Raw genomic sequence first — 254611 nt, 5'->3', positions numbered from 1 at the left:
GAGAATATAGAGGAACAAGGTGTTTTTCAATTGGCAAAGGGGTCAGATAAGGCTGATTTTATTACACTACTGATGTAATGTATATGCAGAATACATCATGCATAAAGCAGGATCCAATTTAGTGGAAGGAGGGCTGAAAACAGGATGAAAGCACACCAGTAACTCAGATATGCAGATGACACTATATTATGAGCAGAAAATAGGTTAAGACCTGGAACAACTGCCAAGGAGTGTTAAAGAAGGTAGTGTAAAAAGAGAGTTATGACTGAATATTTAAAAAACAAAAATAAGGACCATAGGTGGCTTACATAGCTTTAAAACTGGTAATGATGGCATAAGAATTGTTAAATATTTTGTATACCTGGCACAGTTATCAGTCAAAATGGGAACTGTTGTCAAGAAATCAAAAGAATACTAAGATTAGGGAAGACAGCTAAGAAGGAACTAGATAAGATCCATAAGTGCAAAGATAAATTGTTGAATACCAAAGTCAGGATCATCCAAGCCAGAGTATTTCCAGTTTCTGTGTATGGATGTGAAAGCTAGACAGTAATAAAAACTGATGAGGGGAACATCAAATCATGGACTGACTAAAAGGACAAACAAATCTTCTTTTGAACTCTCCCTAGAAGCCATAATTATTAAACTGAGGCTACGTTATTTTGAATATATTGTAAGATTCACTGGAAAAGATTATAAACCTTTATAAAGCTGAAGGCAGAAAGAAAGAAGAAGACTACACTACATTTGGAATGATCCAATCAAAGAAACCAGGGCCCTGAGTTTGCAATGCAGGGCTGTTAACTTTGACAGAGTTTCTGGATGCTGTCATTTATAGAATCCCTGCAAGTTGGAACTACCTTGAGAGCATATACTAACTACAGTGCAATATGTGTGCCTAAAGAAGGTGGGAATGTCCGGGAAAACCTGAGGTCATGAAAAAGAAGACGGGGATTCACATTTACTATATCAAATAACATGTTAGTGTTGTGCACCAGAGTTTGGAAAACATTTTTTACACTACAACACCCTGAAGCTCCAGAGAGTGTGCCCATTTAATTGAGAATGATGGGAAGGATGACCAAACTTTGGTTAGGATCCAAAATTGTATTCAGAAATTAAAGTTGTTGTCCTTTCCACTGATTATAATTGGAAAGAAACAAATAGGATGACTTTTTTCCTTCTTTTTGTTAAACATTTCAGGCATAGAATAGATTGCAGATGTCTTGTATTGTGCTTCTTTGTTTGTTTGATATCCCGACAGGAGATCCAAGCTGACTTAGAACAATGCTAAAACAAGATATAGCTACAAACGTGATTATAAACAAGTTGAAGCACAATTAAACAAGCTACCATAAAGAAAGCCAGCATAGTGTAGTGGTTTAAGTATTGGATAATGGCTCTGGAGAGCAGGGTTCAAGTCCCCATTCAGCCATAGAAATCCACTGGGAGACCTTGGGTGAGTCACACAATCTCAGCCCCAGGAAACCCTGTGATATGTTAAAAACAACTGGAAGGCACACAACAACAACAAACCATATTAAAACATTATTTGTTTTAAAATGTTTTTAAATTATTATTATTATTATTATTTAATGAAGATGAAAATACAGTACAGACACAGGCATAAAAAGACATTTTTGCACAATGTATTACAGTTGAACCCTCTGTATCCACAGGTTCAAACATCCACAGCTTGAAAACATTCAAAACAGTTTCCAAAAAGGAAACCTTGATTTTCCATTATATATAAGATACACCATTTTTACTTGAAGAAGAATAAGTGAAAGTACTTTACAGTTTGTGGATTTTCAAAAAAGTACATACATTCCCAGAGATTTTTGCAGGCAATTGTTATATGACAATAAAATGAATGGCCTAGTTTAAGAAACTTGTGACTTCATAAGAACAAGTACCCCATTCAAGATTCATCCAAATCAAAAGCACACCCCTGCCACATATGATACAGTGCCTTACCCAGACACTGCATTAAGATGCCTCCTCAACCCAATGTCTCTGTGTGTTGTATTCAGCAAATGACTATGAACTTTAATCTGAGAAATGGAGTTCAAACACCATAAACTCACGCTGCACTTGCTATGCTGCACTCTGTTTGATATACATACCAAATAATCCTACAGCTACTGCCTTTGACAGTAACTTTAATGTGTGCAAAATCATCAGCAACATTGCCATTATCACCTAATTCCTTTCTTTATTACTGACCACCTCTTCACAGGAAGTACAAAATAAAGACTGGGAACCAGTGAAAAGTGTCATACTGGTGATTAAGAACAATGTTTTGTCTACAGTAAACTATGATGTGTCATGACCTGCTTTTTCTCTCTCTCCTGGTTCCATTGACTTATAACTTCCTCACTAGTACCAATAGCAGGAATTATACAGTTGAGTTACCATGTTCTTCAAAGGCACAAAGCCTAAATATAATCCTATAGTACCTTATAGGAGACAAAGCACATCCTCTAATACATTTCTTTTTTATTTTCAATGAGGTTCAGCACAATAAGGACTCACTTGACCTTTGTCCTTTCCATAGTCCATTTTAACATTGTTCAAGAAAAGATACAGTTTTGGGTTTCTGCAAGGCACAGGTGCACCATCCCTCTATGTGGACATAGTGGATTTGGAGTGCAGCACTTTTCTTCCTTGCAGCTGTACTCAGGGGACTGCTTTTGTGGGCTACCAGGAATTTCCTGTGATAGAATATCAGAAATCAACTCATGACTAGTAGGAGGTGACTTCACAGGGCAAAAGTTCTTCTTGGACAATAAACATTCTCACTGTTGCTGTGTAGATTTCCTACCAAGCTAGACAGAAGAACAGAAAAAAGAAAAAAAGATACATGTCAATTCAACACAAACTGGCTTAGGAAAGAAAAACTCAATATCTGTTCAATATTATCATTCAAAAACCTCAACCAATTATATTATTTACTTCACTAATATCCAACAGTCATGACTTTGAAAAAGAGAAAGGAAATGTGAAGAGGCCAAACACATGTACAAAATTGCAATTATGAATCTAGTAATTCTTATTACTTCTTTTGCCAGCATGTCCAAGATATGGCAGCCGGTAACACCTTGATTCTAAGCAGATTGTGTAGGATGAATAAACTTTGCTGTATTTGATTACACAGAAGGGTTTGACTAGACAGAAAAAATAAGTATATCTTCTACTAGCCAATGTTCTGTTTGATAAACCTTCCCCAACCAAGTACCATCCAGAAGGGCTATTTATTCTTAGATTGTAAGCCTGAGGGCAGGGAACCATCTAACTAAAAGATTGTATGTACAGCGCTGTGTAAATTTACAGCGCTTTATAAATAAAGGTTAATAATAATAATAACAATGTTACCCCAGTTCTTCTAGCTGAGGCTGATTTGAATTGTAGTTCTGGATAATTCTGGGTTGGGGTTGGCTGTGCTAGTCTAAACTGGAAGAAAGTAGAGGATCTTTAGGAAAAATAGAAAAAAACAACTACCAACATCATTGAGAGTCACTTTGGGTTCCACTCTAGGAGAAAGGTGGCATGCAAATGAAATAAATAAACAATACTGCACCAGAGGCTGCAATGCAAGACTTTACAATGATGGAGCTACATATGCAGCCACTCTAGTGAAATTATGACACTGTGCAAGAGTCCAAATGCAAACAGGGACTACCATCATGCAATGAGACTCACTGTTTATTGAAACATATTGTGCACTGGGACACTTGCACATCTGAACATGTTGAGCAATGACCAAGCTTATAGCTCTACTTGTGAAATGGTCACAGTGGCACAGCAAGGTTTGCCCTCCCCTCGTGAGAATATGAATGTTGTATAACAGTGCAGTTCACATTAACACAAGTGCAAATTGGTTTGCAATAAGGTAACCAATATTTATAACTATCAGTATGCATTTGTGGGGACTTTGAATCCGCACCCCTTGATTATGCATGAGGGCCAAACAGAGGGATATAATATGGGGCACACTGCCATTCAAGCCAATAGGGCTTGAATATTGGCAGATTTCTGTTTTCGCTGGGGGATCCGGAAATGATCTCCCGCAAAAACGGAGGGGATATATCATAGAGATATAACCTAATTCGCTAGAATTGAGTTGTAAAAAAAGGTAATACAAGGCAACACAATCCAACCTTCATTTCAAACTCAGATGTGCAGAATATCGAGGGGTCAAACTAGGCCAGGTCATAGGTAGATTCCTACTAGGCAGCATTACTGTCTGCTGTTAGAGTATCTAGAATAGATGTTCTTAGAAGCTAGAAACTGAGCTCCAAATTCAGCAGAATGTGGTAGCACAGTGCACCCTTGCCTTAGACAGGGATCCGTTCTGGACCCCTCCACGTAAGGCAAATAGTGCATATGCTCAAACCCCATTGAAGATAATGGGGCTTGTACATGTCATGCGGCACGGTGTGCACGGCATTGGAACTTCTGTCGCATGGCTTTCAGCATAAGCTGAAAGCTGCTTAAAAGGTGCCCATGTATGATGCAGGTGCACTGTAGAATAGAAAGTATTATTTTACATGCCAAGATGTATATAATATTTGAATACCTACAATAAGAAAAAGAAGGCTTTAAGTGGACGCTTGTTATACGCTGGGGTTTGGTTCCAAAATCCCCCGTTTATAACAAAATCTGTGCATGCTCAAGTCCCATTAAATATGATGTCATAGGAAAATGGTGTCCCTTATAAAAAATGGAAAATCAAGGTTTGATATTTGAAATTTATACCGTGTATAAAAAATTCGTGTATAAAAAATCCGTGTATAAGAAGGGTCGACTGTACACAAACAAGACCATGATTACAGCTTCCTTCCTGCCATTCTAGTTTTCTACTTGCAGGGAGATTTTAATTAATCCATAATTTTTTGTACCAGGGAAGCATGAAAGAAATTCGATCCCCCATGGTAGTTGAAGAAGATTACTTTGCTATCTTTGAACTCTACCTCCCCATTTTGCTTATATGTAAATTCATAAAGATCTTGTGTTTTCTTTATTTCTTTTCAATATTTATATACTGTCTAAATAATGAAAGTCTCAACAGTGGAGCATTTACTGTAAAAATAAAACCCAAATTTTAAAATGTTTAAATGGCAAGTCCCAGAACAATATAAAGGTCTTCACCTAGTGCTAAAGTACCATAGCATAAGCATCAAGTGTGACTGTCTGTATAGGGCATTCTGCTACTGGGTCCCACCACTGAAAACATCCTTTCCTCAAGACTCAGAGATTGGAAAAGGTATTTTATTAGACTACAATTCCCAGAATTCCCCAACCAGCATGGTATGCTGACTGGAGGATTTTGGCAGTTATAATACAAGTAACTTTGACAAATTCTGGCAGAACCGTGGATTCCAGGTAAGGATTGATGAAAGGAGACATACTTTCAGCCTTGTGCAACCTGATTCCAAGTCATTTAGATCTTGAAAGGTTAATACTGATATTTTGAATTAGGCTCAGAATTACTGACTCTTTGGACCAATGGAAGTTTCTGGATTATTTTTAAAGGCAGATCAATCACAAAACACACACTATAGTCATTCAAATGGTGAGGATGCAAGGTGGGATAACTGTATCTAGTCTTTCTTTGTTCTGACAAACTCGTGGTTGGTATTTCCACTTGTAACAATAAACACTGAGTTATTAAACAATTTCCTTGACAATATTCCTCAGGACATGCAAAACAGAAACAAGCAGAGAGTTACTCATAATACTGAGCACTTTTTTCCTCATGTGTAATATTTTGAGAATTTGCTCATAGAGAATCCTTTTCAAACAGACTTTGGAAAAGATACTTGCTAAGATTACAACTCTCTCTCTCTCTCTCTCTCTCTCTCTCTCTCTCTCACACACACACACACACACACACACACACACACACACCATGTTTTCAAAATTTGCTCCTAAGGGGTGGGGTTAATGGCACATATTAACATTTGGGCTGTGCTTCAGACTGCAAAACATTTTGGGCTGGCATTACTTTCACTTATTATGTCAGGAACCAGCTTGACCTTGTATTTTTCCTACCCACTGTGTCTCTTTCAGCAAATGGCACAACTTGTTCTTTCTGTCTGATCTGTGCCATCTCATTGCATTTGGAAGCTGTACTGACCTTGAGTAAGTGAGCCATATTTTAGACTCAGCAGGAGAGTGTAAGAAGTTGCAAGGTCCAGATTTTTCTGACTTTTGACAGTCAACCAGGGTTCTGGGGATAGAGATTGCAACAATTCTCTGCCAGTCAATGAGTTCTTGAAATACATGGGAAATAAATTGTGTTTCTGGTGTGATCCTTTCTTCTTCCCTTTCCTCTTTCCTCTTTTCTTTTCTTTTTTGGAAAGAATTACACTAAATAATCTTTGGGGATGCATATCAGTTTCTTGGATAGTCATTATCCATCTGTTTTAGACTTGATTGCTGTATCACATGTTTTTCTTATTTGCTATAACAAAGCCAAAGTGGAAGCTAGCACCCATATCCAGCACTTTTTGCATGCAGTTGGGCTTGTTCTCCCTTTGGCCACATGTACAAGGAGCTGTCCAACTCTGATGTGTTCCTGCACTTGTTTAAGTGGGTAGTATATCCAAACTCTCTCCCATTTCAGTACAGCAGGATGATAGCTTAAAAACTCAGGCTGTTTTTCACTAAAGAGAGAATGGAATTTTTCCAAAACAACAGTAATAAAAACCTCCACCTTGACTGGAACTATTCACTTGAGACTATGGGCATCAGTCTCCCATTTGGTACTGCAATATGAATTTCAGTTCTGTGGTAGAATCTGTGTGGATATCAGCGCTGAAATATATTATTATAATTTGCAGCACTTTAAATCATATTGCATGCAGGTAACCCAATAATAATTTTTCTTAATACCATTTGTTGCCTGTATTTAAGCATCCTATGCAAAAGAGAGACAGGCAAGTGGACCCAGGATAACCTCAAGGCTGGCAAAATAGCAACAACAACAACAACAACAACAGCATGTCAAGAGGAAAAGCCCAACAGTATTGGGTCAAAAAAAACTTTTGCAAACAGACACCCTAATAATTCAGTGGCATGGGATATTTAGTTGCCTGGAAGGGAAAATAATCTGAAGTTCAGGTGGAGGGGTCACTAGAATTGGGGAAGGGAAGAGAGCAAGAGTATACACACACACACTTGTGTGGCTAAATTGCTTTCTGGTTTATTCTGTCCTTAAAACTGGAAATAAATCTGACCATAGAGACCAGTGCAAGAAATGAGATTTTAATGTAGTTGAGAATGGTACCACAGCCCCCAAAGAAGGGGATTCTTATTCATATAAAACTGTTTTGACTCTGCCACTGGTATTGGTTTTTAATAGTTACATAATTTTAAATCTTATATTGTTTAATCTTTTTTTAAGGGGGGATACTTTGTGTGTGTGTGTGTGTTTGTGTGTGTACTATTTTAACTGTTGTAAGCTGCTTTGACTGTTTTTTTAAAAAAGCGGGGTATAAATAAAAGTTTTATTTTATTTATTTTATTTATTTTTTAAAAAACAACCCTGCTAATGAAAATTCCAAAGTAAACGCAGTTCGCTACCATCATACCGCAAGCTGAAAAGGGTTGAAATTGGGAGAAATAGACTTATGATAGCCCTGGAATGTAGCAGACCTTCAGAAAATTACTTTTTGGACTAGAATTCCCAGAATCCCCCAGCCAGCATGGGCACTTGTTATGCTGGCTGGAGGATTCTGGGTGTTTTACTCCAAAAGTAATGTAGTGCATACTGAATAATGCAGGTCAGGCAGAGAGAGTAGTGTGCCACAGCCCTGCAATGTAAACTATCACAGTATACTTACCACAGGTTAGAATTATAGAGTTGGAAGAGACCACAAGGGCTCTCACTCTGCTCTCTCTGCCTGACATGCACTATTCAGTATGCATTACATTACTTTTGGAGTACAACTCCCAGAACCCTCCAGCCAGCATAACATGTTTGCTTGGGGATTCTGGTAATTCTAGTCCAAAAAGTAATTTCCCTAAGGTCTGCTACATTCCAGGGCTGTCATACGTCTATACCAATAATAAATGTTACACGTGAAGCAAAGTGCATTTTAGTGGAGACACTTTCACTCCCCTCAGCCACAATCATATTAACACACACAGCTTGTGGGGCCACTTGCTTGTACAACCAAATTCTATTGATTTAAATTCAAAATACAATCTTGTTAGGACTTTCCTCTCGCATCATCTGGCTTTAGCCATTCTATCAGGATGTATTATAGGGAAGATGCATTAAATTGGCAGAAGCACCTCATTGGCTTTACAAGACACCAGATCCACTTAGTTCTTCAGGAATTCTTTTTATTTCAACAAGTCATTACAATCCAATTTAACAGATCCAGCCACTGATCCTTATGCATTTTTTCTGCAATTAAGAACCTATTGTTCTTATATGTACTGTGGGCCCTTGGTATCAACTCAGGTTTGGTCCCAGGACACCCCCCCCCCCCCCATGAATAACAAAATCCATAGTTGCTCAAGTCCCATTACATACAATAGGGTAGTAAAATGGTGTCTCTAATATGAAATATCAAAATCAAGGTGTGCTTTTTGGAATTTTTTTAAAAATATGTCTTCAAGCCATGGACGGTTGAATCCATTGATGCAGAATCCATGGTTATGAAGGGCCAACTGTACTGCACTGTATTACTTTATTCATAGCCCACCTTTTCCCCAAAGCTGGGAAATACATATAAGTTCTTACATTTAACAAAGTTCTTATATGTGAATCTAATGCCTACACTTTTATGTTTTCCTCTTTCCTACAAACACACACACACACACACACACACACACCACAACCAGTGTGTCAAGTGTTTTAGGCTGTGAACCCCTAGGCAATGGGCATCTTGTTTTTAGAGGTTGTCTGCAAACATTTTATGGATGGATACACTCTCTCAGCTTCAGGGGAAGGCAATGGCAAACCTCTGAACAGATCTTGCCAAGAAAACCTCACGATAGAGTTGTCTTAGAGTTGCCATGACTTGAAGGCACAGAACAACAACAATAACAACAACCCAAGCATTTGTAAAACATTTTTGACAACATATTTGTTTCAGTTCTAGAAGATGTTCTTGCTCAAGGTTGCATCTCATACTCAAATATCATTGGGCCCATTCCCACTATTGTTTAAATCGGATCGTGTCAAATCACAATCCGGTTTAAACCACCATGGTTCCCACTTAGGAATCGATTTGGAATTGATTCCTAAGGGGGAGAGCATGATTTTCCCCCATTTAACCCATGTCAAAAAGGAGCTGGGCTTTCCCGCTCCTTTTTGGGCTGAATCAATTTATTTGGCAATAAATCGATCCAGCCCAGTGCGAACCCAGGGCAGATTTGAATCCACCCTGGCAGCCCTTCTCTACCCCAGCCATGTCTCCCTCCCACCCATACCTCCTTCCTTCCTTCCTTCCTTCCTTCCTTCCTTCCTTCCTTCCCCCTCCCTCACTCCCTCCCTCCCTCCCTCCCTCCCTCCCTTCTTTCCTCTCCTCCTCCATCCCCTTCCTCTCCTCCTCCATCCAGCTCCAATGGCTTGGCCCCAGGGTACTTGGAGGACCGCCTCTCCCCATATAACCTCCCCCGCACACTCAGGTCAGCCGGGAAGAATTTGCTGAGGGTTCCAACTGTGCAATATGCGGTGACCTCGCAAAGGGCCTGTTCCATTTCGGCCCCCAAATTATGGAACAACCTTCCCGATGAGCTCCGTTCCACCACCTCCCTAGATCTCTTTAAAAAGAATCTTAAGACCTTTTTCTTTTGCCAAGCTTTCCCCCCATGAGATGTGACATCATGTCCTTTCCCCTATTTTGTAATTTTGTAATTGAATTTTGTAAGGTTTTATGATTCCTCAACTCAGCTGACTGTGTAATTGTTTTTAATATGATATTTTTATACATTGTTTTTATCGCTATGTATGCACTTTGATGTTGGAATTTTAATCTGTACACCGCTTTGATCATTGCAGAAAAGCGGGATAGAAATAAAATCTATTATTATTATTATTATTATTATTATTATTATTATTATTATTGTCCCTCCTGCCTGGAGGCCCTGGTGGTGGCAGGGGCTGTCAGGGCTCCCTACTTCGGCCTTCTGGGGGAGTTTCCTCTTTTTTGAACTACAACTCCCAGAATCCCCCAGCCAACTTGGCCAAGCTCAGGAAGGCCCCAGCAGCCTGGAGGACAGAGGCAGCGGCAGCGGCAGCAGAGAAGGCTGCCAGCCAGGGCTCCCAGGACGTGCCTCCATCCTAGACATCGTTGGAGGACGGACAGAGGCACACTGGCTGGAGGCATGTCCAACAAGCCCCAGCTGGCAGGCTTATCCGCTGCTGTTGCCACTGCCACCGCCACAAGAAGGTCGAAGCAGTTGGTGGAGGGAGCCCGGACAGCCCCTGCTGCCACCAGGTCCCCAGGCAAGAGGGAAGGAAAGAAGGAGGGGAGGAGGAGGAGGAGGAGGAGAGGGAGGGAGGGATGGAGGGAGGGAGGGGAAGCAAGTATGGCCGGGAGGACAGAGGGAGGCATGGCAGGGGAGGCTGGGGAAGCCTCTCTTGCCATGTCAAAAAGAAGCCTGTCAAAACAGGCATGTCAATTCCTGAAACTGGTGCAAATATAGTGGGAACCGCTGTTTGCTGAACCTGTTTCAGGATTCGGTTCAGCAATCGAATCTACAGGTAAGTGGGAATGGGCCCATTGTCTCCAGATATATTTGCTATAATAAATATCTATTACTTTTTTAAAAAAAAAAAGTCTTTGTCTTTTACTGCAAGCATCAGTTTCCATACCTATCTAATTGGGGACAGTTTGAAAAGGATAAGCTGGAAACTCCTACTTTAAGCAATTGTCTGTCTTTGAGGAGATTCAGCCATTTTTTACTTATATCAGATACTTTTCCCCTCCTTATACATAGTTCTGATTGAAGTGATGGGCATGGTATTCTCTAGTAGGTATTTCTACTGGTATCCAGAAACAAAGGATTTATGAGACATTTTAAGTGTCATGCCTCATATACCTTCCTTTGGAGATGAAATAGGAGCAATCCCAAGAGTATTCCAAAGATACTATCTTGTCCTTTCCAATGGCTTTTGGATGTGGTTGATCACCAGACCCTGATTCTTCTAGGACTAGTGAGCAATATTCCTGGCTTATGCTCTTTTTTTTTTTTACAAAGTCTAGTTGAAAACTAGCCAAGAGAAAACACATTATCCATAAAAGGCAGCAAAGCTGCTCAAAAACTACTCATGGGAGTGTATTTTCCACAAGAGGGAGGTGGGTAGTTACTGCAGGAACCATCTGGTACTAGGCTGAACTTATTCAGAAATGCCTGAGCATTCATAGGAACACCTGTGTCATGGCTAATGCCTCATTGTCAGGTTGGCAAAAGAAAATAGGAAGTATTCCTTTGGCACAATGGAGTTACCATCTGGGTTCTACAAATCCTGGCCTATGTCCATTGAGTTGATCTTCTACTCTCAGATGCAATGGAGGATACTTTTTTGTTGACTCTGTTGAGACGAGATTAAACTGCCAGTCTAGTCAGCTTTTTATAATATAGTGTCTAATTCAGGCTATAAAATATCTTGGGCCTGCTCTATCACTTGCCTCGTGTCCTAGTAGAACAAGGCTATATTTCCCCATTCAACAGATATTCCCTGCCTATTATTATTATTATTATTATTATTATTATTATTATCTGAAACCATAGAAACAGATATCCCTCAAACTCTACTCAGAGTTAGCAAATGGTGCTATCAGCAGAATACTTGTTCTTTGAGATGTCTGGTAGTCACAATTTACTATGGTAAATACAAAAGCATACACACTTCTAGCCATGCTGCCCTTGTCAGTTAAGCCTACAGTTAGAATAGACAGAAGCAGGTGCTTTTTAAAACGGAAAATTCTTGTGAAGGAATCATACTCTATTTTCTTAAATTCAGGGAGACTTTTTTCTTCTTTCACAACATTGTGTATTGTTGCCAGGCAGGCTGGTATGCTGGCTATCCATAATGAAAACATACATACAAAACCTCCACACTTTTCATTCTTAGCAACCACAGTAATGTTGAAATCACAGGATGAAAGCAGGGCTGTGCAGTTAAAAATTTCACATTCCTAAATGGTTTTCTCCCATTCACTGATGGTTCCAAATGTTACACTTTAAAATAAGAAATTGGCTATATTTTTCAGGGGTCCTACCTTTCAGAATATTCTAACATATCCTGAAACCCTTCTTTCACAAGGTACTAGAAACTGTGGCTAATTCTGTGTTTGATTGTTTTTAACTAGTGCCTAGAACTGAATTTTAAAAACATCTCACCACCATAAACTAAGTGTAACATCTCCCCCTAGTGTTCACTCTGATTATCGTTCTTTTTGTAAAGGTACCTGACTACCATATTTGAAGCTTCAGATATCATCCAGGAGGGGATGGGAGAAAGAAAGAAAGAAAGAAAGAAAGAAAGAAAGAAAGAAAGAAGATGCAAGGTAATGAACTGGATTCAGATATAGTTATATTGTACTTAACACCTAAAATCAAGGAGAGTTGGTTATTAATGATGAATCTCAGTTCCATTGATTTCCATGTTTGCACCCAAAGTAAGAATAAATCTGGATCCAGTTCATTGGATCTACTGGGAAATAATCCAACACTATCTAAACAGACCTCCACTCATCTAGTGAGACCTTCCACCCTTCTCCGCTGGACATACCATACCAGCAACTCTGTATGCTGAGCATTCAACCATCTCTAATAAATACTGAGACCATAAGGGAGGACTACAGGGGAAGCGGGAAATTTCCTTCTCACAGTTCTGTTGAAGGAAGCCATTCTGCTAGCAGTGATGGTAAGTACATATCCCCATTTGTTTAGAATTGTACGACCCACTTTTCTAAGGTGTGTTGAAAGCAATTTACAGTGGGCCCTTGGTATCTGCTGGGGTTTGGTTCCAGGACCCCCTTATGGATACCAAAATCTGTGGATGCTCAAGTCCCATTAAATACAATGACAAAGTAAAATGGTGTCTCTTATATAAAATGGCAAAATCAAAGTTAGCTTTATGAAATTTATATTTTTTAAAAAATATTTTCAATGGATTCTTTCATCCATGGATATGGAGGGCTGACTGTACAACAAAAGAGGGTGGGAAAGAAAACTATGGGCCCAATGGGCAGGTCAAAATAAAGGTGCTTCAGGTCACTTTGGAGGTATGCTGTTTAACTGATGCATGCGTCCTAAGAGGCAAGAAGCCGCGCCAAAGCCACGCTCTCATCCTAAAGACTGGAGCACAGCTTTGGCACAGCTTCTGGCTTCTTAAGATGTGTTTATCATTTAAACAGCATACCTCCAATGTGACCCGAAGCAGTTTTATTTTGGCCTGTCTGTTTGGGCCCTATAATTATTAAAATGGTGCAGGGAGGGCATCTGGAAGGTTATGCATTTCCTAACCCTGCCATACAGCATCTGTTCCTAAGAGTCTGAAATTCTAGTAACTTGGCTCACCACCCTTTTCACAGCTTTAGATGAAAAATATATAATGATCTGTCAATGTAGTATTGCAGATGTAACAAATGACATAAATCATTCTTCAAGACAGAGAACATATGTCCATTACATTTGTGCAGAACTCTTCCTTCTGAATCTTTTGACTTAAGGATACCCTGCCCCCCTTTCCCTGAGAAAATTTTCATTCTGGTGCAAGTATTGTTCCAATATGTATAGGTTGAGTCCCCCTTATCTGAAATTCCAAAATCTGAAATATTCCAAATTATTTTTGGAATGAAATAGTAACACCTTTGCTTTCTGATGGTTCAGTGTACACAAACCTGGTTTCATAGACAAAATTTAAAACAGTGTATAAAATAACCTTCAGGTTATGTATATAAGGTGTACATGAAACATAAATGTGTTTAGGCATGGTCCCATCTTCAAACTATTTCATTATCTTGTATGCAAATACAGGTATTCCAAAATCCCAAATACTTCTGGTCCTAAGCATTTTGGATAAGGGATACCAGCCTGTACTTGCAGCCTTGAAGTAATTTTTCCTGTGGCAAGTTAGCAAATCATTTTCCTGCTATGGCATTGCTAGATTTCTGAATAAGCAAGAAGGCCAAAGCCACACTAATCCTGGAGATGCGAGCTGCCTTGGGTACTATATTGAGAGAAGGGCAGGATATAAATTAAATTAGTAAATAAATTCTATTCTAGTGAGAGCAATTTGAGGGGTTTAGGAAATGCCATGTTGATAATGCCTTTGATAATTCTTTGTTATGCTGCCTGGGGTGTTGGTAATTTATTGAAATAACACTGTGAGTAGGAAATCCTTTACAGCCTTGTCAGAATTAACTAGTATATAAAGCACCTCCTATCCCAAGACACTAGGAAATGGGGAGGGAAGGCAGGTGTGAGGCATGAGTTGAAATAGCATTATAATTTTAATTTTGCAGACAGTGTATAGCTATCACTATCTCCTCCACTGTGAGTTGATCGCAAGGTTACCTTTCTAAAATAAAATGACCGGATTTTGTGGAACGTGGCTGTTTTGGCTCTTAGAGTACTGATACCATTACAGTACTGGTGTCAGGATACAGCTGCTTGTGACTAAGATGGTGCTTGAAAAGCAAGTCCTCTCCAATCAGTGCAGTCACTCGACATCTGTTTCCTGTTTTCATTCTTTCCCTTTTATCAGTCTGTCTCAGTCTGTCTGAGTTTCTCTTTCACCTGAGGCTGATTCAGAACACACTTATCTAGTTGTGCTATTTTGTGTTTCTGGATTCTATGGACTGCCTCTTTAGCAACATTGTGTCTAATTCCTATTGAAAAGAATTAATTGGATGTTTTAAGAAGTCTTTCATTCTGTGGTAATATTATAACATTTTTGTCATCTACTCTTCATTAAGATGACTAACTTCCTCTCCAGCTACCAGTGAAACTGCTTTCCTGTTGAATGTCTCCATTTCCAGAATACAATTGTGAATTGATTCATTTAAAAAAACCAAAAACAAAACTAGAAACACTGAATCACAAATAAGGGAAAGCAATAAATGTTTTCCCGTCCTCCCATTCTCCTCAAAGAAAACAGCAGTACTGTAACAACAGCAGGTATCATTTGTTAATCCAATAATCATCAGGATACAGGACAGGATACTCTGGAAAAAAATGAAACTTCTGTTTATGTTATGCAATGGATTAAAAGGGGGAGTTTTTATTTTTAGCAAATGCAACTGCCTAAAGAAATACACTCAGTTGGCCTGGAAGTAACAAAACTAGAGCTCATGCCCTTGACAAGCTGGTTAGTGCCTTTGTTTCATAAGATTGCACCGACTCATCAATCAGTTGACGTAAAATGTGTTGCATATTTGTCTGCAGAAAGCTATAGATGTATATAATCTTAAAAACAAGCATATACCAAATCTAAGAAATTTGTTCTGGATCTCAGAAGAAGGCAGTTAATCAGTTATAATTTGATATATACTTAGCAAAGTGTGTATGTATAAAACAACAGTGTATCACCTGCATGTGTCTCAAAAAGCAGGTACTTTTTAGGAACACAAGCAACTGGCAGGACCTAAGATACTGAACAGATCAACACTGATTGTTCTTCAATCTTATTTGTGTGACTGAATGCAGTTGTAGATGATGTTATGTATGATACATGGAGAAAACAGCCACAGACCTGAGCACATGTTTCAGGAAGCTTGAGCAATCAGTGGCTTAGACGTTTTAACTTTGAACGCCATATCTACTCTCAGTTGTCTGTGTTTGTAACTGAAGTGCCACATATTTCAAGTACTTTGGGAACAAGGGGAAATTTCTAGATCCAGACTGAAGAACCTAATATTACATGGCCTGAACCTACTTAACACCACCGTCCATTGAGCACTCTGTTCTCAACATGTATAACTGCCACATTAGAAACTGCTCATTTTGATTATGAGCAGATGATGAAGAAGCAACTGAAACACTTTAATATTCAAGCAGATTTGGAACTGCATGGCAGAAGGCCCTGCAGGGAGGACCTGCCTTTGCTGGCCACAAGGAGCACAGGCTGGTGAGGACTGGATGATTACATCAGGTGCAGATTGCTGTGGCACCAGGCATGGAGTATGGGGTAGAGGGTTCATAGAAATAATAATAATAATAATCATCATCATCATCATCATCATCATCATCATCATCTCTATCTGTCCCATTTTGCTCTCTCTTTGGACAATGCTTCAACCCTCCCTTCTAGCATCAAGCCATGGCAGTTTTAAGTGGTGTTAAATTAGATTATTTCTGCATTGCGGATGCAGCCCCAGTTATTCAAACTTGAGACCTTGAGAAATGGAGGGACTCCTTCAGAAGCAAGCATCATCAATCCGTTTCATCCAGTGTGGAAAAAGAATTTAGCACAGCAAGATCAATGTGTTTTTCTCCTATAGAAGAGGGGCATATTTTTCTATGGGTTATCCAGAAGTGATACCCATGGCACATAGAGATCCCGTTGAACTGAAAATTTGCATTGAAACAACCTGCTGCAGCACTCACATCCCCCCTTCCCTACCATCACCCACATCAAAGGCCAAAGTGCACATCTTATAATCTCAAATGAAAAATGGCACCTATCTCTTAAAGCAGAGTAAGCCAGCCTCAGGCAGTGTATTTGAGATTCCATGAAAGGGCAGCAGGCTGTTATTTCGTATTGTCATATTTTGACTGCTGGGCATTGGAAGATTCTTCTGTGGTCAAAATGTGTACATTATATGGCTGGCTCTGGGTTCTGACTTGAGGGGGGAGAGAATTTGTTGCCCCACCTCAGATAGCAAAAGGATTTGGACCTTGACCATTCAGCAGCCCTATAAATGCCAGCTGTGAGTGTATTACAACAAAAAGCACAGGGGTATATTTTCATGGAATGGAAGGCAATATGATCAGATTCAGCAAATATCTCATAGCATGCAGAGATGCTTACTGTAATTCACCTTGATAACGTGGTCTTGAATCAAGAGCAGGGAACACCTTTTTTGGACTGATGGTCACACTGCCATCATGTGGTCAGGGTTTTTTGATACCAAATATATACACGTAACCAACCAGAAATGCATTCAGTATACTATTATATACGCATCGTCATAGGCTGAGCAGAGACCGCTCTCCCTGCTGTGCTACTCCTTTTTTAAATTGCTGCTAATTCTCACCACACACACTTTTCATACTCCAGCTGTCAGGGTCTCACAGAAGCTAAGCAAGCACTTCAAAGCATCAAAAAGCTACAGCCAAAGATTAACAAGGACCCCTGCTGAAGACAAAGGCAACTAGATCTTATGAATACTCACATTGCTAGAGCTTTACAGTTCTGAAAAGCTCAGCTAAGCACTAGATTTTCTTTTCCAAGATGCTTTACAAACAATATGGCCATTTAGATGTCTCACAGACAGGTTGTTGCCATGTGCTTTCAAGTCATTTCCAACTTATGGCAACCCTAAAGTGAACCTATTACAGGGTTTTCTGGAGGTGAGAGTGCATGACTTGCAAAAGGTCATCCAGTGGGTTTCAATGGCTGAGCAGGGAATTAAACCCTGATCTCAAGTCATAGTCCAATGCTCAAAGCACTACATTAAGCTCACACAAAGAGGAGGCATGGGTAAATCAAATTCAGACCACACTCTGGCCTTATGAGCTGAATAAAGCTTAGGTTTTTTGTGATGTGGGAACTCATTCCTATTCTTTCCATGTTATTTCTGCCTCTGGTACCAAATTTTCAAGTAGTGATGCCCAGATACACATATACTTCAGTAACTAAGGTATATGTCAGGTATGATGTTGTTAAAGCATGGCCCATGCTTCAAGTATATTGTAGAGCAGAAAGTGTGTGGAAAGCATGTTTCATCAATATCTTAGAGAAGCAACAACAAAAAAAAAGGATACTTGAAAGAGCCAAGAAAAAGAAACTATGGCAAAGTGTTTAGAATATGTGTGACTTTGGAAAATCACCTATACTTCCTGTTGTGTCACATGTAAAGAAAAACTAAATACACTCCTTTTTGGTACTTAAAAGAATACTTTCCACACAACCAATATTGTAGTATTTTATTTGCATTGTAACTAGCTTTGTTTTCCAGCAAAAAAATGATATTATGTCTCTGTAATAATTCAAAGACACAAAATTGTCTTCAATTCAAATGCTCATGAACTGTAGTACTTTAACAAGTTCTCATCTGTTGGCTTCAGAATTTTCTTTTCTGACATGTTTACAACCCAACCTGGAGCAAGCCCAAAGAAAATCTGTCTAGGATCCTTGCGCCTGCTCAGCATTTGGAATAGTTCATCCTTTGTAATATCTGGTAATATATAACCATATTTTTGGGCAAGTTCCAGTCTTGCTTCTTGAACCTTTGATGGATCAGCCAAGTAGCCACGATTCTTAGCATCTGTATAGTAACGAACAAGATCTTCAGGAGGAAGCATTCGCTTTGGAATTGGTTTGCCTCGCAGAAAAAATGGCACTGGCTTGCAAAGAATGTCTGTGTGAAGGAGATACAGTATTAGCTATTGTGGTATTAGCATCTCTGACAGATGGGGTAATGTGAATGTAAACAGTTTACTTGCTTATACAGTGGGCTTTTCTTATCTGTGGGCTTGCCATCCATGGATCTGAGCTTTCACAGATGGCAAGCCCATTGTTTTTAATGGAGATGTGTGCATGAGGCCACACTAGTGGCCACCATAGGTAACAACAGGACTTGAGGTTCTGCGTTTTCTGTTATCCATGATGGGGGTCCGGAACAGAATCCCTTTCGGTACAAAGGGATGACTGTATTTTGCTATTACAGAGGTCCACTCCCTATTATACCATAACCTGTGATTATACCTGAAATGTAAGAAAGTTATATACTGTATAATTAAACCAGAGGGAAAGGTTTAAAATTTACTTTGGGCCATAATCCTTGCAAACCCTTTATTTTTACAAAAATATATGAAAGCCTGGGCATAAAAAAGTCAGGGAAAATATTTTTTTTTCCTACTTTTCCTCCAAAACCATTTTTCCACAAATAAACTGGAGGGGGGAATGAAAAAAAAGAATTATGGAATATTTTATTATAGAACCAAGTATAAATTGTTTAAGACAAGATGTTCATATATTTACTCTCCCTAAATTATTTCTAAAAAATACATCATATTTAAAGTAAACTTTAATGTAAGACAAATGTACAGTCTCTGATCATTGCAATTCCTGTTGTTTGTTTTCTTTCTTCAGTTCTTTTTATGAGAATGAGTACTTTTTGGAACTATGGAGAACTAGAGAAGAAAAAAAATCTCTATTTTACTACTGATTGTTTCTTCTGTTTTGATTACTTTTGTTTGCTCTTAATAACCTGCCAAAACCAGAGGTTCCTTTACAGTTCAGGGCCTTGTAGCTTCATCTATAATAAAACCAAACCAAACCAAAATAAAGCAGGGAATTTGTAATTATCATCTGAATGCTTTTAATATACCAAACTTGATAATTTTATGCCAAATAAATTATGTGTTACATTTTATGTTCCTAGAGTGAAAACATATTTCCATCTGCAAAGAATGTTAATATCACATTTTTTTTCAATTTTTCTGAAAATTCTGGGGAGAAAAGGCATCTATACATCTGGAAATTTTATATCTCTATTTTGAGGCTACACCAAACAGAATTTAACTAGCATTCATTAACAGCAATGTGAAATCAAATGCAAAAAAGATGAAGTCAGCATTTTTTTATTTTTCAAGAAACCTAAAGGCATACATTTATGAAAAAGCTGCAATGAAAATCAGTGTTAAAGAACATACTTTCTCTCAAGCACAACAATAAAATTTCTTACCCAAACTGATTGGATCATAGAAAGATGTAGTAATAACGCCACCATTTTTTTCAACTGCAGCAATGGCTAATTCTGATGCCATCTGTACTTCAATATTTATTTTTGCTGCAAAGGTATCAGCACCCTATAAGTATACATGAACAGGTCACACGTGTTAGGTCATATAAGCATCATTTAAACTGCCACAGTGTCATGTGCAGTACAGAACTTAAATCTATTATTACTCTTACTGCTTGAATACAATGATTTAGGAGATTGCTTTTGATAGGCAGCACCTGGATCCTGGCAGGATCTAAGAAGTCTGAAAACTTAATTCCAAGTCTGTAGTATAGCTATACTGACTGCCAGCAGGCTTCTGGATGTAACCTGAAGATTCAAGTGTTATCAATTAAAGCACTAAATGCCATGGCAACAAATCATCTAAAGGACCACTTTCATGAATACTAAATTCCTCCATGTAGGAGCTCCTTCTCAAATATCATTTATTCATCAGATGTACATATATAATAAGTGTATTAACTATGGCTTTGTCTTGTCAGTGGTGACCTCCATATTATAGAACTCCCTTCCAATGGCATGTCTCTTCTGTTCAAGATGTTTAAGTGAGGATTGAAAATCTTTTGGATTAATGCTCAGCATTTGGAATAGTTCATCGTTTGTAGTATCTGGCAATGCATAACATGTTTTTGGGCAAGTTCCTGTCTTGCTTCTTGAACCTTTAATGGATCAGCCAGGTAGCCTTTAATCAGAGATAATAATCATTTTATAAATCAGAGAGAAATGTAACACTCTGACTTACATGTTTGGCTAAGGGAGCAGTTTTAAATTGGTTTCTTGCCTTTTCTCTTGTTTAGACATTGTTTTCTGTAATGCTTTCAATAAATAAATATTATCGGTCTCAGCCATCCAAGTATATAGAATATAAACAATTTCCATTCTTCCAAAAGATAAAGAGCAAAAGATACATAGTTTTATGGGCCCCTGCTGAAAATATTCAATAGTTACAGTGTTGCACTTCAGATTTATGCAAACACAGAGCATCAAAAGCAGCTTCCTCATGGCACAGGGGCCACCAAGGCTACTTCCAGCTGACACATGGAATGAATTGCTTCATCTTTAGATTTTTTCCTCTGAACACATTCCTAAAATGACCATCTATTTTACTTCTGTTGCCTTTCTCTATTGCATTCATCATTTCAACTTCTACGTGTTATTTTTCAGAAACTTGTGAATAAAACATGACACAGTTAAGAATATGGTTCCCATTAGGATGTCATTTAAAGTGTCCCTTACCTTTACAAACTTGCTTTTACAGCAAATACTGTTAATTCCTCTAACTGACCCTCATCTAGGAATATGCAAACTCTCCCATAGGATGCAGTGCCCTCTGGTGGAATCACGGTTACTTGATTTCATATATTTTTCAAACTAAGGCCCTGAAGAAATTATAAATAAAACATACCTCTGCACTTAAAAAAAATTAACTAAACCGAATATCATATTATAGACTTACCTCCTCCACAAGTTGGATGCCATAATGCCTTTTCAGTGGTTGTATCGTTACACCTCTGGCATTTGTCAGCTGTGTTAGATCTATTGGTTCTGTGGGATCAAGTCTACCTAAATCTATCAAGTACTGTAGCTTTCTGAGAGTGAGGGGTGGATACTGACGTCTGAAACTGTAAAAAGGAGAAAAGAAAAGAATTAGACTTTCAGAATGCAAAGCGAATTCAAAGTGTGTGAAGAACACTATAGTCACTATGCAGCAGAAAGGTCCTGTACAAATTCTATTGGAAAGACTCAAGGCTGTCCCGCTGCTCAAGTTTGCACTATAATGGAATAGTTTGTGTTTTTCATCATAGAAACTTCGTCTGAACTGTTTCAAAAATTATTTGTGACGAGACAAGAAAAGGCTGCTTGTGCTGAAAAGAAAAACAAAACACCCCTCTCATGAGCGGATCTTTTCACATGTATGAAAACAGGCTTTCCGGATCATGTCTATTGTCCATTTAGACAAAATATTTATATAGATACAGAGCTTTTATATCTTTTCCCCTTTTTGACATCACATACTTCATTTTATCCCCTTCTTGGCAGTACTGTCAATGCCTCTACTTACTACTACAAGATTGTGCAATTCTTCAATTTATTTTTGCACACAAAATTAAGTCAGGTTGCAGACTTAACACAGTACATAACAACAACAACAACAACAACAACAACATAAAATATTTATTTATATCCCGCCTTTCCCTTTCGAGGATCTAGGTGGGTAACAACAGTCCAATATAACATTTAAAAACAGTAGTAACATGATCCTAATCCCCTGGCCCTCCCTGCTTCTGCTGAAATACAAATAAAACATCATACTATACAATAACAGTAGCAGTATCACACATTACATCCAGTTGCATAGAGAATGCAGCTAAAATTAGGAGCATGAAAAAACATTTACAGGAGTGGTCATAGAGAGAGACAGTGCATAGGTGAGCAGTTAAAGTTCTCATTTTGGAGATTAGTCTGGGAAGGCTCACTGAAAGAGATCCATCTTTATTGCCTTTTTAAAGGCCTCTAAAGATGTAATTTGGTGGATCTCCTCCAGCTGGTCATTCCACATTTTCGGAGCGGAGGCTGAAAAGGTTCTCTGGGAAGTTGCCACCAGCCTGGTTTTCTTCGGCTGTAGTAGTTTCCTCCCAGAGGACCTGAGTGTGCGGGAAGGATTGTATGGGGGGAGGCATTCCCTCAAGTAGTCTGGACCCACACCATGTAGGGCTTTATACTATAATAGTGTCCAACTGCTGATGCTGAGAGCAGTGCACAGCCGCAATTTTTATTGCTACTGGAGAAACCAGAGTATAGTGGGCCCTCCCTGTCAGGTGGCTTTGGATCCATTAATATGAATACCCATGGATTGACGTACCCCATATTATTCAATGGTGGTGGCATAAATGGGAACATGCGCATGCTGAAGTGTGTGCATTAATATCGCTGCCACTGAATAATATGGGGCACAACCGGTTTGTTTTTTAGCATGGGAGGGGGAGAACCAGAACTTTAGCAATATGGAGGGCCCACATATGGCTACACAAAAGAAAACTTACTCAGATGGGAAAAGTGAATCACTCTGACCACTCTATAAGCCTTCTGTCAACCAAAAGCAATCAGCTGAAGAAATGGAACAAATATTTCCCATATCCCAATGTCATTCCCAGGCTTTTCATCTATTCCATTTCAGTCCTTTTCCCTATTCCAGATTTGGCAGATTTTATTGCTGGGCTTGATACTGCACTAACCAATTTAAAAGTAACGAGTCTGATTAAAATGAGAAGGAATACTTAAGCAGGTACAGAACTACTGCAAGGAATTATAACAACAGAGTTTTCATCCAAGTTAGTAACTCTGCAAACAACCTTACCTGTGCCCTTCATTGTAGCTATATTTGGGGATAACTAAATAAAAGGGAGTTTGCCCTCCTTCAAATCCTAAGCGCGGGCGGGTTCCTCTTTGCCTTTCTCCTTTATGACCTCGGCCACTTTTCCGACCTCTATACCTTCCACGTCCACGTCTCCTTTCCTAAAAGCAATAGTCTTTCATCAGCTTGTTACATATAGTAAATTCAATTCAACTGAGAGAAGAGATAGCCCTGCATCACTGGCACCTGTTTTGTTGTTGGTCTTCAAGCTTCCAACTTATTGTGACTCTAAGGCAGAACTATCACAGAGTCTTTTTAGTATGATTTGTTCACAGAGGATTTGGCAACGCCTTCCTCTGGCCAAGGTCACCTAGTGGGTTTCCATGGCTGAGCAAGATTCGAACCCAAGTCCTAGTCCAGCATGCAAACGACTACATCACCCTGACTCTTCTTGAAGTGCAAACGCTAGGTGAAACCACTAATAATGTTTGCTCAGTAGTTGTTGCTCAGTAGTCCTTAAGTTGGCCCCGACTCACAGTGACCCTGTGGATGAGGCATCTCCATGGCCCCCTTTTCCTCCACTCCTCTGCTTAGATCCTGTATATATCCCAGCCTCTCTGATTAAATCCAACCATCTTGCGTGCGACCTTCCTCTCTTTCTACTACCCTCTCCTGTCTTTTCCAGAGAGTCATGTCTTCTCATGATGCGGCCCAAGTAGGACAGTCTCAGTTTCACCATCCGACTGAAAAGAAACCTATATACAGGCATCCACTGGTATTTTTAGTTGCTCATCCAAAAGTAGTATTTAAGAAGTCCTTTAACTATGGTTTGAATGCCCACAACATGCTGGATGCAGGCCTGCATTTAGCACCTTTGGTTCTCTATGCCAGAGCAGGGTGCCAGATCTGGAGGAGGACAAGGCACCGCAAGAAAAATGTAGACTATTACAAACCAAGAGCTAAAAACACTACTATCAATGTAAATTCGTGCTTCTTAGTCCTAGTCAAAATGGAGAACTTTCCTCCTGGACGGAATGTTGAAATGGAAAGGAGGCCACCTGGTCACCCTGGGCCTGAGTTTGGGAAAGCCTTTTCCAGCCCTCAAAGCCCTGTTCGTCTGGAAAGTCAGTCTGCAAAGGGCTCTTGCAGCACCTCTGAGAGGAACTGAGAGAGAGATGTTGGGAGCAAAGGTCTCTGAGGACTCTGGCTCATGCTACTAACTTACAAGGGGATTCTGGGGGCTGCAGTTTTTATGAGACCTTTAGTTTAGCCTGCAGCAGCCCCGAACTCACCGTTTGCCGGGCGCCGTCGTTGGGCCTCAGGTTGGCGAGGCTGACCCGGGGCAGGGTCCGCAGCAGCTCCAAGGCTTTTGCCCCGGTTCCCTCCTGTGGCCGCCATCTCAGCCTCGCTCCTTCCTTCCTTCCAGACAGCCAGCCGTGCGCACGCGCAGAAGCACCCCTTGCGGCCAAGAGGGATATAGCACCGCTGTGCCATTAGCACTGCTCTGGCTGCCTCCTGTTGCATTGTGGGTTTTGTAGTTCAGCCGGGCCTAAGAGCTCCCTGGCGGAGAATTCCAACGCCTTTCCTCAAACTGCAAATCCCAGAATGCAGCAAGAGGAGGCAGCCAGAGCAGTTTGGCCGAGCTTACACTTTGTAAACTGCTTAGGGAGTGCTTAACTGCACTGATAAGCGGTATAGAAATGTACCTGCTACTGCTATTGCTATTGCTATTGAAGTGGAATAGCAGCACTTAGGATTCGTCTCCCAACTCGGCCATGATGAAACCCATTAGGTGACAGTCACACTCTCTCAGCCTCAGTGGAAGGCAATGGCAAACCTCCTCTGAACAAATTTTGCCGAGAAAACCCCTAATAGGTTCTCCTTAAAGCGGCTATGACTTGAAGGCACACAACAAGAAAATAAGGTGTATGTTGCTTGCTGCCATGTCAGCGTTTTAAACAGGCGCTTAAACTACACCTTTATTCTCCCAGGATGCAGAAATAATCTGGTTCGAGACCGCTTCAACTGCCCTGCCTCAGTGCTAAGGAATCCTGGGAACTGTAGTTTATTGTGGCACCACAGCTCTCTCTGACAGAAAAGGTTATGTCTCCCAAAACCACAATTCCCAGAATTCCCTAGCACTGAGACAGGACAGTTAAAGCGGTCTCAAGATAGATTATGTCTGCAGTGTGTTTTGGACCTGATATCAGTCCTTCTTGAGCGAGAGGACTGATATCTTCTGCACAGCCATCGCATTTTAATGCCACTTTGGAGGCCACAGCTCCATTCCTACTGGATCCTGGGATTTGTAGTTTGGTGCAGTACTTGGGACATCCCTGCCACCAGAGAACTCTAGTGACTAGGTTCCACTTCCCCTAAACTCCTTAGTATTGAACCTGTGCGGTTGTTATTTTATTTATTTATTGTTTATTATTTGTTTATTCTTATTGGCCATCAAGACGACTCCAACCTATGGCAACACAGAGAGCCAGGTGTTGTAGTTTTGAGTGTTGGATTAGGACCCTGGAGGTCAGGGTTTGAACCCCAGCTCAGCCATGAAACCTACTGGGTGTAGGGAACCTCTACATGCTTCGAGACTACAACTCCCGGCAGCCCTGACCCAAGTATTCCACGGCGAAGCATGACGGGAGTTGAAGTTTCGAGGCAATGTGCTTGGGATGAGGGGGCGGGGCCAGGCTCAACGACTACAAGCCCAACCGCCGTTCGCGCGCTCTCCTTCTGCGCCTGCGCGAAGCAAGGGAGGCGTTGCTCCTGGGCTTCCGCCTGGATCTCCTCCCTCTCGGCCTGCTGTCAGTTTCTCGCTGGCCGCCGCGGGAGGAGGAGCGAGAGCAGAGGCTGGTGTATGTGCGGCAACAACATGTCCGCCCCGCTCCCAGCCATCGTCCCGGCTGCCAGGAAGGCCACCGCCGCGGTGAGTGGGCCAAAGGACCCCTGAGTTGGAAGTCCCATTGGGCTGCTGCTTCTCATAAGGAATAGGGCCATGGGTTGAAAGTCCCATTGGGCTGTTTCTCACGAGGAATAGGAGCTTAGGTTGAAAGTCCCATTATGCTGTTTTTCATGAGGAATAGGGCTTTGGGTTGCAAGTCCCATTGGGCTGCTGTTTCTCATGGGAGAAATAGGACCCTGGGTTGCAAGTCCCATTGGGCTGCTGTTTCTCATGGGAGAAATAGGACCCTGGGTTGGAAGTCCCATTGGGCTGCTGTTTCTCATGGGAGAAATAGGATCTTGGGTAGAAAGTCCCATTGGGCTGCTGTTTCTCATGGGAGAAATGGGACCCTGGGTTGGAAGTCCCATTGGGCTGCTGTTTCTCATGGGAGAAATAGGACCCTGGGTTGGAAGTCCCATTGGGCTGCTGTTTCTCATGGGAGAACTAGGACCCTGGGTTGGAAGTCCCATTGGGCTGCTGTTTCTCATGGGAGAAATAGGACCCTGGGTTGGAAGTCCCATTGGGCTGCTGTTTCTCATGGGAGAAATAGGACCCTGGGTTGGAAGTCCCATTGGGCTGCTGTTTCTCATGGGAGAAATAGGACCCTGGGTTGGAAGTCCCCTTGGGCTGCTGTTTCTCATGGGAGAAATAGGATCTTGGGTTGGAAGTCCCATTCGGCTGCTGTTTCTCATGGGAGAAATAGGACCCTGGGTTGGAAGTCCCATTGGGCTGCTGTTTCTCATGGGAGAACTAGGACCCTGGGTTGGAAGTCCCATTGGGCTGCTGTTTCTCATGGGAGAAATAGGACCCTGGGTTGGAAGTCCCATTGGGCTGCTGTTTCTCATGGGAGAAATAGGACCCTGGGTTGGAAGTCCCATTGGGCTGCTGTTTCTCATGGGAGAAATGGGACCCTGGGTTGGAAGTCCCCTTGGGCTGCTGTTTCTCATGGGAGAAATAGGATCTTGGGTTGGAAGTCCCATTCGGCTGCTGTTTCTCATGGGAGAACTAGGACCCTGGGTTGGAAGTCCCATTGGGCTGCTGTTTCTCATGGGAGAAATAGGACCCTGGGTTGGAAGTCCCATTGGGCTGCTGTTTCTCATGGGAGAAATAGGACCCTGGGTTGGAAGTCCCATTGGGCTGCTGTTTCTCATGGGAGAAATAGGATCTTGGGTTGGAAGTCCCATTCGGCTGCTGTTTCTCATGGGAGAAATAGGACCCTGGGTTGGAAGTAACCTTGGGCTGCTGTTTCTCATGGGAGAAATAGGATCTTGGGTTGGAAGTCCCATTCGGCTGCTGTTTCTCATGGGAGAAATAGGACCCTGGGTTGGAAGTCCCATTGGGCTGCTGTTTCTCATGGGAGAAATAGGCCCCTGGGTTGGAAGTCCCCTTGGGCTGCTGTTTCTCATGGGAGAAATAGGATCTTGGGTTGGAAGTCCCATTCGGCTGCTGTTTCTCATGGGAGAACTAGGACCCTGGGTTGGAAGTCCCATTGGGCTGCTGTTTCTCATGGGAGAAATAGGACCCTGGGTTGGAAGTCCCATTCGGCTGCTGTTTCTCATGGGAGAACTAGGACCCTGGGTTGGAAGTCCCATTCGGCTGCTGTTTCTCATGGGAGAACTAGGACCCTGGGTTGGAAGTCCCATTGGGCTGCTGTTTCTCATGGGAGAAATAGGACCCTGGGTTGGAAGTCCCATTGGGCTGCTGTTTCTCATGGGAGAAATAGGACCCTGGGTTGGAAGTCCCCTTGGGCTGCTGTTTCTCATGGGAGAAATAGGATCTTGGGTTGGAAGTCCCATTCGGCTGCTGTTTCTCATGGGAGAAATAGGACCCTGGGTTGGTAGTCCCATTGGGCTGCTGTTTCTCATGGGAGAAATAGGACCCTGGGTTGGAAGTCCCATTGGGCTGCTGTTTCTCATGGGAGAAATAGGACCCTGGGTTGGAAGTCCCATTGGGCTGCTGTTTCTCATGGGAGAAATGGGACCCTGGGTTGGAAGTCCCCTTGGGCTGCTGTTTCTCATGGGAGAAATAGGATCTTGGGTTGGAAGTCCCATTCGGCTCCTGTTTCTCATGGGAGAACTAGGACCTTGGGTTGGAAGTCCCATTGGGCTGCTGTTTCTCATGGGAGAAATAGGACCCTGGGTTGGAAGTCCCATTGGGCTGCTGTTTCTCATGGGAGAACTAGGACCCTGGGTTGGAAGTCCCCTTGGGCTGCTGTTTCTCATGGGAGAAACAGGACCCTGGGTTGGAAGTCCCATTGGGCTGCTGTTTCTCATGGGAGAAATAGGACCCTGGGTTGGAAGTCCCCTTGGGCTGCTGTTTCTCATGGGAGAAATAGGATCTTGGGTTGGAAGTCCCATTCGGCTGCTGTTTCTCATGGGAGAACTAGGACCCTGGGTTGGAAGTCCCATTGGGCTGCTGTTTCTCATGGGAGAAATAGGCCCCTGGGTTGGAAGTCCCCTTGAGCTGCTGTTTCTCATGAGAGAAATAGGATCTTGGGTTGGAAGTCCCATTCGGCTGCTGTTTCTCATGGGAGAACTAGGACCCTGGGTTGGAAGTCCCATTCGGCTGCTGTTTCTCATGGGAGAACTAGGACCCTGGGTTGGAAGTCCCATTGGGCTGCTGTTTCTCATGGGAGAAATAGGCCCCTGGGTTGGAAGTCCCCTTGAGCTGCTGTTTCTCATAAGAGAAATAGGATCTTGGGTTGGAAGTCCCATTCGGCTGCTGTTTCTCATGGGAGAACTAGGACCCTGGGTTGGAAGTCCCATTGGGCTGCTGTTTCTCATGGGAGAAATAGGCCCCTGGGTTGGAGGTCCCCTTGAGCTGCTGTTTCTCATGGGAGAAATAGGATCTTGGGTTGGAAGTCCCATTCGGCTGCTGTTTCTCATGGGAGAACTAGGACCCTGGGTTGGAAGTCCCATTGGGCTGCTGTTTCTCATGGGAGAAATAGGATCTTGGGTTGGAAGTCCCATTCGGCTGCTGTTTCTCATGGGAGAAATAGGACCCTGGGTTGGAAGTCCCATTGGGCTGCTGTTTCTCATGGGAGAAATAGGACCCTGGGTTGGAAGTCCCATTGGGCTGCTGTTTCTCATGGGAGAAATAGGACCCTGGGTTGGAAGTCCCATTGGGCTGCTGTTTCTCATGGGAGAAATAGGACCCTGGGTTGGAAGTCCCATTGGGCTGCTGTTTCTCATGGGAGAAATAGGACCCTGGGTTGGAAGTCCCATTGGGCTGCTGTTTCTCATGGGAGAAATGGGACCCTGGGTTGGAAGTCCCCTTGGGCTGCTGTTTCTCATGGGAGAAATAGGATCTTGGGTTGGAAGTCCCATTCGGCTGCTGTTTCTCATGGGAGAACTAGGACCCTGGGTTGGAAGTCCCATTGGGCTGCTGTTTCTCATGGGAGAAATAGGACCCTGGGTTGGAAGTCCCATTGGGCTGCTGTTTCTCATGGGAGAAATAGGACCCTGGGTTGGAAGTCCCATTGGGCTGCTGTTTCTCATGGGAGAAATAGGATCTTGGGTTGGAAGTCCCATTCGGCTGCTGTTTCTCATGGGAGAAATAGGACCCTGGGTTGGAAGTAACCTTGGGCTGCTGTTTCTCATGGGAGAAATAGGATCTTGGGTTGGAAGTCCCATTCGGCTGCTGTTTCTCATGGGAGAAATAGGACCCTGGGTTGGAAGTCCCATTGGGCTGCTGTTTCTCATGGGAGAAATAGGCCCCTGGGTTGGAAGTCCCCTTGGGCTGCTGTTTCTCATGGGAGAAATAGGATCTTGGGTTGGAAGTCCCATTCGGCTGCTGTTTCTCATGGGAGAACTAGGACCCTGGGTTGGAAGTCCCATTGGGCTGCTGTTTCTCATGGGAGAAATAGGACCCTGGGTTGGAAGTCCCATTCGGCTGCTGTTTCTCATGGGAGAACTAGGACCCTGGGTTGGAAGTCCCATTCGGCTGCTGTTTCTCATGGGAGAACTAGGACCCTGGGTTGGAAGTCCCATTGGGCTGCTGTTTCTCATGGGAGAAATAGGACCCTGGGTTGGAAGTCCCATTGGGCTGCTGTTTCTCATGGGAGAAATAGGACCCTGGGTTGGAAGTCCCCTTGGGCTGCTGTTTCTCATGGGAGAAATAGGATCTTGGGTTGGAAGTCCCATTCGGCTGCTGTTTCTCATGGGAGAAATAGGACCCTGGGTTGGTAGTCCCATTGGGCTGCTGTTTCTCATGGGAGAAATAGGACCCTGGGTTGGAAGTCCCATTGGGCTGCTGTTTCTCATGGGAGAAATAGGACCCTGGGTTGGAAGTCCCATTGGGCTGCTGTTTCTCATGGGAGAAATGGGACCCTGGGTTGGAAGTCCCCTTGGGCTGCTGTTTCTCATGGGAGAAATAGGATCTTGGGTTGGAAGTCCCATTCGGCTCCTGTTTCTCATGGGAGAACTAGGACCTTGGGTTGGAAGTCCCATTGGGCTGCTGTTTCTCATGGGAGAAATAGGACCCTGGGTTGGAAGTCCCATTGGGCTGCTGTTTCTCATGGGAGAACTAGGACCCTGGGTTGGAAGTCCCCTTGGGCTGCTGTTTCTCATGGGAGAAACAGGACCCTGGGTTGGAAGTCCCATTGGGCTGCTGTTTCTCATGGGAGAAATAGGACCCTGGGTTGGAAGTCCCCTTGGGCTGCTGTTTCTCATGGGAGAAATAGGATCTTGGGTTGGAAGTCCCATTCGGCTGCTGTTTCTCATGGGAGAACTAGGACCCTGGGTTGGAAGTCCCATTGGGCTGCTGTTTCTCATGGGAGAAATAGGCCCCTGGGTTGGAAGTCCCCTTGAGCTGCTGTTTCTCATGAGAGAAATAGGATCTTGGGTTGGAAGTCCCATTCGGCTGCTGTTTCTCATGGGAGAACTAGGACCCTGGGTTGGAAGTCCCATTCGGCTGCTGTTTCTCATGGGAGAACTAGGACCCTGGGTTGGAAGTCCCATTGGGCTGCTGTTTCTCATGGGAGAAATAGGCCCCTGGGTTGGAAGTCCCCTTGAGCTGCTGTTTCTCATAAGAGAAATAGGATCTTGGGTTGGAAGTCCCATTCGGCTGCTGTTTCTCATGGGAGAACTAGGACCCTGGGTTGGAAGTCCCATTGGGCTGCTGTTTCTCATGGGAGAAATAGGCCCCTGGGTTGGAGGTCCCCTTGAGCTGCTGTTTCTCATGGGAGAAATAGGATCTTGGGTTGGAAGTCCCATTCGGCTGCTGTTTCTCATGGGAGAACTAGGACCCTGGGTTGGAAGTCCCATTGGGCTGCTGTTTCTCATGGGAGAAATAGGATCTTGGGTTGGAAGTCCCATTCGGCTGCTGTTTCTCATGGGAGAAATAGGACCCTGGGTTGGAAGTCCCATTGGGCTGCTGTTTCTCATGGGAGAAATAGGATCTTGGGTAGAAAGTCCCATTGGGCTGCTGTTTCTCATGGGAGAAATGGGATCTTGGGTTGGAAGTCCCATTCGGCTGCTGTTTCTCATGGGAGAAATAGGACCCTGGGTTGGAAGTCCCATTGGGCTGCTGTTTCTCATGGGAGAAATAGGATCTTGGGTAGAAAGTCCCATTGGGCTGCTGTTTCTCATGGGAGAAATAGGATCTTGGGTTGGAAGTCCCATTCGGCTGCTGTTTCTCATGGGAGAAATAGGACCCTGGGTTGGAAGTCCCATTGGGCTGCTGTTTCTCATGGGAGAAATAGGATCTTGGGTAGAAAGTCCCATTGGGCTGCTGTTTCTCATGGGAGAAATGGGATCTTGGGTTGGAAGTCCCATTGGGCTGCTGTTTCTCATGGGAGAAATAGGATCGAGGGTTGAAAGTCCCATTGGGCTGCTGTTACTCATGAGGAATAGGGCCCATTGTGCTGCTGTCTCTTATGAGAAATAGGACCTTGGGTTGAAAGTCCCATTATGATATTTTCCATGAGAAATAGGGCCTTGGGTTGAAGGTCCCATTGGGCTGTTTCTCATGAGAAATGGGCCCTGGTTTCTCGGGAGAAGCAGCCTAATAGGACTTTCAACCCAGGACCTATTTCCTCTCAGTTAGGTTAAAGCAGGGAATGCTAAGACAGAAGCGATAAGCGTTTTGCAATCCTAAGCAAGAGGCTTCGTAAGAAATATTGATTCAGTATTAATGGATCATTTTTAATTTTTCAATTGCACGTTCCATCAGTGGTAGCAATAACAATAACGACGGTGGTAACAAGAACAACAACAAAAATAATAACTATAGTAATTTTAATAATAATAACAACAATTTAAACAACAATAATAATTTTAATATAATAACAAATAATAACAGGTGAGTTTTCTTGGCAAGTTTCTTCAGCGGGGCGTTTGCCACTATCCTCTCCTGAGGCTGTGAGAGTGTGATTTGTCCAAGGTCACCCAGTGGGTTTCCATGGCCAAGCCAGGATTTGAAGCGTGGTCTCCAGAGTCATAGTCCAAAGTTTGAACCAGTACACCATCACAATTCTTTATTACCTTCCTTGAAACTAACTGTGGTCTGACAGCCAATGCCTGACGCACTGGCACCTGAAACACCACTTTTGAGGAGCACTGGTGTAGATCATATGCTTGCCTCCAACACTTACAGAAACAGAAACCAGCTCATGGCCCAGCGCTCCTTCCTTTCAAACCTGCCTGAGCTTGAAATCCAGTGTCACAACGAGTGCACATACAATTCAGTGCAATAACATCCAAAATCCACTAAAAGAAGTGATACTGTTACTGGCACAACTAAAAATGCACATTTATCATGGCAAAGGTATTAAAGATTATACTGGGGAAAAATTGATGATGTTAGTCACAGGCCTGCATTTTATTAAGATGTTGTTGGTGTTGTTCTGAGTTGAGATGGTGTGGAGGGATAACTATTCCTTCTGGCCAAGTGGAATAGGGAACGAAGCACTGCAGAATCCAAGAGATAAAATTTTAATTCCTTTAGCAATACAAAAAAGTACTTCCTCTGAGGTCCAAGATGTCTCTGTCCCTTGTGAGTTCACAACCCCCTTTGTTAGCCCAACAAATTTGAGCTTTGAAAGCTTCCATAATGGATTGTGTGCATTTTGATTGGTCAAATAAAGGTATTACTGTTTTGGGAATTTTGGATGTTAATTGTACTTTCCTATACAACCAATACTGTTACCCCAGAATATATTTCCTATATAGAATTAAGTGGGCAAAGTGTGCTCCAATGAAACATTTTAACACTTTGGGTTAAAAAAGGGCTTCAGCCACATGCATCCCATCCTTACATCAGATTGTGTGGTTCTGATTTGTGAACAACATATAAGTAGTAATCTTGGTGCCACCCTTCAAAACACCACAACCATGTACAGTATTTCACTGCCTTGTTGTCACATGAAGTGGGGGGGGGGGTTACAGTGCTCATGTAGAAACAAAATCACAACTGAATGCTGGGAGAATAACACAGACTGTTCAAAAGGCTTTCAGCATGGGTTCATGTTGTTATTAAGTGATGTATTTGGTTGCAGTAACACACTTCATCACCTCTAGTTATATTTTTTCCAAAACTGTATGAATGTGAATAAATAGATAAAAATAACCAAGAGTGCAAATTAGAGCTAAATGAATTATTTTAGTGTTGGTTATCATGCAAGAATGTCCCAAATGAACAGTTCTTGAGGAGTGAATGAAAATATTTGAGTTCTGAAGGCTATTCATGTGATTCCTTTGCTGCTGAATTTTTCTCAGCTGTTTTCTATTTTTAAGACCTTGAGGAGGCATACAAACAGTTTCTTGTTAGGTTGCTGTGGCCCTTGACCCTGATTGTGCTCATTTGGAAAAGAAATCAAAATAAAAATCATTAGTCCTTTCTCTAAGGGCCAGGTAATGAACACAAGCCAAAATTCACTGTATTGTCATAGTACCAACCAAAAGCAGTTTTGAATGACCCATGAGAGCTTTAGTGGGCAAGAAGTAGACTTTTTAAACAGCTGAATTAACAGACAGATTTAAACAAATGTCTTGACTAGCAGGAACTGTGAATATCACCAGTTAGAAAAGAAAACAAATGTTCAATACATTTTTAAAAAAATCATGCCAGTAAGATGACTATTAGAGTACAAAATTGATGAAATCAGTGTAACAACCTGAGTGTTGTATAAAAAGGAGGAAGGGAAGGAAGAAAGAAAGAAAGAAAGGTGGCAGCACCTTTAAGATTAAATTGTTTTTACATGAGTATTTATGGATATAAACTCCTTTGGATGCAGTACTAAGGAGTATTAAGCCTTAACCATAAAAACCGTTATTCTTAAAGGTGATGCCACATTTCTTCTTTTTTCCCTCCCCCTTCCTTCCCCTTTTATGCTGCAAGAGACTAACATGGCAACTTCTTCAAAAGCAATCTGAATGCTAACATTAACATGAGAGATGTATCATTTTAAAGGGTTTATTAATAGTAAACACAACGACCAATTTACCTTTATAATACTGACCAATCTATACTACATATGTCTGTTATTGCATGTTTATATGTACATATACATATGCAAATTAGCTATAGGTACCTTTTTATGTCAGATAGTTGTGCAGTTGTACATATACAATGTTATTAGCAAGGTACATATACAATGTTATTAGCAAGATTATAGCTAGGATCAGTACAAGAGCCTCAATTAAACTGTCATGTTGGCCCTGATCACACAAAGTGCCATCATCAAGGTTTGATGTGCAGAGCTCATGGTAGTGAGTGCTCAAAAGTAAATGTTGCATGGAATTAAGAGCTGTTCACACAGGCTTTTAACCATGTAATCTTTTATATTAATAGTCTCATCTTTATGCTATTGTCTTCTAGGTTATATTTCTTCATGGATTAGGAGACACTGGGTAAGTAACCCACTGTCATGGTATTTGACCTTACTCTTTGAAAAAACACCTTATTTTTTCTGCCTTACATGGAAAAACTGTAGTATTCTCATTAGCTGGAAGTTTTGCAAATAAAAATGCTCGAAATATATGAATAGTTAAGTTGTTTTTTCCTAAATTATGCACAGGTTGTCATTTAATTTAAATTAGAGCTGGAAGGAAATAAATCATGAAATGAACAAATAAGTATTCTCTTCCAGTATTCCCCCCCCCCCCTTTCTTACTTTTAGCTTCTCTCTCTGCAGCTAATTATCATACAGTTCATACAGGCGGAACATTTGGCCCTCCAGATGTTTTGTTCTTCAGGTCCCTCACTCCATTACCATAAAGAGGTTTTAGGTGGGGCTTCTGGAAATGAAACATCTGGAATGCTGAAGATTCTCTCCCCCTGGAATAGTTCACTCAGAACTAAGTCCTGCTGTGTTATATGAGGTTTTATGCCCAGTCAGTCTGTATAAGAGTGTAATCTTTATGTGATTCACTTACCAAACACTAAAATTTCTTAATCTAGAGTTGTAAAGCCATTGGTCAGGGGGAAAAAAGTTTTATTTAAAAAATTGTTATTTTACTACAGAAGTGTTATAAGCCTGGGCCAACAATTCTGTGAATGATTTCTTGGAATTAACTTTCACCAAATACATTAGTGCAGAATTCTATTTGCTTAGGAACTAAATGTTTAAAAATGGGAAATCTGATAAAAATCAGATGAGCGAAATTATTCTAACTGCAAGTGATCCGTCTTGTAGTGTTACGTTTTGTACTCTGAAAGTAGATGGTTATAGTTCTGATATATCAAAATGTGAATGCTTAATTTATTGTTAAAATAATGTTCATCATTGAGAACTTATTGAAATGTACTAATGGAGATGCATCCTTTTTTCAGCTGAGCTTGAAAAATCTTTGTTCTGTATTCCAAACTGGTTGGCAACTTACTAATAATATAAATGATCCTTATTAAAACATTTAAAAGGGCCAGGTACTACTGCATGCACTATGCTCTTTGGAAGAAAGATGCTTTGTTACTTTTATCAGTGTGTTTATCTTAGAGTGGTTCCCTCAAATGATGACATTTGTGTCTTGTGTTAAGAGTAGTTTTTAAAGTCCTTGCATTTGGGATTTTTAATGATCCTATTCTGTCCATGTTGCACTTGGTTTTATGAAAAGCTGTGGGGATTAGAAAACTTTAATTTCAGTATTATTGAAAAAAATTGAATGACCATTTCTTCTACATGTTCCAACAGGCATGGGTGGGCAGAAGCATTTGCTGGTATCCGAAGCCCACACATAAAATATATTTGTCCACATGCGTAAGTATCTCCATGTTCTTTGGCTAGTTTTCCCATCAGTTAATGCTGCCACATTAACTTCATGCTTTGTCAGCTTATAAGTATACACCATTTTCATTAAAGGATTTTGTTTCTCTAATGTTGGCTTGCAACCACCAGAGGAGTGTTTGCGGTTAATGGATGTAGAATTGATGGGGTGGGACTGAAAATTAGGTCCCCAAACACACAAGGAGTCAAATGTTATTTATTAACATCTTTTCTTTTAATAAGCCAGCCTAGATGAAATATTTCAGAAATAGTTTTGTCTAGTCCCCCAAATCTTGATTTGAAATGCTCAGTGTTAGTCATATTTAGGAGCCACAGTTTCAAAAGCATGGAAAAGGTAGGGCACAGCATTTCTTATGTGCACTGATGGAAGTAACACAGAAAAGTAAAACTTATGAAAACCTGGGAGATATATTTATTCTCAACCACTCATTGTGTTCTAGTATGTAGTATGTAGTATGGAGAAACGTATGTAGTTCAAAATATACTACTTGAGAAGGCCACAGTATTATTTCATCAACCAGTTAAGTCATGGCAAGGGTTTGAACTGGAGGAGGAAGGACAAAGAATAACTTTTGCTGTCTCCTGCAGCCACCAAGTTAGGAGGCCTGTCTGTCATCATGAGAACCATAGTCTTATAGGATACTAATGGCATTTGTCAAATAAATCTGATATTTGTCAAGATCCAGAAGTGCCTACCTAGAATATTATTGTTAATTTTAATTCAACTTTTCTTCCTCTAATTTTTAGACCAGTTATGCCAGTTTCTCTAAACATGAATATGGCCATGCCTTCTTGGTAAGTAATTAATTAAGAAAAAAATTGAGTTATTTGAATTTATTGACCTTTCTATTTCTGACCAGTGTCATATATTGCCAAGAATTTTGTTTCTTACAGTGAAAAACTTATGACAAGGTTTATGTTGTCTACTACATGATAAAAATGATGGATGAAGATGGATTCTATAAGTATTAGAACTTACATTCTTCTTAGCTTAATTTCATATATGGCACTATCTAATATTAATGGGACTGTAGCCTATGAAGAGGAAAACGCAACATTTACCAACTTGGGCAGCAGTGACACCTATTGCTTTCAGAGGGCAGAATGCCTACTATAGACAAAAGACCAAAGAAACCTGTTCTATCCATTATGCTGGTCTCTATGTCATACACAGGGAGTCTGGATAGAGTCCTTGGCCAAGGTTTATTGTGACTTCTTTCCTCTGCAGAAGATTTTTCTGTTCTATTAATATTAGAGATTTGTTTTCTACAGTATATCTTAAAGGCAATTTTATATACAATCGGATTTCTAGTCAAAAGTTGCCCATTCCTTATAGGTTTGTCACCTTTTTTGCCTCCTTGAAGAAATGAAGAAGGTGAAGATTTCCACAACACTTTATCTGTTTACTAACAAAAGCTTTACTTAATTGATTGTGTGAAGTTTAATTGTAAGAAGGAAGTGCTGAAAAACACAAGAGAATGATCACAGTCAGTTCTCAAGCCTTTGCAAACCTTGTAAGAGTCAAATGTACTGCCTTATGCTTCTAAAGACTGCACAAAGAGGCAGGAATTTGTAGCAGTAGCTTTTTCCAGCAGATAGACAGTGTGGGAGAAAAATCGGCATTAATTATATTATGGCCGTTCCTGAAGTAAGAAAAAATACAGGCGACCTGCTAGATAAATTGGCAATTATAGTCATGTTCCAGCTTAATCCTATCTCTATTTTCTTTCATCTTCTCTTTTCTTCATCTTAATGCCTCTAACAGCTTCCTCAGATTTTTGGATTTCTTCGTGCTCTCATGTTTTTCTCCAACACCACCCGTAATGCCCAAACATACACCTCTACTTCCCAGCATTGTTTCTCACCAACAAGCCTGTCCTGTCACAAGCATCCAGCTTTTGATCCTTTAGGCAACCTTTCATATTTTTTGTGCCACATTTTGTTGGTCACTTCTTTTATTATTTATCTTCTATCCTCATGTCTTCCTCAAACTGTGTTCCCCACATGTTACTATTTATGAGTACATTGTTTATTTGGCTGCCTATGTCTAAGTTTCCTGCCTCATAGTCTCCTTGTGTGCTTTCTGAGTTTTCCTATTATGTTAACACAAGCACATTCAATTGGTGATACATACTTTATCATCATTGTGACCACCAGTAAATCTCTATTTGTGTTATAGCATAATGGGGAAAAAGAGTGAAATTTCACAGAGATCTTCCATAATTTCTCCTTTCCCTTCTGTTTCATCTAGTTTTTCTCTTATGCCGAGGACCCATGAGAATAGATATTCATGGCATGTGCTATTTCATAGGGAAAGAGAGAGGGAGAGTTCTTTGTGTGAATGCATGCCACCTCCCACTCCATGGCTTTATTCTGGTCAAGCTTTCAATGCATGTCTGTCTTGTCATTTCCTGTGTAATGGGAAGCAAACTTAGGTCCAAAACACACAGCAGGAATAATCCAGTTTGAGACTACCTTAACTGTACATACTTCTTCCTCTAAAACTAGGCCTCAGCCCTGGCTTACTCCCATCGTTAAGTTTCTCCGGTCCTGCTCTAGAGCAGCCGAACGTCTCTGGAGAAAGTCCAAAGAGTGGGCTGATTTTACCCATTTCAAATTTGTTCTTTCATCCTTCTCACGCACCCTCTCTATGGCAAAACAGAATTATTACAAATCATTGATCTCTGCCAATGAGAGGCGCCCACAGCGTTTGTTCTCCACCTTCAACACTTTGCTTAAACCTCCCTCTCCTCCTGTCTCTTCATCATTTTCTCCTAATGACTTTGCTAATTATTTCATCTCTAAGATTACCACTATTTGCTCTGAGATAGTTCCCCCCGATTCTTCTTCTGCTCATAATCTTCTATCGCCCTCGCCTAACAAATTTTCTGTGTTTTCTCCTGCTTCTTTGGATTGAACTATCTACACTTCTGAACTCTTCCAAACTTGCAACCTGTCCTCTTGACCCAATTCCTACTCGTCTTCTAATTTCTGTAGCTCCCTCTTTTCTGCCCTCGCTTCTCCATATCTTCAATCTCTCTACAGGCTCCTTCCCGTCGGACTTCAAACATGCTCTCATTTCCCCAATTCTGAAAAAACCTTCTCTTGACCCCTCCTCTTTGTCTAGCTATCGTCCGATTTCACTTCTTCCCTTTCTTTCTAAGGTTTTGGAACGGGTTGTTTATTCTCGCTGTCTTGAGTTTCTTGAAGCCAACTCCATCCTCGATCCCTTTCAGTCTGGTTTGCACCCAAGGCATTCCACAGAGACAGCTCTCACTAAGATCTCGAATGACCTTTTACAGGCCAAGGCTAATGGCCTTTACTCTGTTCTCATCCTTCTCGATCTGTCTGCAGCCTTTGACACCGTTGATCATTGTCTCCTAGTTGACATACTCTCTGATCTTGGGTTCTCAGACTCTGTTCTTGACTGGTTTAAATCTTACTTGTCTGGCAGATCTTTTGCAGTAGTTGCAGGTGGTCAGACTTCTTTTCCTGTTCCCTTATCTGTTGGAGTTCCCCAGGGCTCTGTTCTGGGTCCCCTTCTGTTTTCTCTCTACACACTGTCCTTAGGAAAACTCATTAGCTCTTTTGGTTTTTCCTACCATCTGTATGCCGATGACACTCAGTTGTATCTTTCCACCCCTGACCTTTCTCCAAGGCTTGAACAGCAAGTTTCGTCTTGTCTCACAGCTGTCTCGCAGTGGATGCGCAATCGGCGTTTGAAACTCAACATGTCCAAGACGGAGCTTCTTGTCTTTCCTCCTAAGCCCACCCTTCAACACTCCTTTTCTGTCTCTGTGGACAACATTTCTATTCAACCAGTCCAGCAAGCCCGCGGTCTTGGTTTTATCTTTGATTCTTCTCTGTCGTGTATCCCTCAGATCCAGACCACAGCCAAGGCTTGTAGATTTTTTGTACAATATGGCCAAAATCCGACCATATCTCTCCGCCTCTACTGCCAAGATCCTGGTCCATGCCCTAGTGGTTTCACAACTTGATTACTGTAACGTCCTCCTGGCTGGCCTTCCTCTTTCTCACCTCTGTCCTTTAATCCCTGTCCAGCATTCAGCTGCACGCATTATCACTTCCACCCACCGCTCTGACCACATCTCTCCTGTGTTGGCATCCCTTCACTGGCTCCCCCTCCCTTTCCGCATTCAGTATAAGCTCCTGCTGTCGACATTTAAAGCCCTCCATGGACTGGCCCCTCCTTACTTATCAGACCTTCTTTCTCCTCACCTTCCCACCAGGGCCCTCCGTTCTGGTACTCAAGGCCTGCTGTCACAGCCCAGGATTTCCTCTGCCCCATCCTGGATTCGCCCCTTTTCACTCGCTGCCCCTCACTCCTGGAACCTTCTTCCCCCACAAGCAAGAGCCATCACTTCTTTAACCAGCTTCAAAACAGAGCTGAAGACCATCCTGTTCAGAGAAGCGTTCCCAGGCATTGCATAATTGTCACTTGCTATTTGATGTTCTTTTGTTGTCTGTTTTATTGAATCACTTCCTGTATTGCTATGTATTTTATATGTATTATCCTACTAGAGAGGCCCCCTCCCCACCATCTTTCCCTTCTCCTTCTGTGTCGTGTCTTTTAGATTGTAAGCCCAAGGGCAGGGAACCGTCCAATCAAAAAGATTGTATGTACAGCGCTGTGTAAATTTACAGCACTTTATAAATAAAGCTCAATAATAATAACTGCCCTGGCTCAATGGTAGGGATTCTGGGTACCATAGTTTTGTGAGATGTTTAGCCTTCTCTGTAAGAGAGCTGTGGTGCCACAATAAACTACAATTCCCAGGATTCCCTAGTACTGAGCCAGGACAGTTAAAGTGGTCTCAAACTGGATTATTTCTGCAGTGTGTTTTGAACCATAGTTTCAGAACCTATTCAACTAAAGGTGTTCATAGTCTAACTCTACCCTGTTCTATTTTAGTTAATGTGGAAACTCACAGTACTTCATAGTATGGAATGTATAATTCAACATTTCAAAATATAATGGACTAGGCTCTGTCTTTTGTCATTTTTACACGTATCATAAATACATCTTCAGGGTTCTTGGTCTTTATTTGTACTGGATTGAACTATGTGCCTTATCTAAAATTGTTCTGATCATTGCCATTGTTTAGAGACCTGAATAATATAGCAGAGTAACTGTTTGATTTAAGGTTTGATATTATTGGACTCGCTCCAGATTCACAGGAGGATGAAGCTGGGATCAAGCAGGCATCAGAGAATGGTATGTTCTGTAACACGGTTGTGCTTTGTAAAAAAGAGAAAATTAATTCTTTTGGTGTTTACAAATTTTAGTCTGACTTATAATTGCAGGGTTGTTGTATATTGTGTAAAACTATCTCTGACTTCCATTAAGTCTCATGTATCAGGAGAGATGTTTTAATCCACAGCTTCACCCCACCCAACATTTTGTTTTAGAATCTGCACAGAACTAGACATACAGTCTAGACATTCTATGACATTATCCTTTAGCTTCCCTGAGTCCCAGTCTTGAGGAAAAGATGGGGTATAAGTAAAGAGATTGATAGATTGCTTATATGAGAGCCAATGTGGCATAGTAGTTTGAGCATTGGACTAGGACTCTGGAGACCATGGTTCAGATCCTGGCTCGGCCATATAAACCCAGTGGGTGACCTTGGATAAGCCATATGCTCTCAGCCTCACAGAATAGTAATGGCAAACCTGCTCTGAAGAAACATGCCAAAAAGAAACCCATGATAGGTTTTAGGGTCGCCATAAGTTGGAAATGACTTAAAGACACACAACAGCAACAAGACTGCTTATAGCTCCCCTTGTGATAATCAGTGTGCCCAAGTTTCTGCTACTTGACATGTAGGTTTTTTCCCCTATTAACAAAACCAGTTTGACAAAAATTGTCCAAATAAAAATACTGCTTTTTTGTTATTGCACAGTTTTCTGTGCCAGCTAGTGTAAGGCACTAGGCCAAAAAGAGAAAAGGGGAAAAAAAAAAGCCCTATGCCATTTTTCAGGGAATCATGATATCAAAGGAGGAAAAGCTACATGTCCTGATTGTCTAGGGGCTGGCCCCATTCAAAGGGAGTCATGGGAATACTCAATGAGTTGCAAAAATACAGGAAATGTACATTAAATCCTCCTCTGAACCATGCTACAGTGTTAACCTTACCCTTAATTCTCAATACATTAGAATTCTCATTGAGGTTAGAAAATATGCCACAGGTCACTCATCCTGGTGCCAGTCATGGTGCCCAAGAGTTAATATTGCAGAATAGCAATAATTGAGCAAAATGTCATCCAGCACTGATGTGTTGTACATGGCAGTCACAGTTCTGGTCCATCCAGTATTTAGACTTGACAGGGTGAAATATAAAATGTGTTACTTAATATTCTCAATTTGCGTGACATTGAAAATCTGAGGTATTTCATACGCCTGTAGGTATCCATAAAAAGATAGCCGACATGGTGTAGTGGTTTGAGTGTTTGATGCTGTTCCACCATGGAAATCCCCGGGTGACCTTGGATGAGTCACACATTCTCAGCCCCAGAAAACCCTGTGATATGTTTGCCTTAGGGTTGCCCTAAATCAGAAGTGACTTGAAAGCACACAACAATAAACCCAGCTGTTTATTTATGTGACTGCTGGTTATGCCAAGTAATGTTATAACACTATTAAAGAAACAACAATACCATAGTGGACAAAAGCATTTTTTTAAAAAAGCAGCCCACTGTAGTTCTTCAGAGATGAAACTTACAGTCATTCTGCCAAAGGGTGGAACTAATTGGAAGTGGGAGAGGGAGTGAACTCTGTGAAGAAACATCTCAGTTCTAAAGTGACTACTGTTGTAGTCAGCATGGTGTAGTGGTTTCAGGATTTCGACTCTGGAGAACAGGGTTCGAATCCCTGTTTGGCCACTGACTGACCTTGATGAAGTCAAACTCTCTCAGCCTCAGCAGGGAAGGCAAAGGTAAACCCCCTCTGACCAAATCATGCCAAAAAACAAAAAAAGAAAAACTATTATAGGGTCACCTCAGGATCATCATAAGTCAGAAATGACTTGAAGGCACGCAACAACAAATGGGCATTAGCACAGACTTTGAGCATAGTATCCCATAACTAGCTCAGATTTTTCATTAGTCTGTTAACTTAAAGGGCCTGATTTGATTATAGTTTCTTTTAGATCTTGTGTTGCTGGTTAATTTTGTTTCTTCTAGTTTAGTTGAGTATGAGGCTATACAAAGTGGAATAAAGAGCTGGCATCAGGGTGAAGTTGGGGTCATGGCTACTGCTAGATGGTGGGCAGCATCACATCATTTCTGCAGCACCGTGTTTAGACATGCTGCTCTGAAGGAACTGGGGAAAGCCACCATTGCTGCGGTAAGGGTGGCGGAAAGCTGCTCCTTTTGGAGCCGGCAAATCACCAAATCGGGGCCACGGTGTGCACTTGCTGCAGCACTGATCCGGTGCACAAAGGTTTAGGCCCTAAATCCTATTAACATTTTCACACTCCTGTTAGTCTCTCTTCTTTTTTTTCCCCTTTCCATACTCTTCTGTTTCAGTTTGGCCCTTGATTTCTCATTTGGTTACCTTAGCATTGTTAGGAGACCTGGTGGCGCAGTGATTAAATGCCTGTACTGCAGCCACTCACTCAAAACCATAAGGTTGCGAGTTCAAGACCAGCAAACAGGCTCAAGCTCGACTCAGGCTTGCATCCTTCTGAGGTCTCTAAAATTAGTACCCAGGCTGTTGGTGGCAAATTAGCTTACAGTTGTAAACTGCTTTGACACTGCTTAGGCAGTATGAAGTGGTATATAAATGAAGCTTGTTTGTTTTGTTTGTTTACCTGTCCTATAAATTAATGTAGTATTGCTGCAGTAGAAGCGATGGCTGACAGAGTGGATAGCATTATTTAGGCTGTTGTAGTCACAAATGTGACTATACCTGTGTAGATTGCTGTAGGGACAAATGTGACTAAAGATTACCAAAGCTTCTGGATGAAGGAGCATGAGGTAGTTAATGCATGGCAGTCATTCACTTATTTTGATCTCCATTAACAAGACTTTCTTTGCAGTGAAAACACTTATTGAGCAAGAAGTAAGAAATGGAATACCTTCAAACAGAATAATTTTGGGAGGATTTTCTCAGGTAAAACTAAGTTCTCTCCCATCACACTGAACTCTATTTATTTGTAAAAGTTAGATGCTACCTTTGCAGTTTTTTCAAGTCTGCTGGTACTAATTTGTAACCTGCAGTCCATGGACCTTTTTACACTTTTCACTGTGAATTTTCTGTCCAAAGGCGCACAGCACATTTTCAGCAGCACTTTGTTACACCCATGAAAATGTGTGTTTGTGACACACAGCCAATTTTTGTGCATTTAACATAGATCTCTTATCTTTCTCCAAAGCTCAGGATAAGTTGCAATTTTCATACAAAAATGCTAAAAATAGATGTTGGCTCCCATTGCGTTTGGCAATGACAGTTCAATGATACACAGACTTCTGCATGCCTTCTATAAGATGCTCTCACCTTGACAAATCTCTCTGATAGGGAATTGCACAATGTGTGGAGCAATCACTAAGAACAACTTTTTATATGTCTTCATTCTTACCTGGCATATGACTGCTATAGAGAATAAAGCAGTTTCCTGTGGTCCAACATATCATCAAGACCTAGTATGCCTGAGCAAGTGAAGACTTTGTATGTGGCAACTGAATGCAGGCAAACCCAGTCATATTGAGATTCCATAGAAGTAAAATAAAACAAAGGAAGTTTGCATGATTTCTTAAGAGTTTATAATAATATAGTTTTCCAGTGTTTGTTAAAACATTTTACAAATGGGTGGAAAGTTATTCAAATGAGGTGGTCATTGAGGATATAGGAGAGGGGTGTACATAATGGCTCAAAAGGGCACAAGTTTTGAGTATGATAGATGTTAGCAGATTACAATATTTGCTTACCATATTGTTATCTTCTGCCAATTTGACTTCTTTTCGTGGTACACAAATACAGTTTGGTTAGAAGGTTAGTTGAAATTACAGCATTTTGAAAGTGTATTTTAAAATGCCATTGGTCATTGTGTGATTAAGACTCTAGTAAATATGCTTCTTATTTGGTTTCATTAGGGAGGAGCTTTATCATTGTACACAGACCTCACAACACATCAGAAATTAGGGGGCATTGTAGCACTCAGCTGTTGGCTTCCATTGCGATCTTCTTTTCCACAGGTAATGTACTGTTTTCCTAGAATTCATAATAACTGAGATCACTACATATAAAGGATGTTTACTCCTTCATATTGCTATAGTCAACAAGCATAACAGAAAAGCAATTTTATCTCAATATTAGCTTCACCTCAGTTTAAAGAACATACCATTTTAGGGCATCTTTTTATGGCCTTTTCATAATTTAAACTCAAGAGTTTCATTAATTTATGCAATTATTAATGATTTTTTTCTTTGAACAGAATAGAAATATATATATTTACACAAAGAAACCTCAGACAAAAAGGAACTAAAGACAGACAATCTTTGGCTTAGCATATAAAACTATTAGAGAATACTTGTTTTACTTTTATGAAACCTCTTACAATACATATAGTCTTTAAAATGTCAGATAAATTTTGGTACCTGGCAATTCTTGCAGCGCTATTTCTATACATTCAGTTAAGTGTAGTATGACTGGAGCTGCTAAGAACCTTTTATGGAATTGTTTTCCATTTAAATAACAGCAAATAACATTTGCTTAAGGAAAATTTAAAGTGATGATGATCATTCTTAATGTGTTCATAAGTGCAAAAAGAGTATTTCTTGATTCCTAGTGTGTACCTCTAGCAGAATTTGAACTTAGCTAGCATTTTGTAATGCCAGAGTAGCTGATGCAAAACATCTGAGGGCTATTTTTCATGCATGCCATCATTTTTCTGAAACTGGAAGCAATGTTCCAGTCACTCTGGCTTCTATTTTTCAGAATTGTTTTTCTGTTTAGGGTCTCTCCTCCCCCACAAACCATGATTAACAGTCTCATTACAGATTTTTTGGCTGAAAACTGTCTTTAGCTGAATTTTTCAAAACTGAGGAATTTGTCATAGGGCTAGTAAGTCCAGAGGGGGGTCCTCAGATAGGCAATATGATTCCTATCTTGGTGCAGTTAATGAAGTGCTGGACTCAGACCAAGAACATTTGGGCTTTAACTCCCACCTAGCCATAGAGTTGACTCTTGCAAACTCCCTCATAGATTTCTTTGTGCATAAAAAGGACAGTGGAATGAATACAACTGCTTGGAAGAAAGCTGAAATAAAAGTACAGTATAATAGTAATAAACAGAACAACTTATCTTTCATTTATTATTCTGACTTTTTCTAATTTTTTATAGGGCCCCATCAATTGTGTCAACAAAGACACTCCCATTCTCCAGTGCCATGGTGACCGTGATCCTTTAGTCCCATTAATGTTTGGTTCTGTCACTTCTGAGACACTAAAGTCTATGATAAATCCTGGCAACGTAACTTTCAAGACATATTCAGGCATGATGCATAGCTCATGTATTGAGGTAATAACTGTTTGGGGGGGGGGGGGGAAGAGAATTAGTTGAATGCTTTATTTAGAGAGTGGAAGCTATTGGTATGATGTCTTCTAATGCAGTGGGGGGGATCTTTGGCCCTCTAGCACCAGCCAGTATGGCCAGTACCTTATGGCTAGTGTTGATGGGAACTGCAGGCAAAAATATTTAGAAAGCCAAAGGTTTCCCACTCCTGTTCTAAAGTATTGTTTATCTTTTGCTGTACATTATCTTTAATATTTTGGGTGACATATGCAGACATACCTAAAGCTGTTTAAAGTGTAATTTTAACTTTCCAGCACTGGTAATATGTGTACTCCTTCAATGAGGCAAATTTAGCATCAACACTTTGCTTAAGTACTCATTTAAGTCCTGGAATCTCAGGCCTCCATTATACATAATATTCCATGGGCATTAGTATACCTAGTAGGATTCATGTTGTAATGAGATACAAACACACACCGTGGGCCTTCCATAGCTGCAGGATCCGTCACAGACACCAAAAAACAGATCTTAAGTCCCTTATTTAAAATAGTGTAGGGCAACATGAATGGCAGCAGTAAGCCCTAGCTGACAGGCATGCATTCTTTAGACTCCCCTGCCTCTGGGGAGCCCACCAGCCCTGTTTTCGCCTTTGAGGCAGCGGCTGCACCACCTCTCCTCATTTGTTTGGAAGGCAGGAGCAGTCAGCTGGTGGGCTCCCAAGAGGTGGCTGAAATAGTCACACCATTGCTTTCTGGACAAAATTATAAAAATACTTCACATTAGTAAGAATCGTATTTGCCCAAAAATGGAAGACAAAATATATCCTGAACCAAGAAGAATGATTATTAAAATTCTATGATACAATAGAAATGGAGATGTTAACACAGTTAAACACCATTCATTAAAAAAAATTTTTTTTAAAGGAAAGTGGGGGAAATGGCAACACTGAGCTTCCAGGATGTATGGTATCTGAATTGATAGAAGGTGAGATCTTCAATTAATGTTAGGTGTAAGACTGAAGATTAGTTGAATGTCACTACTGGTTTATGTGAATATAATATAATAAATATTTTGTATAAAATGGCCTTCAGGCTACTATACAAAACATAAATGAATTGCATGTTTAGACTTCGGTCCCATCTCCAAGGTATTTTATTATGTATAAGCAAATATTCCAAAATCCAAAACAATTCTGCTTCCCAGCACTTCTGATAAGGGAGACTCAGAATTCATTTGTTTTCCAAAGTAAGCAATAACCCACATTGTAAGGAATTAAGCTATGCATTCATTTTCCTTGACTTGTATTATTAATAACTTCTGAAAACACTTGAGATGTTATTTCTTATAAATTAACTGAGTTTTTTAAAAAAATTCTTGAACAGGAAATGATGGATGTGAAGCAGTTCATCGACAAGCACCTACCTCCAGTTGACTGAAACTGTGTAAGCCTTGTTAAATCACCAGCATCATCTGTAATAGATATTCTCTCCCCCCCCCCCCCGCAGTCATTTCTAAAGTATCTCTGTGCCTACAGTGTTAACTGTATTGCAAAGAGTAGATAGTATACCTTTAAGAGAAATGATGCTCTTTTTAAATTTCACTGGCTGTAATCTAGATATATGGCAGAGGAATGTTGGGATACTCTTTCAGTGTGCTCCAAATTTAAAATTGTCTATTGATAACAGAAGACCTCTTATTTTAAATAATTGTATAAATGAGAACAATTTTTGTTCAAGACTTGCTATATTACCGCTTGCAAAAATGACACTGAATATTACACATATAGTATGCAGTGTATAAAACACAATTAAGTGTGCAATGGTAGAAGTAGTAGTCTTAACATATTGGTATATCATAGCCCAAATGCCGTGACAAAGGCAAAAAATATTATAGCATGTGCAAGAAAATATTGTCATCAATTCTTTACTCCTATGCATTTTGAACTCTATGATTATCTCATTAAGCGTGTCCCAGGATACTTTGCAACTTTGAGGAGTCAGATCTCAAGATAGAAGATCTCTAGACTATTTAGACTCGGCTTTTTTTTATTAAGATGAATATAAAGAACACAGAAAAGATATACAAAACTTTGACTATATTGAAAATCCATGCCATTATAACTCCTGGTGGATTGAAAAATACATGTTCTTAGAGCTTTTCTTGAGCAGTCTGGTAAACTAGTTACTTGAGAAATTATAACCATTAAGGAAACATTGTGTACATATAGTGAAACATTTGTCTTGAATTGTTTTCCTCTTCTTCAGAGAAATCAGGACTGGGACTATAAGTACACAAGCACTCATACAGTAGACCAGTGCATTCACATATAAGAAATCAATATGATTTATTAGCTCACATAAGTGTATCTTATTGGATGATACAATGTGTTTTTTTGTTACCATCTAAGGATCAAAGCAGAAAAATGGATTTTCCACCAGGGTACCAAATCACAAGCACTAGCAAATGTCTGAGGGGGGAAATGGCCTCAAAATATGCCAGATTCAATAGACCTGTAACATGTATAATGAAAACTGCAGAATTCTACAATTGGATTTGTAAATGTGGTGAATTGCAAATATGTGAGGAAATATGTATATGTTCCTTCCTGTTTAGTCCATTATCATGATCATGCTATGTTGTTGATAGAGGTTACATTGCCAGTGAAATCCTAGAAGTACTATTTCTTGGTTTCTTCCTTTTTTTTATCCACATGATTTTATTTTTCAAAGCATAGGCATGTGGTTTGATCTCAGTCACTTGCAATCAAAGCAAGCAATTAATTAGTAGAAACTGCAATCAAAGTTGCTCAAAAAATGTTTCTGATTTGATCTTGTCAACAGCACTTTTTGTATCTGTGTTGTGGTTTCACACTGCTTTGTATGTCACATTTCTTAACCCTTTCTTTAGCCTATCAGACTGGGAGCCATTGATGTACCAGCAAAATTAAGCAGCAAAAGTATTCATGAATTGGACCACTTGAGGTCGCTAGCTGAAGAATCATATTTTAGCATCCCTGCCTATCTTAAAATGACATTCTTTGCCCATACAATTATAACAGGGAAGTTTCAGCCTAGCTCCTTTCTGTGTGTTTGGGAGGGAGAGGTTGAACAGAGAAATAAAGCATGCAACCTCCTCTTTTTGTAGTTTAAAGCATTGCCATTCAAGAATATACAATACATGGTTCTAAAGAGAAGTTTACACTTGGAAGCAGTAAACACGTTTAATCCTTTGCTCTAATACTTATATGCTGGGGACCTCTGCAAGAGTCTGTATAAAATGATTTGAATATGGAAGCCTTGTGACTTTTCTCAATATTTATCCTGTGTTCACTGGAAAATAGTTTTATATATAAATTAACTCCCAGAAGAACGTAATCTAGCAGCATTCCACCAAGTTCTCAAAACTATCTTAACTGAAGATAGTCAAGTGACAATGTCTTATGGAGTTACTGCATAGATCAGATTTTCTCTTAATAAACAGAACTGCAAGGGGACGTTTGGACTTACTATAATAATACCATAGTTGACTTAAATAATTTGTGTGAAACTACTGAAATCAACCTGGTGGTAATCAAACAAGAATTTAGTTCACTTTAAAATTGAGTATCTAACATTCTGCCAAAAATCAAAATTTGCTATTCAGTATTAAATTACTTTTAATTGAAATATTGTGTGAAATACTTACTTGCCAATTTGCTGATAAATAGTAATTATATTGTGTATCACAGCACAATGCTGTGACAAAGGCAAAACTAATGGTTTATTAGGATTTTTGCTGACAGGATGTAGCCTTTAGTTTTTCCTGATGTATTGTATAATGTTCAATACAGTGAATTGCTGAAGGAGTATTGTACTCTGTAACTTGTATTTTAGATCTGTTAATTAAATGTTTGCCTTAGTGAAGTGCATTGCACTTCATTAAACTGCAAAATGCATCTTTTTATAAATAGGTGCTATTGACTGTCAAATATAATTGTAAGAATGTATGTATAGGAAGTTAATGAAGCCATATATTGGGGTCGCAATGTTTTATAAACAACTTTAATTTGGCTTTCCTTTATCCTAAGTTCTAGAAATCCATAGTCAAGATTATATCTTGATTTTATAATATTTGTTAATGGTAAGAAATCTATTGTTGAAATGGCTTTCTTGTAGCTGAAAACTGTAACTGCTCTTACTGTGAAATAAATTCTGAACAATCAGTACACTGTATGAAGCAATTTTTGAAGCAAAGGCTGTAGCTCTAAGATAAGAGAATGTTTTAGATTAAAAACCTGAGGAAAGAAAGAGTAGTGGCTTTAGGTAAATGTTAAAGATACATATGGCATAATGTGTATGCCTTCAAGCCACCTGTCAGCTTGTGACGATCCCATGAATTTCACAGGGCTTTCTTAGGTAAGGAATACCCAGATGTGATTTTGCCAGTTTCTTCCCCTGAAATATAACCTACAGCACCTGGTATTTCATTGGCAGGTCATAACCAAATACTAACCAGAGCCAAGCCTGCTTAGCTTCCAAGATCAGACGAGATCTGATGTTTTTTAGGGTATTTAACCCTGAAATGGCATATAGAATATGAAGCAATGCTTGGCATCTAGTACAACTGGCTTGCTCATCCTTGCCTCACAGGGCTGGGTCTAAGATAAACAGCTGCCCAGGCAAGAGTGCCCTTGCTACTACCCACCTGTCAGCTTTGCAAGGCAACCAAGACGGCTTAAGGAAGGTGTGATGTGGATCCTGTTGCTTCCCTCTAGGACCATCATATGTGTCAAAGGCTGGAGACCATGGGCAAGAATTATTGCATACATGGACCATGGAGAATTCTTACCTGCAGCTCTTGTCCTCGGATCAAGTAGAAATATAGATATGCTTCATCTTTTCTTACAGGGGATAAGAAATGGAATTAGCTGTGTCTCTCCTGAGAGCCTTCCCCAAATTCTAACCTCCATGCAGAGCTTCCTATGGTTTCCTGGGATGTAGGGGCAGAACAGACGGGCAAGAGCTCCATTGCCCCTGGGCTGTGGCAAACAGACACTGCGGCCCTGAGGGCGCCTCCAAATAGGAGCAGAAAAGATCCACCCCTTTTGGGGATGGATTTGGGCTGCCTTAGGCAGCTTCTGGGGACAGGCATCATATAAACAATGCCTTGCCTGAAGCTTAGCCTCACGCCACTCCTCTCCTTGTTTTAACTCTTCTTATAAAAGTACTGGCTCCTCTGGAAATTAGATGGTTTTCAATTGCTCCTTGACCTCATTCCATGGCAGGCTGAGTTCTTTCTGTCAAAAGGATATCTCCTTTGCCACAAAGCTCCTATGCAGCCCTTTTTGATTCCTGCCTTCTTTAAAGACATAAAGTAAAAATGCATGGGCCATACTGCTCGCTTTGGCTGATTTCTGCTGCTGCCAGGCATAACACTTCTATCTTTCTGAGACTGGCTTTGGCCAGTGCTGGCGCCAGTTTGCAGCAACTTTCCAGGAAAGGCAGCATTGTAGCCAATGGACACAAATACGGTGCTGCTCCCATGCATCTTAGGAAAAGGAATGGCCAGACCAAGGCTTCTTTGACTGAAGACTTCCTCTTTTGTGGCTCATGGCTATGGAATTCTGGGAGTTGGAGTTTGTTGTGGCGTCCCGCTCTGAGCCCCACAACAAACTCCAACTCCCAGAGTTCCATAGCCATGAGCCACAAAAGAGTTAAAAGTGGTGCCAAACTGGGTTATTTCTCCAATGTGGGCGCAGCCTTTGTCCCTCTTTCAATGGGCGGCGGCTGAGGGAACAAGAGGCTCCTCCTCTCCTCCTGTTTTTCCCCCAAGCGAATCGATGTTCTCGGCTTTCCGCCACACAGCCTTGCTCCCTTCGCTCGGGGGTTGATAGGCCGCGTCTGCCGGGCTGTCGCTTTTCTGGCTCAGGCCGGCGGATGCGCTCCTCCTCGGCCGCCCCGGCGGTGGGTGAGTGGGTAGGTGGATGGGTGGGCGACGACGGCAGCAGCAGCAGCAGCAAGCAGCTCCATCTTTGCGGTTCCTCCTGAGGCGGCAGCGGCTGTAGCCATTCAACCCCCCTTCAGCACTGCTGCTTCTGGCCGCCGCCGCCATGAGCACCGAAGACGAGATCATCCGCATCGCGAAGAAGATGGACAAAATGGTGCAGAAGAAGAACGCGGTGAGGAGGGGAGGGGAGGGGGAGGGGAGGGGAGACTTCTCGCGCGCGCTCTCGGATCGAACGTTCGGGCGACCAATCAGCGGCGGCGCGCGCTCAGCTGGGCGCCCGCCTTTTTTCCCCTGTTCTGAGCTCGCGCCCAGCAGTCAGTTGTTGTTCCTCTCTCTCTCTCTCCTGAGAGAAAGACAGAGAGAGGCCCTCCACCGTCACGTGCCTCGCGCCAGCCCCTCTCCAGCCCTCCCCTCCCTCTCTCTGCGCCACATTGGCCTCACCTGCTTCCTTGTGTGTGTATAGATGACTTGACTTGGAGGCCGCGCGCGCACGCGTGTGTCTGAGACACGGTCGAGATTGGAGATGAAAAAGAACACACTAAACACACACACTCTGCCAGGAATAATCCCAATTTTGAGATCGGGAACTCTGGGAATCGTAGTTCCCTTGTGGCACCAGAGCTCTCTTTCAACAGAGGTCCAAAACAACACACACTGCCAGGAATAATTTCGTTTGAGGCCAATTTTAAGTGCTAGGGAATCCTGGGAATTGCAGTTTGTTGTGGCACCAGTGCTGCCTTTGACAGAGAAGACTAACTGCCAAACAAACTACAGATCCCCGGGTTCCCTAGTATGGAGCCAGGGCACTTAAAGCAGTCTCATGCTGGATTATTTCTGCAGTATGTTTTGGCCCTAAGTCTCAAAAGTGCTACAAGATCCCTTTGCATAATGTATCTCTGCAGAATTAACATATTTGTCCATAGTCATAAATCACACCACACACACATTTCTGTCTTTAGGAAGGTCCTGCATTCAAAAATGTGTGGGTTGGAGGAGGCTGACATCTTGTTCTGCCTGTCTGAAATAAAAGGTTTTCCAAATAGGAAACAGTCCATGCAAAACAGGCACCAGTTCTGTAGGAAAGAAGCTTTCTGGCCCTCAAATAAAGGGCATCCTTCCTTCATAGGGAGGGACGCTTGGCAACCCTGAGTCCTAGAGACCGATGCCCAGGGAGCTGTGCTGATCTACAAAGCAGCAGCCGGTGGTCTGTGTGAGGCTGAAGGAAAGGAAGAAGCAGGCACAGATAGGGTACCTGTTGCTGGTACGCTGGGAAGGAATAATTACCAATCCCCAGCATCAGACAGCTTGGGAAGTACTGCCATGATGACATTGATCTGGCAAATACCTGCATTCTTGACTTCTCACAAATGAGAGGTTCACTCCAGGAAAGACTGGCCTGTGGCATAATTGGAGGGAAGCTCCTTATTTCATAGCCTCTTCTTTTAAAATCTTGATAGTAGTCTAAGGGCCTGAACAGACAGGCCAGAATAAAGCTGCTTTGGGTCACTTTGGAGGTATGCTGTTGAAATGACACACACACCTTAAGAGGCCAGAAGCTGCGCCAAAGCAGTGCTCTAGTCCTTAGGTCTGGCTTTGGCGCACCTTCTGGCCTCTTAGGACACATGCAGCATTTAAACAGCATACCTCCAAAGTGACCCAAAGCCGCTTTATTTTGGCCTGTCTGTTCAGGCCCATAGGCTCACTTAATATGATGCCAGCCCTTTTGAAAGGTTTTAAATTAGTTTTTTGTTTGTTTCCTCTCCATCAACCCAAAACACACTGCAGAAATAACCCAGTTTGAGGCCGCTTTAACAGCCCTGGCTCAGAACCCTGGTGACAAAGTGCTTGAATGCCTGTACTGCAGCCACTCACTGACAAACCATAAGGTTGCCAGTTCGATACTAGCCACGGACTCCAGGTTAACTCAGCCTGGCATCCTTCCGAAGTTGCTAAAATGAGTACCCAGCTTGTTAGGGTCAATTAGCTTACAATTGTAAACTGTTCTTAGAGACTGCTTAGGTGGTATGAAGCAGTATGTACAAGAAGCTGCTATTGCTATTGCTCAGCTTGATTTTCAAAGAAACTTGTTTTTCCCTCCTACAATAAAAGACTGTCAAACTATGTTCCATAAGTTTTGTAGGTATATCTCTAGTTTTTTATTTCACAGAAAGAAAATAATTACTAGAACTGTTTTTAACTTGGTGGATTATTGAGCATGTGAACATTTTTTTCCTGAGAGGTTTGCTGGACATCATACTTTGGTATAATGGCTGGAAGACTGGCTTTGTGATAAAAGCTGTTTTAAACATTCAGTGGAATATATCAATGAATCAACTAGTGGCAAGATTTCTGAATCTTGCAAAATGAAGCTGTTTTGTAGTCCTGAAACATATGTGAACTTTTTCTTTGTACAAGAGGTAAGCAAAACTGGATCAGTTTGCATCAGTGTGTTTGATTAACCAAACTGCACATTTGTATTTTTTTAATCAAGAAATTTTAACTGCATTAAAACAATATATGTAAAAAGAAAAAAGAAAAGCTAGAACAATGAATAACAGGAATAAAGAAAAAGAGCAGAATACAAAAAAGAAACCTTTACTTCCAACATTCTTATTAATGCTTATATAAGATAACAAAATCTTACTCCCCCTCCATGACAATGTGTCATACTTCTACCACTTAATTATTCTTACTCATTTTCAAAACCCACAATTCACATTTTATCTTTCTGCTCCTGCAAAAAACAAACAATTAAAGCTTCCCAATCTTTCATAAATGCTGTTTGCCTTATTAAAGCAGATAACATATCCATTTCAGCGAAGTCCAACAATTTTACCAGCCAGTCTTCTTGTGATGAGATTGTTGTGTTCTTCCATTTCTGGGTATATAGTGGACCCTTGTTATACGCTGGGATTTGGTTCCAAGATCCCCCGTGGATAACAACATCCATGGATGCTCAAGTCCCATTAAATATAATGACATAGCAAAATGGTGTCCCTTATTAAAAATGGAAAATCAAGCTTTGATATTTGAAATGTATACTTTTTTTGAACATTTTCAAACTGTGTATGCTTGAATCTGTGTATAACAAATCTGTGTATAAGAAGGGCCGACTGTACAAGATTCTTGTTGCACATGTGATCATATACTTTAGTAATCTTCCATATTTCTCCATTTGATCATCTAATATTAAAAAAACATTTCTGGTTTTAGCTGTAATTTTATTTTCAAAATCTGCTGAATCACACTATGTACTTGCTGCCAATATTTTCTTGCCCTATCACATGTCCACCACATATATTTAAAAAATCCCCATTTGTTGCTCACATTTCCTACATATATTTGATAGCCCTATGTGCATTTTAGCCAGCTTTTCATAAGTCAAATACCAGTGATGCATTATCTTATAGATGTTCTCTTTGAGGTCATAATGCAAACAACTTTCTGAAGTTTCATATTTGTATTTTTAACTAAATCTGACTTAAATTTAAATATATCATCAATAAACGGCAGATGTCCCCAAAATCATGGTGGAATGGATGTGTTCTCCTAATTTCCTGACAAAGGTGTAAGACTGCAAAATTATTTGAGGAAGACATTTTTTCATTAAAAGACATTACTAAGTACACTTGTTTTTACAGTCATCATAATCATCATTAAACCATTTGAACACAAAGCATTACCTTCCAGAACAATCCCAACATTCTTGAATTATGACACCAACATTCAGAATAAAAGTCTTGTTTATTGAATTGGCATCAATTGTTGTTGTTGTTGTATGCAGAAAGCACATCACTATTCCCCCCTTAGATATTTTGGAGTGAATTTCAGATATTCTTAAACCAGAGCTCTGCCAATAACTTTAATTCCAGATTCATTTGCCTACAGTGGTGTATTAAAAGTGTATTTTTAAAAATAAGTAAACATAGAAAATTAATTTATAGTACAATCGGATGCTTAATAATCTAAAGGTAAAATAACTTTGTAAGCCTTGCATTGGAATGAATGCTATGTTAGAAATTAATTTAAAGCTGTAATCAATGGAGAAACTTCTGTAGTATTGTTCTAAATATAAATTCAGTATATATATGGCTCATGCAAAAGATATTAGAATATTTGTTCTGTAGCATAAGCAGAATAACAAATTACCTTATTGTGTAATGAATAGGTTCAAGTTGGCAGAGGTAATGTTGCACATATGGATATTCAAAAATCAAGAGCAGTTCAGTAAGATTAGAGAAGAAAAGGTAAGCAGTAGCTTTTCCTATTATAAGATGCAGAAATAGAGTGTACTATCTTTTATGTGCACTAGGAAGTCTTTGGGTACATAAACATTTTTGACTACCACTCTCACAAGTTTAGGACATGTTGGCTTGGGCATTTGGGAACTGAAGTGCAAAATAGCTAGTTGCCATGGGAACGAGGCGCCCTCCGGGAAGAAGCTCCATTTTGGAGCTCCTTCCAGCGCCACTGTTAGGCCGCCACAAGCAGCCTGACGCAGCACGAACACGTCATGCCTGCACTGCGCCATTTGGACACAATGTGGCCATGATGTCATAATGGTGGCACCCATGTATACAGGGTGCCTCCATTATGCTGCCGCAGCTACATGTTGAGGTTGCGGGGCATCTGTAAAGGATGCCCCGAGGCAACCCTAGCTAGCACACATCCAGGCCGGTGCAAAGCGCCAGTCTGGATAGGGCCTTAATTTCTTAATTGCTGAATGTCTCTCAGGCATGTTATATGTTGCATCCATTTTTAACAAGTCAAGAAAAGCAAAATAATCTGATACAAGCTTTTTAATGGTCTGTCCACCAACAATGCAGTCTTTTAGCTGGTTGTTTAAAAAAGTGGTGCTTGAACATTTGGGTTAAAAAATAGGGATGTTTGAGATTTAATTTAGTACAGTGGGCCCTTGGTATCCATTGGGGTTTGATTCCAGGACTCCACCATGGATACCAAAATCCATGGATGCTCAAGTCCTGTTAAATGCGATGGCATAGTGAAATGGTACCCTTATATAAAATAGCAAATCAAAGCTTTCTTTTTGGAATTTATATTGTTTTTGAATATTTTCAAGCCATGAATGGTTGAATCTATGGATAAACATATCTGTGGACACAGAGGTTCAATTGTACTTCATACCGTCATAGGCTTTCCACATGGTTCTGGGATCCCTAGACCAAGTTTCTGTTTCCAAAATCAATGAAAGATATTTCCCTGCCTGTAGGAATTGAGTTGCATTCATTAAAAAGCATTTGAGTATTTAGATTTTGAGCTCTCTCAGTCAAGGCATGATGGCAGTAATGACTTTTATTTTCTGAATATCAACAACATGTAGTCCAGTGGTTCCCAACCTGTGGGTCGGGAACCCTTTGGGGGTTGAATGACCCTTTCACAAGGGTCACTTAAGACCATTGTAAAACACATATTTGCATGTAGCAGTGAAAATAATGTTATGGTTGGGGGTCACCACAACATGAGAAACTGTATTAAAGGGCCGTGGCATTAGGAAGGTTGGGAACCACTGATGTAGTCTGTTACTGCATTGTACTGGAATAGTACCATAAATATGTTGATGGATTTGTCTGTGCATATCATAGAACAAACAAGTCACTATTAACCTTATATGGCCTTGAGTAAATAAACAGCTCCTGGTGTTTGTGAGAGAAACATGTGGAGTTCTTTCTGCTTTTTGCATCATCTGGCAAATTCTTTTGTTAAAATGGTAGAGAGTAGTCCTTGCCCTGTTTTGAAATGTAGGTTTTTATAGCTGACTTTTTAAAGTTATTTTCATTTTTGCTTTAGAATATTTCTCCATTTAGCTGGATTCAGTTATATTGAAATTAGACATTTAGCCATGGAAAAGTTGCTTAGAAGCAATGATGGTAATTCAAGCTAGAGAATAAAATAAAAGTAATGTTTTTATATTGAATGCTTAGTTGCAGATTCAGTAATCATCTTAATATGTTTTAAGCAAGCTAATGTATCAGATAAGTTTGTAAAACTCATATTAACAGGTACCTAGATGACAAATATATCTGCACAGTTCTTACCAGATGAATTGTTCCAAATACAGGTGTATGGTTTTATAAAACATGGATTATTAACCTGCGCCCTCTTATCTGGGAGCAGTTCCCATTGAACTCAGTGAGACTTTACATAGTGATTGAATATAGATGACCTGTGGCAGCTGGTGGCTCCAGTGTCAGTGAGGGCAGTGAACCGTAGTGGATGGTTCCAGAATGGATTCTCCGTCCCACTGACGCGAGGACCAGAAGCTTCAATTAAGTATTAAACTGTTAATATAATTGTCAAAATTGTTAAAGAGACTTGCATAAATGCAACAGAATAGATATCAGAGACACAGGCATGTTACATCAGGCATGGAACTTCAGTATATAAAGGGATTTTTGAAAGCAGCTTTAAGACTAACTGAGTAAAAGAAGGTATAGCATAAGCTTTCATAGACTTGGTCTACTTCCTTTGATGCATGGAGTGAGCTGCTGCCTATGAAGGAGCTGAATGGTGGAGGGGATTTTGGAATGTATGAGTGCAAGCAGAGAACCAGAATAGAGACGTGATAAACTGAAACTGAGGTGTACGACAATGTTACACTGTGAGTAGTGTGCAAGGAAGCCATTTGTGGATATATTCCCGTTTAGCCCTTTGTCTTTCCAGTCTTCTTTTGTAGTTTTTTTTGTTCAGTGACTGCTGTACAAAAGAAGATTGAAAAGAGAAACAGCAAAGTGGGTAGCATCTAAATTTAATCACATGTAGGGTTCTTGTTCAACTTGTTGTGTGCCTTCAAGTCATTTTTGACTTATGGTGACTCTAAGGTAAAACTATCAAGAGGTTTGCTTGGCAAGAGTGCCCTTGCCTTCTGCTCAGGATGAGAAAGTGTGACTTGCCCAAGGCTACCCAGTGGGTTTTCATAGCCAAGTGGGGATTTGAAGCCTAGTCTCCCAGAGTCATAGTACAATACTAAAATCAACACACCACACTGGCTCCTTCACAATTAGACTCATTAAAATCCATGAGATTTATGTAAGTTGTGAATAACTTGTCTCTTTGATTTCACTATGCAAATTAAGTGGTTTTTTTAAAAAAAATATTGTGATGTTTTAATAATGTTTTTATCTTGTGAGCCGCCTCTGGTCCCTTTTTAAGTCTGCATTAGCTATCATGGCCTGACATATCCTTAAATTATATGCGAATTGTGGGGTCGGGTCAGGTCAGAACGAAGAAACAGTGTTACCTGTGGCAATGCTCTCCCCCCAGTTCTCTATCTATAGAGGGTAATAAACTGAAGAGACAGACAATATAGCTTGTTCCCCTTGAGGGAGGATAATTGTGGTGGAAGTCAGTGGGAACAATTATTTGCTCTGTTCTAGTATTTAGAGCTGTGATCCTATAAGGCAAATGTCTTCATTAGTTTTTAATCTAGTAATTGCAAGGGTTGGAATATCTGGTCTTTTCCAGTAAAGAGTTTACCTAGCACATGAGACCAGATTGGTCACCGGTTCATCAAGGTTTGACCATATTACACCTATCTTAAAAGATCTTCACTGTCTCCCTATTTGCTATAAAGCCCTGCATGGCTTGGGCCCGAGTTACTTACGGGACCGCATCTCCCCATACAATCCGCCCTGCACTCTCAGAACATCGGGTAAGAACTTATTAGAAATAGTGACTTCCAAATATGTTACTACTTCGCAAAGAGCTTTTTCAACAACGGCTCTGAGACTTTGGAACAGTCTCCCTGAGGAGATCCGCTCAGCGCCCTCGTTAGAGACATTTAGAAAAGCGGTTAAAACCGAGCTCTTTAGCCAAGCATACCCCACCTGATATGAATACCCCCCTGATATGAATGACATGCCCCTGTTTGTGTATTATCCCTGCCTTGCTTGTTGATGCTATTGTTATTGAATGATGTTGGATATTTTATTGTTTTTAGCTTTTTTAAATTGAATTTTGATGTAAACACTTTGTGCTTTTATTTAGTCTGTAACCCCACTTTGATCCACTGGGAGAGGCGGAGAAACATAAATAAAATTTATTATTATTTATTATGAGAACGTGTGCCTTCTCTGTGGCTACAGGGCACTGTTGTGCTGGTGATTGGATAGTCTTCAGGTAGCATAAGAGTAAGCAATGAGACAAAAAGGAAGTATGAACTGTTTTTCCTAGAAGCCTCCTTTTCCCAGAGGCATCCAGGAAAAACAGTTAATACTTCCTTTTTGTGTCATTGCTCACTCTTATGCTACCTGAAGCCTTCCTGTGCTTTTTAAGAGAAATGTTTTTCAAAACTAGAACTGGATCTCAGATAATTTTCAATATTTCTTTCTTTTATATTTTTGGCAGTCCATGTGATTCTTCAAGAGTTCCAGGGGCAGCAAATTCCAGGCCTACTGGAATAATATACTTCAAACAAGACACAGGTTTCCAATATAGCACAGGAAGTGAGAGGTACTCACAGCAGGCTACTACCATTACTTGCCTGTATTCTGGCATTCCCAGCTATTGGCACAAAGTTCGGTATTAGTAGTTTTTGTCTTAAACACCAGAATAAGGTCCCTGTTAGCTTTCTAGGTAGAAACATACAAACAAGTGGTGAAGTTCTCATTTAGGTTCTGAGACTGAGCTTTTAGTTTTACATCTCTAAAGTTCCAATGCAATGAATAAAGGCTTGCTGAGGAAGAACTGGATGTTGTATGAGCTTCTGAAAGCTTCTTAAATAGGATTTAATTGTGCTTATTAAGAATATTTTAAATAACATTCATAATAAGGATTTGGGAATGAAAGAAATAGTCACGTCATAGTAAAAAAAATGAGTGTATAACAATATGCATATTTAGTCTTTAATACATTCTTTTACAGGCTGGGGCTCTTGACTTACTCAAGGAACTCAAGAATATGCCCATGACTCTGGAGTTGTTACAGGTATATATTTTCAGTTGTGCAGTATATTTAAATCACATTTTATTATGTCATAATTATAAAGAAACGATTTAAAAATGTACATATAGCGCAAACACATGTTTAGTATAAAAAGTGAAAAATTATTTAACAATTGTCAGTAAAGGTATTTGGGGCTTTTGAAAAAGAAAATGACTACTTGTAATGCCAGTGGTACTTTTATTAGTCATATTGAAAATAAAGGTTTAGTTTCAGCTTGAATAACCATTGAATCAATGGGAACATGGTAATCCAACACTGACATAAGCTCCATTGATTTCAGTGGATCTGTTCTGCTTGAGTCTAATATTTGGATTTGGGCTATAATATCAAGTATGAAAACAAGGTCTAGGCTGTTGCTGCTGTAGAAAAGCTTGCACCATCAATGGAACAACTCTGCATATTTATCATGTATATAAGACTCTTGAGCCACACTGACTGACTGGTGCTTTATACGTCCTTTTGGTGAATATCAAAAATGTTATTCCTCAACATATGTATGTACATACTGTATTAGTACAGTTACAGATCAAATGCAAGCCAGATGGTTCTAAAGAGGTAAATCAAGAAAAAGAAGAGATAGCTGACACGTACAAAAATTACTGTATATGCACATGGGGTGGCAATACAGCAGCCAGTACCAAACCAAAACTAATAGCAACAGGTGTTAAAGCTGAATATGGTACACATTTGATTCAAAAATTCCTTAATAGCTTGAAATGTCTGAATAGGGACAGTTTTATATCTGATGATGGTAGAAACTGAAGATTTGTAAACTAACTCATAATGGTAGCCAAAGCTCCAGCAGCCATACATGCAAAGACATTGGTGAAGAGGCATCTCCCTGTGATCTAAAAATTTCTGGTGAGGACCTTCACCCTCATTTCTTAGTTTTTCATGCATGGAAGATTAATGGAATTGTCCAATGACTACAATCCCTGGTGTCCCCTTTTGGGGAATTGGACTCTATAAGTGCCTCTAATCTGTGGACCATCAAAACATTGTTTTGTTTTCCATATTTGTTGGCACATATAAGTTATAATTTGAATGGATTTTGTCTCTGTAGCTTGAAATAGCTGTATTAGTATGCCATCTATTCCACATGACTTATTTCTCCCAAGTGGTTTGAGTGTAGCTTCCGCTTCACTTTCTAAAATTGTGGATTCATCTTCAAATGGTTCTTCCTTGAATAAATCTATCATCCTTTCATTTCTTTTATATGATTCTTCAATGTATTGTTTCCATCATCTTTTTATTTCTTCCTGATCATGCATTGTGCTCCCCTGATGGTCATAGATCATCCTCACTCTTGATTTCAATTCCGCTTTGTTTTCTTTTTGAGGAAGACGTCTCTTGATCTACTGTTTTTTATCCTTCTATTTCTCTGTGGTGATAACTATAATAGTTCTCTTTGTTTCTGCGCACAAGTTGCTGAACATGTACATTCAAGATTATATCCCTATGTCTCCCACTTTTTCCTTTTGCTTCTTGTCTCATTAACTGCTTGAAGTATTTCATCTGTCATCCAGTGAGGCATTTCCTTGTTTTTGGCTGCAGATAGAGTCTTTTTACATTTCCCCTGCCTTTGGTCTTGAGTTCTTCTGACTAAGCTCAATAGTGCAAATCTGTTTTTACATGGTCTTTAAATTCTATAGGGATATTCTTTGAGTTTTACTTTGGTGCACTGATTGAATTTGTGTTCTTCTTTAACTTTACTCTAATTTTTGATATTAGCAGTTCATGTCACCGCAATCTGGTCCTGGTCTTGTTTTTGCAGAAAGTATGGAGCTTCTCCATATTCTGCTTCCAATTATATAGTCTGTTTGATTTCTATATTAGCCGTCAGGTGATGTCCATATATCCAGCCATTTCTTTGGTTGCCTGAAGAATGTGTTCACAATGAACAAACAGTTGGCCTGCTTCGTTTCTTGATCCAAGGCCACATTCTCCAAACAATGTTTGAGTCTACTCTGTTTCCTATTTCTGGGTTTGAATCACTTGTAATTACCAGAAGATCTTATTTTGGAGCCCCCCTTTCTCTGATGAAACATTTCCTCTATGCCACCACTGAAACATCTGGCAGAGTGTTGACACGCTTGTCAATGTTTCTAGTCCTTGTCCAAATCAATGCCTCCTTTTGACAAAATAAAGTTTCTCATGCTTTATCCATCTTGAAATCAAAATTTATTAACTCCAATATAGAAAAATCACTAAATGTTTCAACTAACATTAGTATGAACCTTTTTGTTTATTATAAACTTTATTTATCCGATTTATTACTTTATTGCCTCCAATTCTAGTTAAACTTTCTGTCCTTAGTTCAGAAAGAAGACAGCATACTGAGGCAGAATTAACACAGCTGGTCCCAAGATTCCTTTAGTTCCCAATAAGCAAAAGCTAGAAATGAGATGCTGAATAAAGAAAGAGAAGGTTTATGGTTCCAGTTTCTGTTATAGGGCTGGTTATCAGTTCTTCAAGCAAGCCCCAGGAGGCCTTGATGAACTCAAGCTCCCCCAAACAGTTTCGCTGACCAACACTTGTATTTTCCAGAACAACTCCTCAGTTACACAGTCCTTGGTTAATCCCTTAGATCTTTCCCTTGATCTGAGGAGATAATTTATTACTGGAGCTTGTCTCCAGCAGGTGGAAATACTGCTGTTGCTTCCTCCTCCTGCAGAGCTTCACTAGGGTGAAGACATCAAACCTCCATACACTCCCAGAAGGCCTTCATTTTTCATTTCCTAAATATAACATTGTATAATTATTTTACTGAAAACATCACATTCCTGTGCACTTAACTTGTTCACCCCAATTTTTGCAATGTTTATACATATCATTTATTGTTTTACTATGTCTAGTGTTCCCTGGTTCATGAGTCTCATATTTAATGTTTTTATAATATATATTATGCAGCTTTGGACTTTCATTTCACCTCTGAACACATCAACAACTGAACAACCTTTTTGGTTGGATCCAGTTGCATCCTTAACCACAATGATACTTGTACTTGTCCTCTGCTCTTCTTCATTAAGTGCCCTCCAACCTGGGAGTCTTATCTTCTAACATTATCTTTGTTTTCATTTGGATTGTCTCATCATAGAGTTTCATGGCAAAAGATACTCAAAAGTGGTTTACTGGTTCCTCCTTCTGTGCAGCATACTAAGAAGTATTATCTATAATGCCATTGCCTTATCTGAGAGGTCCTCTGCCATTGTCACCCCTTCTACTGCTTGAAGACACATTAGTTTATAAAAGCACCTTAAATAATTTTTCTAGCACTGTAGATGGCAGTAGTTCTCTGAATTTTAATTAACTCTGTTTTATGATAAATTTGTCCCCATTAATGACTTCTGTTTTTTAAAAAAAATAATATTCCAATACAGTAATGCTTATTCTTGTACAGTAGACCAGATTCTCTTGAGCAGATTGTTCTCAATGTTTACCAAAAAGAAGGCAAACAATTTTGCTAGCCCTCAAAGAATGTTTGTTAATCAGCCTGTTCTTGAATAGGCCTTTAATTCAAGAGAACGAGAGAGAAAGAGTCAGGCAGACAGACAGACACTAGGGGCAAAAATATAACCTAAACACTCCTTGATTTCAATAGCAATAGCAAGTGCATTTCTATACCGCTTATCAGTGCACTTAAGCAGTCCCTAAGCAGTTCACACAGTGTACGCTAATTGTCCCCAACAAGCTGGGTGCTAATTTTAGCGACCTCAGAAGGATGCACGCCTCAGTTGAGCTTGAGCCCTTGGCTGGTATTGAACTCGCAACCTTGCAGTTTATGAGTGAGTGGCTGCAGTACAGGCATTTAACTATTACACCACCACGGCTCCTTAGTATTGCATTTCTGACATTAAAAATGAGCTCTTGCTTATGTTGGGTCATGATTAACTAGAAAAAATAAGAATGGTCTAGTTGTGACTTCAAACAGAATGCAGTGGGAATTACTTAAGACCTCTATGCCTGACTTGCACTTTCATACAATATTGAATGTTTTGATAATTTTTTTTAAAATGATGGTAGACTTCTCTTTGTCTCTTTGCAAATATCTGTTTTAAGTTTTGATATCTCTCTTTATTTACAGTCTACAAGAATTGGAATGTCAGTGAATGCAATACGCAAGCAAAGCACAGATGAAGAAGTTACATCTTTAGCAAAATCACTCATTAAATCATGGAAGAAGTTATTAGGTATAGCTGCACTAAACTTTTCAGCTTTTTCATTCTCCAGCTTGTTTTCATATTAATATCTAATAGGCTGTTAATTGTTTATGTAAAACAGTGTACTTGTTTCCTTTTTTTCTGTGATTTTAAAAGCATTTTGTTTGTTTGTTTAAGGCTAAATTAAACAATCTGTCTGGATTTTACTTTGTTTATTACCAAGGATACAATTCGTTTCTGTGTGATTACCTCATCCCCACATTTTGATATCCTTATACTATATCGCATGACTTAGAGAATTGTTGAAAAATTACTGAGAAAATCATAGCTGATGTCAGCAATCTGAGTAGTTGCAGTTACGGTAATATAAATTTAAAAACAGATTTGAATCTGTATAGGTTATATAATTAAAATATGTACATGTTGCAGATGGACCATCAAATGATAAGGACTCTGAAGATAAGAAAAAAGAAGCAGCATCTTCATCACAGAACAGTCCTGAAGCAAGAGAAGAAAGGTATTTCTTCTGTCCCTTTTCTTTTTGATAAAAGAACCAAGGCGTGTTACAGACCACCCCTTTGGGGTGGCCTGTAGGTGCTCCTTTCCCCGCCGGATCGGGGCCTCAGCTGCCAGAGCAGCAGCCTCCGAGGCCCCAATCCGCTGCTTTCCAGGCCGCAGGGAAGCGGCAAAAGGACGCTTCCCTGCAGCCTGGATAGGGGTGTCCTTGGGGCTTGAAGCCCCAAGGACACCCGACGGCGGCGTGGAGGAGGAGAAAGGGACCACTTGGCCCTTTCTCCCTTGCGTCGCTGGTGCAGCCGTCTAAAGGCTGCGCCAGCCACGCAAATCATGGAAGGAGCTCCGTTTTGGAGCTCCTAGCGCTGCAGAAAGGGCGCTCTATGCGCCCTCATGCAGCGCAAAGACATCACGTCCGCGCCACCCCATTTGGAGGCGGCGCGCTCATGACATTGTAATGGCGGCCCCTATGTGTATAGGGCGCCGCCATTTTGTACGTCCTGGGGATGTACTACGGTTAGGTGCGTGCGTAAGGCACGCACTTTCCCTAACCCTAGTACATCACCAGGACATATTTTACGCCCGTCTGTAACAGGCCTAACTTTGATTGCAAGTATCATTTCTGAAAATTAGGGTAAGGAAACCGAGTGTAAAGGAAAAAATCAGGTTGTACAGGGCAACTAATCTAGGCTAAATGTTTGAGGGTAAGATTATGGTACCTGATAAAAGAATACCTTAATTTCAGGCTAGAATTCCAGGGTATTGTGCAGATGTATCTGATACCTGAGATACATGAAAGTCTGCCTTTAGAGTGGAACATGTGAGTGACTGGAATGATTATTTGAACGCTATGTTAAAACTTAGTTTACCTTTAATATTTTTATTAAACCATATGTGGCCCCACCCCTTGTGGGGTTTGCAGACCCACCCTTCTCAAATTTTCTATTTAACCAGTCGCACACATCACATTGCTATGTATTATTATTATTATTATTAACCTTTATTTATGAAGCGCTGTAAATTTACACAGCGCTGTACATACAGTCTTTTTAATTAGACGGTTCCCTGCCCTTGGGCTTACAATCTAAAAAGACATGACACAGAAGGAGAAGGGAGTGGTGGAGGGCAAGGGTAAGAGGTCCAGCAGTTCCTCTCTACCTCCAAGGCCTGGACCAAGGCAGGAATCCTTTAGTACACTGAAGAAAAAACAAATGAAGATATTGAGAATCACATCCCCTTCCCCATTATACAATACTGAGGTCCCGTTGAACCAAAAAAGAGTCCCCTCCAGGACTGCTTTCTCCCCTCCCTCTACAGGTCCCTGTTGTCACCATCTCCTTTCTCCGTCTGTTCCCACTCAAACTTGTCCCAAAATCTCTTCAAGGTTCACCCAGTCTCTCAGGTTGTTCTCTCTTCCATTCTACTTCAACCTTTCCTTGACTGGAGTCCTGCCACTTTTCCTCCTCATCCTCCTCCATGCCTCTCCCTCCCGGGTCTTTCCTTCTCCCTGGGAGGAGGGATGATCTGCTGCCACTCTCCCAGGACTCAGCAACTGACCCTGTCTCCTTTTCTCGGACTTCCACTCTCTGGCTTCTGTCCACATGTTCCCAAAGATCCACTAACTGGCTCCCATTCTGTGTTGTTCACCCTCCATTTGTGGCCACATTTCTTCCCCATACTTTCCGTTGGTCTCCACCTGCCTCATCTTTCCTCCTCATCAGCCACTTACTTTGTCCGCTCGCTTCTCTCTCATCCTTGACCCCATCTCTTTTCCTGCTTTTGCGCCTTCTGCCTCCTTCCCTCCTTTGCTCACCCACCCTCTTCTGTTGTCCTCCCACTCAACCTCCTGGCCCTTCCCTTCTCCACCAATGTCTCACTGACACACCCCAGGGTTAGTCTGCCAGCATTGCTGGCTCTCTCATCTTAGCTCTTCTTGCTACCGGGTGAGTGCACATGATGGGGCAAGACAGTGGAAAGGTGGGCACCCCAAGCCTCCCCTCGTATTACACCATAATATAATAATATAATAGGCCAGTGGTTCTCAAACTTTTAATCCTTACAACCCCCTTTACATCTACAGTGGGGGTCATGCTCCTACCCCCACTCAACATAGTGTAAGGATACATATATTTTGTTTCTTTAGTGTGTGTATTTTTGTTCACACATTCATGTAAATTCATATTTTAACATTTTATAAGGAACTAACAAAGTTCAGATTAGAATAGTTTTATTTAATAATTTTTTAATAAATTCAATACTTAATTCACTACATGTGTAAATATTAAACATATTGTCTCACCAGTGCTCATGGAGTCATGCTTTTCTATTTTTACTTTCAAACACATATTCATTTACTCTCTCACACAGTCACACAGAAACATTCATTCTCTTGTGTATATGTGAGTTAACACAGGTGCATATGCAAGTATATAGAAAAGATCTGAAAAGTGTGACTGATTGTATGTGAGAGACAGAATTTGTGTGTCACTGTGTGAATGAACATATTTGAGGGAAAGAGAGTCAGAAAAAGCATTACTGGGTATTTGTGAGAGAGAATTAATGTATGACAGAAAGTCACTCACACACCGAGGGTTGTGTGTAACTGTGTGAGAGAGCATATGTCACAATCTTTGTCAGAGAGAGAAAGGGAAAGATTAGTAGAGTTTGAGAATGTGTGTGAATCAGTGTCTCTGAGGGAGAGTGAGAGACCATGATTTGAGAAGAGTGTAAGAATTAACTGGCTAAGAAGATGTGAGGGAGAAAGCAAACATGAAAAATCATGCAGCTGAGTATGTGCCTGTGTGTGAGAGAGAGGCTTGTGTGTGTGTCAGAAAGACATAAAGTATTCCTGTGTAGAACTTTTTGAGACTGAAAGAAATTACTCGCAGAGAAATGGTTCAGCATGTCAGAGAATTAGTGTGAATGAATCCCTGCAAGAGAGTGTGTGAGAACAAAAGCAAGAGAAACAGTGTGACAGGTCCTCTTGGAAACTGGTTCTTGGACTACAAGTGTTGTCCCAAGCAAGTCCCATGCTCCTGTGGAGGTGTCCCACTCCACACTTTCAGAACCACTGTAATCAACTACAGTGGGCCCTCCCCTTACGCGGAGGGATCTGTTCCGGATCCCCCCGCGTAAGGGGAAATCCGCCTATGCTCGTGCCCCATTGGAAACAATGGGGTACATGCTCACGTCTTGGGGCAGCATGCATGGTGTGGGCGTGCATGCCATTGCTTTTCTCGTTGCATGGCTTCTGCGTAAGCTGGAAGCCACGTAAAATGCAAACACATATGGCACAGGTGCACTGTATTATATTTTAAGAGGAGCTGTAACTTGATCAGTAATGAAACTGGACAAAAGAGATTAATATTATTTAATTATTAATTGCCCTTTTAGCAGTTCCAGTAGCAATTCCAGCAACAGAAAAGAAGAAAGTAATGCAGGCTCAGAATCATTTATTTCTCCTTTTCCTCGAGCTCCAAGCACATCTGATTCTGTACGAATGAAATGCAGAGAAATGTTGGCAGCAGCTCTCAAAACAGGAGGTAAGCATTGCACCCTTGAATAGGGACATAAATATTCAACTATTTTGTCCTCACAAGTGCAGATGAATAGTTTCCACAGGTTCATCCTTGCTGCAGAGAAAACTAATATTTCTACACAGTTCGTACCTAGTATTTCATACATCCCAAAGCGTTTTAGGAAATTATTCTGTGCATAAATATACATGGGTAGTTTTTGTGTGAGAGAGAAATATACTTTGCTTATTGTTTTGTTTTTGAGCAAAAAGCACTGTTTCTAGTTAGCTACATTGGATTCTGTACAAGATTGTTTTTTGTAGAAACCTTGGCAATCTTGTGCGAAAAACCCATGTGGCTAATTTTTATTTTTTATTTTTGGTGGCAAGATTGTTGGGTTTTGCATAGGAAACAACAGTCTTTTACAAAATATCTTACAAAATTGTTTTGCACGCACTTAAAAAAAGAAACTTTTTAAATCTGGACATGAATTTTCTTTCCATCTGTATTCTTCTCTGTGGCCCAACTTCACTTGTTAATCCCTAGTAAAGTAGACTCATTGAGTTTGAATTTTTTACAGGAGTTCAGTTACTATTCATCGATTGAGTTCAGTTGTTCGGTTGAGACTAGTAATTACATTTAGTCTTATAAATTCAGAATTAAGGAATAAATGGATTGAGTCTCATACTGATTTTCAACAGCCAAAAGACATTTTGTGCCCACAGATTGGGTTTTCTGATTTAGAGCCAAAACATTGCAGAGGGCTGCTAAATCACTAGACAAGAAAGGGATGAAAGGATTGCTAAAGGATGACAGAAAGATTGTAAACAATTTTGAAGAATTATCTCCCTTGGTCTTGACTGTGAAAAGACACATGGTAACTCCTTTGCTTATTTTTAATTGTGAAGGAGAGCCTCTGAAGAGTTGAGTGCAAAGATGATGAGAATCAACTAGTCAGTAAAGTTTTTTAAAAGAACTTTGATGGCAAATTGTGGATACAGAAGAATATGCAGCTTGCTATTGAAAGAGACTATCTTACCAGAGTATTAGAAAGTCACTTATGAAGCCATATGAAAAGTGAAAATACATTGATGAGGATGAGTTGAAATGAATGCAAGCCTCCAGGGCCAGTTGAAATTCATCCAAGGGTATTATAAGAACTGGCAGAAGTAATCTCAGAACCACTGCAATAATCTTTAAGAGCTTGAGAAGAGAAGTCATAACAGCCTGGAAGAAAACAACTGTTGTCCCGCTTCTTCAAAAAACAGAAAAAATGAAGACCCAAACAATTACTGGCCAGTCAGCCTGACACCAATGCCAGGAAAGATTCCAGAGCAGATAATGAAACAGTCTGTAAGCACTTAGAAAGCCATGCTGTAATCACTAAAAATCAACATAGATTTCTCAAAAAGAAGTCATGCCAAACTAATCTTATCTTTTTTTTATAGAGTTACAGGTTTGGTAGATGAAGGGAATGCAGTGAATGTGACATATCTTGATTTTAGTAAAGCCTTCAATAAGGTCTCCCATGATATTCTTGCAGATAAGCTAGAAAAATCTGGGCTAAACAATGCTAATGTAGGTGGATTTGTAATTGGTTGACTGACCAAGCTCAAGAAGTGTTCACCAATGGTGTCTTTTCATCCTGGGAAGAAGTTACTACTGGGGTGCCACAGGGTTCCTGGTTCCTGGGCCCAGTGCTATTCAGCATCTTTATCAATGACTTGTATGATGAAATAGAAGGCATGCTTATCAGATTTGCAGATGACACCAAATTAGGAGGGGTAGCTAATTCCCCAGAGGACAGGGTCAGAATTTAAAATGACTTTAACAGGTTAAAGATTTGGACCAAAACTAACAAAAAATAATTTCAACAGGGAGGAAGGTAAGGTATTACACTTAGACAGAAAAAAGTGAAATGCACAGATACAGGATGTGTGATACCTAGCTTGACAACAGTACATGTGAAAGGAATCTAGGACTTTTAGTAGACGACAATCTGAACATGAGTCAACTGTGTGATGCAGCAGCTAAAAAAGCCAATGTGATTCTAGGTAGCATCAATAGGAGTATAGTGTCTAGATAGAGGGAAACAATAGAACCACTCTGTTCTACTCGGTCAGACCTCACTTGAAATACTGTGTCCACTTCTGGATACCACAATTCAAAAAGGATATTGACAAGCTAGAATGTGTCCAGAAGAGGATGACCAAAATGGTGAAAAGTCTGGAAACCATTCCCTGTGAGGCATGGCTTAGGGAGCTGGGAATGTTTAACCTGGAGAAGAGAAAGTTAAGGGATTATATTATAGCCATGTTTAAATATTTGAAAGGATATCATATTGATGATTGAACAAGCATGTTTTTTGCTGCTGCAGACTAGGACACAGAACAATGATTCAGGCTATTGGAAAAGAGATTCCCCCTAAACTTCAGGAAAAACATCCCGATGGCAAGAGCTGTTTTATAGTGGGATATGCTGCCTCAGAGCGTGGTGGAGTCTCCTTCACTGGAGGTTTTTAAACAGAGGCTGGATGTCTGTCAGAAGTTCTTCGATTATGTCTTTCTGCATGGGAGGGAGTTGGACTGGATGGCCCATGTGGTCTCCCCCAACTCTATGATTCTGTGATACTACTTTCTTTTACCAAAACAATACTAATTTCTGTTGCATCATCAGGGGCAGTTCTAGCAACCTATGTCAAAAGCATCTTGCAGCAGATTTTGAACTTTACCCTGTAGGATAAAACCTTTAGATACCAGATGCCAGGAGACAGTGATGACTGAAGGGTGTAGCTGCAGCTAGTACTAGGGAGAACAGGCAATTGACTGATGGGGGCAGCAGCTTGCAGCTTAAAGGCCCATTTGTGAATTGTTTGGGTGAGGGCTGAGAGACAAAGGAGAGTACATTCCTCAGCTGCATATATATATATGTACGTATGTTAAAATGTGTTAGGCTACTACAGTTTTTCTACTTTAATTTGTAACTTATGAAACATAGCTCTCTAAGGAGTCATTATAAAGCGCAGTTGAATAATTGCGTAAATTGAATATTCCAATGAGTGAATATAGCACTGATTCCGTAGTTAATGTTTTTAGAACTGACATGACTGACTGGGGAAATGAAAACCTTTGGTTAATGCTGCAGTCTTATAGGCACTTGCCTGGAAATTAACTCTACTGAATTCACAGAGTATTATAATCCTTTCAGTTTAAGAACCCAGGTTATTATTGTTGTTTATATTTTGAGTGTTTCTTGAATCCACTGTGTACTGGAAATTAGCCACGTTCAGGTGACAAAAAGCTCCAGTAAAATCTTAGAATGTTTTGATGACGGATGGTATAATTAAAATACTAATACTCACAAACTGTCTTCTTTTACTAGATGATTACATTGCTATTGGTGCTGATGAAGAAGAGCTGGGATCTCAGATTGAAGAAGATATCCTTTCCTGTCCAATCAGCATTTGGCCATATAGTTTAACAGGCTTTTATTTTCTTTTTGAAATATTTATGCTTCACAGACTTTAGCTCTGTAATGGTAATTGATTAATTGACTATTGTAGTCATTGTGATTCCTAAAAATTTAGATGCCACACTGAATGCAATATAGAAATAGTGATAACATTATTTGACTACTGTGTTAGAGTTTACAGTGCAAATCCTTTGGAAGAGAGACCTGTCTTCTTTAGCTTTTTAAGTGTTGTATATATAGATGATGCAATGTAATACCTGGCCTTTAAGGTACCTGACAGTATAAATATATGAAATTAAAGCAGTCAAACAAAATAGTTTGATGCACCTCAAAAAATAACAAAATGCAAGACCTTCCTTTAAGTGGTTCAGCATGGTGTGGATTTTTCCCATTTTATTCTTGTAACCACACTGACAGGTTGGACTGGGAATCTGCAGGTGTCTTATGATTCCTTTGTGAACATAGTAGTTGAGTGGCATAGCCATGGATTCAAGATAGTTGCACTTGAACCCTGAAATCCTGTTTAAGATGCATTCGTAAGGAACTATTCTAGTCCTGGGAGCCATTCTGAACACACGCGTCCCTATCTTCTGGGGCCAACCATACAGGCTGGATGATTCAGGTTTCTAAACTGCCCTCCCAGCTGCATATTTCTCATTTCTTCTTTGGAGTTCCTGCCTCTTAGTATGAAGAAAAGGACTCAGCCTCCACTTGGAAGGGTCTCTCCAAATGATAGCCAAATCTTTTCATATGGTACATTATCCAAAATAAATCCACCTGTTATCGGAGATAATGATGCTTCACCTTTTAGTGCTCCTCACCATCCTAGTTGGGATATAGGGTCTGTAGTGGGGGAGGAATCCTGTATTTCTCTGCCAGTCAGTAACATTTATATTTTTAATTTTCAAGTCTCTTCAAACAGATTGAAGAAAGGAATTGATGTGAGTTGTAGGGCTAATTTTGGCGAAATGTTTGTAACAGAATCATGCTGATATTGCTATTGTTCTATACTGCTGATATTGCTGTTCTTAACTCATAAACACCTATATTCCAAGAACTAAAAAACACAGACATGAAATATAAAAACAGGGTGCGCAGCAGGATAGCAAACCTTAAGGACACAAAAAATCCTAATCTAAGGAAAAATGTTTTATGTGGAAATATACCTCCTGACAGGTTTGCAAAAATGACAGCAGAGGTAAGTAATTCACTCAGCTTCATGTTTCCTGTTCTCACATGCTGTTCATCTTAGTAAGAGCTGGGTATCTTAGAAACAAATAATTTTGCATGCTATAATGCTAGGAGTTAACAGAAATGCTAGAATCATCTTCCCTTCATTTTAAGATTTGGCAAACATTTTTATATGTTACTTAATACATCAATTCTTTCTGTTGTCTTTTGTAAGATATTAATGTAAAAGGATTTTTATGCAGGTTTTTAATTCCTTTTGGGATGTTTAATCTCATCTATGTAAGGAAGTTACAGTTTACATCTTTTAAGTCTCCATAGCCAAGGTAGGGTCTATATTTTGCAGACTTTTTGCAGATGTTCCTGATTTCTATCCTAGGCATTTTCAGAAAGGACTAATAAAGACTCTAGTCTGAAACTCTGGTGATGAGTTTCAGTCATTGTAGACAATGGAGCTGTCAGAACAGGCCAAAAGGCCGGTGTTCCCCTAGCCTCATGTTGTCTTGTTTGGATCCTCATCTCAGGGTAAACAGATCTTAATGCAGGTCAAATTGACCCATGGTTTGCTATGTAGTTTCTCAAAAACTGGCAAACTCTGACAGATTAAATGGCCCTGTGTGCCCCTTACCTTACTCTCCCATTGCCCATTGCCACTACTGAAAAGACTCTCATCGCCATGTCTGACAGGATGCCTGGTCATGCTTCTGGTTGGAAATGGCACCTCATAGAGAAGCCTCTGACAGAACAGGTCGGGGGAATTATTGGGCAGTGCGGTGATGAGGTCACCAGAGAGATACCAGAGTGACCCAAAATACATCCTTGGTAAAGGGTGTTCAGAGGGGGCATGCCGGAGATTCATATCTTATACCCTAAAAAAGAACAAGACAATTAATCTGGAAAGTGCTGGTCTTTTATATGGTCTTCATGGTTATATGTTTTACAATAAAGTGAGAATTAATAAGGACTTTAATAATCATTTTATAAGGAAATTGTTACCAGAATTTGGTTGAAAGTGAAAAATAGTTGGTGTACTAAGATACCCTTGTGGCTGCTGATTAATGAAGCTTTGTTTAAAAATGAAAAAAAAACTACCTTGTGAAAGGTGGCTTACTTACATAAGCAAATATTACTAAAATCGAAGGAAATCAAAGAAAACTGAAAATGGAAGCTGAATTATTGGAAGAGGGTTATAGTTGTAGTTGGTTTTTATATAGATGCTTAAAAGAAAGATTTAACCAGGATATGAAGTTGACAGGCATAGGGAAAGCTGAAAATGACTTTGAGAAAATAATTGAAGAAGAAAATAAATGTGACATTTCTAGACTGTACCAATTACTACTGAAACAAGACCTTGAACAGGAAACAATAAAGGTTAGATGGGCACAAGATTTTGGCCAAAAATATTCAATTGGCTCAGTGGTGGGGGGGGGATGGGAAAAAATTACTCTATAAATTATGGATTGAAGGAACATTTGTTAAAAATGCAATTTAGATGGTATTTAACACCCTATACTTTAGCTATGATGAGTATGCTTCCGTTTAAAAAAGTAATGAATCACCTAGTATTGACTTATGATTTTTAAAACTATATGATTTGATGAAGATGGGCAGATTGTCTTATTTAATTAAAAAGAAATCAATGGAAGAGTTTAATAAAAATTGGGAGCCATTAATTAAATTTTTAAAGCAGGATAAGGGCAACTATACAGGTATAATTTTTTGTTGATTGAAGGTGTATACTTAAATGCATAAAGCAATTGATTAGAGAATATATCAGTCGATATAAATATATATATTTATATATACCTGGGATGCAGTGGCTTAATGGTTAACGTGCCAATTATGATGATCAGAAGACCAGAAAGTTGGCAGTTCAAGGCCCGAGTGCTGCATGATGGAGTGAACTCCTGTCACTAGTCCCTGCTTCTGTCAACCTAGCACTTCAAAAGCATGCAAATGCAAGTAGATAGATAGGTGCCACTTCTCAATGGGAAGGTAAAAGCATTTGGTGCAGTCATGATGGCCACATGACCACCAGTGCAGTCCTCGGACAATGGTAGCTCTTTGGCTTAAACATGGAGATGAGCACCGCCCCCTACAGCCAATTACAACTAGACATTCGTGTCAAGAGACAACCTTTACCTTTTACCTATAAATATATATGTCATGATAACAGAAGTGAGAAAGATTATATTAGAAATATATCACTTGGAGAAAAATTTGAATATAGACTACTTCTGAAAGTTCAGCCTGAATAACAGTGTACAGAAGTCAAAATACTAAGGAAGTAATTGAATACTGCATATATTTAAATTATTGGTGTTATTTGCAAATCTCTGGTTTCATTGTGCTCAGTTATTAATGCCATCAACAATATTGTGTTGTAAAGTTACATTTTTAGGATGTTTTAAAGTAATAAAAATTATTATAATAAAAAAGGATGCCTGGTCATGTGGAAATGGGATGTCTGGTCATGTGGATGCAGCCAAGCAACCTGTGTCCACATCAAATGCAGCAGTTTGGGGGGGGGGGGGGGGTCTTTTCAGTAGCAGCAACAGGAGAGTAACATAAGGGGTGCATAGTATGTAAACACCCTCCTGTTCCCAAACCAGGCCGGGGACCAATTCATTCTGGGTGAGCCCATGATTTCCTGGCCCATCTGCTAAGCCCCAAAGTCTATGCAAGATTAGTTATCTAATTTGAAAGAAGGCAGCTTCCTATGCTCATAGATGTTCTTTAAGATTCCAAAATCATAAAGATGAAATATCTTGCTACTGTGATGTGGAAGTGGATTGAGAAAAGTTTTTGGTGGTCTCAGAAACTGCTCCACTCTCATGGTTGTCTGCAGCTTACATTGAAAGGGTACCTATTTTTAGAAAGAGCATGGTGCTTTCTGAGCTGATTTTACATGACTTATATTAACTTATATTAACAGATAACTAAATCTGATGGCATCCTGTTAACATCATGATACCTAGATCCAGTTCATGAATCAAATTGTCTAGATTCCATTCATTGTTGGTATACTGAAAAGTCTCACCCAGAGAATTGTACTTTATTGCTTTTCTTTGTGTATTCACTGATACGAGAGACAATCTACTAATATAAAGGCTTCTCCCCTTGCTCTCTTCTCTCCTCACTTCCACTTTGTGCCTTCCAGCGAATAGTACCTTTAATGAGCTGACAAATGGTGGAGTGTTCAGGGGAGTCAAGGAGGGAAGCATCAGGGATGGGATACACAGAGGAGGGCAGGAGAGAAAAGGAACTGTTTGGGCAAAGAAGGTACTGGATAACATTTGTGTCTTTGACTTTTGCAGATTTGATTATTTGCGGATTTTGTTAATATGTTCTCTCTAGGAATATCTAGGTCCTCCAGCGCAACTGTGTGGTCAACTTTAACCAAAAGTCGTACTGAAGGGCCTAGAGATTCCTAGAGAGAACATTCCACTAGCCATACGTAGCTCCTCCAGCATACTTCTATGGTTAATGTCTGGCAAATGTTGACCACAGAGTTGCACTGGAGGATCTAGAGATTCCTAGAGAGGTGTTTTCTCAGGTAAACACATAGTGTTTTTCTTATTTGCCCCTAACCCCAGAAAATATGGAGGGGTGAATGTATAAGGAAATTAGTATTTTTTAGGTTTCCAGGAGGAAAAATAAAAAGTATATCAATAATCTAAAGCTGCAATCTGGTTTAATAAATTGACACATTTTTTCTGCTATATTGCATAGAGTTGGTGTAAGCTGTTAGTAACAGGTAGCCCTTAAACTAACTTGAAAGTTGTAAACAGATTGAAAATAGTGAAAGTCAATATGGTCATTGCTTTCTCTCACCACAGGAGATGGCAAGTGATGAACTGAAAGAGATGAGAAAAAATCTTACCAAAGAAGCTATAAGGGAGCATCAAATGGCTAAAACAGGAGGAACCCAAACTGATCTGTTTACATGTGGTAAATGTAAAAAGAAGAATTGTACTTACACCCAGGTATATCATATAATGTTCCCCCTACACTTAATCATAGTACATGTTTTTTATAAACTTTTTCTAACGTATTTGTAAATGATTCCATAACACCATTATTTGCTAAATTAATTTATTTTGAATATAGTGGGTATTTCTTTTACCTGTTGCAGAACTAGACAACTTGTAGCTCGCTGGTGGCACAGTGGTTAAATGCAAGTACTGCAGCCACAATGTTGTGAGTTTGAACCCAGGGCTCCAGGGTTGACTCAGCCTTCCATCCTTTCATTGGTCGGTAAAATGAGTACCCAGTTTGTTATTGTGATGATCCCTGAGGGTAAAGCCCTGTGCATGACTATTACTCTCAGGGGATCCCTTTACAAAAAGTACTTTTCGCTGCCACCACCCAGTGAATGAACTATAATTATATTTTTATAGTAGCTCCACAGCTACCCCTTCCCCACACACACTGGGACTTGTGAGGAATAGAGAGAGAGATCTAGTTTCCTTTCTTGCTAACCCAGAGCAATCAGTAGCCGAGTTAAGGCGCGTGTACAGGAGCAGAGAGACAGCAGATGCTTTTTAAGAAAGAAGTTTATTTTGAAAAGGGATAGAATAGGATAGAAAGAATTTATATCACTCTTGCAAAGCCCCCTTGCCTTGCAGGTCCAAAGAACATAGTTATAGAGTTCATTCCACACAAGCCAATGTTGAAAATAACAAAAGGCCTAAACGCACTAGCTACCACATTCCTAACTACTCACGGAAGATGGGATTTATAGTCCTTTTGAGTTCCAGGATGCAGGGAGGGCCCCTTGCAGCTCGACCTGCATTCCCCTGAGTCTGTGTCCCCCAGACTCAAAGAGACATCATCTGGTTCTCCCCTCAGGAGAGGATCAAGGGAGAGACAAAGAACCGCATGGCTGCACAAGCCTTTTAAAAGATTTTCCATAGAAAGTTCTTGAATCTCGCGGTCCTACTATCTGTTTGGTCAGTTAGACCTTGCATCAGCTATGATGCCACAGCTCATTAGCATGTGATGTCATCTCTCATTAGCATGTACCTCCTCCCAGATTAACCCTTTGTAGTTCAGGAGAAGCCTCAGGTGACTGGAGGACCAGTCATCACAGTTATAGATTGTAAACTGGTTAGATAATGCTGAGTTCACTATGAAGTGGTATAGAAATGTAAACACTATTGCTACTGTTGTTGCTAGATGATGTGTAGCAGCTGTCGTCAGTCCTAGCTAAGCATAACTGTGATGAGATAGGATAGGAATTGCAAACCAACAGCAGCTGATGGGCAACAGATTGCTCTGATCTGCTGGATCAATAACAGTATGAGCAAAATGTAAATAAACTATTTTTAAAAAGCATATATTGATGTTCATGATATGGAAAGCAGGAAGAAAGCTTACTGGAATAGTAAAGACAAAGTCTGGACATTTTGATTGAGGGACCATAAATGCATATACATTTACAAAATGTAGAGGGTTTTTTTTTTAAAGTTTCTTGGGTCATATATTATATGTATCTGTGCAGAACACACTTTGGGAAAAACCCCTAAAGCTCAGAAGAGCAGCAGCCCTGCTTTTGAATTGTATACCTTTGTGTATACTATTTGGCTCCTAGAGGGAACCACAGCACTCTCCTTAGTTTCAAACAGTCAGAAGTCAAATGTCAGGTGTGTAGCCGGGAAGGTATAGGTTGGCTGACTTCAGAGATTACTACTTGAACAGCTACAATTACAGATAAGCACCCTGCTTTTCTTCTTCATGATCTCTGTGCAGCTACATATTTGGAAGAGTAGCAAAGTGACTACTTAAAGTTGAGAGCCGGTTTTAAACTCAGAGTTTATGACACCTTTAACCATCATACCCATTGTTTAGGATCTAAAATTATATAGGCTCACAAAAGAAAATCATACAAATGACATGTAAATCAAATAGTATGAATAAATTACTGTGTTTATGAACAGTTCAGATGGAAGCAGCCAAGAATTAAGGCTGAGAAAGCATTGCTCATTCTATGGCAAAATTTATGAAAGAAACAGCTAGCATGGTGTAGTGATTTGGGAACTGGACTAGGACTCTAGGAAATCAGGGTTTGAATGCCTGTTCACCATGGAAACTCACTAGATGACCTTGGGCAAGTCATACTCTTTCAGCCTTTTAGAAAGGCAGTGACACACCTCTTCTGAATAAATATTGCCAAGAAACCTCTGTAGCCAAGAAACTGTCTCTGGAATGACAACGTGAGGGATATTCACAGTTTTGTTGATTGTTTTCTACACTTTAGTAGAATTACCAATTGTAGTACCAATACTTCATTCCCAACCAGATAAAAACAGAAAAAAATTAAGAGGTGATGTGGGAACATTTGGATAATAAAAACTAGTTCAAGTCTTCAGGGCCAGGTGAAGTGCATCATAGGGCTCATTCCCATTGCAATTTGCAGCGAATCGCAGATTGAGGTATAAGACACTCATTCCTATTTGAAATCGATTCTGATCCTTATTCGATTGATTTCAGTGATGATAAAGCGGGGCAAACACCAAAAAAAAATGGGCTTTCCTGCTAGTAGTTTCAAAGTGGTTCTTTTCAGAAGAATCAATTCTGAAGAGTGTTCCACAAGTGGGAATGACAGATTGAAGGGAAGGAACTAATGGCAGAGGGGTGTTTACCATCCCTCTTAGTTTTTGGGAGATTTCACACACACACTGCTGCCTTTTTATTTGTTGGTGTGACCTATGGGTGCATGGTTTTTGTTTGTTTTAAATAAAGAAAAAAATTGATTCATTGATTTTGCAACTACTTGCAAAGGCAGGTAGTTGCTAGACCAACTAATCGATTTTTGCTCCCTCCAAACCTTGCCATGCACAGCCCCGTCCTGGTCCTCTTTTTGTTCCTTCCAAGCCTTGCCTTGCACAGCCCCGTCCTCGTCGTCCTCCTCCTCCTCCTTATGTCACTTATGATTGACATGCATTTTGAAGTGGCACTACTTGTGGGGACAACAAACGTGGCAAAAAAGCAATTACACTGGGGTAAGGACAAGATCTGCTTTCATAGTGTGAACAAGGGACCTTTTGGAATTGATTTCCAACACGCAGCGAAGCCGAATCGGAAATCGATTCAAAGTCCAAGTGGGAATGAGCCCTAAGAATACTAAATGTGAAACTTGCTGATGTGATATCAGAATTTCTCTATAATCTGAGAATTCCCAGAGAAGAAGAATTCCTCAAAGTGTAGAAGCATACCAGTGTTCTCCATTTTTTGAAGTGCAGGGATAATCAAGGCAACACCATCCAAGTCAGTTGATGGTGGTACCAAATATGCAAATATTATAACAGTCAATCAATCAATCAATTACAATCCTGTTCTATATTATAGGACCTTAGGACAGTGTGTAAATAAAACCAATTTAAGAAGTTTAAAACAATTTAAAATTATATGCATAAATATTTCAAAAAACATCAATAAGGTCCCAAAGGTTTGCTGTGTATGTGTACTGGAATGAAGCTAGCATTGGTATCAGTGAGGTCTACAAGGGGAGGGCATGTCACCATTAGGCTGGCACAGCTGACAAGGTTCCGAAAACCTTTTGTGGGCAAGATAAAAGCTTTAATACTGAACTTTAATACTGAGCTAAAAATTAGATTTGGTATATAGTATTGATTGATTGATTGATTACGGCACATAGCCAGCATAGTAAACATAAATAAATAGATTGATTTACAAAAATTACCTGTATTAAATTAAAAGGCAAAAAAAGAACATATATTACAGGACAACCAATAAAATACATGTTTTAAAATAGGAGTGCTATCCATTCATGGTTTAGGACATTGGTCCGCACAACTAAAAGCTACCTCAAAGGCCTTTATTAACTTTACTCAAAAAAACCCTGAAAAGCTGCTTCACAGTGACGATATTATTAGCCTATAATCTGTTTAAATACTTCCACTCTTAACTCTTCTGCATCTACCTGCTTAATCTGTATAATACCCAAAATAAAAGGAAATCGGCCAAATGTAATATATCAGCACTTCATCCACTATAATAGGGAGTAGAGGGAGAAAGAAAACCAATAATTGATAATTATTTCAATACACTCTGTGACAAACAATAGCAGCTGCACAGAATCTGGCCATTTTTCCAGTTATGTGCCCGTTTAAGTTTGAAAGGAGATATTCTACATACAATTTATTCTGTCTACCTGGAATTTTTTGAATAAGAGGAGTTATTAATGAGGCTCTGATGTCTTTATAAAAAGAGCAATAAAGAAGGACATGTCAGAGCCTCAAGGGCAAAGCCCGTTTGAGTATGTAATCTTTTTGTATTTACCATGTACATACATTAGAAGGAAAGATGTTCAGTCTGGCTAAAATGAAAGCTCTTCTTAATTTAGGTATACCCAGATTTTCAAGATAATTAGCAAGGGTGAATACTCCATTGTTTTCTTTACATATAAAGTATGAAGCTATCTGACTTTTATGATTTTGGAGATCGATGTCTTTAATATGTTGGGCAATTTCTGATTTTGCTTTGTCTATAGTATTAAGAACATATAGCAAATTTAACTGTTGTGAATACAGTAAGCCTTGCACCAGAGGATTCCAGTCTGTCAGGAATGCAAAATCTTGCTTTGACCAATTGTGTACTATAATATTAACCAAATACATTTGCTTCCTCCTTGTTTTCTTTAGGTTCAGACTCGAAGTGCTGATGAACCCATGACAACATTTGTTGTATGTAATGAATGTGGAAACAGATGGAAGGTAAAAGGACTAGTATTGTTTATATTCTGTATAGCAGACTACTTTCTAACGCAATGGCATCAGCTATATTGTTTGTTTTATTAATGTATTTTTCCAGGTATGATTATTTAGGAACTGGGTGTGTTGTAGCCTATATCTAAAAAGAGGTGAAGATTGGAATGCCAGACTATTGAGAAATCAAATATTGTTGTTTGGATATGACCAGATATTGTTGATTGATTGAGCAGGGAGGGAAAGCAAGAGGGGAAATGTTATGACTTCATTCTCTGCTTGTGACTTTTCTAGAAGCATTTAGTTAGCCTCAGTTGGGAAAAAGGTGCTGAATTAGATAAATTCTAGGTCTAATCCAGTAGTGGAAAGGGATTATTACATGAAATAGCACATCTGCAAAGGAAACATTAAAATTGAGAAAATAACAAAAATGTCCATTATATGAACAGATAAACTTGCTCTCAAACCATAAAGTTCTCAGTTTAAGTACCAAAGAGAATCAAGCTTTAATACCTTAAATAATAAAAAAAACTATTTTTTCACTGCCACCACATATACCTATATTTTTAGTGCAGTTTTAACATATGAAATTGAGTCTAGAACAGTAATCTACACCTAGCTAAACCTGCATTCTGCCTTTTAAAAAAATCCTAATAATTCTGGTTTCCATGTATTTTTCAAAATTCATGATGAGAATTGGGGTGGAAGTATTTTTGCTGTGGGTCAAGAGCTGGTAAAGAAGTAGACAAGAAGCTGGAGATCTTCATTGGCTTTCGCAAAGTAATAATTTGGACTCAGCTATATACGTGTGTGTGTCTGTATTTCATGAATATTTCCTTTTCTTTCTTTTATTTCCAGTTCTGCTAGAAGAAGAAATTGTTTGAATCTGGACCAGTATGAAAGATGATTTTATAATTAGCTTTAAGAACTAGGCCATACATCTAGCTTCCTTCAAACACTTTTGGGTTGTTTTTGTTTTGTTTTTTCATTCATTTCTTTTTCTTTCCTTTTTAAGGAGTCATCTCTGAAGTTAGATTCTGTTTTTGAAACTGCCATTCAGGTAGTTAATAGTCAGTAGAACCAGGATGCTCATGTAAGATGCAATTTCTTCCTTTTCTCCCCTCCCCCCCTTCCAGCCTCCATTTTTATAAGCAAGTCTACATTAAACTTTTATCAATGACATTTGGGTAGCTGCTTTTTTCTTAATGTTGTGAATATAGTATTGTGTATCTTTGCATTTGACATAGCCAGCTGAAATGTTTTCTTGTAAAGTGGGATTCACATTCATCAGTACTGTATATATTCATGTATAAGTCTAGAAATTTAAGTTAAAAAAATCAACCCAAAAATGTAACCATGGGATAGTGTAGGTATTATACCTTCACTCTTATCAAAAAAGCAACCATCCCCTTGTCAGAGTAGAATGGCGAAAGGAGAGTGCTTAGTTCATCCCAGGAGACCTAAAAGATTCTAAAACTCTACACTTTTTATAATTTTTTATCTGCAAGTCACTTTGGGTCTCCAGGGAGGAAGGCAGCACACAAATTAAATAAATACTCTCTCTACTGTGGCACTGCTTCTGATATTTTTGAATACCTGGGTGCGAAATTAGTGGTGGCTCTTTGATGGTTCTCCTCAAAGGAGCAGAGGGGGAGCAGAGTGGGTTGGTGCTTCTTTTAGGTTCTCCTGGAACAGATTAGGCTCTCATCTTTTGCCACTTTTCGCAGAAGAGGGGATGATTCCCTTTTTGATAAGAGTTACTGAATATAATCACGTATAAGAAATTTTAGTCAGAAAATTGACCCAAAAAAACCTAAGTCGACTTATCCACGGGTCAATGTAAGTACTGTATTTTAACTCCTATTTAAAGGGGAACCATCCCCTAGTGAAAGGTAAAAGCGTAATCTGTCCTGGAAGCACTTACTCCCCTCTGTTCTCTCATCCATCCAGCCTTTAGTGTTAACACAAACAGTTATGCCTGCTGGAATTTTGTAAGTTCTTCTGTGTTGTTTTCCTTTGCTTCATCCTTTAAATCTTTTGCTTCATGTTCCTAAGTTTTATCCTCAACCTATCCATGGGTCATTTCCGAATTCGTAATTTTGGGCCAAAAACCTGCCCTCAACTTACACATGAAGTCGACTTATAGTCAAGTATATACGGTAATACTGTATTGTACTCTTACTTTACATCCTTTTTGACGTGTGTGTTTTCTTAGCCCTGCCCTCACTTGGTCACCTACCCCACACACACATCACACAGCCACCATATACCATATCACAGACAGTTGTGCCTGCCAGAATTTTGTTAGTTCTTTGGCATCATTTTACTTTCCATTATCCATCACATCTTTTCTTACATGCTCCTAAAGTTTTTACCCTCAGCCATGGGTCATATCAAAATCCATAATTTTGGCCACCAAGACTGTCCTCAACTTAAACATGAAGGTCGACTTTTACATAAGTATATACAGTATATTCCTTTTTAACCATTTTCGTGTGTGGGAGCAAATAGTTTTCCATTATACTAATGTAACTACATTATGTATGGGTGGCCCATCTGTATAAACTACTTCTGTATTGGCCTTTCATTGCTTTCAGAGGTCTGATGTTTTATATTTATAATAGAGTATGCATGGCCTCCTGTTACATTATCAAACTTGTTATAATTTTGAAATATGCTTTACTCTATTCAAATAGCAAATCTGTTGTGCAGCCCTAAAGCATGTGTATAAATACCTTGTTCTTATTATTAGATACATTCCTAAATGATTGGTTTGCTCTATTTTCCCCCTTTATATTCTAGGTACCATAATTTATTGTAGAGTCTGTAAATCAACTATGATATTTTGTGGTATGCTGCCTATCTGGAGGTTTAAAGCTAATCTTTACAAATTTATATATATACACACACACATACACACACATATGTCAGTTCATATGAACTCTTTACTACAAACACTTTTTACATGTAAAATCACTAATTCCTAGACCCCTGAGGTCAGAAATAAAATTACATTTTTTCACCTCCTGTTTTGGTGAAGTTCTGTTAGAATGTTTCTCAAACTCTGCCCTTAAAATACTGAAAAAGATACTAAAAAAGCAAAGAATGTTACTATCCATGTGTATGTATTTTTTAAGAATTTAGATTGGAAAAATAGGATCTCTCCTGAGTCATGTGCGGAGAGGGGTTTTGTGCAGCCCCCCCCCAAAAAAAAAAAACTTTATTAAGGACAATATTGAGAACATTTCATGCATTGCAGGGAGTTGGAGTAGATGGTCTTTGTGGTCTCTTCCAAACCTGTTTCTATGAAATAGATGCCTGAAATGGATCAGATGAAAGAGTTTTTCATGTGTACCTTCAAACTAAGATTTCAAATTAAATTTTTTGTACATTTATTAAGATAATGACTGCTGTGACTAAGATGTTTAACAGTAGTAGGAACATCTTTTAACATAAACACTCAGTGTAAGATATTTCTTAAATACAGGTAGTAATAGCTATCTCATCTATTTGAATCGTACAGCTATTAAGCACTATTTTTTCAGTTTGATATTAGTTTAGCTCTTCACTAAAATACAACTTTTTAAAATGTTTATTTTCTCATTCTAAGAAGCAATTCTAAGCCACTTTACATACGTACACTTGTAATAGTAAACTGACCTTGTGCTTACAAATGTGTACATATGTCAGATGACAAACCAAAGATTGTCTTTCTTTGCAGATCTTTCAAAATGCTTTTATTCTGACTAGTCAGACATGTTTCATTATCAAATATCTGTTTCTTCTGTGTCACTCCAGTTATATACAAAGAACTAATCATACATCTGGGGAAACTGGACATTGCTACATCTCCAGAAATGTAAAAGACTCAAGTATTGAGTAGAAAAAGTAATTGATATTAGCTGAACAGTAGTAACATTTTAAAAGATATTTCACCACCTTTAAAAAGAATTAGGCACATTCATGGAAGGTATGAATAAATTTTGCATTCAAAGATAGCCTACCTTTGATAAACATTGCTTGTTTGTGCATCATATCTGATGGTCAATTCAGCCTGCCTGTAAGCTGGTGAGCGTGAAGATATAAACAGAATCTGTGGAGAGATGAGAGATCCATGTGTACTGGATCCATGCCCTTTCTGGCTCTTAAAAGCAGCCAGTTGAAGACTGGCCCAGTGGATAAGGGAAGGCCTTTCAGTGGAAAGGCTGGTTTCCATTCTGCATGAAAGAGGCTGTGGCAAAGCCATTACTGGGGGAGGTGGGGGAGAGACCCTGAAGCCCTCCACACTTGAAAATTACCAACTAATATCCAGTATCCCTTTCTTAAGAAAGGTACTAGAATATGTGGCCTCCCAACTTCAGGAGTCCCTGCATAAAATGGATTGTATTTTATTTTAATGTGGCTTCAGTCCTGGCTATGGGAAAGAGATTTCAGGAACTACAGAGAGAGTGTGACCTTGTTGATTCTACTGGACCTCAGCGGCTTTTAGTACCATTCACCATGTTAACCTTTAGGACTTCCTCTTTGGGATGAGACTTGGAAACAGGTGGTGCTGGGGGATGCCTGTACCATTGGCTTGCAGACTCCCATGGGGTTTGGTTTTGTCCCCATGCAGTTTAATATCTACAAGAAATTGTTGGGAAAGATTATCTGGATTTTTGGGATTTGGTGCTGATAACACCCTTATTTTTCATTTCCACTGAACTTCAAAGAAACTTGATGCCAAACCAGCATCTTCTATCAGTTATGGACTGAATGAGGGAAAACAAATTGAAACTGAATCTCGATAAGATAGAATTTCTCCTGATCAGACAAAAGATACATCCGGGAATGTATTTAACTTGTGCTGGATGGAATTACCCTCCTATTTAAATCTCACGTTCTCTAGCTTGCTTCTGGACTTAGGATGCCTATATTTCAATGGTGGCCAAGAGCACATTTCCATAGCTCAAACAAGTGGGCCAACTGGACTGTCCTGAAGATATCAGATCTAGCTACGATGACACATGCCTTAATTACTTCCCATGTTGAGTACTTTAATGTGTTCTACATTAAAAAAAAATATTCAGAAACTCGCAGATTTAGAAATGTGGCAGCCAGACTGCTGACCAGGACTCGTTACAAGGAAAATACAACTCCCTAATTAAAGCAGCTTCAGTGGCTACCAGTCCATTTCTGGATAGAATTCAAAGTTGTTGTTGTTGTTGTTGTTGTTGTTATTTAAAGCCTTACATGATTTGGTTCCAGATAGTCTGAAAGACAGTATCCCCATAGGTGCAAATTTTAAGATCCTTGGGGAAGGAGTTTATCTTGGTTCCACCACCACTGCAGACATGTTTCATGAAGGCACAAGAGAAAACCTTTTGTAGTGGATGCTCCTGAGGTGTGGGAGTCTTTCCCACGAGAAGCTCCATTGATCTCCTCCTGAGTTCTTTCCACAGGCTGGGAAAGACCTTTGTGTTCAGGCAGACCTTTGGTTCTTAACTCATGTGACATAAAATTCTTCTTTTTGGGGGAGGATGGCAATTTTCAGAAAAATAAAAATTGTAATATCAGCATAGTTTACATTTTGCAAGTCAGTTCTGTAGTTTATGGAATATAAGAGAGGGGGGTTGGCATAAAATTAACCTGTTTATCATATTAAAAGTACAATTTATTCAGGCAGTAATTGCAATTTTAATTTACTTTTTATTTTTTCGTAAAAGTGAAGTTGAAATGTAGGAAACATCTGATCTGTTATGCACTTTGTTGATCATTCCTATTTTTTTGAGCAGGCAAAATAAAAATAAAAACAGAAGAAACCTCAACATTAAAAAGAAATTATTTCATTGCCTCTAGTTCTTCATAGTGTCAGACATAAAACATTTATTCTTACAAAAAGGACTGAGAGAAAGAAAAAGAATTGCAGTGATCTGATACTTTACCTAGTTCTGTTTAAAAATACTCTTGTTACACATTTTTTATAAATAACATTGGGGAAGCATATCAATGCTCTACATTAAATGTTTTATTCAATTTGTTCAGAAGGAAATATTCCATAATCCTTTTTTCCTGAGCTTTCACATTTTTATGCTTGATTAGTATAAACACAAATAAAAATGTAAAGAAATAATTGAAGTCACCCTAGCATAGTAATGAGAAGATTACACTGTTTCAGATGAGTAGTTATAACTACAAACCCTGGTATCCCCTCAAAACCTCAACCAAAATACTGCTCTAGTTTTTTGTGGGGTTTTCGGGCTCAGTGGCTGTGGTCTAGAAGAGTTTCTTCCTGACATTTTGCCAGCATCTGCTCTTCGAAAGTACTGCTCTGTTTTATGCTACAAATTTCAAGTATGCTACCACTTATCAATATGTACTTGACATACCCGATTGGGGTTATCCTGTAACTTCTCAAAGAAGCTGACACAAACAGTTCCCTGTGCTAAATGTTGTATATATTATGGTAGTGAAAATAAATTAGTTTTGTGTTTTCAGAAAATTAATGCATAAAGTATCTCTCTCCCTGGATTTAGAGCTTGTTTTGAAAGTGCAACTTTTTTTACTCCACTAGTTTGATCAGCTGAAAAATCTGGTACGAGGTTAACTGTGCTTTCAAATATGTGATTTACACGCTTGTAGTTGCTAGTGTAATATAGGTTTTGTGGCATACAACGTGGCTTTTATTTTGAGGACATATTTGACTTGGGGGTTTGTAATTATTCTTTGTAAAAAATAAATGGGAATAGAGCTTCATCTAGGGAAAAATGTTTGTAGCACATCTTACAATTATAAAACAGAATCCATCAGAGGAGCAATACCTATATTGGCGAACCGAAATGCACAAAATACATCATGCAAATTTCAGAAGCCTCACTTCATCAGGCAAAGAAAGGAAAAAAGTGACAATTCTCAGGACTTTTTGTGGCAGTGGAGGTGGCGGTGGTGATTTTATATTTTGCTGCATGACCAACCCCTGGCAACCCCTGAATATATTTCTTTACATTTATAGGCCATTTTAGTGTTAACAACAGTTTTGACTTGACTGAAAGATAGTGGAAGGCTTATCAATGCTAAAAGAATAGTGTCCTAAATAGTCTCTGAGTCCTTAGACTTATCTAAGCTTAAAGTAATTTGGTGCTATATTGCAGTTGTATCTAGTTTAATGCATTTTGTTAACCTTTGTACTACATAGACTGGTATTTACTTACATTGCTACTTTTACTAATCAAGCCAAAAGTTAAAGGGCAATGAAGCTAAGCTCCTGAGGTTAGGATCAATTGACTGCCCTAGTTAATAGTGTCCATACAATTTTAATACTGTATAATGAAAAGAATACCTGGACAATATAAATGTTCTCAGGAAGTTATTGATATATAAAGGGCAATGCTCTGGTGGATAATGTCAAGGGAATAGAATGTTGCAAGTTGCTAATGGGTGTCTTGCTGCTTGATAAATGCCAAGCCTGATGTAATAATGGCTTTCATCCCCCCAAACCCTGGGGTATATCGATTCTATGACTTACTGGGATGGTAAATATGTATTTGCCTGCAAAATGTTGGATTTTTTTCACTTGAGCTCCAATCTTTTGAGATTAGTTACTTAGCTTACTGTTGCATGGTTTTTTCATATAACTGATGGACTATACTTAATCCATTCATTTTATCGGCTTCACAGCAGTTGTGGAGTTTTAATATTCTCACTTTACAAATGGAGACGCTAATAATGAATGACATTCTAAGATTGTGTAACAACTTAAGCAAAAACATTTTTTTCTGAATTAACTAAAAAGAATTAGGGAGAAAGAAGCATGCTTTCACACTTTTAAGAACCAGCAGCAAATTGTTGGGTTTTATATGCAGTACTCGCATACATACGCATTTCCATTCTTTTGCTTCTTTATCATCAGGATTCTTAATTTCTCAGTGGGAAAACCAGGGTTTTAAAGGGAAAACTTCTTTACATTTGGAATGGGCAAATTGCTTTTTGATGCAAAGTTTTGATAATTCAACATATATAGTGTGAAGTATTTTATGCAGGTTATTCAGTAACATTAGAAAATAATAACTCCTGTATATATTGTAGGTAGACGATTACTAGTATGCAAAGAATGTGTGTGGCAATGTAGTGTGGAGAAGGTAAGCTTGCCTGCAACCTTCTGGCATTGAATGACCAAAAATACTGACTGAACAGGGTTCATAATTATTGGTGTGGAGGTTCTTCATTGTGGTTGCTGTGTGCCTCCAAGTCATGTCTGACTTTTGGCAACCCTAAGATGAATGTATCATAGGACTTTCTTGGCAAGATTTGTTCAGAGAAGGATTGCAATTGACTTCCCCTGAGGTTGATTGCCCAAGGTCACCAGTGGGTTTTATGGTTGAGCAGGGATTTGAACCCTGGTGTCCACAGTCCTAGTCCAACTCTCAGACTGCTACACTACACTGGTTTTGGGGTTTTTTTTGGAGGTTCTTCATACATTCAGCCAAATGCTCTAAGACTCCCCATTCAGATGTTTCCATTGAAGGCTAGGGTTTCAGCCATCAGCATTGAGAATGTTAAAGATGGTATTTATTCCAACAAGCATGTTTCTGGGCTATGTGCAACTGTACTTCAAGGTTTTGCCATCTTCAAGAAAGGGAGCATACAGAGCCTTGGTTGCTTGGGAAATTACTGCTTGCTTTCTAGCAAACCTTGAAGTAGTTTACAGATTCTAGGAGTAAGCACCTTGCATCTTCTGCCCTTCTTTCACAGCTGTTGATCTTTTCAACTCTTCTGTACTGCTGTGACAGATTCCCAGACTATACACTATTTAAATGCACTATTAGGACACTGATTCAATGTGCAAGTTTACTGCCACTAGTCCATAATACAGTGAAAGTAAGAAACTTTCTTTGTCTGAATATATTTTATTTGCTTCCACCCCTCCCCCAATGGTCATCATTTCCCTACCTCTCACCAAAGCTAAGGCTGAATCTAGATCTGCAGAATAATTCATATTACCTCGAAGCTAATCCTTAATACACAATATTTCTCCGATTCAAAGTGAAAGCATTTCTTTTTGACACCTAAAATTATTTTTTAAAACTACTCAGTTAAATGGAAAATCTGGGTTTTTAAAATGTGTCCTAACCCCCGAATCAGGATCATGGTGGAATTAGGAATGGGGTTTGGAGGTCAGGATGGGTTGGTGGGAGATTACCTTGGCATCCATGTCCAACAAATATGGTATTGCCAATTTTCTTCTTAATGTGTAGTTGCTTCACTAGCTGCAGGTGAAAGCCTACAAAGGTCAGAAGAAAGACTGGTTCGTTTAATTCACTGGGACTAAGCAGGCATAGGACTGAAGTCTTCTCTTGTGATCCTCTCAAAATCCTTGTGCAACTGGGAATCCCATTAATTTCAATGAGATTTGCAATGGCTGTGCTTTGTAAATCAAATGTGTGAAAATGCAAATAATGCACACTGGGCAGAATGCTCCCCACTCCCCAGCCAACACCACTGTTTCTCTTTTGATCCCTGCCTGGAGTCCAGGCTGTTGCAATTCTGGGAGGGAGAAAGAGACCTGAAAGGGTTACTCCTCTCCCCCCACCTACTGATCTCCCCCCCCCCCCCCATTTCACCCATTCCTGGCCAATGTCTTTCTCTTTAAATTGAATGAGGAGGCATTTAATTTTCACTTTATGAAACATCTAGAGGTAGCAGTGTTGGCCATATAGCAAATCCAATAACATCCAGACAATGATACCTTTATTGAGCCAACCAAAATGCACAATTACATGTTACAAGCTTTCAAAGTCACAATGGCCTGTTCATCAGGCAAACGGGAGAAAAACATTGAATATGTTAGTCATAGGCTTGCATTTTCTGCTTCTGGTCTTAGTTCAGATTGTAGGGAGGGATATCTGCAGGCTGGCACCTCCTCCTTTGGCCATGCGGTCACTGGTAGATTTTCAAAGTCAAGGAAATTTAATGTCCTTGTGCAATTCAAAGATGTTTCCTTGGAATCCTGCATGTCTCCTTCATTTGTGAAGCCACAGGCTCCTGTGGAGGTAGAGAATACTGAGTCTTCATGTCTTCATGTTTTGCATCAGGAAAACTTTAGGTGGTGTAGAGGTAAAGCATGCCAGTCAGTCCCAATATTAGAAAAAAATGCTTTACCATTGTTGGAGGCAGAAGCCACAGATAGCAAGGTCCCAGTGTACTAGCTCTCTCTTTAGGATTCCCCTGCGACGGCTAAAATGTGGTATCTTGAAATCCCAAAAACACTGTATGAAAGTAAGGCATCTATATTTGGAGGCTGTTGTGTGCCTTCAAGTCATTTCCAACCTATGGCAACCCTAAGGCAACCCTATCATGGTGTTGTCAAGATTTGTTCAGAGGAACCTTGCCCTTGTCTTTCCCTGTGGCTGGCAGCATGTGACTTGCCCAATGTCACCAGATGGGTTTCATGACCGAGCTGAGAATCAAACCCTGGCCTCCGTAGTCACAGTGCAGCACTCAAACCGCTGCACCATGCTGGCTCTTTGGAGGCTACAATCCTATAAATATTTCCCTTGGACTAAGCTCCATTAAATAAGTATTACTTTAGAGTAAAAACATTGGATTGCTTTTTGTTATTTGTTATTTTCACAAAAATGTCAAATTATCAAAAAGATGCCTGTTATTTTCTTCATACGCCTTATTTCTTGGTAATCTTATTCGTTCGTATGGTTTTCAATATCAACCTTCTGCAATGATATGTAGTTATATTTTTTCTACTCCATAACTTTTTTCAGATATTGAACAACGTGTTACCTCATGTCTCTCAGATGTCTCATCATGGATGCTTCATTGGCATCTAAAACTTAATATGGCTAAGACAGAACTACTCATCTTTCCTCCAAAACCTACTTTACAAAGCACCATATACATTATACATTTACAATATACATTTTCTATCATGGTTACTAATGTTCCCATTCATCCAGTGAAGGAAATACGTAGGCTTGACTTTATTTTTTATTCGTCTTTGTCCTTCTCATCTCAGATCCAGGCTGTAGCCAGGTCATCTCAATTTTTTCTTTATAATATTGCTAAAATTAGACCTTTTGTATCGGCTTCTTCTGCTAAGACCTTAGTTCATGCCCAAGTTATCTTTCACCTTGATTACTGCAATCTTCTTATGATGGGGCTCCCATTGTCCCACTTTAGTTCTCTGATTTCTAGTCAATATTCTGCTGCTAAGCTCATCACTTTGATTATGTCACTCCACTTCTGGCATCGATTCACTGGCTACCCATTCCTTTTAGGATTTGGTAAAAGCTTCTCTTAATGTTTAAAGCTTTACACGACCTAGCTCCCTCTTACCTGTCAGCCCTTATTTCATCTTACCACCCTGTTCGAGATTTGCTGTTCAGGAGCTTGGGGCTTCTTACCCAGCCAAGGGTTTCTTCTTCCTTTGCTCAGCTTCATCCTTTTTCACTTGCTACACCATACTCCTAGAAGTGCCTCCCTGAACATCTGCACACTATCTCTTCTCTTGCCAGTTATAAATCCGAATTAAAGCCTTTCTTGTTCTCTAAAGCATTTGGAACTGTATTTTAATATTGTTTTATAATTTTATATTTGATTATATGTACTTGTTGTTTTTACAATTTGTATTTTAACTGCATAACTTGCTTAATTTTTATAGTTTATATTTTATGACTTTTAGATTGTACGTCATTGGCAGGTTATATGCTGTTTTGATGATGCCTATAAAGTGCCATGCAAATTTATAGTGCTTTATAAATAAACATTATTATTATTATTATTATTATTGGATAATTCTAAAGTTTTTTTTCTTCCCCTCACTTTTATGTGACCTAATGTATTGCACTCCTTAAGATGGCAGCGAAAAATCCAACTTGGTCTTCATTTGCAGTAGATATAATACTGTGGTACATCCTTGTTGCTAAAATTGAATCATTGCAGTTGGTTTGATTTATGGAGAAAAATGATGGAACCTCTGGCCACAAGTGAGTGTTACTGACAATATAAACATTTTTCCAAGTCATCTCCTTTGGGATCATACAGCTTGTTGTTTTAATGGGTGAGCATGGAAAAAGAAAAAGAAAAGAAACATCTCTAGGATGCTGCATTGAACAATCAGGTAAATTAGTGTGTATGTGATTTTTCTCCCAGTGGGGCAGAGTCTCAGTTAATGTTTTTGTTTTGCAATGCCCAGATGGGGATGCTGATGATGAGCTAGCAAGGAAGAAAAGAAAAGGTCATGCACTGCTACTTGGATTCTGTTTTAGAAGAATGTCTTGTTAGCCACTCTCCATGCATTTTAATGGGGTCTTCAGCAGCAGGAAATTAATGATTAAATAATAAATCATATTTATCATCAGCAACAGTGGGGAAGGGGATTACTTCTTTCACCCCATGTTTTCCTGTTAACACATACACACACCCTCCCATACACACTGGCTGAAGAAAAATATAATCAGTTGTTACTATTATCTCCTGTTAAATCTTCACTGGCCCTTATACACTTGCTGTACAGTCCATCGCAGTCACTTTATGAAAACTTTTTTGAATTGGACTCTGTGTTTGTGTGTTCAAGTCACCTGCCGCCTTTTGACAATCCCATGACTTTTATAGGGTTTTCTTCTTCTGAAATATAGCCTACATCACCTGGTATTTATTGGCATTCTCCCATCCAGTACTAACCAGGACTGACTCTGCTTAGGTTCCAAGATCAGACATAATCTGGTGCCTTTATTGGATTATAACTGTATAATAAAGCTTTTAAATTTTAAAACATTCTGTCACATGACTACATTCAATTTCTGGGTATCTGTTCATTAAACTAAACCTCTGCAGTCCTTGAAATAGATATGTATTACCATAATGGGTCAATTCCACTTTCTCTGTATAGCTGTAATAACTTACATTTTTATGTCACTTGTATGGTTAGCTTTGTCTTTTTTTAAAAAGTCACAAATTTGGGGGACTATTTGTGATGCTGGTTCAAGGACAACACATATACATATCCAATGACCCTATCCCCTAGCTGAGTTAAGAAGTGCCCTTCCACCATATATTATTGCCTTCCTTTACTGCAAAACATCTGAGCTATATAAGTCTCCTTAGAGAGGGGATGGAGAGCCTTCTCCACAGCCACAGCATTCTCAAATAGACCTTGCTTTCTTTGCAGTGGCGATAGCAAGGAAAGCAATGAGAATGAAATCAACAGGAAATTGGAGGCCATGGTGGCTATTCTGGAGGTATTGTGGTGTCGCGTGCTGTGCACCTATTTTAAAAGATGCAGTCAATAAGCAAAACAGTGTACTGAACCACATGTGCCAATATCATTAGCTTGTCCACTAATCTGCCATGAAAGCCATCAATACCTTAGTAATGTTAAAAACTATGACATTATTTTATAACCAGGGCTTAATCTGATTAACCTTATTGATTTCACCACCATGACCCTCTGCTCTCTCCTTCTGGATATTAACTCCTGTTTGGATGGGTGTGTGGTACAGAACTATAAATTGCAAATGGAGATAAAGCTCTCTTTGGAAAGTTATTATTTATTGTTGAAAGTTTTCAATAGGCAGAATTTTTCAAAAGTCAGATTGCATTTAGAAAGTTTTACAAATTCTAAACTATATGCTTCTTTAAGCCAAATAATATTTAGTTCTCAAAAGAGCTGTGTTAGAACCTGTGATTTCAGATGGTTTATCTACTGATTATTGGAACTGAAAGTGTTTAAATCTATTTAGCAGACATTCCTTTCTAAACCAAATAATGGTTCTAATTATCATAATACAATAATGATACTTCTGTAGAATGGGTTATTATGCAAGTAAGTTTATGAAATAAAAACAGCCAAAATATGTGTTTTGTTTTTTATTTAAAAATTCAAATGCCTAGCTGTTCTCCTTTTTCTAAATGCTTTGATTTTTTTATAGAAATGTAACAACACAGCTATTAAAATGCATTCCACAAATTCTAGTAATAAATAACACTTTATAGGCAGCACATGCTCAAACCAGTGGCCTTCATTTTTCTCTATATAAAACATATTTGTTAGTCTTTGCTTTGAAGTCAGTAACTAACAAACATGCTGTTCATGTCCAGGAAAGATTGTAATTCAGTTTGCAATGAAAGAAAATGCCAGCTGTTCTCCAGTAGAAAAGGACTGGTCTCTTAAGATTGAATTCCAGGAATGAACTTCTTCCCAGTCCAGAGAGGATAGGAGATGAGGGAGATAGGATAAATGACTGCTAGGTACAATCCAGTAGTCATTTGACTGAGCAGAACATATTGTGTGCTTATTTCAATGCAAAACCAAATATTTTATGATTTATTGATGCAGACCATTTCTACTTCAGAAACAGAATAGTATGACAGTAAACATACACACCAGTTTAAGCCTGGTTCCAACAATCCAACTACTATAACCTTACAGTAGTGGGAGGGGGAAGTAACTGTTCACCTCAAAACAGATCTATTATTTTATTCCATATTAGTTTTAAGTAATGTTAAAGTCCTTAGCAAAATATGCCTTTTTGTGTAAGCAGTCCCCTTTTGTTGTCCTCTTAGAGGGTTGTTTTCCTCCATGTTCTCTGCCACTATGGCTTAGTACAAATCTGAAGACACTGGAAATAGCTTGTCGTTCTAGAAGTTATTCCATGTTGGAACACTTTTTAAACTGTATTAAAATATGTAATTTGAGTTTTTTTCAGGTAATGAACTCATCAGTTCTAAATTCTATGTAATGAATGGTACCCTGAAGTTTCATTTGTGTTATGTGAGTGGGTAGGTGTACAATAAATATATTTAAATTCTATGCTTCAGCAGATTTTTGAGAGAGCGACTCAATTAAGTCCTTATAAATAGCAGAGTTCATAAACCGAGGGTAGGAGTCTCTGTGCATCAAAGTGTAAATCTGCAGCTGTGCGTCATCAAAAGTATGTTGTGATGGCTCCAGCATGTTCCGGTTGATAACTTCCCTTACTCTTGAGTCTAGGCTGACCTGTGAATAGTGGAAACATTTGTTAATGGCACACAAAAACACCTTTCTCTATTGCAAACCATGGAAGAGATCTGATATAGTCATAATGGAACTAAACTACACTGGTATAACTGGAAAAATTCAGGATCTGTTTATTTTCAGAGCCTTTGACATGGAGGCGCTCCTGTCTCAACAGTATTTTCTTAGCCTAATTGTTTTTTTTAACCCACAACATTCAGTTTTCTTGTTTAATGGGGAGGGAAGGAGGGACAGAGACAAACAATTCAACAATATTGGTTAAAAATAAAACCTCACATAGCTTTGGATTCCTGTGTTAAAAGCAGTGCTCTGGTTATACACAGATAAGTGCCAGAGATGAGAAATTCACTTGGAATCAGTAAAGCCTGTGAATATACAAAATGCTTTTTGGCATGCATAAAGTAATTGCAAATCCTTTTTTTCTGGTAGTACCTCTTCACAGGGTAGTTTGGAATAGACCACGTCCTTTAGGAAAAGCTTTGCTTTGGATCATATGTCCTTGATTCTTCTGCTACCTTTTCACTAGGATCCAAAGTGTTTCCAGCATTTTTGACACATGACAGTGCATGGCTGGTGGCTGCTTTGTTGAGTGCATCATAACCTGTGAACTGGACTAGCCTGGTGCCTTAATAAGGCAGATGACAGAGCAAGGAGTGGTAAAGCTGCTGTTTCCCAATCCTTGCCATGCTGGAGTGCTGGTCATGATCTACAAAGCTCTTCAGAGCTGATTCCCAATGAAGGACGATATGGCTCCCAACACAGGCAGTTTCCCTAGTTACCTCTCCCACTATCACAGAAGCTCTCCCACTACCACAAAGAATTGTGCTGGTTGGCTAAGTAGTTCTGAGGAACTACATAGCTAGGCATATAGGAAGCAGCTGATGATGGCAGGAATGCAGGGGCTTGGGCTGTTATTTTTGTCTCTTTTTTTCTTCTGAGTCACCATCACTGCGTCTTCCTTATCTACATCCTCTACCCTCTATCCTTGGTAGGCAAGAGAGCAGAACCCATATTTTTCTCCTTTTGGCACCCACTGTCACATCACACCTCTGCCAGTGTGTGTGAGGCTCAACATTTTGCCTCCTACAGTAGTCAAGAAAGCTTGAGCCCCATCCTATTTGTTAAGAGCTGCGTAGAAGGACCCTGTATTCTAAGTAGAAGACAAGGGCTATATGTCACAGTGCCTTTGGGTGAAAAAAGAGATGGATGTAGAGTGGACAAATGGGCATGTTATGAGAATTGTGCTGAATATTTTAAGGAAGGTAAGATTTCAGTAAATATATACACCTCACTACTTACTACATAGCAAGAAAAAAGGGGATGCAGGATTAATTCTTTCTGCACTCCATCACATAAGCTAAGATTTTCAGTCATGCTATCTTAAAAAAAACTATTACAGAAGATGAATAAATTATCTTAAAACAAACACATTCTTTTTAAATCAGCATAGAAACATCTTGGAATATTCAATGTTCCATTTAAGAGCTTTAATTTGGTTATTTTTTAATTGTAGCTACTGAAAAATGTTACAAACCTCTTTTGGAGAGAGGATGGAAATATAATCTTCATATATAAGTCTTGCTTTTTCTTCAATGACACTCTTATTGGATTCCTGCTTTAGGTCTTCACAGGCCATCCAGAAAAGCATGTTCTCTTCACTGAATTCTGTGCGAAGGAACTCCCTGAAAGCATTTCTCCCTGCTGGTGTTCTCATCAATTTGTCAAAGGACTGGGACCAAGTGTTCACTTCTTCCAGAGTAGGAGTGGAGCTTTAAGAGAAGGGAAAGCATGAGAGCAGGAATTACCAAGCTAGCCATGTGAAAAGACAATTCAGTGATTCATGGAAATGGGGAGATTACATGAACTCGGTGCAGATTGGAGGTCTTCCCATGTAACAAGGAAAACATGTCACACATCCTTCCCCAAATGGGGAAGGGCTAAAAGCTTCATCACTTGGCAAGAAGTAGAGATAATCTGTTTATGAAGAAGTTTGATATGTCCTGTTGCAAGTTTGTTGTTGTGTGCATTCAGTTTGTTTCTGACTTATAACGACTCAAAAGCAAACTTTTCACGGGATTATCTTGGCAAGTTTCTTCAGAGGAGATTTGCTATTGCCATCTGAAGCTGATACTGTGTGACTTGCCCAAGGTCACCCAGTGAGTTTCATGACCAAGTGAGGATTTGAACCCTGTTCTCCATAGTCATAATCCAATGCTCAAACTACTATACCACACTGGCTACACTGAGAAATGTGTACATCATCTACCCCTTGCAGTTTCTCTGCAAAGATCTCATGTTCAGATAATGTCACTTGTTTTGATTTCACCTCCACACTTTCTCCCAACTAATGGCCCTTAGGCAAAAAATGATTCAGGATGTGGAAGATATAGCTAATATGGCATGTCTGACCTGCTGAAGGTGCAGCATACCCCAAGCGCTACACCAGGAGTGAGAAAGTGTGGGCTGCATGTGATCCTCAGCCCTTTTTCTGTGGCCTCCTAACCCAATCCAACCCCCAATTATTTTTTAGAATTTCTTTAGAATTAAGACGATCACAAACTTCCATCTTTATTGCTACCTTTTCTCTTACTCCTCACTAAAATCTTAGACTTCTGGTTGTGTATATGTGTATGAGGAAGAGAGAGAGGGGGAAAGACAAATTAGCAATCACTTTCAGTTACAGAAGACTTCCCCCTACCCTCCCATAAAATGGCTTAAAATGAATAAAAAAGTTCCCCCCCCCCCACCAGATGGTGTCAGTTATTGCAATGAATTCACACATTGTCTAAAGACATTGTAAGGCAAAAGCAGCCTAGTTTCTCGTACAACAAATAAGCAAAATAGCAGTTGCTGATTTAGAGAACTGCCTTTAATTTTTATTTATTTATTTATTTATTTATTTAGAAAGCTAGGAATCTGGACATTTCTCTCCCACCTCTCATTCAACAACCATAAATCCTATTGGTACTTCCTACCTTTCTTCACAATTTGCAATAGTTTCTGATCTGAGTTCATGTGATGCTGCTCTTGCTCTTTCTTCTTGATTCCGAACAGTAAGACTGCAAAGTAAAAAAAACGGTTTGGTTAAGCTGAAATAACAATTTTCTGAAGCTTTGGAAAGGGAAGGACATCCCATTAAACAGGGTGGCAGAGCAGAGAAAGCCCTTTCCCATGTGTCCATGCAATGTAGATTCCTACCAAATTTCTCCTGCTCTTAATACTCCTGCACCACATGCTTTTCTTCTGAACATATTGTTTTATTTATTAAAATAATGCTATCCTCCCTTCTGTCATAAAATCTCAGGGAAGCATAGAATCATAGAATACACTTAAACCATTTAACCATTTCAGATAAAACCATACCATATTTAAATAGCATCAAAATATATTTGCACAACTAAAACACTCCTGAAATAAGTGCATTCTAATTGTATTATAGTTTTTTTTTCCCTTTGCATTTCCTCTCAAAAACCTGGGACTGAAGCAGATTCAAAATCTTATTGCATCGTCTCTCATTGGTTTGTATGTACTTCAAAGGGAAATCTAGTTTGATGGTGACAACAATCTTAGTATGTTTAATCTTTTCCTCCAGTGTCATTTTATAAATATAACTAAAATCCATTCTTTCTCTCCAACATTCCCAACTAACCACACTGGAACAAAGTACTATAACTATGCAAGCATCTGTAGTGTATCTAGACCTTGGCAAAGTGACTTTTCTGAACTACAGTATCCTTGGCCATACTGGGTGGGGAATTCTAGGAGTCTGAAAAAGTATATTTGCAAAGCCCTGTATAGCCCTTCATACACACACTGAATCATAGAATCATAGAATCATAGAATCGTAGAGTTGGAAGAGACCACTAGGGCCATCCAGTCCAACCCCCTGCCATGCAGGAAATCCAAATCAAAGCATCCCTGACAGATGGCCATCCAGCCTCTGTTTAAAGACCTCCAAGGAAGGAGACTCTATCACCTTCCGAGGAAGTGCATTCCACTGTCGAACAGCCCTTACTGTCAGGAAGTTCCTCCTAATGTTCAGGTGGAATCTCTTTTCCTGTAGCTTGCATCCATTGTTCTGGGTCCTGTTCTCTGGAGCAGCAGAAAACAAGCTTGCTCCCTCCTCAATATGACATCCCTTCAAATATTTAAACAGGGCTATCATATCACCTCTTAACCTTCTTTTCTCCAGGCTAAACATCCCCAGCTCCCTAAGTCGTTCCTCATAGGGCATGGTTTCCAGACCCTTCACCATTTTTGTCGCCCTCCTTTGGACACGCTCCAGTTTCTCAATGTCCTTTCTGAATTGTGGCGCCCAGAACTGGACACAATATTCTAGGTGGGGCCTGACCAAAGCAGAATACAGTGGCACTATTACTTCTCTTGATCTAGACACTATACTTCTATTGATGCAGCCTAAAATAGCATTGGCCTTTTTAGCTGCCGCATCACACTGTTCACTCATGTTGAACTTGTGGTCTACTTGGACTCCTAGATCCCTTTCACACGTAGTTTCATTCAGCCAGGTGTCACCCATCCTATATCTGTGCATTTTATTTTTCCGCCCTAAGTGCAATACCTTACATTTCTCTGTGTTGAATTTCATTTTGTTAGCTTTGGCCCAGCTTTCTAGTCTATTCAGGTCATTTTGAATCTTGATCCTGTCCTCTGGGGTATTAGCTATTCCCCCTAATTTGGTGTCATCTGCAAATTTGATAAGTATGCTCCCAATTCTGTCACCCAGGTCATTGATAAAGATGTTGAATAGCACTGGGCCCAGGACAGAGCCCTGTGGGACCCCACTGGTCACTTCTCTCCAGGATGAAAAGGAGCCATTGTTGAGCACCCTTTGGGTTCGGCCGGTCAACCAATTACAGATCCATTTAACAGTTCCTTTGTCTAGCCCACATTTTACAAGCTTGTTTGCAAGAATGTCATGGGAAACCTTGTCAAAGGTCTTACTGAAACAAGATATACTATATCCACAGCATTCCCTTCATCTACCAAGCTGGTAATTTTATCAAAGAAAGAGATTAGATTTGTCTGGCATGACTTGTTTCTCTGAAACCCATGTTGACTTTTTGTGATTATGGCATTGCCTTCTAGATGTTCACAGACTCTCTGTTTAATGATCTGCTCCAGAATCTTTCCTAGAACTGATGTCAGACTAACTGGACGATAATTGTTGGGATCCTCTTTTTTCCCCTTTTTGAAGATGGGGACAACGTTTGCCATCTTTGCCAGTCTGCTGGGATCTCTCCTGTTCTCCAGGAGTTTTCAAATATGATTGCCAATGGCTCCGATATTACTTTTGCCAGTTCTTTTAATACCCTTGGATGGAGTTCATCTGGTCCCGGAGACTTAAATTCATTTAGATTAACAAGGTGTTCCTCTACTATCTCTTTACTTATTCAGTGCTGAAATTCCCCTATTCTGTCTTCTGCTCCATTATCCTCAGGTTGAGCACCCTTTGCCTTTTCTGAGAAGACTGAGGCAAAGAAGGTGTTGAGTAATTCTGCCTTTTCTCTATCTCCTGTTAGCATTTTGCCATCCTCTCCATGCAGTGGCCCTACCGTTTCCTTCTTCTTCCTCTTGCTGCGGACATATCCAAAAAAGCCCTTTTTATTGTTCTTAACCTCTCTAGCAAGCCTGAGTTCATTCTGCGCTTTAGCTTTTCTGACTTTACCCCTACACATGCCTGCTATTTCTTTGAATTCCTTTTTCGTGATTTCCCCCTTTTTCCATTTCTTATACATGTTCCGTTTCAAACTTAGCTCGGTTGAAAGTTCCTTAGTCATCCATCCTGGTTTCTTGAGACACCTCCCGTTTTTCTTTCTCACTGGAACTGTTTGAAATTGTGCCTTCAGTATCTCCCTTTTGAGAAAGTCCCATCCGTCCTGAACTCCTTTATTTTTTAGTATTTCTGACCATGGAATCGCCCTCAATACTTCTCTAAGTTTACTGAAATCCGCTCTCCTAAAGTCTAGGATGTGTGTTTGACTCTGCCTGGCTTCTCCTTTCCACTGTATTACAAACTCCAGGAGAACATGGTCACTTCCACCTAATGATCCCACCACTTGCACCCCATTAACCAAGTCATCCTTGTTGGTTAGGATCAGATCTAAAATAGCTGACCCCCTTGTTGCCTCTTCCACCTTTTGGACCATGAAATTGTCTTCCAGGCAAGTGAGGAATTTGCTAGACCTTGAGGATTTTGCTGAGTTTGACTTCCAGCAAATATCAGGATAGTTGAAATCGCCCATCACTACTACATCTCTCTTTTCTGACTGTGTGGTCATCTGTTCTAGAAAGATATCATCCAATTCCTCAGTCTGACTTGGGGGTCTGTAGTAGACTCCCACCGTAACACCCTTGTTGTTTCCCTCCCCTTTGATTCTTATCCAGATGCTCTCCACCTGGCTTCCATGATTGATGTCCAGGATCTTTTCACTGGTATAAATATCTCTGACATATAGTGCTATTCCTCCTCCTTTCCTGTTTGGCCTATTTCTCTTAATAAGGTTATACCCCTCTATTTCCACATTCCAATCATGAGACTCATCCCACCAGGTTTCAGTGATGCCTATTATATCATATTTGCTTTGTTGTACTAGGAGTTCAAGTTCATCTTGCTTATTTTCCATGCTCTGTGCATTAGTGTAGAGACATCGCAGACCATGGTTCCCTTTTACTTGCTGCCTGTGCAAGTTTTTTTGCCTCCCACTGTTGGGTCCTTGCACTGTTTGCCTTGTTTCCTCTATGTCAGTTTGACTATTTTCGCCATCCCTTTCACCTTCCTTAATATTGTCTCCCTTCCCCTCGGAACTCAGTTTAAAGCTCTCCTGATCAAGTTCTTGAGACTGTTGGCAAAAACATTTCTTCCAACTGGCGTGAGATGCAACCCATCTGTTGCAAGAAGTCCCTCCTCATGGAACCGCAGCCCATGATCGAAGAATCCAAATCCTTCTCGGCGGCACCATCTGCGAAGCCAGTTGTTCACATCTGAGACTATTAGAAGCTTAGAAGATCTAGTGGCTGAGATGAGTGATATGATGTGTCCAGCCTTCCAGATTTTGATGACTTGCTAGCTATGGATCCTGGGAGATGCAGACCTACAGTACTTTGAGGGCCACCCCATTCCACTCCTGGTTTAGATAAAGGAGCACAATATTGCTGTTTCAGTCACAATGAAATCTGCACCTAATAAGAAATGAAGGTACAAATTTCCATTGTAGTTCTCTTATGCTATGTCCTGAGACTGGGATCTTTGCCTCACATGGCTAGGTCTCAAGCCAACAGCTTGCCCACAGCTGTCCAGCGATCTTCATTGAAAATTTGCTTCTTTGAACTATAGCTGACAGAGTCCCCCATGTGCATGGTCCACAAAACTAACTTTACCAAGCTCTGAGATGAACAGCTATAGACTTGGGGTTTCTGTGTCTAAGAGGTCCATCTGCTGCTCCACATTTAGACAGCCGTGCCAAATCCATTTGTGACACCCTGGGGAAATGAGTACTGGCATGTGAATATTATAGTGTGAAAAACTATCTAATGAAATTGTGAAGTCCTTCAGCACAAAATTAGAGACATGAAAATCTCCTCAGCCTGGTTTTGCTGAGTTTCTTAGAATCCTAGCTACAGTTTCCTCCCATCCTTGTCCTATACTCATTTGCTAGATTTTATGTTTTCATGCTGCACTGAAAGTCATGTACATTTTAGTAGCATTTTTCCTAATTTGTGCATTTAATGGTTGTTTACCTAATTTAGTCAACAGAGAAAGGTTAATAGTCAGAGAGAAAGGCTGATAATCCAGGCTTGCTGGCAAGTTTCACTCTGGGATAGGGATGGAAAAGGGAGGGAGTACTACCAGTGGCAATGAATTATGTTGAACTGTGAGAAATTCCATGAAGAGTCTTACTAGGAGAGCTTATTCCTTCTCTGCTTTCAAATTTTGTATTTGTCATGCTTCACAGGATGACAGCTGTGCTCTTTTTAATGTCAAAACCACTTAAGAGAGGCCATTCATCATAATTGCACAGCTAAAACTCTAATTGATCCTAAACGAGTGATGAAAGAATGGAGCATAAGTTATGGCTTCAGCCAACAAAAGCCCATCTGGTGGCTGTTCATTCCCCTTTGCTTTTTTCCCCAAAGGGCTTTAGATTTTAGAAATTCCATAACTTGGAGTGCTATTTCTGTTCCTCTTCAACATCTCCTCCCACACCCCTAATTCATTCGGGTTATTTCTGGAAATGTTTTTTTTTTTTTTTTTTTTGGTAAACTAGGATTATAAATAGAGCATTAAACTGCAGTTTGTTTCACATTTCCCTTCGCTAGAACAAAGTTATTTTGAAGAAATTAATTATTTTAAATGTAAAATGATGTTACTCTAGTTTCATTGTAGTCCCAGGCTGCTTTTGAATGTATGTTAAAGCACTAGAGAATCTAATCTTTCTGACTGAACTATTTTTCTTAACATGTAGTACCTTACACATCTTTTTAAAAAGAGAGTATGGCGGGTTACAGACCGCCGCCGCCGCTTGCTCCGTGCGGGAGCTGCAGCAGCCACACCGCGCGGCTCCTGCACGGACCGAAAAAGAAGCTCCAAAATGGAGCTTCTTTAAGCGGTGCCTCTATGACGTCGCGAGGCACCAGGGGCGCACATGCGATGTCATAGACGCCCGACACGTGCAGACGCACAGCGTCCGATACGTAAATATGGTGGCGGCCGTGTGGAACGGCCGCCGCCATATTGTACGTACAGAATACATACTAGGGTTAGGGGGGTGCGGAAGCACTGCCTCTTCCTAACCCTAGTACGTATTCATTACGTACTAAATGGCGGTGTGTAACCCGCCAAAGTGTTAAAGAGAAAATGTGATAAAATTGCTGTGATCTTTACATCCAGTCTAAATACAGCAAAGAGGTCCCTATTATGCAAAAATCCATGATATTTTTCTTTCCCTAATGGAGTTTTGCATAATAGGGACCTCTTTTTTGCTGTATTTAGACGAGATCATCCAGTATATAAAGACTGGATGGTTCCCTTCCCCTAAGGAGGCAGCATGGCATAGTGGTTTGAGTGCTGGACTACAGCTCTGGAGAGTAGGGTTTGATACCTAGCTTGGCCATGAAACCCACTGGGTGGCCTTAGGGCAAGTCACATGCTCTCAGCCTCAAGGGAAAGCAATGGCCAACCTGCTATGAACAAAACTTGCCAAGAGAACCTAATGATAGGTTCATCTTAGTATCACCATAAGTCAGAAACAACTTGAAGGCACACAACAACAACATTTCTCTCCATTATAAGATGAGGAGTAAACATGAAATATTTGAAAGGATGCCATACTGACAGTGAAGCAAACTCATTTTCTGCTGCTCCAGAGACTAGGACACAAATTAATGGATTCAAACTCCAGGAAAAGAGATTCTACCTAAACATTAGGACAATCAGAGCTGTTCAATAGGGGAACATGTTGCCTCAGAATGTGGTGGAGTCTCTTTCTTTGGAGGTTTTTAAACAGAGGCTGGATGGCCATCTGTCAGGGGTACTTTGATTGGATGGCCCTTGGTCTCTTCCAACTCTATGAGTCTATAAATACATTATTAGCAAATATAAGCAGTAACAATACTGGAAGACTGTTAGAATCTGAAAGATGATTGTCAGCTTGACAGTAAGAGTAAAATCTATTTTCTCAGTAAGTTCTTGAAGTCCACAACAGATTATGGATGATACAGACTCTAACAGTATCCATCCAATCTGGGTCTGGCATTTCTACACTGAAATCTGATTTCAATGCTTGAGAGAAAGTCCCCCACTCCTGCCTCGCCTCGCCTCGCCTCGCCTCAGTGCTTTTTTCTACATGCTTAAAAAAATATTATTGTCTAAGGCACAGCAGGAATTTTCCAGACCACTGGGCAAATGAAGTATTCCTTGGAGCTGAAACACACCTGATGCTGCAGAAATTGGCTCAGGGCAACATCCATCTCTACCCCCTCATCCTTGGATGCACAGCTGGCTTTTAGGAATTCCTACATAGAGGCATTATTGCAATCACCAAGCCACTTACATTCTTTCAAAATATGCCTTTAGGTTTTAAATGGAGTGACTATGCTAAAGTCTCCTTACTGTGGCTGGGAGCATAATACTTCAGATTGCAGATATTGTGTTGCTCTGATTGATTGCAGTAGCTCTTGGGCAGACACAGTGTTCAGTGGATTATACAGCTCAACCATGCTCAGGAAGCGCATTATGTTCCATTATAAATCCTGTCTTAGTAAGTCCCAAATATGTCAGCATCTGCATCTTAAATTTCCCTTCTTAAACAGATGCTGCTCAGAAGCTTCCCTTTTGAAGATGATGTCATAGCAGTAATTGGATTGTACATGCATAAACACTGTTGTCAGCTCATGCCGCTTCTCTGCCTTGTGTAGGTGGAGGCAGTGATTTGACATATCCAGCATGCTTGCTTCCTTGGTCTTTCTTTCTTTCCTTCCTTCCTTCCTTCCTTCCTTCCTTCCTTCCTTCCTTCATGTCTTGATTGATGTTATGGTGGCCTTCAAGTTGTTTCTGACTTAAGACCACTCTAAGACAAATCTATCATGGGGTGTTATTGGCAAGACCTCTTCAGAGAAGGTTTGCCCTTGCCTTGTTCTGAGGCTGAGAGTGTGACTTCCGTGGCCAAGTGAGGATTTGAACCCTGGTCTCTGGACTCATAGTCCAGCATCCAAACAACTATGCCACTCTCGTTCTCCTTCCTTGATGTATTAGTCCAACATAAACAAAACACTACCTATGTCATTATAAAATGCTTCTCTGCTTAAAGTGTGTGTGTGAACCTTTGGCTCTCTAGACAGCCTACACAATCTGAAAGCCACGTGTTCTTCTTCCCATTAGGGTTATCATTCACATTACAAAGACCTCCATCTACTGCACAAAAGCTAATAGTCCATCTGGTCCTTCTATCTGAGATCTATGGAAAAGGCTAGGGATTGAGCTTGGACTTGATACTTGCATAGCATCTGCTCTACCACTGAGTAGTGCTTCCTGCCCAGCCTGATGAGAATAGAATGTATTTCTATAAGCAATTAGCCTGTTGGAGTAGCTGAGAAATATGAAATACTTAGGAATGGTTTCACTACTGTTTTGCATTTTCATTCAGTTCCACAGGATCTAAATTATTATATTTTGTGTTTTCACCTAAGCTAGGCAACAATCATATCTGTCCCTCCCTCTCCTTTGTAACATTCATCTGATTACCCAAGGGGTGTATATTTATGTTCCCATGGTGACTAGTTGTCATCCTTCCCTCTCTCACCCCTGGGAGGTTTGAATGTGGTTGAAAGGCATACCAGGAGCAGCTGCAACAACAGCACCAACAGAAGCAGCAGGCATTGGAACCTCGATTCCCTACCCCAGGCTGTGCTTGTACGGAGCTTGGTGTCTCCTGGGACACAGATGTCTGCCTTTTGCGCATCTCCATCTGCTCTGATCCCATGGGCTGCAAGAGGAAAAATTAGGAAGGAGGTTAAATGTTGTGGGAAAGTCATCAGGTTCCTGTATGGTGCCATGCTTCATTCACAGCATTAGCACCCAGTAGCTTCTCTAATTATTGTTAATTGGGGGCTTGGCCTGCTGAGCAATCACAATCTGGTTACAAGCAATTCATGTTCTTAATTGGATAAGGAATCCTATGCATTCATGCCTTTGTGCACCCACTATGACTATTCAGCACTGGTTCTATTAAACATGCAATGTGTTTCACTGCTTCAAAAATGTTCCGCACCAGAGCGTTTGAGAGGCATGGGGAGATAGGAAAAGATACCCACTTAAGAAGGCCTGACATGTTTCTACTTCCCTTCTCTATGCAAACAGCTGAATGAGGAAATAAAGGTTGGAGTAAGACCTTGTCCTGTGGGTCAGAAGACACTTTGAAGAACTTCAGAAAGAGAAGTACTGTAACCATATGTTTTCCCCTTTCCATAAGAAGCTGTCAAGTTGTACTAGATTAGACTATTTCTCAGTTTGACCCAATATTGTCAGAGTTGACTAGTGATGGCTTTCCAGGGCAAGGATAACCTTTTTTTTTCATGTCAAGGATTACATTCTGTAACAGAAACTGAACATAAGAAATACATCTACCAGGAGGTGCTTAGGGCCAGAAAAAAAGTGGACAAGTGCACTTTTCTATCTTTCTTCCCTTCTCTCCCATCTCTTTCTTTTGTTACCAGCCAGGATTGATGATTTTTTGCCAGGGGTATGAAGTTGAAAATATCTTCCCCCACTTGCTTAAATTACCTCATCTGTTTTTGTTTCATTTCATTGCACAACCCAAGTCCATCACACTCCTTGACTGCCTGTGGTCTCCCCTGTCCACAACTATATGAAATTTACCCAAGCCCTGCCCCAGGGTCTTGGGCAGAGATTTCCTTTCATCACAGACTAATGGATCTTTTAAAACAGTGGTGAGGAAAGTGCAGCCTATGGGCCACATGGGACTCTTGAGGACCTGTTCATAGCCTTCAAAGAAATTGCCAAAAACACACAAAACACCCAAACAGCCACAAAAATGTGATGGTTCCCAATCCTTTAAGGCTCCGCATGCACTTCTTGCCATCACTGCCCTCCCAAACCCTGCCAAACGTGTGTATGTGTGTATTTGGGCTGATTATCAGTACAGAAATGATATAATGTCATGTCATGGCCCCACCAATAGTGACCACAAAGCCGATGGTGGTGAACTATTTACATGAAATTCTGTTTAAACAAAAGATTACAGAAGAAGAGGAGGAGAAAGAACTAGAACCAGAACAGAAGAGGAAGAAGAAGAAGACAACAACAACAACAGGTACATTCTGCATGGAAAGTAAATGTTCTTCTCTAGATTCTATCTCCTTCCCATGCAAATGTTAAATTAAAACTTTATGAAGTGACGGCTGCTGCTACCTGAAACAACATGAGAACTGATATTTTATTCTTTGCAGTCTGCAATCATTCTCTGCAAGGTATCTGGTTGCAATTGAAATAAATATATCTTTTTTAGTATGTACTGGTGCAAAGTTTACTTTGTTCACAGCTGTGCAATTTCATGCTGCATCAAACATTATGGAAGTAGGGGCTGAGGTAGTTATATGCAAAAGACAGAAGGAAGGAAGTAGACAACATGTGCTTCGAAGAGCCCTTAGGGTTCTGTGTGCACTTCCCTGGTGCTCCACAGCTGCTCTAGGAAAATGAAAATAATAAAAATTGAATAAAATTAAGGAATAAGAATATATTCTTATATATACTCCTAAACACAATTAACTTGTAAGACATGGGGTAGGCCTTTTAGGGAATCCACCATAGAAATAAGGGCTCCGTGTGTCAAAAAGGTTGGGAAATCCTGGGTTAGGGAGACAGACCCCAAACAGTATGTGCTGAAAGTGGTGGAAATAGCTGATGTCATTGGAATGTGAAAGGTTGAGGTCACATATACTGGATGCCTATCTGCCAATTCCAACTCTATGTGGTTTGTTCTTATCTTTTCGGCACCTTTATATCAATACTGCCCAACAGAAAATGAATCCTAGAGTTTGTAGTGTGGGGAGGCACTAGATCCCTCTAGCTGAACATTCTAAATACTGTACCATTCTCTGAACTGCACTTCTAGGATTCCATAAGAACTGTAACAGTTAAAGGGGAATCATAGCACTATTACTATCAAAGGGCCCCTGGGTTGAAATTACCAGTCAGAAATCCTGCTCCTCAATTATCTTGAAACTGCCTATCAGTAACCTTCACAAGGTTGTTGTAATAAAAAGATTTCAGAAAACAATCCCATGAATTGTACAAAGTGCTGTAAATTTGATAGGCGGTCCCCAGACCCTTTCATAAAAACATTTTTTATAAACAACTAAGTGAATGCTAGTTTTGAGAATAATCTAAAATGGGCTGGTGGGATTAAAGAGGAAAGAATATCCATGGGCTATCAAATGAAGCCCTGAATTCCTCTATTGGCTCCCTTCCCTTTTCCTGACACCCTCTTTGTTTAGAGAGAAATCTGTGAATGGTGCATATATTGCTTGCTGAGACTGAAAAGCCCTCTGTGTATGTGCAAGACTGACAAGATGATTGGCCCAGTCTTTATTTTCAAGGGTACTTTGACTCTCCCAGCAAATGAGAGCTGTAATAAAGCAGACAGCATATTGTTGGAGGCTGCTTCATTCCTGCTTATTTTTGTTCCTAAATTAAGCAGAAACTGGTCCTGCATGCAGATTCAGAGAACACAGGTTTCAGGAGGAAAGTGCCAGGAAGGCCCTATTTCTGTATGTGTTGGCTGTGTTATGTAGCTCTTTCTGTGCTAGATAAATACAATCAGCATACCTTTCTTGCGTCTATTGATATTGTTAACTTTTTTTTTGTTCTTCTCATTTGTGTCAAAACTCTTGGTGCCTTTAACAGAATAGTGGAGAGAAGAAATTCAGCAGCAGCAAAATGGCAAACTAAAGCATATACACCCAAGCAAAGTTTTACTCACTGGAGATGTAACATTTGTGGTAAATCTAATTTCAAATGAATGTGTCAGCCTGCATGTTCATAAAAGCTGGAACAATTATTCCTGAGCCAATCTTTTTGCTGCTGTTACTGGTCATACCACCAGTGTTATCTATTAATACTCTATGCATACTACCAACAATAGTATCCTTAGAACACATCTTGGAAATGTTACTTTTTAAGCTACTTTCTTTAGTGGCCATGTTGACTGGGGGATTTTGGGAACTATTGTCCAAAGAAGTATTTTCTCCAAGCTCAGCCTTTTCATATCTGTACACATTCTTCCTTGACTTTCTAATCTCATATTGCACCATGATTTAACTTCTGTCATATGCATATAGTAAACACCAGAAGAAATTTAAATACTGTATAGAAAGAGCCTTATGAAAGAGGACAGATAAACAAGTGGCAATTAGGAGAACCCAAAGGAAGTTTAAGAAAGGCAGAGTGAAAGAGTTTTGGTTTCGGTGTATGGTTCAGATAGGTAATCTTGTCAATGTCTTCATAAGCATGGTTCCATTTTAAATCATTAAGATATTTAGACCTTCCTAGCCTACTGAATCAGATGGATTCCAAAATTTGCATCATTTCCCAACCACTAAATCTTTCCTGAGCAACAAATCAGATATTTTGTAAAGATGTCTATGGAAAAGAAATGCCACAAGATCTACCAGTTATTCTGGTATGTCCAGGGTAATTTCAGGAGGACATGGCAACATTAGGAGGTCTAATCTTCACTTAGACAAGAACAATAATTCTGTCCTGGCATCTAAGAGTTTCAAGTTTTGCATATTTATTATACAGAGATATAGCAGTACTCTGGAATTGCATTAAAAAGTCAAAATATTTTTTTAGTAAATCTGAAAAATGTGGTGGGTAGGGCACAGGGTAGAGAAGTAGTATTAAAGGGAAGTCCAAAATAGACTGTGTTGGTAGAAGTAGCCTCGGTCACATGATTGACAAAATATGTGCTGCTCATAAACTGTTATGTTTCCATTTTCTTTAACAAACAGGATTTCAGTGAGAATGGCTATCATGTGATCATGTCTTCAGATTCAATACAAACACAGAGGCATCATATGAAAAAGTTATAAAAGAACAGAAACTGGGTTGCCTACCCCCATATATGATGTCTCCCTCCCCCTTTAGAAGACCAACAGCTCTGAAAAGCTTAGTTCTTCTGTAAACATTAAAGCATTGCTTTACATTTCAAAGGCAAACACTAGTTGGAATTGTAACACACCCACACAGTAACCACAAGCTCTACACTGTCTTATTCTCTAATAGTCTGATGCCTGCATTTGATTTATACACAGTCTGACAGCAATCTGACAGCATGAAGAGGGTTTAAATGGGGACACAATTATGCGCTAAGACTTAGGCTGCTTTGCCAAGTCTTGTGAATGTAGATGCTAACTTGATCTTTCAAATTCTGACGTTTATTGGAACTATACATGTTTTAATGTTCAACAGTCATGGAACCCTAAATTCAGAAAATTGTTAGCTTGCTAAATGTAAACAATTAACACTTGAATGAAATGTTCTAGTCAACTTTGTTTTGTTTTCAGATGGTGTTGGTTGGGGGTTTTGTTTTGTTTTTTGTAGAAAATATATTCAATAGGTTTTGTTATGGGCAGACACAATATTTTGTTCAGATCCTGATTCAGGGTTTGCTCCATTTACCTCAAACAGATTCTGTGATTTCACCTAGGTTTGAATCTGAATCTCAGGTGAGAAATCCAGATCTGAGCGCCTCCAATTTATAATGTCTGCAGTCCACAAGTCACTCCATTTCCCCCTTTGTTAAAATTCTATTAAATTAGAGGGGCATAAACACTTCTAAACGTTAGACATATATGTGTGGTGCTTTTGTGCAACATGCTATTTAAAAATTACATTTCAAAAATTGGAATTGCTGATAACACCATTTATTTATTTATTTATTTATTTATTTATTTATTTATTTATTTGGAATTGGATAGTTGGAATAAGATGCCTGTTTTGAACAGATCAAGACAGCAAATTTCAGATGAATAGAATGTTCTCCACAAAAACATTTTTACCATAGCCAAAATCCTGTTTGTTTGTTATCCATGTACAGGTTCTCCTACATAGCTAGTTGGACATTTCAACCAATGAGAAACAGCATAATTCAATTCAAGATTGCAGGAGTAGAGCTGTACATGTGACACCATTGTGCATAGATGTGCATGAATGTTATTCACAATATTATTTGCAGATGTGCATATATATATTTGGCTGCACTTTAAGTTGCTCATTTTGCAATTCACCTACAAAGTGGTATTACACAGCTGCCATATAACTCTATAAGCATAAAGTTATGCTCTGTCTGCGCAGTGTAGGATCTCAGCTAATGTGTGTGAATGGGGAGGATTAAAAGGGGGACTGTGTGCTCATTTCCCTAATTTTACAATGGCCAGTTCTTATTTAGATGGCACATGGTATACTGGTGGCCATAGTTAAGAAATCTCAAAAATGCAGAGGTAAAGTTGCAGTATTTTTGGTAGAAGTGAAGTGTGTAATTTGTTTCCATACATCATCTTGATAAGGGTATGTGTCATGGAGATGTCCCTTAGCAAGACACCTCCAAAATTTCTAGATAAGTATCGAGGTCCAGATGAACGAAAAAGAGTTAAAACTATTTCTCTTCTGCTTAGTTAGCACCTAAGTCACAGGAAGTATATAGTGACCAAGGAGCATACAGTATCCAGTGGAACTGTGATAGAAGCAGAAGGTTTTAAATATGCACCATTTTCCAAGTAGGCATCTAAATCCACCTGGGTCCCATAGGCTCCACAAACATCCTTCTAATGTCCCTACAGATGCCGGGGGGGGGGGGGGATTATCAAGAAGCATTGAACAAAGGCATACCCTTGCAATTCATTACTTTAACTTCCCTGTCCCAAAGTACAAGCATTGGAGACCCCTAATAAAGCCATCTAGTTTGGATGCTAGAGCTGTCAATCATAAAACTACATCACCCTTCTCTTTCATGTAGCCTTTTCCTAATACAGAACACTTGCAGAGAAATGCATAGAGGCACATGACTTGGTACTCTGTCTACCTTTGAAAGTGAACAAATAATAAAGCTTTGGAAGGGCTCTGAATTTCAGAAAAGCCTCACTTTGATTAAGATGCCTCCCAAGCCTTTCTAAATTAGCCCAACTCATTTTAGGATTCAGATGAACCTGAAGTACAACCAGAATGGAATAGCAAAGATACTTGAACACTAATTGAGATTACCGTGATTTGGTCAGCAAGATATACATTTATTGTGAATTGTTTCAGCAAGGTCAGCTTTACTGTAGTATGAGATGATTCACAAGAGGAGAGGTTCTGACAGCTTGTAGCAGGTGCTGCAGTTATATGAAAGTGTATGAAGCAGTGACTCACATTGCATTGTATTAAGTGCTGCAATCCAACCTAAGATCAAACATAAGCTGACATTGTATTGGTCTGCCTGATGGTTTGCATCTTGACTCATCATGGAGTGCAGTAATCATTAATTCATTCCCTCCCTTTTGAGTGCAATTGTTATGATCTCCCAACTACTATACTAGGATACTACTGTACAAGAATTTCACTGGCAAATCCATAGAATCATAGAGACTGGGCCATCCAGTTCAACCCCCTGCCATGCAGGAAATCCAAATCAAAGCATCCCTGACAGATGGACATCCAGCCTCTGCTTAAAGACCTCCAGGAGGGAGATTCCACTACACTTTGAGGGAGTTTGTTCCACTGCTGAACCGCTCTTACTGTCAGGAAGATCCTCCTAATGTTGAGGTGGAATCTCTTTTCCTGTAGCTTGCACCCATTGTTCCCCATGGCTGTATGGGGAATGGGTATCCAACTTAGCCAAGGCACAGTTAAATCCAATGGAACCACTGGTGCAAAGGCGCAGAGTTACTGACAATTCATTGAAGTAACTTGTATTTATTTACTATCCTTAATGTTTTGGATACTTATTTAGGAAATCATATTTGCAGAAGCCCTTAAACTGGTCTACTGGAACTTCAGGAGAAGGTTTCCAAGGTCCATGCAGCCAAAACAAGAAATGTCACTGAAGAGCACATTAAAACATCACATTAGTACAAGAAAGAAAGAACTGTGTGTGTGTGTGTGTGTGTGTGTGTGTGTGTGTGTGTGGTGGAGATAGTCTGATGAAACAAGCGTACCTCTATCTCTTTCTATTTCAACAGCATGTTACAGCATCCCAAAATGGTATATTATTATCTATATGTAACTATTTCAAAGTCACAGTTCGAAATTACTGCAGACTACAACCAGGAGGAAAAATCAGCCAAATCATAGTGATTTTAAAGACCAAGGCTGTATCCACATTGCAGAATTAAAGCAGTTTGGCACAAATTTCACTGCTATGACTCTGTCCTACAGACTCCTGGGATTTGTAGTTTGGGGGGCTATTCAGCCTTCTTTGTCAGAGAACTCTGGTGCCTCACCAAACTACAAATCCCAGGATTCTGTAGGATAGAGTAATGACAGTAGAAGTGGTGTCATACTGCTTAAATTCTGCCATGTGGATACACTGCAAATCAGACACGACTCAGGAAATCTGTGATCAGAGTCTCCAGTTATTTTAATACTATCAGCAGCCAGAAAGTTCTGTTTTGGATCAGCCTCAAGAAGGGCTTTAATCTTCCTATTTTGTAGCAGTTCTCCAGTATGATTGGCTTCTCCTGGACCTGCTATTCACTCTGTTTGATGGCACTTAAAAAAATAGCATACCAGGAAAGAATAAGTCTCCATCACCCAGTGCCATAACTTCAGTGTGGATTTGCTTTATGTTCTTCTCCCCATTGCTGCTTTTCATGTATGTGTTTAACTTGGAGGCACAGAACAACATGTGAACATGTGCTCTCTCTCCCTCTGAATAAAAGAATGAAAATTAGTTTGCTTTAGTTTTTTGTGGCCATGTTCTAGAAGAGTTTGTTCCTGACGGTGCCAGCCACAGATGTTGGCAAAACGTCAGGAATAAACTCTTCTAGAATATAGCCACACAGCCTGAAAAACCCACAAAAAAACTATGGATGCTGGCCATGAAAGCCTTCAACTTCACATTAGTTTGCTTTAATTTCCATAATTCAATGAACATAATTTCCCTACATCTTTAATTGCATTCTAGTGAGATAACATTGTTCTGGTTTTGGGATTTCAACAAACTAGCCACAGAACTGATTTTTTCTTTGTTAAAACACTGTGGAACAATGTGGAACAACGATCAGCTAGCAGCAATAGGACATCTCACACCTCATGCTGTACAACATTATCTTCAAAGTAACAGGCAAGTAATAGAGGAATGGAGTGTCACTGTAGCATCTTGGGTTACATCATCAGTAATTTTTCAGTTGTTGAAATTGCTGAGAACCTTCCCTCACACCTCAGTGATGTGTACATTGGGATATAGTGCTGAGGGAAAAAAGATTCTGCTTCTCCCTTCAGACCTGATACATTCATCTCACTCTTTTTAAGTTCTAAACTAGATGCCATCAGCTTTCCATCAGATTACACCCTGGCTTGCTTATTTGTTCTTCATTTTTAAAAAATATTTTAATAGTTTATATATCAACCAAGTGGCAATACCTTGGGCCAGCTATTTATACAACTGTATACAGTGCATACAACTGTACATACAATAAATACCCCCCCACACACACAATTTTACATTAAAAACAATTAAACCAGCCAAAAATGTTAAAATATCAGAACGTTACAAGCTTGCAATAAAACCTGAACAGTCAAATAAAAACAGAAACAAACAGCAAGTCCTGGATGCCTACCAGAAGAGGAAGACTTTAGGTGAGTTTATGATGGCTTGTTGTATATTAATGATATTGCCTATTCATTACATTTGAGCATGCTTACTATTGAAGCTTGTGAATGGGACTTAAGCACAGTGCACACAATCCAGAAAAAAGATCAATACATGTAAATCCAACCTCCACCTTGCACCCAAATGGGTGTCATTCCAATGAATATATGTTTGTGGTTTAGTGAGTGGACTTGAAAAAGCCCTGCAGTTAATCTTGACTTTCTACCAAATATATATGCATGATATATCTATTTGTAAACACAACTGTTACATTTTGGGGATAAGTTTTAAAATATTAGGCCTACATTTACAAATGAAGACCCTGACTGAGGTCTAGTCATATGAAAACAAAATATCAGTGTGTCACAAGTTATATGAGAAGTTGAGGGCTCCCATTCTGAATCAAGGTAGCTATTAATAAAAATAAACCTGTCTACAAGCAAGGCTCTTCTTAGCTAGCTTGTGGTGCTGTTAATGTGTGAACTAACAATTTGCTTGGTTTTGTGTATTAATAATTTATATATTTGTTTCAACCCTCCCCTGTTGAATGGAGAAATAATATAGAAGAAATTGCACCTGTGTTAATTTATTTTGCAACTGTATTTCATTGTAAGTTCTACTCTTTTTTCTTTAATTAGAGAAAAAGTAATTATGCATCTTAACAAATGTAATGGAAGGGCTCATCCAACAAATGTAAGCATAGGCTCTCCAACAAATTCCTGATGAGCCTTGCAGATAATTTTCTTTTTCAACAGCTGGAGGAAGGAACAAAGAGACCATAAATCCCAGAACTGATCCTAACCAATATGAAGGAGTTGATCACTGGAATCAAACAGGTGGTACTTTAGGAGTAGAGTGACCATGTAGTGCTAGAATTCATGATTGTGAGACAGGCCAAAGAACAGTCTAGTCAAACACAACCCTTGGATTTCAGGAAAGCTAATGTCTTGGAGAATGGGTGAGATGCCAAAGGACTGGATACAAGCAAATGTTGTCCCTCCCTTCCAAAAAAGACAAAGAAGAATATCATTATGACTTCAATACCAGAAAAACATTAGAACATATTATACAGGAATATGTTGTCAGGTATCTCCATGACAATGCAAAGATTAGTAGCTTTGTCAACAACAAATCCTGCCAAACTAACCTTAAATCTTTTTTTTAAAACTGGGTCACTACTTTAGTAGATGGTAGGAATGCTGTAGATATCATTTATCTGGATTTCAACATAGCATTTGTTAAGAAAAGCCAGCATGGCATAGTGGTTTGTGTGTTGGATTATGACTCTGGAAAGCAGGGTTCAATTCTCCTCTCAGCCATGAAACCAACTGGATGGCCTTGGGCAAGTCACATGCTCTCAACCTCAGAGGAAGGCAATGGCAAAGCTCCTCTGAACAATCTTGCCAAGAAAACTCCATGATAGATTTGCCTCTTAGTTGCCATAAGTCCAAAATAACTTGAAGGCATACGACAACAACAACAACAATTTGCTCAGATTCCCCCTTAATATATTGAGTAACAAATGAATAAATGTGTAATAGAGGGAAACACCATCAGATGAACCCATAATTGGTTGGAAAACTGTGCTTGTAGAGTTTTCATCAATAGATATGCTTCAGATTGGAAGGAGATCTCAAGTGGAGTGCTGCTGGGTCTGTCCTGGGGCTGACACTCTTCAAGATATTTTTATCAATGATTTAGATGATGGGATAGAGGGAACCAAACCAAGATTTGTAAATGCAAGTATTTGTGCCTCCTATTGACTGTTATTGGAAAAACAATAAGATAGAAGTTGGTGAATTGACTTTAGATAAAGTGGATTTCAGATGCAACATTTTTCTCTTGTCAAAATAGTGGAAATTTGCCGGCACAGTAGCTTTTTAGGAGGTGATTAATTCTGCCAAATTGGAGACAAACAGTTTCAGAGTGGTTGTGCCACATGCCTTTAAATTTAGATTGCAATAATGAGGAGCCACCAGCTATTTTGTTATTATTCAAACAGCTGGATGAAATTTACAGAGGTAGTTGATCTTTCTAAAGAAATAAAGTCTATCAAGTTTCCAGTGAAACAGTGAAGGGATCTTTGAGCCATAACAGTCTTTTACCAAATTAAAATGAAATAAAACAACAGCAAAAAAGATTATGTCACTAGACCACCTCTGGAGCATTATTCTGAAAATGATTGAAGCCATAGAAGTGGCTCTAGGTAACAAGCATAAAGTTTCAAAAGGATGGATTTATGTGGAGAGAGCACTAATGTTCATTTTTGAAGGGAAGAATGCTTTCTGCCTACTGCTGTCCTTGCAGTTTTTTGAGTGTTTATATGTAAACACCACAAAGGTTTCCCCAGGTTAGAAAGCTGGAATGTTTCAGAAGAACAGATGATAATTTGCTTTGGAGGAAAGCCCCTTTCACCTTGGGAAGCGTCTGAACTGAAACTCAGACTTCATCCAAATCCAGTGCATATCCCTAATGATATGAAGAGTGCTTCAAGATTTTAAAGCCCTAATCACTTGGCATTAGCCCTAACAACTTAGCTTTCCACTTCTGCACATAATAAATATATTGGAAGAGGGGGGCTATGTTAGCTGCACGACCCTCCACTCCACTTCAACCTTTCTTTACACAGTGTGTCCTTGGCTTATGCGGGGGATCTGTTCCGGACCCCCGCCCCCGCATAAGCCAAAAAACATGTATGCTCAGGCCCCATTCACTTGAATGGGGCTTGTGCATGGGGTGACACACGTGCCACAGGTGCGCACCCCATTCATTTGAATGAGATGTGCCACCCCTTGTGCCCCGCATGCTCCCGCATAGCTCTCCATGGGTTTGAGCGTATGCTCAAACCCACGTATAGCGCGCCTGCATATGATGCGGGCACGCTATATATGGAGGATGGCTTTTTGAAAGGGCAACTCTATGTACACTTGTTCCTCCACATTTACAGCTTTGATTTTTGCAAATTTGATTATTAATGGATTTTATTAATACATTCTCTCTAGGATTATCTACCTCCTCCAGTGCAACTCCATGGTCAACTTTAATCAAAAGTCGCACTAAAGGACCTAGAGATCTCTATAGAGAACACCCCACTAGGCATTTGTAGCTCCTCCAGTGCAATTCTATGGTCAATGTCTAGCAGATGTTGACCACAGAGTTGCACTGGAGGACCTAGACATTCCTAGAGAGGTGTTCTCTCTGGTAAAAACATAGTATTTTTGTTATTTGCAGTTTTTCTACATTCACAGGGGTCCTATGCCTCTAACCCCAGCAAATGTGGAGGGACAAGTGTAGTTTGAAACCCCACAAAATCATGAATGTATGTGAAGAGTCTTTTCAACAGAGGAGTTTCTTTTCTTCAGAATGTAGAGGACAGAAACAGAAACAGAAGAGCTGAATAGGGCTTTCTGAAATGACATGTCTTATTTTGTTACAGTGTAACCTATGTAGAACATAAAAGGAAAATGATGCCAAACCAAAACAGAATAAATGCCCTCTGATATGCAGGGTGGCAGCCAAAGCTGCAGACTGAACAAGAAATGGTAGATAGTTTTCAGAAGTCTAGCTGCTAATTAGTCATTGTGCCAAAGTTGCCATGAAAACTTAACTCAAATGTAAGTTATTATTTTTAGTTTGACGGCACACAACACAACACACACTATTAAGTTTAACTTAAAATTGACAACAGTAACAGAAACTTTATAAAAAGAGGCTTAACATCTTACTTATTGAAACTGTATAAAAATAATAAACAAAAAAATTAGAATAATTTGGGGAACATTTTAACTAATTGGGTGTGCATTATAACTAAATGAAAATTCACTAAGCTGCCTTGTCTCCCATACTGGGAGGAAGGGGAGACACAAATAAAATAAACAGATCACTATATTTAACTGGAATTTTATACTAATTGATCAGACATCTCACTAACTGAAACTTTATAGCAATAACTTTGCAACTTCACAACAACTGTACAACACTTGGGTTATACCTATCTTAACTGAAACTGTGTAGCAACATCTGTACTGATCCGCACCTTAAAGATTAGTGCATTTGCTGTTTTGCAAAAGCTTATTTTGCAATCGGTTTGGCAGTGTATGGGGTACAAGAAGAGGTTTTTGTTAGTTTTGAAACTGTTACTGTATCAGGCGGAGTGTAAATGGAATGGGAACTTACATATTGCAGGAATGAGGGAGTTTGCTTCTTCAATAGTTCCTTGCAGGCTTTGAGAACAAGGTCACCCAATCTTGGCTGAAGGCTGACCCACATTCCCCCCTGACTAGGCCACTGTCACTGTACTCTTCCCTGAGGGAGGGAATGGCAGCTATTCATTTATTTTTGGAGAAAGTGCAGGTCTGGCCTCAGGGAAATTCTGGGAGGGAGGCTGCATATTTCTTCTGTTAGCCTACTTGTGAGAATCTAGCTGCATAACACTATTCTGAATTCAATTTCTTGATCTGAAAGTGTGGTGGTATTATAGGAAACAACTTGTTTCACTGTATATGTGTGCTACACACACATTCAATCTACCTATGCGGTAGAATTCAAAGACATAGCCATGGTTAGTCTGTGAAACCAGTATGCAAAGATATCTTGTCGGATGGTGAATGAAAGAAAGAAGTTGGCAGCATGAGCTTTCATAGACAAGTGTGCGAAATGCATCCGAGGGTGTAGACTTATGTCTACAAAAGCGCATGCTGCCAACTTCTCTCTTTCAGTTAGGCTTAAAGGTCCTACAAAATCTCTTTACATACTAATCTATCTATGTATGAATCCATTTTTTGTACATAAAAAATAGTTATTCAGGTAATCCATCAGACTGTCATTGAAAAGGAGGGTCCTTTCAGTCATGGCTCTTAGGCTTTGGAATTCCTTATGCTGTATGAAGGTAATAAAATACTTATTTATTTTCTTTTGCCTCTTCTACCTGAGTTTACAGGATAATTTGGGGGGTAATCTGCTTTTACTGACTCCTTTCTGTCATTTATAATCACGCTCTCTCTCTCTCTCTCTCTCACACACACACATACACACCCTGATAACCCACCTTTATGCCTGAAAGGTAATATACAACTGTGTACAGTACAATTAGGACTTAATAACCTGAAGGCCCCAGATCCTGTCTGATGCTGGAAACAAGTCAGAGTCAGCTCAGTTAGTACTCAGAAGGGCAGAATACCAGGGAAGACCATGTGCTCCGAAGGAGGGCAATGGCAAACCCATTCAGTAATGAAAGCCCAGGTGCCCAGGAGAAAGATTTTCCTCACTCCAAGCTCCTCTTTCTTCTCAAGAGGGACAGGGCAAGACTGTCCAGAGGTTGCAGAGTTGATGCAGAGGGTGGATTCTAACTCCCAGAATTCCATAGCAGAGAGCCAGACAAAGATTTAAAGCGCTGCCAAACCGTGTTATCTCTCCAGTGTGTATAGCAACAGCAGCAATCCAGGAAGGATTGCTCTCCATCCCCCCCAGGAGCATGCAAGGCCGAGGTTCCCTTCCCCGAGGGCTGCCCCCTAGATCTGGAAAGGCGGCCAAGGGGTGTCTTCCTTACCGTTTCCTCTGGCCGGAGCAGCTCCTCGGGAGCCTGTGGGGAGGCTCTGCAAGAGGACGCGCATCCCTTGCTGGCGGCAGCCGAGGCGGAGGGGGCTTCGGCCGGGGAAGGCAGCTCGCCCGCCATGCGCATGCGCCCCACTTCGCTCTGGCTCTAGGGGCTGGGGTCGCTGGAGCTCTCTCTCTCTCTCTCTCTGTGTGTTTGTTTCTCTGTCTCTCTGTGTGTGTCTGTGATTCTCTGTATGTCTGTCTAACTGTGTGTGTATTTCTCCCGCTCTTTGTGTGTATTTCTCTTTGTGTGTCTGTGTCTCTCTGTGTATTTGTGTTTCTCTCTGTCTCTCTTTCTGTGTGTGTGTGTGTTTGTGTTTCCGTGTGTATCTCTCTCTCTCTCTCTCTCTCTCTCTGTTATCTCTCTGTTTGTCTTTCTCTCTGTGTGTTTCTCTGTGTTTGTGTATTTGGCTCTGTGTGTGTGTGTGTGTGTGTGTGTGTTTGCCTTTTTCTCTGTATGTGTGTCCCTGTCTCTGTATCTCTCTGTGAGTGTGTGTGTGTGTGTGTGTGTGTGTGTGTATTTGTCTCTCTGTGTGTTTTTATCTCTCTCTCTGTCTCTCCCTCTCTCTGTTTGCCTATCTCTGTGTTTGTGTATTTGTCTCTCTCTGTGCGTGTGTGTGTGTGTGTGTGTTTGTGTCCCTATCTCTGTTCCTGACTCCTTCTGTTTGCCTTTCTCCCTCTGTGTGTGTGTATGTCTCTCTCTCTCCCTCCACAAGGAAAGAGAGGGAGAGAGAGACACACATACACACTTTCCTTGTGGAGTCCGCTTGAGGGAGCTGGGCTTCTTGTGGCTTCCTCAGCCGGGCTCCCTTTGCCCCTAGTTCCGTCTCAGTGACCCCCAAAGACACACAACACACATACACACACCCCAGAGAGAGAGAGAGAGAGAGAGAGAGAGAGAGAGAGAGAGAGAGAGAGAGAGAGAGAGGTCCCTTTCTTCCCCTTCGTGCTCTGCCTCGAAGCCCAGCCCAGCCTTCCTTCCTCCTTCCCGGCTTCCTGCTCTTTGCTGAGCTTCAGCACCCTGGACAGCACCAGGCAAAGCCAAGGGGGGAGGAAGCAGAAGAGCCCCAAGGCAGGGATGCTGCTAATAATATAAAACATAATGACGTTTTTATTTTTACTTCTTCTATTATTCCCCCTCCCTTCTCCCCAACTATATATAATAAAATATCATTAAGTAATTAAAATAGTCAACAGTCAACAGCTGCTGCTGCTGCTGCTTCAGCTTCTGGCGCCGAAGGGGAGGGATAAACCACCAGAGAGAAGCTTGGCTGCGTTCAGACTGCAGAAATAACCCGTTTTGGCCCCGCTTTAACTGCCATGGCTCCGTGCTATGGAATTCTGGGAATGGTCATATGTTGTGGCACCAGATTCCATCAAATTGGATTATTTCTGCAGTCTGAAAAAAAAACCCAAACCTTTGGCATCATTACCCATACGCCTCCCTCCGCTCAACATGAGCTACAATTTTTAACCATTTAATACTAATACTAATACTAATACTACTACTAATAATAAGTTTCATTTATATTCCGCCTCTCCAAACGATCAAGGCGGGTTACAACATAAGATAAATAGATAAAATACATAAATTCATACATAAATCAATACCTAAATCCCCTTATCCCTCATCATTAAACTAGTCCACATATTTTTTGAAAGGAGAAACAACATTATAAAACAGTTAAAATCAGATTTGAGTGGGCAATCAAACCCTCCTTAGAAATGGGATCCAAGTCAAACATGAAGCCCACTTATGTTTTCCTATTCACCTTATACACTTAGCCTGAAGGCAAGTTTACACATAATATACATTAAAATAATTTTGTGCATGAAACAAAGTTTGTATACATGACCATCAGAAAGCAGAGGTGTCATTATCTCAGCCACCCATGTGGACAGTTTAGGTTTTTGGAATATTTTGGATTTCAGGATTCCAGATAAGGGAGATGTAACCTATAAATCCAAGTCTCCTAAGACACTGCTGTTAACTTAACCTCTAGTTTTTCTGCTTGATCCAATACCCTTCCATAGCATGCTAGCTTACTTCTTCCAAATTCATCCTGGGCCTGGTTTTTGGACTTCAGTAAACAGAAGCCTTCAGCCAAGATGGCCACTCTCCATGCTGAAGAGGGGAATCTGGCCTGAAAAGTAACTTTTTGAAGTTTAGATCCCATACTCACATTTTTTGGACTACAACTACCATAATCCTAGCTGTGCTAGGTTTGGCTGATGGGAGTTGGCGAGTTAAAGTTTCCCTGTCTTTGGAAGTCCTTGGAGATTGTTCCCAAAACAACAAAAGCAACAACAGAGAAAACAGCTCCTTTGAGTGTACACAACTGCTTCACAGCTCATGACAAACCTCTAGAATATGTGAGAGATCAACCGCAGTAAAGAAAAGCCATGAATCTGAGCCTGCACTCGCTAGGACTCAATCCTAGAATATGGTTTCAGAGTTAGAGGGCCATCATTTTATTTGTAATATATCTGAGTGCCTCTGAGGAAGTATGGAGTGCCTCTCTCTCATCTTAGTAAGACTGGCTCATACATAGCTCAAGTATGTACATAGAATGAAAGCAATGAAATGCAACAACAAGCCTTGAACTCAGGACTCCCCCTTACCACAGTTACAACCTCAAATGGGAACTGTGAGCTATTGAATGCAAGTCCACCCATTTGTAATTCAACCAATTTTTGTAACGACTGCAGTGAATGGATTGTGTGAACAGGTGGTTATTGTGTGCCTTCAAGTCATTTCTGACACATGGCAACCCTAAGTTGACCCTATCATGAGGTTTTCCTAGCAGATTTCTTCAGAGGGAATTTACCATTGCTGTCCTCTAAGACTGAGAGAGTGTGACTTGCCCAAGGTGTCACCTAATGGGTTTCATGTCTCAGTGGAATTTGAACCCTGGTCTCCAGAGTTGTAGTCCAACACAAACTACTATGGCATGCTGGCTTTACTCACAAACTCTACATGAGCCTACTCACAAACAAATTCCCATGTCAGAGTCCCAAAGCACAGACACAGGTGCATGGCACATAAGTAATAGCAAGTGAAAACACAAAAGTTGAGGATTGGTTCTGTTTCTCACTGGGCACACACACTGCATGTCAGGATTTGCTGCATGAAACTGATCTTCATTCAGTAAAGCCAGGCCTATTCATCTGGGATCTGGCTAAGGCAGAAGACACAGTTTACAAGCAGGATTGAACATCATCACCTCTCCTTTAGGGGAAAAGCTGCTCCAGAGGCAGCACATTTATGAATTCAAAGTGCTGAAGGCTGTTGCTTTCATGACTTGCTAGTGAGTTTTGCAGAAGCTTTTGTCTAGCCATAGAACAGATAGTCTTTTCATATGTTCTAGAGGGACTGAGGCCTGACAATTGGCTCCTGGGAACCTTTTGGTCCTGGCACCCCAGCAATGGAACTCTTTCTCCAGAGAAAGTGCTTGACTTCTACTCTGTGATATTTTAAGGCTCAAATGAATGCTTTTATTGTTCCCAGGCTTTTAAAACTCTATATATTTTAAATCCAATTTTTATTTCTTAGTGCGACTGAGAGGTTTTGTTGTTGTCAGTATTGATTTTACCCTATGTTTTATATTTTGTTGTTTATAATGGGGCTTTATTGTTAACGTTAGTCTTCCAGACATTGCTGGCATGCACTATGCTATAATAAATAAATAAATAAATAAATAAATAAATAAAGTAGCCTTTTAGTCTGGTGACTAATTTACTTTTTAGACCTGAGCTGGTACACACAACCACCCTGCTAAGAGAAAAATCAGATGTCTGTCTACAGAAGCAGTACTCACATCACTAGGGTGTTTGGGGCAAAGCCCATATTTCCTGAATGTTGCTTCTTTACATTTGGAGCATCTCTGGGGCTCTGAGGAGAGGTAACTGCGTAAGGCCAGCTCTGCCAAGAGGCCTCCTAGCAAGGTGTCGAGTGGAGCTAAAGCTGCTGCTTCCCTCCAGAGTACACTCCCTGTTTGGAAGGGTGAGATGTTAGAGAAAGGGGCAGCTGGCAGGGTTTGGAGAAGCGGGTGGTAGGGTGTGGGTTGGAAGAATGGCCTAGAGAGGAGTGGGAAAGTGGGAAGATAGTCATAGAGTGACTGGAGAATCTGGAGAGTGGCATGGCAGCAGGGAAGGACAGATGTAGGAGGAAGGGAGAGAGAAAGAGAGAGAGAGAACACAAAAACAAATATTACCAAGGCTAAATCCAGCATGTCTGATCAAAGCAGCTATGCTTTAAGTCTGGATTAGTATAAAGTGCTATATTTGACCTGTAGCTCTGTCAAATGAAAAGGCTAGGGTAGTGTGGCATAATGCTTTGAGACAATAACTCTGGAGACCAGGGTTTGATTCCCAGCTTGGCCATGAATCCCATTGGATGACTCTGGGCAAGTCTCATGCTCTCAGCCTCAGGGGAATAAAATGGCAAACCTCCTCTGAGCAAATCTTGCCAAGAAAACCCCATGATAGGTTTGCCATAAGTCGGAAATGACTTGAAGGCACACAGTAACAACAAGCAGTCAGACAAATTACTTGTTTAAATAGGCATCCTGTGGATGTGGCACATGATCATGCAATATTGACATTGGCACGCTATGTCTTCCTGCTTATAGATTCTGCTTTAGCACCAAATCAAAAGTTCAGAAAAAAGTAACTAAAAAAAAAAAGAGAGAGAGAGAGATAATGAGGGGAAAAACATAGACAATTCATGGGAATTTTTGTACCTAAGATTATTTCGATGTCACTTTTTTGTGTTGTTGGTCTTTCACCATCATTGCTGTCTAATGCCTCAATGTGCCATAGTACAAAGGTGGATATATAAGAATATCCATGGGATTGTATTTCACTGAAAACCACAATTGCCTTAGTGGAATGTCTGGACTAAAGGCAGTTCAAACATATGCTGGATACATATAAGAAGAAGGAAAAAGCAGCACATCCTGTTGCATAACTGTAAGTTTGTCTCTGAGACATTTAACAATGGGATTTGCATTTAATGCCCTTTTTCTTTAGAAGCTAAAGCCCATCACCTGCCTCTCTTTACAGACTGCTGCTTTTTAATGCGAAATGAATTGCTCCCAGGGAATGACTTGAGAAGAGACATGGATGACAGCTGATGATATAACTCTAGAAGAACCTTTGATGAACAATAGGATCTCTCTCAGTCTAAAAGACACTTCAGCAAGTGAAATTTCATCTGCTAAGAAATTAATTGGATGTTCTATATTGCCAATTAGATTCCAGCTATGTTTGGCCTTTGGTCCATAAGTAACACATTTTTCTCTCCCCACTTCCAGTTTTTCTTTTGCAGACAAAATAATTAGGAAGAAGGAAGCAAAGTGACAACAAAAAAATCTTAAATAAAATAATAATATACTATAAATGTTTTAGATGCCATCAAACATCAACGGATTATGCAATTTCCTTCTAAAGTATCATAGTTGTTGTTGTTTTTAAATCCTTCCAAGAAAGACAAATTAATAACACACATACGCACTGTTACAAAGCACCACAAAACAGGAAAGGTTCAAACTGGGGGATAATTTGTGTAGTACGGACATCAGAGACCCTTTCACACTATGCAGTTGTAGCACTACGATTCTAACTTAACTGCCTTGGTTACATATGGAATCCTGGGACTGGAAGCCCATTCACACTACAGAATTATAGCACTATTATTCCACTTTAACTACCATGGTTCTGTCCTAAGGAATTCTGTGATCTGCAGTTTAGGGAAGGACATTCAGAACTCTCAGCCAGAGAGCTTCAATGCCTTACCAGAGCAGCACCACCACCACCACCACCAACAGATGAAAAGATCTGAGTGTGCTAACTCAGTTTGGGAACCTAAAATTGCTGTGGCCATTAGGATCATGTTTTGTTTTGCTTTTGGATGCCCATTCTTCATATGCTATTGCCTCATTCATTTCAATTGGATTTAATTACTGTTTCATTTGTTTCTCATTTTCCCTTAATCTTATTCCAGTATTGAACAAAATGGAAGCCCAGCCTTCTGGGCTGTCCCCGTCTCCACCAGGGACTTTAGTCCTTTGACATTTTCATTCAAATGTACTTTGGCATTTACATTAAGACTGCAGGCACTATAGTATTTCCTTTGAGTCATCAGATCATCCAGGTTCAGCCCAAGTGGAAAATAGATTTCCATTTTATAAGTAAATAAAAAGGTGTGGCATTCTCAAAACTTCCATTTGCTATCAATGGGAATTTTTCCTCTGTTGTCCTTGGCAACTGACACTTTTTCACCCACATGTTAGAACATTTTCACAGCTTGTTTTACACCACAAAAAGCATTGGATTTCCCATATTTCAGATAGCTGGGACAAAGCAATTTTAAAAATGGTTGACATCCTCAAAACTTCCTGTTGATTTCATTTCATTTCATTAGTATGCTGCCTTTCTCCCAGAGTGAGACCCAAGGTGGCTGCCAGACAGACTCAACTGAAAAACCTTGATAATAAATTTTTAAAAAACCAGTTGAAATCACCACATAAAACAGTGTAAAATTATTTAAAAGACATTCAAACATTTAAAAAATAATGAAATATACCAATAAGAAGCTCACCTGCTTACTCATTAAAAGTCTGCTTAAACAAAATTGTCTTTGCCTATAGATGAAATGAAAGCAGGGGCCAGCCTATTCTTCTATGGAAGAGAGTTTCAGAGGTTGGAACAGGCATTGAGAAAGCTCTCTCTTGTGTCCTCACCAAGTGAGTCTACAATGGTAGTGGGACTGAGAAAAAGCCTTCCTCTGTGGATCTAAAAATGCTGGCAGGTTCATATGAGGACAAAGAGTCTTTCAGATAGTCTGGACCTAAGCCATATAGTGATTTATAAACCATGACCAGTACTGTGAATTGTGTCCAGAAAGGAACTGGTTGTAAGTGAAGCTGTTTTAACAAGGTAGTTATATGCTCTCAGTTAGCATTCTGGCCAGAACATTTTGGACCCACCGAAGTTACCAAACAGCCTCCAAAGGCAGCCCCATGTAGAGTGCATTACTCCAGTGTAGAGTGCATTAGTCCAAACAGGATGTAATCAAGGCATGTGCCAGATCTGACCTCTCAAAGAACAGGTGCAGCTGGTACACTAGTTTTAGCTGTGCAAATGCACTTTTGCCCACTTTGGAAACCAGGGCATCCAGGCTCAGAGTTGAGTCCAGGAGAACACCCAAGCTTCGAGTCTGAGCTTTCATGGGGAGTGTAACCCCATGCAGCACAGGCAGAGTCCTTATTCCATAAGGAGCCCTGGTGGCGCAGTGGTTAAATGCCTGTACTGCAGCCATTCACTCAAGACCACAAGGTTGCGAGTTCAAGACCAGCGAAAGGGCCCAAGCTCGACTCAGGCTTGCATCCTTCCGAGGTTGCTAAAATGAGTACCCAGACTGTTGGGGGCAAATTAGCTTACTTGCTAATTAGCTTACTTGCTGTTCACCGCTATGATCTTTGGAATAGCGGTATATAAATAAAACAAATTATTATTATTATTATTATTATTATTATTATTATTATTATCTGCCTTTCAATTGACCAGGAACAACTCAAGCTTTGTACTTGAGACTGAAGTTTATGCTTCCCATTTCTTCCCATTTTATCACATTCAGACCATTTCAGGATCCTTGTTTTTATCCTTATGATCCCTGAATATATAAATGTGCAATGTCTCTGGCAGTTTGGTGCCCACAAGATATTTTGAATTACAATTAACTAAAATGGCCAGGACATTGTTTCATTTGTTTTAGAATAAATCAGTGCAGATCCTTGGTGGCCATAGTGTGCGCAGCATGTTCTTCAGGTCTTGCTTTCCCATCATGTCAGGATAATCCATGCCAGAAATATCTTACAGTTCTTTGAAGCTGCCTTGATACCAATTTGACATAAGTCTTAGAAGTCTTGGGAGTCTGAGATTTCATGAGGAGTTTAATTGAGATGACCAGGAGTTTAACTTAGGCTTTTAAAAAACAAAAAAACAAAAAAAACCCATAATGGTGGAGATGTCACCCACAATCCTATTATTAATAAAAGGAGAATAGATCAGTTTAATCATTGAGATTTATCTACACACTAAGTCCTCGTTCAGAAATTGATTTCATGAGTCTTCTTTAATGGAGACTCATCAATGGGATTTAGGATTCTGTTCAGGGCTGGTAAAGCATAAAGATCTGTTAGTATTCTTCTGTAAACTTCTTGTTTTGTTCGCAGTGCAACTTCAGCTTGAAAAATTGGGCCACAACCCCATTACCAATGATAGTGTGTGTGTGTGTGTGTGTGTGTGTGTGTGTGTGTGTGTGAATCCCAACCACCTGACTATTAAAATCTACCTTTGAACAAAATTGATTAAACAAATTGTGGTGTTGTCTGTTTATTGTGTGTTCTGCTTTACCAATCAAACAAGGCTACGTTTGTATGTGCCATTCTTGACTGACATGTTAATCTAGGATACTTCATTCTAAATGAACAAAGAGATCCCAGATTAAATTACTGTAACTAGATGCGACAGTTTAAGGTACAAAAAAAGTAGTTGCATATTTTTCTTCTGTAATGAAAACTGAATAATTTTTTTTAAAAAGAGAGTCTGAACAAATACACAAATATGTGTTTCCCTTCACTCCCTGAGTGACAGTTCTTTTCAATTACCAAAGAAGTGGTAATTCAACACAAATAGTTAAATAAATCTAAGCCTAAAAAAGACAAGAAACAAACCTCTCCCATCTCGCAGCATACAAACAAAAGTGCACAAAGAGCTTCATAATGGTTCAATTACATCAAGCCTAAGAAAAATGAGAGGGGGAAAATGCTTCCAGCCTATCTCTCTCAAATGCACCTACATAAACAGCTCCAGAGGAGCAAACAAGTAAGTTTATGCACGGATAGACCTCTCAAGTCATCTCTACCGAACTAGTCCTCCAGCAGACCATATTACTGTAATGGTAATGGGGAGAGCAAGAAATAGGTAATATTCAGTGACATCATAAACTAATCCACTTCCCCACCCCATGCCACCCCAGGAGTTTTTAAAAAATGCTAATCAGATTCTTGTCATTGGATTGAAAACTAGAGCTGCCACTCCACTCCAAACCCTGCACCACCAAATCACAAAACACCTTGCATTGATGGAAAAGCAGAACAACCTCATTCAGAACCCATTTGGCACAACTTGATCCAATCTGAACCTAGCCGCTTTGATAGCCTTGACTGAAGAGCGGGGTATAAATACATCATCATCATCATCATCATCATCATCATCATCATCATCATTATTATTTTGGATGGGCCAAATCCAACCAACACACCTTGGAGCTCGAGTTTCTACCTATAATAATAAATACCACAGCTTCAACCATCCATGGCCTGAAATGTTTTAAAAATATATAAATCCCAAAAGGCAAACCTTTTTGTAAGGGACACCGTTTTACTGTGCCATTGTATTTAATGGGATTTGATTTGGGTATCCACATGGGTCTTGGAACAAAATCCCAGTGGATACCAAAAGGCTCACTGTACAAAGAATATTGGCTTCAACTCATATTCCAAATGCTTATCTCTATGCAATCAAAATGGCACCATTCAAATTTGGCGCAGTGGTTAAATGCCTGTACTGCAGCCACTCACTCACAAACCACAAGGTTGTGAATTCAATACCAGCCAGGGGATCTGGGGTGACTCAGCTTGGCATCCTTCTGTAGGTCACTAAAATGAGTACCCAGCTTGTTGGGAGCAATTAGCTTACACTTTTTTAAACTGCTTAGTACAGTGGGCTCTTGTTATATGCTGGGGTTTGGTTCCAAGATCCCCCGTGTATAACAAAATATGTAGCTGCTCAAGTCCCATTAAATATAATGACATAGCAAACTGGTGTCTCTTATAAAAAAATGGAAAGTCAAGGTTTGATATTTTAAATGTATACTTTTTTGGAACATTTTCAAACTGTGGATGCTTGAACCTATGTATAAAAAATCCATGTATAAGAAGGGCTGACTGTGCATTGGTAAGAGGTATAGAAATACCTAATATTAAGAGTATTCTCAAGAATCAGATGATTTATTTGTATTTTAAAATCTGGCTCTGTAGCTGAGAAATAGCCATCTGATGAAGAGTCCTGTGTTCCTCAGAGTCTTAATAATATGATTTCATAAAGTGGAAATTGAAAAAGGATATTGATAGGTGATTGCAGCTGAGAGCTTTCTATTTGCTTCACTGTGGTTTCAAAAGAGAATTGGACATTTTCATTATGGCTGTAATTCTAGGCACACTTGGGAAGAAGTAAGCACCACCGAACACAAGGAAAAATACAGCGAATGGAACTGAAATATTTAAGAGGCTAATTTCCGGATGTTCTAAGTTTCTAAAAGGTTCAAAAGAGCCAAAAGAAAGTACTTTTATTCACATTGCGTGATTATTCATGTAACAGCAACAGGATATACTGATAACCACCAGTTCAGAATGTTAAAGGGAATTCATCAAATTAATGGAGAAGAAGTATCACAATAGCTACCAGCTACCAGACGTTCTACTGAATCTCCAAGTCCAGAAGCAGTATGCCACTGAACACCAGTTGGTAGAAAGCAACAATGAGACAAGGTTATTGCTGTCCTACTTTTGGGGCTTATTGAAGGCTACTTTGTGGAAAGTAGGATGCTGAAACGGGCAGATATCTTGTCTGTTCCAGCAGGTTTCTTCTAAAGGATTTATGAGTTAGGTTTTAGGGGTCACACTGGCCCTCTTGCATCACTCCCCCATTTTGTTTTGCCTTTTTTGCTCCATTGTGCCCTCAGGGGCCAGAAGAGGGATTTTGCCATGGTTTTTGTTTTTGCAAAAAGGAAAAACCTTTTTTTAACAACAGAAAATCACTTATGGGTCACTTTTAAAATTTCTTCTCACAACTCCTAGAAAATAACAAAGGGGGTTCTCCTAGTGGCCCAAAAGAGTCCAGTGGAGGTGCCAGATGAGCCACCTTGAGGAAAGCATTATACAGGAATGGCTAGTGGTAGCTATGGGCTTCTATGTCAGTGGAGCAGTGAATTAATGCCAGGTTTATTTGCACTTTAGAGCAGTCTACATTGTTATTAAAACCTTGGATAGCTCATTTAACATAAGGACTAAACCTAGGAGTGGACTCGTCATCCTGCTGACATGGAAGCCATCAAATGCCTCTGCAGAGGGCATCAGCACTATGAAAAGGGATTTTTTTTTCATACCCATGAAGCAGCATCACCTGGAGAAGGGTCTCTGTTGAGGACATTAGGATTGGATTAGAGAATTACGAGAAGAGACGTTCTATCAGGTAGCCTGGTTCAAAGACAACACAAGAATTCTGTGCATCTAAGGTTCACTGTGCCATTTTGGGGAAGTAAAATGATCTTTCATGTTTGTTTCTTTTTTAGCCAAATGTAATGTATTCAAATAAAAGGAAATGTAAAATGTATGCCATGTCATCTTGTCATGATTTCTGGATCAATTTGGTGCACTGAATTTCTAACATAGTTTTTTAAAAACTACAATTGCTTCTCCATCTTAGAAGCCAGACTTGTAACATAATCAAAGATGGCCAAAGAACAGTACACTAAGGAGGTAATTTCACCCTCACATGTGGGGACTAATTATGGTATTTTTCTCCCTGTTGCAGGAGAAAAATGAATATCCCTCTGCAGTATTCTCTCCATACTGAAACATCTCAAAGTGTGAGCTCTTGTGTGTGTATGTTAAAAAATGGTTTTCCTTATTTACTTTAATAACAAGAGGAGCAATGTGGGCAGTTCCTTATTGACCCTGAAGAGAAATAAGGAAGAGAGAAATTAGTATTTCCAGAAATTAGCATGTTTGTGCAACTGTTGACTAAACTGTGCTAGAACAATTGAATGCATTATACTGTGATTCCACATTATTGTGGTTGAAGCATCTTTTACAAAGTTCATTCTAGATTTGGGGGGGGGGGAAGTATCTCAAGGGGAGCATGTGGAATAATTCTAGAGAAGAAATACTATCTTATGAGCATAAAGGGAAAAAAAGCTATTGCAGTACTCGAAATTTGGATGAGCAATCAAATGTTGCAGTGGGAATGTTTCTGTTTAGTGTTTCATCCATTCTGCCTGTCAGCTAACCAGCTAGACTGCTAGTTAGCTTTGCTCTCTTCCAGGACACTCCCATCCCCTCAGAAGCTTCTGAGCCTTATGAGTATGCTCATTGTGAAATTTTGTGTATTTCTTTGCTGCCTTAAAAGTTTTAAATTCCCTATTTTTTCCCCAGACTTTGTGGTTCTTCTAAGTCTCACACTGTCTTTTGTGTTTTTAATTCTCTTTCAGCTGCATAGTGACTGGCACCAGTTCCCAAAGGGGCCATTAACTGACCTGAGACAACTGTTGGGGCCATCCTTCTCCCACTCCTCACCTCAAGCTACTTAAGCACTTTGTGAATGGAGGAAAGACATAGCTGAAGTGAAGAAGTGAGCTCCTATTTCCCTTTGGTTAGATGGTCAAGAGACATTAAACTGGTCTCAGAAACTATGTTCTATGTTTGTTTTTGTCTTTAAAAATATGATCTTGCTTTAATATTTTAAAACTGTAAATCACTTCAGGTGTCTTGGCAAACAAACCAACTATTTAAGAAAGGGACCTGGTAATTTGTTTCTGATGTGAGCTGCCAAAGCCTTAATATAATTCCACATAATTCTACAGATGTGAGGCCTACATTTCAGTTCAGAGGATCCTCTGCAGGGGACACCAAGTCCCCATCAATGTTGAAAGTGACTCGAGGTCTACTTCCACTGTTGTAAAAGTTGGAGGGTGTTGGAGGACCCTATGCCTTTGTTATTCCTGGAGGCTTACAGAAATGGCAATTGGTCTTTTTGATTTTTGGTATGTGTATGTGTGTGAAAGGCAGGAGCATTGGAAGGGTTCAAGCCTGGCCTGAAACCTTCAAAAGTGTTTTCACAGGGCTACATGTTGCCTGTAAATTCACATGTTGTCACTCTAAATTACAACATAGGCCAGCACTCTGTAAACAGGAGACTGTGACAAAAGACCCCCATACCCACAGTGTTACTGACCAGTTGGTTCAACATGAAAGAAAAATACACCAGGCCTACTATCCTGTTAGTGATATACACAAATTCAGTGTCTTCCTTTGGGAATTACAGATGCCAGAATTTCTTCTTTCTTATACAATGGCCAAAACCTTCTCGGAACTCAGCATTTTCATCACAGCTAGAGCTGTGATAAAAACTAATTGGTGTTCATTAAACATATGGGATGTTTGGATTTTCTTGATGCTCAGCTTCAGTATTAACAAATTCTGAAATTTGGCACCTGCTCGACTGAGGTGTGCAAATTTGCAGATATTTCATTTGTGAAAGATGTAATGGGGTGGGTACTTTAGTGAGAAATTTGATATTCAGGACAGTGTGTGTGTGTGTGTGTGTGTGTGTGTGTTTGCTTAAGTAATAAAAGTAACAGTGCCTCAACCATTCATTTTAATTTTGTGTGAGTTTCAGTCAAGGCAATCTGAATTACTCCACTCGGCTGCAGAAGGGGAAAGGGAGAAGCAATTCCATTCTAAAAATAAGCACAGGACATATTTCCTTGTTAGACACTGCAAATGGAGTTTTATAGTTCACACCACTAATTGCAAAGACAGTTTTCTCATGGAATGGAATCAATAGTACAAGCACACTTCAATTAACAAAGCCCCTGACAGCAAAGCTCCTTTTTACAAAGTCTTATTACACCTACTCAGTGCCTTTTCCTGCTTGTCCTCTGTCTAGCTGGAATGTTTTTAGTAGTACCACTAGTGGGAGGTTGTTAAAGAAGGGCTAAAATAACATAGACTTTCAGTGTCAGGTTGCAGCATTTTGTCTGCAGTAAATACTGCAATAAAGAAAGCTGGAAATGGGAAGAGTAGGAGTCTACTTCAGTGGCTCCTACTATAGCTAGTATGCCTCCCCACAACAGACAAACAAACAGCAGTTGCTTCCAGAATCCAATACAAAGCATGTATAAACAGCAAAACAGAGAGAAAAGAGAACAGCAGACATGTCTGCCTCACCAGCTATGTCTCCCCAGCATGTTAAAAACAATATATCTCTAAGGTAGGCCACCAAAATGGAAATCAAAAGAAAAGTGGAGGCTGGTGAAAGAAAAATAATCCCTGGATGCATTTTGGAAGAAACCTTCAAGAGTTGACAGTTGAAAATGTTTTTGCTTACTTATGAAAGGCTTACCTGACCTGATGGTTTTAATACACATGTACACCTTGTTAGTTTTGAATAAAAATAATAAAAAAAGGTTGAACTGCTCTTCTATTTATGATGTAGGAGCTATCCCTAACCTTTCCATAGCATTTCTGGATCTGATTCCAAATATTCTGTTAAAGACGTAAGGCCCAGGAACACACTTAGGCCTTGAGCAGATAGGTGGCTTGGAGCTGTAGGGTAATTTAAGTTTCCTAAGGCTTCAACGTTTGGTAAGGAAACAAAAATATTTAAATATCAAAAATGTCAAAGCAAAGCCAAGTCTGCCTTATTTTATTGAATGTTAACATGTACTAATATGTATTATATTTAATTATTTTTGTAGAATGTACACCATAGGCAGGCTTAGTTTATCTATTTTAATTGATTGTATGTACAGCAGTGTGTAAAATTACAGTGCTATATAAATAAAGCTTAATAATAATAATAATGTTAGAGTCTAGCTTCAAATCAGAAGAGTAGCAGAAATGTGCTCTTGTCTAACTGTGATTCCCTGAGAACTGAGACTGACTCAAATAACAACACAACTAGCTTACAGTTCAAACAAAAATTTACTAATGGCTTTAACCTCTCTTTATATAAAGGCTTTATCCTAATCTAGCTAGTGAATAGTTCCGATAAAAGAAATCTTTGTCTCACCATCTTTCCAAAGAAAGCTGAGAGAGTAGGAAGATGAGAACATGCAGTTCATTTGAAAGTCTTTTAGGCCCGTTACAAACGGGCCGTTTTGTGCGTGTGGAGCGTGCACTAGGGTTAGAAAGGGGTGGTGCTTCCGCACCCCCTAACCCTAGTGCACGCTCCGCACGCACAAAATGGCGGCGGCTGTTCCACATGGCCGCCGCCATGAGGACGTCACGACCGCACCGCCTCTATACGGGGCGGTGCGGAAGTGACATCCTCACTCCGCGCCAGGGCGCCTAGTGCGCCCTTAGGGCGGAGCAGGAAGGAGCTCCATTTCGGAGCTCCTTCCTGGTTTGGTCCGCTGGCCGCAGCCTTCACACGGCTGCGCCCAGCGGACCAAAGGAGAAAGGGGCCAAGCGGCCCCTTTATCCTCCTCCCCACCGCCACGGGGTGTCCTTGGGGCTTGAAGCCCCAGGGACACCCTTTTTCAGGCTGCGGGGAAGCGGCGTTTTGCCGCTTCCCCGCAGCCTGAAAAGCGGCAAATCGGGGCCTGAGCAGCTGCCGTTCTGGCCGCTGAGGCCCCGATACACCGGGGAAAGAGGCGGGTACAGCCCGCCCCAAATGGGCGGTCTGTAACCCGCCTTAGAGAGAATGTCAGTCTCAAATGGGGAGTGACTGCAATGGATCATTGGCAAGGAGGGCTTTTTTGCGCTCCTTTTGTGGTCAGGGTTGGGTTGCCTTAGGGGCTGCGGCATGGCTTGGGCTCAATTCAGGGGCATGCATCATCTGAATACCATGCCCCTGGACTGGCCCAAAGGTGTTCGGGACCTGTTCGGGACCTGTATTGCTAAGATCTTTAGATAAGGTTTAATATTAATTGTATTAATTCCATAGCCCGAGGGCAGGGATCCGTCTAGCTAAAAAGATTGCATGTACAGCGCTCTGCCTGAAGGAAGAGGCCCCTCCCTCCTCAACTGTCATCTCGGCCTCAGAGGGAGCCATCAGGCAGACCCAGCAACATCTTGGACTGCCTGAAGGAAGAGGCCCCTCCCTCCTCAACTGTCATCTCGGCCTCAGAGGGAGCCATCAGGCAGACCAGCAACATCTTGGACTGCCTGAAGGACGAGACTTCTCCCTCCTTTATCTGTATTTTGTATTGAATTACGATTTTACTGTACACCGCTATGATCATCGCGGAATAGCGGTCTATAAATAAAACATATTATTATTATTATTATTATTATTATTATTAAATTTACAGCGCTTCATAAATAAAGGTTAATAATAATAATAATATCAAAAATCAATGACTCACAAGAATGGCATTTTGCATTACTAAATTTAAAAAACTTCCAGCAGGTGTCACTATAGGCTTACAATAAAATTGACCATATTGTTATGATTATAGTAGAAATGTTTGCTGCTCTGCAGTGTTGTTTTTCTTAAATGTGCAGCTTAAAGTGTCTTTGACAGTCTTACATATCATTTATGTGAGCAACTGGTCTTGTTAATGAGGAAGAGAACTTAGAAGTGAATCAATAATATAAATGAGCCTTGTAGCAAATGGAGTTTCACCTTCATGGTCCAAATCAGTTGATGCAAGAATTGCTTTAAGTCTTTTGTGTGAAAAATAACAACTGTAGTCTTTCTTTCCCCATTTTTGAACATTAATATCCAATTGATGTAGTGCTAAGTCCCACTGAGTTCAGCCAAACTGACTTCCAAGTTCACATAAGATGCCCCTGATACCCGAAAGACTACCAAATGTATCGTATCTTGAATATGTTGCATTCATTCCCATGGTATCATAAACATTTTAGTCTTTAAAGAGTCACAAGTCTTCATTGTTGGTTTTGCTGCAGCAGATTAACACAGTTCTTCCTGTGGAAGATCTCCCTTCCCATGGAAGGAATTCCTTGGAAAAAGGGGAACGAGGACTGGAGACAAATCTATTCAAGATTCCCTTCTCCTCGCACATCCTTATGTACTCCACACATTATTACATGCCTTCTCACAATTTATTATGTACGTCTTAGCTCCCAGGGATCAATACATATGTATAAAAGATAACTTCTCATTTCTTATATCCCTTCCAAATGCTGAATAGAAATGTTGCTGTATTTTTTTATCTTCTTTTACAGTCCCAGTAATAACTTGTAGACAAATAGTAGCCTGAATCCTGTTGATGTCTTATACATGCATAAATTTCCTTAAAGAGCTGTTGAGCATTTTTATCCAGTGTGGAAATCCACATTCGGTTCAAGGTTTCAGAAGGAGATTTGTGCATGCAGTGCCACTGTGCATGGAGGAGCATTTCAGATTGCCCATTATATATGGATAAAGCATGCACATTTGTTTGAACATTTGGTTGCTTATTTGGTTCACTTGTGCAATATTGCAATTCAACACAGAAAATTAAACCAAGCAATCTTGATGTAAGATCTTGCCTACTACAATACAGCAAGTCTCTTAAATGAGTAGGAATTTAAACTAGTTCTGTTAGCAGTGAGAGATGTAAAAATACTACAGTTTGATACCACTTTAAGTGCTGTAATTATGGAATCATGGGATCTGTAATTTTACAAGGTATTTAGCCTTCTTTGCCAAAGCGTACTGATGCCACACAAAAACACCAATCCCAGGATTTTGTAAGATTGGTTCAAAATGTGTTTCCAAGGTGGGTTATAGACCGCCCATTTGGGGTGGTCTGCACCCGCCCCTTTCCCCGGTGTATCGGGGTCTCAGCGTGCAGAGCGGCAGCCGCTGAGGCCCCAATCCGATGCTTTTCAGGCTGCGGGGAAGCAGCCAAACGCCGCTTCCCCGCAGCCTGAAAAGGGGTGTCCCTGGGGCTTCAAGCCCCAAGGACACCCCGCGGCGGCGGGGAGAAGGAGAAAGGGGCCGCTTGGCCCCTTTCTCCATTGCTTCGCTGGGCGCAGCCGTCTGAAGGCTGCGCCCAGCGAAGCAAAGCGCCGCCGCAAACCAGGAAGGAGATCCGAAACGGAGCTTCTTCCTGGTCCACGGAAAGGGCGCCCTAGGCACCCTGGCGTGGACCGACGACGTCACGTCCGCGCCGCCCCGTGTAGAGGCGGCGCGGTCGTGACATCGTTATGGCAGCCCCCTTGTGGAAGGGGAGCCGCCATTTTGTACGGACTCAGTCCGTACTAGGGTTAGGGGGGTGCGGAAGCACCGCACCTTCCTAACCCTAGTACGGACTGAGTCCGTACTTTAATGGCGGTTTGTAACCCGCCCAAGTTACTTAAAGCATTACCAAATTTTGTTGCACAGACAGAAACTGAAGAGGAGCTTTACATGGATGAGTGTGTGTACCATTTTTGCAACTTTCTTTCCAATAGATTATCAGTATTTATCTCCTTCCTGTTACATAAGATCACAAAATGTTGATTTCCCCATGAAAATCCTTATTTATCTGTGTATCTATCCCATCTTCAGGCTCATCTTAACAAGATTTATGAGCAATTAAACTATTCCTGCTTTAAGGGTGTGGGCCTTTGGAAAGGATCAGTATCTGGTTGTTATTGTTTTTCTAATCCACCTGAAGACTGTGCCTGATGGTCATAGAGAAGCCTGTTAACAGAGGAAACTGCCCCATTTGTGGACTTTAATAATCCAGCAAACAGATTAAAAACTGAGTCTCAAGCAACACAACTGACATTCAGGGACATGACTGACTCACATATTGACGTTTCTTCTGGGGAGCTGGCTGAGTTAATCCTGACTAAATCCCTCAAGGAGTCTGAGCTCAATTTAGACAGATGCTTTTTGGCCTCTTGTGTTGGGTTAAAGTGATGTGATAGGAAAGCATCTCTTTCTGTTGAATTTATTAGAGCTGCTGTTCCACTTGACAGGAAGGAAGCACAACAGTAAGGCAGGTTCCATATAACTTCAAAAATTGTCTCATTCATAATATATTCTAATGCTTTCATGTTCAATAAGCATGAAACCATTCTGTTTAAACTCTACACAGAACTATTATTTGGTGAGGACTTTCAAAACCCCTTTCCTAATAGCTCATCTGACAGGTACATGATTGCAACTATGTTCATTTTTTCTCCACTCGACTCTAGATTTTGAAAATGTTAATTTGTGGTTTCAGTTACTATTAATCTGACTTTTATAAACTGCTGGACAGTTATTTATTAGACACTGATTATGGGAACATTTATGGGCTAACTACATATTTTGTGGTCATTTAAAATGTCTCATATGCGGTGGTCATTTCTATAGGCTGAGCTTTTCTGAACTGCCAGGCATTTGCAAGATGATGGGAATGTTAGACTGCTTTATTGACTTGAAACTGCTGTCATGTCCCCCTTCATGTCTCTTCATCAGATCAGAAGCACCCCTGAGGTAATATCAGGAATGAAGATTATGCCTGCCACCAGATGTTGCTGGCCTAAAACATCCATCAGTCCTCTCCACTAGCTGTGCTGCCTGGGGTTACTGGGAGTTGCAGTTCAGCAACATGTAGAGGCAGGCACATTTAACATCAATATAGTAGAAAAAGTTTGAGATTACATAGATTATTTGCTTACCAACCTGCTTTCATGGATTAGGAAAATAAGTCTTGTTAAAATGAATTGGACATGCAGCAGAACAAATTTAACTAACTTGTTCAAACCTCTCCAGCATTTAGAAAGAAAAACTAGCTATAAACATTTCACAAAGCCCATCTAAGGCCCGGTACAGACTGGTGCCATAGCACATCATGAAGATGTGCTAGGGTTGCCTCAGGGTGTCTCTTACAGATGCCCCACAACGCTAGCACGCCTTCTGTACGTCAAAATGGCGGTGCCCTGTACAGACGGGTGCCACCATTTTGATGTGTTGGGTGCCTCATGTCTGCACGTCACGGCACCATAATGATGTCGTGAGTGCACCATTGGTGCACTGCAGCATCATTATGGCACCACAAAAAGAACCCGCTTTTTGCAGGTTCTTTTTGCTCCCCGAGGAAGCCGCGTGGTTAGTCCGCTGAGGCTTCCTCGTGGAGCAAACCAGGGTGCCAGCAGACCGCCCTTTTTGGGCAGTCTGTATCTGGCCTAAGTAACATGATGAATATTTTTAATAGTCTGCAAATGCTGGCAAGTGTGCCTTAATATGTTTTCTTTATCATTTATATTATTAATAGAAATAAGGTTAAGATTAAATGCAATTTAATCTAAAGAAAAGGCCAGAAACAAAACAGGATTTAAGACTATTGATCCACTCATGCTGGTTAATATAGGAAAATGAAGACTGGAGAAAGGACAAGGTATCTATTAGAAAATTGGCCATGGGCTCAATACCACAGAAGATTAATAGAAAAACCAATAAACTCTGAATGACGTCAGTGTCAGAAAACAAAGGAACAAGTCATGTTTCAGAAAAATAAAGGAAGGTGCTACAGGAAATTCAGACTGCCCAGTGCCAAGCCTAGGCCTCTGGGCAAGATTTAAAACTGACCACAGTCAGCAAAAATGCTTCTGTGTAGGCCTGAGACACAACAACAAGAACAGACTTCAGAGCCCAAGATTAACTTTGTGATGGAAATGAAAGCAAAGAAATAGGTTTTGGAATGAAGTAGTGTTAGTGAATGCTCAGGTGGACAGAGGCTACTCATAGAAATATAATTATACAGCACACCCGTGCCGCGCCATGCTATACACGTCTTTAACCTTATGCAAAAGGTTAAGTTGCAGTAAAATGAATGGTGTGTGCGCCACGCCAAACACAAGAACACTCCCCCATTGAAACTAATGGAGTTTGAGCTTATGCATTTTCCCCCATACGCCAGGGGTGGGGTGGGATCTGGAATGGATGCCTGCATATGGGGAGGGCCCACTGTACTACAGATACTATGTGTTATTTCTCCTTGTCTAGTACTGCAGCTATATAACAAAATTGTTCAACAGAACCAAGTCTGTATGGCAATTGACAGTTGACAATTTATTGTACTTATTTTATTTATTTTTAGTTGCTTAACACCAGCTTTCATAAATAAATATTCTATTTACATTAATTGTATTTGTATTGCTTTTATTTTTTGAATTAGTTTTTTTAAAAAAATCAGATTCTATTATTTGAAAAATGTAGAAGAGCAGAGGGAAAGGATTGTTCGGTCTATTTTAGGATCATTATGCAAAGCAATGTGTGTCAGTGGGGATCACACATGGGATCTAGGAGGCTTGGAGAAATCCCTTATACTATGCATTAGAAAACATACAAATCTCACTGGGATCCTGTATGCCATCACTACCAATACTATGTTTTAAATTCCTCCTGTAATAAGGAGGCCTAGGGAAAAATGTCCTTTAAAAAAGAGTGCCCAGAGTCTCAAGAATGTGTGACTTACAACTGTTCTCAGTTTGTAGGGATGAATAAAGCCTTCCTCCTGAATGCACCATGATGAGAGGCCCACTAGAACTGTCTATGACTAGAGGCATGCTTGCATGGCCATTCTGTAGGTTTCCTGGGTGCAGTGAATCAAATTCATGAGCCAGAACTTGGTCTGCCTTTCACTGCCAGTCAGTGACTGTTTACTAGGCCTAGTTCAGATATCATGGCTGTGCTATGGTTTTGTTACACTGTTTGCTTTTTTTCTGGATCCTATTGCATTCTGTCCTACTACCACAACTGCCACATGCTTCATTTGGTAGTTTTTAAAACATTTTTTAAACTAACCCACACTGGAGCTCTGCTATAGTGATCAGTGGGAAAAGTTTTGAAAAGAAAGAAAAAGAAAAGAAATTGTGGAGGGGGGGAGGTGATCAGTTTGCTTGGGAATAGCAAGGGAGAGGAGGGCCAGGGGAAAAGGAGAGGTCACTGACACCACATGACTGCCAGTAATACTGACGTCCAACCAGTGACATTTTGCATCTGGGCACTTATACTTTTGGCAGCTCATTGACAGGTTTCCCCAGTCAATGAAAAGGGGTGCCCTAACTGCACTTGGAGGACATAGCAGCTATGGGTCAAAATAAAACAAGCAAACAGCTTCATTTATATACCACTTCATACTGAATTAGCAGTATCTAAGCGGTTTACAACTGTAAGTTAATTGCCCTCAACAAGCTGGGTACTCATTTAGCAACCTTGAAAGGATGCAAACCTGAGTCAATCTTGAGCCCTGGCTAGTACTGAACTGGTAACCTTATGGTTTTGTGTGACTGGCTGTAGTACAGGCATTTAACCATTGTGCCACCACGGTCAGTGTTGGTGTGGTGTAATAAATATCACCAAAGCTGTTTTTTTTCCAGGTGTAATTTCAGCTTAAAAACTGCATGTAGTAATCTCCTCTGTGAGCCCTGAATGGTCAATTCACCTCCAACTTGCGTGGGTACAGAGATGAATGCTTAGCAACATTCAGGCAGAGTGGGTGTGAAGAGGATGAATTAGAGACTAGAGAAGGGACAGAGAGTACTGAAAGCTGACACTGAAGCACCTCAGAATACAGGATCTATGTCTCTGGGGATCTTGAGCTGCAGATTAGCTGCTTTCCCCCTAACCTCTCTGCTTGTATATATTACTAATAAGTCAAGCAACTACAATACAATAAGTGTTTAATGTTATTTCCTCAACAAAAATTTCAGCCCAAGAGTACTCTTTCTCACCAACTGAAGACCTTATAACAGTATTCTAAATCTTCACAATTAGATTTATCTCTTTAGCATTGTAGCTTCTCTGGGACTGTAGAGATCACTATAGTTTTGTGATTATACAGACTGGGAACTGGATCCAAAAGTTTCTTAACTTGGATATATATGACAAGAGAATATCTTTCTGAAATGATGATTTCTATTTATTGCTTGCTCTAATACTAAACTCAGTGCCCATGTGCAGACAGAGTTGGAACCAAAACAGGGCTCCAGAAAGACAAAATAAACAAGTCCCAAACAGCAAAGTTAGGTTCATGGCTGGCTGAAGTCCTCCACTGACCATTTTCAAAAAATATTTATGGTCACAGGGCCTCACCTGCAAGTTATGGTTTTTGTAGCAATTTTTCTATTCACTTGTGTCACAGTTCACATGTTGCACAATAAAAATGGCAATGTAGACATTGTCACTTTCCCTTGAACAAATGGAATTTCTGTAAGGCAATAATAATTCACTGCATTTCTCTTTTCAGTATTCTGAATTTTTTCTTACCTTGAAAAACAGTTGAGTTTTCTTAGGAGTAGCTTCATTTTCATCTTCTGTATTTGTGCTTTGGGTTCTAAAGGAAAACAGACATTGTCTCCACATTGACAAGTGATAAAAGGGCATGTTTCTGAATCCAGTTCCACACTCAGGTTTCTTTGAAAAATGGATCCAACTTTAAAGAAATCCACTTCAAATCTGGACACTGAAGTAACTGGAAGCACAAGATTAACTTTCCTTTGCAGCAAGGGAACAAGTATGTGGATCTCATCTCTGGAAGGTGGATCTTTCTTGCACTGTTTATTCCTGGGATGGGAAACAGGATGATCTGTTCTCTGTGTAGCAGTTCCTTTTTTAGTCCACGAAGCATTAATTCTTTGCTCCAGCTTTGTACCTAAGTCTTGGCTACATGTCTTGAAGTGTTGATCAAGATTGTAAAAAAGTTTGTGCTCTAACTATAGGATTGCTGATGAAGCATCTAGAAAGATCTTTAAACTCCAGCTAGCTCTTGCAATCAAAGTAGTGTCAAGATACACTGTATAATTAACTGGGGTTTACATATAGCCCAGGACAGATAGGATTAGACAGAGGATGACACAGTTCTTTTTAGACCAGTGGTATTTGTCAATTGATTGGACAGATGGTGTTTAGCTAATCCTTCCAATTTAAATGAATATTCCATTTTAGCAGTAGAAGCAATCACTTTCACAGACTTCAGATGGATTGTTAGGAGGTCTTTGATCTTAGTTTGAATAACAAAGAACACATCTATCACTTTAAATAAGAACTGATTAACTGGTTGCATTCAACTTTCACATTTGTATTGCATATATTCATCATTTGTTGATGAATATAGAGCAGAATACACAGTAAAAACTAGAGGTTAAATTGTTGTCACAGATTCATTCATTAAACCCTCTTAATGATATGGCCACTTCAGTCTGCCAGCAATACTTGCATAATTATATTTGTGACAAATTGTTGCCCTTTGGTTTCACTCTGTGCTTGCTTGGTGCAATTCAATTACTGCCGAGAGTCATTCACAGATTTCATGTTTCACACAGTAAAATCCCTGTTAATTCAGCTCTGGGGAATGAATTATTACATTTTGTGCATTATTATATATTGTACTGCATGAAAGCTAGCGAGGTGTTATGCAGGAAGACAACCAAACTAAGGGAGGAAAAGAGAGTACAACTAAATGTGACACCACATTTAGCAGAAATTTGTGTGGGTATGGGTGAGGTGTTCTGCACGAAGACAACCAAACTAAGGGGGGAAAAGAGGGTCCAACTAAATGTGACACCACATATACTGTGAATGTGTATCTCTTTAAAATGCTTTAATAGATGGTGGCAGTGAGGTGAAGCTCAGTGGGAGAAGAAAGGAGGGACCCCAGAATTTGTTAAAATTTCAATTTCAATTTTTTTATTTTTGAAATTTTTGAAAAAAGTATTATTTTTAAATTTTCTTTAAAAACATTACATGTTAACCAAATCTTCACTATGTATATGTAAATACACTTAGATTATGCATATGATATTGCAATTTGAAGGCATAATTTTAATTATACTAGTTGCTTATGTAACAATTATTAAAATTACATTTAGCAGTATATGGGAATTATGCTTTACAAGTAACATTAGTGTAAAAAAGCATTACTAAGGATTTTATATGGTGGGAAATGGCAGGAGGTCACTGGGGGGATGACACCATGAGTCCTGCACTAGGTGTCACCAACCCTAGGGATGACACTGCTTTCCAGTAGGATCAGGATAAAGCAAACTGCTGCATCCTGTCTTATCTCATGTGCACTTTCTCATTAATTAATTTTGCCATTTTAACTACACTGTAATGTTGCTTGATCACACATGACTGTTTTAGTTTCGAATTGTTGGAGGCCTTAAATCTGGGGGGCTTTCTTGGATCAGGCCATAGTACAGGGCAAAGCTCCCAATTCTAATCCCAGTTCTAATCAGATGGGCAAAAAACTAAATACACTTTTAAAAATGGCTTTTATGAATGGTGTCATATGTAGTTTAGCCCTATGTCTTTCCATTCAAATTGTTCAACTGGATCCCTGCTCTCTCATAAAAACTACAGAATATCATCTTCCTGAACTTGGATCGGCATTGCATTTCAAAGGCATGAGAGATCCTAAAAAGTACAACTTTCCCATAATTATCTCCTGCAAACAAAACATAATTCAACCAATCAAATGGTTAGACCAGTCTTCTTCAGTCCAATATCCTTGGAGCTAGACACCATTTTCTATCATTCTCAGATTGCTGTCAGCACATCTGGAGGATATCAAATGGAGTAAAGCTACAGTAGACTAACACAAGTCAATTGACTACCATTTAAAATACCACATGGGAGGGATTCATTTATTATAAGTATACATTTTTCTCTCCTTGTACCACCAATGTGTATGTGCCTGGCATGGATGCACATACAGAGGAGACCATGCATACAGGTTGAATTCTGAGTGCAGGGCAGCTCTGCTATTAGGGAGTCAGAGGCAATTGTCTCAAGCAGCAGATTAGTGTGTTACAAAAGGATGAAACTATGTTTTTCTTGTAATTTCACTGGCATGGCTGAGGAACGATATTTGTGATACTGTACTTTCTGCTGGAGGCATCCAAATAATTTGACTGGCTTTGGGTACTATGTGCTTTTGATTCCTGGAGTGGGATGAGGTACAAAATGCCCAAAGTTGTTCCTGTTAGAGGGCTTTGGTTTCCCCATCCAAAAAAACTTTAAGCAAGAAACCATTAAACAGGAAAGATTCATTGCCCAGGAGTTTATCAGACAAGGGGAATTGGAAGTATAATCCGATGGCAATCTGAACGCAATCATGGGGTTTAACGTTATTGCGTGATAACCCACTACACACAGATTCAGGCAATGGGAAGTCAGTCCGAATGCAATCATGTGGTTTCATGTTATTGCGCGATAGACTGCCACATACAAATTCAGGCAATGACATGCTATTTTGGGCAATGGAGAGACAGTTCGAATGCAATGCATATTCATGTAATTGTGCAAAACTAGCGACTTTAAGTGAATGCGTTCTGGCCCCACTTTCTTTTCATTCGAATTTAAGAGAAATTCCTCCCGTTTGATAAACTACAAGCTTGTTTTCCTCTGATCCAAATATCAGAACTCCCATCACTTAAAGCTGTTTCTAGAAAGAAAGTTGGCAAGTTTCCATCCAGGAAACCAAAGCAAGTAGTCTCTTAACACATCAAACTTCTTCAGCCATAATAGCAAAACAAAACTTGAGTTTCAACCATATTTACCCTTGATTTAGGTTATGTTAAACAGAAATATCTGGTCACAGGGTTTATATTCTGATGCTGGACCTCCCATACTTCTCATTGAATAAGGCATAATTGCAGAGAAACAATGTTCCTTGCACACACTATGGGCTGCATGTGAGATTTCTTTTTTGAATCTTGGGCCCTTTATTTGACACAAGTTTTATTTTCTTTCTAGAAACAGCTTAAATAATGGGAGCTCTGATATTTGGATCACAGGAAAACAAGCTTGTAAGGACTCCTGTGAAATAAGTCTCTCCTGTTTAAAAATTCCTTATTGAATGATGTGTAATCAGTGCATTCTGCAAAAGATGGTACATTAACAAAACAAAACAAAAAAACTCTGCACACCGAGTTTAGGCTTCATCTGAAAAATCAAAAATTCATTCCACTGAAGAAATAAGCTACTTGGAGATTTATGGAGTGCTAAAGCAAAAGCCTAGGAAACAAACCTAAACTAAGCTAAACAAACAAACCTCTCTTGGGCAGCCAATATCTTTGCATATAGGAGCATACTGAAGAAAGGACCACGCTAATAAGATGGTTCTTTTTGTCTCATTAGCTTACTGGTTTGCCTCAAAATTTAGATTCTTAAGAGCTTCTCATCTAATAATTCTCCTAATGCTTTCCATTCAAGCTGTTATGATAAGATTTAATTACAAAAGAATTAAGCTGACTTTGTGATGCCTTTAAATTCTGCCTTGTATATACATGGATTTGAACTTTAGTTATATTTTTGATTTCTTTTTTAATGTCAAGTAAATTCTGTGAATTATGTGAATATATTGTATTATCTTGACCTTTTGCTTATTCTTTGCTTTCAGGGACTTCAATTCTATGTTTTTTTCCTAGCAGCTAATACTGTAGCAGAAATGCAATAAAAACTTTAAAGGTCAAGCGGTACAAGCGTATCATAGAACTGCAATTTTCAGAAATATAAAAGTTTAATCTCTCCTTTACATTATAAGAAATGAAAGAGGGAAAAATGGTATTTTTAAAAAAAAAAAAACAATAACAAAAGCACTCTTATCCCTTACATTTTATTGAATACTCACTTTTCCCCAACTCTGGCTTTGAATTCTTATTTATAAGAATAATAGTATTTTTGAGTGCATAAAGTGTTCAGACTCACTGGAATTCTGGCATTAGTAATAAAATTAAGACCTATACTTCCATATCCTTCTGCAACAAAAGAATACTGAGGTTGCATCTACACTATAGAATTAATGCACTTTGACACCACTTTAACTGCCATGGCTCAGTGCAATGGAATTCTGGGATTTGTAGTTTTACAAAACATTTAGCATTCTCTTGACAGAGAGCTCTGGTTGCACAACAAACTACAAATCCCAGGATGGAGCCAGGACAGTTAAAGCAGTATCAACCTGAATTAATTTTGCAGTGCAGCCAGACACAACAGTTCTACAGGAGGAAAGCTGCGGCATTACTGGGTGCTATGGATGTCACTATACATGGGTAGAGAGGCAAGCCCACTGCTTTGTTGGTCTGTAGCTTCCAGAATCCTGGAGCTACCATGGTCCCTGGCCATGCAAACTGATAGATCCTGGTAGTTGGAGTTTAAAAGTAACATGTCCATGAATGCTGAAGGCTTCTCCAGAAAGTATTTCCACCATTGCTGCACGAAAGAGATGGTGAACATTTGACCTTCCATATGGTTTGGACTACAAATCCTACAATCTCTTACAGTTGACATCACTGGACTGGACTGATGGGAGAAGCAAGCCACAATAACTGAGGGGCAACATTCTCCAATCCCTGCTGTAAGGAGCTTTAAAAAGGGGAAATTCTATAATTGTGTTAGGAGAATTCTTGGATTCAATGAATCTGAAGCTTCCTTGTTCTAAGGACATGCACACAACCTCCCCCTTGCTAGAGTTGGCAGGTCTCAGGGCACCAGCCGGTCTAAAACAGATAGATAGATAGATAGATAGATAGATAGATAGATAGATAGATAGATAGACAGACAGACAGACAGACAGACAGCTTAGGATGGGAGTGCTGTAGGTAGCTTTAAAGCTTATGTATCAATTTTTTTCCACTTCTTAGTTTACTGCCTCGGTTTGACAATATCTGTATGTGTTTTGTACTTGCTCTGTCCATCTGTACACTGTATTATAGACAATATTTGTTTAGTAGGTGGTAGAGAAAATCCACATTGCTTGTCAGATGTGTGTATGTACACAAACACAATATAGAAACTGCAATGCAAGGGGGGGGGCACATCTGTAATATCGCAAGTGTATGCCCCTGTGGTATCATAAGGGCCCCTACCCTGGCCTAGCTTTTGGCCCTGAAGTATTTGGGAATGGGAAGCATCTTCCCTGGCAGTACTCCTTCTTGGAGCATTTGCAGAAAGATCCACCACCGTTGCTGTGCCAGACTCAGTTTTCCTTAGTACTCATTTCAAACATTCCAAAAGTCAAACAATGGCCTGATCCAGATTGCAGAAATAATCCAGCTTGACACCGCTTTATCTGTCCTGGCTAAATGCTAGTTTTGTGAGACATTTAGCCTTCCCTGTCGGAAAGCTCTAGTGCCACAGTAAACTCCCAAGATTCCCCAGCACTGAGCCAGGTAGTTAAAGCAGTGTCAAACTGGATTATTTCTGCAGTGTTGATTGGACCAATATCATACCTAGCCCCAAACCCAACCTGACCTAGGCCACCATACTTCACCTCTCATATTAGTGTCAATGGAGTTTATCACACTGGGGCTGATTTCGACATTAAAGAGAGATTAAAGTGCATTTATAACTTCCTGCAAATAATAATAATAATAACAACAACAACTTTTATTTATATCCCGCCTACTCCAGTTAGGATTGAGGCGGCTTACAATCTTATACATAATAAAATAACAGTACTCAATAACCTCAAATTCTATCCCCCCTAAAATAACAATTAAATCATGTATACATTAAAATACACTAAAACCAACAAAACGGAAGATCAGGTACGGACTAGCTGGACGATGGTCGATCATCGATTCAGTTCACTGGCTGGCTGATATGCTATTCCAAAAGGCTATTGGAAGAGAAATAAAGTGAAAATGGCAAGTAATTGCGCGAATGATTATCACATGCAATGGCACAAATAAAGTGATATTGGGAATGCATTGTTGCTGAAATACTGAAAGTAAAAAGATGCACGTTAATGCTTCTTTGTGACCACTTTAATGGCAGGTTTTGTGCAACGTCATGTCAAATCGTTTCTCATAATTACCCAATTTTTCTGGGATATTCATGGGATGAACTCCCAATCTCCTTTGGTGATAAACCCATAGAATCATAGAGTTGGGAGAAACCGCAGGGGCCATCCAGTCCAACCCCCTGCCATGCAGGAAATCACAATCAAAGCATCCCCGACAGATGTCCATCCAGCCTCTGCTTAAAGACCTCCAAGGAAGGCGACTCCACTACACCTCGAGGGAGTTTGTTCCACTGTCGAACAGCCCTTACTGTCAGGAAGTTCCTCCTAATGTTGAGGTGGAATCTCTTTTCCTGTAGCTTGCATCCATTGCTCCGGGTCCTGTTCTCTGGAGCAGCAGAAAACAAGCTTACTCCCTCCTCAATATGACATCCATTCAAATATTGAAAGGATGTGGAGGGTGGAAGTGGAAAAGCTGACCTCATTTTCCGCTCTGGCCACAGAAGCTGTCAGTGTTTAGGAAGTGGCAGTTTCTTGGCCATGAAATTTCTTGCTTTAAAGGAAACAGGCAAAGCTTGGTGGCAATGACTTCCATGCAATGTAACAACCTGTAGAGATTTGCAACTGGCATGGGACAAGTGTGTAATCATGTTACATTTTAAAAGTAATATGATGAATCGGGTACAAAGTTAGTTTAGGTGAATGATAAATAATGTTTCCACATGAAGCTGTTTGCTGCTATAGTTATACCAATCCTAGAGTGCACTCTCCCTTACCAAAACAAAGAAAGAAAGCACTGAGTGACAGCAAAGTGTTACTTACAATACATTGTAACAAGCTACAAATTACTTTGAAAATTCTATAATATCCCCAAATATTTCCTTTACACACCAAACTTTGGAAATGGGGAGCTCTGCAAAATGCATAATCATTTCCTTTTCTTTACACTTACTGACTTCCTCTAAGCCTCATTCTACCAAAGAAAAATGAGAATGAAGAAAAGGTTATTACAAACTTGAATAGTTATGTGACGAGATCTAGAATTCCAGTATAATTTCTTTTTATTAACCTCTGTGATTTTATTTTTAAGGAGGGAAGACTCCATAGTAGTGATTCAAAAATACCCTTAGGTGAAGCTACATTGTAGAAATAAGGCAGTTTGATGCCACTTTAAGTGACGTAGGTCCATTATATGGAATCCTGAGATTTATAGTTTTACTAGGCTTTCAGCCTTCTCTCTCAATGGGGCTTCACAAAACTAGAAATCTCAGGATTCTTTAGGATGGTGCCATGGCAGTCTAAGTGGTGTCAAACTGCATTATTTCTGTGGTGCAGATGTAGCCTGTTTCCCTTCAATATAAGTAGCTGTATTCTGTTTTTATCAGTGTTGTGAGCCACCTTGTGTCCCACGTTGGGACTTATTCCATTCCTTTCCAAACCACTACAATGTCCTTAAGCTTATTTTTTACCTAATCATATGTATTTATATGTTTGCTGAGAATTATCAGCCAGAGAGCTCTTGGGCCTTGCTAAACTACAAACCCCAGAATTCCACATAGGAATTAAAGTAGAACGATAGCACTATAACATTAGAAACACTGCACTACATTGTTATAGCTATGGGCTGCCTCCTGTGGTATTCTGGGGTTTGTAGTTTAGTGAGGTGGTTTTAGAGCTCTCTGACTGAGAATTCTCAACACTCTTCCTTGAACTACAGATCCCAGGATTCCACAGGAGGCAGCCATAGCAATTAAAGTGGAATAATAGCACTATAACAGTGTAGTGCAGATTGTCCAATGGACAATACTGACTTGATGATAGTCATGGTAGCCTCTGCAAAAACAAATTGGTTTCAAAAACACTGCTTGAGGCTTTGGTTGAATCTGCACTGGAGAAATAATACAGCTGGACACCGCTTTAACTGCCATGGCTCAGTGCTATGGGATGCATAGACTTCTGCCAAGACTCACTGTAATTCTGGACTACGCATTATTAATAAAACTAAGAATGGCACCTCCATACCCTTCTGCAGCAAAATAATACTGAGGCTGTGTCTATGGTACAGAATTAAAGCTGTTTGACACCACTTCAACTGCCATGGTTCAAATGCTGTGGAATTCTGGGATTTGTAGTTTTGTAAGACATTTAGCCTTCTCTCTCAGGAGACTTATGGTGCCACACAGGGTGACCAGGTGTCCTCCTTTTGCAGGACTTGTCCTCCATTTCAGCCATCTGTCCAGGAGGAATTCCTGACGAGGAAGTATTAATTTATATTTCCAGGAGTGTTTTTTTCAAAAGCTTTTCTTTATCTTCCTTGTATTGGTCAATGATCGAATAAATTACAGATCCCAGGGTTTCACAGCATGCAGCTGTGGCAGTTAAATACAGTGTAATGCTGTGTTATTTCTGTAGTGAGGATCCCACCCTCAGAGACTGCTATGGTCCAAAACACACTGCAGAAATAATCCAGTTTGAGACCGCTTTAACTCCCCTGGCACAGTCATAGGGAATTCTGGGAACCGTAGTTTTGTGAGCCATTTATCCTTCTCTATCAAAGAGCTCTGGTGCCACAATAAACTCCACTTCTAAAATTCCATTGCATTGCATCCAGGGCAGTTAATGTAGTTTCAAACTGGATTATTTCTGCAGTGTGTTGTGGCCCTTACCCATCTATACTGGTTGAGTCTTAACCGAAATCCAAAATACTGCTAAATAACAAAATGTTTTTCATGGGTGGCTGAGATAATGACACTTCTGGGTTCTGATTGTTTGGTGCACACAACCTTTGCTTCATGTTCCAAATTATTGCATAAAGTTCCTTTCAGTCACATATAAAGTGTGTGTGTGTGTGTGTATGTATATGAGAAACACACATATATATACACACACACATACACACACATATACACACACATATATACACATACACATACATATATACAAATACACATACATATAAAGTAAGAATATATATATGAAACATATATATATATGTATATATATATACACACACATAGACACACACACATATATACATATATATGAAACATACATATAAAGTGAATATATATATATATATATATATATATGAGAAACATGAGGGCAGGGAACCGTCTAATTAAAAGATTGTATGTACAGCGCTGTGTAAATTTACAGCGCTTTATAAATAAAGGTTAATATATATATATATATATATATATACACACACACACATATATATATATACATACATACATATAAAGTATATTATATACATTCTATAAACATACATATAAAGTATATACACACACACACACATATATATATACACACACATACATACAAACATACATATAAAGTGTGTGTGTGTGTGTGTGTGTGTATATATATATATATATATGAAGCATACATTAGTTTTTGTGTTTAAACTTGGTTCCCGTCTCATTATGTATGTCTATGGAAACAGAGGTATTCCAAAACACTGGTCCAAAAACACACTGCAGAGACAGTCCAGTCTGAGGCCCCTTTAACTGCCCTGTGACTCAAATGCTGGGGAATTCTGGGAAGTGTGGTTTTGTGAGGCATTGTTCAGCCTTGTCAGAGAGAGAGCTCTGAGAGCCAGGGCTGTGAAAGGGGGCCTCCGACGGGGCTGTTTCTGCAGTGTCTCTTTTGGAACAAATAAAGAACTAGTGAAGGAACTAGAGACAGAAGCGCTAAAAGCGAGCCTCCTCGGCACCCGTAGCCCTAGACTTCCGGCGCTGTCAGCTGAGCGTGGTCACATGACCCTGAATCGCTGCTCAGTCTGGGTCAGAAGAAGGAGAAGGAAGGCAAGGCAAGGCCTGGAGCTTCTTCTGGGGTGGCTCTAAGCTTGGAGCTGGGCGTCTGGCAGGTATTGGAGAATGGGCTGGAAAGAAGGGAGGGAGGGGGGAAGGGTATATTTGCTGTTGTTGCTGTTGTTGTTGTTGTTGTTGTTGTGTGGCTTCAATTGGTTTCCCACTTATGGCCACCCTTATCATAGGGTTTTTCTTGTTAAGTTTCTTCAGAAGGGTTTTTGCCCTGGAGGCTGAGAGAGTGTGACTTGCCCAAAATCCTGGTCCTCCAGAGCCCTAGGTCCCAACACACGCTGCAGAAATAATGCAGTTTGAGAGTGCTTTAACTGCCCCTGGGAATTGTAGTATATTGTGGCACCTGAGCTCTCTCTCTCTCTCTGACAGAGGAGGCTCAATGTCTCACAAAACTACAGTTCCCAGAATCCCCTAGCATTGAGCCAGGGCAGTTATAACCATCTCAAACTGGATTATTTTTGCAGTGTGTTTTGGACCGTAGTGCGACACTCAAACCACTGCACCAGCATGGCTCTCTGAGGACTGTTGTTGTTGTTGTTGTTGTGTACCTTCAAATAAATTCTGACTTATAACAATCCTATCACGGTTCTTGGCAAGTTTCTTGAGAAGGGCGGATGCCGTGTCCATCCTCTGAGTCTGAGAGAGTGTGACTTGTCCAAGGGGTCACTCGATAGGTTTCCATGGCCAAGCCAGGATTTGCACCATGGTCTCCAGAGTTACAGTCCAATGCTGAAATTGTTACACTGTGCTGTCTCTCCTTGGAATATTTTTATCCCTCCTTTTATCAAGCGCTGGTTCTCAGGCTGTTCTCCTCCTCTAGGCTTTGTGCAGAGGGATCTTGTAACACCTTTGAGACCAACTGAAAGAGAGAAGCTGCTATCATCAGCTTCCATAGACTTGCATTTACTTCTAAGCTTTGGTCATCATAGGGGTTCCCAATTTTTGTTGTAGTTTTTACTTTTAACAGCCGTTGTTAGTCCTGTCTTTTAAGAATTTTACTAATCTGTACTGTTGCCGTATTTAGGCTTGGGGTGCATACACACTGCAGAAATAAAGCAGTTTGACATGACTTTAACTGCCATGGACACCCCTGGGAAGACTGTTCCACAATCCACAGCTGAGAAACTTCTGCCCCATCTCCCAATGGCAAGCAGCAATTCCCCCACTCTCTTTCTCATTCTTTGTTTCCACTTCAGATGGAACAGAGATATGACGGAAAGCCTCTGTAATGGTAATGGCTTCTATTTTTACAGAGGCTTTCCTTCATATCTCTTTTCCATCTGAAGTGGAACAGGCGGATATTCAAAACAAAACACTACGGAATTAGTGTAGTTTGACACCACTTTAACTGTCATGACTCTATCCTACAGGCTCCTGGGATTTGTCGTTTAGTGAGGCACCAGAGCTCTAACAAACCAGGCTGAATATCTCAACATATTACAAATTTGGTCCACAGAATGGAACCATGACAGTTAAAGAGGTGTCAAACTGCTTTATTTCAGTAGTGTGGATACATCTTAGGCCTCCATAGCACAAAAAAGGCCAAATTAGTAATATAAATGAACCAAGATACAGATGCTACTACTATCACCAGTAATAGTAATGGTAATCCTGTTTAAAACCTTTTTGCTTCTTTTACTGGAGACTTTTGGTTTTCAAATTTGCCCATGGAATTGGTTGAATCTTGATTTTTGTAAGTTTTGATTATGTTCCCTGTTAAAATAAAATCTCAGTGTCATTAAAGTAGAGGTGAACTTACTTATGCCAGGAGGAGGAACAGTTGTGTAGTCTTTGAGGTGGGACTTATTGGCACCAAAGTAGTGCAGAAGGCAGCAGTAGGTGTCTCATCTAAAAACAGATAACTGTATGCTTCCACTTGAAGAAAGGCAAAGGTTGGTCTCATTTTTGTGTATGCGAAAACGGTCTTGAGGGAGCTTGAGCTGGTTATGTCTGGTAAAACCTGATAGTATTTATGAAAATTCTGTCCCAAACATGGTTTAATGAACACACTAAAAACTAGGGAGGTTGTTTTGGCATCAGTGAGTCAGACTAAACCAGAAGCTCCTTAAGGAAGGAGAAAAGAAAAACACTGAAGGTCACTGCTTCTGGTACATAGTGATATTAAACTGTGTATCTGTTGTTCCTTATATATAAATTGAGCTATACATTTTTACTGGAAAATGAGTCTTGCAGTGTTCAATGATGCTTATTACTAGGAATGGATTATAATGTGAAATTTACCCTTTAGTTGGAAAATGGAAATGGTTGGGGAGGGGGTCAGAAGGAAATCACAGTCAGTGGTCACAGGAAGCAGAACATAAAATCAGGCAGTAGTTCCTAGACACTAGAGCCAATTTTGCTTGAATATAATAACCCTAACTTTATTCTGTCAGGAAATCTGGTGAGCTGCTGCTAGTCAAATTTAACAGTACACAACTAAGTGGGCCAATGCTCAGTATGTCAGTTTCCTGTTTTGGATTGTGCAAAGAAAGGGGAAATGTTCTTTCTATTTATGTTTCAGAAAATGGATGGCACCACTAATACATTGCTCCAAGTCAAGCTAGCTGAGTAAGGGAAGAGGGAGCAGAAACAATATATTCTATAACCTAAAAATTCTAGTATCGAACTCTTCCAGTGCTACCAGGTTGAAAGATGTAATGCTGGTGTCTTATTACAGCCTTTTTCTTCGCTAGTCCTTTGGTATTACTTGTGTACTTTGCATTAGATCTTTCCCCTTGTAATATAACTCTTACATGGAGTAAGTAACATGCTTCTGGATTTGATGAATTAGAGATACTTGGTGTGTTTTTTGAAATGCAGAATTCTGATTCTGCCCGCAGGTAGTCCAATATGAGAGGGGTACATTGCTGAATTGAAGTTTATTGTGTGAACTAAAACATACTTATGGCTAGATTTTCTGATCTCAATCAAACTAAATTATTTTAATGAAAGCATATCAGCTGAAACTTTTTTCACTTTTTATGTGAACTAATATTTCTTATCTTTTTTTCTTAACAGAACTGTTAAATCAATATAAGAATGGATATCCGGGGTGCTGTAGATGCTGCTGTGCCCACCAATATCATTGCTGCCAAAGCTGCAGAGGTCCGAGCTAACAAAGTGAATTGGCAGTCGTATCTCCAGTAAGTGATGAACTGGTCTCAAATTTTTTGAAGACAACCCCAAAAACAGATGTGAAAAAGTGAACATATACCCATATATTTCATTAGTTGAAAACACACAGACAGATACAGGTTTTGGCTTTTTGCTTCCTTTTTTACTGACTCCCTCATGACCACAGAGCCAGAACAGATCCCAGGCTTCCTTGGGAGTAACAGAAAGTTGGGCATCATTCCCTCTTCTCTGGAGCTTTGTGATAGCAAGAAAGCTAGAGTGGTGGAGTAGCTATGATGTTGAAATGGGACTGGAAAGTTTTGTGAGAAATGAAACTCAGTGAGTTTCATTTTTAATCTTTAACACAAGCAAAATCAGTCATATATGGAGAGAGAAATCCCAGATATCCAAGCAAGTTTCAGGAAAAGGAAGAGGCATTAGGGACCGTATTGCAAGCATATGATGGCTAATTGAACATACATTGGAATTCCAGGAAACAAATCACCATGTGATTCATAGAATACAGCAAAGCCTATACATTTGTCCCTCAGAATTCGTGGGGGATCTGTTCTGGACCCCCCCCCCCCGGTGAATATTCAAGCTCCATAGCTTTGGATGGCTGTGTGTTCCTGCATGTGGCCATGTGCACGTGTCACGAGTGCATGCACCATTAACTTTAATGGAGGTCGTCCCTCCATGAATAATCAAAACCGCAGATCTCAAGTCTATGAAGACGGAGGGGCAAATGTATAGACCATGAAAAGCTGTGTGACATGTGAGTTCCACTACATTCAATACTTTCGATAAGAAATTTGTACTTGAGACAAGAGGCTATTTCCAGGACAGAATTTAGAGAAACAGCTTGGCAAGGGCATCAGGCAAGGATGCATTCTATCACCCTATCTGCTCAACTTGTATTAAAAAAAATATAAGGAAAGCATGTTTAGACTCAGAAGGAGGAGTGAAGATAGGAGGAAGAAACATCAACAGTCTTAGATATGTTGACTTGGGCGTGTTACAGACCGCCCAGAAGGGGTGGTCTGCCGCCGCCTTCATTTGCAGCGCGGAGGAGCCCTAGCGTCCAAACCGTGAGGCTCCTCCGCGCTACAAATAAGAAGCGCAAAAATGGCGCTTCTCTTTGCGGCGCGCATATGATGCCGTGAGGCACCAATGGCACACTTGCAGTGTCATATGCACCGCGTGACGTGCGGACACAGTGCATCCGCTACGTAAACATGGCGGCCCCCGTGTGGAACGGGCGCCGCCATTTTGTACGGACTCAGTCCATATTAGGGTTAGGGGCGTCCGGAAGTGACGCCCCTTTCCAATCCTAATACGGACCCAGTCCATACTTAATGCCCGTTTGTAACGGGCCTTGGAGAAATTACTAAGGAAAGTCAAAGAGGAAAGTGCCAAGGTAGGCTTAATGCTGAACATAGAAACAAAAGTAATGACCATGGAGGAAACACATAGATTCAACCTAGACAATGAGGAAATTGAAATAGTTAAAGAATTCCTATACCTTGGATCAAACATTGATCAGAATGGTGACTGCAGTGAAGAAATACAAAATAGACTAGAATGGGAAGGACAGCTGTGAAAGAAGTAAACAAAATCCTAAAGAGTAAAGATACACAAATGAGCACCAAAATTAGAATCGTACAAGCCGTTGTCTTCCCCATCACCATGTATGGATGTAAGAGCTAGGCGCTTGATAGACAGGCCCTATGGGGCGCCGTCATCACGTGCGAGGGCCGGTGCTTTTAGATGCTCCTCGCCCCTTGCACGTGACGAGGACGTCAAAATGGTGGCACCCTGTACGTATTGGCGCTGCCATTTTGACGTGATGGACGCCTAGTGTCTGCACATCTCAGCGTGGTTTTGACGCCCCAAGTGCGCCATTGGCGCCTTGCGGCGTCACTACGACACCAGAAAAAGAAGCTGCTTTTTGCGGCTCTTTTTGCTGTGCGAGGGAGCCGTGCGGTTTGTCTGCTGCGGCTCCTTCATGCAGCAAACTAGGGTGGGGGCAGACCGCCCTTTTGTGCTGTCTGTATGCCGCCCTAGACAGTGGATAAGAAGAAAATCAGTTCATTGGAAATGTGCTGGAGAAGAGTGTTGAGGATAAAGTGGCCAGCCAGTAAGACAAACAAATCGGTCCTAAAGAGACTTAGCTTGAAATTTCCCTGGAAGCCAAGGTGATCAAACTGAGGCTGTTGTACATTGGCCCCATCATGAGAAGGCATTGTTCATTAGAAAAGAGAATAATGCTAAGAAAGATAGAGGACAGGAGAAAGAGTGGAAGATCACACTCCAGTTGGATAGACAATGGGCAAGGCCATGGATCTGAATTTGCGGGAACTAAGCAGAGCAGTGGAGAATAGGGGGTTGTGGAGCTGTCTCATCCACAGGGTCACCATGAGTTGGGGACGACTGGAAGGCCACGTAGGGCAAATACCGAGTAATCATCAGAAGATTGACGATAAATGCAAAATTATAAGGAAATTAAGTGGCCTTTGCTCTGTCACGTGAACAGAAGAAGGACTTTACTTCTTGCAAGGGAAATTTCTAATGAAGAGGAAAATTTGATCACAAGCTACTGTGTCATTGACTGATGGAAATAGTGCTTTTCAAAAATAGTATCCCTTTGCCTGACATACAAGACCTCTAATGAACAGCTGCTTTCTATCATAATATTGGAATTATATGTCTTTTACTTTGACTGAAAAGATATCAGAGTACTGATAAACATAAAAAGGTGTCCCTTGTTGCCTAAAGCCTACAGGCTCATCAGCCTGTCCCTGTATGGCAAGGAATTTTGATCAATTGGCATGTTAAGCATCTAGAGGGCCAAAGGTTTTCCTCCTTGTCCTAAGTTTATTAACACACCAACCCAACCAGTTAGTTAGTATTCTAAAATGGTTTTCCACATTGGCATATAGTGACTGTGAGAAAAAAAAATACTGTATTGGAATTAATTTTTTAAAAAAATATTTTTAATTTTTTTGGGCTGTTATAAGCTTCCAAAGCAACATGCTAAGCAATTCTGAACCAGGGTGGGAACCATGTGGTTCTCTAAATGTTGCTGGACTGGAGCACTCGTCATTCTCATCATTGCTTATACCGGCTAGGTCTGCTACGTCTTTCAGTCCAGCAGTATGTGGAGGGCTGCAAAATTTCCACCCTCTAAATCTTAAGAGAAGGTAAAGTAATAATCTTGACATTCAAAGTGAAAGGATTTCATCTTGGTTTACCTTTCCAAGGTAATGTTACAAGTTAAATTAACAAAGTAGTTCAAGTGAAAAACAGCTGAAATGACATAGTTACTAAATGTATGGTAGACCTCTACCAGTTTTGTACAATGAAAGCTGTACAAAACTTTTGACCTAGATATTTGGATCCACAATCTCCACAGTCCCTTATGATTTACAATGCTGAGAGGAGTGTGTGTGAGTAGTAGGCCAAAACATCTGGAGTTTAGTGTTTTTCCTTTTCCTTGGTTTTGAGTCTTCTTGAAGAAAAAATGTGGTTTTCCTTTTCAGCTTTGTCACTCCATTTAAGATGAGGTGGATTCCTGTATCCACAGAAGTAAATAGTGTAGAAGACATTTTATGATGACATGACTTCATGAGTTCTGAGAATCCTAGATGTATTGCCTTTTCCCATGGACAAATATGATAGGGGAAAAGTAATTAAATAGATGGTGTAGGGGAAAGAGATTTGAGATTCTTGAAGTTTTAGAAATGTTTTTCACTCTACATGAACTGTAGATTGAAACCTTGATTTACCCCTCTCTTCTTAGTCTTCATTAAGCATGTATATGTCTGAGCATTTGAGAGGAATATCTTTGTTTTGAATTCTGTATGAGTAGTTCTCATGGCAGCCGCACAGGCACTCAGTGCTGTTGAAAAGGGCATGCAAAATGTAAAAATTAAAAGCTGCAAGTAATGTTGAAATGCCTCTTTTATTAACTGATTTATTGTAAAGATTTCTAATTGTTCATTTATTGTGAAACTACTTTATGCCAAAATACAGTAGGTTGGCCTAGTTTGCATATGTCAACTGTTTTGTGGAAGACAATGGCTCCATCTGCGCTGCATAAATAATCCAGTTTGACACCACTTTAACTGCCATGGCGCGATGCTATGGAATTCTGGAAAATGTAGTTTTGTGAGACATTTAGCTTTCTCTGTCAGAGTGCTCTGGTACCACAACAAACTACAGTTCCAAGAATTTCATAATATTGAGCCATGGCAATTAAAGTAGTGCCAAACTGGATTATTACTGCAGTGCTGAAGTAGCCAGTGAGTGCTTCCTTATCTGAAGTAGAAAATATATTGTTGTATATAAGGGGAAACATGTATTTTAGAAGAGGATCCCCCCTCCCTCATTTTTCTGCAGAAGCAGTAGTATGGCTGACTTTATTTGGGAGACCCCGACTCACAGGCACAATATCAATTTTAAAAGTAGAAAATGGATGCACTCTTGCAAGTCACTTTTATTTTTTTTAAGGTTCTTATGTTCATTACTAATTTACTTAATAAAATGTATAATTGGCAGATGCCTCTGTTCATTGTATCTTATGTCCTTGCTCATATGCACAAAGAGTTTGAATGAATCAAAAGAGGCACCTACTGGGATCTGGAGAAATGTATACGGGTAATTGCTCCTCTGAATGCAGGGATGCTTTGAGTGTGTGAATGTGTGCTTCTTGAATACCAAATCCCTAGGGTACATCACAAATCTCTTTTGAATGGGAGAACATTTTTTCCAAGGCATTTTGTGACAAAGTACTAGGATAGGATCTACTTAGCCAAGAAAAAACCAAGTAATTAACTTGAGTGTTTCATGACTATCTCTTTTGATTCTGCCTTTCGGTAGTTGCCAAAAAAAAAAAAAAAAAAAGGTCTACATCACCATTTCCATCAGAAGATTGTGTCTGTTGGCAGCCCAGATTGGGTTTCACACAGTATATGTATCCAAATTTATTGAATATGTTTGGGAAGTTAAGTGATCATAGTAAGATAATATGTGGACCACCTGGGTATTTAAAAAAGGGTGGATGCAAATGGTTAAAATAAATAAATAAATAACAAAATCTGGAAACATTAGAATAACTTTTGCTTTATGTTTTCTTTACCAGAGGGCAGATGATCTCAGCGGAAGACTGTGAATTTATTCAAAGGTTTGAACAGAAAAGGACCCCAGAAGAGAAACAGGAATTAATACAAAATGAAGGCAGTCAGGTAATCCAATGTCTCTTGGAAATAGTCTTGTTTTCTCAGTGGCTTTTGTCATTAGTTTCTTGGTTTAAAGACACATGTTTCTCTGCTTCTGAATGCAATAGAGTTTTGCTGATGTTTGATAATTTGTAGTGGTATACTGATGCCATTTTAAGATTCATTTACTCATTCACAGATTATAGAAACAAGCCTGATACTGCATTTAGCCTCGTTACAGTATGGCCCTTTAAATGTAGGTGCAGGTTTGTTTTAACATGAAAAAGGACTGGCCACAGCAAGTTTTTTGATGAGCACAAAACTGGAAAAAAAAGGAGAACTGGCTGTTTTATTGTGGCATTAGTTGTGAATATATCATAAATAGCTACTTAACAGTGCTTAAGCAAGATTAATTTTTCCTTAATTTTCTGAGTTTTGATTTACATCTAATTCATATATCTATTCATATGATGGCACTAGATAGATATCATTTCATAGATCCTGTTGCTGATGTTAGGGTGTTTGTTTTTTGCACAGTGGTTACTCTGCTTTTGTAATGCTCCCTGAAAATTTACATACTAGTGCAAAAATATGGTTCAGCGGTTTCTTCTCTTTTTTTGCTTGTGATCAAGGGATTCAATCCAGGGGATCAGTGGTTTACCAAATGATGCTAGACTCCAACTTCCATCAGCCCTAGCTTGGCATAGCCAGTGGTAAGGAATGATGGTAGTTGGAGACCAAGAATAGTTGGAGGGTCACAACTCCCCCTCTCTGGTATAGAAGGGATGATGTGGTTATTCGTTCAGATGGGTAGTGCTGCTTAAAACTGGGTCAGACTAGAAAAGTATGATTATAATTGATCTGTTTTAATCCAATGTTTCTTCAGTGTTCAGGAGCATTTGGGGTATTTGGGAAGAAAAAGATAGGGAGATCCTTCTGCACTAGGGTGCAGCTTCCAGAATCCACAGATCTTTTGGGGGGATTGGGGGGAAGTATTTGTTCCCCCCCCACCTAAAATGTCCTACATGCTCATCATAATTCTTTACCATGATTTGTATAACATACAGTGACATTTGTACTGACTGGAGGATATCCCATTTTCCTCCTCTGATCTATAAAACTGAATCAGTTGAAATTTGGTCCTCTGAATCTGTGACCTTCCATCCACAGTGTATACATTAAATGCAACATGCCATTCTATACTCTGGAATAAACAAGCTGTCATTGTCACAGTTTGGCAGCCTATGCCAGAGTCAGCTGAAAGTATTAACCAAAATAAAAAAAATATTGAGAACTGAAAGGACTGGAAAAACATAGATTTTCAGTGTCAGGTTGCAACAACATGGATGCAGTTTACAATGCAATGAAATTTAAGGCAGGAAAAAGCAGGATTCTGCTCTAGTTAATCCTATGGTAGCTGTGTGTGGTTGCTTATGACAGACACGGTAAACATCAGCATCCTCTAGAATCTTTCACTGAGCATGCATGAACTGTAAAAGGAGGAGAACAGATAAGCCTGCCTTACCAGCTTCCCCCAGTTTGTTTCTTGTGTTAAAAATAGAGAGACATAATAGATTTATAAGTTTGCCATCAAAATGGAAATCATATGAAAGGTGGAGGCTGGTGGAAGAAAAAAATTGTTCCTGGAAGCTTTGGAAGAAGCTTTCAAGTGGCCTTTAGGAAGTTGAAAATGTTTTTGCTTTTACAGGGCTTACTTGATCTTCTTGTTTCATTGTTAGTTTTGGGTGAAAGGTATGCTGAAGCTTATTGAATTGCTGTTTTCTCATTCACTCTCTCCCCCCTCTCTCTTTTGTGTGGTATTGCAAACTATTCCTATTCTTTCCATGTCATTTCTGTCTCTGGTACCAAAGATTCTGTTTAAAGAAATAATGCCCAAAAGCAGATCTACTTTATTAACTGAGCTATACTTGTATTTTAATTTCTTGAATTTCATTTTGCCCCTAGTGTGCCAAAACGTTCATAAACTTGATGACTCATATCTCTAAGGAACAGACAGTTCAGTATATTCTAACCATGGTTGATGATATGCTGCAGGTAAGTTAATTAACGTTTTTATTAATCTTTAGAGCTCATTGATATGTTGGGGGAGGCTAACTTCAATGTTAGTGGCTTTCTACTTGGTTCACAACATATACATTGGCTTAAAAAGCTAGAGGCTGTTTATCAAGTGACTCTTCTTGATTTGGATGGCACTAGTGTACTCACTTGACTGAAACAAATAGTGGTTGTGCAGCAGTGTCAGGGCTCTGCTAATTTTCCCTTTCACTCTGGAGAAGGTACTTGAAGAACACTTGATGAATACTCAGACTGAATTTATAAAGTTGAACCTATTATGGCTGAAACTGTTAATGCATGTTAGCTCTTTACACTTTTTTTAAATAAAAAAAGACACGTTTCTATTTTTATACATATTTTTATGTTTCTTAAATAGTTATTATTCATGACTATTCTGTATCTAGCTGAGAATACTTTCTGTCACCTCATGATTAGAAACTATGAATACAATTGGCCCTCTTTATCCACGGATATTTTTATCCATGGATTCAAGCTTCCACATCTTTAAAATATTCCAAAAAAGTATAAATTCCAAATAGCAAACCTTGATTTTCCACTTTATATAAGGGATGCCATTTTGATCTGCCAATATATTGAGAGCTGAATCCCTCTAGAGAAACCAAAAACCAAAAACCAAAAGACCCACTTTTTCTGATGCGTTCATAAAGATTGTCAGTAGTAAATACTCCATCACATTTATAAGTCTTATTCTAGTGCTCACACCATCCCTAAATAATACATTTTTATTATTGCTGGGTTTTTTTGTTCATAATCAGTTTCAGCATATGGCTTGTGAAATCCTGTCTCATATTTTTGTCTTGCCTAGGTTAAACAAGCTAAGTTGCTTCAGTCTTTCATTTCAGTCTGTCATTTCACACTTCCATTATATATAATTTTCCAGTATAAAAACATATGTTTGCTTTGTGCTTTTCTAGTTTCTGTTTGTCTAAATGTCATAATAATGGAACATGATGCATTAACAGCAGACTTGTAAATAGCAAATAGAGTGGGAGGTGTCCGGCATGGTTTACTTTTTTTCTTCTGTTGTTTTACTGCTGTATAAAGTTCTTCTATTAGTTCTCAATATAACTCATTTCCCCCCAATGCATTATCATCAGTTGTGACCTCAGTGTTGCTATATGATGGAAATTAGAAAAGGTCTTATGTTCATCATGGCGATGTTGTCTATTTTATTGAGATTATTCTGAAGTATAACACTTTTCTTCAATGTGTTTGCAGTCCCTCTCATTTTGGTTCTGTTCTATTGCAGGAGAATCACCAGCGTGTTAGCATTTTCTTTGACCTTGCGAAACGGGGCAAGAACACTGCATGGTCCTATTTTCTTCCCATGTTGAATCGACAGGATCTTTTCACTGTACATATGGTATGTTCAGTCAGTCAAAACCAGTAGATTTGAAAGGGAGCTGCAGACGTGTGAAGTAATTTGTGCTCTCAAATTTGAAAATCTTGCTGCCAATACTAGTCATTTCTGGCCTGTAATCATTCATCTGTGTACACATTTTACTGTAATACTTACTGCTGTTTATTAGAACTTGAAGAAGAATGTCTTGTCAAGTCTTCTTCATCTTAGGTTTGAGGATCCTTCTGAACAGTGTAGGATGTGATGTTGGTAACTGTAGGGGATGTAAGAGGAATTCTAGAAATCAGGTCCCAACTACATTTATCTTCATGTCTTTAGTCAAGTGTTAGCTGGTGTCTTATTGTCTTGCCTTTTCTTTTAGGCAGCCAGAATTATTGCCAAACTAGCAGCCTGGGGAAGAGAACTGATGGAAGGCAGTGATTTAAATTATTATTTCAACTGGATTAAAACCCAGCTTAGTTCACAGGTAAATATATAATCATCTAACATTATTGCTTTTCCTATTCTGTATCACTGTTACAACTAGGCTATTTATGTAATATTGCATATGTATAAAGGCTGTGTCTTCCCATATGAGCTTGCCTGGTTTCTGAGATCCTTCAAGAAACATTTTCTGTTGGTCCCGCCACTGTTGCAAGCACATTTGGTGAAAACACAGAAAAAGGCCTTCTCAATGACTGCTCCCAGTCTGTGGAACCTATCCCACCAGAAGTTAGGTTGCATCCCTTCACTCTGTTCTTCTGCAAGGAAATGCTTTTTTAAAAAATTATACAGGCTTTTGGCCATGAACTGGTTGTTGTGAACATGCTTTGTTAGCTGGGGGAGGGGGTAGGTTGTTGCTGTACTCATTTCTCATGTCTTATGTTTTAAACACTTTTAAACTTCTCTAGTCCTGTGCTTTTTTAATAGGACAGCTTAATTATTTCCTTATCATTTTGTACTATTATATTTGATTTTTAGATCTACTGGTATGCTGTTTTAATTTATTATGTAAGCTTCCTTGGATCCTGCTTTGGTAGAAAGAATTTAAGAAAGAAAGAAAGATAGATAGATAATAGTATTTCTTACTGTGAACCTTTAGAATGTAATGTTCTCCTTTTACACTAGAAACTGCGCAGTACTGGCAGTGCTAATGATCCGGGAACTGATGTAAGTATCTACTCATAATTTCATAGCTTTCCTGTTGAAATATTGTTCTAAATCCAGGCTAAGCAAGATCCAGGAAGTCAGCAGAACACATTTATCATGTTTTAAGTCCCATGGATCTTTCAACATAACAACATCACAATGTAGTTTGGTCTGTTCCAGAGCACTGTAACTTCTTGGGATGTGGCTTTTAAAGTTAGTGATATTTAAGTATATTTTCAAATGTGAACAGCAGAGCCTCTATACAGTGGAGCCTTGCCTTATGAGGGGATTCGTTCCGGACCCCCCCCCCCACCCCACATAAGGCAAGTACCGCGTAAACTCGAGCCCCGTTCAAGATAATGGGGCCTGTGTTTGTGGTGGTGTGGTGAGTGCGCGCGCGCCTCAAACATGTGCACCATTCAATCTATTGCAGTGTGGCTTCCGCGTAAAGTGGCATGCCTGCGTATGGAGCGGGTGCGCTGTACATGTCAAATAAAACTGTTTAATGAGCTTGGTCTCTTTCCTTTGGTTATGTCTGTCTGTCTGAAAGCTCTGGTATCACCCAGCTATATTTAACCATTTGTGGCAGTAGATCAATAGATCTAGTGCAAAATGTTCCTTTTAGGATCCTCCGGAGGCTATATGGACTGCAAAATTTATCAGCAAAATTAAAAGAACAAATTAAAAGAACAAATTTGACTGGAGGTCCTTTTCTAGACTCTTTTTTTTTGGGGGGGGGAACTGTTTTTTTAAAAAAAATGTTTTAGTTGGACAAGAGGATCACATGATACATTTAACAGATGAATCACATTTCCTGCAGGATTTTAGGAGAAACATTTCACCCTTCTTTGCCAGAAAAAAATGTAGTCTTGGGAAGTTGTGGAAGGGAGGAGCATCTGACCCCAGGGCTGAACTTTCCCTGCCTTTGATTGGTGGCATTAGTAGTACTAAATGTAAACAGATGCACTAAATAGCATTTCTGTATTAGTTATGCTGGTACTGCAGTTGTGGTATTGTATCTCAAAGACATAGTAGATAAAGAATATGATCTTTAAGGCAAAGAACAGAAGTCATAACAAGATAAGGAATCCATCTATCAGAAAGAGAGAGTGCATGAAATGTTACATGAGCCTAGTTCTTGTTGAGTAGCAGAAGCTTGTTTGGACTAAGAATTAAAATGTGGCATGTGTTATGTGTGGCATGTGTATTGAAATTTGTAGCATAACACTGTTGCTATTGTGGGAATGGAGCAGAAGTTTGAATGCATTCCAGCTGAAAGTATGTCATTTCGAAGAACCAGTCATTGTTTAAAAAGAGGCTTTAATTCTAAGGATCCATTGCTGTGATCCGCCTGTAAAACCTATTTCATTGTCACCTAATTTGCTGTTGACGTATCATCTGTGATTTACATGGAGTCCATGGCTTGTGGACAGCTTTTGGTTTCTGTTAATCAAATAAAATACATTAGTAGGTTTAACTACTTGGATTGAAGAGAAATTTAAACAATTAATGGCAAAAGATTAGATCAACAAGCAGACAGTGGCCTGAGTGATTTCATAGTACACTTGCCCCTCCACATTTTGCTGGAGTTAGGTGCACAGGCTCCCTGTGAATGTGGAAAATAACAAATAATAAAAACACAATGTTTTTACCTGAGAGAACACCCCTCTAGGAATCTCTAGGTCCTCCAGTGCAACTATGTGGTCAACATCTGCCAGACATTGAGCATAGAATTGCACTGGAGGAGCTACAAATGACTAATGGAGTAGATTTTTGTGGGTTTTTTGGGCTATGTGGTCATATTCTAGAAGAGTTTATTCCTGAAGGTTCACCAGCATCTGTGGCTGGCATCTTCAGAGAATGGAGTGTTCTCTTTAGGAATCTCTTAGGTCTTTCAGTGTGACTTTTGGTTACAGTTGACCATAGAGTTGCGCTGGAGGACCTAGATATTCCTAGGCGGGATACAGACGGGCAAAAAGGGGTGTATTCATGACGTCATGAAGGTAGAGCCTTCAGACGGGCCTTACCTGAATGCCGCCATGAACACGCCCCCCGCACGCCCCAAGCGGGAAGAAGCGGCATTAAAAAGGTGCTGCTTTTCTCCGCTTCTTTTCCGTTTGATGCGCAGCTGCGCAGCTCCGTCTGTAAGCTGCTGCACCGGTACGTCAGAATTGCTACGCCGCTAATTTAAGTTGCCCATTTAAAAGCTCCGTGTCTGCTGCGTCGCATAATGAGTCGGGGTCCTGGAACATGCGCAGTTTGCAGTCAGGCTTTAATTGCAGCGTCAGCTGCCATGCAGGTGTGGAAGCTGCAGCACAGCTGCAGCGCATTTTAAGACTCGTAACCCTAACCCTAACGCAACATGTACGCATGCGCTGCTTGGAAAGTTTGGACTTTAAAGTGAGCCCCTACACACATTCCTGTGCCATTTTCACCTAACAATAAAAACCGCTAAAATTGTAAATATTTACATATATACAAGGGAGGTGATGGGGGATGGCAGGGGGACAGCGGTGGCAGCGGCGACAGCTGTGGCTGTGCATTGCAGATTCAGCAGGAGCGCGGGGACCAAAGGAGAGGAGGCATCCATGATGCTGGTGACACTGGCAAAGTGCAAGTGGACAAGGATGCCAACACCAGCTGATCACCAGCTGGCAGGAGACCGCCATTGTTCTTGGGGAGAGCGGGGGAAAAAGTTTTAAAGGGGCTTGGGCACTTTAAATGTGCCCATAGGCTTTCTGCCGCCGCTGCTTAGCGCTGCAGCTGTGCAGCTGCGCATCCGCCAGCCGGCAAAGGAAAAAAAAAAGCCCCGTTTTTGGCCGCCCATGAGGAAGCTGCCTCTCTCTTTGCAGCGTCCTCCGAGGTGGTGGTTTGGAAACTGCAGGTCAGAAACGGCCCCAGGTGAGGCGTCTTCACTGCCCCCCATGTGGAAGCCCCATCTCCTGAGCCACGCCCCCGGGGCGGGCGGTCTGGAGGCTCCGTATTCAGCAGAATACACCTCCAAGACGTCTTCCCCTGCCCGTCTGTATCCCGCCCTAGAGAGAACATATCAATGGCCCTCTTCAGACAGGCCTTTGTGCCACCCCCGTCACATGCTAGTGGTTGGCCGAGGGCGCACCGCCCATATTGGCCTCACCCCAGCACGTGAGGGGGGTGTCAAAATGGCGGCACCCTATATACACGGGCACCGCCATTTTGACGTGACAGACGCTTAGTGTCCGTACCTTCCGGCGTCATTGTGACACCACAGGTGCGCCATTGGTGCACTACAGCGTCACAATCACATCACAAATAGAACCTGCTTTTTGCTGCACGAGAGAGCCGTGAGGTTTATCCGCTGTGTCTCCCTCCGCAGCAAAACAAGGCGTGGTGTGTGCCCCGCCATAAAAATCCCTGAATAATCAAATCCGCAAAGTCAAAGCCACAAATTTGGAGGGACGAGTATATTATTATTTTTGCATACGCTTAATGTCAATGTGGCTTCTACTAACTATTTTATCTTCATGCTTTTATATGTAGCTGTTGGTGATAAACAAGGTCACACACAATCCACGTGCCTGATGTGGGCAATTATAAATATGTTTATTCAGAAGTCTCTTTCAGTTCAGTGGGAGTCGATGAGTAGGCTTCAAATTGCAATTGTCCTAATTTTATTGTGTTCTGCCGTGAAAGGAATGTGGGCTTTGCCATGTGTCTTCGTTTTTGCATTGTCAAAGTAGAGTAGGAACCATTTTGTTGTTGTTGTTGTATGCCTTCAAGTCATTTCTGATTTATCCTAAAATGAATCTATCATGGGGTATTCTTGGCAATATTTGTTCAGAGTGGTTTGACTTTGCCTTCCTTTGAAGCTGAGAGAGTGTGATTTGCCCAAGTCACCGAGTGGATTTACATGGTCCAGCGGGGATTTGAACTTTGATCTCCAGAGTCATAGTCAAGTGTTCAAACCACCCTTTACCCAAGGTTAACTATGGATTGTACCTGTTTATATCAACAGAGGAACATCGTGCATACAAACTTGTGATTCTTATGCTTCTCCCCAGTACAGATCAGGCATAAAGTGATGTTAAAGAGAGATTCCCCCAGAAGGGAGGCTGAAAGTCTCATGCATTTTCTGATAGTATTCTTACCCCTGTATAGTTTGCTGTAAATGTCAAAAAGTAGAAGCTGTGCCATAGTTTCAGGGATAGTTAGCAATCCTCCTCAATCATCTAACACACCTAATAAAACAAATGTGGAGATTGGCTAGTGTGGTTACAACTTGTCAACAGCTTGTCATTGTCAGGATTCACTAATGACTTCATAAATCTGGACATTTCCCAGAGGCATGTGGCATTGCCAGATTCCCACAGGAGTACTGTCAGTCTTGACATTTTGGGTATGCACTATAATATAGCTACAATGAAATGGATGAGCTATGTATACAAACATATCATCCTGTTTATTAAGGATTTTTTTTTTTAAAAAAAAACTATTTTGGTAGACTGAGGATAAAGATTAGAGATTACATCGTGAGACCAAGAGAAAAATTGTAGGTTTCTGTTCATTTGTTTTTAAGTAGTGAATGGGTTGTGCCCATTCTCTCTGTTTTGTTTTTATGGGTGTCACAATTAGACAATTGCTGCCACCCCCCTCCCGTCAAGTTGTTCTGTTCACCTTTCATGGATCAATATCCTGTTGTCCTCATGACAGGAAGGTATGAGAAAGCCCAATTGCAAGTTTAATTTTCTTATTCTGATGCTCCCTTTGTCAACTTCTCCAGAATGCACACTGGGTTATCATGAGCTAAAATGTAGCAAGCAAGTCTTCAGGTCTCAGGTAGTGTCCCTCTGACAAAATTGGCCCATGCAGGGATTTAAAACTAAAAAATACAAGATTTATGTTCAAGGCTTCTCTTTAAATATAATCAATACTAAACTTGAAGTACGTTTGTTGTTGTGGGCCTTCAAGTCATTTCTGACTTATGGGGACTGTAAGGAGATCCTATCATGGGGTTTTCTCAGCAAAATTTGTTTAGAGGGGATTTGCCTTTGTCTTTCTCTGACTCTTGAGATAGTGTGACTTTCCCAAGGTCACTCAGTGGGTTTCCATGACCAAGTAGGGATTTGAACCCTGTTCTCCAGAGTCATAATCCAATGATCATGTTGTTAAGTCAGCCTGACTCATGACAACCCTGTGGATGAGACATCACCAGGATCCTCCAGTTCTCTGCTTAGGTCATGCAAATTCAAGCCGGTGACCTCCCTGATTGAATCTATACATCTGATATGCAATCTTTCACTCTTTCTACTCCTTTCTACCTTCCCTAGCATTATTGTCATTTCTACTGAGTCATGCCTTCTCATGATCTGGCCAAAGTACAACACCCTCAGTTTCATTATCTTGGCTTCCAGGGAGGGTTCAAGCATAATCTGTTCTAGGAGCCATTTGTTTGTCTTTTTGGTTGTCCATGGAATCCTCAGCATTCTTCTCGAGCACTACATCTCAAATGAGTTTATTTTCTTTCTCTTGGCATTCTTCACTGTCCAACTCTCACATCTGTACATGGTGATGGAGAATATATTGGCTTAGATCATTCTAAGTTTGGCGCTCAGTTGTATGTTTTTACACTTTAGGTTCTTGTCTATTTCTTTCATGGCTGTCCTTCCCATTCCTAGTCTTCTTATTTCTTGACTGCAGTCTCCGTTCTGAACGGTGCTTGATTCAAGGTACAGGAAATCTTTATTTCAATTTCCTCATTATCTAGGTTGAATTTGTGTAGATCCTCTGTGGTCATTATGTTGGTTTTCTTTATGTTCAGCAGTAAACCTGCCTTTGCACTTTCTTGCTTGACCTTCCTTAGTAATTGTCCTAAGTCTATGACATTTTCCACTAATACTCTGGTATAATCTACATATTTTAAGACTGTTCATATTCCTACATCCTCTCTTCACTTTTCCTTCTTCTGAGTCCAAACCTGCTCTTCGTATGATACTTTCTGTGTACAAGTTGGACAGGTAGGGTAATAGAATGCACCCTTGCCTGACCCCTTTTCCACTTGGGAACCATTCTGTTCCTCCACATTCTGTTCTAACCATATCTCTTGCCCTAAGTAGAGATTTCTCATCAGGATTAACAAATGTAGTGTCACTTTCATGTCTTCAAGAGCATTCCATAGTTTTTCATACTGTATTTACTCATGTATAAGTCTAGAAATTTAAGTCAAAAAATTGACCCCAAAAAACTGACTTGACTTATCCACGGGTCAATGTAAATACTGTATCTTAACTCTTATTGAAAAGAAGGAAACATCTCCTGATGAAAAGCAAGAGTATAATATGTGAAGCACTGACCCCCCTCTACTCTCTCATCCATCCAGTCTTAAGAGTAAGCACATAGAGTTCATTTTATAAGTTCTTTGACATTGTTTTGCTTTGCTTCATCCTTTAGATCCTTTGCTATATGCCCCTAAGTTTTACCCTCGACTTATCCACGGGTCATAGCAAAGTCCATAATTTTGGCCCCAAAACTTGCCCTTGACTTATACATGATTGACTTATAGTCGAGTATATATGGAAATTTATTCTATACAGTGAAAGGCTGTATAGTGCTATAGTGTATAAAGTACATGCTGATTTTCTTTTGGAATTCCTTAGTATGTTCCATTAGCCATCATATGTTTGCAGTGTGGTCCCTACTGCCTTTTCCTGTTCTGAACTCTGCTTGTACCTCTTGGGCTTCTCTCTCCATATATGATTGGAGTCTGCTACATAATTTTAAACCTAATTTTGCTTGTGTAGGAAATTAATGGTCCTGTCATTGCCACAGTCTTTTGTGTCTGCTTTTTTGTGTATTGAGATGTATATTGATCATTTCCAGTCTGTTGGTCACCATTTTGTTTTCCATATCTGTTGGCAAATTGTAATTAACACTAGAGTTGATTCTGTATTCTGCATTGTAGCAATTCTATTAGAAGATCATCTGTTCTTGGCGATTTATTCTTCCCAATATCTCTTATTTCAGCTTCCACGTCTTTCTAGGATTTGGGGTTCATCTTCATATAGTTCTTCATTCCGTGTGTCATTCATTTTCCCCCCTTCCTTTTTATATAGCTCTCTGTGTGTTCTTTCCATTATCTTTTTGTTTCTTTTTAATTTTGTAGTAGGTTGCTCTTTTGATCATATAGCATCCCTTAGTTTGAACTTCCCATTGAGTTCCTGGATCTTGAGGAAGACATCTCTTGTTCTTCCTTTTTTTGGTTGTTGCCTTCTGTTTCTGTGCATTGGTTATTATAGTAGTTTCCTTTATCCTTGAGCACTACTTGTTGAACCAATGTATTAATGGTTCTGATTTTGTTCCTGTCTCTCTTTTCTTTTGCTTCTCTTCTTTCCTTTACTGTTTGGCACATTTCCTCTGTTATCCATAGGTTCTTTTCTTACTTTTTGGCCATTGTTAATGTCTTTCTGCATACTTCCTTGACCATAATTCTTCTGGTTCCTGGTCAATTATGCTTAATAGTGCACATCTATTTCTTACATTGCTCTTACTTTGTTCTTACAACAAATTCTGTTGGTATATTGTTTAGATCATATTTTGGTATGGTGATTGTTTTTCTTCTTCAACTTTATTCTAATTTTTGATGTAAGTGATCATAAATATAAATAAATATAAATATTTTATAACTATAAATAGCAATAGCCAGTACATTTATATACTGCTTATCAGTGCACTTAAGCATCCCCTAAGCGGTTTACAATGTGTAAGCTCATTTTAGCGACCTATGGAAGGACTGCAAGGCTGAGTTGTCCCTGAGCCCCTGGCTGGTATTAAACTCACAACCTTGTGGCTTGTGAGTGAGTGATAGCAGTACTGGCATTTAATCACTGTGCCACTAGGCTTCTATAACTATGAACTATAAATGATCATACTTAATCACTACCTGTCCACAAGAATTGTTTTTCTACTGTTTATCTTCAGCCCTCTCTTCAGAATATTTTCAGGATTTTGATAGGCTGAACCCAGGAGAGGCTGGACATATATGATTTTAGGATACTGATGTTGAAAACACAATTTTGTAGTTAATCTGTTGTAAACTGTCTTGGAAGTCATAGTGGTGTGAGAGGTAACAGGTAAATACTTTTAATTTTGATTATGCCCCTTTCCCAGCAATGCAAATCAGAAATACTGTTCATCCACATCCTGCTGTGTATTAATAAGTTGAAATGCTCTAGTTCAGTTCTCAAATTGGTGTTTTAATAATTAATAATAATTTGTTTTATTTATATACCGCTATTCCAAAGATCATAGCGGTGAACAGCAAGTAAGCTAATTAGCAAGTTTTCATGGAAGTACAAACATTGATACTGTAGGTTTCTGGCTTTTTGTATTCTTTTCCGTGTTAGATTTCATGGGTGCCTTTCGACAGTTTAGGGACGTCTTTGAAAGCAGTATATAAATATTAAACAGTGCAATCCTGTAATTACCCTGAAGCTGACATATTTTTGTTTGTTTATAAGAATATACACATGCTGCAGGCATAGAAAAGCTCACTGGTTGCAATCATAGGCAAATAATCACAAACAAAAAGTATTTGAAAAGTCTCCTAGACAAATCATCATTACAAATAAATAGGCTCTGTGGCTCTTTAAATGCAAGTCAACTTGCTTTTTATTGATGTTTCATTTCTCCTATTAATGTTTCCATTAGGGCAGGATATGCTTGGAAATGTTGTTCCAGGATAAGTTTTGAAAAGTTTGGCCTTGACTTGTACACTGACTATCTGGGGTATTTTTTCATAAAGTGTCTAATAGACATACCTGAGGAAGGAGGAGACAACTGTAGAGAACAGAGAGAATATTGTTAATCACATCCTTAAAGAAAGAGTTGAGTTTTTTTCTGCTGTTGTATGCTAGGAGCCATAGCCTTCTCATGCTGAAGTATTAACGAGTTAGCTAACTGATGCTTAATTTCATCATTTGCTGAATAAGAATCTAAGGGCCTTAACTATACTGTGTTCCTACCAGCATTCTTTTTGCATTGAAAGCTGGATAGAGAATGGAGAAGCTGCAGGTACTGATAATTTTTATTGAAGTGAAGAATGTGTAGAATATGGAAACTTCCTAATTGTTCTTACCTGTTCAGGTTCAACACTTTGGCCAGAGAAGAATTTTTGTATTGTTATGAGTGTCATACTTTTCTTTCATGTAGAGTTCACAATATGTCCAGTGTGTCGCAGGATGCTTGCAGTTGATGCTCAGAGTAAATGAATACCGTTTTGCATGGGTAGAATCAGATGGAGTAAACTGGTGAGTTTTTGTGGAGAGAAGAAGGTAAACTTTTAATATATGCATGATATTAGCTTGGTATATAATTATTAGTGATTATATAGCATGCTATATTTTGATGAACCTATTCTTGTTGATATTTCAAAGTCTTTACATATCAGACCTAAAACAGAGTCATACTCATTCCCAAGATAACTCTGCATACAGTAACTCACAGAGGAGATTAGAACTCTCACCATCCTACCCAAACAATTCCCTATACCCATGATAGAAAGTAAGAACTACTTGGCTGCAAAGTATATGCAGCATAGGTGGGTAAAGTGTGCCCTCCAAGCACCTCCACTTATTCCAAACATTTGGGGGTTAAAAAAAGCCATTTAAAAGGTATCCTGTAGAGCGTAGAGAGGGTTTTCCATGTTGTTTTTTCTTCCTGACATTTTCTAGGCTGAAGGGAGGTAAGAAAATCAGAACAGAACAAATTCCTGTTGCTTCATTTGGAACTAAAGTATTTTTGGGAGGATGAGGGGACATGGTGATATTGCTCATCTACCCTGTAGGGGGCATGAGAGGCATTTTAAAGTCTAATGGCTGACATCTTGTTTAGTGACTTTGATGGTGTATGAACAACTAACCATTATCAGTCTTTTTTGGGTAAGATGAGGTTGGAATTCTCTACTGATATCATGCAATGACCAAAATCTCCTTAGGACTCACCTTTTATCTGCTTTAGTCCCCACTCCATGGCCATTGTGTGGTTAGTGAAAAGCAAGGGGTGTTATTGGAGAAGTGTCCCTTATAGCCAGATTCAGAATGCTGACAAGACCTCTGGAGAGGCTGCAACAGCTAAAAGGTGAGTCATAGAACCATCTAATTAAAATAAATAATAATTGTATCCTGCTCTGAGAGCCTTTGTGGCTGAAGAGCGGGGTATAAATACAATAAAATAAATAATAAAAATCATAATAAGAGAGACACAACTTGATTCTGTCTGAAGAATTTTTATAGTTCTGATTATTCTTTCTAGTGTCAGACTGAGGTAGAAACCTGGGAATCATTTAGTTCTGTTTCTTTAGACTATGGTCCAAAACATACTGCAGAAATAATCCAGTTTGAGACTGCTTTAGCTGTCCTGGAATGTTCTAGAGAATCCTGGGAATTGTAGTTTATTGTGGCACCACAGCTCTCTGACAGAGAAGGCTAAATGTTTCACAAAACTACAGCTACAGTTCCCAGAATTCCCGAACACTGAGACAGGACAGTTAAAGTGGTCTCAAACTGGATTATTTCTGCAATATGTCTTGGACCAAAGTGCTAAGATCAGTTAAGCATTCAACCATACTATGCATGTACCATCGCAAAATTATTGCACCTAATTGGCTGTCATTCTTTCTGAAAACTTTCTAAGAGTTCCCAATAGAATACTGAATTGTAGTTGTTTTGGCTTTGTTTATTTCCTGTCTACCTGCCAGTACATAAAATATGAAAGCCCTTTCTTTTACAAATGGAACATGTCTGATGTGAACACATTCTGAGTAAATTGATACTTGGAACTGAAGTGCTTCCAAATGGCTATCCAAAATTATAGTCACTTTGTGCATCATTTTAGTCTTTCTTAAGATTTTTTTTCTTGGTTTTAGTAGCAGGTGATTTCAAAAGATTGCAGACACTTAGGATCACAAATTGAGGGTGTTCAGCTTCTCTTTAATTGTATATTTCATGTGCTTTTCTTCCCCTCCAGCATTATGGGAGTTCTGAGTAACAAATGTGGATTCCAGCTTCAGTATCAGATGATTTTCTCTATCTGGCTGTTGGCATTCAGTCCTCAGATGTGTGAACACTTGCGGCGTTATAACATTGTTCCGGTCCTCTCTGACATCCTTCAGGAATCTGTAAAAGAGAAAGTAACTAGGATAATTCTCGCAGCTTTTCGGGTAAGTGACATACATAGTCTGGAACAAAGGACAGTGTTACCATAAATCTAGAGGCAAAATGTGATGCAGACTCTATGGCATAGTTTGGCTTTGCATAGCTGTTTACTTTGGAGCAGTGTGTGAGCTTCATCAGCACTTTGGGAGATGGGATGTAGGAAGAAGCAGTTTTGATGTGAGGCAGAATGCAACTGCAACATTAATATTAAAAACCACAGGGAAGGCAAGGGAAGAGTGCCCTGAATTGAGACTTACATTTCAGAGGTACATTGTATGAGTTGAATGGCTGTTGCTGGCTTTTTAACTCTCAGAAAGTGATTATCAGGCCACTTCTAATCAGGATAGTTATATGGTTAAAGAAATTCAAATTGGATAACACTGATTGAAAAAAAGAGAGGATTGGCAATATTCTATGAAAGCTTATTGGTGGAGAATATCCGGCCAAGGGAAGGTTTTAGAGTGTTGAGCCCACAAGCGTGTATAAGTCATGGTGTTGACTGGAATTCAAGCTGTGGAGACATGAGGAGGACTCTGAGCAGCAGAAGAGTCCAGGAAGAATGGGAATGAAGGTGGTTTCAAGCAGTGAGAACTTTCTCAGCCTTCTCCAGCAATATCAATGGTGGGACTAGAACTGAAATCATGGGAGAAGAGAAGGTTTAGAAGAATCTACAACAAAGAGATGGCAAGGAAGACTCCACTTTCAGTAGTCTTCAAGATAGCCGAGAACTTGACAATGAGAGTAGACTATCTGTTTTGCTCCACACCAAGACACACCTACCCAACCTGTCATTACATGCATTGTGGTAGAGAGTGTGCCAGTAGTGAGGAAAAGGCTAGTTTATAAAAGTGATCTGTGACACTTTAATAATAGTGACAGGTCTGTTTAGTGTGGCCCAATTAGAAGCCCAATTTAACTCTCCACTTCCTGCTGTAGTCTTGGTTTAAAGTCTTCCAATTCCATTTCACAGTCCCAATCTGGGTGGAGTTGCTCTACTCTCTCTGCTAGTTAAAGAAAAAACAGCAACACAGTCTCAGGTCTCATGATAAATATCATACTTAGTTTGATTCTAGTCATGCTGGACTCCAATTTGGGAAGACCCAATTTTTTTACTTTAATATTGCCAGTCAGAATGTTGTCAAACAGCAGTGTGAACATAGTTCTTGGTGCTTGAAACAGTAGTTGGCTTGTGCTAAAGGTAATATATGAGAGGAGGTTTCACCCAATTAAACCCTACCATCCTGCCTACTCCTTCCTCTGTTCATGTAGCTTTTGTGGGCATGAAAGGAACTGGACCAGGGAGCCATCTCAGTGCTGTGCAGCTCTTGTAACTTAATTTTATAAGGCTAATTGCTACCATTCTTAAGGCACCTTAATTTTATAAGGTTAATTGCTACCATTCTTACTCATAGCTTAACTAAACTTTATAGATTTAAGCTAAATATAATTCTTTTTTGGCAGTATAGTTCCCTAACACCCATATGCTTCTAGCAGCTTGTTAGATTATTTTCAGAAGAGTATGTGACATTAGGATGATAGCTCAGCATTCCTTAGCAAACTGTGCTATTTTCTTGATACAGAATGGTAAAGAATTCTGATAAGAGTTGATGGGACATGGCAGTGTAGTTATGTTAATGGATATTAAATATATGTATTAAGAGGGGTAGTACAAATAGGATGCAAACTTTTTTTTTAATGATAGTGGTTTCCTTTGTTAATTCTTTACTTTCCAGAATTTTCTAGAGAAGTCTACTGAAAGGGAAACCCGCCAGGAGTATGCCCTTGCCATGATCCAATGCAAAGTTCTAAAGCAGCTGGAGAATTTGGAACAACAAAAATATGATGATGAAGACATAAGTGAAGACATAAAGTTTCTGTTGGATAAACTTGGAGAGAGTGTCCAGGACCTCAGGTGAATTTTATATTTTGATTTTTTCCAATAAATAAATAAAAAATCAAAGCAGTGTTTGGAGTATGTAAAGGGTATGCCAACCACTTGTTACAGTTGGCCCTCCGTATCAGCAAAGGGTTCAGCTCCAGACCCCCTGCCCCGTTGATACCAAATAACACAGGACCTCAAGTCCCATTAATGTCAATTGATGTGATGTGCATCTGGCTGTCTTGGCATGGCTGTATGAACATGTTACAATTGATACTAATGGGGCAGAGCCATCCGTGGATGTTCTAGTCCTTGGATGACTAGCCCGCTGATATGGAGGGCCAGATGTATTGGGACGATAACTTAGCTGACGATCATACTCCTATATGCTGCAATTTTTGAACCCTTTGAAAGAAATAACAGTGCAAGTCTCTAGGATCAAAAGGGCTATTTAATAACACATCACATGACTATACAGTTCCTGCCTCTGGGAGTCCCCCCTCATAATCCAAGAAATCATGAGGAATACACAGTAGTAGCTGTCACTTGTCATCACAAGTAGACTTCTTAAACCTCTATATCAGGAGCTACTGTGTAGTTCACAGTAATGTTTTTGTTCACAAAAAGCAGTGCACCAGTGTTGTAAAAGCTGGAGTTAGAAGACATTTGAAAATACCTAAAGCTGAGCTTCTGAATTTGGACATGCACCTAACTGTTGTAGTTGCAGGATGTTATATAGAGTTACAAGATTCCAGTATTTAAAAAACACCAATTTTCTAAAGCAAACTACAAGGCCTTGGAGGGGAGGACTTTTCCTAGGGCCTCAGCACATGCTAGCCAGAATAGTAAAGTTTACTCCCTTATAACAATCTCTCAAATGAAGGTGCTAAACTAAATCTGACTCTGTTGGATAATGGTTCCACTTTTTAAAAATTACAAGCTGTCAACAGTGGACAAAAGACTGTCTGTTTTTTTACCATCTTCTTCCCTCTCAATGATATGAGTATTTTACAATAAGCTGTTGTCCAGCTTATTAAAGGAATGTAACTAATGACTATCATGCTGGTGGAAGAGGAAAAGGTGGTAAATCTACAGACTTCCAGATGCTGATAAATATTACATTTATCTTTTGCCATTTGCAGGCCAGGAGAGGATGGTAAGAGTTGGAGTCCAATAGCATGTGGAGGGCTATATGCAGCCCAGCCTTTAGTAAGATGTTTCTTTTCTGTATTGGGTAGGATGAATACACTTATGTAGTAACACATATATTTAGTGTTTGAATCTGAGATTCTGGGATTGGATAGAATTTGTGTCCTGACATTCACTAGGGTACGATTGGCCAGGAATATAAAATATCCAGAATAAGTCTGTTGACTTAGTGGAAATTTGGACAGGGGATTGAACTAGGTAAAATGCTTTTAATATCTATGGGGCTGACACTGGGGTATGTATTACAGATGCCTATCTGTAATACATATTCCAATGTCAGTCCTATAGACTGGAGTTATTGATTCCCTAAAATGAAGATTTGCCGTTTTAAAACTGGAGGCAAATGGTGCCAGCCTGGCCAGAACTTAGATGAACCTCATGCAACTAAATAGGCTGTTAGTAAACTTTGGATGTAAATATTTTAATAAATGCTTATAGTTATGGTTGTAAGTGGCACTTACAATTTTTACAGTAACCTTTACAAAGCTGCTTAAATGCAGCAGAAGCTTTAAATGGAATCTTTCCCTTACTTTAAATGTACAAAACTAAATATCACCTTGCTGTTTGCATTTGTCATACCATATATTGTTCTTGAGCTCAGGATATGTTTTTCAGTCTCATCCTCTGTTTATTCTGCAGTTCATTTGATGAGTATAGTTCTGAGCTTAAATCTGGAAGACTAGAATGGAGTCCTGTTCACAAATCTGAGAAATTCTGGCGAGAAAATGCTGTAAGATTAAATGAAAAAAACTATGAACTATTGAAGTAAGTTGTTCTGATTTCCTTACTCACTCAAACGTTGTATTGCTTACAATGAGCAAAGTATGGTTTAGAATATATACAAGGTGAAGGGACAGTATTTTCATTTTTAAAAAAATGCTTTATTTGAAAAGATGGTCTAGGATCTAAAGAAAAATGCTCAAGCTTGTAGAAATATTTAGGTGTGCCTGTTGCCATATTTGATGTCTTCCATTGAACAATATATTTCTGTGCTGTATCATTGATTACTTTGAAACTCAGATCATTTTTAGAATAAGCCTCCCAAATGCTGGACTATAATTTCCATGATTTCTGGCCGCTGGGTATCCTATCTGGACTGGTGGGAATTGAAGTCCAACATCATCTGAAGGTATGTTGGACTTCAATCCATCAAATCAAGGTTTTCAAAACAGCAATAAGGGACAGTTGAAATTCATCACGTGGAGGGTTTGACAGTCAAGAAGTAGCTATTAGCAAGTTTGCATTCCATCTAAATACCAAAAAATTATTTGTCTGTAAAATTAACATATTATCCATATTTATAAATTACATGATGCACACCTTTCTGTCTTTATGAAGCCTCCCCCCAAATTACAGAAATGTTTTTCCTCTCTTTCAGTCTATATGAAAGTAAAAGCTTTGCAATCCTCAAATAGGGAGCACTTGTAATAATAATAATAATAATAATAATAATAATAATAATAATAATAAGGGGCACTTGTTACCTCCATAAGAGGCACCTAGCATCCCTGTCTGTAGGGAGGAAGGTTGCCTAGCATGCCTGGAGCTGAAATCGCAGAAGACAGGTCTTCACTTTTGATATGTGTGAGCGAAGCTGTGATGAAATTATCACACAGAAATTTTAATCCAGTAGCAGAATATACCTGTAACATCTCAGCGGGGCATAAATACCCGTTCAGTGAAGAGTTATTATTTGCCTATTCAGAGCTGTGTCTTATTAATTCAGAATCAGATATTGAATGAATTTGATCCATGATATATTAATTTTTATTTTAGTGTTTACAGTGTATCCAGAACTGACTGTAAATAAGCTGTACAAATGAAAGTGCTTAGGTGACTGTGAAGCAAATAGCCTTGTTGGTTTGACTTTATTCATATTAGAAGTAACCTAATCAAGAGTATCATGTGTTAAAATGAAACACAAATAATGAAAATATATATGTGAAATGCAGTAGTTTCCCCTTCCCCACTCCTCCCCTCTAGGGCATATTTTTTTAATTGTGCACAGTGTTAACATTTAGTAGGTAATGTATTAAGAATTTATTGTTGACACATTTGCGAAGTATGAGCCGGACATGAGTTAGCAATAAAAGACTTAATACATATCTACATATAAGCGGACCTTATTGAATTATTATTTGCCTCAGGTAAATATGTGTAAGATTGCATCCTTTTATCTCTCAAAATTTCATTATATTGGATTATACTAAGTGGATCTAAAAAAGTTGTACATTTCCACACATTGTAACATTGTAGAAATGACTTGTACTGTAGTGACTAACCAGTTAATTCCAGTTTTGAAAAAAAGGTCCTCCTAGTCTTAAAACAACTAAGGGACCAGCAAGGGGAGACATAGTGAAGTGGCCTCTCATACCGTAAAGTTCATGGGGGAAATTCTTCAGTAGAAAGAAAAAATGGAGTAGCCTGAGGGGGTATGGCCTCTCAGGTCTGATAGAGGGCTTCTGTGACCCTTCCCCAGACCTCTGAAAGTTGCTCACTTTGATCTAATGGATCAAGCTCTGCTTTGGATTTGTTGTGACACACATTTGTTGTGACCAGTGCCAGTTTGTGATCCATTGGCTGCTGCTCAATGGCAGGTTTTCAGGAAAGAATGAAACATAATGGGCATAACTTGAGGCTGATTCTTGGCACATTGAGTAAAAAAAACCTTCTGTCTGCCACTGCTGAACAAAATATAAGTTTTTAACTTTTTATTTACAATCCTTTTACAGAATTTTGACAAAACTTCTGGAGGTATCAGATGACCCACAGGTGTTGGCTGTAGCAGCTCATGATGTGGGAGAATATGTCCGACACTATCCTCGAGGGAAACGGTATGGAAGCATCTGCACCTTGACTTGGCCTCAGGTTTGAATGCCAGGGCCATTGCTTATGTTATGTGACTGAGATAAGTATGGACTAGCTGAAGGCCCAGAGGTATCGTCTACAGTTACTGTCCAACATACCATATGCTTCTAAACTAGAAGGTCTTAAATGGTATATTAAGAAGTTAACTAAGGATTCAGGTGTATGTCATCAGCAATCCTACTGTTCTGTTGGATTTTTTAAAATGCTGATCTTTAAAAGAATTTAAAATGTTATCTTCATGCAGGAACACAAAACATAGGTCCTGTGCAGAATATTTAGTCAAAGGAGGCAGTATGGCAACTTTTGTTTGCTGCTGTTGAGTCCTTATTGTTGTGCTTTTTAAAAAAATGCCCATGACATACACTGTTCTTTAAATCTTTAAAACATTGCTATTCTAGATCTTCCTTCTAGGCACAACAGTAATACCATGCTGGTTGTGTCATTCTGTATCACCTGTCTTTTCACAGACTGAGCAGTATCACCATTTTTAGACTCTTAAAATATGCTAGTTTCTTATGATTTCTGAAAGAACATATTTTCCCACATGAGCCTGCTCATGTTTTAAGATAATTTGGAAGGACCAGGTGAAAAACCCAGGAGGTTTCTTACCTGGTCCTACCACCCTCAGGAATGTTGGATGAATATGTGAGAGAGGGTCTTGTTGTTGGCTCCCTCTGGGCTATGGCGTTTCCTCCTGCCTGTGGACAAAGACCTTTCTGTTCAGCTGGGTTCTTATGCACTGACAGGCTCCTGAGGATGGGTCTTTTAACTATACGCGCTGTACATTTTTTTACCGATGCGCTTTATACATTTCTTGTAACTTTGTTGTGTTTTAACACGATGGATCCTGTATAGTGTAAAGAGATGCAGAAATGCTAGTGGGAAGTTAAAGTGGTAAACTTCTTCCTTGTGCTTTCAACAGTTATTTGCATTCCCCTTAGAGGGGAGTGCCTTACAGTATCTTCAGAAGAATGAAGGAGGATGGGAAGATAAAATGAGTAGGAGAAGAGGGATTTGGTAAATTGGATGATGTAAGGAGAAGGTTTTTGAGAAGAAGAGGAGAAGATCAAAAGAAGAAATAAAAGGGTCATGATAAGTGTGATTAAGATGACAGAAGAAGAAAAACAAGAGAAGATACAACTACATTTTAAACACTAAAGATTAAAATAGACAGAGACTCAGCCAGTTCACACATGACTTGTTTGATTATAGGATATATGTAAACAAACAGTAAATGTAAGAATGGATGTTTTTATGTTTTTTTAATTAATAAAATTCGTACATTTTTTTTTTAAAAAAGCACACACCCATGCCACAACTTCTCTTCTACAGTAATTCTTTTCTCCTTCTCTCTTTTAGCGTAATTGAACAGCTTGGTGGAAAACAGCTTGTCATGAACCACATGCATCATGAAGATCAGCAGGTTCGCTATAATGCCTTACTTGCTGTGCAGAAGCTGATGGTTCACAACTGGTACGTGGTGGCTAACTTATACTTAAATGTTGACAGGATGACTTCTTATTGTGGTTTACAAAGTACATGTCATTAATGCTTACATGTCTCTTAGCTATGTGGAAGAAAAGGAGCGTTAACGGTTGTAGAGAATTGGCCCTCTGCCACCAGGCAAATGATTTTTGGAGTCCTTGTTAGGATCATGGCAAAGTGTTAACAGCTGTCCAGTGTAGCTATGAGGGGATAAATGCATCACGCTTGTGCACTTTGACTTTGTTTCTTTGGTTCTGCGCAATGTAACTCTTGGGACTCTATCTCCATTGGCTTTGGCCTGTGGTCATGCTCTAGTGATCATCTGTGAACTTACACAACCCATCCACCTTCCCTCTCTTACTATGCGCAGCTTTCTTGGTTTTGAGCTGCTCTGATGGACTTGGAATTAAGTTTACTGTGAATTTTCTTTCACATATGTAGTAAGTTTGAATTATCCCTCACATATGTGTGGGATAATTAAACCAGTAAAACAGTCTCAAGTCACATTCTGGCCATTTAGTTTTGGTGTTGTTGCTTCAATTCTTTTGTTGCGTTGATGTGATATGTACCATAGACATGACCCTGACATGGCATCCATCTACATCTTTGTTACCCCATAGATCTGACATGAGTGGCTGCTTTTAAAATTACAATTTTTACTTGTGTACAAGTCCACCTCATGTATAGGTTGCGGGAAGGTTTCAGGGTAAAAATCATGGATTTTGATATGACCCATGGATAAGTCAAGGTTAAAATTTAGGGGGCTGTAACAAAGGATGGAAAGGGGAAACACCACTTCTGTCCCTCCTTCTCTGGACCACTCCTGGCCACTTTATACCACTTTCCAGGTGCTGGAGAAGCGATTTGAAAATAGGATTGGGGAGGAAAGGAAGTGGAGTTAAATGGGGTGTTTCTTTGATGAGAAGAGGAGGCTTTAAAATCGGATTGGGAAGGGAAAGAAGTGGACTTAAAAGGGGTGTTTCTTTGATGGGAAGAGAAGGCTTTAAAATCGGATTGGGAAGGGAAAGAAGTGGACTTAAATGGGATGTTTCTTTGATGGGAAGAGAAAGTTTTAAAATCGGATCGGGAAGCTCTTTTACACACACCACACAAACTCCTGCCTCCAGGCATGAAGAGTGGGGCATCACCACGTTTCTTGTTTCAGAACCTTTCTAAGCATTATTATTATTATTATTATTATTATTATTCTTTATTTCTAAAGCGCTGTAATTATACACAGCGCTGTACAAAGTCGGTAAAATTAAAGAGAATATAAAAGCCTGCCCAAGGCGTACATTCTAAAATAATAACAATTAAAAGAGGAATAGATAAAATTACCATATAGAAAAAACAAACAAATTAAAAACATCAAATATCAAACAAATCACATCACATCAAATATTGTCAGACAGCCAGATGACAATCACAAATTCCCTGAGAACGCTTCCCTAAACAATATGGTTTTCAGCTCAGCCTTAAAGCTGGTTAGGGAAGTGATGAGCCGGGCATGCAGAGGAAGAAGGTTCCAGGAATGAGGGGCAGCAAGAGAGAAGGGACGGATCCGGGATGGGGCAGAGGAGATCCTGGGTTGAAAGAGGAGACTTTGGCTACCAGAGCGGAGAGTGCGACTAGGGATGTATTAATGTATTGGCCGATATATAAGTCGACCCAGGATTTTAGGGTCAATTTTGGGACATAATTTTTTTTACTTACAGTAGAGTATATATGGTACCAATGCAGCAGCTTAATGACACTGAGTGAGGCCTAAAGTTCTGCACCTCATCTTATAAAAACATTGTTTTGCTTTGATCTATGGGGAAACATCCTCAGCATACTTGCTGTATCTTGTCCTCAACCATAACTTGCAGTTATACTTTATGCCCTGATCTCATTCCCTGGATCTCCTGCAAAGAAGCAATTTTGTTAAAATTACTAATTTGGTTATTTGCAGAAAGAAGGAAAAAAGCCTCCATGAAATAGCAGTTTAATCAATATTGACTATTTTCTGTGATTCAGGAAGCTTATCTTCTTCATGCACTATCTCTTTAGACACTTATACTTTATAAGATCTATAAGCCACCAGGCAAGAGGGCAGGGGGACTGGCATGCAGTTTGCTATCATATGCTATTACCACCATTCTGTTCCGGGAGGGGGGGAGGGGGAGATAAATGTGGGATTCTACAATGTTATTGTTGAAGATGTTTAATTCACTACTCCCATTAACTGTCAATTATAATTACACAGTATTGGATTGTGCATACTCTGGAAGTTTATTGTGTCCTCCTTCCTGTAGAGGAGAACAAATTTACCTTGTACCCTTTCAAAGGTTAGTTTCTGCAAAGTCTCTGTAAACTTTCCATAGCTTTTCAGAAGCTATGCACTCCTGTGTAGCTGAAAATGCAAGGAATGGTAGGTTGAAGGCTGACTGCTCATCCAAATGTCAGTAAGCAAATTGGATAGAACAATTGAAATGTATTAAGTAAAAGTCAACTCTTATCCATAATCTCACCTTAATACAGGAACTCTATTGATCTTCCCTCAAGAGCTGACTTGAAGAATCAGTATGGTAGAATTGTCAAGCTGTGAAAATGTGATTCTTAGTGTCAAATCCATATGCATGGTTCAGTCATGTTGGCATGATGATATGATGATATCAGGGGATGAAGATATGAGGGCATGGTGATATGGTGATTTAACACTGTATAATATGTTAGTTATTGAGAGGGGGATATCAGTTATGTTAAATCCAAGCCTGGGAAACAAACAGGAGGAACAGATAGTCAGTGGCAGAAAGGAGTTGTAGTTTTATGACCCCAATCTTCCTGCCATGGATCTGAGCTGTGAAACAGGGATGATCTTCTTCCTTTTATAATTTTTAACTGCATGTTTTAAATTATTTCTAACTGCCATTTCATTTCACTTTATTGTTGACCTTTTGTATGTTTTAACCCCCCTGAACACATCAAATCACATTTGATCCTTGAGCTAAAATCCTGGTGGGTACTTGGAAGGGAGACTACCAGGGAATACTAGTTTTGTCGATGTTAACTGCTGTCAATTTCAACTTATGGCAATCCTATGAATGAGAAACCTCCAAGTCTTCTGGCACTATTTCTTGCTTAATTTGTATTGTCTCATTATTGAAAAGGGGTTTACTGTGCCTCCTTCTGAGCAGTAATAACAAGTGTTAGCTACAGTGCCACTGTCATTATTTCTGAAATATCCTCTGGCAGTGCCACCCCCTGCTACTAATGTTGTCTGGTAGCTGTTTGGCACATTTAGTTTGTCTCCCTGCCAAAAGTCTTTCTGATATGACAGACCCTATCTGCAGCACTGCTGCTGTCAGCAAAGTCTCTTGTCTCACAGGAGCACATGATCACACCACCACAAAAAAGTAGTGCCATTGGTGCAGGAATATACTAGTTGTGTGTAGGCTATATTTAGAAGAAGGCAATGGCAAACCAACTCTGGAGTGTTCCTTGCCTAAGAAAAGGCTACTGCATCTATGGGATTGTCACAAATCAACAGGTGACTTGAAGACATGCCCACACACATTTTAACTGTTGCATTTTCCTCTATGAGTAGCTGTCAGTCCCAGTTCAGTGGGAAAGTTAGAGTATTAATATAGCACTAGTTTTTATTGTTATTGATTAGAAAAGACAATATAGAAGTAACCTCTCAATAGCCTCAAACCTTTCCCTTTCCATGTATCAGTCCTTTCACTGAACATCAGCCTCAAAAATTGTAATTAAATCTTCTGCCACCTCATTAACTCTTGCTTGTGACCCACTTTTTTTAAAAAAGCAAACACCAAATTTTGAAGCATTTTATAAACTGACCATTATTCCAATAGCTTTTCAGCCATTGCTTTTTACCATCTCCCTTTTGGAGTCTGAATCTCTCATGGATGACTCCACGTTTCATTCAACATTGTTGTGAAAAATGGCAATATAAAAGGCACAGAACACTGTGATTACCTCTCTGTCAATAAGTTTCCTGCCGTGACTTGCATCTGTTCTCTGGCGATTGGCAAGCTCATCAACTCATCTTTAACTTAATAACTTACATTTTGTAGCAGTTGATAGTCCCATAAATAGCACTTCCCACACAGTGAGATAAGTATAGTGGTACAGCCAAGCTTGGTAGAGTTTTCATCTTGATCTCTAAACTTAGTGACTGAAAAGACAAAATGCACAGTAACTATATATTTAGCTAGGTTTCTTTTTTAAAAAAGTCTTAGTTTAAAACGGAATTAAGATTCTGAGGCAACTAAAGTTACCACTGATGATCAAGAAACTTTTTCTGTATCAACAGTCTCGCAAACATCTGCTTTCCAGTTGGGAATTATCATTACAACCATGTGAAGCGGCATATAATATTTTAATGTTTGAAGTTAATATTATGTATTATTAATATTCACAAAAATCCATTTGTGAATTCCATTATGCAGAACTGTATTTCCCTTGTGGAAACTGTAATTTCCTATTTCCGGGATTTAATTCTGAGATTCTGCTATCAGCTTCTTTTTTAATTCTTTATTTTTCAGTCTTAGCATCTCAGGATATCATGCAGCTAAATTGGGGTGGTATTTATTTGCTGATGACTGTAATTTCTTTTCTGATTTCTTTAATAGAGAAAATTGTGCTTTAAATTTTACTTGACACTGAATCTAGTTAGGGTTCAGTCAGTCAGAGTTTGTTTCAGCTTCTTAAAAGTGTGTATAAAGCATAAAAATGCAAAGGTTTTTTCAAAACAAGCTGCTTTCTAATCAGCGTGGCTAAAATGTTCTTATTCAAAGAAAGTGTATGTGATTATGAAAGCAAATGAAGTTTCAAGTTGAATTTTAAGTGCTGAGAAAATTGATTCAGTTTGGAAAGGCAGCTTCAGTTTAGTACTGTAGCACAAATTGAAAAATACCAGAATTGCAGACTTTTTTTAAAAAAAGTACAGCTGAGCACTGAGCTAAAGACAACTACTTTAATTCACTGCCCAAAGACAGGATTCTGGCCTGCCTGAAAGAATGTGTGGTCTCTGTATTATAGACTGCCTATTAAAGAGATTGTGCTGGAGACTCCATGGTTACATCTTAGTTTAGATTAGGTAAGGTGCAGCCTCAACTCCATTTTGCAGCCCCTGAACTTCCCAAAATGTCCCCTAAATCCTCAGGCCAATTTCCCCCCTTTTTTCTCAACAAATTTGATCTGAAAACACAACGTTAAAAACAGATTTTAAAAAAAACTACACAAAATGCTGTAGTTTTACTTTAATGTCTGATACTTCCGAAACCCACAACCACACAAAACCCAAAGAAAATTGGTCAAAACAAGAAGTGATGTCTTATCACTTCTAATTTCAGACCAGTATAGCCTATTGAAGTGGCCCCGACCCTGGCACAGTTGCCCAGCAATGGTTTAGAATAGATTATGGCTGTTGCCCATATTTTGACAAGCTTTATAAAGTGTGATGGATAGTACAGTACCCACAATGGTTGCTTCTCCTTACCTTTTTTATACCATGAACATATTCTGTATGTGGTTTTTATTAGTGCAATAAATGATTTTCCTTGTCTATCTCAAGTTCTGTGCTTGCACTGCCAGCCTTTCCATATTAAATAGTCCTTGCACAGTCATCTCCAAAAATATCGTGAGAATTCATTTTACATGTGTGGGTGGGGCCTGGGGGCCAAACTGGGGAAGTCCTCCTGTTGGCTCCATTTGTTGGCCTTTGGGCAGAAACAAAACTAGGCAAAGACACACTGTAGTTGCTTGCCAACTGATATCTTACTTTCCAACACAAACTTGTAAACAGAAACTTCGAAACTCCTCCTTTTCAATATTAAACTTCCCCGTATGGAGATATACCAGTTACTTCACTGGCTTCTGTGTAGGGTGTCTTGGTCTTGACCTGATGGTGTCTAGAACTCAACCTCGTCGGCGTCTCCTCCCCTCCATGGTCTGTATGCTCTCTCAGCCTGTTCTGCTAGTTCCCGCTTGTCCTGGAGCTCGGTCTTCCTTGTCTTTGGGGCCTGGCTCTGTTCTCCCACCACGACCCCTCTTCTCCTTGCCGCCCGATAGCGTTTCTCCCTATCCCTGGGTTGTATAATGATGATGATGATGATGATGATTTATTTATAGCCCGCCCAATCACAAGGAATCCAGGTGGGTTACAACAATAAAAATAAAGAGAATAAAATAAAATACAAAAATAAATAAAATATAGTAAAATAAAACAGAGCAACGTGAGTACAGTAAACTTACAGTTAGGCCTGATGGAAATCGAGTCTGTCTTTTTCACTCCCTCCTATGTCTGATGATGACAGTTGGGGCGGAGGGAAGGCTCTTCTTTTTGAGGCCAGAATATAATTTCAATTAAATTAAATTTAATTCTTCTCATTAATTTAAGAGAAGAATTGGTGGACAGAGTGACATAAATCACAGTAAATGGGGAGAGGAACTAGGTAGGGAAGGCCTGCCGGAAGAGATCTGTCTTAAGAGCCTTCTTAAAGGCTGTAAGAGTAGAAATGTCACGGATCTCCTTCGGCAGGTCATTCCATCGCTTTGGAGCTGCGATGGAAAAGGACCTCTGGGTGACCTCTAGGTGAAGTTAGCCTAGATTTTATTGGCTGAAGTAGATTCTTCCCCAAGGACCTTAGAGTGCGGGACGGACTGTACGGAAGAAGGCGTTCCCTTAAGTATTCTTAAGTATGGCTCCCCGTGGGCAACCCCTTCCCAACAAGGACTGTCCGGGCACTCTACTCAGTGAGGGCCTACTCGTATTCAAACAGAGGGAGAGGTACGCGGGGGGGGGGGGGTTGAGGGTTCCTTCACCTGGGTGCACATGGTCTCTCTCTCTCCCTGGCCCACGTTCCTCTCCGCGTCTCCGTCTTCCATGTAGCCTCCTCCCCCCCCATCGCCTCTCCTTCCTCCTTAAGGACCCTTTCCAACCCCGCCTCCTCTTTTCTCCCCAGGGGCCTCACCCCTCCTTCCGCTCCCAGCTGTTCCCACTCTGCCTGACTCTTTCCTCCCTCCTCCTCTGGGCCTTCTGGCCTGCCTCCTTCTTCTCTCGCCCGCTCAACCCTCCACACTCTCTCTACCTCCTTACAACATGGTTCTCATCTGGCTTAAATTTATATCTGATTTGTGAAGTTTCTGCTGTACACTAATGTGGCTAAAACCCCTTTAACTCCATTTTTATCAGTTTGTTTCATTGTATTTTACGAGTATTACAGTTTAAAGGGAAGGACTACTTGCAGATAATGCCATATGGTAAAAGTGGTAGTACATTTTAATTTCTTCACCTCAGTAGTTTTCCTTTTAAATTTATTTAATAGATTTTTAGGTTGTCTTATCTATTGGATGTGTTTGGTTTTGTTGCATTTTGTAACTTTCAGAGAGACCATCACTTGAAAGCACTAGACCAGTGATGGTGAACCTTTTACAGACTGAGTGCCCAAACTGCAACCCAGACCCCACTTATTTATTGCAAAGTGCCACGTCCCTCTGGCTTTCTAGTAAGAAACTCTGGCAAACTCTGTGCTAGGGCGACAGCATGTGTGCCCACAGAGAGGGCTCAGAGTGCCACCTCTGGCACGCGTGCCATAGGTTCACTATCACTGCACTAGACTCTTTTACTAGCTGTGACCAGAGTGGAATAGGATGAGGCCAGAATACTGTGTATGATAATGTAAGAACTTTGGAATAAGAGAGAATAGGACACTGGTGGTGCAGTGGTTAAATGCCTGTACTGCAGCCACTCACTCAAAACCATAAGGTTGTGAGTTCAATACCAGCGAAAGGGCTCAAGCTTGACTCAGGCTTGCATCTTTCCAAGGTCGCTAAAATAAATACCCAGATTGTTGGGGGCAATTAGCTTACAGTTGTAAACTGCTTAGACACTGTTAGTTCAGTATGAAGTGGTATATAAATGAAGCTGTTTGTTTTTGTTTTTTATAAGTTTAATTAAACATAGTAAAGCAAGCATAGAGAAATAAACTTGGAAAAGATTGTAGTTGAGAAGTGATGACCTAGAATTGCACAATAATTTTGTTTGCAACCTTGATTGTTGATGACTGCTGTCTCAACACCAGAACAATGTCATGTAGAAAGCTGCAGATGACTAAGTTGTATTGTAGCAAAGCCACCCACACAAGAATCAATCCTAACTAGAGTAGACTGGTAGAATCAACAGGAGAATATCTAAATATTGGCTTATTATTAATTGGCTGAGACACTGGGTCTCCTCTAGCTGGTACTAGCAATTGGTTTTAGGTCATTGTCTCAAAAATGGTCTTCGAAATATGAAACATCTCAGGCATGCTGATCATTGTGTTAGCCTTAGTACCTGTTGAATTTTAATCCTTTATTGAACTCAGGTGACCATGGTGAGTAGTGATACCGAGCTACACAATGCTGAACAAATAGAAGAGCTTTGTTTTGGAATGCCAGAGTGTCAGATTAGTTGCTGAAAAAGCCATAACATAGTTAAAGAAAGAGAGTGAGCTGAAAGTTGGGGCTCTAGCTGAGTAGTATACTTTGTATATAGAAGAGCCGGGATTCAAGTCCAAGCATCCAGATAATAAAGGACTCCTGCCTAAAACCCTTGAGAGCTAGTGCTAGATACCATAGACCAACCTTGTGAACCTGGTATCATCAAAAGGTTTTAGAGTAAAACTTCCACTAGTGCTTCCCCACATTATCAATGGGTTTAGATTATAGGAGTTCCAGTCCAGCCAACCGGCACTTAGTGTGATATGTACAAAAACCCTAAACACATCATAACAATAACCTCAATTAAAACACTTTGCTAGTATAATCTTCCTTGGTTACTGTTCAAATTGTGTTGTTGTTCTGACTTTTACAATTCAAACTTGAGGCATTTTTCAAAATTGACATGACAGTGAACTGTTAAAATTTAACTGACAAGCAGGAAAATAAATACTTGTTGTGGAAATAGTATTCAAGACAGATTTCTTTCTTGAAGATTCATTTCAGCAGCTTTTTATAATCCCTCTCTTCTCCCCCCTCCCCATTGTGGTCTTTCAGGGAGTATCTTGGAAAGCAGCTACAGTCTGAGCAGCCTCAAACAGCCACAGCACGAAGCTGAGAAACTACTTTCCTTTGGCGGGAGTAACTGGGATAACCGGAGCTATCCTGAAGTACAAATAAGAAAAATAATGTGGTCACAATTCCCTCACAACCTCTCCTGCTATTGTGTAGATTTCGTTTGAAATATTCTTCCAGTATTGTTGCCTGGAGTAAATCTTATTGTATGGTAAACTGTTTCTGACAGTTTGCTAGCTTCAGTCCTTCTGTATTGCAAAAATCTAAGAAATAATAGCTAATATGTGCTGCCTTTATTTTATGTATTTATTGTCTCCTGGGGGAAAAAGGGGGGAGGGAGCATTAAAATATAATCATTCCATATCATTAAGTGACTGTCTTGCTTGCTTTTTATCCTCTGAAATTAATTTTATTTACTTTGGAAAACTGATTTCATAAAAGCTGTGTGAAGTTAATAAAAGCTCATTTCCTCAACTTCCCTGGTCAGTATAAGATCTGCAGAATTATATATTATTAGTAAATTTACAAACAAGAATGTGCTTTTAAAATATCCAGTAGAATATCGTGGATTATTCCTACACGTACGGTACAACTTTACACATATCTTCCCAAAAGTGACTTTCAGTTGAAACATATGTCTGGATAAGAGGGTAAGTAGGACTGAGGAGACCTTTAGCCTTCTCTGTCAGAGAGTTCTGGTGCCACAATAAACAGCAATTCCCAGGATCCCCTAACACTGAGTTAGGGAGGTTAAAGTGGTCTCAAACTGGATTATTTCTGAAGTGTGATTTTGGGCCATAAAATTGAACACTTAAGGTCGGGATTGTCCAAACCTTTGTATTCCCCATCACCACATAGAATGTGAGAGCTTGACAGGGAAGAAAGGTGACCACAGGCCGGAGTCTGAAGGATCTGAGCACAGTGGTTGAGGTTAGTGGGGCCTTGGAGATGTCTCATATAGGGGGTCACCAGAAATCAAAGTTGACTCAAGGGCAGCTAGCAACAAGTGGGTATAGAAGTACTGCCATAGTTACTTAATGTTCATTGCAAGAATGTGATTAATTTTTAAAAGAAGAAAAGAGGTTTGTAGCTTGGTTTCTATAATGGCAAACTGCTGGCATAGTAGTCCATAGCAGTCTAAGCAGTTTGACAGTCTCTGTGTCCATGCAGGGAAGTATCCTTGACATTCTTGTTCAAGCAGAAGAACAGCAGTGGTGGCAAAGAGAGGAGGAGGTAGCCACATGCCATCCTTTGGAGGCCTGCTCTGAGCAGCCTTAAGTTTATAAGCCTGGTTTAAAGGAGTCCTCAGAGCCAAGACATTGTGGAAGTGGTTGCCTGGAAGAGTGCCCCATGGACCCAGGAATTCAAGAAATAGGTGTCTCACAACCATTCTCTGGAGGGCAGCATCCCCCCACTTATCACTGCTGCTTTCTTTTCTTTGTTGTCATCTCTTCCTCCTCATAATTAGCTTGGTTTCTATAATGGCAAACTGCTGGCATAGTAGTCCATAGCAGTCTAAGCAGTTTGACAGTCTCTGTGTCCATGCAGGGAAGTATCCTTGACATTCTTGTTCAAGCAGAAGAACAGCAGTGGTGGCAAAGAGAGGAGGAGGTAGCCACATGCCATCCTTTGGAGGCCTGCTCTGAGCAGCCTTAAGTTTATAAGCCTGGTTTAAAGGAGTCCTCAGAGCCAAGACATTGTGGAAGTGGTTGCCTGGAAGAGTGCCCCATGGACCCAGGAATTCAAGAAATAGGTGTCTCACAGCCATTCTCTGGAGGGCAGCATCCCCCCACTTATCACTGCTGCTTTCTTTTCTTTGTTGTCATCTCTTCCTCCTCATAATTAAGCACATAGAGCTTTACATTTGGCCATTTCTTCTAGTTCAGGCTTAATCTTTTTCTGCTTTATCTGTATAATATTTCACATCGTTTTCTGATTTCCTAACACTGTGCTATGTATACAAAGTGTATGTTTCTGTGACATAATTTACATACTTTGAGGTTGTCTTCATTCTTTGAAGTTTCAACAGAGTAATTCAAGCAATTACAAGCCCTCCTACATTGAACCAAGTTTGATACCAAGATAGGCAAGAAAGCAGCTTACAAAGACTAAAAACAGATTTAAAAAACCACACAAAACCATCTGTGAAAATTCATATAAAGAATTCAGTTAACTGCAGAGGATCTTAAGAAAAATAATGAAATGAAAGACAGGGTGATTCATGTAAAATCAATGCAAGGAAAGTAGGAATAATTATTGTAAAAAAAGTTGTAAATGTTTGATAATTTGTATTGTATTGTAGAATAATATTAATGTAATGTAATAAATATATACAGTCAGACCTCTATATCCCTGGTTTCAATTTTCCACAGCTTGGCAATATTACAAAAATATCTAGATTTCCAAAAAGTTAACCTTGATTTTACCGTTTTATATAAGGGACAACTTTTTACCCCATTGTATGTAATGGGACTTGAGCGTCTATGGATTTTGAAATCCAATGGAGGGGGGGGGGGGTAGCTGGAGCCAAACTCCAGTGGATACCAAGGGCCCACTGCAATAAAAAAATGCACAGAAAGCTGTTAATGAAGTTAAATGATCCATAGATTTAAACCAAATCCATAGAATCTTGACAGGTTATGTAGGCTTTCAGCTTTCAAAATGGCTTATATAAGTCATGTGTAGATAATGCCTATGTTTAGATTAACATAGGACAATTACCATTCAAAATTAAGGGGGGAAGTTGAAAAACAGGTGTATAGTTGAATATTAAGAAAAAAAGTAATGACCACAAATGATTTATGTAACTTAAAAACTGATGGTGAAAACTTTGAGATAATTAATCATTAATCAAAATGAAGACTGCAGTAAAAAAAGAGAGACCCCTACCAAAAATCAGGGAAATCAAAGCTAAGTTCAAACCAAGGGCAGGGATGCTTCATATGGAGAAAGGTGGTGGTGGTGGTGGTGGTGGGGAGACATAATACAGGAACAAGAAAAAAAATCCACCGAACATTGATACCGTCATTGGCTAACCAAAATGCACAATATACTTGTTGCAAGCTTTTGAAACTTCACTGGTTTCTTCATCAGGAAAGATGTTACATACCAAACAGGAGAAAAAATTAGTTAAGATGGTATGGGAAGGGTATCTCTAGCAGGCTAGCCCCTCCTCCTCTGACCATGCGGCAATTGGGCAAAGTCCATTTGCATATCAACAAGGAGTCCTCTTTTGCAATCCAATATGTCCCCATTCCTCTGAGGCCACAGGCCTCTTTGTAGGCAGAGAACAATGGATTCCTCAAGACGTCTCCATGTTTGTGCATCAGGAACATTTTGGTGGGTGTTGAGGTAAAACAACACCAAATTACCTTCAACCAAGGTAAAACATTTTTTCTTCTCAAATTTGGACCAGATTGGTATGTTTTACCTCAAGAGAAGAAGGAGGGGAAGACCACAGATGTCTGATCCACAGGGTTGCTATGGGTTGTAATTGACTTGAGGGCAGCTAACAACAACTGAAACTAAAAACACATTTACAATGGTTGGATAGAACCATTATTGGCTGGTGACCAGAAAGAATCTATTAATTTGTTATTTCATCTTGCACACATTCTTTCCATGGTTGTACAGCAGGAATGGACAACTTGTTGCCCTCCACATGTTGGGACTGTAATTCCCATCAAGCCTAGCAAGTGTAACCAGTAATGAGGGATCATGGGAATTACAATCCATGTGTTGCCTACTCCTTTTGTATAGAGATAGAGCTTAAGAAAATGCCTTCATCTTTGGCTTGAGAGCAGATAGGTGGCCAGTGTGCAAACTCCTTTTCACCTTTTCATGTCCAATTTAAAGCAGGCTTAAATGAGCAGGTTTACTCAGAAATTGTATCTTGGTCTTGATTCTAAACAAAAGACCCTTAAAATATGTGCAGCAGTTTAAATGGATTAGTTGTCACAAGTGATCTTGTCTGCACATGCTATCAGACTACGGAAGGAGAGTGAGACATAGGGAGAGGATTTATGAGGAGTGATGAAAGCATATGGAGATTGTTTGGATAAGACAAAGTTTTCAAATGACAGAAGAAGGGCAGCAGACAGACAGCTATTGATGCATATTCTTTAAGCCTTGAGCCTTACTTATTGGAGGGAAGCGACATATGAACAATGTGATAATACCTAACTATAGCGTGACTAATTAAGTATTTACTGAGAGAGTCCAGTACCTCAGGCAGAACAACACAGGGAAGAAAATGTGCAAAACTTCAAAGGACTTTTAGTCACTTAGATGTGGCACAAACATAATAATGATATAGCTGTCCTTAACAATTGTTAGCTTACGGCTTCTAAAAAAAACACAGATGGAATGGGGACGTTGCAGGCAGCCATAATTTTCAGATTCCAATACACACAGTTCATATTTCCTTGTGTTGGGTACTCAGCAGATTTGAGAACACTATAGTTGTTTCCATGAGGTCATACCCTAACACATTTATACAGTGTCTTGTCTACTTCCATGTTATCACTTTTGCCAAAGATTGATGTTTGAGCCATGTAACAAGTGCTGCCACAGTCAAGGCGGGGGTCTGTTTGTTGGCCTTCAAGATAGGAGACCAACATGTTTTGCACTCATCTCATGGTGCCAAGCCTTGTCACCAGCAAGCTAAGACCTTTTTGTTTGGAACAGGTGTTTAAAACAGAAAGCTTTTAAATAACGTCCTTGGTGTGGTAAATTGTTTTAATGTGTATGGGTTTTAAGTGCTTTTATGTTTTTAATTACATTCTATTTTTAAACAAATGATCTTTCCACCTTCATGCTTCATGTTCTGCTGTCACCTTCTCCCATACTACTGCAGAAGTGGAACATATAGAATTGTGGTTTTAGAATCCAAAGGGTTTTTTCCTCATTTATGACAACACTTCTGAAAGACTTTTGACGGACCTTGTACTGCCCGAGTTTGAATCTTTCTTAACCACTATCTCATACTTTAGTGCACAGGTAGCATGTATGTAGTCCTCATGATGGACTGCAAATCCCATCAGTTTCAAGGAGCATGTCATCTGCCAGATATTTGGGCTACAGTTCCCATCATCTTGATAAGACAGATGGGGTTTACAGTCTAACTGATCTGGATGATCAAAGATGTCCTTCTAATATTCAAACTTATCAACAGTAAGAGATAGTATATTCAATCTGTTTCATGAGCTCTAGTAAAAACATTAGCAGATTTCTCAAAGGACAGCAACACAATATTATCAGGGGTTGGACTGCTAATGTCAGGGAACAGATTGCATACTCTTTCTCCTTCTGCTCATAGTCTGAATCCAAGCCTTAATGAAGAACTTTACAAATTTACCTACTATCCTCTTCTATTTTACATAAGTGGAATCCAGACTATTTTGACAAACATGCAGATGTGAGAAAGCTTAGACAATAGCCAATTTTTAAAACTTTCCACTGGGTATATATATTTATAAACCAATTTCCACTTGGAGCAGATGTCTGGTATTTGATGTGTTAAGTCCACATTATGGTGCATCCATCCAGTTCCCTACTGAAATATTGACTTAATCTGCTCAGTTTGACTGCCTCCTCTATTGATATATTTTGCAGCATCAAAATGCAATGTCCACTTAAGACTTTCAGTAAGTAATTTATTTATTTCCCTCTGTGATTCTAACCATTTTTTAAAATTATGGTTCCTTCTGGTTCCTTCTTACTTCCTTTGCTTTTGCACTGTCTATTTACTTGTGATACCCAGAGACCTTTCACCCAGGGTGGATTTAGCTCATTAGTGCAAAGCTTTCATGACTGTGCATCATCTTAGAATTACAAAAAATGAAAATGTATAAAGTACCAAGGATGTTTCCTAATACCATACTAAGAAAATAGCTAATTCCATCTACCTAAACATTGCACCTACCCAATTGATTTTATTCCAGTTGCCTTAAGGTAGTTTCCTGAAGTAAAGATGCCACTGAATTTATTTGGTTGTTTGCATGGTTGATTTAAGAGTTTTGTGCCATGCTCTGCCCATAGCTAAGAGAGAGAATGATCAGGGAGGAAAAAGAGGTTGGTGACTGATGAAAAAGGAAGTTCTGGAACTTACCGCAGCTTAAATTCAGGACAGTTTTTCCTGTTTCCATGTAGGTTGACTTCACAGGCTGTAACAAAGGACTCTGGATTTCTAACCAGCTACCATGTTTGGATCAGAAGGTGTCATTCTCCTCCGACTTCATGACATATTCCTTTTAAGGGAAGTCTAAAAAATAAAAATAAAATAAAAGGTCAAGTATAATGAAGTAATGCTTTTAAATAAAGGGGAAAAAAGGTTTATTTATAAAGTGTAAGAAGAATTATTGCTAATATACTTATTCAATTCTGACAAAATAAAAGAAAATGCTGGGAAAATAAAATAACATCCTGAAAATCTCATTATCTATTTTATGTTGGCTGTGTTCCAATGCCATAAGTGTTATCACACTAACCCATAAAACAGATCCTGGTGCGTACTAGAGGTATGTGGATAACAGCTCCCAGTATTCCTGCTTCTTTACCTGCTGTTTTTTAATGTCGCCTGATGGAGCTTGAAATCCAAGACTTCTGGAGGTTACAAGACAGAGGAAGGTTACTATAGAATGTGCTTCCCCTCCCCCCCCAGAAAAAATGCTGCAAGGAGAGACAGTAAACTAAAATTACGACATGATGGACCTATAGCATACACAATTATACTCCAAATTGCTGTATTTTCTTCAGTACAAACTGCTGTACTGAAGAAATTCAGCTTCTAATATTTGTTTCAGCAATTGACAGAACTTCCCACTGGCAATTGATGTACTTCTGTGGTTTAGCTTCAAATGCCAGAAGATAATGCCTGACATCAAGGATACAAAAAAATTTCATAATAATAAAATCTTGTGGAAGAAATGAATACAGATTAGTCACAGTCTTTCTGCAGTTCACCTGCCATTTCATATTCATTATAGCTAATAAAACATTTTCAAATATATTCCATCATGTATTAGTTTAGGCATTTTGCCTTTTATGGTTTTAACCTTTAGCAACATTGTCATATAACGGAGCAGGACCAGTGCAAAGCTTGACTGTTCCACGCATCACAGGTCTAATGATCCATTTGAACTATTGGAAGAATATAGTGTTAAATGGATGAAGTCTGAGTAAAAGCTGTTTGGAGGAGTCAGCCCCTTTGGGCACAGTGGGTCTAATTTCTGAGTTAACATGGATAGGGTTATTGTCCTAGAATTTAAATATAATAAAGAAACATATTACACACTGGACCCCAGATCCAGTGCAGAATGTTTAGATTATATTCAGAATTCTGTTGATACTCAAACAAAATCTAATCCATATAAATAACAATAATGGCTGATTGTTGACCATTTCCTTTTATATGGAAATGTTACTAATAGTATAACATGGCTATTTATTTATTTAGATGCCTTATATATGGGATCTTGAGGCAGCATGCAATATGAACATTTAAAAGCATTTCCAGACTAAAATCACAAATAATTCAAGCATGTTTTTTTAAAAAAATCCCATACCAAATGAGACATCAGTTAAAACAACAGTAACAGCTACCATGATTTAAAATGATATACACATACATTTTAAGGTAAATTAGTTCCTACAGGCTTTAATAAACAACATATTTTGACTTGGTACAGGAAAGAAACCAACATTGGTATTAGTTGGACTTCCAAGGGAAGGCATTCCACAATTGGGATGCCACAATTGAGCAAAAACAAACTGGGACATGTTGGTTGCATGATCATTTCTCCCTTTGCTATGACATGCCTACACAGATTGTGTTGCAATCAAAAATAAAAGCTGTTTAGAGGGTTTCACGTCTCTAAACAGATTTTCCTCAGACTTTATCCATTTAAATTGCATAATTTATGTCCACCTGCATATGATTCCAGAGCAATATAATCACAGATTAAATATACTTGTTTCTGGAATGGCCCAGGGTTTATTTAAAAGTATATCTTAACAAACAGCATCATGATGACCAAGGAACTATCAAAACAAGTCTGGGAAAGAGTTATGCAGAAGATCCAATCAAGGTTGGGGTAAAAAACCCCAAAAACTATCCCAAAATGCGAATATTTCTCAGAGCAGTATTAAATGCATTATTATAAAATGGAAAGAATGTGGCTCAGCTGCTAGAGAAGGTTTTCTGCCAAAAATGTAATGACTTGAGTTTTCGCCAGCAGCAACCAAACAAGAGGACAATGATAACTCAAAAGAAGGCACTAAGATGGGGGGGGGGGGATCATCCATGTATCACTTAGAATCTCCATAGCTGTTATGGAAAAGAGATGAAAAGAACGTCTTTGCTGAAAGAAATGCACATCAAATATAATTTTGCATTTTGAAAAAAAAAGGCATATGAGAGATACAGCAACCTGCAACCATGTTGCTAAAGATTCTCTCTTCTGATGAGACCAAAATTTATTTTCCCAGCCCTGCTGTAAAATGTTATGTGTAGTGCAAAGTTAACAGTGCTCACTACCCTGTTTCAGTCTGCAAGAAAACTGGGGCAGAGGTTCACCTTCCACCAGGACATGATCCTAAACACAGCCTAAGTAATGCTTCAATGAATTCAAATTACAAAGGGAATGTTTTAGAAAGGCCTAGTCAAAGCTCAGACCTCAATCCAATGGAGATTTTGTGATGAGTGTTTAAAGTTACTTTAATGGCCCTTATCCAACCTGGAAAAACTGAAGCAATTTTGCCAAGAAGGATAGACTAATACCTTTCATGAGCTTTCCTGTGCCTAAGGTGGACATCAGGAAACTTGGCAGTAGCCAGGAAACTGAAGATTAATCGACTTGCTTGCTAGAAGATAACAGAGGAATATGAGTAAACAGATATAGGTTGGATAGTATGTGTTGAAGTTTGTGCTTATTTCCTTTGGGAAGAATGTGAACTTGAAAACTTACAGTCACACTTTAAAAAGCATATAAAAGAATTATTTCATGTTTTATTTATTCATTTATACCCAATATTTTCCTTATAGGAAACAACATGCTTAAATCATCCCAGTGCTTACAGATATTGTCTGCTGTTGAAACACTGATGAAACCCTATAATTAAGCTAGAATAAAGCAGCAGAGACTGAAATGTTCCTTATGGGTCCTTTGATCTTAGGAAGTTTCACCATTCTTATGCAAATATAACTTTCTAGGGGATGAGGGAGAAGAGAGCTCTTCAGTGCCCATTCACATTTCCTTAATATTCATCTTATGGTAGCGGTTTGCAGCTGTGTAAAAGTAAACATAGTTTATACTACCTCTCTTGTATTATTGTAATCTATTTCCCTTTGTCAGAAGTCAGAGCTGAAGAGGGTTTTTTTAATTTAAAAAAAAATCATGTAGAAATCAAAGCCAGATTGTTCCCATTGCTTTGTCAAAGATGCTGCCAGATGCTACAACTGCTATGTACATTTTTCCTCTTTGTCATTAATTACACAGTTTGCAAAGTCAATTCTGTTTTTCCTCAGTCATAGAGAGAAGCATTGATTCAAGGACTGCTGCTATGAATTCCATTACAAGCAGTGAGGTACAATCCAGAGCTAGACTCATGTTTTCAACTGCCCAGGTACTAACAGCATGTATATTAACTGCATTTGATTTGTAAGAGCCAGGATACCCAAAGGCAAACCACTCTAATTTGATCCCAGGCTCCTGAAAGTGAAATAACAGCTGCATGGCTGATAAAGAAGGCTGCTGTGTTTAGCTGGGGGGGAAAATCCAGAAGAGCCTTTGGAAAACCTATTGATACAGCGTTGGCACCAACAGTGATTTTTTTCAAAAATCTAGAGAGCACTGGGCCAGAAAAAGTAAGTATAGAGAAAATTAATGGGCAACCAGAGGTAGCTCATTTTCTCAGCACAGGTTGGCAATGGAATTTCTGTGAATACATTTGAGATGTGAATCTTCTTCACATTTGTATCCTCTGAGGAACAGCTAATTTATTACATTTTCCCTCTACCTCCAGCCTGGCATCTGAGGGGGAATAGCAATGCAGCCACTAACATTCGAGGTGGGGGAAGTGACATAGACTAACTTCTCCTAGTTCATACACTGTGTCTGGCTTCTATTCAGAGGTTCTCCCATTCAGTCACTATAACTTTATGGCAAGGATGCAAAAGAATCCTGCCTGATACCCTGGAAAACAGTTGTCAGTAGAAATGGAAAGAATATTGTTATTTGTTGTGGACTGCCCTTGAGTCGACTTTGATTTATGGCAACCCTGTGTATGAGATATCTCTAAGACTTCCTGACCTCTACAGCTATGCCAGGTCTTGCAAATTCAAGCCCATGACCTCTCTGATAGAGTCTATCCATCTTGTGTATGGCCTTCTTCTCTTTCTACTATCTTCAACCTTTCCTGGCATTATTTTCATGCCTTCTCATGATGTGGCCAAAGTTCCACAGCCTCAGTTTTCAGGGAGAGTTCAGGCTTTATTGGCTAAAGTACCCATTTGTTTGTCTTCTTTGCCATCCATGGTACCCTCAGAACTAATTATCAGCACTCAGCACTCATTTCCTCATTATCTAGCTTGAATTTATTTAGATCCTCTGTGGTCATTATTTTTGTTTTCTTTATGCTTTTCAAAAATCTGTTTGCTTGCTAGAAGATAATAGAGGAATATGAGTAAACAGATATAGGTTGAATAGTATGTCAAGATGCTTCTGAATTCTCGATGAACCCTGCTTGGTAGAATAACACCAGCTATGAGGTTTTTTGAACCTTATGAAGTTCCTTATGAATTTGAAGCACAAAACCTTAATGGAAAGAGGGTTTATAAATAGGTTTTATAAACAGACAATGTATTTCCTGTGCAGGGAACAGTGGATTTTGTGCAGAAAACAGTGTTTTTTGTACACGAAATCTGCTTTCACTGTATGTGTGTGTGTGTAATATTTTCTGCACACACTCCCAAATGTATATTTCTGACATCCTGAAGTGTGCACTAGGCTCAAAGATTAGTGACAGGAATCATGAGGAAATTATTTAGTATTGCCTGCAAGAATGAGAAATATATGCTTAGCTGTCAGTCAGCTATTACAGAGCAAGCTGGACAAATAGTCCAACAGAGTATAAGGTAGCCTTTTACATTTCATTGTCAAATCCCACAGGGAACTAGGTGAGAAACCAAAAGGGAGGCACTGAAAAAAAACAGGACAACTTATCCACAAAAGAAAGGCATTATAAATTAATTGTATTCCATTTCGAGTCTCCCTTGAGCACAGGAGCAGAGTCTGAATGTCATTGATACCACTTTCATAGGAGCTCTGAAGGCACTGAAGGCTAGCTGAAAGTGAAAAGTAATCACTACCTTTTAATCATTGTCACTTAATAATTAGTCACAGTTATAGCTAGACATTGTTCAACACAAGTGACATTAGCATTTTCTACAATTATTAATGCACACAAGAAAAGTTGTTCAGATAAATAGCCAGGCTGGTGGGGAAAGGTATGATGGCCACTTGAAAGATTATGGACATGAGGAACCTCTATATGCTATAGGATGGAAAAAAGAATCTTTTGCAAGCCATGCTGCTTGCAAAAATCCCATGTCTAATATAGGATCACTTTGAATTGTGTCAAGCGTAATATGCAAGGGAATAAATTTGTGTAAGATCACTTGCTCACCTCTGCCCCCTTTGAACTCCTTTGAGATGTAGGGACTGAGATAAAAAGGTGGTTCCACCCAAACCAGATAAAAATCACACTCATCAAATGGGAGACAGTAGAGGGGAGGGCAAGAAAGTCACCTACCTCTATCTATGACATTTTTGGAATCTTGAGACTGGAATTGCACGCAGACATGCATCACCTTTCAGCGTAAGGAAGACAGAAAAACTGTAATAGAATTTGGCATAGGGGAAATTAAAGTAGACAAAACCACCTCTGAGGAAGACAAGTCAACATTTCACAAGAAATAAAAGCAAAACAGCTTTTGAAATTATGTACATAAAGTTATCCTGCCCTTTCCCCTGTGCAACTGAACTTTTAGAAGTAGTCTTATGGGTATGAAATACATATTTGCAGTTAACTGTGTTAATAAACTGGGAACCAGCCTAAAGCTTTTGAAAGGTCATAGGCCTGGAATCAAAAGGGGGGGGGGTAGCAGCATGGAATTTGATTGATAGGATTCTCTTGGATGTGCCATACTTGATCTGAGGAGTCCATTTCCAGAATTTAGAGGAAGGACCATGGCCCAGTGGTAGAGTGCTTTTAAAGCACCATGCATGCTTTCAAAAGGTTCCAGATCCAATTGCTGGTAACCCCAGTTCAGTGTTAAATAGCCGTTTTCTTATCTAGACACTATGATATATCTGACCTGGATATTAAACTGAATTTGAAAAATGGTATCCAAGGTTTTAGCTCCTTTAAGGTTCATAATAAAACCAGAGTGGATTCAAGCCCCAATTCTGCCACTAATGTTTAAATTTTTAAATGGATTGAGTAGTGGGTGACAAATATCCTGAGATCCTGAAGAGCTGTTTCATTAATGACTGATCCAAGGTATAGGTAGAGGAGATTTGAGTATTCCATCTATGGAAGTAGAGCAAGACTGTAAAAACCTATGCCACAACTTCTTTCACTCAGTTAATTGCAAAGGTGTTACAAAATCTCTGCATATTAATATTTGTATGTGTATCTTTGATCATTCATTGAACTTTGGACTGATAATTCCTAAGGGGACTGAACTACATAAGAGTTTTGGTGGTGCAATTTGTCTGATCATTTTGGGGGGTAATGGTGGTGGCTCAGTTCCTTGTAAGACTCAGCCTAGTCTTACAAGGAACTGAAGGAGCCAAGTGAAACTGTCATGGCTGGGAGGTAAATATGTTACTGTTAATGGGAAAGCTGAAGACATGTGGAGGAGTAGGCAACTGCAGGTGAGAGCAAAAGGTAGGTATGCTGAAAGACTATGTTTGCTTCTTCTGTAACTGTGAGGAAAGCTAAAAATAAAATGATGGTACATAATGATATTCTGAAACAGAAAGGTTATTTTAATATGCATACATCACATTTTGCCCATTTCAGAACATGTTACTGTAGAGCTTGGAACATTTGACTTACCTTTATTATAAGAAGAACAGAAACTGTTTCTCATTTTGTCATACATTTCACAGCACATTTAATTGGGATTGAAATATGGGAGCTACCTACCGGAATTGTGCTTGACTGATTTGTCAAGCACAATTGATTGGCAACAGCTCTCAACGGTAGATACTTTCTCAGGAATATATCTCTTGGTAGATTCCAAGGGTAGATACACTAGATTCTTTCTCAGACCCACCTGAATATGCCATGATGCCAAGCATTAACTCAGAGACCTTCAGCATGCTTTGTCACCTAAACTTGTATATTGGGTGGGCAACTTTCTTGCAGATGAAGGTCAATCTCCTACTAGACCACATCAATGCATTCCAGTTGTTTAGCTTGATTTTCAGTCATTTCTGGTTTCTTGTTTACTTTATTTTGGGGCAATATTTGTCATTTTCAGTCACTTTTTTAACTGAAGGGATTATGGGAGAAAGTAAAACCGAACTAATGGAATTTGATGTGTGCCAATTTGGGTAACTGGAGGACAATTGTTCACCCTCAAAATATTTTTAAATTTTTAAAGGTATCTTGTATTTGAGATATTGTGGGGGGGGGGAGACCACATGGGGCCCATAGGTTGTATTTTCTGTACTTCTGAAGTACATAAAACCCACCGTATTTGTTTATTTTAATACAATTCACTTTGGACATTTTATTTCACAAGATTGCAGTCACTCTTACTTGGCTGGGATCCCACATAGCTTGCCAAAACACAGTATCCAGGGGGAATTCAACAGATTTCTAAACCCACTTTCTGCACATATCTTGCAGAGGTATGGCTTAAAGCTACCAATCAACCAATATATACAGGAACAGACTGTAGGAATGCACTGTTATCAGTTATATTGCCCTTAAATCCATCAGCACCTAAAAAAACACATTTATCTGTTCTAACAGTTACTGACTGTTTTTTTTGTCTCATTAATTTTCAGACCAGCATAATCTATCATGTGTACCATTATATTACTTTGATTTTTCTCCTTAACTCATCTTATTCTGTCTCCTTGTGACATTTGCCAATACATGCACAGAAGATAAACATGAAGTGCAGAGAGAATTAATATGAAATGTGGTACCTTATTGGAATCTGACTTGCAATGGGATTCAAAGAAACTGCTGGTACAGATCAGCACTAAAAGCTGCCTTGTGGGTGGCATGGGAGTGTGGCGTATGCATGATGCACACCCTGATGGTGCCCTGATACCGGCTGGAAGCCACCTGCCTGCCCACACATGGGCCGGCTTGATGGTGCTCTGGCAGCATGGTGGCAGAAAGGGTGGCTTTTTTCCACCCCAAAAAGGAGTGGCATTTTGCAGCTTCTTTTTAGGGCAGAAAAACACCGGATTGGGGCTGTGGCATGTGGTTGCTGTGGCCCCGATCTGGCAATCAAAGGTGCAGTGTCAAGCCACCCCTTTAGGGCTACCTGTACCATTCTTGTTTCTTACCTTTTAAACGAGTCAAATTACCTTATGGTAATTGTGCAATACTGTGATATAATTACATATGTGGCTAGCAGCACCCTGTACCCACAAACTGAACTAAAAATAAAATAAAATAAAATAAAGAGTTTGCATTGTAGTGAACACTTGAAAGTTGTGGCATTATAGAACCATGAGACAGAAAGGGTCATCAGTGTGATTAGTCCTAAGCACCCAAATGTTAACAAATCATCCTAGAAATACAGTGGAATAGAGCCCAAAGAACTTGACTTGAATTGCATATTGACAAGACTAGATATAATATTAATATGATGCCCACTAACGCTGCATCTGCACTGCAGAATTAATGCAGTATCACACAGCTTTAACTGTCATGGCTCCTAGGATTTGTAATTTTTTGAGACACCAAGCTCTCTGACAGAGAAGGCTAAATATCTCACAAAACTACCAATCCCAGAATTCCATAGCATGGCAGTTAAAGCATGTCAAACTGCATTGTTTCTAATGCAGATGCAGCCTAAGTTGGCTGCTGCTCTAGTAGCCTTGTTTTTGTTGGCTATTGTGTAATGTGGCTGTTTCTTCACACGGAATACAATACTTCATTATTACTATTAGTAATTATCATTACAATATTCATTTGCAAAGTGGTTTTGTGTTACTTTTTTCAGAAAAAAGTTCTTAAATCTACAGAGTTAAATGCAAAGTTGATTTAAAAGAAAAAGAAAAATCTAATCAAATAGGGCTTTTTAGTCTCAGAAATAATTGTGTTAAACCTCATTAACTTGGGAGATTTCTATCACCTAGATTATGTCTAATGTTTTAATTAAAATGTATGTGACGCAATCACTCTGTGCATTCAGAATGATTCACATCATTCAAACAACTAATCATTGTCTTATTTCTTCCAATAATAATAATGAAGTTACCAATTCATCATCACATTTGCTTTATTTAAGAAGACACATTCATTTATTGAAATCATGGTTGAATCCTAAAATGATAATTTGCTAAAACATTGCATAAAAATGAAATGCTAAGGGATATCTAGCATTTAAAAAATATTTGTTTGCATTTAACATCCACTGATACATACTTCTGTATATTAGAATATTCTGTGAATGCTTCTGTGTTAAAAGTGTTATGCCTGATCAGTGTTGTACGTCAATATCATCATTAATATTTCAAAAATGTGACGAGAATACAATTGCATGGACTGTGTATTGGAAGCATAAGAATTTTATAGCTCTTTCAGAATCAACAAGTAATACCCTGCAGTTTTCTTACTAACTAGGGCAGTAAAATTCTGAATACACCGTAGTAAAAGTTAAGACTGAAACAACATGGAGGCATCTGGCTAACATCTCCAATGGTTTTTTCTTTCTTTCTCCTGTTTAGTTTGTAACATCTTGCCTGACGAAGATGCCCATGGAGCTTTGAAAGCTTGCAACAAGTATATTGTGCATTTTGGTTGGCTAATAAAAGTATCACTGGTGGATTTTTGTTTGCATTTGTTAAATGGCCAACACAGCTACCCCTGCATGTTTTCTTTATAAAAGAAGCATAACTATAGCTATTCTTAATCAGCTGACGCAAAGGGAAATACTGCCTGAAGCAATTCTGCTTCCCTTTTCTATATTTTTACTTTCTGCTTCTGGAATCCTAGTTGATTTGATGACCACAATGCCTGTTCAGGCACTATGAGGACCAAAAAAGTTGTCTAAATACAGACTGTGACACACTAATAGACTGATCTGTACGCCACATGTCAGCTACATGTTATGCCCTGTTTTTAACTGAGCTGACACAACTGGTCTTGGAGCTGGTGTTGGAAACTCCCAGACATCTTGTTCTGGGAGATTTCAATATCCCCCTTGAGTCCAGTTCTTCAGATCTTATAGGGGTGGCTCAGGTGTTCATGTGTGCCATGACCAACATGGGCCTATCCCAGATTGTCTTTGGGCTGACGCATTGTGCCGGTCATACTCTTGATACGGTTTTCTGTTCGGAATGGGAACATCCGTGGGCGGAAGTAACTCAAACTTCCCCCTTGTCATGGACGGATCATTTCCTGGTGAAGGTGAAGGTTGGGCTGAAGGCCATTACCTATAACCCCCCCGGGGTGGTGGACCTATCAGAATGGTCCGCCCTTGAAGGTTAATGGAACCCAAAAGGTTCCAGGAAGCCCTAAAGAGTGCAATGGCTGATAACATCGGCGATTTTGTCGAAGCCTTAGTGAATACCTGGAATAATGATCTTACAAAGGCTATTGACACATAGACCATGGTATCCTTCTGGAATGCCTAAGAGGGTTAGGAATCAGGGACACTGCTTTGCAGTGGTTCTGGTCCTATCTGTTGGGCAGATTCCAGATGGTGTCACTTGGCGACAGTTGCTCGGCCAAGAGGGAGCTCAAATTGGGTGTCCCTCAGGGCGCAATACTGTCACCAATGCTCTTCAACCTTTACATGAAGCCGCTGGGTGAGATGATCTAGAGACATGGAGCGGGGTGTTATCAGTATGCTGATGACACCCAAATTTGTTTCTCCATGTCTCAGACTGCTTTAATGACCAAGGATGGCATTTCTCTTCTGAATGACTGACTGAAGTCGGTAATGGATTGGATGAGGGAAATAGACTGAAATTGAATCCAAATAAAACGGAGGTACTCACTATAGGCAATCCTAATCCAGGAATGGTGATAAACCCTCCATTACTGGATGGGGTCACACTTCCCCTTGGGGGTGCTCCTCGACTCGTTGCTTCACCTGTCGTCCCAGGTTGATGCGACAGCTAGGAGTGCCTGTTATCAGCTTTGGCTGATACGCCAGTTACGCCCCTTCCTGGAATAGGAAAACCTTGAAACAGTTGTACATTCGCTGGTAACCTCTCGTCTCAATTTCTGCAATGCGCTCTACATGGGGCAACCCTTATGCCACGTTCAGAAGCTGCAACTGGTCCAAAACATGGCAGCCAGATTGGTGACTGGGAGTTTTAAGTTTGATTCTATCACACCTATCTTAAAATCCCTACACTGACTGCCTATTAGCTTCTGGTCACAGTATAAGGTGTTGGTTATTACCTATGAAGCCCTACATGGCCTGGGTCCAACTTACCTGAGGGAACGCCTCCTCCCATATAATCCTTCCTGCACTCTCAGATCCTCAGGGAAGAACCGACTACAGTCACAGAGAACTTGACTAGTAACTACCTCCCAGAGGATGTTTGCTGCTGCCACTCCAAAAATCTGGAATGATCTGCCGGATGAGATCCGCCAACTAACATCTTTCGAGGCCTTTAAGAAGGCAATAAAAACAGATCTCTTGTGGCGGGCCTTTCCAAATTGATCCCCTAATTTCACTCTCCGTGTGCCTAAATTGTTTCTCTTCGGACCAAGTCGAATACTTTTGATATTATTGTTTTCTCTTTTTATATGCTGTTACCCGCCTTGATCCAACACAGGGAAAGGCGGGTTATAAATAAATACTACTACTGCTATTATTATTATTATTATTATTATTATTATTATTATTATCTTGAGTAATGGAAAATAAGGCACATTCCACTGTCCTATTTATTTATTAACAGCAAATCATGCCCTTCTCATGTCATTAGCATAATTTGCCTTTTGGATTTACCATTTTTAGAAGATTCCAGATGATGAGCTATTATCACACTCAGAGCAGAAAGGATGCAAGTAGTATGTGACAGAGTTTTGAAGAAATGTCACCAGAAAGTTAAAACGAAGTAATTATGAGCTGAACAAATGACTTCATGCATATTTATAATTCTTCCTGATATTTGATCTCCTCATTCCCATTTAAAAATGAATGCCTTACTTTTATTGTTATTAACAATGTTTTTATATCACCCGTTAACAATAAGTTATCTGGGCACTGGAATGAAGAGAACAAAAATGAAAACTACACACACATACACATACACACAAGAAAATAAACAGAAAAGGGGAAAAAACATAAAATGAAAAATAAATAAAAACACCAGCAAATTAAAAACAAACCCAAGCAACAGTGTTGCCCAAGAGTAGATGCTTTTAAATTTGAAAAGCCTAGTAAAATAGAAATGTCATCCCTGGAAGCTGAAAAGAAAATAGTATAAACACCAGGCAAGCTTTTCTGTGATGGACCACTGTTTCTCAACTGTGGCAGGTCCATTGGAAAAACAGTAGCACTCAGGGAAGGACCTGTGAAAATGATTTTACTCTCTGGGCAGGTAAGAATAGAAGAGGATATTCCATCAGATAACCTGTCCCCAAGCTATTCAGGGCTTTAAATGTTTACTCAGTTCAGGACTTGAAAAAAGACAGAAGTTCAGTTTGCATCATAAAGCACAGATGTAATATGTTCATAGTGGTCAGTCCTTTTTAATAATTCTCTTGCCTTATCTACCTAGCTGAAATTTCTGCACCATTTTTAAATGCAGCACAACATAAGGTATGGGTTTTCTCAAATGAGAAAATATTGGAGCATGTAGCTATGCTATTTCTGTCCAGGTAGGTTCATAGCTGTTATATTTGCTTAAGTTGATAAAGGGCTTTGCTGTACCAACAAGGTTAACTGTTAATGAGGAAGAACACACCAGCTAGGAGATGCTATAGCACTTTGCTTCTGCCTTTGCTGAGAAGGGCACGATTCTAGCCCCTCCTCCCCTCCCTGCTGAATTAACTGGGCGCAGACTACTTTTGCACTTTGAACTCGGTCTTCAGTTAGAAGTAAGCTGAGGACAAAGGAGGAAAGTGAGAAGAGAAGAAAGGAACCAGAACATTTTAAAAGCAGCCAAAAAATGGGATAAGAAAGACTAATCATCACCATCCTTTATTTATAAAGCATTATCAGTGTACATGGTGCTTTACATGAGTAGTTTACCATTGTTAATCTGACAGTTATCTGTCCTCAGGATTACCTTCTAAAAAGACAGGACACACAAGAAAAAGGGAATGGCAATGGAGGAGGGATTATGTCCAACAGATGCTGGTTGCTCCCTCAGAGGCCATAGCAGTGGCAGTCGGCATGGAAGAGGGACCTTTCCTCAGTTTCTGGACCTAGACATGATGCAAGCTGTGACTGCTTACTCTTCTCTTCCTCTAGAGGCCCAAGCAATGACAGTTGGGATGGAAGAAGGGTCTTTTATCAGTTGCTGGACTAAACCATGATGGAGCTGTGCCTGCATGTTCTTTTTTCCTTCTGAGGCCACAGTAGTGTCACTTGGGATGAATGGAGGGCCTTTTCTTAGCTGCTGGGCCTAGGCATGGTGGAGCTGTGGCTGCTGTTCTTCTCTCCTACCAAGGACACAGTGGTGGCAGTTGGGATGGAAGGAGAGCTCTTCATCAGCAGCTGGGACAAGGCCCTGGACTGTCTCTGCCAAACTGGGACATTTGGAGGATGTGCAATGCTGGACCTGTAAGCAGTGCACTTTATGAATCATATATTTAGGTGCAATTCAGCCCCCTTCAGAACAGGTTGACCATCACTTGGTTGGGTTCCACTCAACCTCCACTAATTGTATCTCCCTTGTGTGGATGGAGTTTTGCTTTGTTCTCTTGCCTATTGACACATCTAAGCATGGACTCAAAATATGCAGTGCCTGAACTGGATTTCATGAAATGGAGAAGCAGATGTGGTTGTCATTCACATATTGGTGACCTCTCAGCTCACGTCTATCCCCATGTATAATAGTATTACCAAAACAATTGCTCCTTGACTATATTCTAAAATCTAATAATTACCAATTGAACATTGTGTTCACAAGGATGACTGAAAGCAAATATTCAAAATGTCATTAGCATTCCTGCAGATAATGTTTTTTCTTACCTAGACAATCCCAAGAAATTATATGTCAGCATATTTGGAGAAAGAGACAGTGTGGTGTAATGGTTTGAGCATAGAATCTGGACTTTGGAGACTGGGCTCCAATTTCCTGCTTGGTTGTGGAAATCCACTGGTGACCTTGGGTGAGTCACACACTCTCAGCCCCAGAAAACCCCATGATAGGTTCACTTTAGGGTTGCCATAAATCAGAAATGACTTGAAGGCACTCAACATCAACAACATATTTGGAGAGAGACATATTTTATGAAAACTGGATTCTGGGGATGTATAAAGAATACTGTGATGAATGGTATTCTTTATATAGTGCTGAAACCCCTTCAGTGGAAATACATTATTGTTACATTTGCTGCTGCCAGTATCCCTAATTTTCATCATGAGATTAACAAACAGATGAGTAATACTTTCAGTAGGAAGCTCTCTCACATATTTCATGTGGACTGACTATAGTGTCACTTATTTTTAATAGGCCTCAAGTGCACATTTTACACCATTTACTTGCTGCAACAACACAGATATCATAGTCTGCTATGCAAATTATCCCCTCCCCATTGCTCTGCCATGAGGCAGAATGATGAGGCCACCCAGGTAGCAGATTTTTGGCTACATGAAAGGGCAGAAAATTGTTACCTATTTAATTCATTATAGCTAAATGCCAGAGAAACAGAAACATGTTCATGGTATTATCTGCCTCATGTGCCAAAACAACTCGGCTGGCTTTGGGTAGTATGCATTTTGATGTAGGGCTGGTGTGATGGGGCACCATTTGACACTTTGTGTCCAGCGGCAAAGGTCTTGGGCCAACTTTACTCATGACTAAAGAAGATGTAAGTGGTGGCGGCAGTGGTGGCAGTGGTGGCGGTGGTGTACAAATCTATGGGGGGCATGTATGTGAGGCATTTTGGACTGTTGTGTGCTACAAGCAGTAATAATGGCTAGAGACTAGTGTGAGTTTCCCTCTCTGTGTGCATGTGCATTCATATCTAGGAAGGTCAAAATGATAGCTTCTGCTTTCTCTGTTTCATGTATTAATTAATGAGATTATATAGAAGCTGAAGATGCATTAACAGCTCCTCATCAGTATGATCTGCCATCAGAATATTTTAGTAGAACCCTAGTTTCTAAAAACTGACAAGTTTTATTTTCTGTGGAATGTTTGTCCTGCAATTTCTATTCCTCCCCCCATCATTTACTCAAATGTGTCACAATGTTTTCTTTTTTAAAGGATGCCAACAAAACTTAAAGAATGCTCTCCCCAAAATTTCTGAGGCAGAACTGAGAATCACATCAAATTGATTTAGCACCCTTGCTTGCTGCCTCGATTGTAGATTGACTAAAGTGGTAGCTAATTGTCTGTGACATTTGGCTTCCTATTTCTTCACTGTGCAGCATTCTCTCCTTATGGCTGTCACACATTCTGATTTCAGTACAATTAGGCTGTGAATTTCATCCTTACTTTAGTACTGTATCTTCATTTGCAGGGAAGAGATAGTGAAAAAACTGGAGAAATACCAGCTGTGTACCTTTAAAAATGAAAGGATGAATGAACACAGAAAGCTAAGGCAAGCCAAAGAAAAGAAAATTAAAGGAATGAGCACAGATAATGAACAGCCTTTTCAACAGCCCAGTTAAAGTAAAATATTTTAAAAATATGAGCTGTTTCAACTTCATTGTCCACTATAAGGCCAAACTGGTGTTTTTTAAAATAATAATCATTATAAGAATAATATGGCTAACCTTAGTAGACTTGTTGTTGTTATTATTATTATTATTATTATTATTATTATTATTAACCTTTATTTATAAAGTGCTGTAAATTTACACAGCGCTGTACATACAGTCTTTTTAATTGGACGGTTCCCTGCCCTCAGGCTTACAATCTAAAAAGACATGACACAAAAGGGGAAGGGGATGAGGTCCAGCAGTTCCTGTCTACCTCCAAGGCCTGGATCAAGGCAGGGAGGGCTTGGCTTCATAATGGATGGTTAATCTTCTTCCAGGGAGACCTGTTGGAGTTAGCCTGCCAAACAGAATTCTTATCAGAAAGAGCAAAGCAGAAAGATACTTAAGTTAAAGTACGATAATAGGCATAAAGGTAACAGAAGAGACAAATTGTAAGAGTCATTTTTACTTAAGAGTGGCGGGATACAGACTGCCCCTTTGGGGCGGCCTGCACCTGCCCCTTTCCCCGACGGATCGGGGCCTGAGTGGCCACAGCGGCAGCCCTGGAGGGCCCGATCCGCCGCTTTTCCAGGCCTCGGGGAAGCGGCAAACACTGCTTCCCCATGGCCTGGAAAGGGGTGTCCTTGTGGCTTCATGCCCCAGGACACCCCAACAGCGGCGGGGAAAGAGAGAAAGGGGCTGCTCAGCCCCTTTCTCTTCCGTATTTCTGGCACGGCCATGTAAAGGCTGCACCAGCAATACGCACAGCGAAAGGAGCTCCATTTCGGAGCTCCTTTCAGCACTGCTGAAAAGGCGCCACAAGCGCCGTGTAGCAGTGCCAGTATATCATGGCTGTGCCACATCATTTGGACGCGGCGCTGCCGTCATGTCAAAATGGCGGCGCCCATGTAGACAGGGCACCACCATTTTGACGTAAGGAGGACGTACTAGCGTTAGGGAGCATGTGAATCACCGCCATCACGCTACATTTTGGCGGTATGTATCCCACCAGTGTGATAAAGATTATCTATAATGTCTAATCTTCAGGATCAGAATTTGGAAAATTTGGAAAAATTGTATTTTTTAAAACTACGCCTCTTAGAACTCCAGCCAGTGTGGTGGTGACTGGCCAAATTGGTTGGAGTTATTGTCTGAAACATAATCTTTCTGAGCTCTTCTCAGGAGTGGGAAACAGGAGTCTTAAATTCCCTGTGAAGAAAGGAATCAACAGAAGTAGTACCAGAGCATTTGGAGATTTTCTTGAGTGAGGAGAGCCACCATTAGACATAGCGTTGTTGGAAGGGAAAAGCCCACTACTATAAACCTGGTAATGCATAAAACAAAAATTACATTTCTGAAAGGATATTTACTTCAAAACAAAAGAACAGTAAATACCAGACTTCAGATAGAGATTAAGGAGTTTGAATTGCCATTTTCTCTTGGTGAGTTAAATGATAAAATGGGAACTGGGGAGCTGCAAAGTTGAAACTATCTCTTTTAAGACTTATTGTGACTGGACATAAATTATTGCACTACATCAGCACTTTGTATAAAGTAGTCATTTTTCAAGGTGGATCTGGAAGTTGTATGGTTCTCATAATAACTTTGCAAATAAATATTGCACTACTGAGATGACAGGAAGAGATGAAGCAAAAAAGTTACTGTTACCTCTTTTGATGAGAAAACCCTGGTTCTAAAAATGCAGTATTGCAAGGCAGGGAGTATTATAGCAGAGGCAGGTAAAATGCATTTTGCATCCCCCCCCCCCAAAAAAAAAAAAAATTTCCAGTTGTGCTGCCCATAGCTGCCATGGGCAATTTCACTATATTTTCTGTACCAATTTTAAGCTGGGGTGGGTACCTTTGTCAAAATCAGACCCATCATCTTGGAGTATCCCTCAAAAACACCAAAATTGCCCCAATACCTATCGGTGGGAGTAAGGGCTTTGTTGCATCATCTGATTGACAGTTAACCTCCCCCCCCCCCCTGAGAACAATCAAAATGGTGGCTCCATTTAAAATCCATACAAATGATAATGTGAATTTCATCAGGGTTAGATTGCCACAGAGAGATTCGATGAGGGTAAACATAGTGGGAACTTTGATTCAGTAATGCATCATTGAATCTCCCCGGATCTACTTGTCACAAAAACACTAGTGTGATGGCCTCTTAGTACTAGAGGGTATAAGCGACCTTTTGAGTAACAAATGAGGGGGATGCTATAATGGTGTGTTGATGCGATAATCTTAAGATCACTGAAGACCCTGTACTCCCCACACACTGCAGTTTTGGTTTTGACAATTCTGAGAAGCTTACTCAAGTCCAGAAATAAAACAATAAACAAGTATATCTTGCACCTCTGCTGACAAATAATTTTAATATTATTAGTTAAAATCCTATCCCCTTTATTTTTTAATAGACTGTATTGAACTCAATGGGATGTGCATCAGAGATGCAGACATGGATTATGCTGTTGACCATAATAGCTGGTAATAGGGGAATATGGTCTGTTCTGATTCAGTCTTGGAAGTCAAACTTTCTGAGCGGCTTACTTTTTCGTCTGTCTTACTTATCAACTCTCTGTAAAGGGCTTATTAAAAAATCATGAAACTGCTTTATCCTTAAAAGGAAAGTTACATTTGCTCTGGGAAGATGAAGAGCCATTAACAGCATTTATCTTAACCGTTGCACTATTGCTCAAGATTAATTTCTCTGCACCTACTAGATCAGAAGGGTTGGAAGAAAGAAAGCCTTCATATATGGAAATTATCCATTTAAACTAATTGCTGTCATGTTATCTACATCCTTAATGAAAATAGCTCAGTAAGGCCCAAAGAAATTGTTTGCTCCACCAACCCAGGCAGCAACAGTATAAGGTCTAAGCAGGAAAGGGAAGCAGCAGGAGGAAGACAGCCATTGATATTCTTATGCAGTTTATTTTTATCCACTGAAGACAAAGTAGTTGCTTCAAATAAATGGTTTATCAGTCCAGCAAATAGAAAGAGAGTTTCAGCTCCAGAAATTTCTGCTGCTCATTTCATATTTTGCCCTGGAAGAAGTCAGTTGAAATAATTACATAAGCCAAAATGTGTTGTGCTTGTTAGATAGATAGATAGATAGATAGATAGATAGATAGATAGATAGATAGATAGATAGATAGATAGATAGACAGACAGATAGATAATGACCATCTCCTCTTTCCCCTCTGGATTCTGTTGCATGCACTTCAGTACTTGTTTCCTCAAATAAACAAACTGTTATATTAAAATGATGGAGGGGGGAATGAATAAACAAGGAACAGCAGAGGTTAGAGTTTTCATATCTCAGGGACTTGCGCTGTTTCGATGGGGCATCTAAAGGCAAGGGTGGAGAGTTAAAATTCTCCAAAGTCTCTGCTCTGGGCAAGAGAAAATGGCTTTGTGCAAATCTCCACCTAATCTAATAGAGCAGCATCTGGCTACATTTGCAAGGCTTGATTTGTTGCTGCAACTTGCAAAGACTATCCAATGGGTATATATATTAACATAGTTAGCATCTAACTAACAAGATTCTCCCTGCACTCTGCTCTGCATCCACCTTCTGATCAGGAGCAAATAAGGTAGATTAAATGTCCCTTAGCCCATCTCCCTAAATAGATGAGAAGAAACAATCCCATAATTTTACTTTATCTATGAACAATACCTTTTGCCAAGATTTTTGCATCTGTTCATATGCAAACAGGAAAATAAATTCTATCTCTGTGTGAATGATATGTTTTGAACAATTAGAGTGTGTGTGATTGCCTTCACATTGCCTGTCAACCTATAGTGATCTCATGAATTTCATAGGGTTTTTTTTGCTGTTGTTGTATGTCTTCAAGTCATTTCTGATTTATGACGACCCTAAGGTGTACCTATCATGGGATTTTCTTTGCAAGATTTGTTCAGAGGAAGTTTGCCATTGCTTTCCTCTGAGGCTGAGAGCATGTAGCTTTCCCAAGGTGACCGAGTGGGTTTCATGGTTGGGCAGCGAATCAAACCCTGGTTTCCAGAGTTGTAGTCCAATGTTCAGATCACTGCATCATGCAGTACCTTCCTCTGAAATATAGCCTACAACACCTGTTATTTCCTGGCACTCTCCCATCCAAGTACTAATTAGAGCTGACCCTGCTTAGCTTCCAACATCAGATGGGATCCGGTGCCTTTAGAGTATTTAGCACTGGTACTTAATGCATTGTCCTTAATGACATCAGGAGGGGCTATCCTTGGGTCTTAGATTTTGGTCTGAAAACTTCAGGACTTGGGATGATCCTGAAATGGCAACCCTAACAGTGCTGCATATGTGTATTGCATTTCTGGGAATTTACCTCCCATAAATCTGCTTGCTGACCATGATATAATCATCTGTGGGCATGTGAGCTTTTAAATGTCCACTGCTTTGTTTTCAGGTAAGGTTTAAAAGACTGTCACAATTCTATCATTTAAACACTTTAAAACTAAAACTGCAGCCTTGGTGTTAGGGAATTTAATTTGTCCTGTCTTCAGTAACCTTTACATATGAATAATGTCTACTTTTTCTTTCTTTAGGAATATATACCACTCTCTTTTCTTTTTACTTCTTTCCTTTTTTCTCCCTAATGCACCAAGTCTTTGTCATGGAATGGATCTACTTTATTTTCATTTCTTAGAACCTAGGCATTTCAGGTGTTCAGGTGAGCAGATGGACTGATACGGCATGCAACAGGACTTCTCTGTATCTTTTGGAAGAAGATCAACACACACATATACTTGTGCTGCAACTTTGGGGCCTGACCACCTGAACACTATCTTAAATATTAAACAAAGCACGGTGCACTCACAATCCTTCAACCTTCTGTATACAATGAAGAATGGTTTCATTGAGTATTGTAGTTAGGCCCACACAAGTTATTAGGAAACAATCACAACTTCCTATCAAACTTTAGAAAGCAGCAGAGGAAAAAATTCATATAATCCTAAATAATTAATTTCTGGTCTCTAGACTGGCTCAGGAAGTCCTGATAAACTTCATTCCTGAAAGTCCGATACCAGACCATATGGTAAGGGAAAATGAGCCGCCTAGAAACCATTAATCCCCCACCCTTCTCTCTAGTATCTGTTCCCCTGACAGTTCCCCATTGGTAATTCATAGCAGCACTAGCCAAAATATATTATCCAGTGTTAAAAGTTAATATTGCTAAGAGTCAAAGACATTTTTCCTCAGTGAAGCTTTCTTCAGCTTTGAATGAAGCTTTAAATGAGAGGAAGCCCTGTGAAAAATTATTGGGTGCTGTAGAAGAAGAAAATAATGAGAACACCCTCCCATCTTTAATGCAGCCGCAAACTAAATAATTTAAAATTATCATTCCTTATGTTTTGTGTAACTAAAATTAAAGTGAGAGAGCAAGAGAGCAGAATGATTTTCCTCTTTAGTTGATTGTCCTGCCATTTATTTGTAAATTTCTTATATCTGATGCTCTTGAATTGGTTTTTCTAAAGAGCTCAACTATCAAAATGGATAAATAGAATGGCGTGGGGAGAATCTACATCTTCTGTTAATGCCCCATATGCCATTTCCCCTTTCATGGAAATGAGAAAGGTTGTAGTTTTCTAATGCCTGCTGCTTAAAACTTTTCACTGGTATTTTTGCTTCCATGGAAACTGGGGGGGGGGATCTGTGGGACTTTTCAGCTGGTTCATTGATGATAATCACTAGTATCAGAAGAGATTGTTAAAGTACAGAACCATGGACAGTCTTGATGGCATTGTTATTATTAGATGTAACAACTGGAATCTGGCATGTGTTTGAGGCAGAGAATGTGGTCCCTCCCATTCACTGCTGGCATCTGTGGGGATGGTTGGGTTTCACAAAACCTGGAATTCAGTTTCAGGTTTTTGACTCTAGATAAATACAATCTGTCACTCGATATGGGAAAGGTCTTCTTAAATAAGGCACTTAGGGCTCCCAAGCAGATCTCCTAGGCAGCCAACCAAGACTTTCATATTAATGACACCAACCTCATACCTTCCAATGTTTCCTAGATAAAAAACGGAACATGTGTGGCCAAGAAATAAGTATTTTTTTCAAAATTGCAAAAAAAATAAAAAATAATGATGATGAAGAATGTGCAAACGAGGAGAGGCTGCAGCAGTTTACATCTGCCTGAGCATACTGAGAAGGGCAAGAATCCATTCTTTCCTCTTCTCTCTCCCAATGAATTAATATTTTTTTAAAAATACTTTCATTTCCCCCATCACAAATATTCCTTAGATTATAATATTCAGTTCCCTCTTCCCCTTCCCCATTCTCAGTTAATAAACCAAATGTGTACCATTTAAATCTAATTCATCTTTAGAGTACTGATAAATGCTTCTTAACATTCAACATACACTTTGCAAAAAAAGAAAAGAAAAAACATCATCAAGTGGTGGATTAAATCCAAAATTAACATCAATATTAAAGGGCTTTCAAATTTCTTTCAATTTTTCATCTTTGCTTTCTCCTCTTGCTATAATTATTTTATATTTTAGCTGTCCTGATAATGTTTTAGACTACACTCTGTCCATCCATTTTTGTACTGAAAGATCCTCTGATATTTCCATTATTTTATTATTTCTAATCTTGCATCTTGCTGAATTGATTGAGTGCAAATTACTTTTGTACTTTGAAGTCAGTTTTCAGCAACTGACGTAAGCTGAGGGCAAAGGTATAAAGGAGGGGAGGAGAGAAAAACTGGGACATTTGAAACAAATGAAAAAGTAGGACAACAGAGGACTGATTAATGCCTTCTTTATTTTTATGTTACACAAACTTCCATATCTTCCCTATTGTCCTGATTTGGCAATGGAAGTCTTGATAAATTCACTGCCATCCCATTTTTTCTTCTGCTTTTAAAATGTCCCAGTTTCTCTCTCCTCTTTCCATTTTCTCCTTTATCCTCAGCTTACTTCAACTGCAATGTGAGTTCAAAATTTGTTCTTGGATTAATTCAATTGCAATCCTACAAATGCAAACTGAATTCAAAGTGCAAAATTAGTTTTCCCTCAATTAACTCAGGGCATGTCTATACAAGAGGGGGAAAAAACACCATATTGATTCTGAACTTGGTGGGATCAGCTGAGACAATGTACAGTACAAGCAGTTCTGCAGCAAAAATGCTTCTTTTAGCTTGTAATAATCTAATTGTAAGAAAATTTGTGAGTTACTCCCAGGGCTTCTAGGAAACTCTGGAGTGACCTTGGTGTTTTTGAAAGTGTGTGGACACATGGATCACGCTGGATTTGGATGGGTGGCAGGCGTTCCCATATTTTTTTAAAGGTCAGCCACGAGTTGTAAAAAAAGTTCCTTTCTCCTTAGGTCCTTCTCAGGCAAATAGCCCCTCCTGGTAGATTCCTGCTGTCAACATGTTGCTTGCTTGGCATCAGAGCAATGCATCCAGTCATGTGATCAATGAGAAGGGATATAGCAATCTCCTTCTCATTGATCACATGGCTGGGCATCCTCTTCTGACTTCACCAGAAGTGTTGTCACAAGCATGGATCTTCTGCCAAGGAGCTGCTTTTGTGGCTGTCAAGGAAGCGGTGGTAGCATGGTCCCAAGAAGGACAGGGTACCAGTGCCAATGTACGGTTGGCTAGGTTGACCATCGGGACAGAAAAGTGCCTCACTGCAGCTCTGAAACAGAATATACCCAGGTATCACCTGGTTTTTTCCAGCTGGTGTAGCTGCACCTTTACTGGGGTCCTAAGAGTAAGAGGATAATAGGGAACAGAATATTGCCCTTCCTTCTAGATTCAGGCAAAAGCAAACTGCTGCGGCATCTTCTAGCTTGTGTGTTCCTCCTCATACTTTTTGTTATCTTGCCTACAGCCTGAAGTTGCTTGGCCATAGTTTTCACCTGTGAAATGCTGGAGGGGTGTTGCCATTCTGTTGCTTGTTAGGAACATCTTCTACAGAATGGCTAATGATTAAAAGCTCACATGCTCAGCTATGACTGCTGCTTTTCTACTGAAATTTAATCAGGATCTCAGTTCCTCTTCCTATATTCATATTGATTCACAAACACTAGTTTGCAAAGGAAAAGTCTTGATGCCTGTTGCCTAGGGATAGATCTTAAAACTATGAATCTGTAACAGGAATGATCTTTTTTCTCTTGTTGGAGAATTTTGTTAGGATTTTCTTTGATTTAGAGAATCGATCAGCCTGTCGTAACTGAATAATCACTGGAGTATGGGTCAAGCCTTAGCAAGTCTCATTTGGTGATGTGCTGATTTGCACACTTTAGATTACATGTCTGTGTGAGTTCTGTTTTGAGGTGTTAATATGAAAAAAAATGCAACAATTCAAGACAGGCATGACTGGAAATTAAAAGAGTAGTCATTCAGTTTTGCATAGATAATAGCTGGCAAAACAGCATGACTTCTGGAACAGGGTTCTTTTGATCACCACAAAACAACTCACCAAAACTAGAAGAAAATCCCTTTCCTGGGGTACAGTCCTGAAAGGAATCTTTCTTAGATCTTACTATAATAGTTTATTTGCTAAAATGCTACCTTTATGGTCACTGGAGGTCTAGGCCCGTTACAAATGGGCCAGAAAGTATGTGCAGAGTACATACTAGGGTTAGAAAGGGGTGGTGCTTCTGCACCCCCCTAACCCTAGTGCGCGCTCCACGCGCACAAAATGGCGACGGCCGTTCCACACGGCCGCCACCATGACGACATGACGACCGCGCCACCTCTATACGGGGCGGCACGGATGTGACATCCTTGCTCCATGCCAGGGCGCTTAGTGCGCCCTTAAGTGCGGAGCAGGAAGGAGCTCCGTTTCGGAGCTCCTTCCTGGTTTGGTCTGCTGGGCGCAGCCTTCACACAGCTGCGCCCAGCGGACCAAAGGAGAAAGGGGCCAAGCGGCCCCTTTCTCCTCCTATCCACCGCCGCGGGGTGTCCTTGGGGCTTGAAGCCCCAAGGACACCCCTTTCCAGGCTGCAGGGAAGAGGCCTTTTGCCGCTTCCCCGCAGCCTGAAAAGCAGTGGATCGGGGCCTCAGCGGCTGCTGCTCTGGACACTGAAGCCCTGATACCCCAGCGAAAGGGGCGGGTTCAGCCCGCCCCAAACGGGCGGTCTGTAACCCGCCCCTGTCAAGAATCTTCTGAAAACATCACTGTGGAAACATTGTAGATCAATCCTAAATTAGCAGAGGTTTCTGAGACTTTTGAAATATCAAGTATCCTTCCTCAAGGCTACCAATTTTCTGCATCCAGTACTGAGAAGGCTTTGAAAATGCTTTATATCTTGGTGGTATTTATGACCTGTATATTGAAAACCTTATGAAATTCATGGGGTCATGATAAGATGACAGATGAGTTGAAGGCACGCAAACACACATCTATCTTTGACCATGACTTTGTTATCTTATTTTTATTCTATACAAACATCCATACCCTTTAATAGTCCTTATTTAAAAGCGACAGCCTTGATAATCCTCTGTTGCTCCACTCTTTCATCTGTATTTAAAATATCCAAGACCTTCCATTTCCCCCTTTATCTTTTGCTTCCTTCATTTGTTATAAATGAGGTTCATAGAGCGAAATTCCTCACTTAATCTTACTCTTCCCAGTAAGCTCAGGCAAAAGCAAACCAAGACATGCTGAAGAAACACAACACCATTTTAGAACAGGAGGGGAGAAAATGTTTGTTCAGCCTTATTCTTTCCCCTTTTTCCTCATATGTTCCAGCAAGGTTTTCATTTTTCTTGTGCTTTCTTTCTTCTTTCTGTGTTTAACTGATTCTTGGGCCAATTCACTACATATGTGAATTTTGATGACTAGCCTGAATTCTTAACTATATTTTGATTTACCATCATGATCAAATTTCTCAAACTGCAAAGAGAATATTCCCTGTCCTGACTCTAACAGAGCTACTTAATCAGTGGATATATACATTCTGACCATTTGACCCACTTTTTGGAAACTGATTTAGAGATTATATTTATCCTAATCCACTGGAAATCCATAGAATTTTTCTTATGTACTTAAAATTTTCTGTGGTTCTAGCGCTGAAAATGCAATAGTGATAAGATTATCTAGTGTTCACTGACTCAAAGGGGCTCAACAGACGGGCAGCAAAATGCCGCCCCTGTTTGCCACGGCAACCACATGGCACAGCAATGATCCACCAAAGCAGCTTCCAGGAAGGGGCGTCATAATGGGGCTTGCACGCTATGATGACACCCCTTCCAGACAGTGCCGTTTGGGTACTGTGATGCCCATGTGTCATCATGGCATACCCTGTGTGGACAGGCAAGCCATAATGGTACATGGGCGGCAAAAGAAGGCCGCATGTGGACTCCTAGGCCTATCTAGCTCTACTTTTGGCCCCAGGCCAGCACAAAGTGCCGGTCTGTTTAGGGCCAAAGTCTCCCCGTCTCTTATCTAACTATCCTAACCTGAGATGTAAATTTGGGAATCTTTCCACATTTTTTCTTCCTCTCCTCTTTATTTCATCACTTCAACTAAAAGTGGACCCAGCTTAGTTCAGTGTTAGTACCCTTGGAGATTTTGCATATTTTAATGGAGTTCTTACCCTACAGCCTCAGTTTGTTTCTTTAGCTACAGGGTTCTTTACACCTTAATCCAAATTACTAGCCATTGCACACATGCACTCCCCATCATCTAGTTAGAAAGAACTGTACTAAACTAATCCAAGGGTATGACACAGATGTATATGCATTATTTTTCCCATATTAAAACAAACAAAACAGACTTGAAAATTGTGTGCACACCTTCTGTATATAGCTAGGGGATTCTGGGGACTGCAGTCCACAAGAACTGGGTGTTTTAAAAAATGTAATAGGTAGCTAAGTTTATTTATTTCACCCCCTTATAAATCAGTGCTCTGCTTACTGGACACCTGAGGCAATATACAAATTTAAATATCGCCAGCAATAAAAACAAAGGAAACAAATATTGTTCATAACTAAACAAAAACAAGAGTCAGGATCTTCATCACAATAACACAAGAAAATGACATTAAAAACTATTAAAAGATTGATGGGAGAGGGTAATATTTATTGCCTATCTAAGGTCTAATAAAGAAAGCTCTAGTCTGCCCTCACTAGGAACGAAGTACCACAACTGATGCTTTGCAAAAGGAAAGAGTTCTATACAATTTGGCATTCTGATCTGTTTTCCCTTCATCAAAAGTCTCACCACATTCTCAATTAAGCAATTACTTGATCACAAACATTTCCATTGATCAGTCTGCCTGGTTTCAGATACCCATGACGTGCAAAGCCAAACTGATTTGCAGATGCATTATTAAATACTGTTTTTTTAAAAGTAGAAAACTGTTTCAAATGGGATTTGAAAAACTGAGAATACAGCTGTTCTGTTAACACTTCTTTTTCCTGCTCCTGGGAGATAATTTCCTATATAAGTACTAGCATATTGTATTTTGATGACAAATTAGAGCTGTTCAATTGTGTTATATCGCATGCAAAATGAGTCCTTAGGTTATTCTTTGTGCAGGTAAAGCTTAGAATCACACAGCTTTTATTATCTTTGAATTCACTTGGAACTTTTTGAAGTGTGCAATACTTTACTGTTCACAGTGTGGATAACAGTAGTTACTATACATGGCCATTTTCTGTCCAAATACCTACATTAGGGAAACTATTCCCTAGCAGATGGAATTAGCTGTATATTTGTGAAAATGGCTCTGCTGGAATATAATAGGGCAAACTCACTGCTAAAAATGCACACTACAGAGTGTGAGTGCTGTCAATAGTGGGAAGTAAAATCTAAGGCATTAATCGGAATTATTTCTTTAGGATTCCATGGATGAAACAGAGGGAGAGACAGAAGAAAGGATGGGTGGGACAAGATACTGATTCTTTTAAAATAATTTCCCTCTTCCCTCTGGCAGATTTAGAAGAAGAGAAAAAGTGCTATCTGTTTTTACATATAGGAGATTATCGCACTGCGTTCTGAGACCGTTCTCATCACGTGATGAGAACAGAACGCATTTGAGTATACCGCACGTATGTGTTCCAATCGGGTTCTCAGAACGCTTAAATGTGTTCCAAATGTGTTCCAGGAGGGTACAGATATGAATGTGTTCCCAGAGAGCTGAAACGTGATGAGAACGTTTCAACAGAGGTGTGTGTGATATTCTTATCTGTTCTCAAATCCGTTCTCTCATTCCTCCGTCTCCTGATTGGCTGAAAGAATGACAGCCAGGGAGGGAGGCAGGCAGGCGAGCGACTGCAGTGAGGGAAGGGGTGTGTGTGTGAGGGGGGAAAGAAGGAGGGAGGGAAGGGAGGAAAGTTGGGACAAATGAGAGAAGAGGAAAGAAGGGAAAGAGAGAGAAAGAGAGAGGGAAACAGGGGGGCCAGAGCAGAGAGCAAGAGGGAGAGGGTCTGGCTGCTTCTGCGGGGGCCTCTAGTGTCATGTCCAGCGGGGCTCCTGTGCTGGCAGCCTGCAGGAGGCAAGGATGGCAGGGATGCCCAGGACCTTCTCCTCCTTCCCTCCAGGAAGGAACCCACAAAAGCTCCTCTGTTTGGAGCAACACACAAAAGCAAGCAAACAACTCCCAGAATTCCATAGCAAAGAGCCAGACAAGAATTAAAGCGGGGAGGGAAGCTCACAGGCCCCACCTGGAATATTGTGTCCAGTTCTGGGCACCACAATTCAAAAAGGAGCGTGTCCAAAGGAGGGCGACTAAAATGGTGAAAGGTCTGGAAACCATGCCCTACAAGGAACGACTTAGGGAGCTGGGGATGTTTAGCCTGGAGAAGAGAAGATTAAGAGGTGATATGATAGCCCTGTTTAAATATTTGAAGGGATGTCACATTGATGAGGGAGCAAGCTTGTTTTCTGCTGCTCCAGAGACTAGGACCCGGAGCAATGGATGCAAGCTCCAGGAAAAGAGATCCCACTTCAATATTAGGAGGAACTTCCTGAGAGTAAGGGCTGTTCGACAGTGGAACACACTCTTTCCTCAGAGTGTAGTGGAGTCTCCTTCCTTGGAGGTCTTTAAGCAGAGGCTGGATGGCCATCTGTTGGGGATGCTTTGATTGTGATTTCCTGCATGGCAGAATGGGGTTGGACTGGATGGCCCTTGTGGTCTCTTCCAACTCTATGATTCTATGATTCTATGAAGGCACACATTACATGCGCACACACACAGGAGGCAAAAGGCTGACAAGCAGCCAAAATGGGGAATTGGGATGACAGCAGAGGACTCTTCTTTTCTAACCGGTTTAAAGAGCTGCTATGGCTGCCGGGGCTCTGCCCTTGGCCCAGTCCCCTCCCTGGCAACTTGCTTTTCTTCGGCTTGAAGAGACCTGCATGGAGCTCCTCCTTCTTCCCAGCCTTGCAAAGGAGGTTTGGGATGTAACTTGCAAGGCTCATCTCTCCTCATTTCTCTTTCTCCCTGCCTTCCTCCCGATCCCTCCTTCTTCCCTCCCTTCCCTCCCTCCTCCTTTCCCCCCTCTCTCTCTCACACCCCCCCTTCCCTCACTGCAGTCGCTCGCCTGCTTGCTTTCCTGCCTCCCTGCCTGTCATTCTTTCAGCCAATCAGGAGACGGAGGCGGCCTTGGTGGAATATGTTCTCGGAACGGTTTCAGGAATCTCTGTGCGGTAAAATGCAGTTCTGATCACGTTCTGATCACGTTCTAGTTTACTAATGCAGTAATATCTGTTCCAGGAACGATCTCATCACGTGATGATAGGAACGTTCTCAGAACGCAGTGCGATAATCTCCATAGATTGCACCCCCTTTCAGCTTGGATATACTTTTAAACAGTATCCGTTTATTGTGCTTACACATCTCAGTGGTTTTCCATACTTAATTTGGCTGGATGAGGGCTGGATGAGGAAAAACAAACTCAGGCTGAATCCAGACAAAACGGAGGTACTTACAGTAGGGGCCCTCAAACCAGGTATAGGGTTGCAACCTCCAGTCCTAGATGGGGTCATGCTCTCCACAAAGGACTGTGTTCACAGTCTGGGGGTGCTCCTAGACCCGTCGCTTCACATGAGAAATCAGGTGAATGCGACGATCAGGAGCGCCTGTTATCAGCTTCGGCTGATACGCCAGTTGCGCCCTTTCCTGGAAGTAAAGGACCTAGAAACTGTTGTACATTCACTGGTAACTTCACGACTTGATTTCTGTAATGCACTCTACATGGGGCTACCCTTGTGCCTAGTCCGGAAATCTTCAACTAGTGCAAAATATGGCAGCCAGGCTGGTCGCCGGAAAAACTAGGAGTGACTGAATAACACCCATCTTAAAATCTCTTCACTGGCTGCCTATTAGTTTCCGGGCACAGTACAAAGTGTTGGTTATAACCTTTAAAGCCCTACATGGCTTGGGTCCAACCTATTTGAGGGATCACCTGCTTCCATATAATCCGCCCCGCACCCTCAGGTCCTCTGGGAGGAATCTATTGCAGCCTTTAAAAACCAAACTAACTGCTACCTCCCAGAGGGCCTTGTCTGCAATTGCTCCCAAACTATGGAACGGTCTGCCAGACGAGATCCGTCAAATTGCCAGATTAGACAGCTTTAAAAAAGCTGTCAAGACGGATCTCTTCCGGCAGGCCTTTCCTGAATAAAAGTGCCCGGCCACAGAATGACTGCCCCCCACATCATGTATCAGCCCACCGCTCTGTCCTCGCTGTATTTTTTATTGTGTTTTTAATAGGCGTTTTAATTGTAACTTGTTTAATCCTGTTTTAAGGGGGGGGGAATTGGGACATAAATTTGTAAATGTGGATTTTAACGTGTTGTAAGCCACTCTGATTGTTTCATCACAGAAAAGCGGGATATAAATGAAAGTTTTATTTATTATTATTATTATTATTATTATTATTATACTGATTAAATATTAGCTTCAGCAGCATCAAGTGCCTGCAGATCATTTACTGAGTCCAGTTTGGATCTAACTACGGGGTTTAATCAAACATTGTTCCTGTACAACAGATAAGTGGATTGTGTGTGGAGCATAGTGTATTTAGATTTCTAATATATGCACCATTGAGTCTGTGCTATTAGTAAGTGAAAGGTTGTTACAGATAACTGCCCATTTAAAGACAAGCAAATAAGTTCATTAGGCCTCTCTCTCCATCCAGTCCCAAATTCTCGTGTGGTTAATGATTAAGATTGCTTGAAGGACCAAGCCTTAGGATTACCAAAGAAAGAAAAAATCTGGCCCTAGGAATGGAAGGCAAACCCTGCTGGATCAGACCAGACACCTAGGTAGTTTATCATCCTGTTTCCCAACTGGGTCCCTAAGAGATGGCACAATACAAACACAATATGAAGACAATAATGTTTTCCTGTTATTGTTTGCTCCCCAGCAACTGGTGTTCACTGACATACTACATCTGAACCTATAGGAAACTTATAGACTTTAGGTCAGCAAATCTGCTCTGGGCTATGGTTTGAACTTTAAAGGAGCTGTAAAAGGTGATGAAGCCTATTCCCAAAATAGATTCAACACGTTGGATATTTCTTTTAAGTTTCAGATTAAAACTTGCAGAGGATTCAGTATCCCACTGACAAGGGAGCCATTGGCTGCAATTGGACATAGCCATCACAGCTGGTAGCCACTGATATTCTCATTTTCTGTGATTTCTTTTGAAAAGTCTTCTAAGCTTAAAAACTTCACTAAACTGTGTGGCAGCAAATGCTATGTCCTTTGTGGAGAAGTACTTGTCCTGCACCTTCTATGAATTAGCTTGATTGGAAGACCCTGGATTCCACTTTAGTGAGTGTCAGAGAAAAACTTCTCTCTCCAGACCATTTATCATTTTATAGAACTCCATCATGTCCTCACTGCACTCCCCATTTTGCTTCAACCAAGCTTTGAAAGTTTTCTTAACAAGGAGGGGCCTCTGCTCTTTGATCATTTGAACTGCTCCTTTCTTTGCTTTTTCCAGCTCTACAATCACATTTTTAAGATGAAGTGACCAGAAGTTTTCATGGGTTTTGAAGTGTGGTCACACAATAGATTCATGTAAAGTTATGTCAGTACTGGCAGTTTTGTTTTGCATTGCTTATTTTATTTGGGATTTGCCTTGTTCACAGCTGTTGCACTCTGGGTTGACTTTGAACTTACTACCATACCACTAAAATCTCCAAAAAATGCCAGACATACAAGAAGTGCTTTGTAGATGGGAGCTTTTGGTTATGGATCCATGTGCATTTGAGGAAGCCACTACAGAATGTAGAATCAATTTAGAAAGCTTTTTGCAAAACCTTGCCCACTTATGCTTTAGGTGAAAAAGGGGCATATCCCCTATGACACTGGAAATTCCTACATCCTTGTCAAGCTGAAAAGATCAATCTGGACATCTCATTATGTTAAAGTTCTATAGGTAGTGCCATCCCTGCCCAGGGGAATCAATTCAAGCAACCTCTTCCCCTTAAATTGTACTTTCCAGAGCACAGGTTTAGCACTTTATGAATATACTAAATTCTCTGTATTGGAAACTGTCAATCAACTGCAACAGCATGACAGAAGGACATCTGTCCTAATACTACTAGTAGTTGTTTTCTGCCAGTTTTTCCTGGCTGCCTACCTGTCTATGTATGGGACAGGGATGCATAGAGACAAAGAATGCACAACAGTATTGCCACTGTATTCTTGCAAGTAAATGTCTATTAGATAATTTTAACGTTCCTTCAGCTCCACATTATACCCTCTGTTGGGCATGCCCAAGCTTTTGCCTCCATCCTCTCTATCTCCTTTTTTGGATGTTTGTTCACAGGGGTGAGTGTGAAAATTTTGTATTTGCTTGTGAATCTTCTAGTTTCAAGAATCTTCTAGGTTCACAGCACCATTTCCATTTCCCTTCAGCAACTACGTCAAATCACTAGCTCTTCTTCCAGCGGGGTTCTTTTATACTCAAGAGCTTACTCATTTTCATTTTTGACCTCTTCAGACTCCATCTCTCTTTTCACCAGTCTCCAACTGTCCACTACACCACTGCATTACCTTTTATTTTAAAAATCTTGGCCACAATCTCTAACCAGTTGATGTTTATGGACCTTCTACCAACCATCCCTTGGCAAACATGATGCCTGTATGAATGAAAAGCAGCATTTCAATCTTTCTTGTTGTTATGTGCCTTTTTGTTGCTATGTGTTTTGTTGCTATGTGTCTATATAACTCAACTCTGATTTACAATGCCCCTATCATAGGGTTTTCTTGATGTGAAATATTTGGAAGAGGTTTGCCATTGCCTTCCTGTTAGGGAAAGGGCTTGTCTACATGGGCCAAATGATGTGGTTTCTCCCTGCCCTCATGGCACCCTGTGTTCATCAGACAGGGCCAAAGCTCTGATTCAAACATGGACTATCTTCACAACATGAGGCCGGTTCTGCACCAAATCCAGCCCATCCAGCCCTTAAACCAGATTAAATATACTTACTTTTTTCCTGGAAAATCTGGAACACTCCAGAGCAACACTGGGCAGCTGCACATGTCCCTCTGTGCTGCTCACTGCTGCTGGTAATAGTCACTCCCTCTGAGGTCAGAACAAGGCACCCAGCCATGTAATCAACACTGGGTGCCTCATTTTCAACGTCAGAGGAAATGACTTGTGCCAGTGGCACTGGGCAACACAGTGACACTGAGCTACCTGACATCACTCCAGAGTGCAAAGATAATGGGAGAATTTTGGGCAGCTCTGGGCCCAGAATACTCTGGGCTGGTCCCAATGTATTCTGGCCAGTATAGACCCATTCTGAGAGAGTGTAACTTGTCAGTGTATGCCTTACACAAAGAAAAGGAGAGGGCAAGTAGAAGAAACAACATGGAAGTTTATGTACTGCAGTGAAGAAATGAATAGTATTAGAAACAATACTCTAGAGATGCAAAGGGATCTTGTAGCACCTTTGAGATTAACTGAAAGATGTTGGTAGCATGACCTTTCTTAGATTTAAGCCTACTTCCTCAGATGCATGTCATAGGCTTAAGCCTATGAAAGCTTATTCTACCAACTTCTTTCTTTCCATGTCAAAGGTGCTACAAGATCTCTTTAGATACTGATTTTCCAGACTAACGTGACTATTTCATTCAATACTCTAGAGATCAAGTGACAAATCTAATGGCCAGATACCTAAAAATGTATTTTACATATTGTACATATAATCTCCTCCTCTCCATTGACGCCCCCTTGTCGTGGGGGAGAGGCTTGCACACCCTAATGATGTTGTGAGCTATGCTGGCGGTGGTATAATAGCCACCGGCAGGGCCTCCCATGCCAGACAGGTCACAACCGAAGGGTCTGACCAAGAGCGCCAAAGGGCACGATGGGCTCTCTAGCCTTATGGCAACCATCCTAGGAGAAGGAAAACTCTAATCCCAAACCTGGGCAGATGGTGCTCGTCTAACCCTGCAAGGTCAACCATCTCAGAGAAGGAAACTCTAATCAAACCTATGACCCGAGGACCTCGCTGCCACTGTCCATGCTTGTCAAGGCCTCAGCAGACAAACCTCTGGTTTAAAGGGTGAGGCCAGTTCTGTGCATGCTGCGCCCCACCAGAAAATTCCATTGCACAGGCTCGAAGGACACATCCAATCTCCGAAAAAGCCCTGTAGCGATAGGCGAGGGACGAAACGGCAGGTGTAAAGATGCACTGGAAGCCGCAGACCCAACCCTGCATGCAGGCGGTTCAGGACTTTGGTCGCTCGAGACTGACCGGGGATGATAGTCTTGTTCAGCAGCATCCTGAATGGCCAAGCAGCCTTTTTAAAGGAGAGCACTGCTCGCTCCATATGGAGAGGGGCCTAGAAAAGGTGGCCTAAAGAAAGCTCATCCCCAACAACCCGGTTGGCTAGCCGCAGCCAACGGGAATCTTCTGATGCAGTCAAACAAAGACAAAGAGACAAAGGCACACACCAGCCTCCAAAGGTGCAAACAGACTAACGCTTGCATGCTGGAACATCAGAACCATGCAAGATTCTGCAGACAGTGGACGTCCTGAGCATCGTTCTGCTCTAATAGCCCATGAACTGTCATGACTTAACATCGACATTGCTGCTCTTAGTGAAGTTCGTCTCCACGAGGAAGGCAGCCTTAAAGAACACGGTGCTGGCTACACACTCTATTGGTCTGGCAAACCCAAAACTGAAAAACATCTTTCAGGTGTAGGCTTCATGATCAAAAACTCCATCGCCTCCAAGCTCGAAACCTTGCCAACAGGACACTCTGATCACATTATCTCCTTACGCCTCCCACATGTTGTTCTTTTCAGTATATATGCCCCAACTATGCAAGCCGACCCTGCGGAGAAAGACAAATTCTACTCAGACCTACGCCACCTTACACAAAAAGTCCCTACAGAAGACAAAATCATTATCCTAGGTGACTTCAATGCCAGAGTAGTAAAGAACTTCGAAGCCTGGAAAGGTGTTTTAGGCAAGCATGGTGTTGGAAACTGTAACGATAACGGACGTCTCCTGTTAGAATTTTGTGCAGAACAGCAGCTGACTATTACAAACACCATCTTTCAGCAGAAAGACAGCCTGAAGACAACCTGGATGCACCCCAGATCCAAACACTGGCACCTCATTGACTACATCCTAGTGCACCAGAGAAATATTCGCGATGTCCGTCATACCCGAGTGATGCCCAGTGCAGAATGTCAAACAGATCATCACCTCGTAAGATGTAAACTAAATCTTCATTTTAAGTTTAAACCTAAGAGGGGTGGCATCCTAAAGAGGAGACTCCAAGTCAACAATCTTCAACAAGCTGCCATGAAAGACAACTTTCAGGCAAATCTGCAAACAAAACTTGAAGACCACCCTATAGACTCTTCTCTTACTGCGCTTTGGCAACATATCAAAAACAGCATCCTGCAGTCTGCAGAAGAATTCTTAGGGTTCTCCCTCAAGAAAAACCAAGACTGGTTTGATGAAAACAACCAAGAGATCCAGGAGCTGTTGGCAAAGAAGAGAACTGCTCACCAGGCACACCTCGCCCAGCCATCCTGCCATGTAAGAAAAGCAGCCTTTCGCCTCGCATGTAGTCAACTCCAACACAAACTCAGAGACATTCAGAACAAGTGGTGGATCAATTTAGCAGAAAAGACACAACGTTGTGCAGATCTGGGTGATTCCAGAGGCTTTTACGAAGCTCTTAAAGCAGTGTTTGGACCTACATATCAGACCCAAAGCTCCCTATACCGTTCAGATGCTCAAACACTAATCACAGATAAAGCTTCCATTCTGGACCAATGGGCTGAACACTTCCAAAGCCTCTTTAGTGCCAACCGAGTAGTCCAAGACTCAGCTATGACACAACAACCGATGAAGAAAGAATTGGACATAGCTCCCACTTTGGAAGAAACCGTTAAGGCCATACAGCAGATGAAAAATGGCAAGGCTGCCGGGATTGATGGAATTCCACCTGAAGCCTGGAAACATGGAGGTCATGCACTCCATGCTAAACTCCACAAACTCCTTGTGAGTTGCTGGGAAAAGGCGAACTGCCATCAGATCTCCGAGATGCAGTCATCATCACCCTGTACAAGAAAAAAGGAGCAAAATCGGATTGCTTGAACTACCGAGGTATAACACTGCTCTCCATTGCTGGAAAAATCCTCGCAACAGATTAGTTCCTGCCATTGCAGAAGAACTTCTTCCCGAAAGCCAGTGTGGCTTCAGAGCTAATAGGAGCACTGCAGACATGGTATTTGCCCTCAGACAACTGCAAGAGAAATGTAGAGAGCAGAACAAAGGACTCTATGTAACATTTGTCGACCTCACCAAAGCCTTCGACACTGTGAGTAGACAAGGTCTGTGGCAGATCCTGGAACGACTAGGATGCCCCCCCCCCCAAATTCCTCCAAATGATCATCCTGCTACACGAAGGCCAGCAAGGTCAAGTCAGATATGGCGATGCTCTCTCGGAGCCCTTTCTAATAACTAATGGTGTAAAACAAGGTTGTGTTCTTGCTCCAACTTTATTTACAATCTTCTTCAGCATGATGCTCCAAAGGACTACGGCAGATCTCAAAGAAGAAGACGATGGCATTTATATACGCTACCGTACTGATGGTAGCCTGTTTAACTTAAGCCGCCTGAGGGCCCGCACTAAGACTCTAAACTATCTAGTCCGTGAGCTGCTTTTTGCTGACGATGCTGCCTTCGTTGCCCATACGGAAGCAGCTCTGCAGCGCCTCACATTTTGTTTTGCAACAGCTGCAGAGCTCTTTGGGCTGGAAGTCAGTCTGAAGAAAACGGAAGTTCTCTACCAGCCTGCACCACAGGAAGAACACTACCATCCCCACATCACCGTAGGCACATCTGTGCTTAAGTCTGTCCAGCAGTTCACCTACTTGGGAAGCATCATCTCCTCAGACGCCAAGATTGATAAAGAGATCAATCACAGACTGGCAAAGGCATATAGCGCATTCGGAAGGCTTCACAAAAAAGTCTGGAGTAACAAACACTTGAGGCGAAGCACAAAAATCAGTGTGTATAGAGCCATTGTACTGTCTATTCTCCTCTACGGGTCTGAAACATGGGTCACCTATCGCCAACACCTACGACTCCTTGAATGCTTTCATCAGCGCTGTTTACGCACAATTCTAAATATACACTGGACTGACTATGTGACAAATGTTGCTGTCCTCGAGCAAGCAGGGATCACCAGCATTGAGGCCATGCTATTGAAGACGCAGCTGCGCTGGGCAGGACACGTTTCTAGGATGAAGGACCATCACCTCCCCAAAATAGTATTCTACGGTGAACTCGCCACGGGTCAGCATAAGAGGGGCGCCCCAAAGAAGAGATACAAGGACTCCCTGAAACAACGTCTCAGGCTTGGCCAGATAGATCACCAACAATGGTCTGCCCTGGCCTCGCATCAGGAGGCATGGAGACGCACTATCCATGACGCTGCAGCCTTCTTAGAAAGCTCACGCCGAACGAGCCTCGAAGAGAAACGACAACGCAGAAAGAACAGCAACCTGAAAACATCACCCAAGGAGACTTTCTGCTGTGCTTTCTGCAACCGGACCTGTTTATCCCGAATTGGCCTTTTTAGTCACCAACGCACTTGTACAAAGCGCGGGATGAGTCCTTCCTGAATCTTCGTTCGCGAAGCAAAGCCAGAGAGAGACATATAATCTCCTAAAAGCATATCTGAATTCTTTTCTTGATAAATTTTGGAAACCAGATCATTCACATGAACATTAAAATATTATTGAAGAAAAAAGCTAGCATTATTAAGGGTACAACAGTCACCAGAGATGCATGTCAAACGTATTAATGGATTAAATTTGAGAATATGAAGTCTAACCTTTTGAAAAATCCTTTGTATGTTTGTGTATCTGCTCAAATGTTTCAAATGTGTCCCCCCAAAAATATAATGCTATTAGAAAAGGTATACCATTTATCAGTTGGTTTCTTTGTTTTATGGATTTATGGTGCAGCTATAATGAACAAATAGAAAAACTGCAGTACTTGGTTTTGGGTAGTTTTGATAATTTCAAATTTGCTTTGATTTGTACTCCTTAATCTCTGAAATATGTTAATTCCAAAATGCAGTGTCTTAACAATACCTTATTGCTTTTCATAAATACTCTAGTGTATTCATTTTGTTTTGAGTCAAGCAATAAGCTGGATGAGGCTTTTCTGGAATGTGTTACATTTCTGTCTCCAACTCCCTTGAGGTATAATTGCTATGTTTATTCTCGTAATAACAGATATGTTTTGCCCAGAACAACCATATGCTTTTAAAAGTATTTGCCGAATCTTTGGAAAGCTGAAAAGGTTTAGTACCCATCTTGTATTGTGATTCCTGACAATATGGTATGCTTTAAACTGCAGAGGAAAATGTTATTCTTTATTGTTTGTCAGAGGGCTAAAATAACACCTGTTGGGAGATATTGTGCCAATGTCTTGAATATTTGTTCTTAGCCACTTACTGAGCCTGCTTTTAACCTTCAATATGTCTAAGAAATAAACATGAATGAAAACAAGATTTTATAGTCAAGTGTCCTATCCTGATGTAACGATAAAACTGGTGATGTTCAGGCAGACCTTCATATTTCTATTCCATTTGTTCTGCTCTTAGAAAAAAAATGAATATCTAGGGAGTCCAGGATGGCTCCAGCCTTCTGTCAGCAAGTTAAAATATTTTCTCCCATCAGGCTTGTAGAAACTGAATGGGATGGATTTTAGTTCAGAAAGATTCTTACATGCTCTGTGCAACTGTGATTAACGCTTAATGTGTTATGTTTAACAACATCACCAGGAACTGACTGTGCGGCATCACAAAGAACCATTGCTAGATCTTGAAGTTTGGTCCTGAGGTTTCAGGGCATTTGCAACCGTGGGATCTTCAGCCATTGGGAGTGGAATCTCAGAAATCTAAGCCTGTTTTGTTCATCACTCCATTATATTAGAGGACCAAGCTATTTACTCAGTTCATAGCACAAGGAGTGTGGCTACAGCTGCTGGCTCTTTCTCTGTGGAGAGAGAGGTTGAAATGATACCCCATGGTGGTAATGGGACATCAGTGGGGCAGTGTTTTTAGGAGGGAAAAACTGCTACTCTTTGATATCATCTCACCCCCAGGAAATGATCTTACAGGCAGTCCAGCTAGTACCCTATCCACACTGTGCACTGTAAAAAATGTTGGTTCACATTTATGTCTATTAAAAATTAAGCATTTTTTATTGTCCATGTTTTCTAAGAAACAGTTGGTTGTACAATGATACCCCTTTCTATAAATCTAGATAACTGCATGGATGTCAAATGGGCAGTGTGGAATTTGCATTTAGATATAAACTTGCTCAAAGGCTGCTATAAATAATGGATATGCAATATGAATTTGGCATGGAAGTGAATTAGTCTTATGACTTTCTCAACTTCCTCTCCACTGCCCAGATTGTTAATCAAATGCTGTGAATTGGAATTATAGATTTTTGACCAGTGTCAGTTATTGCATCCTCAGATTTATTATTCTTTTGTTAAATAAGGAGCTAGCAAATGGGCCCATTCAGAAACAGGATGAAGAAAGAATATAGAAACTGGAAGATGATTTGCCTTCTTTTGGACTCCAGAATTTTTGCTAGATTCTTAACCAGTGTTGAGAATATATACCTTTACTTGGACTGAATTTTGGACACTATGACTGTGATTCTACAATGTACTAGCCTAGTGTAAAGTCCTGGGAAGCTGTTTTGCATGGATGGTGGTGGCAAAGGACAGAGGCACTACCTGAGGAAAGAATCAATGCCTACTTCCTCATCATCCCCAAAATTATGTATGCTGGTTAAACCAACATATGTCTGTACTGTAATCCTATCCACCTACCTAACAGTAAACACCATATTGGTGGGTGGGAATGAACTAGGGTGAGCAGAGGACAACTTCATCAGGGGCTCTCAAAATCTAGCAACAAATGTACATTTGCATGGTATTTTTGTTTCACTGAAATCCCTAATCAGTATTTATTCAGACAAAGAGGAAAAAAAGTGAAATCATATCTCTTTGCCGTCTTAAAATGCCACCGTGCTTTCCCTCTCAAACACATACAAAGGGGAATGTATTTGTGTGTATATTTAGACATATTCAAAGAGATAGCTATGTTAGTCTATTTCAACATTTAAAAAAGCATATAGGAATCCAGGAACACCTTTGAGACTTACTGGTTTATTGTAACACAAGCTTTCCATGTATCTGTAGAAGTGGATTGCTATCTAAGAAATCCCATGCTAAAATGAACCAATTACTCTCAAAGATGTTGCTAGATTTCTTTATGCTTTTTAATGTACATGTTAAGTGTGGTCAAGGGAAATTAAAGGCAAAATCATGTTGCACCAAAGGAAACAACTGCACAATCTCAGTTTTTATTAATGTCAGAACACCCAGTCTAACATGCATTATTAATTAACTTCTTCCTCCTTCAGCATTATTCACTTTTGTCTTTCTAATAGTTCATTTATCACACAAGAGTCTCATTTTACCATACGTAAAAGCTCATGAAATAGACAAAATGGCTCAACTTGGAAAACCAAACTACACAGAAACATTTATATGAACATTGCTGATAATGGAATGATTTGCCAAGGGCTGAGATTGTGTGTGTGTGTGTGTGTGTGTTACTTATGCATTTAGCACTGAGGGTAAGGCATTGGACCCCTGATATACATTATGCTGAAGCTTATCATTTCAGCACCATGTTGAGTATCCAAAGTGCTTTATGACTCATATGTCATTCATCTTCAAAGCAGCCCTGCTAGGTACCTTACAATTGTCTCTTTCCAGAACACTCTCTCTCTTTTCAGTGGGGAATGAAGCTTGAGAATTAGTGACTGACTCAAGGCCTCCCATTGACTCTATGGTTGAGCTAGGATTTGAATTTAAATATCTCACTCGGAGCCCAATATGCAGCACATGTGGTCCCAGAACTCTCTGCTTTGGAGACAATACTGAACACACTTCTTTGAGTGTGTTCGGCTAATCGCCCGATCCACAGAAGCCCCAGATCTGAGCTGCAGAGACCCCGTCTGATAAATGCCATAGAATTTGGACATGCCCAGTGATGGCTCTTCTTTAGCTGGATGTTGATTTTGTAGTTAAAGATCTTTGACATTTGTAGATGCTTATGTAATTTTAAATATATCATTGTTCTTTTGGTCTAAATCCAATTGCCTCTCCCGGGATTTTTCTGCACTGAACAGTTACATCAGTTTGATACTAGTTAAACTGCCATGGCTCCAACCTATGGAATCTTGAGGTTTGTAGTATGGTGAAGGATTTGCAATTCTCTATCAGAAAGAGACCAGAAACTAGCCACCTCTCCCGAACTTCCAATTCCCCAGGTACAATTTAAACTGATTTTTGTCAGTTCTTCTCAACTGGTGCAGATACCAGGATTCCATGAGATGCAGCAATGACAATTAAAGTAATATCAAACTGCTATAATTATGCAGTGTGGCTACAATCAATTGATGGATAGTAAGACACTACTTATGTAAATCATGTTGATGTATTATTTATTCTGATTGAAGCTAACAGTTGGATTTAGGATGTGGAGTTTCATCTGATGGTCAGTTTGAGTGATTCCACTATATTCCTGTTAGCAAAGATAAACTCCATATCTAGAAAGAAAGGAAGAAACATGCAATCCATTATTCAACAATCTGAAGATTTCACAGCTCCCCCCTCCACTTTTACATTGAACTTATGTCTTATGGGTGACAATTTCAATTAGATATCTTTTTGGATGTATGGACCACTTATGCTAATATCTACCTCTAGCCCATGATTACATGAACTCCAACCCACAGTTCCTTTACATTTGTGCCTCTTTTGTTTTTAATTTGCAGTAAAAAAAAAAAGTGGCCTAAATTCAGTTGTTGGTCCCAGTTACAGCAGAGACGTTGAATCAATGGGAAACTGATGAATTGCCATCTACAGTAATTCCATTGATTAACTGGGTCTGCTTTGGAACAAGCAGATTTAGGCCAATAAATATATAGCCATGGAGTGTGTGAGTGTGTGTGTGTGTGTGTGTGTAATTTTGGAATACTTTTTTAGGCTGGCGAGTTAAGTATGGTTGTTTATGTTATTTTTTCATTTTATTATTCAAATAATTAAAAATCTTTCAAAATTTGTCAATGCTATTTCTTTTAGAGTCATGAAAAGTGGTATGTGATATAAAATGAATTTATACCAAAAGAAATCTCAACGATAGCATCCTGTTTCATTTACATTTATTTCTTCCATTGAATCTGCAAAAATGCGAGTAATGAATCAGCAAACTGATGGTGTGAAGACTCTTACAGTTACAAGCTCAGGAACCAACATCTCACCTTTAAACTGTAATCCAATTGTTTGGTGCCCTTGAAGAATATTCCTGGCTTGTATCACGGAGCAAATGCTCTGAACCATCTCCCAAATGATAAAAATGAATATTGCCCTCTGATATCCATTTGACCACTATTGCCAAATAATATAATAGAAAAAACGAGTACAACAGAAGGAAGAAGTCATCAAAGAAAAACAAACCTGGAACTAAGATATTCCTAATATTATTTTGAACCAGATGTACAATTCTTCAGTATACCATCTTCCCTCTACATTGACTATGCTGTCTAGGGATAATGGGAACTGCACTCCAGCAACCACCAAACAGCCAAAACTCCCCTTCCCTAATATAAACCAATACCAGCATTATATTACTGAGCATGCAAGTTGTGTGAGAAAGAATGGTAGCAGTTACAATTTTTTTCTGCTCCACTTCTTATAAACCAGCCTTTTCCAGCTTGATGCCCTCCACTCAACTGGGTAATGGTAAGAAAAGTTGTTAAACCAAAACATCTGAAAGAAAGGCTCTGCTCTTTAGTGGAAAGTTCAAGACAAAAAACCTCTTGGGATGAGAGTATTGGAGAGAGATGGTGGATGAAAAGTACATAAACTGGAAGTGATGAAGTGAAGGTGGTAACTGTCCACCAAACCTCCAAATTTTTGCAGGGGATATCTGTATAATGGCCTGCTTACATACAGACCAATGCATATTAGATCTGAAAATGTGATTTGAAATTTATAAAAGTGCAAAGTCTCATGATCAGGGCCTATATATTAAAGTTTCTATACATGTCACTTTGAACAAAGCTTGGGACACTAGTATTTTTGTGGAAAAAATAATTGAGAATCATAGAATTGTAGAGTTGGAAGAGACCACAAGGGCCATCCAGTCCAACCCCCTGCCATGCAGGAAATCACAATTTGATGTATTGATAGCAGCTTGACAACAGAGGAGTGCCATTTATACATTGTATTATCCACATGAAACATTCTGATATACTCAGGCTCTTAAGCTGATTAATTACTTAGGACCTTAATAACCTAAGCATGGGGAAACTTGTGAAAAGGAAAAAAAATTATTTGTAGAAGTCTTTATCCTTGCATAAACAGAGACAATAATGAGTATTCATTGGAGAATGAATGATTTTGAGAATAAATGTACCCATGCATATTTATTTATGCAACACTCAGGGGACAATTTAAAATCCCCCTCCCCAAGAAGAAATCTACAGAGTTCATGAAAACCACATAAAGGAAACAAAGATGGGATTAAAAACTGATCTCCCAATCCATCTTTCTTAGAGTTCCTTCCAGCAGACAGAGAGAAGGCTCTGCGTATGAGTGGCAGCAGCACAGGCTGTACAGTATCTTCTTATTTTCTCCAGCCCTGTGTTTTTCTGCTTCTTCTGTCAAACCTTTTGCCTCTGCCAGATTCCTCCTTCTGTTCTCTCTGTTTCTGTGTCTTGTTAATAATCTGTGTCTTCCACCTGCTCTCCTGTGGGTGCCCTAAGGCTTCTGCCACTGTCCTGAGTATCACCTCTCTTTGTTAGTCTTCTGTATTGTCCTATGCTGTGACAACTCTACCTAGTCATAAGGCAGAAGGGCAATGTGAGAAATAGTTACACAGACTCATGTGCCAGCATTTTGAACCATATAATAAATAATGTCTCCTCAACCCTCTTTCCTCCCTTTGCCCCACCAATTAGTGAACAAGTGAGTTGAAGTTCATTCTTATTATGCTCATTCTTGGTATTAGTTTACCAAATATTACAAGGTCTCCTTAAGTTCAAGAGCAAATGTGCTTGCAAGAAAGTTAGTAAAAATTCCAACAAAATAGATCTATCACATTTGTCCATCAAATCTGTTCTTCCTCCTCTTCTTTTATCCTGCACATATGAGCTAGCATGGTGTAGTGGTTTGGGTGTTGGACAAGGACCCTGCTCAGCCATGCAAACCCCTTGGGTGACCTTGGGTAAGTCACACTCTCCTAGCTTCTGAGGAAGGCAAGGGAAAGCCACCTCTGAACAAATTATTGACAAGAAAATTCCATAATAGGGTCACCTCAGGGTTGAGAGAAATCAGAAATTGCTTGAAGGAATATAACAACAACAAACATATGTGACAACATACAGACTTGCTTCTGCCACTGCAGGCTTCCAGTACTTGACTTGTGAGGAGCTTCCACTTTATTTTATTTTTTAAAACGAAGATGTGTTGTATGTGGCACACACTCTTCCTAATTCAGTATTGCTTAGCCTAGTGCCCCTCCCAAAGGTATTGTATTAGAATACTCATCATCCCCTGCCTGCATGGATGTGTTCATGCATGATGGGAAACATCTGGAGGACTGTCGTAACACATTTCTTCTTCCATATATTGTTCAGCATAATTATGTAGACAGACAGTTTATTTTTCCTGCATCTTGTCACATTCATTTTCTCTATATTTGCATCTTGAAGTCTTTTGCCCTGTATTAAAACAGAATGCTGGAGCAAACTAAATGAAACTGCAAATGTTGCCCCAACACAGTTTTCTTGCTCTAGCAGGACAATAAAAATAACCGTTGCCTTATGGGCATCTTCTACTCATATAGTAAACAAACTGTCAGGGAAAAAAACCCCAGGTGTTGTTTTTTGTAAGCTCATAACACTTGATGGCAGTTATGTAATATGATATATTTCTATTAATTTTATCTTAATGGTATGAATACAGCAACCATTGAATAGAATTTGGTGTGAACCCTGTAGGAATGTATAACCTTCTTTGGTCTTTTGTTTTCAGATATGAATTAGAAACTACATGTGCCAAAAGTTTAATAATTTCCAGTCAAAAAGTCCAGTTCAAGTCTCTCTTGGTAGAAAGGCCAGCATCTGTTACAGAGCTGACTCATACAATAAGCCTCCTCATATACCACCAATGCTCATTCTCACAATATTCTGACACACAGTCTGGGGCATTGTGGGAAATTCAGAAAGACAGCTTTCCAACTTCCTATCAGAAGGGACAGATAACTGTGTTGAGGCTGTAAGATAAATGTTCATCTCCAGCAAATCTCATGGGTTAGACTGGAGCAAAAACAAAGAAAAATAATCCCCCAAGGAAAACATCAAAGCTAATAGCATTTGTTTTGCTTTGACTGATGAGTTAAATTGGGGAAATAGCTTCTCATTGGGGCTTCCAGGAATGGAAACAATCAATTTTTCCAGGAACATGGGAAGTCTTGAAAGATGATGTGGGCCACAAAAAACAAAAATAAAAACAAAACCTTGAGGGTCATGTGGTGCTTTTTAACTGCACCTTGACCAGCCTTATTAAAAAGGATGTGGGTGCATGGACGGGCCCAACCAATGGCATGTATCAATCCAAGAAAGTCAGGTTCGGCTGCTGATTCTTGATTTGCGTGCTTTGAATGACAAGCTTGAGACACACATTTGGTAGAACATATTCACCATATATTCAGTTTATTTCCATAAGTGCATGGAAAAATCTCCAAGCACATGATATAGAGTGGATTGGGGAACTAGGAGCACAAACGGGTGCTTACATCCAAATGACCCCAGCTTGAGCAGCCTAGCTAAAACATCATACAGACGGTGTATATTAGGGATAGAATCCTGTTGAGGCACTATGCCAGCAGATGCCTTTTCTTAAGCTGATAAAATGTGCCAGATCTGAAAGTCCATTATTCTAATGCAATATCTTCTTCATGGCTACTTTAACCATAGGCATTTTCCTCTTGCTGCCACCAACTATGGGGATATAATTACACTGACATAGTGCATCAGCATGTTGCTGGCCAGTGTTTCTTGAAAGCAAGGCAATCTCAGCCATCATTATGTCCTGCCTGCTATTGATGCTGAGGCAAATTGAGCAACAGATTTAATTTCATGATTTGAGTCAGACAGCTAAGTGTTTTGCACAGGCATGCATCAGCAAGAAGATATTAGGGTGCATGTCATTTAGATCTGAACATGTGCCTTTTGGCATGAAAATGCACTCAGTGGTTTGCTTAGTGGCTAGAAATTAGGTATAACAGTCATCTTGCACCAGCTTGGACAGTATCAAAATTTTATTGTAAGGAGAATGTAACAAAAAAAAAGTAAAAAAAAAACTGACTGCAAATTGGTCCAGTTTCTACCCTCTAGCTATAAAAGAGATACCCAACTCCTCAACTCCTTTCATTAATTAACTGTTGCTTTCCAGATTCGTTTACTGGAGACTATATTTTTATGGTCCTGTGCCTGCTCTCAGTGAAAGCCCATTTGGAAATTCAGGATGTAAAACCTTGACTATTTCATTCTGGCATGCAATGATGAATAATTATAGTAGATTTCTGCCCACTGTGGGATAAAACAAATAGTGTTTCCAGTATTCTTTGCTCAAAAGTGTTGTGCAAGAAATTATTCTATGAAGAGAAGCATGTTCTGTCTCATGCAAAAAAAAAAATCCCATTTTCTACATGCACTAAAAAGCTTGTGTTTTTCTCTGCAGAATAATCTCTGTACTACATTTCAGGATATTGAATACCAGAAGATAATTGCACAGAATTCTGGCTGGTCCATTGTTTTTCCTGACAGGATTTTCTGACTCTCAGGAAACCTATTTTTCAATCTGGGAACAAATAATTGTGAATATTCCTATTATGAATTATTCTCAATAAATATGAACATTAGACTTTCATTGTACAAGACAGGAAGTCATCTGTTGCACAAATTGTTATGAAGGTATGCTGGACAGGTATGGCTAGTAACCTGGACCCTGTTCATCTTGGAAAAATTGAAGCCTCATTTCAAAAGTGCAAACATGAATCTCCCTCCAACCCTCCCTACTGCTGACAAGGAAACAGTTTCATTTATGAGAGCAATCAAGCCTTAACAGTCTTGTTTATTCAAAGGCTTTCATGGCCAGCATCCATAGTTTTTGTGGCTTTTTCAGGTTTTCTCTGAAGATGCCAGCCACAGATGCTGGTGAAACGTCAGGAATAAACTCTTCCAGAACATGGCCACATAGCCCGAAAAACCCACAAAAAACTGTGTCTTATTTATCTCCATCAAATGGAGACCTGTCAAACTGGCTCACACTGGTACACCCTCCACTGTGAGGTATTGTGCAGCTTCCAGAGATGTTGGACAACTCTATCTGGATTTGAAAGAGGATAAATGTCTATATGTAATTGGCTTTGTCTCATGTATGCAGCTCTATTCTCCTCCAGGACCCAGACAATCTTAGAATCACTATCAGTGCCCAGAGGGCACATTCACATCTGCCCTTTTGCCCAGAGGCACAAGCTTTGCAGTCATCACTAAGCATATGGTTGTCATTTTTTAATCCTCCAAAGAATGACATTAAAGTCATGTTTTGCTCCACCCATTTTAGGAAGATGTTAAATGCAGCATCGGAGTCTCTCTCTCCCTCTCCCTCTCTCTCTCTCTCTCAGAAATACTTCCCTGCCTTCTGTTTTTCTGTCATCAAGACTCCCCTTCACATCGAAGATGAGAAAATGGGTCTGTTTTAGTCTGCAGTTCCTTAAGCTTAGCTACCCCCAATACCCCCGTTAGATTGGTTAGGAGCAGAGTTGTAGAACCCACACTGTTTTTTCCTTCTTTTACTTTGAGAAATAGCTTGCATTGAATATATTGTAGACTGTTCTGTCAGTTTCCGCTGCTACCTTTTTCTGTCTTTTTAATAAAGAAATAATTGTTTTAGCTGAAAATCAGCTTGTTATCAACCTGATTTCTTCCTTTTTACCTCATTCTTACTTGCAGTGACTCTGGTTAATTGTTTCTTGTTTTTGTTTGTTTTTAAACCTTCAGCCTGTAAGGGCCTGCAGAGGGTTAGTGCCTGGAGGGGCTTCCCCCCTGCAGCCAGTAAACTCAGTGCACTGCTCTTAACATTCCTTCTATTCCGATTTCCCATAGGGAGATCAGTGAATGGATAATTAATCAACACTGCAAGGACAGCAGCCCTTTTAGAATAGATGAACCTTGACAAATTTAAGATGAATAAGTACATGAACTTATGTGAAAGCATTCCTTTCTTATTTTTTTTTTTAAAAAGAATGAACTGGTTATAACCTAATTTTAGAGTGGTATTGGATAAAAATTCCATAGATGAAGGGATTTTTGCATGAGGGCAGTATTTACAATTTGAAGGTGATAAAAAAACAAACAAACAGAACTACACATGAGGTACCAGTGATCCTAGAAAACATCAGGGGAAACTTCACAAGGATCATTTCAGGAAGTTTTCTCCAAAGGTAATATTCAAACCTCATGCACTACAGTGTGAGATTTTAGTCCTCCATTTTGTTTTTAAATATGTTTACAAAGCTAGACATGCAGTGTTTGCCATAGTATGAAAGTGTCACTGGCATAGTAGCAAACAGTATCTTCAGACTTTGCCATGTACATGTTTTCCCTAGATAAACAAAATGTCTCCACCAATGTTTTTATTTTTCTCATTCGGGTACATTTTCTCTCAGAAAAAGTAATATACTCAGTTTTTTTAAAGGTCACATACTTCTTTTCCAGACATCCTGACACAGAAGTGATATATTTTTTGTCACTGTGGTCTGCTAGCCTCACTGAAATTTCTTCCATCATCAGTACATTGTTAATCACGGGATTTAAGAAATCTTCCACAATACAAATAAGCAGCACTCTATATTATATTGTATCCTTTTGCTGTACTCTTATTTCACCTTGCATTTGCTGATTCTGCATTTAAAATATATGCCCACAATTCATGCTTATGCTTGCTCTGCTAACTCACCATATTAATCAAAAGGATTCCTATAAACTTACTGCATTTAGTTAGCAGTTTCCCCCACAAACAATTTATTCCAAAAGGATTTTTGTAAATGGGACATTTCCCCGTTCATTCTGTATTCTGCATTTGCCTCCCAACTTCAATTAGATTTGACATTAAATGTACACAGATCAGAATGCCAACTGTGCCACAGACTTGCTGGGAGACCATTGGCAGCTGCTTCTTTCTTTGTTCTGTTCATTAGGCCTTCTTTCAGTTAGGCCTCTGACAAGGGCTGAATGATATTCTTCTGAACAGGCTGGTAAAATCTGGGCTAGACAAAGCTTCTGTTGATGGATTTGTAATTGTTTGACCAACTGAACTCAAAGGGTGCTCAGCAATGGCTCCTTTTCAACCTAGAGAAAAGTGGCTAGTAAAGAGCCACGGGGTTCTGTCCTGGTCCCAGTGTGTATTGGATATAAG

The 254611-nt window shown here is 39.9% G+C and overlaps 4 protein-coding genes and 1 pseudogene across 14 annotated transcripts; 3 read left to right on the top strand and 2 right to left on the bottom strand.

Moving 5' to 3' along the window:
* Positions 1–18105: 18105 nt before the first annotated feature.
* On the bottom strand, positions 18106–24709 carry LOC149317319 (large ribosomal subunit protein uL15m-like; annotated as a pseudogene). The gene is made up of 5 exons (XR_016280620.1): positions 24588–24709; positions 23299–23456; positions 21397–21562; positions 19884–20007; positions 18106–18554 (listed from the first exon to the last, which is right to left on the bottom strand). The product of XR_016280620.1 is annotated as a large ribosomal subunit protein uL15m-like (transcript).
* Positions 24710–26053: 1344 nt separating this feature from the next.
* Positions 26054–51199, top strand: LYPLA1 (lysophospholipase 1). Of its 5 annotated transcripts, XM_089517315.1 has the most exons (10): positions 26057–26227; positions 35060–35091; positions 36372–36437; positions 37212–37259; positions 41630–41700; positions 44525–44598; positions 45579–45680; positions 46828–47004; positions 48381–48440; positions 49906–51199. In XM_089517315.1, exons 1-9 carry the CDS (start codon positions 26159–26161, stop codon positions 48432–48434), a joined length of 693 nt encoding a protein of 230 aa, XP_089373441.1. In that variant the 5' UTR covers positions 26057–26158; the 3' UTR covers positions 48435–48440; positions 49906–51199. The 5 variants fall into 5 exon arrangements, with proteins under 5 accessions (XP_089373443.1, XP_089373442.1, XP_089373441.1 ...); XM_089517317.1 differs by lacking the exon at positions 46828–47004 and having other exon boundaries at positions 26054–26227; XM_089517314.1 differs by having other exon boundaries at positions 26058–26227; positions 48381–51199.
* A 1654-nt stretch (positions 51200–52853) lies between these two features.
* Positions 52854–95304, top strand: TCEA1 (transcription elongation factor A1). Of its 4 annotated transcripts, none has more exons than XM_089517307.1 (11): positions 53082–53155; positions 57152–57230; positions 61864–61926; positions 66029–66134; positions 66534–66621; positions 70011–70159; positions 73514–73570; positions 74647–74801; positions 78631–78777; positions 83458–83529; positions 84379–95304. In XM_089517307.1, the coding sequence occupies exons 2-11, from the start codon at positions 57171–57173 to the stop codon at positions 84385–84387; spliced, it is 906 nt and encodes a 301-aa protein (XP_089373433.1). In that variant the 5' UTR covers positions 53082–53155; positions 57152–57170; the 3' UTR covers positions 84388–95304. The 4 variants fall into 4 exon arrangements, with proteins under 4 accessions (XP_089373432.1, XP_089373434.1, XP_089373433.1 ...); XM_089517310.1 differs by lacking the exon at positions 53082–53155 and adding an exon at positions 61348–61452; XM_089517306.1 differs by lacking the exon at positions 57152–57230 and having other exon boundaries at positions 52854–53155.
* A 2064-nt stretch (positions 95305–97368) lies between these two features.
* RGS20 (regulator of G protein signaling 20) lies at positions 97369–148087 on the bottom strand. 3 transcript variants are annotated; one of them, XM_089517311.1, is made up of 5 exons: positions 147553–148087; positions 109877–110025; positions 101500–101583; positions 100059–100293; positions 97369–98506 (listed from the first exon to the last, which is right to left on the bottom strand). In XM_089517311.1, the coding sequence occupies exons 1-5, from the start codon at positions 147667–147669 to the stop codon at positions 98318–98320; spliced, it is 774 nt and encodes a 257-aa protein (XP_089373437.1). In that variant the 5' UTR covers positions 147670–148087; the 3' UTR covers positions 97369–98317. The 3 variants fall into 3 exon arrangements, with proteins under 3 accessions (XP_089373437.1, XP_089373438.1, XP_089373439.1); XM_089517312.1 differs by lacking the exon at positions 147553–148087 and adding an exon at positions 124460–124552; XM_089517313.1 differs by lacking the exon at positions 109877–110025 and having other exon boundaries at positions 147553–147633.
* A 9698-nt stretch (positions 148088–157785) lies between these two features.
* Positions 157786–200797, top strand: ATP6V1H (ATPase H+ transporting V1 subunit H). The gene is made up of 14 exons (XM_089517305.1): positions 157786–157898; positions 160873–160997; positions 166109–166211; positions 168150–168239; positions 169531–169644; positions 170003–170107; positions 170749–170790; positions 179953–180050; positions 181768–181960; positions 183689–183867; positions 185683–185808; positions 187776–187877; positions 189271–189384; positions 198439–200797. The coding sequence occupies exons 2-14, from the start codon at positions 160894–160896 to the stop codon at positions 198497–198499; spliced, it is 1431 nt and encodes a 476-aa protein (XP_089373431.1). The 5' UTR covers positions 157786–157898; positions 160873–160893; the 3' UTR covers positions 198500–200797.
* Positions 200798–254611: the final 53814 nt, after the last annotated feature.

The sequence above is a fragment of the Sceloporus occidentalis genome, unplaced genomic scaffold, assembly GCF_023333645.1.
Source record: "Sceloporus occidentalis isolate IW3139 unplaced genomic scaffold, rSceOcc1.0.p SCAF_3, whole genome shotgun sequence".
In the NCBI taxonomy this organism is placed as follows: domain Eukaryota; kingdom Metazoa; phylum Chordata; class Lepidosauria; order Squamata; family Phrynosomatidae; genus Sceloporus; species Sceloporus occidentalis.
Note: the sequence above shows the minus strand (reverse complement) of the source record. Positions and strands in the feature narration are given on the sequence as shown.

Bases quoted from the DNA above. Each gene is read 5' to 3' on its own strand.
- LYPLA1 (XM_089517315.1), top strand. From the start codon at position 26,159: ATGTGCGGCAACAACATGTCCGCCCCGCTCCCAGCCATCGTCCCGGCT. The intron at 26,228-35,059 runs GTGAGTGGGCCA...ATTGTCTTCTAG, and splicing joins CCAGGAAGGCCACCGCCGCG to GTTATATTTCTTCATGGATT. The intron at 45,681-46,827 runs GTAATGTACTGT...AATTTTTTATAG, and splicing joins TGCGATCTTCTTTTCCACAG to GGCCCCATCAATTGTGTCAA.
- TCEA1 (XM_089517306.1), top strand. From the start codon at position 53,087: ATGAGCACCGAAGACGAGATCATCCGCATCGCGAAGAAGATGGACAAA. The intron at 53,156-61,863 runs GTGAGGAGGGGA...ATTCTTTTACAG, and splicing joins TGGTGCAGAAGAAGAACGCG to GCTGGGGCTCTTGACTTACT. The intron at 78,778-83,457 runs GTATATCATATA...TGTTTTCTTTAG, and splicing joins AGAATTGTACTTACACCCAG to GTTCAGACTCGAAGTGCTGA.
- RGS20 (XM_089517311.1), bottom strand. From the start codon at position 147,669: ATGCCCTTTTATCACTTGTCAATGTGGAGACAATGTCTGTTTTCCTTT. The intron at 101,584-109,876 runs GTATGCCTTTCA...TTTACTTTGCAG, and splicing joins TGTTGTTGCAGCTGCTCCTG to TCTTACTGTTCGGAATCAAG. The intron at 100,294-101,499 runs GTAGGAAGTACC...CTTCTCTTAAAG, and splicing joins ATTGCAAATTGTGAAGAAAG to CTCCACTCCTACTCTGGAAG.
- ATP6V1H (XM_089517305.1), top strand. From the start codon at position 160,894: ATGGATATCCGGGGTGCTGTAGATGCTGCTGTGCCCACCAATATCATT. The intron at 170,108-170,748 runs GTAAATATATAA...CTTTTACACTAG, and splicing joins AAACCCAGCTTAGTTCACAG to AAACTGCGCAGTACTGGCAG. The intron at 185,809-187,775 runs GTAAGTTGTTCT...ATCCTTTTACAG, and splicing joins AAAAACTATGAACTATTGAA to AATTTTGACAAAACTTCTGG.